Here is a 288358-nt window from a genome sequence, read left to right on the forward strand (position 1 = left end):
TTGGTCTGCTGTGGTGGGTGATATCACTTCTGGTTCTTTTTCTGAGAGGTTGGTAAATGGGGTCTAAGTCGATATGTTTGTTAATGGAGTTCCGGTTTGAATGCCAGGCCTCTAGGAATTTCCGTGCATGTCTTTGTTGAGCCTGTCACAGGATGGATGTATTGCCCCAGTCGAACTGGTGTCCCTCTTCGTCTGTGCAGATACTGGTGACAGTTGGTCATGTCTTTTGGTGGGTAGTTGGTGCTCATGTATCCTGTTAGCTCGTTTCTTGCCCACCTGTCTAATGTAATGTTTTTTGCAGTCCTTGCAGGATATTTTGTATATGACGTTCGTTCTGCTGGTTGTTGGTACAGGATCCTTTAAATTCATCAGGAGCTGTTTCAGTGTGGTTTTAGGTCTGTGGGCTACTATGATGCCTTGGGGCCAGAGTAGCATGGTCGTCATCTCTGAGATGTTTTAATGTATGGCAGGGTGGCTACAGCTTCTGGGCGTGTTGTGTCTTCTTGCTTTGGTCTATTGATTAGGAATCAGCAGACCGCACTTATTGGGTACCTGTTGTTCCTGAAAACATTGTACAGGTGTTTTTCTCGACATCTCTTAGTTCCTGAGTTCTACAGTGTGTTGTGAACTCATTTATATAATGTCGTGATGCAGCTCTATTTGTGGGTGTTGGGATGATTGCTCCTATACTTGAGTATCTGGTCAGTGCATGTGGCTTTCCTGTAAACACTGGTCTGCAGCTCTCCATTGGCCTTGCATTCTACTGTGTTGTCTGAAAAGGGGAGTCTGTTGTTGTTCTGTTCCTTTTTGGTGAACTTTGTACTGCTAAGGATGTTGTTTATGTGTTTGTGAGTTTCTTCTAATTTGTTGCATTTTGTGATGACAAAGGTGTCATCCACATAGCGGACCCAAAGCTTGGGCTGGATCATGGGAAGGGCTGTTTGTTCTAACCTCTGCATGACTGCTCCCGCTAAGAGTCCTGATATTGGTGATCCCATAGGCGTCCCATTGATTTGTTTGTAGGTCTTGTCGTTGAAGGTGAAGTGGGTTGTGAGGCACAGGTCCACTAGTTGAAGATGCTGTCTTTGCTGATGGAGTTGGTGCTGTCAGGTGTTTGTGTCATTGGTTCATCTAGCAGTGAGGCCAGTGTTTCTTTGGCCAGGGAACACCCAGTAGAAGACTCAAGCCACTCCATCCACTCCACCCAGGAATTCCTTAACATCATCAAAGACACCAAGGTAGAGGACAACGAGGTCATGGTTTCCTTTAACGTGATGGCCCTATTCACATCAGTAAACATCACCCTAGCCAAAGAAACACTGTCCTCACAGCTAACCGATAAAATCATCTGATCATTAATGACTGGCTTGCATTGGACTACATATTTGGCATGATATTGAGAAACCAGTGTGCGTGTGCAAATGAGGTTTGTTCTGTGTGAAGTAACTAATGTGAATATTGAATGCATGGTGAATTTGCACTGAGTGTTCTGTCACTTGATATCGACACAACATCAAATAGGCAACATAGGCAGGAGAGTAAGACACTATTTTAAATCATTGGGCATGGACATATACTCCATAAAGAATCCAACCTTGAAAAAGAATGTAGAGTTTAATGTACTGTAAACAGTCAGCGGGATATAGAATTGAGATTAGGATCAATGATGACAAAGGAGAAATAGTGCTGAGCAAGTCAATCTATAAGAAGGATACTGGTTAAAGAGAGAGCTGGTGAATCATTTAATTTCATCCATGATCTGTTGTTTGAATGTTAGAGCAAGGTCATAAGGGCTACAACATTATACAATTAAGGATCTATTTTTGCATCAACTCAGCCCTTAAAGCTGTCACACATTTTGAATATTCTAAAATATTTTTGGTGTTGAGCTTTAATCTGATAATAAAAGGAATATCCACCTCAGTTGATTAAAATGATGCAAAATAACTGATTCAGAATGAAGGCAAATGAAGATTTAGGTGAACATAGGGGTGGGAAACTGTTTTTAGTGTGAGAAAGCATACTTCGCTTAGAATATTGTCTTCACTGTTTATGTTGATATTAGCTGTGTAATAATCCTATTGTGTCATCAGAAAAGCCTGACCTGACAACTGCAGAGATGAATCTCTAATACTGGTTGAGCCACTTTAATAACAAAATGTGGTGAACCATGAGAGATCTCTAAGTATATTTCACCCTCAAGGTGGGACATTGTCAGGGAATTGAGCTTGGTATTCAATTGTACTATTTGTGTAAACATACAAAAGGATTATGTGAAATTACAAACAGTGCTTAATTATGTTAACATTCTGGTGTTTTAACTACTGAGAATTATCTTAACATTCCAGTTTGTAAATACTGAGAACACAAAAAGATCTCAAGGTGATTTCTAAAAATTCATTCACGGGTTAGGTTATAGGCAACAAAGTTAGGCCAGCATTTCTTGTCCATCTCAAATTGCCCTCGTTGCCTTCTTAAACTGCTGAAGGCTATGTGTTGTTAGGATTTGTACCACGACGCTGAAGAAACAGTGATATTGTTCTAAGTCAGGATGGCATGTAGATTGGAGGGGGACTTGCAAGAGGTGCTATTATTATGTACCTGCTGCCCTTGTGTGTCTAAGTATTAGGGATCATGGGTTTGCCTTGATGAGTTATTAGTGCGCATCTTGTGTAGTCAGGAGAGTGATAGAATGCCTCCCAATTAGCTGGAGGAGTACAGCTCCAACAAACACTCAAGACGCTTGACACCATATAGGACAAAGTATCCCACTTGACTGGCACCACATCATAAATATTCACTCCCACCATTATGTTACCACAGTTAACACAGTAAAAGCAGTATGTATCTGCAAGATGCACTGCAGAAATTCACCAAGGCTCTTTAGAGGACACTTTCAATAAACATAGAACCATAGAAAATAAGAGCAGGAGTAAGCGTTCAGCTCTTGAAACCTACTCCACCATTTAATATGATGATGGCTGACCATCTAACTCAATATCTTGTTCCCACTTTCTCCCTATACCCTTTGGACCCTTTAGCCATAAGAACTATATCTAACTCCTTCTTGAAAGCATTGATCGTTTTTGTCTCAACCACTTTCTGTGGCAGAGAAATACACAGGCTCATTTCTTTCTGGGTGAAGAAATTTCTCCTCATCTCAGTACTAAATAGCCTACCCTGTGTTCTTAAACTGTGACCCCTTGTTTTGGACTCCCCAGTGATCAGGAACATCTTTTCTGCATTTATTGTGTCTAGTCCTGCTATTTTTCAAGCACACATCCACTTCCATCTGGAAGGACAAAGCCACCAGATACATCTGCAAGTTCCTCTACAGGCCAATCACCATCCTGACTTGGGAATATATTGTTGTTCCTTCATCCTACATCTACAAGGCTTGCAGACAGTGCATTCCATTTCTGAATGACTTTCTGCATGAAATCTATACCTTCGTGGCTTGATGCTTTTAAGAGTCGGAACAGTTTCTCATCTTTCAAAGATGTTGTTGGATTGTTTTAAAAAGTTAGGCATCCTAGAAATCACATGACCAGTCATAACTATTTGCTTTACTGTAGACAATGCTGGAGCTGTCTAGAAGAGTGATTAGCTTGGTAAAGTTCTTGTCTTATGTTGCTGAGTTGGAGGAATGACTTGGAGAGATGATTTGGAGAATTATTTGAATGAGTTGGAGGAAAGCCTGCTAAGAACAAGTTGAATTAGAGGAAAGTTGGCTCTGAATAACTTGCCAATTGGTCTTTCTTTCTGAAAAGAAAGCCCTCTCCATCGGTTTAATGTGAAATTATTATTTTGAAAGAGTGAATGAAAGAACTACTCCTGTAATTCTTGAGCAGGCCGTGTCTGCAAGACTTCAAAGACCATAAGACCTTAAGACATACCAGCAGAAATTAGGCCATTCAGCCCATCGAGTCTTGTATACCATTCAATCATGGCCGATAAGTTCCTCAACCCCATTCTTCTGCTTTCTCCCCATAACCCTTGATCCCCTTGATACCCAAGAAACTACCTATTTCAGTCTTAAATATATTCAACGACTTACCCTCCACAGCTTTCTGTGGCAATGAATTTCACAGATGCACCACTCTCTGGCTGAAGATTCTCACTATCTCCTTTCTAAAAGGTCTTCGTTTTACTCTAAGTTTGTGGCCTCAGGTCTTAGTCTCTCCTACCAATGGAAACATCATCCCAAAATCTACTCTGTCCAGGTCAGTTAGTATTCTGTATTTTCAATTGGATACCCCCTCATTCTTCTAAACTCCATCAAGTATAGACCCAAAGTCCTCCAACGTTCTCGTGAACCTCCACTGAACATGCTCCCAGGCCAGTACATCCTTCTTGTGATATGGGGTCCAAAACTACGCACAATACCCCACATGTGGTCTGACCAGAGCCTTATAGAGCCTCAGAAGTACACCCCTGCTTATATATTCAAATCCTCTCAAAATAACTCAACCTGCTAGTTTACCGTGAGAGAATCCTGGACTAGAACTCCCAAGTCTCTTTACATTTCAGACTTTTAAATTTTCTCCCATTTAGAAAATAGTCCATTCCTCTATTCTTCCTATCGAAGTGCATGACCTCACATTTTCCCACATTGTACTCCCTCTGCCACTACCTTGCCCAATCTCCTAGTCTGTCCAAATCCTTCTGCAGCCTCCCCCCCTCCTCATTGCTATCTGTCCCTCTACCTAATCGAAACGTGTGGTGCTAGAAAAAACATAGCAGGTCAGGCAGCATCCCGAGGAGCAGGAGAGCTGATGTTTCTGGCATAAGCCCTTCATCAAGAATGTGAAGGGAGAAGGGGCTGAGAGATAAACAGGGGGTGGGGTGGGGCTGCTGGGAAAGTAGCTGGGAAGGCGATAGGTAGATGAAGGTGAGGGGTATTGTGATAGGTCGGTGGGGAGGGTGAGTAGATAGATGGAAGGAAGATGGACAGGTCAAGACTTGTCCCACCTGTCCATCTTTCTTCCCACCTATCTGCTCCATCCTCCCCACTAACCTATCAGAATCACCCCCCACCTTCTTCTATTTATCTCCTTCCCAGCTACCTTCCCCCAAGCCCCACCTCCATCCTTCTATTTATCTCTCAGCCTTCTTCCCACCTCCCCACTCACCCCATGTTCCTGATGAAAGGCTAATGCCCAAAATGTCGACTCTCCTGCTCCTCGGATGCTGCCTGACCTGCTGTGTTTTTCCATTGCCACACTTTTCGACTCTGATCTCCAGCATCTGCAGCCCTCACTTTTTACTGTCCCTCTACATATCTTTGTATCATCTGCAAACTTAGCCAGAATGCCCTCAGTTCATTCATCTACATTGTTAATGTATAGAAAAACTGTGATGACCACAAGTGCCAAAATATCAGAGCAGTAGATTCCAGAATGTCCTTTTATCCAATTATACCTTTGGCATTTAAAAGAGTTTTTTTCCTCTCAGAAAGAACATTTCTGCAGGGAAATCATTTTCTTTCTCTCATTCCTGTGTGTTTGCGTGTGTGTATTTTGACATTTAGAGGGAAAAACATTTATATTACTATAACACTCACTGTATTTGTCAATTCATTATCACATTTTTATTGATAGCATTTTGTCTTAATATTTAACACAAAATTGTGTTTACTAAGAAACTAGTTGACGACTAGTTAAGACTTGACATATATAAGATATTTTTCAGGTCATCAGGGTAACTGGAAAAGATATTTTTATTTTATGTTGTGACTCATGGAGTAGTGGGATGAGAGCAATGTCCCTCGGTCATCACATTCGTCGTGGATCCATTGTTTTGTGAATCTTTCCTGCACCCTTTCTAATGCCTTCATTTCCTTCCTAAGGTGTGCGTCCAGAGTGGGCACAGTACTGTTGCGGAGTCATAGAGTCATACAACTGTACAGCATGGAAAACAGACCCTTCGGTCTAACTCAACTATGCTGTCTAGATATCCTAAATTAAACTAATCCCATTTGCCAGCAGCTGGTCCATATACCCTCCAAACCCTTCCTGTTCATATACCCATCCAGGTGCCTTTTAAGTGTTGCAATTAGACCAGCCTCCACCACTTCCTCTGGCAGCTCATTCCATACATGCACCAACCTCTGTGTGAAAAGGTTGCCCAGTAGGTCCCTTTTAAATATTTCCCTCTCACCTTAAACCTATGCCCTCTAGTTCCAGACTCCGCTGCCCTGGGAAAAAGACCTGGCTATTCATCCTGTCTATGAGGAAGGGTCATTAGACCCGAAACGTTAACTCTGATTTCTCTTCACAGATGCTGCCAGACTGCTGAGCTATTCCAGCAACTTCTGTTGAAATGTCCGATATATATTCCTTACACTTGGTTCCATTGTTAAAGCCCAGGATACAATCAATATTTTTAATTAACTTCAGACAGTCTGGAAAGGTGGGACTTGCATCTAGACCTTCTAGTTCAGAGGTAAGCATAGTACTACTCATCATAAGAGCCCTCTGGCCTAGGATATTGTATGCTATGTTAACCATGTTCTCAAGCTATCCTGCCACTTTCAATGACTTAAGCATTTTACACAAGTCACTTAATTCCTGAACTCCCTTTACTTTGCCTTGTCTCTCCATATTCTGACTACCAAAATGAAACACTTTTGTATATATCTGAATTGAAATTCATTGCTATCTATCTAGCCTGTCTGACAGCTTTAAAGTTGTACACTGTCCTCCCCACAGTTCTCAATACTTCCAGGTTTTGCATCATTTGCAAATTTTGAAACTATGGCCTCTCTACCAAGGTTTATATAAGTAATATATGCAGCAGGAAAAGGAAAGGCCTTAACACTGACCTCTGGGAAATGACTCCACTCCAAAACAACCCCCAGCCCCCCAAAAAATCCTAAGATTAAACAAAGAACTGCAGATGCTTGAAATCTGAAACAAAAACAAAAATTACTGGAGAAACTCAGCAGGTCCAACAGCATCTGTAAAGAGAAAAAGCAGAGTCATTGTTTTGGGTCCTGTGACCCTTCATCAGAACACGGTTAGACTTCCGGGTTTCCTCAGAGAACGTAAGATTCTAATGAAGAGTATTCCAGTTGGCAACCAAATAACCTTACATTGAGTAATGTCACTGGTCTAAAAGGAAGGACTTTTCCTCCTTCATTCCTGATTTATTTACAATGTAGTCCAGTACAGAAACGTGGCCCAGATGTCCAATGAAATTGAGAAATTTGAAGTCCGATGGGAGAATAAATTCATTGCTAGGTCATTTCAAGATGTTTACCAAAACCATCTGATAAAGCAGTTTAAACTAACATAAAGTGAAGTTCAGATTAATATTTAACCACTATTTGAATCATGGGAATTTACTGAGCAGAAGTGAGAATATCAAAGGGATTATATTGTGGAGCTGCTTGCATAGCAGCCATCTCAAAACCAATCAAATCAAGTTTCTCCTCACTGCTGTGGCCTACCAATTTGGGACTGTTCTGACCAGCTTTTTACATTATATGTTAATGATATAGAAGATGGTATCAGCAATAACATTAGCAAATTTGCTGATGATACAAAGCTGGGTGGAAGGTTGAAATGTGATGAGGATGTTAGGAGATTACAGGGTGACCTGGACAAGTTAAGTGAGTGGGCAGATGCCTGGCAGATGCAGTTTAATGTGGATAAATGTATGGTTATCCACTTTGGTGGCAAGAACAGGAAGGCAGACTACTACCTCAATGGAATCAATTTATGTAAAGGGGCAGTACAGAGAGATCTGGGTGTTCTTGTACACCAGTCAATGAAGGCAAGCATGCAGGTACAGCAGGTAGTGAAGAAGGCAAATAGCATGCTGGCCTTCATAACAAGAGGAATTGAGTATAGAAGCAAAGAGGTGCTTCTGCAGCTGTACAGGGCCCTGGTGAGACCACACCTGGAGTACTGTGTGCAGTTCTGGTCTCCAAATTTGAGAAAAGATATTCTGGCTATTGAGGGAGTGCAGCGTAGATTCATGAGGTCAATTCCTGGAATGGCAGGATTACCTTACATTGAAAGACTGAAGCGACTGGGCTTGTATACCCTTGAGTTTCGAAGACTGAGAGGGGATCTGATTGAGACGTTTAAGATTATGAAAGGATTGGACTCTCTGGCAGTAGGACACATATTTCCACTGATGGGTGAGTGCCGAACCAGAGGACACAGCTTAAAAATACGGGGTAGACCATTTAGGACAGAGCTCAGGAGAAACTTCTTCACCCAGAGAGTGGTGGCTGTGTGGAATGCTCTGCCCCAGAGGGCAGTTGAGGCCCACTCTCTGGATTCATTTCAGAAAGAGTTGGATAGAGCTCTCAAAGATAGTGGAATCAAGGGTTATGGAGATAAGGCAGGAACAGGATACTGATTAGGAATGATCAGCCATGATTATATTGAATGGCGGTGCAGGATCGAAGGGCTGAATGGCCTACTCCTGCACCTATTGTCTATTGTCTATTGTTTACTAATTACTGGATTACCAGATGACTAACCTTTTTACCATGCAACTATCCTCTTTATATCAGGCATATTAAGACATTTTACTGCATTAAAACAGCTGTTTAAATGCTTGTTGATGTTGTTTTTAACCCTTTTCAGCAATCTTAAAAGGAATTTTAGTAGGACAGTATAACCATAGTCATAGGGGTCTGCAGCCCAGAAAAAGGCTTTTTGGCCCATCGAGCCCAGGAAAAAAAAGCACTAAACTATGCTAGTCCCATTTTCTAGCATTTGGCCAATTGCCTAGTATGCCTTATCACCGCAACTGTAATCCAAATACTTCTTAAATGTTAAGAGGAGTTTTGTCTCTATTACCCTTACAGCTCGTGAGTTCCAGATTCCCACCACATTCTCCTCGCATCTCCTCCAAACCCCCTGTCCCTTACCTTAAATCCAGGCCCCCAGTCATTGATACCTCTATCAATAGGAAAAGCTTCTTCCTATCTATCCTACCTATGCCCCTCAATAATTTTATACAGCTCAGTCATGTCTCCCCTCAGACTCCTCAGCTCCAAGGAAAACAATCCCAGTCTATCCACTCAGAACTTGATTATGGTAAATTCGAAACTAACAAACACTGGGACCAGAATTTTATCAGTAAATATATTCTCATGGAAAATTCACCTACTTATGGAAATTTCCTGAGCCTTCTGAGGAAGAAGAGGCATTTTTGTGCCTTCTTGACTGACGCATCTACATGGGAAGTCCAGGACAGGTTGTCGGTTATCATCACTCCCAGGAGCTTGACATTCTCCACCCTCTCAACCTCACCTTCGTTGATGTATTTGGAGGCACATTCTCCTCCTTTCTTTCTGAAGTCAATGATCTTTTTTTAGTTTTGCCAACATTGAGAGAGAAGTTGTTCTCATTGAATCACGACACCAAGCCCTCTATCTCCTTTCTGTTGTGATTAGGAACCTCCAACCACAAGGGATGAACTCAGACTTCTCCAGTTTCCTCATTTCCCCTCCCCCCACCTTATCTCAGTCCCAACCCTCGAACTCAGCACCACCTTCCTAACCTGCAATCTTCTTCCTGACCTCTCCGCCCCCACCCCCACTCCGGCCTATCACCTTCACTTTAACCTCCTTCCACCTATCCCATTTCCAACACTTCTCCCCCAAGTCCCTCCTCCCTACCTTTTATCTTAGCCCGCTTGGCACACTTTCCTCATTCATGAAGAAGGGCTCATGCCCGAAATGTCGATTCTCCTGCTCCTTGGATGCTGCCTGACCTGCTGCGCTTTTCCAGCAACACATTTTCAACCCTGATTAGATATCCGACCTACCACAGAGGTGTCATTAGCAAACTTGTAGATGGCATTCATTTGAAATTTGGCTACATGATTGTAGGTGTACAGGGAGTACAGTAGGGGGCTGAATTGTACCATTAAAGTCATATTGCCTCTTTTCCCACTTCAGAGCACAATGTCCTACAAAGCGAAACTTGATCAGCAATGCAAAATATATTGATTAATGGAGGGGTTAAATCCAAGTCTAAGCTCCTTTGGAGAGCTAGAACTGACATGGTGGGCTGAATGGCATCCATCTTGTGATTCTATATATCTACCCATTTTAGTAATTAATGCCATTCTGAAATCTGTTCCGTTCTTCCTGGTTATTCATCACATTTCCAAGTTTCGTATCAGTTTCAAATTTAATATTTTACCTTGTATCATGTTTCTTGTCGGGTCATTGGTATATATCAAAAACAATAGTGTCCTTGTTTCTGTACTGGACTACATTGTAAATAAATAGTGACCGCTGGAGAACACCAATTAATAATTCTCTCCAGTTTTAAAAAACAGCCATTCATCAGCAGCTTTGCTTTCTGACTCTTAGGACCCATGCTATCATTGTCTATTTAACTCCTCTGCTTTAATTTTGCTAACTTAATTAGAGACAAAAAAAAACTGCAGATGCTGGAATCCAAAGTAAACAAGCAGGAGGCTGGAAAAGCACAGCAAGCCAGGCAGCATCAGGAGGTGAAGAAGTCAACGTTTCAGGTGTAACCTTTCTTCAGGGCTGGGGGTGGGGGTAAGGGGAGCTGCAGATAAAGGGGTGAGGGGGGCTGGGGGAGGGTTTTGGGTGGGGAGAGGGGTGGAGTGATGAGGTAGTGATAGGTGAACACAAGTAGTGGATATGACCTGGTCAGTCAATGGGAAGAATGAATCTGGTTGGTAGCTAGAAGGAAGGATGAGTAAAAGGAATGGAGGGAAGGGGGAGGGGCTGGAAAGGGAGGTTATTTGAAATTAGACAATTCAATGTTGAGTCGCTTGGGCTGTAGGCTGCCCAGGCAGAAGATGAGGTTTTTTTTTAGATTACTTACAGTGTGGAAACAGACCCTTCGGCCCAACAAGTCCACACCGACCCGCCGAAGCGCAACCCACCCAGACCCATTCCCCTACATTTACCCCTTCACCTAACACTACAGGCAATTTTAGCATGGCCAATTCACCTAACCTGCACATTTTTGGATTGCGGGAGGAAACTGGAGCACCCGGAGGAAACCCACGCAGGCACGGGGAGAATGTGCAAACTCCGCACAGAGAGTCGCCTGAGGAGGGGAATTGAACCCAGGTCTCTGGCGCTGTGAGGCAGCAGTGCTAACCACTGTGCCACCGTGTCGCGCACGGTGTTGTTCCTCCAATTTGCGGTCTGATTCACTGGGGCAATGGAGGAGGCTGAGGATGGTTGTGTTGGAAAGGGAGTGGGAGGGGGAATTAAAATAGGTGATGACTGTTTTGAAAAATCCATCTGGTTCACTAAAGCTCTTTAGGGAAAGAAACTGCCCTCCTTACCTGGTTTGGCCTACATGAGCAATTTGGTTGTGGCAGTTAGGGATAGGCAATAAATGCTGGCCTATCCAGTGTCACCCTTATCCTTTGAATAAATAATTTCTAAAAATAGTGAAGCAAATGGTTACCTTGCTATAAAACAATTCAATGTGCATACAACATGTAAATTACATTCTGGAAATAGTTTCTAATAAGCAAGCAAAATCAATTCAATTTTTTCTTGAATCTGGAAGGTTTGCATTTATCATTCGAATATAAAAGTAAAGTATTCACGATCCATTTCAACTATCATTCATCAGGCCAGAGTTAGCATATTGTCATTTTTATGCCTCACTATGGAAAGAATATAGGAGGTAAAGCATGCACTGTATAAATTCATCAGGCTGATGGCGGTTATAGGAATAAGTAACAGCAGAACGCCTGAGGAACTATAATAGAATTTCTATTTTCTAAATTATGATGGATTTGATAGAATAAATAGGGTAAACTGCTTGGTCTTTGATATTGGATTCATGAATGAGAGATACAAAGAAGGTGTGGTTCGGAGAAATGTTTTGCCCACAGAGGGTTATTGGGGAATGAAGTACTTTGCTGCAGGGAGTTTGCATTGGAAAGCATGCATCTTTTAAAGGAAAAATTAACAAATATATCCATTAGAGAAAAGTAGAGTATGATGAAGAGAGAGTGAAGCACAGAGGGAGACCTGTTGGCCCATTGTATCTGTGTCTGCTCTCTATAGGCCCAGTTTGCACATTCTTCCTTAGGACACCTGTCAAAGCTTCAGCACTGAACCCTCAGATTTCTTGCTTTTATGAGCATGAATGGTTAGGTTAGTCAGAATTTGCAAGACATTCTGGCTTGTCTCAGTTAAGCTATTTTAAATTGCTGCAGTACTTTCAACCCACATTGCAATGATTACCTCAATTTATTTCTGTTTTAGTTTAGGATTGCTGCAGCAAAAATGTAGGCAAACATAATGGTTGAATCGTTCTCCTTCTGTGCAGTACAGAAACACAGACTGGCATTTATATAGCATGTTTCCTGACTTCAGAATATCACAAAATACTTCTCAGTAAATGCTTTTTAAGTATTTTTGAAGTGTAATGGAGAAAACAGCAAACTCAGAAGCTGATTTGTGCACATGTAAAGTCCTATGCACTGCAATATATTAATAATCCACATAATCTATTTTAGTTAATGGTAAATATTAGGACAGAGGAGTACTCCATTGTTAATTCATGCCATGGAGCCTTTTAAGCCAACCTGAGAGGATAGATGAGGCCTTGGTTAATATTCTATTTGAAAGACATCCACCTCCCTTAGAAGTACATTGGCCTGTCAAACCAGATTTTGTAATCAAGTCACTAGAGTGAGTCTTGAAACCAGAACTCTCTCAGAGGAGAGCACAACCAGTGAACATGGTTATGACCTCTGTGGTTTCATTTATAGAAACCCAGAGGGCTTGGGTATCTGTCAGAGCACTCCTGCTAAGGACAGCAGTAGCAGGTTTGATTAGCAATTAACATTTTCGACATTAAATCAGTGACTATACTTCAAAAGTAATTGATTGCTTGCAAAAGCACATTGGAAAGTCTGATGTCGTAAAATACCCTTTAGGAATGCAACTCTGTTTTACTGCTTAAGACCAGAGAGCATTGTCAGTCAATTCTTTGACTTTACGGTAAGCTGAAATCACCATTGTTTCAGAAATGTAATGGCATCAACAGTTAGAGAGGGATAAAGCACTCTTTTTTACAGTAAAAGATAGTCTCAGTGATTTTCTCATCTGCAAAGTGAATTAATCGACTGCTGGAGTTAGTGTTGTGCTTTGTTATTTTTGACATGGTAAAGAACATCATGCAGTAAAATTAGATTAATTGAAAACTGCATTCTGATCATTCATATTTACCCCTAAAATAAACAAATTTGTTGGTTTGTAATCGGTCTTGTCACAGGAACATTGAGCTGTTCACATTCTAGATAAAAGAAGAAACTCAAGAATAAGTATGGAAAATATCTAATATATTTAAGTTTGCAAGTCACAATTTGATTATTGAGTTGTGATATGTTTGCATATTGAACAATACAGGCAAACTCCTATTCATGGAAATCATAGTGGCTTACTATGGCAAAAGTCAGTTGATATTGAACCCAAGAAAAGATCCATTGCTGACCTCAAATCTTTAATACCTTCTTGCAAGTAAAGTGTTATGTACTTCACAGGCACATCTTCACAGATAGAACCAATTCTTTTCTTGTTCTCTTGCCTCAGAATCCTGTGTAAGTTTCTTGTTGGAAAGAAGAAAGCCCTCTCTTGAACTTGCAAAGACACTCAGTTATATTCTTCAATTGAGTGAATTTTGATTTTGTTTTCGGTTACAAGCTTCAGGTGAGTATCAAATATTCTTTCAGCTATTGTAGTCTTGCACACTTGCTTTTTTTCTCTATCATTCATTCATGGAATATAGACATCACTGGCTGGGCCAGCATGTATTGCTCAAACCTCTTCTTTTGAGAAGATTCTTGAACTGCTGCAGTCCATTTGCCATAGTTAGCCCTACAATGCCATTGAGGCAGAGGTAAATTTCAGGGTTTGACAGCAATACCGAAAGATCAGCAATATATTTCCAGTCAGTGAGTCAGTGTGGTCAGTGACTTGGAGGGGAACATTCAGGTGAAAGTGCTGTCTAAGATGCCTTGATGCAAAACACTTAGTTTTTTAAAATGTAAGCAGCCAAAGCAAGAGTGAACCACAGTGGTGTGCCACAAGGATTGGTGCTGGGTCCACTTTTTTTGGGTCGTTTATGTAAATTATTTGGATGTGAACATAGTAAGTATGGTTAGTAAGTTTGCAGATGACACCAAAATTGGAGGTGTTGAGGACATTGAAAAAGGTTACCTCAAAGTACAACAGAATCTTGATCAGATGGCCCAATGGGCTGAGGAGTGGCAGATGGAGTTTAATTTAGATAAATATGAGGTGTTGCATTTTGGAAAGGCAAATCAGGGTAGGATTTATACATTTAATGGTAAGGTCCTGGGGAGTGTTGCTGAACAAAGAGACTTTGGAGTGCAGGTTCATAGTTCCTTGAAAGTGGAGTCGTAGATAGGTTAGTGAAACAGGCATTTGGTATGCTTTCCTTTATTGGTCAGAGCATTGAGGAGAGCAGCTGTGAGGTCATGTTGCAGCTGTACAGGACATTGGTAGTCCATTTTTGGAATATTGTGAACAATTCTGATCTCTCTCATATCGGAAAGATGTTGTGAAATTTGAAAGGGTTCAGAAAAGATTTACAAGGATGTTGTCATTGTTGGAGGGTTTGAGCTGTAGGAGAGGCTGAGTAGGCTGGGGCTATTTTCCCTGAAGCATCGGAGGCTGAGAGGTGACATTAGAGAGGTTATAAAATGATGAGGAGAATGGATATAGTAAATAAACAAGGTTTACTTCCCCTGGGTTCGGGCAGTCCAAAACTGGAGGGCATAGGTTTAGGGTGAGAGAGGAAAGATTTAAAAGGGACCTAAGGGGTAACTTTTTCACACAGTGAGAGGTGCGTGTATGGAATGAGCTGCCAGAAGAAGTGGTAGAGACTGGTATAATTACGACATTTAAAAGGTATCTAGATGAGTATATGAATAGGAAGGATTTAGAGGGATGTAGGCCAAATGCTGTTAAATGGGACTAGATTAATTTAGGATATCTGGTCAACATGGTCGAGTTGCACCAAAGGGTCTGTTTCCATGCTGTATACCTCTATGACGCTATAAGAGTACCATCTTATGAAAATTATACGGTGACACTAACCACTGATTTGCAATAGCTTAATGTAAGTTTTATAATTATCATGCAATGTTCCAGTTACAGCTTGCTGAACTAATATTCATGATTTAATTAACTTTGATATTTGCTTAGAAAAGTTTATGAACAGCTCTTAATAATTCAGTCACTATCCTTGTTGTGTGTTTGAACAGATGAACTGTTTATGAATGACTTCGACAAAAATATCATGAATTATTATGGGTGACTGGGCACAAGCAGAAATGATAATCCACTTAAAAATGTTTATCAAGGACTATAATCCGCTAAGTGTCAAATAATATTTTTTCAGTTGCATGTATAATCTAACATGCACATTATCAAATTTTACATTACTCCAGCCAGAAACAAATTAACTTTTATGTATTTTTCAATGAAACACTGAAAGCAACAATAGACTGCTATGATTTAGAAAACATTGATGCATTTATTTACCAGATTTCTTCAGTGGGCATAAATACACTGTTGAGTACAGTAGTAAGTCATATAGCTTAATAGGATCCAGGATGCTCGCTCATTCAGCTGGTCTGTGGTGGAGCACTGTTGGACTACATTTGGATAAAAGAGATCATTGTATCATAAGGTTTCTAATAGTGATGGAGAAGAGTGGGGAACAATCCAAAGCAGAATTTATAAATTACAAGAACTCTAAATTCAATGGGATGCGATTTCCCATCTTCCCACAATAATCTTCAATGGGATAGGATCTTCCCACAATAATCTTTCATAATTTGCATATCAATAATCTATTTATCTCTGCCTTAAAAATATTCCAAGACTCTGCTTCGACTGACTTTTCAGGAAGACATTCGGGGTTTTATGCAAGAGATGCAGAGCAAGATGTGAGGAAGAATGTTTGTTAGGCAAGGAATGGTAACAACCTGGAAATCTCAAAAGGAAATTGGATGGATATCTGAGAGAAATAAACTTGCAAGGCCAAAGGGATGCAATGGGAAGCTGGGACAGAATAGACTGTTCTTTAAAGTGCCAGCATGGACTTGATTGACTGAATGATCTTTTTTGATGTCATTATGATTCTGTGGCAATGAAATGATTGGCCTTATTGTCCCTTGGATGAGTGGAGACCAGAATTGCATGCAATATTCCAACAGTGGCCTAACCAATACAGCCACAACATGACCTCCCAACTCCTGTACTCAATACTCTGACCAATAAAAGAAAGCATACCAAAGATCATACCAAAGCAAAGGTCATACTTGGATTCCTTACATTTGAGTGTGTCTCCTCATCTGAAGGCCTCATGCCTGGTTTTTAGCAGGTTCTGTATGTCCTGATTCATCCATGGTTTCCTTTTGGGGAACACCCGGATTGACTTCCTCAGTATGTAGTCCTCCACACACTTGCTGATAAAGTCTGTGACGGTGGTGGCGTACTCGTCCAAGGTACCTGTGGACTGTTTGAACACGGCCCAATCAGCCGATTCCAAGCAGCACTGGAATTGATCCTCTGCCTTCTCTGACCAGCACTGGACCTGTATCCACGAGGGGGTCTTCTGCTTGAGCTTTTGCCTGTAAGCTGGAGAAGAAACACGGCATTGTGGTCAGAGTTCCTGAAATGAGGGCGGGGGATGGAGCGGTCGGCAGCTTTCACAGTGGTGTAGCAGTGGTCTGAAATGTTCAGGCCCCAGGTAAGGCAGGTAATGTTCTGGGGGTACTTGGGCAAAACCTCTCTTAGATTTGGTTAATTGAAGTCGCCAGTTACAATAAACAGGGCCTTGGGGATGTTCCGTCTCCAGGGTGTTAGTGGTGGAGTACAACACATCCAGAGCTTCCTCAACCTTTGCTTGTACATACCGCTGCTATACTAATGGCAGTATGTACACACCATTAGTATAGCAGCGGTAAATTCCCATGATAGATAGAAGGGACGGTATTTGATGGTGAGGAATTCAAGGCTTGGGGAGCAATGGCTGCCCAGGGTTGCAATGTCCATGCACCATAAGTTGTTGATTAAAATGCAAAGCCCTCCATCCTTTGTCTTACCCGAAGACTCTGCATGGTCCATATGATGGATAGAGAAACCATCAGCCTTCAATGCGTAGTCCGGACTGGATGGATTGAGCCAGGTTTCTGTGAAGCAGAGTGCGCAGTAGTCCTGCAGTTCACGCTAGAAGCTGAGTCATGATCTGAGTTCATCCATCTTGTTCTCCAGAAGTTGTAGGTTTGCTGGGAGTAAGCTAGGAAGGGGGAGTCTTGAAACCACATAGTCTCAGTCGTACTAGCAGGAAGGCACGCTTACCTCACTTCCTCGCAGGTTTCTTACGTTTGAACGGTCCAGTGACTGCTTCCAGTTAAGTGATCCTTCCTTGGACCCTGTGGAGTAGGTAGGTTGCAGTTTAGTGTATTTTTGCAGCGGATGTGCTTAGGACTCAATGTAGCAGGTAATTTAATGTATGCTTTTTTATCAGAAAGAGTTTGCTTTGACCAAGCAGCAGTGATGCAATGATGATAAACGGTACAAATTTCTGCTCCCTTGAGTGATGTAGCCAATGGCAAGAAAGTTGGGAAAATATGGCGAAAATGAGACATTCAGATTCCTTTTATTCACTCTTAGAATGCGGGTATCTCTGATAATATCAGCCCACAATTGTCATAATTACCCTTGAACTTAGTGTCTTGCTAGGCCATTTCAGAAGGCAGTCAAAAGTCGACCACATTGCTATGGGTCTGGAGTCACAAGGATGCACTTGACTGAGTATGGCTTCAAAGACCTGAGTAAAACTGGTGTCATCTCAGCTCCAGAGCAGTTTCCTTCCTAAGGACATCAGTGAACCAGATGGATTTTTACAATAGTTAACAGAGGTCACCATTAGGCTAATTTTAATTTCAGACATATTGAATTCAAAGTGCACTGCTTGCCTTGGAGAGATTCAAATGTACATCCCCAAAACATTAACTTGCATTGACTAGTTTAGTGACATTATCTCAAGGCTACTGTCTCCCATCAATGGTGAGAAAAGGGCATCTGATTTCTTCTTGAGATTTAAGTGATGAAGTGGGAATCTTGATAATGATCAACAACTACATTATTTCCATCTTTTGCATCTCGTTATTAGCCCAATTTGTCTAATTTCTGCACAGGTCTCAATTTTCATCTTCTTAGTTGAGAAAAGAACTGAAGGGACTGTTTCTGTGTTATATGATGCTGCAACTCAAAACTAGATCGAGCCAGTTCCCAATATAAAAGTCAGAGCAGTTACTTGGTAGCAGCAGTTTAAGTGGTTCAAAAATGCAGCTCAACACCACTTTATCCAGAGCATTAGGGATGGGCAATTAATGCTGGCTGACTCAATGACAGTTGCATTCTGTGATCAAATCTTAGAAAGTTTCACTTCAAGGTTCCTATCATGGTCATGGGCAATTACATGAATCACACATTTACTGATCAGTAATGCAGCTCTTCTGGCATCATGTTGCACTTCGTTGGCAGGTCATCATTTTTCAAAGAATGAACATTATAAATTATGGCCTCAAGCAATCATGGCCATTTAATTGTTTGCACTCATTATGTCCTTGTCATGTCAGATAAGCAAATCTGTTTGGACACCAACTTAAAAGTATCACCAACTTAAAAGTATGCCATTTCAGCATTTACATTTCAGCATTACCTGAAACTGGAAGACAACATTTGGAGCTAGCCCATCAGTACACTGAACTGTATGATCAGTTGTGGGTTTCTTTTTGAAGGGGTTTACACTATCAAGATGGCTTGATGCCAGAATTTCATTTCTCCAGTTGGTTCTGCAACACATGTCTGTGAGAGTGACAATCCTTGATATCAAGGATGCATTTGACTGAGTATGGCTTCAAAGACCTGAGTAAAACTGGTGTCATCTCAGCTCCAAGACATTTCTACAGGTGTTTCTCAGGGTGGTGTCCTGGGCCCAACCATCTTCAGCTGATTCATCAATGACCTTCCTTCCATGATAAGGTCAGAAGAGGGGATGTTTATTGATGACTGCACAATGTTCAGTGCCATTCACAGCTCCTCAGGTTCTGAAGCAGTCCTGTTCAACTGCAACAAATCCTGAACAATATCTGGGTTTGGGCTAAAATGTGGCAAGTAACAGCTGCACCACACAAATGCCAGGCAATGATTAACTCCAATAGCAGACAATCTACCCAATGCCCCTTGACATTTTATGGCATGACTATCACTGAATACCTAACTAGCAACATGCTGGGGGCGGGGGGGATGGAGGGGAAAGAGTTTACCAGTGGCCATAAGTGCAGATCAGAAGCATGGGGTCCTGACTCCCCAGAGCCTGACCACCATCTACAAGGCACAAGTCAGGAATGTAATGGAATACTCACCATTTGCCTGGATAGATGCAGTTCAACAACACTCAAGTGGCTTGACACCATACAGGCCAAAGCAGGCTGATGGATTTGCACCACATCCACAAATATTCATTCAGTCCATCACTGGTGCACGTAAGCAGCAACATGTACTATCCAAGCTGCACTGCAGAAATTTGCCAAAGATCCTGAGACAACACCTTCCAAACCCATGACCACTATCACCTGGAAGGACAAGGGGAGCAGACACATTGGAACACTGCCACTTGCAAGTCTTCTTCCAAGCCACTCACTATCCTGACTTGGAAATATATCACTGCTCCTTCAGTGTCACTGGTTCAAAATCCTGGAATTCCCTCCCAAATGCCATGTTGGATCTTGCTACAGCACATGGACTACAGCAGTATAAAAATACAGCTCACCATCACCTTCTCAAGGGAAACTAGGGCTAGGCAATGAATGCTGGCCTAGTCAGGAATGCCTACATATCACAAGTCAATTAGAAAAAAAAAGGTCACATACCTCAGAGCTTCTTATTGAGAAATGATACTGGCATCCATGGCACACTATACGAGGGCAAAATGTGATGCTTCAATATGATTGATATGAGGGCTCAGGAATACTGTTATTGAAATTCTGTTCTCTTTCTGACATCCCCCCCACCCCTCCCACCCAGATGACTCTCTCATTCATCTGCAAAGGATATTGTTGTTGTTAGAGTCTTTGTTGCCTTGTTTCAAACCAAAGACAGCATAGGAGACAGCAATTACAAACTGGTCAGCTTGTCAAGCAAAAGCACTGACTTCCAGTGGCTGCTGCACAGCCTTCACAGTGGAAAAGCAGCAGGTGAAGGTCCCTCAAGGAAGTAGAGGAAAACAACAAAAACCACGTAATTCTCACTTTCTACAGTTGTGAGAAACACTGTGGCAGTGCAGAATAAGAATGCCCCAGGCCATCGGCACTTCATGTGCTGAAGTAGGACTTGTACTCAGAAGTACAGGCTGGCCATGCCATCCTGGTGGCAATCAAGGTTACATAAGTTTTGAATCTTTATGTGAGATGCTCATTTGTGAGGTGTTGCATTTTGGTAAGATGAACAAAGGCAGGACTTACACAGTTATCAAACAGAGAAACACAAGGAGTCGGGGTACATAGTTCATTGAAAGTTGCATCACAAATTGACAGAGTGATTAATAATGCATTTGGCACACTTGCCTTCATTGTTCAGACCAGGGAGTGTAGGAGTTGAGACATCATTTTTCAGTTGTACAGGACATTGGTGAGGCCATTTTTGGCATACTATGTAAGTCTTGCTCACCCTGCTATAGGGCGGATATTATTAAATTGGAAAGGTGCAGAAAAAATTTACCAGGACTGGAGGATTTCAGCTGGAAGGAAATGTTGGATAGGCTTGGTTTGCTTTCACTGGAGCATAGGCGGTTGAGGTTTATAAAATCATGAGGGGTATAGATAAGGTGATTAGCAAAGGTCTTTTCGGTAAAAACAATGACTGCAGATGCTGAAAACCAGATTCTGGATTAGAACATAGAACATAGAACATAGAAGAATACAGCGTAGTACAGGCCCTTTGGCCCTCGATGTTGCGCCGATCCAAGCCCACCTAACCTATACTAACCCACTATCCTCCATATACCTATCCAATGCCCGCTTAAATGCCCATAAAGAGGGAGAGTCCACCACTGCTACTGGCAGGGCATTCCATGAACTTACGACTCGCTGAGTGAAGAACCTACCCCTAACTTCAGTCCTATATATACCCCCCCTTAATTTAAAGCTATGCCCCCTTGTAATACCCGACTCCATAGGCGGGAAAAGGTTCACACTGTCAACCCTATCTAACCCCCTAATCATCTTGTACACCTCAATCAAGTCACCCCTAAACCTTCTTTTCTCTAATGAAAACAGCCCCAAGTATCTCAGTCTTTCCTCATACGATCTTCCTTCCATATCAGGCAACATCCTGGTAAACCTCCTCTGCACCCGTTCCAGTGGTGCTGGAAGAGCACAGCAGTTCAGGCAGCATCCGAGGAGCAGTCAAATCGACGTTTCGGGCAAAAGCCCTTCATCAGGAATACAGGCAGAGAGCATGAAGGGTGGAGAGATAAGTGAGAGGAGGGTGGGGTGGGGAGAAAATAACATAGAGTACAATAGGTGAGTGGGGGAGGGGATGAAGGTGATAGGTCGGGGGGGAGGGTGGAGTGGATAGGTGGAAAAGAAGATAGGCAGGTAGGACAAGTCATGGGGACAGTGCTGAGCTGGAAGTTTGGAACTGGGGTGAGGTGGGCGAAGGGGAAATGAGGAAACTATTGAAGTCCACATTGATGCCCTGGGGTTGAAGTGCTCCGAGGCAGAAGATGAGGCGTTCTTCCTCCAGGCATCCGGTGGTGAGGGAGCGGCTGTGAAGGAGGCCCAGGACCTCCGTGTCCACGGCTGAGTGGGAGGGGGAGTTGAAATGTTGGGCCACAGGGCGGTGTGGTTGATTGGTGCGGGTGTCCCGGAGATGTTCCCTAAAGCGCTCTGCTAGTAGGCGTCCAGTCTCCCCGGGAGCAACAGATACAATAAATGATATTGGTGAATGTGCAGGTAAAACTTTCATGGATGTGGAAGGCTCCTTTAGGGCCTTGGATGGAGGTAAGGGAGGAGGTGTGGGCGCAGGTTTTGCAATTCCTGCGGTGGCAGGGGAAGGTGCCAGGATGGGAGGGTGGGTTGTAGTGGGGCGTGGATCTGACCAGGTAGTCATGGAGGGAACGGTCTTTGCGGAAGGCGGAAAGGGGTGGGGAGGGAAATATATCCCTGGTGGTGGGGTCTGTTTGGAGGTGGTGGAAATGTCAGCGGATGATTTGGTTTATGCGAAGGTTGGTAGGGTGGAAGGTGAGCACCAGGGGCGTTCTGTCTTTGTTACGGTCGGAGGGGTGGGGTCTGAGGGCGGAGGTGCGGGATGTGGACAAGATACATTGGAGGGCACCTTTAACCACGTGGGAAGGGAAATTGCGGTCTCTAAAGAAGGAGGCCATCTGGTGTGTTCTGTGGTGGAACTGGTCCTCCTGGGAGCAGATACGGTGGAGGCGGAGGAATTGGGAATACGGGATGGCATTTTTGCAGGAGGTAGGGTGAGAAGAGGTGTAATCCAGGTAGCTGTGGGAGTCGGTGGGTTTGTAAAAAATGGTGGTGTCAAGTCGGTCATCATTAATGGAGATGGAGAGGTCCAGGAAGGGGAGGGAGGTGTCAGAGATGGTCCAGGTAAATTTAAGGTCAGGGTGGAATGTGTTGGTGAAGTTGATGAATTGCTCAACCTCCTCGCGGGAGCACGAGGTGGCGGCAATGCAGTCATCGATGTAGCGGAGGGAGAGGTGGGGAGCGGTGCCGGTGTAATTACGGAAGATCGGCTGTTCTACGTGTCCAACAAAGAGACAGGAATAGCTGGGGCCCATACGGGTGCCCATGGCTACCCCTTTGGTCTGGAGGAAGTGGGAGGATTTGAAGGAGAAATTGTTAAGGGTGAGGACCAGTTCGGCCAAACGAATGAGAGTGTCGGTGGAAGGGTACTGTTAGGGACGTCGGGAGAAGAAGAAACGGAGGGCTTGGAGGCCTCTTGGCGGATGGAGGTGTAGAGGGATTGGATATCCATGGTGAAGATGAGGCGTTGGGGGCCAGGGAAACGGACATTTTGGAGGAGGTGGAGGGCGTGGGTGGTGTCTCGAATGTATGTGGGGAGTTCCTAGACTAGGGGGGATAGGACAGTGTCGTGGTAGGTAGAAATGAGTTCAGTGGGGCAGGAGCATGCTGAGACAATGGGTTGGCCAGGGTGGTCAGGCTTGTGGATCTTGGGAAGGAGGTAGAACCGGGCAGTGCGGGGTTCCCGGACTATGAGGTTGGAAGCTGTGGGTGGATGATCTCCTGAGGTGATGAGGTTCTGTATGGTCTGGGAGATGATGGTTTGGTGATGGGGGGTGCGGTCATGGTCGAGGGGACGGTAGGAAGAGGTGTCCTCGAGTTGGCGTTTGGCTTCAGCGGTGTAGCGGTCAGTGCGCCAGACTACCAGTGCACTCCCTTTATCTGCTGGCTTGATGGTGAGGTCGGGATTGGAGCAGAGGGTTTTTACTGCTTCTCGGATGCTGCCTGAACTGCTGTGCTCTTCCAGCACCACTAATCCAGCAAAGGTCTTTTCCCTTGGTTAGGAGTGGTTAAAACTCAAGGGTATAATTTTAAAGTGAGAGGAGAAAGTTTAAAAGGGATCTGAGGGACAACTTTTTCACACAGAAAGTGGTTTGTTTGCAGAATGAACTGCCAGAGGAAGTGGTAGATACAGATACATATAGACAAGGAAGAAACTATGATCTCATTCGATGTAATGGCACTGTTCACCTCTATTGACAAAACCCTAGCCAGAGAAACAAGAGCCAACCTGCTGGACATATAGAACAGACAACAAGATGGGGGAACCTATCAACAAAGACTGCATACTCAAACTACTGGACCTGTGCCTCACAACACACTTCACATTCAACAACCAAATATATGAACAAATCAATGGCACACCCATGGGCTCACCCATCTCTGAACTCATAGCAAAAGCGGTAATGCAAAGATTAGAACAAACAGTCTTACTGCAAATTCAACCCAAACTCTGGGTCAGATATGTAGATGACACCTTGGTAATAATTAAAAACACAGAAATAGAAAACACACACCGGATCATCAATGCCACACTCACAGGAATCAGATTCACTAGAGAGGAAGATAAGGACAACCAACTCCCATTCCTAGACATGATGGTACAGAGAACACCGAACGGAGAATTCACCACAAAGGTATTCAGGAAAGCCACATACACATACACAGACCAAGTCCTGAACTACGAAAACAACCACCCCAACACACACAAAAGAAGTTGCATCAAGACACTGTTCAAAAGGGCCACAACACACTGCAGCACACCAGAACTGCAAAAAGAGGAAGAAGAACACCTCTACAATGTATTCGCCAAAAACGGATACCCCCGCAATTTCATCAACAGATGCCTAAGGGAAAGACAACGGAATGAGGACATGCCACAGCCCAAAGGACTAGCCACGTTACCATACATCAAGAACATTTCTGAACTGACAGCCAGACTACTACGACCACTCGGACTCATAACAGCACACAAACCAACAGCCACTCTCAGACAACAACTCACCAGGACAAAGGAATCGATACCCAGCATGAGCAAAACCAACGTAGTGTACAAAATCCCATGCAAGGACTGCACAAAACACTACATAGGACAAACAGGAAGACAGCTAACAATCCGTATCCATGAACACCAATTAGCCACGAAACGACACGACCAGCTATCCTTAGTAGCCACACACTCGGATGACAAGCAACATGAGTTCGACTGGGACAACACTACTATCATAGGACAAGCCAAACCGAGAACAGCCAGGGAATTCCTAGAGGCATGGCACTCATCCACAGATTCTATCAATAAACACATCGACCTGACCCAGTATACCGGCCACTGCAGCGGACAGCTGGAACGGACAACCGTAAGCGGCAGAGACAAACCACTATAAATGCCAGAGGAAACATCACAGAAGCGCTTCACAGGAGGCTCCCAAGCACTGAGGATGTCACCTAGACAGGGGACGAAACATCTGCAACACAACTTCCCAGCTCGGCAAACTGAACCACAACAACGAGCTCCTGAGCTACAAACCTTCTCACAAACTTTGAATATCTCAATGTAATTGAATAAAGCAATACATATATGCCAATGAAGTGAGAAAGGTACTTGTACAGAGTGTGAGATGGAGAAAAAGGAGGGAGGACTGAAAGAAAGACAAGATGTTAAGAAAGGTAGCAAAGGCAAGCTAGAGAACTCAAGGGCAGTGAGCCTGATGTCAATGGTAGGCAAGTCATTGGAGAGGATACAGAGGGACAGGATCAACCAACATTTGGAGAGTCAAGTTCTGATTAGTGATAGTCAGCGTGGATTTGTGCATGGGAAGTCATTTATGACAAATCTTTTAGTGTTTTTTGAAGAGGTAACCAAGAGAATAGATGAGCAAAGGGCAAAGGATATTGTCTGTAGAGACTTCAGTAAGGCCTTTGACAAGGTCCCACACAGAAGGCTGGTCATGAAAGAAAGGTCAGATGGGATCCAGGGAGAGCTAGCTAATTGAATTCAAAATTGGCTCGATGGTAGGAAGCAGAAGGTGGTTCAAGGTTGTTTCTCAGACTGATTAGTGGTATGGCACAGGGCTCAGTGCTGGGACCTTTGTTATTTATTATTTACATAAATGATCTGGATGTGAATGTACAAGGCATGATTAGTAAGTTTGTAAATGATATAAAATTAGGAGGTATCACTGAAAGCAAGGAAGGTTATCAAAAAGTACAGAGGGATCTTGATCAGATGGGGAAGTGGACTAAGGATTGGCAAATGCAATTCAATACCAATAAGTGTGAGGTGTTACATTTTGGAAAGTCAAACCAAGGTAGACCTTTCCAGTAAATGGTAAAGTCCTGAGGAATGTTGTGGAATACAGGGACCTAGAAGTACAAGTGCACTGTTCTTTGAAAGTGGCGTCACAGTTGGACAGGGTGGTGAAGAAGGCACTTAGCATGCTAGCCTTCACTGGTCATGACATTGAAGTTGGAATGTTATGTTACAGTAGTATAAGTCCTTGGTCAGGCTGCACTGAGTATTGTGCACAGTTTTGGTGAGAGGAAAGACATAGTTAAACTGGAAAGAGTGCAAAGAAGATTACGAGGATGTTGCCTGGATTAGGAGGCCTAGGTTATAGGGAGAAGTTGGCCAGGATAGGGCTTTATTCCTTGGAACATAGGAGAATAAGGCGTGAAATGTATAAAATCACGAGAGACATAGATAGAATGAATAAATAGTCTTTTTCTCAGGGATGGGGAATTGAAAACTAGAGGGCAAAGGATTAAGGTGAGAGGGGCAAGATTAAAGAGGGACCTGAGGGGCAAATTCCTCATGCAGAGAGTGGTGTGTATATGGAATGGGCTGCAAAGAAAGTGGTTGAGGCAAGTACAAAAGCAACACTTAAAATACATTTGTATAGGTACATGGATGGGAAGGTTTGGAGGGATATGGACCAAATGTAAGCAATTGGAACTAGCTGGGTGGGCACGATGGTCAGCATGGATCAGATTGGACTGAAGGGCCTCTTTCGATGCTGTATTACTGTGTGACTCTATGACTCTATGTAAGAATTAGGCCTGAAGACAGTACCAAGTGAAAGAAATAAAAAGCGAAGGTAAAAGACTGAAGGAGAAACAGCATTGATGGCAGAAAAATAAATTAGTCATTAGTCATGCAATCTATAAATAGTGCGGTGAAGAAGGCATATGGCGTACTGGCTTTTATTGGTAGAGGATTTGAGTTCCGGAGTCCTGAAATCATGTTGAAGTTGTATAAGACCCTGATGCGGCCGCATCTGGAGTATTCTGCGCAGTTTTGGTCGCCATACTATAGGAAGGATGTGGAGGCACTGGAACGGGTGCAGAGGAGGTTTACCAGGATGTTGCCTGGTATGGTAGGAAGATCGTATGAGGAAAGGCTGAGGCACTGGGGGTTGTTTTCATTGGAGAAAAGAAGGTTTAGGGGTGACCTGATAGAGGTGTACAAGATGATTAGGGGTTTAGATAGGGTTGACCGTGAGAACCTTTTTTCCACGTATGGAGTCAGCTATTACGAGGGGGCATAGCTTTAAATTAAGGGGTGGTAGGTATAGGACAGATGTTGGGGGTAGGTTCTTTACTCAGCGAGTCGTGAGTTCATGGAATGCCCTGCCAGCAGCAATGGTGGACTCTTCCTCTTTATGGGCATTTAAGCGGGCATTGGATAGGCATATGGAGGATAGTGGGCTAGTGTAGGTTAGGTGGGCTGGATCGGCGCAACATCGAGGGCCAAAGGGCCTGTACTGCGCTGTATTCTTCTATGTTCTATGTTCTTCTGTTTGCAGTAGGGAATCTAATCTAGGCAATCTAATCTATTTCTTTTGCACCTGCTAGAAAGAGAAGGTATCACATGTGGATCACCAGGTCTGAAACTACATTAGAACTAGAGATAGCTGTGTTCAACCAGGATGTACACTCTGAATAAACAACATGGCAAATAATTTCTCCATCAATTATTGCTGCATTCCCTTTTCTTCCTGTACAAAGTCACAATTTTTGCATTACATGCACTGGGACTTCTCCCATTCCTCTAGCAGAAACCAAGAACTTCAAGAAGAAGCAATGGGATTGCCAGTTTGCTATGTTCAGAAGGCAGAACATCAGCACATGCAGTTTTAAAAAAAAATTCATTCATGGGATGTGGGCATTGCTGGCTAGGAAATCATTTCTAGTCTGTTCTTAATTGCCATGGAGAAGGTGATGGTGAACTGCATTATTAAAACACTGCACTCCTTGGGATTTAAGAACATCCACAGAACTGTTAAGGAGGGAGTTCCAGGATCTTTACCCAGTGGAACTGGTGATATATTTCCAAGTCAAGATGGTATGTGGTTTGGAGGGGAACTTGCAGATGTTCCCACATATCTGTTGCCCTTGTCTTTCGAGGTGGTGATCGAGTTCAGGGGCTTGTCAAGTGCTACAGGTGAGTTCATGCAGTGCAACTCGTAGACGGTATGCAGGGCGGCTACTGTGCAGCAGTGGTGAATGAAATTAATGTTGAAGGTAGTAGATGTGGTATCAATCAAGAGGCTGCTTTGTTCTCAATGGTATCAAGCTCCTTGACTGTTGGAGCTGCATTAATCCACTAAGTACAGTATTCCATCACTGCCTTGACTTGTGATTTGCAGATGATGGTTAGGCACTCGAGAAAAAAGTGAGTTGTTCACTGTTGAATTCCTAGTCTCTGAACTGCTGTTGTAGCTACAGTTTTTATTCAGCAGGTCAGTTCAGTTTCTGGTTAATGGTAACTCCCAGGATGCTGACAGTTGGTAATTCAGTGACAGAAATGCCATTGAATGTCAAGGGGCATTGGGTAGACTGTCTATTATTGGAGATGGTCACTGTCTGCCATTTATGTGATTTGAATGTTACTTGCCATTTTTCAGCTTCAGCCTGGATATTGTTCAGGTCTCACTATAATTCAGCATGGACTGCTTCAGTACTGAGGAGTCATGAATGGTACAATCATCAGGTCAGGCAGCACCAAAGCTTATGCCCGAAACATTGATTCTCCTGCTCCTTTGATGCTGCCTGACCTGCTGCGCTTTTCCAGCAAAACATTTTTAAGCTCTGATCTCCAGCATCTGCAGTCCTCACTTTCTCCTGGTACAATCATCAGCAAACATCACCATTTCTGACCTTATGATAGAGGGAAAGTCATTGATGACATCGCTGAATATGGTTAGGTCCAGGATGCAGAGATCTCCTGGAGCTGAGGTGATTGAAATCCAACAATCATAACAATTTTCCAAATGCCAAGTAGGACTCCAACCATCGGAGAGTTTTCTCCTGATTCTCATTGATTCCAGTTTTGCTGGGGCTCATTTGTTTTGTTCACCACATGTATTTGAGGATATGTAAAGGGATTCCACATATCTGAAGATAATGTATGAAATCCCACGATCTAATAACATTGATTGAAACATAGAAGATAGGAGCAGGAGTAGACCATTTGAACCCTCAAGCCTGCTCTGCCATTCAATGTGATTGTGGCTGATCATTGAACTCAACACCCTTATCCCGCCCTCACTCCGTCCCTTTATCCCTTTAGCCAAAATAGCGATTTCTACCTCATTCTTGAAAACATAAAATCTTTTGACTTCAACCACTTTCTGTGGTAGTGAATTTCTTCGTCTCACCACTCTGAGTGATGAAATTTCACCTCATCTCAGTCCCTTATACACGAACTATGACCCCAGGTTTGGACTCCACCACCGGAAACATCCTTCCTGCATTAAACTAGTCTTGTCCTGTTAAAAATTTATACATTTCTTTGAGATCCCCATTAATCTTCTAAACTGCAGTAAATACAATCCCAACCAATTCAATCTCTCCTCTGATGTCAGTCTTGTCATCCAGGAATTAATTTGATAAATCTTCAATGCACTCCTTTAAGAGCAAGCACATCTTTCATCAGATCGGATGCTAAAACTGCACACCGTATTCCAGGTGTGGCCTCACCAAAGTCCTGTATAACTGCAGCAAGGCATCCTTGTTCCCACACTCAAATCCTCTCACTTTGAAGGCCAACTTACAGTTTGTTTTCTTTACTGCTTGTTTACTTTCAGTGACTGGTGCATGAGGACACCCAGGTCTCATTGAACATACCCCTTTCTCAATTTGAGCCATTCAAATAATGATCTGTCTTACTATTTTTGCTTCCAAAATTGGATAATCTCATATTTATCCATGTTATACTGCATCTGCCATGCATTTGCCCACTCACTCAGCCTGTCCAAGTCACACAACAACATCTCTGCAGCATCCTGACAGCACACCTTTCACCCAGCTTTCTATCTACTGCAAATTTTTTGATACTGTCGATTCTGCTATAATTCATGCTTCTTCAACACGAATTGGCTTTAATGCGATTGAAGAATTTAAACCATTACTTGTAAAACTCAAACTTTCCTTACCTGTACTGGCTATAATGTCATTCTGGCACCATTACTTTTAATGATGAGGTTATTGTGCAATTTTCTTATAACGCGAGATCACACGAGAATGGAACTTTTGTGTTATATCAGAGCTGACTGTATTACATTTAGTTTCCTCACCTAAATCATTAATATATGTGATGAATAGTTGGGTCCCAGTGATAAAGTTTGGGAATCCAAAAGTTAAAAAGTTCTATTATACTAGCTTATCATCATGTCTTTGAGTATTGGATTTTCAACGGTTAAAGATTCCCTATTATAGTGACTTACTATGTGTTTGATTGTATTCCTGTCCTTTGACAGGCTGAGACCAGAAATCACAGCGGGTGTCTGGCTACCTCCGAACTGCCACAATCGTCTGGAGACATACGTGTGCATTTTGCTCCCAGCCCCACGCAAAGATATTTGTTTCCATGCATAAGACTCTTGACCCTGGTTACAGATCTTATTAACTGCCTCCTGTTTCTATTAACACACTTCCTTACCTATTAACAAGGGCACGTGAAGACCAATAATGAGAACAATGATCCTATTATCTAGCTCCTTACCGATTAACACAAGATTCTGAGTAATAGAGTAACAGACTCATGTGAACAATTCGGTATTTGTCACAGGAAGTAGCAATCACTAGTCATTGTAAGATTGAGAAATACCTGTTTTAACAATATAATAGCAATCAGCCATGTGACGTTAAGAACTTTGTATTAGTCACTACTAAACTGCTAAGGTGAACTGCTTGCATGTAATGTTGAGGTCTGTCGAGGGGTGCCACCACAAGAAGACTCCAAGATTCCTTTGGTGTCACCCAGGACCTCTCACTGCTGTTCAGAAATAAAGTGTCTATCTTTGATCTGAAACATGTGATGTCCAGAATTAAGAGTTAACACCAGTAACAATCACTGTGATGCCCTGTTAGTCTATGCTTGTCATTCAAAATAAAAATCCATTTATTCTTCATCTATGTTTCCTGTCTCCTAACCAATTTTCTATCTATCTTAATGCACGACCTCCAATCCCATGTGCTTTCATTTTACACATTAATCTGAGACTGAACATCCAAATAAACCACATTTATTGGCTCCCCCAATCAACTCCATTAGTTACATTTTCAAAGAACTCCTTGAGATTTTGTCAAGCCTGATTTCCCCTTTCTAATACCGTACTAGCTGTGTCTGATTCTACCAATATTTTCTAAGTGCTGTGTTATAAAATCCTTGATAATAGACTCTTGCAACTTCCACATTACTGACATCAGTCTTACTGATGAAGTATGATTCCCTGTTTTCTGTCTACCTTCTTTTTCAAATAGTGGGGTTCCATTAACTACCCTCCAATCTGTGGGAACTGTTTCAGAGTCTAAAGAATCTTGGAACTTGACCATCAGTGCATCCACTATTTCTAGGACCATTTCCTTCAGTACTGTGGGATGTAGATTATCAGGGCTTAGGCATTTCTTGGCCTACAATCCCATCAATTTCTCCAACACCATTTCTCTACAAATACAGATTTGTTTCAGTCCCTCCCCCTCACTAAACCCTGTATACCCCCATCATTTCTGGTACATTATTTGTACCCTCCTTTGTGAAGACAGAAGCAAAGTGTCACAAGGTAACAGCTCTCAACAACAATTAAGAAAAAGAAGGAAGCATATGTCAGGTATAGACAGGATAGGTTGAGTGAATCCTTTGAAGAGTATAAAGGCAATTAGAGTATACTTAAGAGGGAAATCAGGAGGGCAAAAAGGGGACATGAGATAGCTTTGGAAAAAGAGTCAAGGAGAATTCAAACGGTTTTTACAAATACATTAAGAACAAAAGGGAAACAAGGGAGAGAATAGGGCCCCTCAAAGATCAGCAAGGTGGCCTTTATGTTGAGCCACAGGAGATAGGGCAGATACTAAATGAGTATTTTGCATCAATACTTACTGTGTAAAAGGACATGTAAGATATAGAATGTAGGGAAATAGATGACATCTTACAGAGTAGGAAATGCTGGATGTCTTGAAGTGCATAAAAGTGGATAAATCCCCAAGACCTGATCAGGTGTACCCTAGAACTCTGTGGTAAGCTAAGGAAGTGATTGGAGGTTTACAAATCATGAGGGGCATGGATAGGATAAATAGACAAAGTCTTTTCCTGGGGTGGGGGAGTCCAGAACTAGAGGGCAAAGGTATAGGGTGAGAGAGAAAAGAGACCTAAAGGGCAACGTTTTCACGTAGAGGGTGGTACGTGTATGGAATGAGCTTCCATAGGAAGTGGTGGAGGCGAGTACAATTGCAACATTTAAAAGGTATCTGGATGGGTATATGAACAGGAAGGGATTGGAGGGATATGGGCTAGGTGCTGGTAGGTGGGATTAGATTGGGTTGGGATATCTGGTCGGCATGGACGAGTTGGACCGAATGGTCTGTTTCCATGCTGTACATCTCGATGACTTTATGACAACAGTGATTAGCTTGGCACAAAGAGGAAAAGAGTCAAATCTGTATCAACTAACCACCAACTTTATTAATTTAGTTAAAACAGACATACAACTCACACTGGTTAATAAAAAGTTAACAGGAGGGATGCCACTCATACAAGGCTAAAATATGTGTGCACACCCACTATGTTTTTTGGCCTTCCCTGAACAGTCAAAGAATTTAAAAGCTAATACCCAAGAATGTTGGCCAGGCGATTCCTTGAGTCCTTGGTGTTATCTCCATGCAAATGTTGATCTCCACAGTTTTCATTGCTGGCACACCCGGAATCCTTCATTTTATCCTTTTTCCTTAACTGCCTGAACTATAGTGTCTTATTCTTCTTTGGTGCTGGTTCATCTGCTGAATCTGTGTCTTTTCAGTATTAGCTCCAGCCCAAGGATATTGGTAACATTTCCTCATTGCTCTTACACCAAGTAAGGATTTACACCTTATGTCATTCCTCTTAGCTGAAGCCAGCTCAAACCAATGACTGTGGCTTGGGTAACTTCAGTTCACAAGCTGCTGTTTTTATGTGTGAGCAGCCCCTGGCCAAAATCTCCCCGCTCTTGATACAAAGATATCTATCTTAGGATCGTCACTTTCCTTTTATTCTACTAACCACTTATGGGATCACCACCGACCCCCATTGATTGTTTACATCCATGTTGTATATTATAAAGTTTACCTAATTAATTTTTTTAAAATCTAACTACTTAATTCACACAATTCCTTTTGCAATAACAATTGTCTCTTCTGTTTCGTTAGAGCTTCAACTTCTAACTTTCGTACATTTCAAATTTTCCACCTTCTGAGCTGATGCACATTGGGTATTACAATTACTAATGCGTTTAATATGCTTTCCTTTATTGGTCAGAGTATTGAGTACAGGAGTTGGGAGGTCATGTTGCAGTTATACAGAACATTGGTTAGGCCACTTCTGGAATATTGGGTGCAATTCTGGTCTCCCTCCTATCATTGGATGTTGTGAAACTTGAAAGGGTTCAGAAATGATTTACAAATGATTTGGAGGATTTGAGCAAAAGGGAGAGGCTGAATAGCCTGGGGCTGTTTTCCCTGGAGCGTTGGAGGATGAGGGGTGACGTTATAGAGGTTTATAAAATCATGTGGGGGATGGATAGGATAAATAGACAAAGTCTTTTCCCTGGATTAGGGGAGTCCAGAACTAGAGGGCATAGATTTAAGGTGAGAGGGGAAAGATGTAAAAGGGATCTAAGAGCAACATTTTCACGCAAAGGGTGATGCAAGTATGGAATGAGTTGCCAGAGGAAGTGGTGGAAGCTTGTACAACCGCAACATTTAAAAGGCATCTGAATGGGAAAATGAATAAGAAGAATTTAGAGGGCTATGGGCCAAGTGCTGGCAAATGGGACTAGATTAATTTGGGTTATTTGATCGGCATGGACAAGTTGGACTGAACGGTCTGTTTCCATGCTGTACATCTCTATGACTAAATATCTACTGATTGAAGGATTTCTGTTAAATTCAATATGAGCTTAAAGTATTAATTTTTAGTGGCCATGATTTACACCTATAGTGGGGTAGTAAGTGGGCAAATCTCCAGGATCCTCAATGCAAGAAACAGGAACACTAGTCACTACACCGAATCCTGCATACATATCCATATACATTTGTGGGTTGAATTTGTACTTGCAGAGTTACATTGTACTTTGCTCAAACACTGCATGAATTCACGTAAGATTCTGTTAACTCACTTTTTAGATTAGAATCAGTCTAAACATTATGATACAGACAGAGTACACAGGGGGCTAACACCTTCAACATTATCTGGCTAACACCAATTGTTACAGTTAGCCTGAGAATGTAACTTTTAAAGAAAAGTTTTGTGATTTTCATATGAAAGAAGTGAAACTATCATGGTATTCGAACAGTTGAAAGATTCAACAAACAATCAAGGTATTTTTCAATGTATAATTTCAGGAACATCACACTGTAAACTTATGCTATAAATTCTGTGTCTTACAATTGTATACTCCACAACCACCTGATGAAGGAGCTGCACTCCGAAAGCTAGTGCTTCCAATTAAACCTGTTGGACAATAACCTGGTGTTGTGTGATTTTTAATTTTGTACACCCCAGTCCAACACCGGCATCTCCAAATCACCAGACCCAGTTTGAGACAATCTGTTCTCGAGTTGGTTCCTCAACATATTGATCCAGAAAACCATCCCTATATACTGTCTAGGAATTCCTTCTCAATGTTATTGCAACTAATTTGATGTGCCCAATTTATTTGCAAATTAAAGTCACCAATAAATATAGATGTTCCTTTAGTGCATGGATCTTTAATTTTCTGTTTCATGTCTTTCTCAACATCACCACTACAGTCTCGTAGTGTACACACCACCCTATTATTATTTTTTCCCTTCAGTATTTCTCAATTCTACCCGCACAGATTCAACATTGTCTGAGCTAATATCTTTCCTCAATATAGTATTTATATCCTCTTTAACCAGTAATGCAACGCCGCTTCTTTTTTTCTTTGAGTCTGTGACAAAACCAACTCCAGCTGACCCAGACACAAATAGCTAGCAGGATAGAACACCATTGCTTCACTGGAGGTGCACTGATTATGTTAGCTAGAATGGTGATGAAAAGTCTGTGAACAAACTTACCAGCTCAGTAAGCAAGTCAGTTAACTGGATATCTGACAGCCAGGGCTTCTTGTTTGGACCAAATTAGCAGCTCCAATCAGGGAATTCACATTTTATAAGGTCCACTTCGCAAACCTTGTTATGACTACTACATCCCTCCCACTCTGTGTCTCAGGACATAAGCCCATTCTTTTCTTTGTAGCTCCTCGTGGGGCATTTTAGCATCAGGTCAAGTTCCTCCAACTCTGCCTCTGACACTGGGGGGCATGTAATGCACAGAAGCTTGTCTCTACTGCACAGCATATCTCGGGAGAAATTCCTTCTCTTCTTCAAGTGGCAAAGGTGTCAAGGCAGTGACAGATGCTGTGCCCATCTCAGATTCTCAAGTATCTTCAATGTTTGACAGAAAGGGATAACCCATTAGTTTTGGAACAGTCGGAATGGCTGTCAAGGAGCCAGACATATTTTGGTCCTGCACTGTTTGCCAGTTTGCAGCTTTCGTGTGGTTCACATGTTTATACAGTCATACAGCATGGAAAAAGAGTCTTCTGTTCAATCAGTCCATGCCAATCATAATCCCAAACTAAACGTCCCACCTGCTTGCGCTTCACCAATATCCTTCCACACATTTCTTATTCATGTAGTTATCAGAATGTCTTTTAAATGTTGTGGTGATGTTCGCCAAGCTGGGAATTTGTGTCTAGGTGACATCCTCAGTGCTTGGGAGCCTCCTGTGAGGCGCTTCTGTGATGTTTCCTCCGGCATTTATAGTGATTTGTACCTGCCGCTTCCGGTTGTCAGTTCCAGCTGTCCGCTGCAGTGACCGATATATTGGGTCCAGGTCGATGTGTTTATTGATTGAATCTGTGGATGAGTGCCTTGCCTCTAGGAATTCCCTGGCTGTTCTCTATTTGGCTTGTCCTATAATAGTAGTGTTGTCCCAGTCGAACTCATGTTGCTTGTCATCTGAGTGTATGGCTACTAAGAATAACTGGTCATGTCGTTTCGTGGCTAATTGGTGTGCCACTGCAGCGGACAGCTGGAACTGACAACTGGAAGCGGCAGGTACAAATCACTATAAATGCCGGAGGAAACATCACAGAAGTGCTTCACAGAAGGCTCCCAAGCACTAAGGATGTCACCTAGATAGGGGACGAAACGTCTGCAACACAAATTCCCAGCTCGGCGAACAGAACCACAACAACGAGCACCCGAGCTACAAATCTTCTTCCAAACTTTGAATGTCTTTTAAATATTGTAACTGTACCCACATCCATCGCTTCCTCTGGAAGTTCATTCCTAAACAAACCACTCTCTGTGTAAAAAAGTTGCCCTTCATGTATTTTTTAAATCTTTCTCCCCTTACCTTAAAAGTGTGTCCCCAGTCTTGAAAACCCCCAGCCTAGGGAAAAGATACCTGTCTTTCACCTTATCTGTACTCCTCATTATTTTATGAACATCTTAACCTCCTACACTCCAATGAAAAACATGCCACCTATTCAGCCTCTCCTTGCAACTCAGACCCTCCTTTCCCAGCAATATCTTGATAAATTTCTTCCAAACCCTATCCATATTAATAATATCCTTCCTCTAACAAGGAGAGCAGAACTGGACACAATACTCCAGAAGAGGCCTCACCAACGTCCTCACAACAACCTCAACATGACATCCCAACTCCTATACTCAAAGGTCTGAGCAATGAAGGCAAGCACGCTGATTGCCTTCTCAACTACCCTATCCATACATGATGCAAACGTCAATGAATTATGTACCTGAACTGCCGTGTCAATCTCAGATTCCGATGTATCTCCAATGTTTGATTGTGAGGGAGAACCCACAGTCAGAACAATCAGAAAGCTTGTTGAAGGGCCGGGCACATTGTTCCAGATTTGTTCAGGACCATTGCACCTACTCGAGCTTTACATGTCACTGGACCTGACCGTGCATTGACCATGCTTCTTACCCATGCAGGGCCATTCCCATGGTTCTTACACCAAATCTCATCCCCTGAAGTAAACAGTCTCTCTCGCTTAGTGGAGTCTTGTGTCTAGCATTGGCATTCTTGATGCCGTTTCACTCTCCCCCTAATGTCTGGAAAGATCAGATTTAATCTCCATTAACAACTCTGCTGGAGCTATCCCTGTATTAGCATGAGGGGATAGTCCTGCAATCAAATAGGAACTTGGACAGTTTGGTACCTAGTGAAGCTGTCGGCTGTTTCTTTACACCTACCTTCAAAGTTTGTGCTGTTCTTTCTGATAGGCCATTGGATGATGGAAGATATAGAGTTGTGAGCAAGGTTTGAGAAGATTTGTAGCCCAGATTGAGGCTCTGGGTGTAGTATTGCTTGCTGAGCTGGAAGGTTCATTTTCAGATGTTTCGTCACCATATTAGGCAACATCTTCAGTGAGCTTCTAGACGAAGTAGTGCTCATGTTTCCTGCTTTCCATTTTATTCTTTGGGTTTCCTTGGGTTAGTGATGTCACACACGAAATATCTGAAACATAGAAGAGAATTCCAAGAAGCATGGCATTCCAACCGGAACGCTATCAACAAACACATTAACTTGGACACCATATACCACCCCTTGAGAAAAAGAACAGGAAATGATATCGCCATAGGAAATGGCATCACCACAGGAAATGGAATCGCCAACCCATGCAAACCCAAATATATAAATAGGAAGCAGGAAACACAAGCAGTGCTTCATCCGGAGGCTCACTGAAGATGTTACCTAGTATGGTGACGAAATGTCTGAAAATGAACCTTCCAGCTCAGCGAGCAAACCTACACCCATGTAGAGTTATCCTTACATGTCGAATACCATTTGACTTTAGGAAATACTCAAATTCTCTGCTGGGAAGTGATGGCCTATTATCTGTGACCAACACTTCTGGGATTCCGTGTATTGCTAAAGATGTGCACAGTTTTTCTGTGCAATTGTTATCCTCGTATTTGACAAATGACCACTATGCACGTCCAGCTGCTTTGAATGGGCATCCACAATGACTAAGAATATTGAGTCTATGAAAGAACCTACATGGTCCACGTATGACCGGGTCCAGCGTTCACCCGGCCATCCCCACAAATACAGGGAATCTGCTGGTATTAATGTTTTGTCCTTGTTGGCACTCTGGGCACTGCCTCACGAAAACGGTTTTGTCTGCATCCAATTCTAGCCACGAGACATATCTTCTTGCCAACATCTTAATTTTTGAAACCTTATAAAACGTTCTCCATCGTCCGCTGAAAAACTGTACAGGCTGACAATACCCCAAATGGCATGCTTGTATATTGATACAAACCCTTGGGAATCCTGATCTAACCACAACTGCAACTTTGCATGGCTCATGTCCAGCTTCGTGAAGGACAGATCCCTGCCAGCTTTGCATATGTGTCTTATGCAAGGGATTGGGTATTTATCGAGTAATGAAAAGTGGTGTATCGTTTGTTGAAAATCCCCAGAAAGGTGAACCCAATCATCAGGCTTCACAATTGGTACAACTGGTGCTGCCAATTCTGCAAATTGACTGGTATGAGTCATAGAGTCACAGAGATGTATAGCACAAAACAGACTCTTCAGTTTAACTCATCCATGCCGACCAGTTATGCTAACCTAACCTAGTCCCATTTGCCAGCATTTGGCCCATATCCTTCTAAACCCTTCCTATTCATACACCCATCCAGATACCTTTTAAATGCTGTAATTGTACCAGCCTCCACCACTTCCTCTGGCATGTCATTCCATTCATGCACCACCCTTTGTGTGAAAAGGGTGCCCCTTGGGTCCCTTTCATATCTTTCCCATCTCACTTTAAACCTATGCCCTCCAGTTCTGGACTCTCCCACCCTTGGGAAAAGACCTTGTCTGTTTATCCTATCCATGCCCCTCATGATTTTATAAACCTCTAGAAGATCACCCCTCAGCCTCTGACACTCCAGGGAAAACAGCCCCAGCCTATTCAACCTCTCCCTATGGCAATATCCTTGTAAATCTTTTCTGAACCCTTTCAAGTTTCACAACATGTTTCCGATAGGAAGGAGACCAGAACCGCACACAATATTCCAAAAGTGGCCTAACCAATATCCTGTACAGCCACAATATGACCTCCCAACTCTTTTCCTCAATGCTCTGACCAATAAAAGAAAGCATACTAAATGCTTTCTTCACCATCTTATCTACCTGTAACTCAACTTTCAAGGAACAATGAACCTGCACTCCAAGGGCTCTTTGTTCAGCGACATTCCCTGAGGTGATTCCTTCACTTTCCAGCCTTCTGGTTTCTGCTTGTACTTTTGCCCGTAAGATAAATGGCACTACTTGGGCTTTGCAGAAGTGTGGAATCGCTTCCTGGTCAACATGCAGGGTGGACTAGGTTCCTTTGATATGCCCTCGACCTTCCTGAAAAACATCAGGGTATTCAATTAGGACTCCACTCAGGCAGCCATTTTCTGATCTAAAAATGTTGAACCATTCTCGGTGAATCTCAATCTATTTCATCCCATCAAGCTTGGGCCTGAGCCTTTTACTGCAATCATTGAACCAATTGCTTCTTATAAAAGACCAGAACCAAAGTTGTGTTCTTCATCTGTAAAGGTTCCCTGGTATAGGTTAGTCTAGGAGAAAGTGAGGACTGCAGATGCTGGAGATCAGAGCTGAAAATGTGTTGCTGGAAAAGTGCAGCAGGTCAGGCAGCATCCAAGGAGCAGGAGAATCGACGTTTCGGGCATGAGCCGTTCTTCAGGAAGAGGGCAGAAGAAGGGCTCATGCCCAAAACATCGATTCTCCTGCTCCTTGGATGCTGCCTGACCTGCTGTGCTTTTCCAGCAACACATTTATAGGTTAGTCTAGTCAAGATCTTGGCAAAACCTAAGGGGTGGTGTGAAGGCATGAGAGAAGAGACAGAAAAGATTCATGAGAATGGTTCCAGAGATGAGGAACTCCAGGTATGAAGACAGATTGGCAAAGTTAGGACTGTTTTCCTGAAAGAAAGAAGACTGAGAGGAAATTTAATTAAAGTATTCAAAACAATGAGGGCACTGGGCAGAGATGATCCGGGAAAGCATTCCTATTTGTGAAAGCATTAAAAGTGAAAGAGCGTGGATTTCAATTAGTTCAGAAAAGAAACACAAATGCAGAAAGTGGTTTGGATCTGGAATGCACTGCTTGAGAGACTGGTAGCAGGAGGTTCAGCTGAGGCTTTCAAACGACAGTTACCTGAAAAGAAAGAATGTGCAGCGTTATTGGAGAAGGCAAAGAAATGGCCCTATTTGAATTACAAATATGATAGGTGGATCACTTCCTGCACTGTGGTTATATCTTATTCAAAATAAAACTTAACCTTATGAATAACAATAAATAAAAAAAATTCTGTCAATACTCAGGTGCTGCAGTATTCATGAGGGTGAAGCAGAGTTAATGTCAGTGTTACCAACTGTCTTTTATTTTAAAAGGACTGTTCCTTATTTTGGTTATTTGTCCCTTGATCTTTAAGTGATTCCTTAAAAGTGGGAACATTTTATGATGTGAGGAAAAATTCCAAGTTATTAAGTTACTTCTGAGAAAAGAATGTCATCTCAGATAAAGAATAAACAAAATGTGTGGAATAAAAACAGAAATTACTGGCAAACTCAACAGGTCCTGCAGCATCTGTGGAGAGAAATCAGAGTTAGCTCTGCTGCCTCACTGCGCCAGAGACCCAGGTTCAATTCCCGCCTCAGGCAACTGTCTGTGTGGAGTTTGTACATTCTCCCGTGTCTGCGTGGGTTTCCTCCGGGTGTTCCGGTTTCCTCCTACAGTCCAAAAATGTGCAGGTTAGGTGAATTGGCCATGCTAAATTGCCCATAGTGTTAGGTGAAGGGGTAAATGTAGGGGAATGGGTCTGGGCGGCTTGCTCTTCGAAGAGTCGGTGTGCACTGTTTCCACACTGTAAGTAATCTAACAGTGCAACAGTCATTTTTGAGTTGGGATAATTTCTGGCGTCATGCCATTTTTGCAAGATTTGTGAAGGTTTGTAGCTTGGGTTGAGGTTTCGGGTGTAGGTTTGCTCGCTGAGCTGTAGTGTTTGTTAACTGGCTAGGTAACATCATCAGTGGCGACCTCCGAGTGAAGCGAAGCTGTTGTCTCCTGCTTTCTATTTATATCTTTCTCCTGGATGGGGTTCCTGGGGTTTGTGGTGATGTAATTTCCTGTTCGTTTTCTGAGGGGTTGATAAATGGCATCTAGATCTATGTGTTTATTTATGGCTTTGTGGTTGGAGTGCTACAACCACTACTTAGGACAAACAGGAAGAAAGTTAGCCACCAGGATACACGAACACCAGCTGGACACAAAAAGACACGACCCTCTCTCCCTCGTAGCCCTACACACAGATGAAAAAAACCCACCATTTCGACTGGGACAACACATCTCTCCTAGGACAGGCTAAGCAAAGACATGCCAGAGAATTCCTAGAGGCCTGGCACTCCAACTACAACGCCACAAACAAACACATAGATCTAGATGCCATCTATCAACCCCTCAGAAAACGAACAGGAAATGACATCACCACAAACCCCAGGAACCCCATCCAGGAGAAAGATATAAATAGAAAGCAGGAGACAACAGCTTTGCTTCACTTGGAGGTCGCCACTGATGATGAAGCCACTGATGATTACCTAGCCAGGTAATGAAACATCTGGATATCAAACCTACAGCTCAGCGAGCAAACCTACACCCTAAATCATGCCATTATTTGTGAAGAATGACTTGTTCAGTCCTGCTGTCGAAGGCTTGGTCCTATGTGTGAAGAGAATGTATTATTTTTCCTTAACAAATGACATTAAAGTGGATGAAAAGCACTGAGTAATTCCCCTGACAGCTTGTAGACCCAGAACATCTTCGGTTATTAGGAGCCTAACTTTACCTGTGGCACCAGATACTAAAACCTTTTAAGAGTTGACAAATTTAATTAAGGAATATTATGACTCTAATTCTGAGATGCTTTTGGTTTTATCTGGCAATTTGAGAACCAGGGGAATCCGTTTCAGGATTTTTGACAAGGTTAAGAAGACTGACACAGGCATGTGACTTTGGTTTCATCTTCAAAGAGATGCTGAGAAACTGTTTGGTATGTGGATTAACAATGTAACCATACAAAAGCACCTATTGATTGAAGTCAAACTGGATGGCAAACAGGCACTGCAACTGGCTTTATCATCAGAAGGTGCAGGATTTGGAGCGTTTATGGAGTAGCCCAATGGAAGTGGACCCTCACCAGGTCGAGTGAGCTTGGTCATCTGGACCACTCATGACAATATCATGAACAGAGGAACTCCAGGTCAGCTTACTGCAAAACCCCAAATCAAAGTCAAGCCTTGACCAAATGGTTAAAATATTTTTCAGGATCCAGGCCGGCAAGCCATTGTAGTTGCTGCCAATATGCAGACTTGAGACAGCAAAAGGGTCCCACTAGACCTAAACTGAGTAAGAGAACTCATAGGCCAGAATCTAAGAACGTGCACATCCTGGAAAGTCCACCTATATCAGGTTTGGAACAGGGAGGTGAGCTCAGAAGTGGCAGATGGAATACAATGTGGCAAAGTATGAGGTTAAACATTTTGGTAGAGAGAATAGATGCAACGACTATTTTCTAAATGGGGCAAGGCTTTGGAAATTTGAAGCACAAAGGGACTTGGGAATCCTAATTCAAGATTCTAAATCGTTGAAGCCTCAGAATGTGGAAGCAGTCTATTCAGCCCATCAAGTCCATACTGACTGCTGAAGAGCATCCCACCCAGACCCACCCCCCTATCCTACATCTACCACCGCTAATCCACCGCTAAGCACAAAGCCACCATGCTGCACCTCTTATGATTCTTTTAAGATGAACATGCAGGGTTCACTTGGCAGTTAGAAAGACAAATGCAATGTTAGTAATAATTTCAAGACAGATAGAACATAAGAACAAAGATGTACTGCTGAGGCTGTATAAGTCAGTCCGCATTTGGAATATTGAGAGCAGTTTTAGGCCTTGTTTCAAAAGGAAGGTGTGCTGGCATTGGAGGGGTTCAAGAGAATGGGAGAAGAATGATCCCAGTGTTGAAAGGCTTTTCATATGAGAAGCAATGGAGTTCAGAATTGTATCCTTTATTTCATACCATCTATGTTCTTCTTTTGAAAATCACTTTACATTTTTCTGCATTGAAATTCATCTGCCACCCTTTCATTCAGCCGGCCAACTTGTCTCCATCCCTTTGAAACTATACAGAATAAAGGAATGCCAATCTAAGACTGAGGTAAAGAGGAGTTTCTTTTCTCGGGGGTTGCAAGTACTGGGCAGGCTGAGTCTTATGTATATTTAAAGCTGAGATAGATAGATTTTTGAGTATTAGAGGAATCATGGGATATGGGAGGATGTGAGAAATGCAGGGAAGTGGGCGTTAGGAATATCAGATCAGCCATGAACCTATAAAATGATGCACGAGGCTCTCCTGTTCCTCTTTCTGATAGTTCAGGTCTGGTATCATTATTGAATGGTGTCCTGCCTACCAGGATCTGATGATTAATCACAAATCAATGCAGATAGATGCCATTCGGTCCATCGAGTCTGCACTGATCCTCCAAAAAGTATCCCACCCAGACCCAACCATCACCCTAACCCCGCATTTACCATAGCTAATTCTTAACCCTGGCGCTAAGGCAGCAGCACTAACCACTGTATTACCGTGCCGCCCCCATTAATAAATGTAATTGGGGGAAACGTGGTCCCAACGTTGACTCTTGGAACAGAAAGCCATGCCTGATTTTCCCCACAGCCCTGAAATAAACGCACCAAATTTACTGTTTCCTTCGGGGAAAGTAACATGTCACAAACAGGCTTGGGATTGGACCACTGAAGCATGTGTGAGTGATAAATCACAGATCCAACTCTCCCTCATTCCTTACACGTGGGCGCTACACGTGTAGAAAGCTCAATGGCTGAGGGATCGAGACAAGGGCGGAGTTCCGGATCACGTGACTCTCCCCGGCTCCCGACGTGTGAAGGCGGGGGCGTGGGAACGAAGGTTCGGGAGAGGGGCGGGGAAGATAAAAGGGGCGGGGAGCCAGGGCAAGGGGCGGGGCGTACAAGGAAAGGGGCTGTGACGGCGTCGGGCATGGTGAAGGGCGGGAAGAAAGGAGGCAGAGGCAGGTCTAGGGTGGAAGGAGGCAGGGCTTGCGGCGTAAGGGGCGGGAGCTAGAGCGGGAGGAAAGCGGGGTTTGCGCTGTAAGAGGCGTGGCTAACAGTGGAGACCAGGTCTCGAGCCGAGGTTGACAACGTAGTGGGTGCGCCTAAGGCGCCGGGGGGCGGGACTAATGGTGCAGTCGGTGAGACTTGGGTGTTGGGGGCGGGGTATCCAGCTGCTCCTGCCCCCTCACCTCCGAGCTAATACCTCGCTTGTCTTCCTTTTTCTGGAATGATCCTGTTGTGAGAATCTTGCGTGGGCTGTAAAGTTCCATCGGTCAGTTTTAAACATTAACACGAAGCGAAGGTGGAACGATGGAGACAGGCGTCCAGGGTTCCGTCAGACAAGTTCGGCTGTAGTTCAAGAGCACCCAGGACTCCGTTTCGGCCCAATTTATCTATTTGGAGAGAAACCTTCAGTCTTCTCCCTCTCCGGTTTCAGAAAAAAAAATATAGACATTAGCCGGTGTGAAGAGTGGGGTCTGGTGGATCGGGCCGAGGAAGGTTTGTCGGGGTTAGCATTGGTGCTCATCTGTTTCCCACCAGCCCCAGGCTGAGGTGACGGTTGGGAGGCGCGTGAATTGACCATGGCCTCGAGGCGGCGGCGCGGGGCGCTCGCGCTTTTGCTGGTGGCGTTGCTGGCACTGAGTCCCCAGGTGCACGGGGAGAAGAACCCGGAACTGTATTGCGGAGGTGAGTGAGTGAGGGGACTGTACGTGGCGTTGCACTGTCATTTATTGCACCAACTTGCGTATGTCATCGAGAGTACTGTCAAAAACTAGTTCACAAACCTGTGGAAGGGGCAGGCTGACCTCCAGAGAAAGTTTACTTAGAAATACGGAAGGTAAGTTTTCACCAAGCACGCACACTTCACTAACGCGCACACGAACAAGTCGTTTGAAAAGAAGATGAAACTTGCATGCAGTCTGTAGCTGGCATTGATGTCGTAAGTGATACGCTGGAAATCTGAAATAAAAACAATTCCAGCCTTTGTTATATTAACTTCCGTACAACATCATATATTTTGACGTGGTATAACATCCCTACGTGCTAAAATAAAACACAATGTGATATTGAGCTGCGGGAGGAGATACAAAAGCTAACTACTATCTGCCAGTTAGCTCAATTGATTGAACACCTGGTTGTAAGGTGGGGTGACGCTAACAGTGCGAGTTCATTTCCCATATTAAGTGAGATTACCAGGAAAGTCCTGCCTTCTCAACCATGTCGATCATTTGAGGCAGGATGACTCTCGGGTTAAAAACTCACCCAAATCTTCTCTGTATAATGAGCGATCAGTATTATGGTTCCCTGGGACTATGGTGATTTTAGCTTTATTTTCCCTTTACTATGTGTATTAGAACTGGAAATGTGTTGCTGGAAAAGCGCAGCAGGTCAGGCAGCATCCAGGGAACAGGAGAATCGACGTTTCGGGCATAAGCCCTTCTTCAGGTGTTAGAAGTCTGACATTGAAAGTGGTGGACAGTCTGTGCAGGTCAGGCAGTATTTGTAGAGAGAAAAATGTTCCAGATCAGTAAAATTTCTTGGTGTTATTTATTGCTGCATACAGAAAGATACAGTGAAAAGTGTTTTGATGCCCCAATCTGGTGCCATTTTGAGTTACAAAAAGAATAAAACAAAGTTACATAAATAGAGTTCATCGTCTGTACAAGGGTTGTCAAACACAGTTCCAGAGCTTCTGCAAAGTCTCTGCAATGTGTTCTGGGCCTCAAGGAGTCCCCACACTTCAGGCCAAATGCAGCCAGGAATTCCCACTCTGAGCTCTGTTTCTGCCATAGTTCCCCACTGCTGCCAAGCATTCCCACCCCAGGCACTCCTCTGCTGGGGGTGACGACCTGCTGAGTCCATGCTTCAGGCCTATGACTCCATGAGTCCTTGCACCAGGCACTGCCACCACTGCAGCCAACAACCTGCTGAATACGCTCCAGCTTCTCCACAACATCAGAAGATGAAGAAAAGAAAAAGTTGAGAAAAGTGTGAAAGAGAAGGGTGCATAAAAATTGATCTGAAATATTAAATTTGTTCATTTTCACAGGTGCCATGTGACCTGCTGATCTATCCATAGATGTCAGGGCAGATGATTAAAACTTCAATAAAAGTCTTAGCATAGGGATGCTAGACTTGGCACCTCCCAAGGTTGGAGCAAATCAAGTTTGAGATGTGCAAGTGGCTAGAATTAAAGGAGATGCTTGTCGAGCTGAAGGATATTACAAATAGTCATAGCTTTATACAACATGGAAACAGAACCTTCAATCCAACTTGTCCATGCCAACCAGATATCCTAAAGTAATCTTCCATTTGCCAGCATCTGGCTCATATCCCTCTAAACTCTTTTTATTCATGCACCCATCCAGATGCCTTTTAAATATTGTAATTGTAGTCGCCTCCACCACTTCCTTTGGCAGCTTGATGCATGCAAGCACCACCTATCTATGAAAACATTGCCTCTCAGATCCCTTTTAAATCTTTCTCACCTTAAACCTATGCCCTCCAGTTTTAGACTCCCCTACCCTTGGAAAAAGACCTTGACTATTCACCCTAAACATACCCCTCATTATTTTATAAACATCTGAGGTCACCTCTCAGCCTCCAACTGAGGGAAAATAGCCCTAGCCTATTCAGCCTCTCCCTATAGTTCAAATGCTCCAGTCCTGGCAAGATCCTTGTAAATCTGTTCTGCATGCTTTAAAGTTTAACAACATCTTTCCTACAGCAGGGAGACCAGAACTGAACACAGTATTCCAAAAATGACATAACCAGCATCCTGTACAGCCACAACATGACATCTCCACTCCTATAGACGGAAGTGGGTACTGCAGTTGCTGGAGATTAGAGTCAAGATTAGAGTGGTGCTGGAAAAGCGCAGCAGGTCAGGCTGTATCCGAGGAACAGAAAAATAAACATTTCAGTCAAAGGCCTTCATCAGGAATGAGGCTGGGTACCTCGGGGGGTGGAGAGATAATTGGGAGGAGGATAGGGCTGGGGAGAAGATAGCTGAGTGTGCAAAAGGTGGATGGAGGTGGGGGTAAAGGTGATCGGCTGGAGAAGATAGGTGGGAAAAAAGATTGACAGATGGGATAGGTCATGAGGACGATGCTGAGCTGAAAGGTTGAAACTGGGGTAAAGTGGGAGGGGAGGTGAAATGAGGAAACTGGTGAAGTCCACATTGATGCCCTGGAGTTGAAGGGTCCCAACATGGAAGATGAGGTATTCTTCCTCCAGGCATCAGGTGGTGAGGGAGTGGCGATGGAGGAGGCCCAGGACCTGCGTGTTCTCGACAATGGGAGGGTGAGTTGAAATGTTTGGCCACGGGGCGGTGGGGTTGATTGGTGCCAGTGTCCTGGAGATGTTCTCTGAAACGCTCTGTGAGAAGGCGTCCCGTTTCCCAACTTCTGTACTCAATGCTTTGACCAATGAAGGCAAATGTGCCACACACCACCTTGACCACCCTGTCGACCTACGACTCCAATTTGAAGGAACTTCCCCCAAATGCATGTAAATCCTGTCCCTCAGAAACCCCTCCAACAGCTTACCCACCATTGACATCAGGCCCACCAATCTTTAGTTTGTGTGGTTAGGGCTGACTTGGAAATAAAGATGAGGATTTAAATTGATTGGTTAGATTTGGAGCCAGTATGCATTGGGATGAGTGAATGGCACTTGGAGCAGATACAGGCAACAAAGTTTTAATAGAATCTAGTGCACACCAATATCCCACAAACAATAATCTGATATTCTAAGTATTAGTTTCAGAAAAATTAATTACCAGGACATCCAGCAATATCTACCCTGTCTGTCTTCAAAATAATGCCATGGGATATTTAATGTACACCTGAGAAAGCTTTCTGGCCTTGGATTAATATATTATCCAAAAACAATGCTACTTCTCGCCAAAGAGTACGATGTTGTCATTGTCAGTCTCGATTTTATGTTAAAGTCTCTGGAGTGGAACTTGAAGTCGTAATCTTTTTAGCAGCTTAACTGAGATGGCTCACAATTGTGGAATGGCTGCCACTTGATGTTGGTTTTAATCAAATGGACTTTATTCACAAAAATTGATATGAAGTTAAATGAACAGAAGTTGCTAGGCATCATTGTGAACAATGTACCCTGTGCTTGGGCAGAAGAACCCTCTGCCTGTAGTGAATGAAAACTCTTAACGTTATTCAACTTAATCAACAAATGTAATTATTAATTTTGTGGATTGGGAGGACAAAGTTGGGAAGAAAATAGGTCATAATTATTGCCCATTTTTAAATGTGATTTTTAACATTAACTCCACTTAATAGTTGAAGCATAACCTCAAATGTTACAATCAGCATGAATTTGACATTATTATTGATATTGAGGCGATGAGGTTTCGTCTCTCTCTCTCTCACTCACGTGCATGCTTGCGCTCTTTCGCACTCTCTCCCTTTGCCTGTTTTCTCTCTCTGTCTTTGCGTGTGCGTGCATCTCTTTCTCTCTCTCTCTCTCTCTGCCTGCCCCTTTTTTCTCTCTCTGTACCTGCCCCCCTCACTCTCTTTGTTTGTGCCTGCCTCTTCTCTGTGCTGCAATGTCACCACTCTGTCTACTTGTACTTGGTGTCACCCATTCTCTCTCTGTCTCTCTGCCCCTCCCTGCCCCCCCCCCCCCCCCCCGTCTCTCTGTGCCTCCTCTCTCTCATACTGATACGCTGAAAATGAGCTGTGAAGTTCGACAGATTTCTGATACCTCCTATCTAATAAGAATAACGTGCTGCAAATCATGAACAGTTTGTTATCAAATTTTGGGTGAAGCACAGTTGCCCATCATGTAACACTTATGTAAAAGTGTTCTTGAGCTCCATCTTTATTCAATGCCATTTTATTTTCTTCCTTCCTGTTTGAATTACTTTCATGTCCTCCTTCTCTCCAGTATGAAATAAAACTGAGAAGGAGCGACATTGTACAATTGGGTTCTTTTGTGTGTAATGATGTACTTTAAGCACAAAAATATTTGCACATTTATTAAAATTGTTGTTATCATGTCCATTCAAACTATGAAAAGTTAGGTGTACAGCATGTGATATGGTTATAATTGTCATGAACATGAATTTGAGCAAATTTGAACTAATCGGCATTTTGATCACATTTTGACTACAAATAACTCCTCATTGTGCCTTCCACACTTAGTTAATTTGGAACAGTCATGATATGGCATGTTTTGTCTGGGAACAATTAGGTGCTGATTATTTAGTTTTACAGCACCAAAAGAAGCAACAGGCCTATGCCATTCGTTCTATTCTGAGAGTCTCCTTCAGCATTTTATCTCACTATCACCATATTCTTTTCCATTCTCCTTTGTGTTCTTGACCTAGTTTCTGCATCTGTGCTGTTCATCTCAACCGGTCAATCTCACCACTGCACTCCCGGGGAAAGAGATGTCTCCTGAATCCCTTCCTTTAGTTTTTTTTTTGGTTGTCTTATATTTGTAAGGGGAAACATCCTATCTACTGTCTATGATCTAACAAACATCCTTTAATAATTTTGAAGACCGTTACCTGGTCATCCTCAATCTTTTCTGTTTGAGAGAAAGAGCCTGGTTTGTTCCTTTACTCAAACATTTTTAGCTTTCAACTAAAATATGTACAAAGATTTGTATAAAATTGATCAATTGAAAATAGCATTAGATCTTGTCTGAAATTACAGAAAATACTTTTCAAGTTTCTCATACCTCAACTGAAATGGAATCAGTTTCCTCCTGATGTGTACATATAAATGTTTTGTGTGATGTCATTAGCAACCAGCAACAGTAAACCTGATTCTCTGGTACAGGATGTATGAACCAATGACTCTGGAGGGGAATGTAGTCTATGCTAAGTGTACAGAGTTCACACTAGGGGGTAGGCTGAAGATTATTCTTTCAGCCTTTCGGATGCTGAAGTGGAGGATTTTATACCTTTATATAGAACTGAATATCTGACTATGTAGGACGTGGTTAGTGTACTGGGCAGCTGGATCACATTTGATCACATTTACAAATGGTGAAAATGGTACTCATCTACACTATAATGCCAAAATCAATAGTTATCTTAATCTGTTAAGAATGTTTTCTGTGTGTGTACTTTTTCCGATGTTTTCAACTTTAATTCCCATGTTTATATTCATAATGGAATCTTTCTATGTAAACTTGGGATTTTCTCTGATGCAATTGCAATGCAACAGGCTAGCATTTCTGTTATAAATATGGGTATAATAAGCTGTACTAGAAATAAGAATATAATTCAGTCCATATTTTGAAGTCACATTGTCTTCATGCCTTTATCCAATTATTGAAAAGCACAGCTGTTTTGACTTGCACTTGCAATAATGTGGAATATCAAGTACTATCTTGTAAAGATCTTTACTGTGTGTGCGTGCTTAATGACAGAACTTGCCTCCTATTATTCTTTCATCATATATTTGCTGACGTTTTTCAACCCTAAATTCCTATGATCTTATTTAACGCAATGATGGTTTAAATTGTTGTGTATGGAGCTGAGCCTTGCTCCCTCTCTACACCTCAAAATAAATTGCTCATTAAAGAACTATTGTTCTTATATTGGTTTTGTGAGAAAGCTATCAAGTAGCCTTACTCTCTTCTCTTCCAATTTCACTTTGTATTTTCTTTTCAGGTAGATATTCAATTCCCCTTTTGACTCCTGTGACTGGATCTGAATCTGCTGGTAGTACTTTCTAGATCGTATCTCAATGTATGAAAATATTATTTTCATCGCCTCTCCTTCAGTTTTTTTTTGTCAATTATCATCAATCTGTGTTCTCTGATAATTTATCCATCTGTTGGTAGAAACTTTGTTTTTCTTCTTCTTTTGATGATTTCTGGCAAGAATTACATCTTCTGTTTGTTTAAAACAGGAAAATTGTTTTTCCTTAACATAGGTCAGAGTTTGTGTCAGAGTGTGAGACATTTGTTTTTATGCACAACTTTGAGTTTTTGGATTGGAATTTGTAGCAACTAAAATGTTCATCAGAGTGCCATTGAGAGATCTTGGACCTGTGAACAAGGCAAGCATTTGTGTATTTATGTAGCGCTTAGAAACCGATTGAGACTTAAGTGTTGAAGGGTGTGTGACATTTAGGATGAGCAGGAAGCAAAGTGGTGATAGTTCTTTGTTTTCCAAATGCCAACAATGTACAAGTGTTTGGATGGGGACCACAAATAATAAAGACAAAGAATTTTAGAAGCAAGGATCCAATGACTGTTGGAAACAAGGCTAGTTTTTAAAAATATAATTCACATATGGGATGTGGACATCACTGGATAACATTTGTTTCCCATTCCTAGTTACACTTGAGAAGGTGGTGTTGAGCTGCCTTCTTGAAATGCTGCAGTCATTTGGTGTAGGTACACCATGCTGTTAGAGAACAGGTTCTGGAATTTTGACTCCGAAATACTGAAACAACAAATATTTGTAATAGCAACGTAGTTAATAGCTTGGAGGGGAACTTGTAGGTGTTCGTGTTCCCACATATCTGCTGCCCTTGCCCTTACAGTTGGTAGTGGTCATGAGTTTGGGAGGTGCTGTCTAAAGATCCTTGGTGAATTCCTTCAGTGCACTACTGAGCATTGGTGGTGGAAGGAATGACTAACAACACATCCTCAGACAATTGAGTGGGCTGCTTTGTTTTGACAATGTCAGGTTTTCTGAGTTTTGAATGAATTGCTCTCATTCAGGCAAGTGGGTAGAATTCTATCGCACTTCTGACTTAGGCTTTGTCGATGGTGGACAGACATTTTCGGACTTGTTACTTGTTGCAGGATTCTTAGCCTGTGGCCTGCAGTCATACCTTATAGTATTAACGTGGCTAGTCCAATCCAGTTTATGGTCAATGATGAAAACCAGGATCTTGATAGTGAGAGATTCAACAATAGTAATGCTTTTGAATGTCAAGAAGCAATGGTTGGCTTCTCTGTTATTGGAGGTGGTATTTTCCTGTCATTTGTATCGCAAGTGTTACTCTTCACTAGTCAGCCCAAGCCGAGATATTGTTCAAGTCCTGCTGCATTTGGATATACTGTTTCAGTCTATGGGGAATTGCAAATTGTGCTGAATATTGTGTAGTCATCAGCAGCTATCTACAACTTGATCTTATGATGGAGGGAAGGTCATTGGTGAAGCAGCTGAAAATTGTTTGATCAAGGACTCTACCCTGAGGAACCGCTGCCAAGATATCCTCGTGCTGAGATGACTGATCTCCAACAGCCACAAATATCTTCCTTTGTGCCACGTATATGTCTAACCACTGACTCTAGTTTTGCTGGAGTTCCTTGATGCCACACTTGGTCGAATGCAGTCTTGCTTTTAAGAGAAGGTAGTCTCCCTTCACCTCATGAGTTTCTCATATTTGTTGACGTTTGTGCCAGCTGTCATGAGGTTAGGAGCAGAGTGGCCCTGGTGGAACCCAAACTGAGTATCAGTGAGCAAGTTATTGCTAAGTAGATGTTGTTTGATGGCATTGTTAATGATGTTTTCCAACACTCTCTTCATTATCAAGACTAGATCAATGGGGCTGTAATTGGCTGGATTGCCTTTTGTGTACAGGATATACCTGAGCAATTATCCTCACTGGGAGAAAGTGAGCACTGGAGATTAGTTGGCATGCAAGTCCTGGGCCACCTCCACTGTCAAACCCTTACCACCCAATGCCTGGAGGAAGAACACCTCATCTCCTGCCATGGGATTCTCCAACCACATGGGATCAATGTGGATTTCACCAGTTCTTCTCACCCCACCTTATCCCAGATTCAACCTTCTAACTTGGCACCTCTTGACCTGTCCTACATGTCCATTTTCCTTCTCACCCATCTGCTCCACCCTCCTGTCTGACCAATCACCTTCACCCCAACTTCACCAATTGCATTCTCATATACCTTCCTGCCCCCCCCGCCCCAGCCCCTCCCATTTATCTCTCAGCCCCCTTGTGCCACCCCCTCATTCCTGATGAAAAGCTTATGCTCGAAACGTTGATTCTCTTGCTTCTCAGATGCTGCCTGACTGGCTATGCTTTTCCAGCATCACACTCTTCGACTCTAATTATCCACACTCTCAGGTAGATACAATTGTTGTAGCTGTGCTGGAACATCTTGGCAAGTTCTGGAGTGCATGCCTTCAGTACTATTGCCAGAATGTTGTCAGGGCCCATAATTACACAAAGGTGTATGGTAGGTTAAAGGATTGGACACTATATTGAAAAAGGCGAAGAACAATTAACATTAATTTTTTGCTCATTAATCTATGAGCCCTAATAAGAAATATAAAAAGGGCTACTAATAAGCTTGCCAGTGAGTATTGGTCCTATTGAAATAGATCTGGAGAATTTATTGAAAATAAGGAGATAGCGGATAAACCGGCATTTTGCATTAGTTTTCCTGAAGAGGATACAAGTAACATCCTGGAAATGGAAGGGAGGGAGGAACTAAGGAAAACCACAATTACCATAAAACCGGTACTGATAACATTATTAAAGCTTTGGGGTGATAGGTCCCTGGATTCTTATGAATTTCATCAGAGACTCTCAAAAATCTAGTAGCTAGTGGGATGTTAGAAGTATTGGTTTTAGTTTCCCAAAGCTATATTTGGAGAAGGCCGCATTAGATTAGAAAATATTACTCCTTTGTTCAGAAAGCGGTAGACTGAAAACTAGTCTGGTTAACTTCACATCTATCATCGGGAAGATATTGGAAGCTATGCTTAAAGACATTCTAGCAGGGCATTTTGAGAAACTGAGTAATCTGACAGAGTTAACATAGTTTTATCAAGAGAAATCCAATTCTTGTTTTGTTAAACATTATTTGTGTCTAAGATATTGGAATTCTTTGAAGAAGTAACATGTAATGTTCATAAAGGGAAACCAGTGGATATACTGTATTTAAATTTCTGGACAGAATTTGATGAGTTACCATATTAAAGTAAAAGTTCATGGTATGGAGGTAGCATATTTACATGGATAGAATGGTGTGCCACTGGGATCAATGCTGGAGTCTCAACTTGTGACAGTTTTATATAAATGTCATTGATGAAGGAACTCTAGGTATGATAAATTTCTTGATGGCTCGGGATAGAAAACTTGCGTGGAAAACATTAGAAAAGGCTACAAAGTGTTTCATACAGGTTATATGAGTGGGCAAAGATCTGGCTAATGGAGTACAATGTGGGAAAATGATATAATTCAGTTTGGCACGAAGAAAATTGAAGTGAAAAATCATCTAATTGTCTCACTGTGCACCACTGACAACTAGAAAATCTAAATTGTAATTCCTAACAGCTGTCACCAGATAGTGAAGCAGACAATGACTTTGTAGCAAGTTGATATCTATTTTGGAGCAAGTTGAATTTATAAAGCAGAGGGTAGAAGATGACATTTCTTGGACTTTTGGGATAAATGAGTTGAATCATATATACTTTATGAACAGTCAGTTTGTGTAAACATGCTAATTATTGGTGCTGAAACACCAATGAGGCAACAGACAGATAATATTTGTGTCTTGAATTGATTTCCATTTTAAAAGAAGTAAATTGAATTTAGCAAGCAGGCAAGTCTTTTAGAGATAAATTGATAAGTGGAAGAAAAGGAACTGGGTGAGTGTGGAGACCTCTGACCTCTTGCCACATGGAAGAAAAAGCCAGAACGAGAGAGGGAAGCAAAGACACTCAGAGAAGCAGAAAGGATAAACAGCCATATGAAGGAATGAGATGCACAAAAGTGTAGAATCATAGAATCCCTACAGTGTGGAAGCAAGCCATTCGGCCCATCAAATCCACATCAACCCTCTGAAGAGCAACCCAGTCAGACCCATCCCTTTACCCTATCTCTGTAACCCTGCATTTTCAATGGCTAATCCCCTAGCCTGCACACTCCTAGACACTACAGGGAAAGTTCTAGCATGGGCAATCCACTAACCTGCATATCTTTGGACTGTGGGAAGAAACTGGAGCAGCCGGACGAAATCCACGCAGACAGAGAATGTACAAACTCCACACAATCAGTTGCTTGAGGCTGGAGTTGAACCTGGGTTCTTGGCACTATGAGGCATTAGTGCTAACCACCGAGCCAGTGTACCGCAATTTATATGCTGTGAATTATTGTGTGCAGTGCCACAGAAATCCATTTATTATAAATATGGAGGTGTTGCCTCTGACGTCTTTAAGAGATTCTGGAATGTGTTTTTGGATTTGAGGCTGCACACACACATTGTTTTCACCCAACACTAGACAGAACATTACAAATTTACCATTACTGCTTTTAAGTGGTTCAAGGCTCCTGCTCGGAGATTTGGCTCAACGACCTCCTCTTGTGCAGGTAACAGAATAATCAAAACTTAGTGTGCAGAAGGAGGCCATTTGGCCCATTGTAATTGTGCTGGCACTTTGAAAGACCACATAGATGTTTTCAAGGTTTGATGAAGATTTGATAGAATAGATTGAGAAAAGTCCAAATCAAAGATCTTTCTCTGCAATCTGGAATGCACTGCCTGACAGTGCTGTGAAGCTGTTTTCTCAGAGTTGTGCTATGATCGAAAAGATGTTCGCAGCTGGATATGAATGTTTAGTGGTGCCAGTGACTCTTGGCTTTTGCCTAAGCTGCAAAACGCCTCTCAACTGTTCAAGAAAGGCCATTATTATCAGCATGAGTTACAATTGAAATGAGAACAAATTCTTCCAACCTCTACTTTTCACCGAACCACGCCCTCGTATATTTTTTGTACAATGTTTCACCTAACTGGATCAGTTTCAATTCAGAATTTCGTGTTTCTGATCTGGGAGGTTTAAAAATCCAATGAAGTGCCATAATTTTGTACCTAATGAGGTGAAAATAAAATATTTGAAAGCTGCTTCATCAAAATCACATTTCATCAAATTTTTCAAGTATTAGAAATGATTCTGTGAAAAACATTGTATGGTATTCATATGAACTATTTGTTTATGCACATTTTTTATATGACTTAGAGTTAATGTTTATGATTTGCAGATGGCCTCTTTCTCATGGCCTGTTTTTGCCTCTATATTTATGAGTCCATCATGTCATTTCCATAATCATTCATTAACTGAACTTTGCTCCTGATCTGTTGTTTTAAGCTTCTTTTATTTTTCATTTTCACTTTAACTTCAGCATCCAAGGGCATTAGATTTGGATTGTCGACTTTTTCTCTTCAAAGGAATATAGCTAGTTTGTACTAAAATTATCTTTTCCCTGAAAATCTTTCATTACCCTGTCACTGCTTTACCCTGCAGTCATCTTTGTCAAGTGACCTGTGTTTGATCCTCCTTAGCTCTTCTACTTTTGAGCATTTTTTCATTTAGATATTTTTCAGTTTTTCATAATCACTTGAACTCAGAATATGTTGTGATCACTGTTGGATAGATGACCTCCATCAGTGACACACCTCACTACCATACTTATTTTCTGTAGATTAGATCTAACACTGTTTCCTTCCTTGTGGGACTGATTTGTTTTCCCATGCACATATCAGAAATTTTTGCATAAGTCTACTCCTAGCACTATTTTCTGCTACAGTAATCATCTTTCAGTGCTCAGTTGCCATTTTGAGTAATCCTGAAATTGCTACCTTTTTGGAGGCTTTCATTTAAGCTCCTGAAAGTGCCTAAAAAGACCCAATAGATTTTCTACCAAAACCATTGTTTTAGGGTTTGGCCTTTGTATTAAATTCCAGGGTCAGAAAATTCCTGTTAGAGAATAATGTTATTGGAAATAAAGGACAATGACTAATTTAGAATTTAAGCTCTCAATATTTGTTGGCCAACAAAGATTAACATTAAACAGTCAAATAGCTGAGGCATGGCATAATAGACAAGGTCAACAGGTCAATTAGATCCTGGCACTTCTGAGGATTTCTCTTGGTTCCTTTTAACCCAGTTTTTTTACCTCTCTATGTCCTTCAAGATTTTAGCTTAATCAAATTAACTCCATAAATAAAATGATTTTGCAGCTTTTAAGACTTGAATTCCATATTCCCAGTACACCTTAAATGCTAAAACTGCAGATGGTAGAAATGTTTATTGTTCCACACTTTTTTTTTCTTGTTGAAATATTGTAGCTTGTCCCTTAGTATGAAATGAGAGAGAGAATTGATATGGCACCTTTTTTTTTCTCAGAACAGAAGCTAAAATTGAAATAGGCTTTCTGCATTAAGATTCTGAAGGAAGATGTTTACTTCTGTTGTGAATTACTGATTTGAGAATAGAAGTATGTGTTGCTTAGTTCAGCTATTCAGTATCAGTTTTACAAGCACAAAGATAATCAAATTCAGTGTGTTCCACTTGTCCTTGTCAAACATAGGTTAATCTAATTGTATTCAACTTTAGCAAATTATCAAAGCAGAGAAAGGGATGTGGTGGAAATTTTAATGGGCTAGTAATCTAGAAGCTCATGCTCTCAGGGCATGGGTTCAAGTCCCACCACAGTTGTTAGTGAAATTAAATATAAATTAATTAGAAAAATCTGGAAGTGAAAGTTAATCACAGCAAGGGTGTCATGAAATAGTCATTTGTCCACCCAAAGAAACCTCATCTGGTTCACTAGCATCCTTTAAGGGAAGCAAATCTACATTTCTTACCTAATTTGGCCTAAATACGACAATGATGTGGTTTTTCTTCCCAACTACCATCTGAAATGCTCCATGCCACTCTATTAAAGGTCAGTTAGAGATGATGCTGACTTTGCCAGTGACACTGAAATCCCCTGGGAGAAAACAAAATCAGACACTTAGCAAACACATGTTAATAAATCTGTGCCCTAGTTGTTCATGCATTACCCCTGTACTGACCACTCTATGTTGATGTGTTCCTCACGAAGTGATGCCTAGATTTTAAAATTCACTTCCTTGCTTGTACAATTCTCCTTCGCTTCTTTCCTTGGCCCTCTTTAACCCTGTATCCTCATCCAACCCTACAATGCTCCTGAGATCTCTGAATCCTTGATATTAATGTTACCTTCGGCTGCCTAAACTCTAGGATTCCTTCACTATTTCTTAACATGTGCCATCTCCTTTTAACATTTTTTTAAAGCCTACTTCTAATTGATCTAATTTCTTCTTCCCATTTTGATGTCAAATTTTTATTTGACAACCTCTTGTGAAACACTTTGGGACACTTAGCTACTTCGAAGAAGCTATATAAACGTTTTTCTGTTGGAAGTGAAAAAAATCTGAATTTTGTGTAGAATTGTAATGTTGGAAATTAAACCTTTCTTTGAAGTTTTTTTAAGGAGAGATTCACATGATAATTTTATAAATCAGCAATCTATTTGTCCCTGCTGATGCTGTGGCGGCAGTGGGTCAAATTCAATCACAGCAGTTTGTGAAATTTAAATTTGAACTGAAATAAAAATTTTGGAATTCAAGGCTCGATAAGGGTGACTTCATGACATTGGGTACTTGTGATATAGGAAAGATCTGTCAGTGGAAAAAGGCATTCATTGGTTGAATTTGGAATGGACTGATCTTTGGAGGCATTTGTCAGAATATAGAAGTCTGAACCCATGGTCAACCTATTTTTTTTTTTAATTTGAAGTTAGTGAATTCATCATGTTTCCTTTGCATTTTCTGTTTTAGTTTCAATTACACAACCCCTCCGATTCTTTCACTTGATATCTCTTTCTTTTGCCTTTTCTTTTTCCACAATTTAGATATTGTTTCAATGTCTGCTTTAGCTCAATGTTTTAATATTTCTTTTTCTATTAGCAAATTGGAGATACTTTAGTGGACTAACTCATCATTATATATAGAGACAAAATCTTACATCTATATAATGCATTTAACAATCTCAAAATTAGTCCAAGCACTTTACGCTTAATTTGGTACATTTGTGTGATTGTGACATAAATAATATGGTTTAAATTGCACCACATAAAACAAAATGATGACAGATTTGTCTGTGACATAGTCAAGTGAGGAATAACTATCAACCAAGACACCAGGGAAAAGTATCCTGTAAATATTTGGAATAGTGCCATTGGAATCATGCTAATGCCCAATGGAATGGGAAGGGAGCATCTCGTTTTAGTGTCTCATCTGAGAGATTTTCATTTCTCTGGAATCCATCACCCTCTGACTTTGCAAGAGTTAGTGCTAAGCAATCTATTGAATACTTCCATGATCGCCTTAAGCGGAACTGTTTATCTTATTGCCTCTGGCCTAATATTCTGATGAAGGGCTTATGCCCAAAACGACATCTGACCTTCTCAGATACTGCCTGATCTGTTGTGCTTTTCCAGCACTATACTTTTCGACTTCGATCTGATGCTGACTCACCTGCTGTGTATGCCTCACGCTTCATTTTTCTTTCCAGTTTAAAATCTAGTCTCTATTCCATATTATAAATATGGCATGTAGTTGAGTAATAAGATAAGATAATCTCCATTATTGGAAGAAAATTTGGGGTACAGGTCGTTCTCTTAAAATGCCATAGTTATGTTTCAGTGAACGCTGGCTTACTAGAAATAATGGGACCTAGGGAAAAAGTGTGGTTCAGGCAGACCAGCAAATATCACTCATGATTGCTCAAAAGTATAGCACAGCCTGAATGAAGGTATAAATCATATTTATCAATGAAACAAAAATAAATTTAACAGTACATTTCAAAAATATTGTTAATGCAGCGAACAGAGGGTCGCCATGATGCGTAGTAGACTCCCTCATTCTTGTTAAGTGAGCTATATAACATTCTCTCCTTATGCTCAAAATGCTTTATAATATCTAGCTTCTCCTCCAGTGTTATAGCCTGCCTTATGCATTCACCACCTGTAATTTTAACACCAGGATGCTTGTTTCTGACATTCTTGTCACTATGCCCTCCATTCTTTTCAAAAAAGTGGATAATCTAGGAGTAGTATAGCTTTCACAGGATGCAGCTCAATGTATCTCTCTCAGAAAGCTGCTCTTTGTACAGTACCCCTCTCAGCTGCTCTGCCAGCAGCTGACCTCAGCATATGCGCAGAATGGAAGACAGGCGCTGCCATCAGCACATGCGCAGACAACAGAGACTTCGCTGCGACATTGACACTTGTGCAGAAGGAAGCGCATGAAACAATCACCACTGGAATTACGCTATTGTGAACAGAGCTAAGTGCTTTTGAAAATACTGTTCCCTAATACCTCAGTGATGTTAGAAGTAAGTTGTGCTGTCGTAATGCACGTTAACTGAGAACTGCCTGTACTTGGGGAGAAAATTATACAACATGCAAAGATTGAATTCAGAGTGTGAAAAACTTTGGACGTAATGTAAAATTAAAGCCATAAAAATTACTTGTTCTATAAAATTGCATAATATACAATAACAGTTTTTACCCCAAGACATTTTATAGGAGTGTCAGCAAGCAAATTAAAGGAGCTGTTGGGATAGGCATTCAAAAACTGAGTTAAAAGTTGGAGTGTCATAAAGGGAGGCATAGAGAGTCTGGGACCTTGGCAACTGAATGCAAGCTTGCAATTGATGGAGCAATTGAAATTATGGCTACACAATATGCCAGAACAAGAGGAGTGCAGAAATTGTGGAGTATTGCAGGACAAATGGTGGTTAGAGGTGTTACAGAGCAAGGCCATTGTAGACTTGCCAATATACAATTGGAATAGCCAAGTCTAAAGAGAATAATTTCATGGACAGGATTCCATCAGATGACGAGCAGGGCTAAAAGCAGAGATAGGCATGGTGTTACAAATGGGAAAACAGGTAGTCTTTGAATGGAGAGGATTTCGGTTTAGAAGTTCAGCTCAAGATTAAAAGGACATCAGGGTTAGTTTTATCCTTTGGGTGAGTGTTAGCATTAATGTTGACTGAGCAGAGTGTAAACTGGGTGCCAAAGGCAATGACTGTAGTCTTCACAATACTTATTTGAAGGTGTTTTCTGCTCTGAGGATGACTTGCAGAATATCAAATCTGTGTAGGTTCCAACGAAATAATGGTCGTAATATATGACGTATTTTATTAGCTTTTAAACAAAATAATCACCCTTAAACTTCTTTCTTTATCTTCAGCTGAAGTATAGCAAAAATGGCTGTTTGTTAGTTTAGTATAATTATTCTCCAGTTTTTCCAATTATTATTTTGGCCATTATTATAAAATATATATTTGTTTACTTTGACATTACACATACAAAACATATGCACATTGAAAATTGAGGAAAGGAAAAGCCTTTCAGTTGGTATTGATAAAATGCATGGCTGAATGGCACACCGCATGGTGTATTTAGCCCTTGAGCTATCTGGTTTAACTGACTTTGTTACCAGATGGTGCGAGGAGGCTTCCTGTGATAAGTCATGAACACAGAATCTCTATTCGTTTTGTGCCTTCAACTTTTAATTTTCATTTCTTCATCTATACAATTTACTTTTAAAATCTATTTACCAACTGACAAAGTTTAAATGCAGAAATGTTTTGGCTGTCTGTTTTAGCCACTAGTACTTCTCTATATTAATCAACAATTCAGTCTCATCTGATAACAATTGGTATAACTCTTGTAGCAATCAGCAGTTTGCTAAAAGTGCTTGTTAAATAAGCGGTATGCATCAAGCTGGAAATTAAATCAAGAATTTAGCTATTGAGGAATCGTGTATAAGATATACATTATATTGCTATTCATATTTCTTTCAGGTACATTTCTCTAAATTTTGCACAGCTACTTCGGAAGACTCAGAGCAACTGCAGATTGTTGTCAAATAAATGTACCAAATATTGCTCCAGGCAGGATTTGGTTTTCTTTCTTTCCTCCATTCTGTTGTTTGTTATTCTGAACTGCCTGTTTAAATAGTGCAACTCAAGGACATTTTATAGATTGTCATTCCTTGGTTAACTTGCCAGGAATCTGTGTGACTAAGTACAGGCTCCTTTTTCAATGTTTTAGTTGTTTCCTGTCCAATTTTTTTTTTGTTGTAGATGTTTTTAAATGAGGTTGCACTTAGATCAACCATAATCTTATTGTACAATGAATCAGCTTTGAGGGGCTAAATGGTCAATCCTGCTCCTGGGTTCTCTCCTATCTGCACAGATTTCTCTGAAATCCTGCCTCGTTTTGGAGAGCAGCAAAGTGGTGCAGTTTTGTTTTGCTTTTGCATGAATTGTGGTTACACTGGGGAAAGATTTCATCCCAACTTTTTTTTTTCTTCAAATGTTTAATTTTCCTCTTTTCAATATTTCTATATCCCAGTGTGCTTTCAGGTCTGAATAACTAAAAATGTGCATCATTTTCCTCCACTGCCTTTTTGATGCACCTGGTTCTTCAATATTCATAATATTAATTCTAATAAAAAATTGTTAAGACCCATTTTTAAACAAGTGAGAAAGGAAAGAGACACTGTTTCTGTCTTATTTGCTTGTTACATATTTGGTCCTAAATGTTGCAAAAAAAGCCTGAACAAATCTGACTTACTGCTTTGATTGCCTTTCTCCCAATGGATATGCAAGGATATCGTCCACAAAACTTGAGTCTATCTCCCTCTTCAGGCCACTGGCACAGCATATGTGCAGCAGCCACGTAAGTGGGTATATATTTGAAAGTGAGTTTAGTGAGCTGATACAGACATGGGTCAAATGACCTCTTTCTGTACTGTAAAATTTCATAATTCTGTAAACGGATCATGTCTTGATCAGTCAAATACTCCAACTCTAGTACACTATATCAACATAACATTATTAGTAAGTCAACAAGCACAGACCAGATGTGTACCTCCCAAAGTATATCAGGGCTAGTTTGAAACCTAATCGAGGTCATGTAATTAAACACTCACGTTGCATGCACAAAATGTTCTAAGATTGTAAGTTTATGTCTCATTTACTTTTGTTCTACATATCAGAAAAGTGTTTTGTGATGCACAAATTGATTTCTATAAAGGTTGGAACTTGATACAGGAAGAATTATTGAACTAATGTATCTGAAATATAAAGTATAGCAAGTTGAAATTGTAGCTATTAGAAGTGGACAACAATATAGGGAACCATGATTAAAATTATACTTATGGATGAACAAATCAGGAGCAGGATCGACCATTTGGCCCCTCAAAGCTGATTCACTGTACAATAAGATCATGGTTGATCTTAATGCAACTTCAAGTCCACATTTCCACCTACGTCAATAACCTTTTAATCCCTTGGTTGATGAAGGATTTATCTATCTCAAACTTGAAAATATTAGAGTTCACGAGAATGATCTTCAGTTTGGAGAGATTGGAATTTAGAAGAATGAGAAGTGATCTCATTGAATTGTAAAGATTTCCATAGCTGTTGACAGAGTAAAGCTGAGAAGTTGATTCACCTCATGGAAGTGACTAGGCCCAGACTCAGAATAAAGGAGTGCCACTTTAAGACCGGGATGATGAAAATCTTTTTCTGAGGGGTGAGTGTCAGGCAGCTGTGGGGGCAGAGCTTGTGCATGATTAAAACTGAGATCAACTTGTAATTTCTTGAACCATAGGGGAATCAAGGTTATCAGGGAAGGGCAAGAAAATGGATGTGAAGAATATCTGATCAGCTGTGATCCCATTGAATGGTGGAGCAGGTTCGAGTGGCTGAATGGCTGCTTCTGTTCCTATTGCTTATGGTCTTATAAACTTTGCTTTGACCAGCTTTTTCAGGAAGAGAGTTCTAAAGATATATAACCCTCCGAGAGAAAATATTTTGTTCAATCTGTTTTCAAATCAGTGACCTCTGATTTTTAAAGTCATTAAGTTCCTCTTCAAGGAGAATCTAGAAACATCTCCCTCACATCTACCCTGCCAAGACCTCTCAGGATTTTTTGTTTCAATCAAGTTGCCCCTACTCCTAAACTCAGCAAGTACAAGCCTCCCCTATCTCACCTTTCCTTTTCAATCAACCTGTCCATTCCAGATATTAGTTGAGTAAATCTTCTCTGAACTGCCTTCAATACATTAAATCCTTCCTTAAATAAGGTGACCATTACTGACTCCAGTATTCCAGATCTGGTTTCTTCAGTACCCTGTATAACTGAAGCATAAGTTCATACTTAGTTTTCATTTCCCCTTGAGGAATGATAAAATTCTATGAACTTTCTTAATTAGTTGTTGCATCTGCATCCTAACCTCAGCAATTTATGCAAGTGAACAGCAGACCTCCCCACATGTCAGAGCATAGAACAGTACAGCGCAGTACAGGCCTTTCGGCCTTCAATGTAGCGCTGACCTTTTATCATACTCTAAGATCAAACTAACTTACATACCCTACATTTTACTATCATCTATGTGCCTATCCAGGAGTTGCTTAAATGTCCTCAAATTATCTGACTCTACTAACACTGCTGGCAGTACAATCCAAGCACCCACCACTAACGTCTTCCCGAAACCTTCCTCCAATCACCTGAGAATTACATCCCCTCGTGATAGCCATTTTTGCTTTCGGAAAGACTCTCTGGCTATCTACTCTCATCATCTTGTACACCTCTATCGAGTCACCTCTCATTCTTCATTGCTGCAAAGAGAAAAGCCCTAGATCCCTCCACTTTCTTCAAAAGACATCCGCTCCAGTTCAGGCAGAATCCTGGGAAATCTCTTCTGCATCCTTTCTAAAGCTTCCACATCCTTCCTATAATGAGGCGACCAAAACTGAACACAATATTCCAAGAGTAGTCGAACTCGGGCTTTATAGAGCTGCAGCATAAACATGTAAGGAGATCTCAGCTATCTGTAAGAATAATAGGGTGGTTATGGGAGGGGATTTTAACTTTACAAACATTGCCTGGGACTGCCATAGTGTTAAGGGTTTGGATGGAGAGGAATTTAAGTGTGTACAAGAAAATTTTCTGATTCAGTATGTGGATGTAACTACTAGAAAAGGTGCAAAACTTGACCTACTCTTGGGAAATAAGGCAGGGCAGTGACTGAGGTGTCAGTGGGGTAGCATTTTGGGGCCAGCAACCAGAATTCTAAAAGATTTAAAATAGTGATGGAAAAGGATAGACCAGATCTAAAGGTTAAAGTTCTAAATTGGAGAAAGCCCAATTTTGATGGTATTAGGCAAGAACTTTCAAAAGCTGATTGGGAGCAGATGTTCGCAGGTCAAGGGACAACTGGAAAATGGGAAGCCTTCAGAAATGAGATAACGAGAATCCAGAGAAAGTATATTCCTGTCAGGGTGAAAAAGAAGGCTGGTAACTATAGGGAATGCTGGATGACTAAAGAAATTGAGGGTTTGGTTAAGAAAAAGAAGGAAACCTATATCAGGTACAGACAAGATAGATCGAATGAATCCTGAGACGAGTAGAAAGTAAATAGGAGTATACTTAAGAGGGAAATCAGGAGGGCAAAAAGGAGACCTGAGATAGCTTTAGCAAATAGAATTAAGGTGAATCCAAAGAGTTTTTACAAATACATTAAGGACAAAAGGGTAACTAGGGAGAGAATATGGCCCCTCAAAGATCAGCAAGGCGGCCTTTGTGTGGAGCCATAGAAAATGGGGGAGATACTAAATGAGTATTTTGCATCAATATTTACTGTGGAAAAGGATATGGAAGGTATTGAATGTAGGGAAATAGATGGTGACAGGACCTGATCAGGTGTACCCTAGAACTCTGTGGGAAGTAAGAGAAGTGATTGGTGGGCCTCTTGCTGAGATATTTGTATCATCAATAGTCACAGGTGAGGTGCCAGAAAACTGGAGGTTGGCTAACGTGGTGCCACTATTTAAGGGTGGTAAGGACAAGCCAGGTAATTTTAGACCAGTAAACCTGACGTCGGTGGTGGGCAAGTTGTTGGAGGGAATCCTGAGGGACAGGACATACATGTATTTGGAAAGGCAAGGACTGATTAGGGATTGTCAACATGGCTTTGTGCGTGGGAAATCATGTCTCACAAACTTGATTGAGTTTTTTAAAGAAGTAACAAAAAGGGTTGGTGAGGGCAGAGCGGTAGATGTGATCTATATGGACTTCAATAAAACGTTCATCAAGATTCCCCATGGGATACTGATTAGCAAGGTTAGATCACACGGGAGAACTAGCCATTTGGATACAGAACTGGCTCAAAGGTAGAAGACAGAGGGTTGTGGTGGAGGGTTGTTTTCAGACTGGAGACCTGTGACCAGTGGAGTGCTACAAGGATCAGTGCTGGGTCCTCTACTTTGTATCATTTATATAAATGATTAGGATGCGAGCGTAAGAGGTACAGTTAGTAAGTTTGCAGATGACACCAAAATTGAAGGTGTAGTGGACAGCGAAGAAAGTTACCTCCGATTACAACAGGACCTTGACCAGATGGGCAAATGGGCTGAGAAGTGGTAGATCGAGTTTAATTCCGATAAATGTGAGGTGCTGCATTTTGGGAAAGCAAATCTTAGCAAGACTTGTACACTTAATGGTGAGGTCCTCGAGAGTGATGCTGAACAAAGAGACCTTGGAGTACAGGTTCATAGCTCCTTGAAAGTGGAGTTGCAGGTAGATAGGATAGTGGAGAAGGTGTTTGGTATGCTTTCCTTTATTGGTCAGAGTATTGAGTACAGGAGTTGGGAGGTCATGTTGCAGCTGTACAGGACATTGGTTAGGCCACTGTTGGAATATTGCATGCAGTTCTGATCTCCTTCCTATCGGAAAGATGTTGTGAAACTTGAAAGGGTTCAGAAAAGATTTACAAGGATGTTGCCAGGGTTTGAGGATTTGAGCTGTAGGGATAGGCTGAACAGGCTGGGGCTGTTTTCCCTGGAGTGTTGGAGGCTGAGGGGTGACCTTATAGAGGTTTACAAAATTGAGGGGCATGGATAGGATAAATAGACAAAGTCTTTTCCTTGGGCTGGGGGAGTCCTGAACTAGAGGGCATAGGTTTCGGGTGAGAGTGGAAAGATATGAAAGAGACCTAAGGGGCAACTTTTTTCACACGTGTATGGAATGAGCTGCCAGAGGAAGTGGTGGCGGCTGGTACAATTGCAATATTTAAAAGGCACTTGGATGGGTATATGAATGGGAAGAGTTTGGAGGGATATGGGCCGGGTGCTGGCAGGTGGGACTAGATTGGATTGGGATATCTGGTCGGCGTTGACAGGTTGGACCGAATGGTCTGTTTCCATGCTGTACATCTCTATGACTCTGTGAACGTAACCTCTCGGTTCTTAAACTCAGTCCCCCGTTAATGAAAGCCAATATATGCCTTCTTAACAACCTTATCTACTTGGGAGGGACCTTTGGGCGTGGACCCCAAGATCCCTCTGTTCCTCCACACTGCCAAGAATCCTGCCTTTAACCCTGTATTTCTGCATTCAAGTTCTACCTTCCAAAATGAATCATTTCACACTTTTCTAGGTTGAACTCCATCTGCCCTTCTCAGTCCAGCTCTGTGTCCTGTCATTATCCCGTTACAACCTACAACAACCCTCCACACTATCCACCACTCCACCAACCTTCATATCATCAGCAAACTTACTAACTCACCCTTCCACTTTGCATCCAAGTTATTTATCAAAATCACAAAGAGCAGAGGTCCCAGAACAGATCCCTGTGAAACACCACTGGTCATCAAGCTCCAGGTTGAATACTTTCCATCTACTACCACCCTCTATCTTCTAATGGGCTAGCCAATTCTGTATCCAGAAAACCATATTTCCCTGTATCCCACATCTCCTTACTTTTTGAAAAGGCCTACCGTGGGGAACCTTATCAAACACCTTACTAAAATCTATATAGACCACATCCATTGTTCTATCTTCATCAATGTGTTTTGTCACATTGTCAATGAATTCAATAAGGCTTGTGAGGCATGACCTACCCCTCATAAAGCCATGCTGACTATCTCTGATCAAGCTATGGTTTTCCAAATAATCATAAATCCTGTCTATCAGAATCCTGTCTAATAATTTGTCCACTACCGATATAAGACTGACTGGTCTGTAATTCCCAGGGTTGTACCTGTTCCCTTCCTTGAACAAGGGAAAAACATTTGCCACCCTCCAATCATCAGGTACTACTTCAGTGGACAGTGAGGGTGCAAAGATCTTAGCCAAACGTGCAGCAATATCTTCCCTCAATTCCCATTGTCACATTGCGTATATCCTGTCTGGCATGGGAGCCTTATCTATCCACATGGTTTTTAAACTTTCCAGCGCATTCTCCTTATTAACATCAACCTGTTCGAGTGTATCATCCTGTTTCACACTGTCCTCAGAAACGACAAGGTCCGTTTCACTAGTGAATACTGAGGTGAAGCATTCATTAAGGACCTCCCTTACCACCTCTGACTCCAGGCACAAGTTCCCTCCACAATCCCTGCTCAACCCTACCCCCACTTTGACCATCCTCTTGTTCCTCGCATCTCACCCTTGCCTCAGTGGGACAAACCTATCCAGCACTATCAGTGAATGCTACCTAAACAACCTCCACATTTCTGTTGTGCATTTCCCTGAGGATATCTGTTCGCAATTTAAGCTCCACAGTTCCTGCCAAATAGCATTGTAATTCCCCCTCTCCCAATTAAATACTTTTCCGTACCATCTGCGCCTATCCCTCTCCATAACCATCGTAAAGGTCAGGTAGTTATGATCACTATCATTGAAATGTTGTCCCACCAAGAAATCTGACACCTGACCTGTTTCGTTACCAAGCGCCCAATCCAATATGGCCTCCCCTCTAGTCAGCGTATATACATATTGAGTCAGGAATCCTTGCTGGACACATTTGATAAAATCTGCTCCATCCAAACTATTTGCATTAAATAGGTTCCAATCAATATTGGGGAAGTTGAAGTCACCCATGACATCAACCCTATTACTTCCACACCTTTCCCAAATCTGCCACCCAGTCTGCTTCTCCATGTCTCTATTGCTATTGTATCTATAGAAAACTCCCAATAAAATGACTGCCCCTTTCCTGTTTCTGATTTCCATCCGTAGTCTCTCAGTAGACAAACCCTCCTTAACGACCTCCCTTTCTGCAGCTGTTATAGTATCCCTGATAGCAGTGCAACTCCCCCACCTCTTTTACCCCCCTCCCTATTCCTTTTGAAACCTTCAACCCCAGAACATCCAACAACCAGTCCCACCCCCCTGATATCCAAGTCTCCATAATGGCCACAACATTGTAGCTCCAAATACTAATCCGTGCTCTCAGTTCACCCTCATTCTTGAGACTTCTTGCATTAAAATAGACACACTCTAACCCATCACACTGACTGCAGCCTTGCCCTATTAACTGGCTATCCTTACTCACAGACTTTCTGCATGCTGTATCTGCCAGTTCACCAGCTTCCCCATCGTCTGATCTGTAGCTCCGGTTCTAGTTCCCCTGCCAAATTAGTTTAAACTATGTCTGCCATCTCTCCCCATAAAGCTATGTGACACAGGAGCAGAATTAGGCCATTTGCTCATCAAGTCTGCTCCACCATTTGATTGTGGATGATATGTTTCTCAGTCCTATTTTCCTGTCTTGTCCCCGTAATCCTTGATCCCCTTACCAATCAAGAACCAACCTTACTCTGTCTTAAATGCTGTCAAGGACTTGGCCTCCACAGCTTTCTGTGGCAATGAGTTCCACAGGTTCAGCACCCTCTGGCTGAAGAAATCCCTCCTTTCTTCAGTTCTAAAAGGTCAGTCCTTCACTCAGATGCTCTGCCCTTGGGTCCTGGTCTCTCCTACTGATGAAAATGTCTTTTCCACATCCACTCTATCCAGTCCCTTGGTGCTTCATACTTCCATAGCCTTTCCCCATTTAGAAAATAGACTATGCCTTTATTCTTCCGACCAAAGTGTATAACCTTACACTTTTCCACGTTGTATTCCATCTAGCAATGCTCCAATCCTGTCAAAGTTCTTCTGCACCCTCCTTGTTTCTTCAACACTACTGGTCCCTCCGTGTATCTTGTGCCATTAGCAGACTTAGCAACAATGCCCTCAATTCCTTCATTTAAATCATTAACATATAATGTGGTCCCAACATGGACCCCTACAGAACTCCACTAACTACCAGTTGCCATCCTGAAAAAGACCCCTTTATTCCTACTCCTGCTTTCTCCCAGGCAGCCAATTCTATGTCAGTATCTAGCCCAGAGTGTTAGGGATAGTTACTTTATTTTATGTTATATGAATTGTTTATTGTCACATATATCTGGAAAGAAACAACAAACATTTTGCATTGCCATAATCTGGTGCCATCTTGATTTACAAAAGAATAAACAAAATTACACAGAGTTTATGTTCCTGTGCAGCATCTTGTCAAAGGCCTTCCTGAAATCCAAAGCGATTACTACTGGCTCCCCTTTGTCTGATTTGCTCATTACCTCCTCAGAGAATTCTGACAGATCCCTTGTTGGTGCTGTGCTGACTCAACCCTACTTTACTATGCTCTTCATAATCTCATCCTTAATAATGGAGTCTAAAATCTTACCCATCACTGATGCCTAAAGTTTTCTATCTTCTACCTCTCTCCTTGACTGCAGTGGTTGTAAAGACATTGGTGGTGATCTTTCAGCAGTTTCCTCAGCTATCTCCTTCAAAACTCTAAGTGCAGTACATCCAGTCCAGATGATTCATCCACCTTCAAGCCTTTCAATTTCCCCAACTCCTCTTTTGTACTGGCCTCTATTTTAAACCTTGACGAGGGAGTTTAGTGGGGAGCACGGTGGAACAGTGGTTAGCACTGCTGCCTCACAGCGCCAGAGACTCTGGTTCAATTCCCGCCTCAGGCGAATGATTGTGTGGAGTTTGCACGTTCTCTCTGTGTCTGCGTGGGTTTCCTCCGGGTGCTCCGGTTTCCTCCCACAGTCCAAAGATGTGCAGGTAAGGTGAATTGGCCATGCTAAATTGCCCGTAGTGTTAGGTAAGGGGTAAATGTAGGGGTATGGGTGGGTTGCGCTTCGGCGGATTGGTGTGGACTTGTTGGGCCGAAGGGCCTGTTTCCACACTGTAATGTAATCTAAAAAAAATAAGTTCCTCCACCACTAAGGCTTCCGTCTTTTCAATTTAAAAAGAAATCTCCTATAGTCGTAGAGCACGGAAACAAACCTTTGGTCCAATTAGTCCACACTGAACACTATCCCAAACTAAATTAGTCCCACCTGTCTGCTTCTGGCCCATATCCCTTCAAATCTTTCCTATTCATGGACTTATTTAAGTGTTTTTTAAATGTTATAATTGTGCCTGCATCCACTACTTCAAGAAATTCATTCTGCACGTGAACCACCCTTGGTATAAACGATTTGCCTCATGTCCTTTTTTTTCAAATGTCTCCTCTCACCTTAAAGATATTAACCCCTCGTCTTAAAATCTCCCATCCTAGGGAAAAGACACCTAATATCAACCCTATTTATACCCCTCATGATGTTATAAGCCTCTATAAGTCTTTTAATATTACTAGTAGCTTACTCTCATAATTCAGCTTCTCTCAATGCTTTTTCAATTATCCTGTACTGGTCTTGTCTTCCCAATAATCTTCACCACATTGTGTGCTTTTTTTTTTGCTGTCCCTGACTGCCCTAGTCAACCATCCCTCCTCCTCCTCCTCCTCCTCCTCCTCCTCCTCTTCGTTTGACTCTTCTTCCTTCGGATGACATTTTGCTGTGCGTCCTAAATTACCCCCAGAAACTCTTGCCATCGCTGCTCCGCATTTTCCCTGCTAATCTCCTTTTTTTTTTCAATTAACTCTGGCCAGCTCCTCCTTCATGCCTTTGTAGTTACAGTTATTTAATTGTAATGCCATTACATTTGATTCCAGTTTCTCCCTCTCAAACTGCAGGGTGAATTCTATCATATTATGGTCACTGCCCCGTCGGTGTTTCTTCACCTTAAGCTCCCTAGTCAAGGTTAGTTTAGATTAGTTTTTCAATTCTTTCTGCCAAAATGAGCAATTTCACATTTTCCCACGTTATCCTCCATTGGCCACATCTTTGCCACTTGCTTAAGCTATCTGTATCTTATTGTAATCTCATTGTTTCCTCTTTTCAAATTAATTTCCTATCTCTGTATCTGCTAGTTATCAATAGAATTCACATTGTATCCTGTCAAGAAACCATACAGGAATAAGTAACATATTTCTGTCCTTTTGAAGCTCTCTGTGGCAGACCAGAGGCTAGACAACATATGATTTGATAAATTGAATAAAATTAGATAACAATGCATTATTGCAATATGAATAATCTGCTTAAATATATGTAAAAATAGATTTTTTTAGTCCTTCAGGAAATTTTACAGCATGGAATTTTAATTGCACTGGTAATTTTAATTTTTATATTCAAAGTTTTTGTTTATTTTGGAGCCACAATACAGGTCTCAGGAAAAAAATCCAACATTTGGCCTTGTATTCCCATAGCTTTATCCACTTCATGATGGTTGCACAAGATAGTAGGTCAAAGCTTCACAAAAATCACTGAAACAAATTTAAATTGGTTTCCCTTGAGCCTTGTGACATTCTGCAATCTCTTATAAAGCCACAAACTGCCTTACACATTCCTCTGGAGGGTATAATCCAGCCATTTTTCTTTTCATTAACCTGTCTGCCTCCAAGTCGTTTGTCTTGTACGTGCTATGAAGACCCAAAGAATTGTTTACATTAACAACAGTCTCTCTTGGTTTTATAGAAATGTATTTCTATATCTCTGCCTTTTCAAAAACAACTAGTTTTAGACATTTTCTGCCCATATTAAGGTTTCTATATTCTATAATGTGACATACTAAGAAAAGTTAGCAAAGGAAGATATTAGAAGAAGATGAACATGCCAAAATTCAAAGAAAATAAATATTTTGTTAACTTTTTTCCCCATTTTCAATCTTAGTGATATTTGGCTATTTCATTCCTGGCTTCTTATACTTGGAAATTGGAGCAATTTGTGAATGGTCTTTGACTAAATAGCAACTTCTAATTCATTCAAAAACTGACAACACAACGAAGATGGTTTGTGTGACCAGATCAATGTGAAACAAAAAGTCACCACAACTCAAGGACAAACAAAAAGGATAAATAAACCTATTTATTTGGTTAGAATAACCAAATATCATTTGTGGAGCGAAATTATACTGTTTTTCAGTCGATCAGCATCCATTGCCTGATAGCCTTTTCATCCATTTTTCAATGACTGTTAACTTTTAATAGTCACACATCATAAAGATGCATTTCCAGTTGAATTCATCATGCAACAATTTCGTAAAACATTTGTCACTCCATGATGTGCTGCATGACTATAAGATGATCAATTTGATTTCTAGAAATATTAAGGTAAAAATCACACACCAGGTTATAGTCCAACAGGTTTAAGTGGAAGCACTAGCTTTCGGAGTGCCACTCATCAGGTGGTTGTGGAGTACACAATTGTAAGACATGGAACTTGTAGCAAAAGTTTACAGTGTGATGTAACTGAAATTATACTTTGAAAAATACCTTGATTGTTTGTTGAGTCTCTCATCTGTTAGAATGACCATGATCGTTTCACTTCTTTCAGATGTAAATCACAAAACGTTTTTTAAAAGTTACATTCTCAGGTTAACTGTAACAATTGGTGTCAGCCAGGTAATGTTGAAGGTGTTAGCCCGTGTGTTCCCTGTCTGTGCCATAATGTTTAGACTGATTCTAATCTAAAAAGTGAGATAACAGAGTCTTACATGGATTCATGCAGTTTTCGAGCAAAGTACAATGTAACTGTGCAAGTATAAATTCACACCACAAACGTGCATGTGGGTTTGTGTGTGTCTGTCTGGGGTGGAGGGGTTGAGAGTGTGCATATGTGTGTGAGTGTAAAGTGTCTATGTGTGTGTGTGTGGTGTGTGCGCGCGCGCGCGCGCGTGTGTTGTGTATAACCTGATGTGTGATTTTTAACTTTGTACACCCCAGTCCAACACTGGTATCTTCAAATCATAAAAATCATAGAAATATTAAATTAACGCCTGTGGGATGAATGGGGCAGTGGTACTATGTGGATGATTGTGAATTGGCTGTGAGTAGTGGTGAATGGTTGATTTTTTTCAAACTGGATGAAATAATGTGGCCATAAGACAGAAAAGCAGAAGTAGACCATTCAGCCCATTGGTTTGGATGGAGATGAGGACTAGTTGGGGAAATAAATCACTCATGGGAGTCGTCTACATGCCGCAGAGAGTAATCACACTGTGGGGCAAAGTATTGAATAAGGAATATTGGGTAGTTGTGATAAAGTGACAGCAAGAATTATGGGTGACTTTAAGCTACATTTAAGTGGAAAAATCACATTGGCCAAAGTAGCCTCAGTGTGTTCATACAATACTTTGTGATTGTTTCCAGAATGTGCTGCTGTAAGAAACAATCAGCAAACAGGCTATTCAAGGCTTGGTATTATGTAACATAACCGAATCCATAACCTCCGAGTAAGGGCACCATTAGTGAGAGATCATAATATGATCGGATTTTGCACCCATTTGAAAGGAAGGAGGGTAGTATTTAGGACGCAGTAAGGGTAACATATGCAAAGACTAGTATTGTGGATGCACGCAAAGATAACAATGTGGGCGTGAGAGCTGAGTTTAGCTGAAGTGACCTGGGTTTATTAGGCTAGGAGACGGATCAATCGAGAAACAGTGGCAAATATTGAAAGGGATAAATTTCTATTATGTCGAAAAATTCCAAGGGAAGAACCCATTATTTGTGGTTAACGGAAGAGCATGAGGGAAAAAGCATACTTAAGGTGAGTGACTGGTCAGATGAGTGGTCAGAATATAAGGAATAGTAGACAATGTCTAAAAGGTTAATCAGGATGAATGTGTGAGCACAGAAGTGGAAGCCAGCTAGAAATGTAAAAATGGATAGCGAGAGTTTCTATTGGTATTTTAAAAAGGAAAAGAGTACATGAAATGAATGGTCCTCCATAGACAGAGAGAGAGGGAGAGAGAGAATGGTGAGTTATTACTTGGTAATAAGGGAATGACGGATGAAATGAATGAATGTTTTGCTTCTCTCTCCTCTGTCGAAGATACAAAAAACATTGAAAGATGTGCAAGCTTTGGAAAGGGTTCAGAAGAGATTAACTAGCATGTTGCCTGGTATGGAGGGAAGATCTTACGAGGAAAGGCTGAGGGACTTGAAGCTGTTTTCGTTCGAAAGAAGAAGGTTGAGAAGTGACTTAATTGAGACATATAAGATAATCAGAGGGTTAGATAGATTGGACAGTGAGTGTTTTTCCTCGGATGGTGCAGAAATAGGAGCAGAAGTAGACCATTTGGTCCTTTTTTTTTTAGCCTGCATTGACATTCATTATGAGCACAGTTGATCATACAACTTAATACTTTGTTCCTGCTTTTTCACCCCATACCCTTTGATCCCTTTAACCCAAAGAACTATATTTAACTCCTTGAAATCATTTAATGTTTTGGCCTCCACTATTTTCTGTGGCAGCAAAATCCACAGGCTTACCACATTCTGTGTGAAGAAATTGTTTCTCATCTCAGTCCCAAATGGCCTACATTGTATCCTTAGAATGTATCCCCTGTTTCTGGGCTCCCTGGTAATGGGGATTATACTTCCTGCATTTATCCTACCTAGTCCAGTTGGAATTTTATTGGTTTCTATGAGAGCCTTTTTTCTTTGCAAACTTCAGTGAATAGAGTCCTAACTGATCCAGTCTTTCTTCTTAGGTCAATTCTGCTTTTTCAGGAATCAACCTTGTGGATGGTTGTTGCACTCTATCCATAGCCAGAAAGTCTTTCCTCTGACAAGGATACTAAAACGTTACACACTGCTCCAGGTGTGGTCTCACCAAAGCTCTGTACAATTATAGCAAGACGCACCTGTTCCTTTACACTAATTTTCTTGTTATGTAGGTTAAAATAGCATTTGCTGTCTTCACTGTCTGCTGTATTGGTGTACTTTCCTTGTGGTGCGCAAGGAAAACAAGTTTCCTTTCTCCTGCTCTTCCCACCCTTTCCCAGTCTATTGGTATTCAAATAATAATCTGCTGTCCTGTTTATACTACCAAAATTAATAACCTCTCCTTTATTCACATTCTACTTTGTCGTGCATTTACACACTCAACTTATCCAGATCTTAAACTGATCTCTGCATTCTCCTCAAAGCACACCCTCCCATCCAGTTTTGTTATCTGCAGTATGGAGGTATTACATTTAGTTCACTCATCTAAATCAATACAAAATATTGTGAATAGCTGCGGTCCAAGCTGGGCTCTACAGTACCCCACGTGTCGCTGGCCACTGCTCAAAAAAAATCCATTTGTTCCTCTGCTGTTTCCTATCTGCCAACCAGTTCTCTATCCAATAGAATAGAATAGCAATTTATTGTCACTTGACCTTTTATCAAAAGCCTTCCGAACATTCAAGTAAACTATATCCACTGGCTTCCCTTGAAAACGCTACTAGTTATTTCCTCAGAAAATGCTCAATAGATTTGTCAAGCACAAGTTTCCTGTGATTCTTGAGTCCAATCCTGTCACTGTTTTCCAAGTGTTATGCAATTAATTTTTTTTTACAATGGGCTTTAGCATTTTTCACAATGCCAGTGTCAGGCTAAGTAGTCTATAATGTTATTTCTCAACCTCCTTTTTCAAATAATAGGGTTATATTAGCAATCCTTTAATCCATTGGAGCTGCTCCAGAGCTTTTAGAATTTTGAAAGATGACCACCATCCACTTTTTCTTGGGCCACTTCTTTATGTCCCCTGGAATGTAGATTATCGAGCCATGGAGATTTGTTGGCCTTTAATCCCATCAATATCCCAACACAATTTCCCTACAAACATTGATTTCCTTCAGTACAATAAGCAGAAAATGAGTACTGTGTAAACTGATGGATCTGAGGGATGACAAGTGTCTGGATCCTGATAAACTTCATCCTCAGGGGTTAAAAAAGGACATGGTTTATCAATGTGTAGATGCTTTGGTATTTAATTTTCTAAAACTTCCACAGATTCAGGAAAGGTTCAATCAAAGTAGAAGATGAAGAACACGAGAAAACAGAAAATTATTGCCAAGTTATCTTGACGCCTATCTTTTGAAAAGGTATCAGAATTGATCATTTGAGAATTGTAGCTGGAAACTTAAAGCACAAGGCAATCAAGAAAAGTTTGCATGTTTCATGAAAAGGAAATCATGTTTAATTATTGGTTTATTATGTTTCTTTGAAGGAGTTGCATGTGCTGTGGCTAACAGGGTACCACTCAACACTGCATTTCCAGAAAGCATTTGATACGTTACCACATTGATGTTTAGTATAGAAAATAAAAGTACATGTTGTAGGCAGTAACATATTAGCATGGATGGGAGATTGGCTGGTAGACAGAAAAGAGATTGTGTGTAAGTGTAGTTCTTTGTCTGTTTGGCAGGATATGACAAGTGGAGTCCTGCAGGGGCCTGTGCTGGAGCCTCACCTTGTACAATTTGTAAGAATGATTGAGAGGAGACAAGTGAAGGCATGGTAGCTAAATGTGCAGAGGATGCAAAATTCAGAAGTTCTGTTTTTCAGTGCAGCCACATCCAGTCATGAATGATGGTGAACAATTAAAAAAACTTGCTGGGGGAGGAGAATCCACAAAGATGGGGGAGCGTAGGACATCAGAGCAAACAATAAGGCTAAAGCTTTTGAAACAATATTCAGCCAGAAGTACCAAGTAGAGATCCACCTCAGCTTCCTCTGGAGGTCCCTGACGTCAAAGATGCCAGACTTCGGCCAATTCTGTTTACTCCATGTGATATCAAGAAAATGACTGAACAGGTTAGATACTACAAAGGCTATAGACCCTCACAGTATGTTGCAATTGTATTGAAGTTTGGTGCTCCAGAATCTGCTGTGCTCCCAGACAAGCTATTCCAGGTCAGCTGGACTGTCTTTTTGACCGTATAGAAAATTGCCCAGGTATGCCCTGTACACAAAAAGTAGGGTATATCCAACCCACCCAAGTGCTAACCTATAAATCCATAAATGATGGAAGGGGCCATCAGCAGAACTGTCAAGCTGCACTTGCTTTACAATAATGTACACTTTTTGGGTTCCACCAGAGCCACTCTGCTTCTGACCTTATCACAGCCTTGGTTCAAACTCAGGAGGTGAGTTATTTGCTGCTGGACTCTTAGACAGTAGACAATAAGTGCAGGAGTAGGCCATTCGGCCCTTTGAGCCAGCACCACCTTTCATTATGGTCATGGCTGATCATCCACAATCCGTATCCTGTTCCTGCCTTATCCCCATAACTCTTGATTCCACTACCTTTTAAGAGTTCTATCCATCTCTCTTTTTTTAAAAGTACCCAGAGACTCTGCCTGCACTGCTTTCTGGGGCATAGCATTTCATATGCATTCTTAGCCACTGATCTGCATCAGCAGTCACAATATTTATATAGGAAGTCCAGTTGAGTTTTTGGTCAATGTTAATATTTGGGGAGTTTGTGACAGTAATGCCATTGACAGTCAAGTGTTTTTATTTTATTCACTTATGGGACATAGATGATACCAGCTGGTTGGTAAAGTTGAAGTCAAGTATGATTTTTCGCCTATCATTCCCTCACCACCACAGACACAGTCCAGCAGCTATGTCCTTTAGGACTCAATCAATAGTGCTGCTGGTGGTGGACAGTGAAATCCCTACCCAAAGAACATTTTGTGCCCTTGCCAATGCCTCCAACAAGTGCTCTTCAACATGATTGAGAGTAGACTGATGGAATAATAATTTGCCTGTTGGATTTGTTCTGCTTTTTATGTACAATTTTCCATATTGGCAGGGAGATGCCCATGACATTGCTAAACTGGAACATGTTGACTGGGGTAAGCAAGTCCTGGAGCACATGTCTTCAATGCTAGTGGCAAAAATATTAGAGTTGAAAGACTAGTGAGAATTGAATTAGCTGAAGACTGGCATCTGTGTTGTTGGGAAACTCTGGAAGACTCAGTAATGGATCTTCCATTCCACTCTCTGCTTGAAGATTGTTGCCAATGTTTAAGCCTTTTTTTTGTACTGATGTGCTGGGTGTACCTACCATTGAGGATGGAGACATTTGTGGAGCCACCTCAATTGACTGTGTCCTCTGCTATTCACAAGTAGATGTGGCAACGCTTCATAGCTTCATTTTGGGTTTTTAGACATAGCTAAGCAATTGCATAACTCTCATTTGCTGTTTGTTTTCTGGCATGCAAGTAGTCCTGTACTGGATCTTCAGCAGGTTGACACCTTTTTTCAATCTGCCTTGTGCTGCTCCTGCATTCTTCATTTGACCTAGGGTTGATCCCCTGGCTGGATGATAACAGTAAAGTGGGTGATGTGCCAGGCCATGAGGCTACAAATTGTGTTTCAAAGCTTAGAAACCAGGAGTAGGCCTTTTAGCCCTTCAAGCATGTGTTGCCAATCAATATGATTATGGCTAATCTCTGTCTCAATGCCATATTCCTATTTTCTCAACTACCTCTTCATGCCTTTAAAATCTCAAAATGTATCAATCTCTTTCTTGAATGTACTCAGCAAACCAACTTTATGCGGTAGAGAATTCCACAGAGTGGCCACCCTGTGAATGAAGAAATGTTTCCTCATCTCAGTCCTAAAAGACCTACCTGAGACTATGATCACTAGTTCTGGTCTCCCTAATCAGGGGAAACATTATTCCACATTTGTCTGCTTAGCCTTGTGAGAATTCTTTACATTTGAATCAGATCTCTCATTCTTTTCAACCCAGTGAATACAGGCATAGTTGTACCAAGCTCTCTTCACAGTACAGTCCTGCCATCCCTAGAATCAACCTGGTGAACCTTCGCTGCGCTCCCTCTATGGAAAGTATATTTTCTCTTTGGTGTGGACAGCAAAACTGGAAGCAATATTCCAGAGGTGGACTTGCTGAGATCCTGTATAGCTCCAGTCGTACGTCTCTACATCTGAGCTCAATGTCTCTTGCAATGAAGGCCAAAATACAATTTACCTTCCTGATTCCTTGCGGCATCTGCCTGGTTACCTTCATTGACTGGTGTACAAGAACACCCAGATCCCACCATATATCCACTTCCAAATATATCATGATTTAAATAACACTCTGCCTTTCTTTATTTCACACCAGTGTTTAACTCCACGTTTATCCATTGTTGTACTACATCTGTCATGTTTTCTGCAACTCTCTCAACTTCCTAGATCACCTGGAAGCCGCCTTGCATCCTCCTCACAAATCTCAACAGCAGTTAGTTTTGTGTCCTCAGCAAACATGGAAAACTTGCATTTTATTCTCTCATCTAAGTCTTGAATAGCTGATCCCTATGATACACCACTAGTGCTGTAGGCCACCTGGGAGAAAAGCATTTTTCCCTTCCTGTTTCTAGAATTAAAAAACCTCACAACAGCAGGTTATAGTCCAACAGCTTTATTTGGAAGTATAAGCTTTCAGAGCGATGCTCCCTCGTCAGGTAGCTACTGGGGCAGGATCATAGGAAGCAGATCAAAGTGTCATACATCTGATGCGGTATATTCAACAAACCTAGATTACTTTTAAGTCTTTAATCACTTCGAATGGGTTACAGGTTTCGAAACATTAATATGCAAGTCCCAGAACTTCTTTCAGTCATATTCCTGGGATAATTTAAGATTTTAGTTTTTTAAAAAAAAAAGCTGGCATCTCAGCTCAGACGATGCATTTAGGTTTTTCATAAAACCTTCAGTCCTCTGGGGGGGGGGGGCGGGATGGGGGGGAGAGCGCGTAGGGTGGCTCCAGTGTTATCATGGAGGAGGTGCAATGTGTATTCGCACTGATTGCAGTCTATGGGTCAGGAAGCTGAGAATTGAGTTGCAGATGATGGAGCCGAGACCTAGGTCTCCCAAGTTTTGAGATCAGCCTGGAAGGCATAATGTTGAAGGCAGAGCTGTATTCAATGCACAGGAGTCTGACGTAGGTCTCCTTGTTTTCCTGATGTTTCGGGAATGAGTGCAGTGCTGGGGAAATGGCGTTGGCTGTGGACCTGTTACATTGGTCGGCAAATTGCAGGGGATCAAGGCAGGCTGGGATGCAAGAGTTGATGTTGGCCATGACCAACCTCTCAAAGCGCTTTATAAGTATGGAGGTCAGAGCCATTGGGCAGTAGTCATTAAGGCACGCTGCATATGTTTTCTTATCTCCTGCAATGATGGTGGTCTTCTTGAAACAGCTGGGGACTTCAGCTTGTAGGAGGGAGAGGTTGAAGATGTCACTGAATATTTCTGCCAGCTGGTCTGCACAGGATCTAAATGCACGGCCGGGGACTCCGTCTGGGTCCATGGCTTTCCTTGGTTCACTCCCGGGAAGACCAATTTGACATCTGCAGCAGTGATGGAGGGAACAGGTGCATCCAGGGTAATTTGGGTAGGTGACAACATGTCACTGGCATTCTGCTCAAACCGAACATAGAAAGCATTGAGTGCATCAGGGTGGGATGTAACTTTGTTTGCTATCTTGCTCGGGTTCATTTGTATCCCATTACATTGTTTAGGCCTTGCCACAGGCGGCAGTTGGATCCTCAAACATAATAGGCCTAAAAAAAATCTCTCATGCACCCCAGGAAATCCTCCACCACAGTATTATCGCTAGTTTGGTCGATATGTCGATTTAAGTCATCCATGGTCACTATTGTACTCTCAATGCATCTTGAATCTCCTGTTTAATGCCTTCGCTTGCATCTGTTTGGGGATCTATAAACAAGTACCACCAATATTTTCGGCCCCTAGGTATTTCCTATCACTAACCATACAGATTCCACATCTTGATTTTCTGAACAATATCCTTCCTCGTGATTAAATTGATTTCATCCATAATTAGCAGTGCTATCACATCTCTCTTCTCTGTTTGCCTGTCCTTCCTAAATATCAAATACCCCTGGATATTTAGTTACCATCCTTGGTCACCCTGTAGCCATGTCAACATAATTACAATAATATCATAACTGTATATCCATGAATGTCCATTGGGTCTGTAATCACTTGGGCAGACTCTTCCGTCAGCTCCCCACCCAATTGTAAAGTCACTGTGTTACCACCTCTGCATGATGGTGGGTGACTGAGGCAGACAAACTCGCACAATCATAACTTAGTGATAATGTCAAGCTGTTGATTGACTCGTCTGTTGAACGGCTAAACATTCTACTACAACCGTTGGTTTTTCTTTTCACAATTTCATTACACCGATTCAGGTAGTCGATGGCCTTGTGGTATTATAACTAAATAACTAATCTAGAGACCGAGATAATATTCTGGAAACCTGATTTGAATCTGTCGTGGCAGATGATGGAATTTGAATTCAGTAAAATTATGGAATTAAGAGTCTAATGATGACAAGTAGATTGTCAGAAAATCCTTTTGGTTAACTGATGTCCTTTTTTGGGAAGGAAACTGCCATCCTTGCCTTGTCTGGCCTGCATGTGACTCCTTGATATACATCAAAAGGATTTACTCTTAACTGCCCTATGGTCAATTAGGGATGGCTAAATAGTGATATCCACATCCTGTGAATGAACTTTTAAAACAATCTGATCAGAAGTGCTAAACCTTCTCAATATCTATAAATAACAACATGCAATGTGTTTTCTCAATCTTTCATGAACTCATTGTCTTAATCTCTTTGTTTTTGATATTACATCAGTACTAAACCAATCTATTTTCCTCTCTCTGTTCCATTTTATAAATCAGAACTTTTTTAATGCCTCTAAGCAACTGTGCCATTTAAGTATTGGTCATATTTTCATTGTTTAAGATGAGCTGGAATTCTCATAATTTGAGATTTCACTTTTAGCAATTTTTCATATACTTATATGCCAAAAGATGGTAGAAAAGCTCACTAAATTGAGGTAGCTGCATGTTTCAGGTTCAGTTTATGGAGGATAGAAAGCTACTCTGCCAATTTGTAAAATCATTTTGATCTTTTGTAAAAACTGTCGTCTTGTATTTATTTGACTTGATTTTGTTTTAATTTTAAGTTTGCAGGGCCTTGGTGGCTGAACTAGACTGGGCAATTAAACAAGTGGATCCAAAGAAAACTATTCAAGTGGGGTCTTTCCGAATTAGTCCTGATGGTTCTCAGAAACCAAATGAGGTATGCATGTTATTTAATAAGCATATTTTAAAGCCACTTATTCAAACAGCAGTGGTCCACGAATTCAGTAACCTTAATCTTATAGGGTAATAGATTATAAATTGAATCTACCCTTGGGAAATCGAAGTAATCTTTTTGTAATATCTGGGATGGATTTTAATATATTAAGTAATTAAAGTATTCTAAGAATCTTCATGAAATTCAGAAAGCAGAAATACCAAATTTACCATCACTTTGCTGTTTGTAGCTTTTGTTGGTAGTTCTGAGTTTAATGAAATAACTGAGGTAGCATGATGACTTATTCTCAAAGTGCTGGCATATTTATTGTGGTGTGCTGATAATTTTAACTGGGATTCACATGGTCTGTTTGTTTAGAATAATGTTTAACTTCCAGTTTTATTATGTATCTAATAGCTACTACATTGAGTACAAACCTTCTCTTATTAAATGAAGGGGATTAATTTTATTATACCAGTTTCTCTGAAAATTAAATTTCTTAAGTATCAGTCCTACTGATATATTTAAAGAGACAGTATGGGAAAATGAAATGCTCACAGAAATGACTTATGCCAAAAATTCTTCCAGCAATAATTTCTGTATAATCTAAAATGAAATATTGTATGAAGAAGAAACTAATTACTGAAGGGGGGAGCAGGAGAGGTAAATGAATTAATTCAAAATTCTGGTCTTCATAATCTAGTGTCGTCCTCCTCACATCAAAATGAGGCTGTTAAACTTTAGAATATATTCCCCTTTAGGAACTTTCAAAGAGGAGATGGTTTTGTTACAGAGTAAGTGAATTCTTGTGGAAGGGATGACTACACCCACATCTTTCTGGATGATTAAAGATAGTTGAAATGAGACTGAAAATAGGGAGGTGAATAACAAGTCTGAAGATGTGCAGGTTAGGTGGATTGACCATTCTAAATTATCCCATTGTGTCCAGGAATGTGCAGGCCATGAATTAGACATGGTAAATGTGCAGTTATGGCGATAGGAGTTGTGCGTCTGGGAGGGATAATCTTCGGAGGGTCAATATAGATTCAATGGGCCGAATGGCCTGAATGACCATTCCACTGTAGGAATTCTGTAATTCTGCAATAGCCATAAGGTGGGTACAGTAACATTAAGAACCAGGAGCAGGAATTTCAGCCCCTCGAGCCTCCTCCACCAGTTGATAAGATCATGGCTGACCTCATCTCTGCCTCAACTCCACTTTCCTGCCTGCTATTTATAACCCTTAAATCCATTTCTAATTATAAATCTGTCTATCTTCTCCTTTTAAATGTATTCAATGTCCTAGCATCCACTGTACTCTGGGGCAGTGATTTCATGATGTTTTGAGAGAAAATAATAAAGTGAATATAGAAATTTTTATTTTAAATAAGATCTCTTCTCTATGAGGGCAAGGAGAGGGTATGAGAATAAATTTATATCTAATGTAAAAACTAAAATAAAAAGTATCTTGGAACACTTAGCTAGTAAAGGCATACCAAAGACAGAATGGTTCCAGTTAGGGACCAACAATGAGATCTTTTGGAGGCAGAAATTTTGACTGAGGTACTTAATGACTTCTTTCCATTTAGCTTCACTGGTGAAGATGATGTTGCAAATGTAGAAAAAGTGAATAAATACTTGAAGAGAAAATATAATTACAGGGATATGCAGAAATTGCAGGGAAGTGAGGGTTAATTGAATTATTCTACAAAGGAACTGAAACAGGCAAGATGAATGGGCGGCTCCTGTGCTGTATCACTCTGATACTTCATATATAAACAATTGCCTTAGAGTAGACTGCACATGTTGTGTACTTTTGTTAACTTGTATGCGAGCTAGGCTTGGAGGTGGGGACTTCCAGAACTGGATTAGTACGTGTGAGTTTAAATTTTTATGTTGGACATAATTCCTAAACTTATGAGGCAGAAGTACATTTTCAGAAATGATGTTCTTTGTATTTGATGTTAAGCTGGTGTTTTGTCTCCCTTTCCTGGTATCTTAGCCAATCTTTTCAGCCAAAGACATCTTCAAAAGAAAAGCAGTCTCAACTGTTCATTCATTTTAATAATCTTGTGTGTTCATTGGCTTCATTGACTTCTCAACGTTTTAAGCTTGGGATTTCTGCCAATTTATTACCCATCCTTAGATATGCACTGCTTAAAAGTGGTGTGCTGATGATTCACCTGGCTAGGACACTTTAGAGAGCAGTTAAGAGGTAAATGACTTGTTATTATTGATTTTTTTTTAATATAAAATATTTTTCTTTAATTTGAATTTAGATGTTTTTACAGCGAGGTTTGGATTTCAATTTGAATTTTGGTTTGCTATTCCAATAACTTGATGACTACGCTATTACACTCTTTTTATCACGTCATTTGTGTTGAGTAGTTTACATTTATGTATCATTAATCATGCTAATTGTTTGCAGCAGGAGGTGCCTGAACAGCATATCAAAGCTAATGTGGATTTTGAATTGAAATTGGTGATCAGTAGATAAAAATATTTGTCCTGGAAATACACAAGGACTTGTAACCCCCTAACGTTCAAAAAATTGTGGGGTTGTCGAATCATCATCATTTGACATTGCACAATAAAAATCTGTGTTAGATAACAATTATTCTAACCCTGTTTCTGGCTTTTCACCAAATTGAAATAAAAATATAACTGTTACTTTTACAGTAAATTCTGGTCCATTGTAAGTATGGCTAAAAATGTTAACTTATTAATGTGAAACCCCAACAGCAACTTTAGCTGAATATAATGTGCAGTTAATAGTAGATATTGCTGTCAGATGTGCACTACAAGACACCAAAACATCATCTCCCCATTCAATATGGTACAACCTCTCCTGTCTGAAAATCTATTGTTCAGAAACACCAGTTGTCCAAAACTCTCTTTTTGTGCAGACACAAGCAATTCATCAGTTGACTGTGCATTGAAATCAAAAACATTGGCCCACATAGTATTTGAATAAATAAAATAAATGTTATTACTGATTTGTATATCTACCATGTTTTTCTATTTGAGCATTTGTGTTGGGCGTTCTATAATGCATAACATTCAGAAATGACTTTTTCCTAAAAATTCCAGGCAGGAAGTTTTCGGATCATGGACCAGTTCCAATGCAGAAGGCTAATCAGCCTATCAGGTCTGCACCATCTGTTTGCAAAAGCAGTTGAGCTAGTCTCCTATCCCCCATTGCTGTAACCCTGATAATTCCTTATCTTCAAGAGTTTATCCAATTCACTTGTGAAAATTGCTATTTGAATCTCTTCAACCTTCTCAGAAATGCTACATTTTTTAAAACAAAGTTTACTAATGTTTCCTTTTGGTTACCTTGCCAATGACACTAATCCATGTCCTGTGATTCTCAACTCCTCCACCAAAGGGAACAGTTTTTCGCGACCTAATCTATGCAGACCCTTGATAATTTTGAATACTTCCATTAAAATCTCCATTCAACCTTCCTCAAGGAAAACAACCCCAGGTTCTCCAGTCGCACCATATAACTGAAGTAATCTAATCTGTGAAACTATTCTTGTAATTATTTTCTGTACTTTCTCTAAGCCTTTCACATATATCCTAAAATGCGATGCCCAGAATTGATAACAATAGTCTAGTTGAGACCAAACCAGTGCGTTATAAATGTTCACCATAATGTTCTAGCTCTTGTACCATGTACTTCAGTTTTTAAAACCCCAGATCCTTTTTAACCACTCTTTAACTTGCCCTGCAATCTTCAATGATTTTTACAAATCTCTTCATTATACAATGGCTTTTGGGTTATACCTTTTTATTCATATTACTTTTCTTACCGATAAACTACATCACTTCTCCTCTGCATTAAATTTAATCTAGATCTAAGTCATTAAAATAAATTAATAAATAAAATAAATAACTTAGTGCTCTTAGTATCAACTGCTGGAAGAAAACCTCTGGTTGGAAAACCTGCTTTTTACTGCTACTTTGTCTCTTGTGACTGAGCAAACTTCGTTTCCTTGCCACAGTGTCACTCTTATTTCATGGAACTCAACTTTGCTAACAAGCTAATTATATGGCATTTAACTTAGTATATTTTGCAAGTCCACACACACTTTCTGAGATGTTGATCATGGAAAATAAGCAATGCTTTTGAAAACCATGTGGATATGGCTGAGTTTTCTCTTGCTCATAGTCTCATGGAGATGCCAACCTGCAACAGGAACTATAAAATTGTGAAGTTTTGAACATTGAATTGTCAGAGTAATTCTAATTATGACCTTATGTTGGAGGCAAGGATGTTGAAACAAAGGAAAATAACCTGAGCGCAGCGTGAATTAAGATAAGAAACTAATTGTGACAAATTCAGTACCAAAGCTTGACAGTGATTTTCCTTTTTTTTTAAAAAAAAGGGAAGTTTTATTTTTCTTTCAAAAACACATGTGAGGAACTTTTGAAGTCTGAATTGTTAACACCAGCTGCTGAGCTAAAGGCCCCAGGTTCAAATGCCGCCCCAGGTTCAAATGCCACTCCAGGACTTGTTGACCACTAGGTGTTGATGACATTGCTCAACAGCTTGTTGATCAGCCTATGAATTCTTTCAAAGCTGCAAGCTGTTTTCCAAGGGAGAAAAAAAAGTGATACGCCAAACAAACAAAAATGTCATATTAATAGGAAAGGGAATTTTGCTGAAGCGCATGAATGTTAGTAGATTCCCAGCCTGATGAAAAGATTGAAATTGTGACACATATATCTTTTATGGTGAGTTTCTTCATCTTTACCCTCTCATTCCACCCTCGAAGTTACATATTCTCCCAATGTATGTGTTCTCAGAAAATTAATGATCATCACCTATTTTTCCATAACCTTAAATTAAAAACATTAGCAAGTTAACTATGTAATTAACCAGACATCTTTGTTCTGAAATTAAGTTTAGAAAAAATTAAAGTTGCCATGATCCCAGATGACCATAGGGCTGCTCTCCTATTAGAGAGAGACAACTAGTGGTGGTTAGACCCGAGGGTCACCACACCTCAGGCGAGTCGAATAGTTGAAAAGGAGGGCTTTCCACGGATAAGAGAATTGAACCCACACTTTTGGCGTAACTGCATCACAAACCAGTCATCCAGACAAGTGAGCTAACTGAACGCCAACTGAGTAGTCAAAAATAATTACAGAGAGTTTGTGTTCTTGCACAAGTACTCCTGCATTATATCTTAGAGACAAATAAAAGTGGTTTTGATCAGGGTGAATTTAAATCATATAACTTCTGCGAGAGAAAATTCACCTTGAAAACACACAATCCACTTTTTTCAGATGGTCATTCAGGCTTCAAACACTGTAGTACCATACTGTTTTTGTATATCACTGTAAAAGTGCCATGTCGAAAAAGTCAATTTAAATTTTTGTAATTTAAATAGATGATGGTTCTCACTCATTGATGTGGGGTAAGTTGGGCATTTCATTGTTGAGCACTTAATTGAATTTAGTCGATGATCCCTCAAAATGAATATTCAACAGTTAGTCATTTTTAGAAAGTGATCAGAATGGTGATCTAGAAAGTGTGGAATTTGCACATTCTCCCTATATCTATGTGAGTTTCCTCTGGGTGCTCTGACTTCCTCCCACAGTCCAAAGATGTCCAGCTTAGGTAGATTAGTCATGCTAAATTGACTATAGTGTCAGGCCAGGTGGATTAGCCATGGGAAGTGCAAGGTTACATGGTAGGGGGTGAGTCTGGGTGGCATGTTCTTCAGTGGGTCGGTGTGGACTCTAAGGGCTGAATGGCTTACTTCCACACTAAGGATTTTATGACTGTAATGACAAACAAATTTTATACAGGACACTTTTTATTGCAGTTCTTCTCTCTTCATTGTGCATTTACCATGCAGCTCTCAAGGCTGATGGATGAATATTGCCAGTATCACAAAGAACTGGCAGAAGAAGCTTCCCCTCATATTTTCCTCACTTAAAGGTATAAAACTAATTTCCTCACAGTGGCCCAGTAAGTGGAGAACTGTAGCTCCAATTTAATATTTGGAGTCTTTTTTTTCCAGAAATGAGAAGTTTTGTTTATATAACCAGGCAGACAGAGTCACTCCACCTTGAGAGTGCATTTTGTGCTTGTGTTACTCAAACCATTGCACCAATGATAAAGCATGCAAATAGTGAACATGTCTTTGTCTTCAAATAAAGGATTCACATCAAAATCACTTTTTAATACTTATATGAGTAATATCAAACAATGTGCTTTGGAAAATAGTATGATACTGCTTCCTTGTGACTTAGCAGTAATTCCATCATATTGTGGTGCACTGAGCCACATGAAACAAAACAATTTAGCTTAATCAAGGTGTACATTGGGTTTGATCATTTCAGCTGAGTTAAACAATATTGTTCAGTACAACTCCTTCCTATAGAAATTTCTATTTTTCTCCATTATAGCTCCATCTGCTGGTGCAATGTGCTGATCGTTGTTTGCCATTTTTGTTTTGAGATTTGTAGAACTTTGCGTTGGCATGGAGAAGTGGTGGGTAATTATCCATTTAAAATTGAGACCTTGATATAATATAAAATGATTAAATTATTACCACATTGATAATGATTTTCCCGTATTACAAAGTGTAGTATAGACTATTAACAATAAGTTGCATATTTTATAGTACATTTAATGTGGCAAAGCATCCCAAGGCATCAGTAGCTTGGTCAGACAGGCATTTTATGAACTGTCTAAAAGTAAAGAGAGATACAGAGAAGTTGAAAGAAAGAAGCTTAGAGTTTGCAACTTTGACAACTGAAGCATAGTGGGACAAGGGAAGTTTATTGTATCAGAAGCAGCTCCATGAATTTGCGCAAAGTCTGTAGAGATACAAGCCAAGTTAATCTTTCACCAGTAACTGGTTTTAAGCAAGTACAAAGCAAGGTGGAAGGAAACAGCAAAAGAGGAAAGACAGGAAGGAAGAAAGGATGAGGGTAATGTGATAGAAAAAGAAACACAAGTTGGGTTTCCAGGAGGTGCAAGCAACGACAGCAGAATCATAATATTGCCCCATTTTTCAGAAATCAGCTATGAAATTGTTGAACACGAGTTGAACAAGGAACAAGAGTAGGTCTCTCAGCTTTTCAAGATACTCTCCATTCCTGCATACTCCCAATAATCTTTCATCTCTTGGTAATCAGGAAGCTATCTACCTCTGCCTTAAAAATATTTAAAGATTCTACGTCCATTGCCTTTTGAGAAAAAGAATTCTAAAGACACTCAAGCCTTTCAGAGAAAAAATGTTTCTTAAAGCCATTTCTTTCTTAAACGGGCAACCCTTTTTTTTTAAGTTGTGACGTACAGCATCAACCAGGCAGGGAAAATCTCTAGGAGGAGCTGTGTTATTTTATTAATTGGTGAAAAAAAGACACCGTATAATCAAGTTGCAAGAGCTGTCGTTTTACTCATCCATTTAATGATGCTGTGTTAAGATAGAGATGAAGGTGAATTTTTTTTTGTGAGGGGAGTAATTCTGTGGATTTTCTATTAACCGCAGGAGATTATCAAGGTTAGTCACTCATCAAGTATATTCAAGGCTGAGATAGACAGATATTTATTCAGTCAGGGAATTAAGGGTTATGGGGAAAATGCAGGAAAGTGTAGTTGAGGATTATTGGATCAGCCATGATCATCTTGAATGGTGGAATAAAATCAATGGGCTAAATGGCCTACTTCTGCTCCTACGATTAATGGTCTTGGGGAATATTTAGAGATTTTGGTTTGAACTGTTCATAGGGCATGGTTGGCATTGCTGTCAAGGCCAGAATTTATTAAGAAGATGGTGATCACCTGCCATCTTGAGATGTTATAGTCCACCTGGTGTATGCATATCTGCAATGCTGCTCAGGAGGGAAGTCCAGAATTTTAATCCGTCAGTGTCAAAAGAATGGTGATATACCATCCTGACGTAAAAGTATGTGATTTGGTGGAGAACTTGGAGGTAGTCGCCTTTCCACCAAATGGCTACTCTTGTTCTTCTAGATGGTAGTAAACGCACGTTTGGAAGGAGCCTTGGTGAGCTGTTGAAATACATCCTCTAGTGATACGCACTGCTGCCACTGCATGCTGGTGGTGGAAGGAATGAATGCTTAAAGTTTTTGATGGGTTGGTGTCAAGCAAACTGCCTTATTCTGGATTGTGTTGAGTTTCTTAAAGCTGTGGCCTACTTGCTAAGAATACACAGTCTCTGATGTGTACTTGTACCCACACTATTTACCTGACTAATCCGGTTAACTCTCTGTTCAATTGGGAGACACTGCACACAGAACAATGCAAATGTTACATTGTTAACCTGAGGCCTCAGCCTCCCTGCAGTCAGAAAAAAAGGATGGAGGCTGCATTGTTGGAAGGCAGTGCTGTTATATAAGTAGGGTACAAAGTAATATTTGGACATACAATGAAGCAGGATGGGAGAAGGCACCAGTTGCATCCACCCTGACCACTGTAGGCAATGTATAATCTCACAATTGTCTCTCTCTCTCTCTCTCTTGCTCCATTCATGCTAGTTATTCCTCATTATATTGAATGTCAGTTGCTTCAAGTTGTACATCTGAAAGATTCTGCATACATATAGTTCTTTTAATGGCACAAATGGTCATCATTGATTAACCTGCCGAAGTGGCTGGAGAAAATCTGTACAGACTAAGGAAAAACAGCAAAATCGTTTGCCATCCTGAATGGAGAGACCTGTGGGTTTCAGTGCACAGTCTGGCAGAAGACTCTTCCTGTAATAAGCAGCTACTTTGCTATTGTTTTCTTTACAAGCTTGCTTTGGCAAACTGGCAGTGTAATTATGTTATGAATACACTGATTATATCAGCTGAGAAGTACAAACTTCAAGCTGGCAATATGATGTACAGTGGCTCTGCCCTAGGCAATGTATCCATTTATTTAGATTTGATTTATATTTTTGTATCATTTATGAATAGATTTTATATTTGAAATGAAATTTCAGATAAAATTTGCATTGATCTTAGTTTTTGCAAATAGGGCATAGAACTCAATTATCCACAGTGACAGTAATCTGAGATGACCTGACTCCCCTGTTTGATGGTAAACAGTCCTCCCATATTAAAGTAGCAAACTAAATTCAACACAGTATAGACTGATGAAGCTGCAAGATGTTGGACAAGTATCCCAGATGACATGAATCCAAATGCAAGCTACCAATCTGCACAACATTCCTCCACATCTCCCCGCAAAAAAACTCAATTAGTAAATTTACTAAATTTAGTGGTTCAGTGGGTAGCACTGTTGCTGCCTCACAATGGCAGGGACTCAGGTTTGATCGAGCCTTGGACGACTGTCTGTGTGGAGTTTGCACCTTCTCCCTATGTCTGTGTGGATTTCCTCTCCACAGTCTACAGATGTGTAGCTAAGGTGGATTATTAATGCTAAATTGACTATAGTGTCCAGGGATCTGCAGGCTAGGTGGATTAGCCAGGGGAAATGCAGCATTACAGGGATAGGGTAGGTGGGTGGGTCTGGATGGGATGCTTATCAGAGGGTCACTGTGGACTTGATCGGCCAAATGGCCTGCTTCCACACTGTAAGGATTGTATGATTTTATGACCCTGGTTCTAGTTTCTTCCATAAGCAGAAACATCTTTTCCACATTCAGCCAGTCAAGTCCCCTAAAAATCTAGCGTATTTTAATGAAGTCAACTCCTTCTCTTCTATACTCCAGAGAATATAGGCCAGGTTTGTCTAGCCTTTCTGCATAAGGCAATCATTCCAGGTATTACCCAGTAAGCCTTCTCTTAACTGCTCTCAACTCATTACCATACATCCATAAGTATGGTAACCAGTACTGTACACTGTGCTTCAGATGCACTCTCACCAGTGTCATATATACCAGAAGCATTACGTCCCTACTGTATTCAATTCCCTCTCACACTAAAACAAAACTTGGTTAGCTTTCCTGTCTACTTGTTGTGTCTGCATGTGAACTTTGTGATTCATTCACTAGGGCACCCAGATCTCTGCGTCTCAGACCTCTGCAACCTCTCTCCATTTAGCTAATATGCTTTATTTATTCTTTTTGCCAAAATGGGTAATTTCACACTTCTCCATATTTGTGCTCCATTTGCCAGATCTTTGTCTACGCACTTAGCCTATCTATGTCCATTATGCCCTCTTCACGACTCATTTTCCTACCTTATTTTGTGTCATCAGCAAATGCAGCTACAATTTATTCAATCCCTTCATCTGAATCATTTATATAAATTATAAAGTATTGAGGCGCCAGCACCAACCCCTGTGGTCTACGAGATATGACATCTTGCTAGTCTGAAATTGACTCATTTATTCCTATCCTCTGCTTCCTGTTAACTAGTCAATATTCTATCCATGTGAATATGTTACCGCCTATACTCTGAGCTTTTGATTTCTGCAAGAACCTTTGATCTGGACCTGGACCCTCCACACCAGCTCCATTACCAAGAAAGCCCAGGGGCATCTCTACTTTCTGCGCAGGCTGAGGAAAGCCCACCTCTCGCCCTCCATCCTCACTACATTCTACGAGGGTTTTTTGATAGTACCCTGAACTGCTGCATAACTGATTGGTTCGGGAACTGCACCATCTCTGATCATAAGACCCTACACTGGAGAGTGAGGACAGCTGAGAAGATGATCAGAGTCTCTCTTCCCTCCATTACAGACATTTACACATGCTGCATCCGAAAGGCTAAGAGCATTGTGGAAGACCCAACAAACTCCTCACTCAGACTCCTCTCTCCTGCCATCTGGCAGAAGATGCCTGAGCATTTGGTCTCTCACAGTCAGAATGTGCAACAGTTTCTTCCCCCAAGCCATCAGGTTCCTTATCACAGTATGATTGGACTCTTTCCCATCTGAAATTCTTTGCACAACTTCGAATTGCTGCTAGAAAAATATCTAATTAATCATTCTTCTATTACAATGTAACTCACATGTTTTGCACTTTATGCGTTATATGATTGTGTAGTTTGTGCTATCCATGTAGCACCCTTGGTCCTGGAGGAACGCTGTCTCTTTTTTTTTACTGTATAAGTTGTGTATGATAGAAATGACAAATGAAAGCTACTCTACTGTCTACTCATGTGACACCTGATCGAATGCCTCCTGGTAATCTAAGTACAATGCATCCATTCATTCATCTTTATCTACAGCACATGTTAGTCACTTCAAAGAATTCCAGTAAATGGGTTAAACATGATTTTCCTTTGGTAAAGTATTAACTATACCTGGTTATCTTGAACTTATCCAAATAACCTATCATAACATCTTACATCGTAGTTTCTGACATTGTCTCTATGACAATGTTAAGTTAATTGGCCAATGGCTTCCTTCTTTTTGCCTTTTTGAATGCAGGAGTTATAGAGTCATCGAGATATACAGCACAGAAACAGACGCTTTGGGCCAACTCATCCATGCTGACCAGGTGCCCCAAATAGATCTAGTCCCATTTTCTGGCATTTGGCCCATATCCCTCTAAACCCTTCCTATTCATATGCCTATTCAGATGCCTTTTAAATGATGTAATTGTACTAGCCTCCACCACTTCCTCTGGCAGCTCATTCAAACATGCACTACCCTCTGTGTGAAAATGTTGCCCCTCAGGTCGCTTTTAAATCTTTCCCTCTCACCTTCAACCTATGCCTCCAGCTTTTGATAACCCCACCCTGGGGAAAATACCTTGTCTATTTACCCTATCCATGCCCTTCATTTCATAAACTTCCATAAGGTCACCTTTGGCCTCTGACACTCCAGGCCAACCAGCCCCAGCCTGTTCAGCTTTCCCTCTAAATCTTCCAACCATGGCAACATCCTTGTAAATCTTTTCTGAACCTTTCAGGTTTCACAACATACTTCTGATAACATAGAGACCAGAATTGCATGCAGTATTCCAATAGTGGCCAAATCAATGTCCTGTACAGCCAAAGCATCACCTCCCAACTCCTGTACTTTACGCACTGACCAATAAAGGCAAGCATACCAAATGCTACCTTCACTATCCTATCTATCTGCACCTTTCAAGGAACTATGAACCTGTACTCCAAAGTCTCTTTGTTCAGCAACACTCCTCAGGACCTTATCATTCTGTGTATAAGTCCTGCCTGATTTGCCTTTCCAAAATGCAGCACCTCATATTTATCAAAATTATACTCCATACTTGGCCCATTGGCCCTTCTGATCAAGATCCTGTTGTATTCTGAGGTAACCTTCTTCGCTGTCCACTACACCTCTGATTTTAGTGTCATCTGCAAACTTACTAACTGTACCTCCTATGTTCACAACCAATTCAGTTATATAAATGACTAAAAGCAGTGAACGCAGCACTGACCCTTGTGGCACACCGCTGGTCACCAGCCTCCCCAATGAAAAGCAACACTTCATCACCCACCTCTGCCTTCTATGTTCCTAGCCAGTTCTGTATCCAAATGGATAGTTCTCCCTGTATTCTGTGTGATCTAACCTTGCTAACCAGTTTACCATGGGAAACCTTATCGAGCGCCTTACTGAAATCCATACAGATCATGTCTACTGCTCTCCTCATCAATCCTCTTTGTTACTTCTTCAAAAAACTCAATCAAGTTTGTGAGACATGATTTCCCACATACAAAGCCATGTTGACTAATCAGTCCTTCCCTTTCCAAATACATGTGCAACCTGTTCCTCAGGATTCCCTCCAACAACTTGCCCACCACTGACGTCAGGTTCACCAGTCTATAGTTCCTTGGCTTTTTCTTATCGCCTTTCTTAAATAGTGGCACCATATTAGCCAACCTCCCATCTTCTGACACCTCACCTGTGACTATCAGTGATATACATTTCTCAGCAAGGGGCCCAGAAATCACTTCCCTAGCTTCCCACAGACTTCTAGGGTACACCTGATCAGATCCTGGGGATTTATCCACCTTTATGCATTTAAAGACATCCAGCACTTCCTCCTCTCTAACACGGACATTTTTCAAGGTGCCTTGAAAACATCTAGTTCCCTACGTTCTATATCTTCCATAACCTTTTCCACAGTAAATACTGATGCAAAATACTCGTTTAGTATTTCCCTCATTTTCTGCGGCGCCACACAAAGGCCACCTTGCTGATCATTGAGGGGCCCTATTCCCTCCATAGTTACCCTTTTGTCCTTAATGTATTTGTAAAAACCATTTGGATTCTCCTTAACCCTATTTGTCCTCCTGATTTCCTCCTTAAGTATACTCCTACAGCCTTTATACTCTTCTAAGGATTCACTTGATCTATCCTGTCTGTACCTGACATATGCTTCCTTCTTTTTCTTAACCAAACCCTCAATTTCTTCTGTTGTTCAGCACTCTCTATACCTACCAGCCTTTCCTTTTACCCTAACAGGAATATATTGTTTCTGGACTCTCATTATCTCATTTCTGAAGGCTTCCCAGAAGTCAGAATAAGATTGCAATGGAGAATTGATTTGACAAGCTATTGGAAGTTTCACCCTGCCTGCAGATTGGACAGAGATACTACATGTGGTGATCACTCATCTTCATTTTCTTGATGGAGAGCGTCTACATCTTGCGCAGTGAATATATTATGCTAAATTGGAAAAAGTACAACTAAATCTCTCTTTCATTTGGAAGGGATGTATGGATGGAGGGAAATTAAGGTGATAAAAGGACAAGCTTGTTTGCTTGCAAACTGTTTTAGGAAGGAAATGGTGTTAATGAGTCATTGAAGAGTGGATCAGGATGTTGCGGAGTTCCTTTGGAGCTCTCAACAAAGAAGCAAGATGTTTTTGCTGATGTCGTCATATTGGAAGTGATGAAATGATAGAGGATAATCTGTTAAATTGGAAGCTGAGGGGATGGAAGACAAGGATTCTGGAAGGGACCGGGTGAGGGCAGAAATGGTAAAAGGCCTGGTCAACCATGTTGCAAGCGAATCTTCAGATGAAAGAACTCTCGATCGTGGATATTGCTATGGAAGATGCTATCACCAGACTGATGCAAGGAGAAACAAACTGAAACAATGAAATAGTCTCCTTGCAGGAAATAGGCTGGGAGGAAATTCAGCCAGGCTTGCAGGAAGAGTTGGTGGGTGTTCTATGTGTTTTCTGTGAGGATCATCACCTTACTGTGGTGGTGAAGTTTGCATGTCCCAATGACCTTTTAAAGTGATGTTATTTCAATCCCAACCTCGTGGCAGGGCCAGCTCCCCCCACCCCATGGTAGTAAAGTCAAGGTGGAGGTTCCAAAGAAAGAACAATCCAAGGAGTCAACAGCACTAGCTGAAGTGCCCTTGTCATCTTGAGTCATTGTGCCACTCAACCTGGGCACTAACCATCAAGACCCGATGGAACTTGACTGTTCAGCATGGGGACTCTGGTGCACCAGTGTCACACTGGGTTCTATCAGGTAATTAATATGGCAATAAAGTGTTAGATTTGGAAACCGCCAGCCAAGGTTCTGCAAGAAGGGGTTAGGTGCATGATGGTTTTTGACTTTTGCTTTTGGGGTACCTTGAGCTGCTGCATCCATAACTCAGCCGTCCTCTTTCGCGTGTCTTCTGTCTCAACCCAAACAAAGCAAGAGCTAGAAAAAGTACCTATAAAATAGGCTATCACATATCTATTCTTGTTGAGGAACTGCACCCAGCAAGATTGCCATTTCCCCAAACCAGCCTTAATGGATGACATTCCTGATGAAGGGCTTCTGCCCGAAACACCGACTGTCCTGCTCCTTGGATGATACCTGACCTGCTGTGGTTTTCCAGCGCCACACTTTTTGACTCTGACCTCCGGCATCTGCAGTCCTCACTTTCTCCCATTATATTCAGATGTCCAAAAGCCAGCACTCAAATGCCAGCCAATGGGAAAGGTGTTAAGGCTCAAGTGGTTAGCACTGCAGTCTAAAAGTGTTAGGGACTTGGATTGGATTCAAGTCTTTGGTGACTGCCTGTATGGCGTTTGTACGTTCTCCCTGTGTCTACATGGATTTTCACCGGGTGCTCCAGTTTCCTCCCACAGTCCAAAGAGATGCAGATTAGGTGGGATTGACTATGTTAAATTACCCCTTTGTGTCCACGAATACATAGGCAAGTTGGGTTAGCCATACTAAATGCGGGGTTATGGGGATAGGCTGGAGAGTGGGTGTGAGTGGGATGCTCTTTGGAGGGTCGGTGCAGACTTAATGGGCTGAATAGCCTCCATCTGCACTGTTGGGATTCTATGATTCTAAGTTTGCCCCAAAGCACAGAGGCATTGATGCCACTGACAGAAGAGAAAGCAGCTAGCCATTCAGCATGGCAGCTGAGTCAGTCATCTTAATCACAGGGCATTATTTAAGGCATTCCTCAAGATAGTGTCCTCGGTGCAACCATCTTCAGCTATTTCATGAATGACCTTCTCTCCATTATCTGGTCAGAAATAAAGATTTTTGCTGATGATTTCACAATGTTCAGCACCATTTGTGACTCCTCAGACACTGAAGCAATTAATGTACATATGCAGCAGGACTTTGACAACCTTGATGCTTGGGCTGATGAGGGCAAATAACATTTGTGCCACACATATGCCAAGCAATGACCATCTCCAACAGAGAAATCTAAATTTCATCCTTTGATGCTTGGTGGACATTGCCATCACTGAACCCCCTGTTATCAATAAATTGAACTCAACCGATCATATAAATATAGCGGTTACAAGAACAGGTCAGGAGTGGGAATTCAGTAGTGACTAACTCTCCTAGTTCCTTAAAGCCTATCAGCTGTCTACAAGGCACAAGAGAGGAGCATGATGGAATAATCTCTATTTGCCTGGATTAATCCAGCAACACCATCCAGAACAAAACACCCTGTTTATATTGAAGTCCCATCCACCACCTCTAACATCTCATCCTTCCACCACTGGTGCACGGTGACACAATGTCTAATGTCTGCAAATTGCAATTCAACAATTGTACCAGACACTTTAAAAGTATCTTCCAAACCCGCTACCATTTAGAAGAATAAGGGCAACAAATATGTGCAAATGTCAACAATTGCAATCCTTACTTATCAGCACTACTCCATCTCCTTACTTTTTTGCCTGTCCTCCCTAAAAGGGAAGGCAATAGCTTACTGGTATTATTGCTAGACTATTAATCAAAAAACTCAGAAATGTTCTGGGGACCTAGGTTTAAATCCCACCATGACAGATAGTGGAACTTGAATTCAATAAAAAATAATCTGGAAATAAGAGTCTAAACCCTTCTAACATGAGGCAAGATGGTGGTGCAGCAGGATCCAAAGACTGAGCTCGTCCATTCCTTTTCTTTTTTTTTCCTCTTTGTTGTTTTATTTTCTTTTTCTTTATTTTCTCTCGACTTACCTCCAATCCTCAGACGGGATCAATAGTGGAGAGTTGAGCCAGCGCAGACTCGAGGGACTCCCAGCCTCAAGGTCAAGCCCAGCGGGGTCCGACTCGATGGACTCCCGGCCTGGAGGTGAGGCCCAGTGGGGTCCGACTCGATGGACTCCTGGCCTGGAGGTGAGGCCCAGCGGGGTCCGACTCGATGGACTCCTAGCTCTGAGATGAAGCCCAGCATGGACTTCCTGTTTTAGAAGTCTTCTAATACTGAACATTTAACTTTATGTCCTTATTTTTCTAATTTGTATCTGACATTTTGTAACTAGGTAATATTGTACATTTTTCACTGTATGCCTCTACCCCATACTTGAGTACACGTGACATTCTCTAATTGTAATTCTAATAATGACCAGGAAACGGTTGTCAATTGTTGGAAAAATCTATCTTGTTCTAAAATTTCCTTTAGGAAACTGCTACTCTTACCTGGTTCGTTCTACATGAACTTCAGACCCATAGTAATCTGGTTGACCCTTAACTGCTCTCTGGACAATGCTGGCCGATGCTAGCCAGTGACTGCCATATCCTGTGAATTAATAAAAAAAATGTTGACTATCTTTTGAATATTCAGATTCTTGGGCACTCTATTACAATTACAGAGTGCAATCAATTCTCCAACCTCATAACTGCTACTCATAGGAGGGGTTTGAATGGTGTTATTGAAACTATTGCCAGTCCTTAAAAATTGCTAGGTCAAAATTATGAACTAATGTCATTGTGCATGTAGGTCACAGTTGTTGAAGAAGGCAGCTTACCACCTTTCGAGATAATCGGCTATGGAGTCTAAGCACAAGTGAAGATATTAGAATGGAAGAACAAGATGTATGATACATTTGAGTGGAGTTGAGAAAAAACAAGTGACTGCAAACATTGGTAGAGATTGTTTATAGTTGAAAAGTGTGGTGCTGGAAAAGGAGAATCGATGTTTCGGGCATAAGCCCTCCTGAAGAAGGGCTTATGCCCAAAACGTCGATTCTGCTGCTCCTCGGATGCTGCCTGGCCTGCTGCGCTTTTCCAGCACCACATTTTTCAACTCTGGTCTCCAGCATCTGCAGTCCTCACTTTCTCCTAGAGATTGTTTATAGGCCACCAAATAATAGTGGTAATGTAGTGTACATTGTGTACATCATGTAACAAAGAAAATGCAATAGTCATGGGTGATTTCAGTCTACATTTAGACTGGATTAATTTACTGTGCACTAATGCCGTGAAGTAAGAATTCCTAGAATGTGTATGAGATGTTGGTATTGTTTCAGAAAATCTACGGAATGGGCAACTTTAAATCTAGTACTACGTAGTGTGAAAGGATTAAATCCTCACATTGTAAAATAACCTTTCAGGGAAGAATGACCATAATATAGAGTTTTTCATTTAAGTTTGAAAGAAATGTAATTCAATACGAAACTAGAGTCTTCAGTCTAAACAAAAGAAACAATGATGACATGAAGGACAAGTTGGCTATGGTGGATTTGTGAGCTACATTAAAAGATATGATAAAGACAGGCAATGGTTAGTATTTAAATAATACATAGTTTATAATACATACATATATAATTCTTTCAAGATACCAAAGCCCAACCGGAGTGGGTTAAAGTGAGTCAACAGAAGGGAGATTAGGGATTGTATGAGATCAAAGGAGAAAGCTTATAAAATTGTCACAAGTGTAGTAACCTGACGACAGCAAAGGAAGACAAAGACACTGATTTAGAAAGAGACAATAGAACATGAATGCATATAAGTAAAAAACATAAAAGTAAAACTTTGTGTAGCTATATAGAAACAAAATATTAGCAACGACAAATTTGGTTCCATTAAAGGCAGGAGTAGAGAAAGAGCAAACTTTCTTCATAGAAGAAGATGCAAGAAATCTGGAAGTAGAGACCAAGAGAGCAATGAGAATGAGGACCAGAAATTTTTTTTAAAAATAGTGGTGTTGAAGAATTTAACAGGACTGAAATTTGACAATCCTTGGGACTCAATAGTTTATATCCCAGGGTGCTGAAATAGGTTACTATAGAGAGTGTGGGTGCATTGGTTGTCATTTTTCAAAGGTCCATAGATCCTGGAATGGTGCTTGTAGATTGGAAGGATGCACATGGGACCCTATTTAAGAAAAAGGCAAGAGGAAGAGTGAGGATCTACATATGTCAGCTTGATATCAGTACTATGTAAGACACTAGAATCTATTATAAAGGATGTGACAAATGGACATCTGTTGGAATAGAGGCAGCAAACCTGTTGGAGATTTTTACAAATCTCAGTTGCAGAATAGATGGGTGAGAGCCGTTGCTCATCTGCAATTTATGGCAATTGGGATAGAGGCAATATACTGACATGGATTTACGATCAGTTGACATAATGCAAACATAGTTAAATGGATCATTCTATAGTCTATGATTAGTGGAGTACCACAAGGATCAGTGTTTGGACTTGCAGCTGTTCACTCTGTCATAATTTTCAAGTGTGCAGACTCTAGAAGACTGGAGGAACAAATAGGATTTTCACACGGCCAGATGGAATGTTATGTGGTTAAGTGAATTCCACAGATTCATGAATCTTTGAGAGAAGTAATTTCTCATCTTTGTTTTAAATCTGCTATCCCTTAACCTAGAACTATGACCTTTCAATCTATATTGCCCCATGTGAGGAGACAACCTTTCTCTATTTTGTCAATCCCTTTTAGCATCATCTATGCCTCAATTATATCTCCTTTCATTCTTCTCAACTCCAGACAGCAAGAGCCTAAACTGTTCAATCTCTCTTCATAAGGTAAACCCTTCATCTCTGGAATCAATCTAGTGGGCCTCCTCTGAATTGCCTCTAATACAACTATAGGGCTCCTATGGAGAGAGAGTAGGCCATTCAGCCCTCAGGCCTCTTCCATCATTCAGTGAGATCATGGCTGATTTGTAGTCCAACTCCATGTACCTGCCTTTGGCCCATATCTCTTAAAAGAATTATCTACCTCAGATTCAGAATTAGCAGTTGATCCAGCGTCCACTGCCATTTGTGGAAGAGAGTGCCAAACCTTTGCCATTCTTTATGTGCAAAAGTGCCTCCTAACATCTTCCCTGAATGGTCTGGCAATAATTCACAGTTGAAAGTGAGGACTGCAGATGCTGGAGATTATTGCCAAGATTAGAGGGGTGCTGGAAATGCACAGCAGGTCAGGCAGCATCCAAGAAGCAGAAAAATCAACGTTTCGGGCAAAAGCCCTTCATCAGGAATGAGGGTCGTGATGAAGGGATCTGCCCGAAATGTCAATCTTCCTGCTCCTCTGATGCTGCCTGACCTGCTGTGTATTTCCAGCACCACTCTAATCTTGGCAATAATTCTCAGACTAGTTCCAGAATCCCTGACCAATGGGAGCAATTATCTTTATCTATCCTATCTTTTCCTGTTAATACCTTTCTGACAAATTTTAACAACATTTCCAAACTTTCCAAAAGTGACTAATTGTTGGACCCTCTAGCACCAAAAATATTCACACCTGATACTGCGTCTAATAAGAATTAGCAGTGCCAAGGCCACATCTTTCTTTTCTTGTTAAAAACTTAACCTTTGTCCAAATATCCAGTTCATTTCATTTTTCTATTGATCATAGGTTCAGTTCACAGTACAGTGGGAAATCGGATCCCAATATTTGACATGTGGTTTCAGTCATTCTTCTTAAAATGTAACCCTAGTCAACATCTTTCACTTTAACAAATCATTCTCTGCGATCATTGTTAACTAGATCCAAACTTATAGATGGATTCAAAACAAAGACTCAAAGCTTCTCTTTGATGGTATGTTCATTAACTTCAAGAAAATGTCTTGTTTCTTTTTCCCCATTCCAGTTTAACTAATTGCAATGTTAACATTGTGATCCCTGACAGCAAAAAAAGGAAGTACATGTTTCATTAAAACGTTAGATGAGGCGAAGGATGAACTGTTGGCCAAGCCAGCTTTGAGTTGACACTGAGTGGTCACAAATGCACACCATGCTGTGTGCTGTTGAGTATGGACGTCTCGATGCAATAAAAACAGTGGTTTGTGGAACACTAAGCATCTTGATATTTATAAAAGTGGCTGTATCTGAAACATGAAAGGTGAAATCTTAGTTGAAACCAATTTGGAATAGCCTCGAAACAACATTTCAAACACTTTCTGTTTTTTATTTGCAACTACTGCAATATTTTGCTTTTGTAATAGGTTGTGCTTCTTTCTAAAATTGGGAGGGTTGTTCAAATGTTTTGCACTGTACTGGAATTAAACAAAGTACTGCAGATGCTGAAGAGCTGAAACAAAAACTCAGCAAGTCTAGCAGCGTCCATGGGGAGAAAGAAGGTTTGATATTTTGAGTCCAGTGACACTTCTGTAGAACTGATTTATAATGAGATTGTTTTATAGTACACCACCCTGACTCTGCAAACTGGTTTTTGGGCCATGCAATTCACATGAATGAAGGCACTGTCATCAATTTCAACACTTACTGTAAACCAGTTTTTTGCTTATGCCATTTTGGTGTTTCATGTCCCAGCACTCCTTTTCTTAAAACAATGTTTTGTTATTCTCAAGCTCATGCAGACATTGTAAGCCGCAAATGGTCAACTGCTTCAAGGATGTCCATCAACTTAGAAAATGCTACTGAACCTCCCTTCATTTCATTTTATGCCATTTTGTATTTCTAGATGAGCTGAGTCATGGGCATTCTCAGGAAATGTTTGAATCCATTTTTTTTGCTGGAAGCAGATATGAAAACTGCTTGATGCTGTACCAAAGCCATCAGTTCCTCTGCAACAGAAGTAGCTGTGATGGATCCAATCTCTGCCTCGATCGTCTCAATGTCAAAGCATTTCATGCTGTCCAGTCACCTGCATGAAGATGATTCTCCTAGTGCATATACACCTTCTGACAATTTTTAAATTATGACACTTCTTCACTGACTTCCCAAGGAAATAGTCCTTCCATATTAAACTTATCAAAGACAATCATAATTTAAAACAACGTTGAATATATCTCCTTCTCCTAAGACCATAAGATAGAAGAGCAGAATTAGGTCATTCAGCCCATCAACTTTGATATGTTTCTCAATTTCATTCTCTTGCCTTCTTCCTGGAACCTTTGCTCCCTTTACCAACCAATTCGTAAATACATTGTGACTTGGCCTCCAAAGCCTTTTGCAGGGATGAGTTCCACAGATTTGCGACCCTTTGGCTGCTATCTTCTTTAGTAGCCTCCTGTGGAGCACCTTTTCAAAGCTAAAGACCTTTGGGAAATCCAAATAGGTCATTCCTACTGGCTCTCCTTTGTCGAATTTGCTTGTTTTCTCCTCAAACGATTCTAACAGATGTCAGGCATGATCTCCCCTTGACGAAGCCCTGCTGACTCAGCCCTATTTTACCTTATGCTTTCAAGTACTCCAGAATCTTAACCATAATAATGGACTCGAAAATCTTATCAACAACAAAGGTCAGCCTAACTGGCCTATAGTTTCCTGTCCTATGCCTCCCTCTTTAAACAGGGATGTTACATTAACCATTTTACAGTTCCCTGGACCTGTCCCTGCATGCAGTGATGCCTGAAAGATCATCACCAATGCCACCTCAATCTCCTTGATCATCCCCTGCAGAATCCTAGATTTAGTCCATCTGATCCTGATGATTTTTCCACCTTCAGGTTTTCCAGCTTCCCCAGCACTTTGTCTTTATCAATGGCCACTATAATCACCCCATCCTCGTTCTGGTGTGCTGCTGATGTCTTTCACCATGAAATAGGGAAGTGATTGCCGGGCCCCTTGTTGAGGTATTTGGATCGTTAATAGTCACAGGAGAGGCCCCAGAAGACTGGAAGTTGGCTAACGTGATACCACTATTTAAGAAAGGTGGCAAGGAAAAGCCAGTAGACTATAGACAGGTGAGCCTAACATTGGTGGTGGGCAAGTTGTTGGAGGGAATCCTGAGAGACAGGATTTACATGTATTTGGACAGGCAAGCACTGATTAGGAATAGTCAACATAGTTTGTGTGTGGGAAATCATGTCTCACTAACTTGATTAAGTTTTTTTGAATAAGTAACAAAGGGGATTGATGAGGGCAGAGCAGAGGATGTTCTCTATATGGATTTCAGTAAGGCATTTGACAAGGTTCCTCATGGTAGACTGGTTAACAAGGTTAGATCTCATAGAATACATGGAGAACTAGCCATTTGGATACACAACTTGCTCGAAGGTAGAAGACAGAGGATGGTGGTGGAGGGTTGTTTTTCAGACTGGAGGCCTGTGACCAGTGGAGTACCACAAGGATCGGTGCTGGGTCCATTACTTTTCATCATTTATATAAATGATTTGGATGTGAACGTAGGACGTATTGTTAGTAAGTTTGCAGATGACACCAAAATTGGAGGTGTAGTGGACAGTGAAGAAGGTTACGTCAGAGTACAATGGCATCTTGAACAAATGGGCTAATGGGCTGAGTAGTGGCAGATGGAATTTAATTTAAATAAATGTGAGGTGCTGCATTTTGGAAAGGCAAATCAGGGCTGGACTTAGACACTTAATGGTAAGGTCCTGGGAGTGTTGCTGAACAAAGAGACCTTAGAGTGCAGGTTCATATTTCCGTGAAAATGGAGTCGCAGGTAGATAGGATAGTGAAGAAGGCATTTGGTATGCTTTCCTTTCTTGGTCAGTCCATTGAATATAGGAGTTGAAAGGTTATGTTTTGTGGATGTAGAGGACATTGGTTAGGCCACTATTGGAATATTGCATGCAACTCTGGTCTCCCTGTTATCGGAAGGATGTGAAACGTGAAAGGGTTCAGAAAAGATTTACAAAGATGCTGCCATGGTTGGAGGGTTTGAGCTATAGGGAGAGGCTGAATAGGCTGGGGCTCGTTTCTCTGGAATGTCGTAGGCTGAGGGGTGGTCTTATAGAGGTTGATAAAATTGTGAGGGGCATGGATGGGGTCTCAAGGTCTTTTCCCTGTGGTGGGAGAGTCCAGAACTAGAGGGTATAGGTTTAGGGTGAGAGGGAAAAAATTTAAAAAGGAGCTAAGGTCAACTTTTTCATGCTGAGGGTGGTGTGTGTATGGAATGAGCTGCCAGAGGAAGTGCTGGAGGTTGGTACAATTTCAGTATTTAAAAGGCATCTGGATGGTTATTTGAATAGGAACGCTTCAGAGGAATATGGACCAAGTGGGACCAGGGTTTGGGATATCTGGTCACCATGGACGAATTCGGCCATAACACAATAAGATATAGGGGCACAAAGTAGGCCATTCAGCCCATTGAGTCTGCTCCGCCATTCAATCATGGCTGGTAAGTTTCTCAACCTCATTCTCCGGCTATCTCCCCATAACCCTTGATCCCTTGATACTCAAGAACCTACCTATCTCAGTCTTAAATATACTAAATGATCTGACCTCCACAGCCTTCTGTGGCAATGAATTCCATAAATTCACCACTCTTTCTGAAGAAGTTTCTCCTTCTCTCCATTCTAAAAGGTTTTTCCTTTACTCTGAGGCTATGCCCTCAGGCCCTAGTCTTTTCTCCCAATGGAAACATCTTCCCAACATCTACTCTGTTCACACCATTAAGTATTCTGTATGCTTCAATTAGATCTCCCTCCCCCCCAATCCTTCTAAAGTCCATTGAGTTAAACCCAGAGTCCTCAAACATTCTTTATATGTTAAGGTTTTCATTCCTGGGACCATTCTCGTGAACTTCCTCTGAACACGTTCCAGGGCCAGTACATGCTTCCTCAAATGTGGGGCCCAAAACTGCGCACAATACTCCAAATGTGGTCTGACCAGAGCCTTTTAGAGCCTCAGAAGTGCAACCCTGCTTTTATTTTCAAGTCCTCGCAAAATAAATGCTATCATTGCAATTGCCTTCTTAACTACTGACTCAACCTGCAAGTTTACCTTGAGAGAATCCTGGACTAGAACTCCCAAGTCTCTTTGAACTTCAGACTTCTGAATTTTATCCCCATTTAGAACATTGACCATGCCTCTACTCTTCTGACCAAGGTGCATGACCTCACACTTTCCCACATTGTACTCCCTCTGCCACTTCTTTGCGCACTCTTCTAACCTATCCAAATATTTCTGCAGCCTCCCCACCTCCTCAGTGCTACTTGTCCCTCTACCAGTCTTTGTACCATCTGAAAACTTAGCCAGTTCCTTCATCTAGATCATTAATGTATAAAGTGAAAGGTTGTGGTTCCAACACAGCCCTGTGGAACACAACTTGTCACTGGCTGCCATCCTGAGAAGGACCCTTTGATCCCCACTCTGTTTTCTGCCAGACAGCCAAGCTTCTATCCATTCTAGCCTCTGACACCGTGGGCCCTTATCTTACTGAGAGCCTCCTGTGTGGCACCTTGTCAAAGGTCTTCTTGAAGTTCAGGTAGATAACATCCATTGACTCTCCTTGGTCTAACCTGCTCATTACTTCCTCTAAGAATTTTAGCAGATTAGTCAGGCATGACCTCCCCTTGAGGAAACCATGTTGACTTTACTCTATTTTCTACATTTCCAAGTATTTAGAAATCTCATCCTTCACATTCGATTCCAGAACCTTACCCATGACCAAGATTAGGCTAATCGGTTTGTAATTTTCCATCTTTTGTCTTATTCTCTTTCTCAACAGAGGTGTCACATTAGCTATTTTCCGGTCCTCTAGGACTCCCTCTAATTCTAAGCAATTCCTGAAAGATCACCACTCATGCCTCAACTATCTCTTCCTTCGAACTCTGGGTGTAGTCCATCTGGTCCAGATGGTTTATCCATCTTCAGGCCAGTCATTTTTTCTCGCACCTTCTCCTTGATGATGGCCACCATACTCAGCTCTGCCCCTTTACTCTTTTGAGTTTTTGGGGGATATTACTTAATGTTTTCCACTGACACAAAGTAATTATTCAGTTCCTCAGCCATTTCCTTGTTCCCCACTATCTCTCCAGCACCATTTCCAGTGGCCCAATGTCCACTTGTGCTTCTCTTTTGCCCTCTATATATCTAAAGGAACTTGTACAGCCTTTTGTATTACTAGCTAGCTTACCATCCTAGTTAATCTTCTCCCTCCTTATTTCTTTTTCTGTTGCCCTCTGTTGGTCTTTGTAGGTTTCCCAATCCTGTGATTTCCTACTGCCCTTCACCACATTATGTGCTTTTTCTTTATGCTTTTATGCATTGGAACAGCAATGGCAGGAGTTTCTGGGAGTAATTCAGGAGACACAGCAGTAATTAATCCTGAGGAAAAAGAGTAAATTCAATTATATTATTATCACTGCCTCCTAAGGGTTCCTTCACCTTAAAACTCCCTTGTCAAGTCTACCTCAATGCACAGCACCATATCCAGTATTGCCTGTTCCCTAGTGGGCTCCACCACAAGTTGCTCCAAATAGTCATCTCATAGACATTCCACAAATTATTTTTCTTGCAGTACCCTACCACCTGATTATCCCAGTCCACCTGCATATTGAAATCCCCCATATCACTGTAATTTTGCCTTTCGTACATATCTTTTTTTATTTATCTCCCCTGGTATATCTTGTATCCCAGCTCCTGACTAGTATTTGCAGGCCTGCACATAACTCCAACTATGGTTTTTACCTTTGCGGTTTCTCAATTCTACCCACACGGAGTCTACACCACCTGACCCTACTTTGTTTCTTACTATTGATTAAATTTAATCTCTTACTAATAAGGCAACTCCACCCCTTCTACCCACCTGCCTATCTTTTCAACAGAATGTACATCCTTGAGTATTCAGCTCCCAATCCTGATCCCCTTGTAGCCACCTGTCCGTGATGCCCACCACATCATACCTGCTAATTTCAATCTGCGCCACAAGCTCTTTTACCTTTTTCCATATACTGTGTGCATTTTGATATAACGCCCTCAGTCCTGTATTAACCGTTCCTCTTCTCATTGTCATTAGTTTGTCCACTGTGCTTGAGGTTTGTTTGCTAACCCTTTCCATACACTCTGTCCTATTTGTGTCAGTGCTAGCGATTTTAATAAACACTCCTGAGTTCTTCACTCTTATCTCCTCCTTTAATTCCAGTTTTCTGATTTCCCATATAACTGAGCCCTCCCCCGCCACCCCCATTTAGTTTAGAGCCCTGTCTATACCCTAGTTATGCGATTCGCTAGGTCTCTGGTCCCAGCACAGTTCAGATGACGACCATCTCATCGCAAACTGGAAGTTTAAGAAGGAAATTGAAGGGAAAGTTAGAACAAGGGAAGTCAAGAAAGACAACGGTATCAATGAAGCAGAAAACTCTAAAAGGGATCATGCCGCAAGGTTGAGTGAAATAGGGGTTGATAGGAAGGGTGAGGGCAGTAACAAATTAAAAATACTATAAATGAATGCACAAAGTATTAGAAATAAGATGGATGAGCTTGAGGCTCTTTTGGAAATTGGCAGCTACGGTATTGTGTGGATAACTGACACGTGGCTTCACGTGGACAGGGCCTGGGAAATGAATATTCAAGGCTACACGTGCTATTGTAAGGACAGACTGACGGGCAGAGGGGGTGGGGTGGCCCTGTTGGTAAGGGATGATATTCAGTCCCTTGCGCGGGGGGACCTAGAATCAGGGGATGTAGAGTCAGTATGGATAGAGCTGAGAAATTCTAAGGGTAGAAAGACCCTCTTGGGAGTTATCTACAGGCCCCCAAACAGTAGTATGGATGTAGGGTGTAAGTTGAATAAGGAGCTGAAATTGGCCTGTCGCAAAGATGTTACTACAGTTGTTATGGGGGATTTCAACATGCAGGTAGACTGGGAGTATCAGGATGGTATTGGACCTCAAGAAAGAGACTTTGTGGAGTGCCTCCGAGATGGATTCTTAGAACAGCTGGTGCTGGAGCCTACCAGGGAGAAGGCAATTCTGGATCTGGTATTGTGCAACGAACAGGGACCTCGAAGTGAAGGAGCCATTGGGAAGTAGTGACCATAATACAATAAGCTTCAATCTGCAATTTGAAAGGGAGAGGGTACAATCGGTAGTGACAATATTTCAGTTAAATAAAGGGAACTATGGAGCTATGAGGGAGGAGCTGGCCAAAGTTCAATGGTGCAATACCTTAGCAGGGATGACAGTGGAGGAACAATGGCAGATATTTCTGGGTATAATGCAGAAAATGCAGGATCAGTTCATTCCAAAAAGGAAGAAAGACCCTATGAGGAGGCAGGGGTGGCCGTGGCTGACGAGGGAAGTTAAGAAACATATAAAGTCAAAAGAGAAAAAGTATAATGTAGCAAAGATGAGTGGGAAAACAGAGGACTGGGAAGCTTTTAAAGAACAACAGAGGATTACTAAGAAGGAAATATGCAGAGAGAAAATGAGGTACAAAGGTTAAACTGGCCAAAAATATAAAGGAGGATAGTAAAAGCTTTTTTTTTAGGTATGTGAAAGGGAAAAAAATGGTTAAGACTAAAATTAGGCCCTTGAAGACAGAAACAGGGGAATAAAAAAATGGCAGAAGAGTTGAATTGGTACTTCAGATCTGTGTTCACTGGGGAAGACACAATCAATCTCCCAGAGGTAACAGTGGCTGAAGGACCTGAACTTAAGGGAATTTATATTTGACAGGAATTGGTGTTGGAGAGACTGTTAGGTCAGAAGGTGGATAAGTCCCTGGCGCCTGATGGTCTACATCCCAGGGTACTGAAGGAGGTGGCTCTAGAAATCGTGGATGCGTTGGTGATTATTTTCCAGAGTTCGATAGATTCAGGATCAGTTCCTGCGGATTGGAGGGTGGCTAATGTTGTACCACTTTTTAAGAAAGGAGCAAGAGAGAAAGCAGGAAATTATAGACCAGTTAGTCTGACCTCAGTGGTGGGAAAGATGCTGGAATCAATTATAAAGGATGAAATTACGACACATCTGGATAGAAGTAACAGGATAGGTCAGAGTCAGCATGGATTTATGAAGGGGAAATCATGCTGGACGAATCTTCTGGAATTTTTTGAGGATGTAACTCTGAAGATGGACAAGGGCGATCCAGTGGATGTAGTGTACCTGGACTTTCAGAAAGCCTTTGATAAAGTCCCACATAGGGGGTTAGTGAACAAAATTAGGGCTCATGGGGGCAAAGTACTGACTTGGATTGAAAATTGGTTTGCTGACAGGAAACAAAGAGTAGTGATGAACGGCTCCCTTTCGGAATGGCAGGCGGTGACCAGTGGGGTACCGCAGGGATCAGTGCTGGGACCGCAGCTTTTTACAATATATATTAATGATATAGAAGATGTATTAATAGTAACATTAGCAAATTTGCTGATGATACAAAGCTGGGTGGCAGGGTGAAATGTGAGGAGGATGTTGGGAGATTACAGGGTGACCTGGACAGGTTAGGTGAGTGGACAGATGCAGTTTAATGTGGATAAATGTGTGGTTATCCACTTTGGTGGCAAGAACAGGAAGGCAGATTACTACCTAAATGGAGAAAGTGAGGTCTGCAGATGCTGGAGATCAGAGCTGAAAATGTGTTGCTTGGAAAGCGCAGCAGGTCAGGCAGCATCCAGGGAACAGGAGAATCGACGTTTCGGGCATAAGCCCTTCTTACCTAAATGGAGTCAAGTTAGGTAAAGGGGCAGTACAAAGAGATCTGGGTGTTCTTGTACACCAGTCAATGAACGCAAGCATGCAGGTACAGCAGGTAGTGAAGAAAGCAAATAGCATACTGGCTTTCATAACAAGAGGGATTGAGTATAGAAGCAAAGAGGTTCTTCAGCTGTACAGGGCCCTGGTGAGACCACACCTGGAGTACTGTGTGCAGTTCTGGTCTCCAGATTTGAGGAAAGACATTCTGTTATTGAGGGAGTGCAGCGTAGGTTCACGAGGTCAATTCCTGGATTGGCAGGACTATCTTATGTTGAAAGATTGGAGGGACTGAGCTTGTATACCCTTGAGTTTAGAAGACTGAGAGGGGATTTGATTGAGATGTATAAGATTATTAAAGGATGGGACACTCTGGAGGCAGGAAACATGTTTCCGCTGATGGGTGTGTCCCGAACCAGAGGACACAGCTTAAAAATAAGGGGTAGGCCATTTAGGACAGAGATGAGGAGAAACGTCTTCACCCAGAGAGCGGTGGGTGTGTGGAATGCTCTGCCCCAGAAGGCAGTGGAGGCCCACTCTCTGGATTCGTTTAAGAAAGAGTTGTATAGACCTCTCAAGGATAGTGGAATCAAGGGTTATGGAGATAAGGCAGGAACAGGATACTGATTGAGGATGATCAGCCATGATCATAATGAATGGTGGTGCAGACTCGAAGGGCAGAATGGCCCACTCCAGCACTTATTGTCTATTGTCTAACAGGTCCCTTCTTCTCCAGTACTGGTACCAATGTCTCATGAATTCAAACCCATTTCTCCCTCACCAATCTTGGAGCCACCTCCTAGCTGTTCATACTCCCTTAACAGAACCTCTGCTCTAGTCTTGTTTATGTCATTGGTACCTATGTAGATCACAACCACTGGATCTTTACCCTCCCACTCGAAGTTCCTCTGTAGTCCAGATAAGATATCCCAAACCCGAGCCTCAAGCAGGCCACACAACCTTTAGAATTCTTCGATCATGATCACAGGGAACAGTGTTTATACCTCTAACTATGCTATCCCAATCACAATATTTCTCTTCTGTCTCCCCACTTTAATGGCTCCCTGCACCACAGGGCTGCGGTCAGTCAGCTCATCCTCCCTGCAGTCCCCATTCCCGTCCACACAAGGAACAAAACTGTTGAACCTGTTGGACAAGAACAGAGACTGAGGCTCCTGCAATTCTACCTCCTGGATCCCTCTACCTGCCTCACTCACAGCCATACCCTCCTGTCCCTGACCACTGGTTGAATTCGAGTTACTCTATGGAGTGTGACAGTCTCCTGAAACACAGCAACCAGGTAGCTCTCCTCCTCCCTGATGTGTTGCAATGTTTGAAACTCAGAGTCCAGCTCATCAACTCTGAGCCAAGTTCTTCCAGCAATCAACATTTAGTACAATCATGGTCACTGGGAACCACGATGGGGTCCACTAGTTGGACCGAGGGGTCTGTTTCCATGCTGTACATCTTTGACTCTATGACTGATGTCAAATATCTATTCAACTTCTCCAACTTTTCTTTTTTCCCCGATCACTTCTCCAGCCTCATTTTCCAGTGGTCCAATGTTTACTCTTCTCTCTCTGCGAGCTTTTATATATCTTTTAAGAAGTTCTTAGTTTTTTTTCTTTTGTTACTAGTTGGCTTCCCTCGTAATTCATTTTCTGCACCTTTTATTGGTTTTTTTAAGTTATCTTTTGGTTTTTAAAGGCTTCCCAATACCTGTTTCCTACTAACCTTTATCACCTTGCATGCATTTTTCTCTTGCTTCTATTCTTTGCCTGGTTGCCTCATCCTCCCCTTAACATGTTTCTTCTTCAGAGGGATGAATTTCTTCTGTGCCTTCCAAATTATCATTCCCCCACCACCCGAAAATACCACCATTACAGCTTCACTATCTCCTCTGTTAGACTTCCCTTCTGATTAACTCTGGTCAGCTCCTCCCTTGTGTATTTTGGTTACCTTTACTCAATTGTAATATAATTACATCTGATTCTAGTTTCTCTCTCGCAAACTGCAGGGTGAATTCTATCGTATTGTGGTCACTGCCCCCTATTGGTTCCTTGACCTTCTGCTCCCTAATCAAGTCAGACTCATTATACATCACCCAGTCCAAAATAGCCTGTTCCCTCATGGAATCTACCACACGTTCCTCCAAAAAAATCATCTTGTCAACGTTCCATGAATTTCTTTTCTTGGTATTTGATTTTGTTTTGTTGCATGTACTGAGATACAGTGTAGTGTATTGTTTTGCATGCTAATCAGACAAATCATGACTTCCAGAAGCACATCAGTATTACATTCTGTTCTAGAACAGAATGCAGAATATAGTGTTATAGCTACAAAGAAGGCGCCAAGAAAGATCAATTCTAATATGAGATGTCCATTCATAAGTCTGATAACAGCAGGGAAGAAGGTGATCTTAAATCTTTTTCAAGCTTTTTTATCTTCTGCCCATTGGAAGTGCATGGAAGAGAGTATAACCAAGGTGGGAGGAGGTCTTTTTGATTATGTTGGTTGCTTTCCTGAAGCAGTGGGCAGTATAGATGGAGTCAATGGGTAGAAGGCTGGTTTGTGTGATGGACTGGACTGCATTCGCAACACTGTAATTTCTTGTGGTCTTGGGCAGAGCTGTTGCTATACCAAGCTGTGATGCATCCACATAGGATGCTTTCTGTGGTGCATCAATTAAAATTGGTAAGTGTCATTGTAGATATGCCGAATTTCCTTAGTCTCCTGAGGAAGTAGAGGCATGAGTGTGTTTTCTTGACTATAGCTTCTTAACTATGGTGTAGCAAAACTGGACGTGCTGGATTATAATCAATTGCATAATGTAGGTTTTGCTTTTGAATGGTCAGATCCCTTCTCTGGTGAATGGATTAGGACAGATTGTTGGTGATATTTACTCCCAGAAACTTGAAGCACTTGACCATCTCCACCTCAACACCACTAATACAGACAAGGGCGTGTTCTCCATTCGTCTTCCTGAAGTTGATGACCATTTCCTTCATTTTGCTGACATTGAAGGAGAAATTGTTGTCTTTACACCATGCCACGAAGCTCTCTAACTCTTTCCTGTTTTCTGTCTCGTTGTTGTTTAAGATCTGACCCACTATGGTGGTCTTATCATCAAACTTGTAAATGGAGTTATTGCGGAATTTGGCCAAGCAGTCATGAGTGTATGAGGAATATAGTAAGGGCTGAGTACGCAGCCCTGCGGGGCACCGGTGTTGAGAATTATTGTGGAGAAGATGTTGTCTCCTATCCTTACTGTTTACGGTCTGTGGATCAGGAAGTTGATGATCCAATTGCAGGGTGGAGAGCAGACTCCTGGGTCTTGGAGTTTGGAGATGAATTTGGCTAGAATTATGGTGCGTTGAGGGTGGAGCTAAAATCAATAAATAGGAGTCAGATATAGGTGTCCTTGTTCGCCACATGTTCCATGGATGAGTGAAGGACCAGGGAGATGGCTTCTGCTGTGGATTTGTTGCAATGGTAGGCAAATTGTAGTGGATCAAGGCAATCTGGGAGGCTGGACTTCATGTGTTCCATTGTTAACTTACTGAAAGATTTGTAGTCTTTTGGTGTCTCCATCCTGACTTCCTCAACAGACTAAAGTGCATTCCATCTGGACTGCAAGACAAGTGTACTCTTGTTCTGTCATTATCACAGGCCCACTCCTAGCATTCCCCCACACCAACAGCAACCCTCCCCCACCTCCCAGGTTGCAAGAATCGATGCTCACTGTGAGCAACGGCAGGGGTATTTCTCAACTTCCAGCATTTCTGTTAACAGAAATGTGAAATGATCTTGTTTAAGGATCATAAGTTAATGATTTTCCTTTATTATTCAACGATGCTAAAGACCAAAAAGTACAATTAACATTGTTTCAGTTTCATTTTTGCACAAATTCCTTTTTTATTAGCAGAACATAAAATATTCAGTCTACTTGGTACAATTCAACAAGAAAATAATCAGCTTCCTCTGAATAACCATATTTTCAAATGCATCCTTACATATTGGAGTGGGTGGGAATGAAGCGAAATTTAAATTTGCTAGTCTTCTAGTTCATGAACTATATGTCTAACTTGTATAATATTTAAGAATTTTTAAATATTTTGTTTTTTGGTGATACAAAATTGGACATGCTTGATTATAATCAATTGCATAGTGCAGGTTTTGCTTATAAATGGTCAGATCGCTTCTCAAATACAAACTGCTTATCAGTCAAGGAATTCTTATGAAATATCTTGCATAGCTGATACCTATACACTTCTTGGTTTATATGTATGTTTAGAGAATAGTAACAATGCTATTAGAGATATTGGTTTCAAACCAAGGTTTGTATTTAATCATTTTTATTTATCTGCCTGAATGTAGTCATTTGTGGATTTCAAATCATATGTATAGGTAAGGTACCTAGCAGAAGAGATGAGTGTCTCCATATTACAGCAGGTAGGTATGGCTACGAGAACAGGAGAGTGAGGAAAGATAGGCCAAGCTGGTGTGCTCCTGGTACCCTCTTTAACAATTCAAGACCTGCAGAGGCCAGTATGGAGGCAGGCCATTTGTTTCCTTCTGGTGAAAAATATGATGACTGATCTTTTTAATATGTGTAGAATTTTTTAATAAACAAACTGAAATTATTCTTAAATGTCGAGACTGCTGTTGCAAGGGCGTGGTTGCAAGTCATTTTAACTGAATACATTTATCAGTGTCTTATTAACTAGTTGACATTTTTCTTCCTGTCACTACCAAGAAATTTATTATACTACACTGCAGATGGATTGATGTAGGTTTAGAAAACCAAACAGACTGGTTGTTAGAGTAAAACATTCAAACTATTTTTATGCAGTGTCATTTTTTTAAAGGAATTTTCCATCTGTCATGTTTTATGAAAATATAGAAAGTATGTCTTGCTTCTGAAGATCTTAGTCCCACAATGGGTCAGTTGAGCAAAGTTTGATAATATTCCATTTTACTTTATTCATTATAGAGTATTCACCATCTGAATATTTGATCTCTTTACTGACCTAAAACTTAAATCCACAGTTTCATGGTAAAGTACGACCTTGGTAAAGGCGCTTTTTTAGGTAGTGATCTAATTTTGTACCGTGTCTGCACACTCCCCTCTGTCCATTTGTTTCATCAGTGCAGCTATTTCCTGCCTAAATGTTGTGAAATATTTAATTAAAAAATTGCATATATATTAAATACTAAAGTTAATCATGCTCAATTATTTTTATTTTAAAGTTTTTGAGGGAATTTCGCATAACTTACGTATCACTACTTTTTAGATTGGCATGCCAATTGTCTTGCTAGTTGTCGTTACTTGACTAAGTTAGAGGTGCCATGTTCTGATGATCCTCTGTGACCAATATTAAAGCTTACTCACTGAATAAGTGTCAAGTATACTCTGTGGAATTTTATTGTTCACCTTCAGTTTTTAAAAAAATGACTGAAGGGGTTTCATTAAAAGGTGGCTTGAGGCTGAAGACTGACATCTGACAGTTACTATGTAAACCATGGACAATATGGTTTTGATTTGAACCTCACCAGGGTCATTTTTCAAAGCATTGAGGAGATTGGTTTGCTGTAAACAGCTTTAGTTTTTCTTTCATCCAATTTTCACACTTCTATATTTTTGTTTCTGTTCTGTTCAGTAAAGTAATACTATTAATTTCCAACAAGTTAAAGTTGATATATTAGATAGCATGGAAAGTGTATTTAATTGCACAAAAATATACTACAATAGATTAAGTGCGGTATTAAATTTATAGAAGATTTCCATCACTTTAGCCATTCTTTCTATTAATCTGAATAGAAAATTTGCATCTAATGTTTTCAGTTTTTTTTTAAAATTAGCAATTTAGAGCAAACACGTATGGAACCCAGTCGGACAGATGGGCTTGTAATGCATAATACAGGCTTGTAATTAACCTACAAGATTTTCTCATTTTAAACAAATTGTTGCAGAAGATCTGCTTTTTTTAATCTGGGTCATATTTAGATGGAAACAAATGCTAACACGTAGCAATATAGCTTTGTATTCTATCTCGATCTGATTCTTTAAATTCTGCATATGAAGAAAAGATAGTGGTCATGCATTTGGAATGCTAACTTTTTAAGGTAATATATTCCTCTAACTGAAGCAAAACAAAATTAACATTTTTGATATATCACTGCAAAAACAAATTGTGGTAGTAAACATTGGTTTGTGAACTTAACAGTTGATCACAGCTGTGGGAGCTGGACAGCAATCATTAAAATAAAACTGCAACTTAAAAGAAGTGCTTTCAAAATTCAAATTGTTTGTATCTACTCTGTAAGCAAGAACGTTTTAGGTTTGCTTTCTTCCAAGTTGCAGATTTCTACTATTCTAGGCAGTCATTCTTGTCTTTTTTTTGTCATATTTATCTGGTGTAAACAATTTTTTTTATGAAATGTTCTCCAAATGCATTTTTGATAGCAGTTTGGCTATCTGTATTCTAAAATTGTTTTTGTTATCCTGAAGGTGGGAATTCATTCTATTGTGTTTCAACATTGGAAAAATCCAAAGCACTTCACCTTTATCACCTCTTTGCAGAGCATCAGTCTTATTTTTTTCGTAAGATAAGAAACTTTTGTCCATGCAGACAGGCAAAATTGATTGTGACTCTCTTCCATCACATTTTAATAATGGCAGTCTCTTCATTCTCATTTCAATGGCAGCTGCAATTTACAGGGCAGTATCTCAGACATCTTTTCTATTGGCAGAGTGCAGTGTATGTGTTTTTTTCTCCTCCCCTCTGTCACATCAAGGAATGCTTCTAGTAATATAGTGAATTTAAGCTACTATGACAGTGTTGAGGGAAAGTGTTTCTTTTCTGGACCTAGCTAAATGGTGCTCTGTAACATTGATTTGTTACAAAGCCACTAGAGAATTGATGTCATCCATAGTGATGGTAGCAATGTTGTTTTATGCAGATATAGCGTAAGATCCAAATGTTCATATAATTTTCCCTAGATCTTTTTACCAAAAATCTCGATCTGTGATAGATCTTGCAAACAAAGTTATATAAATATAAGTTGCATCGTTCTGCTCAAATAATCATATTAAGTCAGTAAAACAGAAGGAAACTCTGATCTAGGAACATAGTCAGAAAAACACTTATTTTAATGTTTAGGCACTGATGTATTTGCTTTGTGATCAGATGGCAGTGAAGCAAGGAGAAACCTTTTGTGTGAATGAACTGCTTATGTGAAAATGCATCCATAATGTAATCACTGGGACCGGAAGGGGCCATACTGTGTTTGAAAGGAGACAATGGAATCTGGCCATATCTACATTGCTGAAATAGAGTTCATCAGCGATTCAGCCCTTTGACTGCGGTTGTCATGCAAACTTCCTACTTTGATCAGTAGAGGGTGGCAGGAGGGACTCGCATAGGCCTGCGGATGTATCTCCTCTGTTTACCCTGTACTTGGCTTCAATTGAAACCCTTCCGGAGAAAGCAACGGGGTTCATTTTGCACCTTGACCTGTCTAGACAGTTAAAACTTTTTGTCCAGTTACTAAGCTAAAAGGCTATTCTGACCTCTTGTGCACTCTTTGTGGCAATTCACCCTAGGAGTATAGGTGTTGACTGGAGGTCTTCTTAAATTTGGTGAAGGGGGAGGAGATGAGACAATTCTGCAGCATTTATTCCAGGAAATGAAAACTGAGACTGTAGACCTGACTGACTTTTGGGCCTTGTTTTCTCCACTGAATCCTGAACAAGGATTAAGCAGCTGCTAGCAAACAAATGAACAGTGTCTAGACTGACCAGTCATTGAGCAAACTAGTTGTGGTGATCTACTAACTTAATTTTCTGAAGTGATATTTTTGTTCAAATTTTTTTGTAAGCTTTGATTGGACCAAAAATGTATTTGAAATGAACAAAGATGGCAAAAGCAAATACTAGGACATCTTTCAACTTGAGTTGCATTGTTAGTTTTAGTTTTGAGTTTTTAAAAAATGCGTAACGCATTGTTCATATTCTCTGTTTTCCTGCAGATTCCATATGCTAAGTCAGAGACTCACTTACTTGAACTCTTTGAAACTATATGTTCAAACATGGATGATTATGCATTATATGTGGATCCAGAGACCCAGAAGAAGACTTACATGAGATTTGCTCCAAGGGATTCTGAGAAACTGGGTTCAGTAGATTTTAAGAATTTCAAGTTTGATCCTGAAAATTCTAAATCACTAAAGTTTGTGGTAAGGATTTTTTTTGTGTGTGAACAGGCAGCTATTACAGCAGAGGGCACCAGAACTTCAGCTCATGAAATCTGCATTTAAAATTATGCTATTAAGGTTTCATATTTTATTAAAAGTAAACCAAAAAAAGTGTGATAATTGAACGGCTATTAGCTGGTGATCATATTTTTGCAGTTTCATGTTCTGTTATTTTAATGTGAAAATATTACAAGATGGTCTTTGCTATATTGGTTAGATGTAGGGAATAGAAAATGGCAGCAGGTAACAAAGGAACACCTAGAATTATATGTGTTTCATTTCAAAATGAACAAAACAAATTGTACTTTAATGTGATCTTACTGTTTCTGGGTCTTAGTGTGAAAGTATACTGGAAGAATATGAAGAGGAAATAATTTCTCTGTTTGCCCACGAGGCAGACCATGTGGCTGACAAGCTGTGCAGTGAGAAATCAGGTACTGCATCTTGTGTGGATATTATACTTCCTTTTGTCAGTTTCTTGTAGCTATATTGTATTGGTTACGTTGAATGGGAGAGAAATCTTTTAATCTGATTAAATAGTTTGGGTCATTACTTGCACATGTAAGTTTCTTCTGTTAAGGTACCATTAGCCAAACGGAACTTTTGCCTAATTTTTGATATTTATAGCCAGTTCAAACCATGTTGTTTGATATGCAACTTAAAACTCCGGTCAATAAATTCTTTTTTATAAACAGAATCAACTATAGTTTACTGGTAAGTAGATATACTGTGTTTTTAGATAATTGTATCCCACTGTTTGTGACTGGTTCCATTAGTATTCAGAAAAGCTGCGTGCTGAAAATCCCCTTAGCTGAAATGAGATTCTTTAGGGAATAAATGGCTAAAATCTCAATTTTCTTTTGATTAGAGTCTATCGTTAATAACTAATATACTTTTTCATCCGTGGTGTTGGTAATGAAAAGGTGATGAATCGTAATGTTAATTTCAAATAGTTAAAAGCTGCAAAGCTTTAAATTCAACAACATTTCACTTGATGTGTTTTAGTATGTCTGATAATAGCTGTTTTTTGCTAATTCTTCAAGCCATTTCTTATGTTTCTCACTAGTGCCATTGTTTTATTTCAAGCTATGGTTAAATTGCCTTGAGAATCTAAATAATCTTTAATATTTAGTTATGTATTTTGCTGTTTAATTTTAACTAAAGATCTAGGTTAGTTCACTAGAATCAGCAAAAATAAAGTTTGAAAAACATTATAGCTTGGGAGAATTAGTTCTCCTGCAAAACACTGTTGATTATTAGTTTGTTGTTAGAATTTCTAATTCAATTTGCACAAATGAAGAGGTAAGTTGGTACATATTTGTAACAGACTAAAGTAAGCTGTAGTCACATAAAGTGCACCTGACATTGAAGATGAAAAATAATTCTCTTTTGTAGTTCAGAATCTCAAAAATTGATTTTTTCATGCTGTTTATTTTCAATGAGATTAATTAGTAATATAGTAGGAATATTTAAATAGGTCTCTATATACTGTCTGATAAGATCTTCAATTCATAAAAATTGAGTCTGATCTTTCAAGTCAGCCCTTGTCTGTTTCTGTAAATGTAGTTATAGTGAACCTTTTTTATTTTGTATGTTTAACAAGCTATTAAACAAACATAGCAGACTGAAATGTCCTTTCATATTCTGCATAGGTGAAACTTTACAGTTTAAAAATGATTTGTACTTTGAACTCATAGTCTCACACCAATATAATTTTAAATTATCTCCACGGGTTTTGGAATATTTGGAGTACTTAAAACATTTTAAAATTAAAAGAACAGCTTTTTTCCCAACATGGTTCACATAAAAATATAAAACTGTTTTCAGAGGTTTGCTGCGATCTTTAAGGCAAGAACTGCAGAACATATCAACCAAAAATTTGGGTTTTGAATTAACTTTAAGATTTATGTTTTGAATCACCTTTAAGGCATTGTAGAGGTACTAAATGTGAAGGTCTGTTTACCTCCAATGTAATAATTTTAGTGAAGTACTTCTTTAAATAGTGCCAAATGACGTTGAGTTTTGGATTGTTTGTAACAGGTGGTTAATAAGTGTCTGTTCCACTGTTTCCTCAGGCTTTCACAGCCTCAAAAAATCAAAACAATTGACTTTTGGAAAAACTACTACTTAATGCAAGACGCAATAAGACTTTTGTTTAAAAATTGCTTTTTGCCCAAGCTAAATCTTTTAATGTTGATCCTTTTAAATATATTATTAAAGTTAACCTCATGCAAAACTTAAGCTATTAAAGTATCATAGATATTGGAATATTTCATACTATTTCATGAATAATATCAAAAATATAAACTTGAAATACTTATTTATTTGTCTTTTCCTTAAACCAGAGATATGTGATCTATCTGGACAAAGTTTCCATTCTGATCTATAATCCTGCAAAGAACTGGTGCATATCAAGTTGGACTAGGAGAATTATAAATGACTGCATCAACAGCTGGCGAATTTACACTGGACCAGGGCTACTGCTCTGAATTTGTTGTCTGCTCTTCAATAACTACTAATTCAGATACTTTCATTATGGTTGTTCTTTTGATAACTCTTGATTTGTTCTAGTGTTCTCATTACCCTCAATTTTATTAAACAGATTTTATAACCACGAGGAGTTTTGATTAAATCAATAATCTAAATTTGGAAAGATTTTTAGCTTAACACGGGAACCAGAAAATAATACTTACTACTTTTCCTCTCTTGTTCAAATAAATTATGTGATGATTTTTCACTAGGATTATTGCCAATTTTATAATCTATGCCTCCAAATAAAAATACAATTTTCTTCTGAAACAGTGGATTTGTTTGAGTTTTATTCTAGTTATCGGGATTGTTGTTTTCCTTGCAGCTAATGCATTAAATATTTAAAGGGTGCACAGCAGTCTCTGAATCCAAAATCTAACTTTTGTGTTATCCTTTGATTGTTCTGCAAACTTTTAGACTGGGTTTGCCCATTTCAGCTTGGCTGTTTGATATTCTTGGTCAAAATTAAATAACTGTTAATGTGCTGTAAATATCATGTCACATGAAGTAGAAGTCTTTTCATTCTACTGAAGGAGCACAAATTTTCATTTCTCAATTAATTTTTTTTTTGCCTTAACTCATTTATTTCCAATTTGTATCATTTATGAACATTTTTGTGATATCAAACTGAAACTAATGTATTTAGCTCAAAATATTTTTAAATCCACTGTCTGCTTAGTACATTTTAATATAGTTCTAACATTTTAGTGTAAATAAAAATCTACATTCATTTTGAATTTTAGTGCCTTTAAACTTTTAAATTATTTTAAATTGATGTTTAGGCTGTTCACACTGCTCATTTTGAACCAGAATATGTCTTAAGAGCAAACCTTCCTTCAAATTAGATTCGTTTTCAATTATGCACACATCTTGAGTGGATTTTTTTAAATGCACTCTTCAATGGATTAGAATAAAAGGAAGACAATGTGCAAGTGTCAGTAAATGTGTTTTTATGTTCAAATCGATGACTTTTTAGCAGATCTACAAGTAAACTTCATTGTCACTTAGTGAAACCAAAGATCCCTTAAAACGTGAAGCTGCTGTCATTGGCTCCATAATTGTTTCTTTATAATGCTGAAATTGACACATAATCTATGGTCAGGAGGTCAAAGTCTTAAAGAATGTCCAGTTTAAACAGGAACTTTCAATTTTGAAATCACCGAACAAGCTGAAAACTGATAAATGGTCTATTTAGCGGTTACCAGTTCACGATCTAGTAAGTAAATGTGTATTATGCAGATACTTTGAAATATTTTTCAATTCTTTGATAATCGCGGCAAACTTTCCCTACCGCGTTTATATTTGGAATTGTGCACGACTCCATTAATGCTGTGTACGTTCTCTTGTGTGTGTGTTTTTTGGGGGGGGAGAGCACATACTTGTAATTCAATGCAGAGTCCTGCTGGGAAGTGTAAACTCGTGGGAATTTTGTTCACGATGTCCCTTTTAAACGTATATTTGACCATTCGTTCTCCCCCCCCCCCCCCCCAAATGAACTTTGTGAGGATAAGGCCATCGTTTGTGATCATTCAGAACGAAACATCCAGTTTTTTTTGGTTAACTGCTGGCTGGACGATAGCCCGCGAGGGCTTCCATTCTGGAAATTCTCGGCGTTAATGAGGAATTAAACCTTTGTTGTGACATGTGGCTTCGTGGTCATAGCTTTTAAGTCGAAGAAATCTTCTCAATCCGGGTTACTGGCCGAAATCTGTTTCGTGTATGTTTAATGCTTTTTAAATGGATAATTGTAAGTTTCCATGAGACTCTTTTATGTTAACCAACTCCAGAAAACAAGGTTACGGCTACTCTTCATTGTACATTTTCAGAGTATGCATTTCTCAATATACTGTGAACATACAAATGAATTCCCATATTAGAAATAAGTAGGTTTGTGAGATTGCGGCTTTTGTTTTAATTATACTCGATCTCTTCAACCCCCCCACCACCCACCCCCACCCTCCTTCCCGAGCCAAGATACTCCGGGTTCTTAGCTTCTCTTTCACCGCCTTCTGTGTGTAGTTGAAGCAATGATAATATATAGTTTTTAAAGCACATTGTCACTACAGTTACATTGAAACAGCCATTACCCATTCTACCAATCACCAAAATCAATATTCGAAAGGCCCGATTGTGAAACTGGTGGAATGGACTTAGTTTAGCATCTGCAAACTAGATAGATAAATGCTTATTTCCTTCTGTTCCTATACGCCTTGGCAGGGGAGCTTAGCAAGGTCAGTGACACAGCTGCTAAGGCTTTGGGTGGAAGAGAGGGAGTATCTTTCTTTAGACTGGCCTAGTCTGTATGAAGGACTATTTTGTAAAATAACCTAAATTCAATATCATTGAACCAGGAGGTCCACCTCAATCAGAACTGCAGCAAAGTGGCTCTCTACAGTCTGACAAAGTTCAGCCTCTGAGCTGCAGCATTAACTTGTATTCTAACAAGATTAAAATATATTTGTCCTGGGGATTAGCATACTTAAATCCCCCTTCCCCTTTTTTGGTGGTGGCAGTTCTTTGATCTGTGTTGCATGGCAAGAGTCTGGCTTGGTCCTGGCCATCCGAGTGCCAAGTGTGAAATCGGCCTGATGTCATCCCTATTCTTCACTTTTACATCTTTCACCAGTTTAATTATATTTCCGCCACAAAAGACTGGCGCTTCATTGCATATTCAAGTTGGACAAGGAAGCATTAAAAAGTGTGGGTGAAATAACTGAGGGGGGAAGGGATCGCTTTTGTGTTGAAGACAGCTAGTGGGACCCAAAAAAACTTTCCTGCTATTTATTTTGTTTTCACTTCCCCGCCCCCAATACACTCTACCCCGAATGCTTTAAAACTATAACACTACCTTTCCTGTGAGCGTGAGATGTCGTAAAACAAAAAATATTTAAGATGGCCCGTTGTAGTTCTTAACCGAAACGTTTTCTTACGCACCGCCATTTGCAATACTTGTTTGGAAAGTCACTGGGAATAATCCATTTTAGTTCATCACCGCGGGTTTAGATTGGTTAAAGAGGGATTGATAGGAACATGTCAGCTCGACAGTTTGACGAGAAGCTGTAAGAGATCGCGAGTTTTATTTAGAGGCGCGGGGATGAGAGGAAACGAACCACCTGCAGTTGTGGCAGGAGCTTTGACCTTCACCCCAGTCTCCTGGCCACTGATTCCATTCACAGTGTCTGAGAGGCACAGTTGCTCCCCACTTGTACAGGACCAGGCTCATCAAGGCAGTGACCATTGGGCGTAACTTCCACATACAAGCTAAGCAAGAATAGAAATGCAGATTACTTCTTTAGCATTTGATACCGGGTCAATGCTGGGAAATGCTCTGCTCTGACAGCTTGTATTGTCTGAGATTTTCTGTAACGTTTCCCAGTCTCTGTACTTAGTAGAGAAAGGTAGGAACGAGTGGAACTTAATGTGGTTTGGCGAGGAAATAGAGGTACTCATGGTGTGAAGGGCAAACGGCACCTCCTATTTTCCTGACAGGAGCTCCCCTATGGTGCGAATAGAAAATTCATATGATTAGAACTTCCTGCCTCAGACCAAATTAAAAAAATGGAGAAAATGCTGAAAGCAATTGGCCCAAAACTTTGTAAAAGAAAAACCTCCATCAAATATACACGTATAATTTATGACATCAAATTGACATTACACGTGTCATAACTGTTCAGATGTTTAATTTTGAAAGTTATTTGGAATATATTTTTAAACACAGAGAGGGAAATTTGAAATACGATCACGTAAATTAATAGTTGTAAAATATTAGAATCTATATTGGCTGCTTTTATATATCAAGAAAATAAAATATTGAGGATTTCAAAGTGGTGTCCTATGGTTCCCGCCTCCTAGAACTATTTCCTCTTCGCTCTCTCTCTTGACATTTCCAAATATTTGAACCCGAAATATATTTTTCTGCTGTTTTTTTTTTGTCATAAAATATCACATTTAATAGGGTAGCAAAGAAAGAAGTAGATTTTCTATTTAATCCAAAGGTTTTTGAATTAACGTGAATGTCAGTATTTTGACAAGTATTGCAAAGTCGTCAATATAATTGCGTATATTAAAAGACAATGCACCGTCCGTTAACAACAAGAATATTAACTTGTCATTCAAATGATAATTCATTCGCCATATTAGGTTTAAATGAGATTTTTCAGTCGACGTAATGTTTCCAGGTATGATAAGCGCCAGCCGCAATCCGGATTTTACTTGTCGGCATTTTACACAGGCTCCCAAAATCTAAATATCGGCATTCAGTCTAACGGAACGGGGTCCTGAAATTGTTCTATTGAATGAATATACTTCCCCCACTTAATTAGGGTAATAATTGCCACCGCTCTTCAAACTTGCTGCACGTCTCGTTAAATGTGCAATAAAAACAGAAAATGCTGGATAAACTCAGCGAGTCTGGCAGCATCTGTGGAGAGAGAGTGTTAACATTTCGAATCCAAAGACATCTACAGAACTCCAATTTCTTAAGAATTTTCTGATTTTATTTCAGATTTCCAGCATCATCAGTACTTTGCTGTTATCCGTTAAACGTTGAAGTATTCAGAATTGAACAGTGATAGGAAGTTTGAACGTGGACTGCAATGTGAAACTGCGCTTTATTTTGCTAACAATGAAATTTCGCGTATGGAAAACTTTTCTTCATGTCCATTCCTGGAATGTTTTTAAACCTCAGCAGTACCCAAGAGTACAGAAAGTGTATTTGTACATTCTTGGGTACTTGAGCGGCTATGTTAATTCACATCTCTCAAAGCATTTACCATAGGTCTCTTCACCTCCTTGCCCCTTCTGTGACTTGTTTACCTAAAAACAATCCAATTAAACTTTCTCTTTTGAAGCTTCTGACTATAGTCATAGTTCACAGATGTTCTCTTTTTCAGTATTTAAATGCTGGCAATACTTTGGTAGAAAGAAGCCATTTGATTCTAAAATTAATTTTATGATCACCAAATCCGTTGAATAATTGGACTATTGTCTGGTAATGATTCATCAGAATGGTTTGAAAATCAGAAAGAGATTGTGCAAATTTATAATTTCTTTGTAATGCGTTCTCGTTTAATGTACCCTACCACGGGACTGTTTATTTTTAACCATAAATTTTATTTTCTCAGTGTGATATATGTGATTGTAACTAAGACCATAAAACTCCAGAGCTTGAGAGAATCGGTGGCAAATGCTTGTTTCTTTGCCCTCTTAAACTTACAGACCTATGCTTCTTTATTCGTCTAATGCACATCGATAAATGTACGTTTAGGTGGTGAGAGGAGCCAGGACATTTAATAGAAAAGCATTTAAGGTATTGTTAAACCCACACGCCCCTAATGTTTATTCACTTGACACAGAACACCGGCCATCATACTTAATCTATTTGGTTGACGAGTGATCACTTGTATCTTTGGTTCAGGTAACAAAATGTGATGGCGTTATAATTTCAATAGTATGCTCCCCAAACAATCCAGAACAACAAAATAAGTCCATTATTATTGATCAGATCCATGATTAGTTGCAATGTTATTGTGATATTTCTTAAACTCGTTTAATTAATAGTATCAAATAAACCAAAAATAAAATATTCCTTAAGATTATACCTCAAAAACTGATAAATTACATTTAAATGAGTACTTCTCAAAGAATAACGTTTTCTCTAAAAACGTATAGGACTACTAACTAAAGAATACAGATTCTGTCCGAGAACAAATCGTCTACAAATCTAATAAATACTACATAGTCCGAAATCAACAATTAGATTCACATGCTTTAAATTTGCACTTAACTCCAAAGAGAATCCACAAATATTACTGGCGTAGTAATAAATAGCCAGAAATGTTGGGTACACATGAAAACTACAGAACTTTGAAGATGAATTCTTCTTTCAGAATAAAATTGGCTAATTTTCAGATCTCTGCGATTAATTCATTTTAGCTTTTGGGAGAAATTTTCTTTTGCCGAACACCACGTGAGAATGTTCATTATTTATACAGCAAAAACGTAACGGGAAGCCTCAATGTATTTTACTCCCATCAAGACAATTAGGAATTGGTGGTAGAAACGCAATCCACAACTGCATTTCGGTCCCCCCACAAATGCTCAGTTAATTTCTTCTCGTCAAACGTTGGCAGCTGCTTGTGATCTTGAAAAGGATTTCTGCTGATTTCTACCGGAATAGTTGCCCCAGGTTCTTTTAGGGCGCAGGTCCCTTTAATTATAATCTGAAATCAAGCCTTTGTGCTTTTTAGAGAAAAACATCAGCTAAACCTTTATTAGTGATCCTTTTTTCTAACTTTAAAGAACGCTATGAGTCTTAACCAAAATAATTGAGTTCTGGACTTTATTTTACATTGTCTTTCCAAGTATTTATAAATCCTTTCTTCCACTTAAAAAAATATTTTACTTGGTTTCCCTTCCATTTTCAACAACGTGGCTTTATTCTCGTATTTCACCCATATTTGTTTTGGGAAGCATAATATGGAAAAGACACGGTCGATTGTTAAACACAGGGCCCGTATTTGCTACCGTAAGCAGTTTAACCAAGATCCGCAAATCCTTTTGTTTTCTGAAACTTTGCCTGACTGATAAAATGTTCTAGAATACTGTGTTGAATCTTTTATGAGCATTACAGGCCTTAACAATTGATTTCTTGTCCTTAAATAACATTCTATATATGTTCACATACAGACAACATACATTTAACCCAGTACGTCAATGCACAGCGTGGCGCCAAAGGCGGTATTTTGAACTTGTCACTTTATCTTTAGAATTAGAATTGGCTTTCTTGTCACATGTACTCACGTGAGTACAATGAAAAGTTTACAAGTCGCCACTTACGGCGCCATTTTAGGTACAAAGGTACCTAGGTACAGATTCTTAAATACACTGTGGGTAATTTTGAGAGAGCTTAGTTTACATATTTACTACACATGCGAATATCCAAGTGCATACAGTCAATTTATGAGTCATTTACAACTAGGTTTTCTTTCGGAAATGATTGAAGAGTACGCAATCGTTGCATTAAAGTTCCCATTGTTTGTAAACTGTGATCTTATGAAATAAAGATTGTTTTTATATGTATAATTCCCGTCTGGTGCTTATAGCCGTAATGGCATAACCTGCTCGCACCGAATTAGATTCGAACCTAATGTTGCAGGCTGTTTCCGAAAGAAGCGATAAAACGGTTCATCATTCAGAATCATGTTGTATATTACACACTGCAAGAAACCAGCCAAAGCGAAGCTTAATTTTAGAGCGATTGGATGCAAAATTGCATACACAACCTTTGATGCTCATAAACTAGACTTTAAAAAGTGAGTCAATTGCTAAGAAACCGATTTTTTTTTGCCTGTACTCTATGGGAGCAAAGGGCTTCCATATTATCCGCATTCGGTTCTAAATGAAATATTACTGAATAAATGTTATGCCTGGGAGCGTACAATTGTTTATTTCTCCATAGTCGGAACAAAACACTTGTACAGGACAAATTTGAACGAATGATATATATAGTTTTTATATATATATATAAAATTTTCACCGTTTTAAGTCTGGAATAATACAAATAAAATCACAGTCACAATATTATAACTTAGAATGTATACAGATTGAATACTTTTCTTTGATATCTAGTTGGCAAAGCGTTCCTACACGATTTGTATTCCTACCTACTGTATCTTGCTGTTCCTATTTCCCTATGAGTACTTTCTATTCTAGGCACTTGCTGCTAATTTCTGTTCTCTGTTAAACTTTTATCCACTGTCATTGTACTCACGCAGGTTTCACGGAAATCAAACATCTAACAAAAATCACGGAATTTCCCAGGGTCCAGTCTGTTGTTTATCTCCTATTTAACCAACACCAAGTAAAATGTGTAAGGTGTGAAGTTGAAGGCAACATAGGACGTTTTAAAATATAGTTCGCGTTCCCAGGTTTGCGTCTATTGCGGACAAAGTTACACCAATTTTACTAAGTTTAACGCAGCGAAAGCAAGTGTCATTTTACCAGGTATGACACTAGACAATGAGGGACCTCCACATCTCTGAATAAATGTTTCCCTTTACTACACATTGGGATAACTGCGACAGAATATAACAAGCGTGCTCACAGCGTCTATTTTTGTCCGAGATGTTAGATTGTTTGCGATTGAATAGTTAGAAAATAAACCCATGTTTATGTGTTTGGCACCTACCCTTCGACATACAGAAAGCGACGACCATGTGGGCGTGTAAGGTAACACTGCATTCGCGAAACGAGACACTAAAAAAGGGGCTTTGAAATTACAGCTTGATATAATTCCATATTCCACCTTTAGTTTTATAAAAAAGGACGATAATTGGAATGCCGAACGGTAAACAAAACAAAATCGCAGAAAACGTGTTATACATCTGTGCTGTCTTTAAATTTGGGGCTCGGTGAATCGGTCAGCGTGTTGTAATCTCAGCGTCTTTGTAGGTTAGAGCGCAGATACAGAGGTACTCGCCGCTTGGATTAAGTTAATTGATACAATGCATAAACGTGGCGACTTTCGGGTGGCTTTACGCTGCACAGTATTTGTTTTTCATTCAACAACAGAGCTATCGTGACAGGATCTAAATTAACGTTAATAACGAGTGGCTTTCCATTTTCAATGTCCGTTTCCTTTCCTAAAAAAATAGGCTTTTTTTTCAGAACCGCATACGGACTTTTGGTCATTTGCATCTGGAATCGAGTTTTGTGAGTTTGAACTTGACATTTTGAGACTTTCACTTCCCCAGCTCTTTCCCTCGACCACAGGAAGGCGCTCCAGAGGCGGAAGCCCGTGACTAAGAGTTTTGCTTTCTAACCACCCCTTCTTGTTATTTATTAAAAAATAAAACAAAACTTTCAGTGTTTAAGCATCTCTTGGGGAGTTCCTCGAATCCTCTGCACCTTTCCAGCGCATTAAATGTTGCAGATGTTTCATATCTGACCAGATCAAAGGGGGTTTAACCTTCCAAGTTGTCTTCAGCAATGTGTCTAAACATCTAAGCGTATATTGGAAAAAATATAGCTCCCCATCCCCGCCTGCAAATCATCTGAACTACAACTAAGTCCAGTCCATTGAAAAGTCAGCTTCCTCAGAAATGTTTGCGGTTTAAAGGGGACAGGTCGAAGTGTTCTCGCCAGCAAACTGCTTTGTCTTCGTTTGCCTAACTTTTTGTTTTTGTTTTTTACTTTTAAAAAAAAACAATCCCCCCCCAAAAAAGCTGTAAACCTCGTTAGTAGAATCAAACATTTGATATTTATTTAATTTAACATTTTCTTTTCTGTAAAACAACAACGGCAGGAAAATTCTTTGGACTTTAGCAGGTGGGTTTAAATTTCACACCAGACAGTTCACCGAGCGCCTGCAACATCCAGTCGGCGCCGAATAGAAATTTGCAGCCAACAGCATCCACTGCTTCTGAGATCCCAGAAACAAAAATCTCATCATATATTGAAATATTTCAGTTTCTTTTTACATCGCCTTACCTGAATTATATACACAATATTGCGGAATAATATCTCATACAATTTAACTTTTTTTTGTTTTAAAAACTATGCTGGTATATTTTTTTCTCTCTTAGTAACACTGGCCCTTATTTCGATTTATATTATTGCATTGTAGTTTTTCTTTTAACTTCTGTTGTCCGCTCTGTGCTATTCACTCTCTTCCTTGTGCTCTTTCCCCGTGCTGGAGTGGTTGTATAGACCTTGCGCCATTAAGTGGAGTGCCAAGGTGTTCTTTGATCCGCTAGCTTTCTTGATTTTGGCTCGCTTGTTCTGAAACCAGATTTTAATTTGGGATTCGTTGAGACTGAGTTCATGAGCCAAGCTCTGCCGGCGCTGTTCGGTTAGGTAGCGGTTAGTCTGAAACTCGGCTTTCAGTCTCTGTAACTGCTCCGCAGTGAACGCTGTCCTCGGTCGCTTGTCCTCTTTATTAAGATTCTTCTTCTTTGGTTTTCGTGACCTGGGACCTAAACAAAAACAAAATCAAATCCAACACTTTAAAAAAAAAAGCAGTAAATGTTGATTTTAAAAAGCCAAAAGAAAATCTATTTTTAACAATAAACTGCTACGAAAAAAAAACATACAATTGTGAGCTTGCTCCCAAATACTCTACAATAAATCAAAACTTTACAAGATAACAGTGTGAGTTTCCGCCAGGGTTGCACATTTATCAGTCCCTCCTGATTTATCAATTAATTTCAACATGAAAACTCGCGGCCATCAGCTTTCAATTGTAATTTTTGGAAATTAGGTTATTCGCTAGTTTAGGTCAGAGTGGCGGTGGGTTAGATTTCTGAGGTCGGCCTACAGGAATTGACAGTTCCCTCTGCTCTATTAAACGCTATTATTTATTACATCCCCATAACGGCATCCAAAACTTATCCAGGTCCACAGTGTACAGCCTAAGTGTGCATCTTATTGCAAAATTAGAGCCACTGAGTTAGTGCTGCCCGTGTGGCGCTTACTCTATTCCTAAACTCTGAAACCCCACTTCAGGCTGTTTAACCGCTTCTGAAATTTACTGGGCGTCGAGTTGACATGCTCCCCACTCCGATATGGCATATCTTCTTTGGTACAGGTGACACAATTCGGGAAATTTTGAGAAAAAGGGCATAGTAGATGACCGCATTTGAACTCACAGATTGTCTGCCGCTTGGTCATGTTGGTTTGATTTGGAAGATGTAATATTTATTGTGCTGATGGGATTTCCCCCGTTCAATGAGCAATCCAGAAAGGGAAAGACAGAATAAAAGTAACTCTGGCGTGCTCATTATTTGTTGTATGCAATTTGAAATCCATGTGAAGAATCGAATAGTAAGCAGGACGGCTCAATCACCATTTGTCTAAAAAAAAATTTAAATGACACTAAAATGGAGGGACCGAGGTTGGAAAGTAGTGAATTAACAGGAAACCCAATGGCGTGCGCGAGAGAGTATCCATTGGTAAATATTTTTGAATAAAGGGTAGGCAATAATGAGAGAGGGGGGTGTGAACGGTTCACTCCTACCTGAACGTGCAGTCAGGAAATATCCTAAAATGTTAAAAAAAAAAGCAACACTTCAGCAAATGTTTGATTCGGTGCAGGATGCACATACAAGGTACAGTCACATTTCTCTGGCAAGTGGACTTTGGAAGGGAATGCATTTTAAAACAGACCGTATGGGAGAAGGGGACGTGGAGCCGATTGACACCTATTTGTGGTTGTAATAATAACCGTTATCGCAGGCGATGAATCAGAATGGGAACCAAGTGCAATTATTGGATAAGGAAGGTCTCCTGGTTTTTATATTTTGGCTCCCAGACGGCCATAATGCTGGGGTCGATTAAATTTTTAATGCCCGTCCTACGCCTCGGCTATGCTGAATTCAACAGACCACTATTACATTTGTAAAACTACATGGAAAAACAGTTTTATTTAGAACATACTCTTCTAATGTTCTGCTTTTCCAGAATCTCGCTTGGTTGTAATTTAAAATGAAGCAAGGCCGTGATAAAGTGAACGCATCACTGGCTGCACCCCCTCCCTCCTGCACATAGTCAACCCCCAAATTAAAGGCAATATTTCTACGGAATAAATACGACATCAGAACATTGCTGGAAATTGTGTAGTATTTTAGGGTAAATTATTTAGCCGTGACTTTCATCTGGCCGAGGGCTGAAGTTGCATTTTCTGTCCGTTTAGAAATTTCAGATTCAGCTTCCAACGCAGCGCGTTAGCAATGAATTTACAGCGAGCGTTTCTCTTTTTTTTTAAAGAAAATTTACTCCTTACGAATTCCGTCGTCCAGTATGCTCCTTGAAAACTGCAAATCGGAAGCCGATCTAGTTTACAGAGGCCTACTTGCCTGATACAAAAATATGCTAAAGACTAGTCAACAAAGAGGGTCTATCTCCCAGACAAACCCGAGCAATGGAGCGCAGCTTGAGCGTTTGCGTATGTTCAAAACGATCAGACTGGTTTGTATTCGGGGGTGAAAAAAAAATCTTAGTTTCAGCAGCGGAAACCCCGAGTTACCGTCCATTTTAATCTAACAATGGCTTGGGCTCTGTCTGAAACAATGGGGCTTGTGAGAATTCACCCAGTAGATGCTCCTGTTGAAAAAAAATATGAACAGCAAACCCCGCTCCGGGAAGCAGTTTAACCAGGGCGTTTAAAAAAAAAACAGACTGTGCCTCTGCCTACAAACCTCGCCAACTTGAAAATCTACCCTTTGGCTTTCACGAGAAACCATAACGGAGTTCGACGTGATTCCAAAGTGTATCAAGTGAAGATTCAGCAGTATTCCCTTTTCCTCCCAGGGAGAGGGACATATTCTGGAATTTAGACACAAACACCCTCACTGGGAAAAAAATTAAATTATAAAGACGGACTGGATCTGAGGATATCCCACGTGTGTGTGTGTTGAGGGGGGGGGGGGAGTGAGATCTCTTTTGTTATTTTGCAAATCGAAACCCATTTTCACAACAGCCAGCCGCACATCTCACGGTCACCGCTGCTGAACTGATCAATTCGGAGTAACTTTTTTTTCTGACATTGATTTACTGCAGAGCGGGGCTGTATAATATAGTGTCACGTGGAAAACAGTCGAAGTTTCTTTTGCAAGGCACAATGAAGTTAAACAAACCGGAGCAAAAAAAGAGGCGCTTTCACGTTGCCTTTAAAGTTTACAAACAACCTTGTTGCATTTTTTTTTTGAAAGGCAGGGAATGAAACACAGTTTAAAGTTTTTTTTTGGTTTGTGTGTGTGTTTTTGTGTGTGTGAGTGCTCTCTTACCTGAAGAAGGCCTGTCGGAGTATCTAGTGCAGTAAACCCATGCAGGCCATAACATGGGCTGCGAGACCGCGTTGCTGCTGCTCTGGGAACTGTCCGAATCTGAGTTCTGGGACTGCTCGGCGCTCTCTCCGTTCCTCAACGTTCCCTCAGCCGACACATCGCGTTTCTTTTCCGGGCCGGAAGGGCTGCTCGGAGCCCCTGCACCGACCCCGCTGCCGGCACTACCACCACCTCCTCCTCCTGGCCCAGGAGGACTGCCCCCCCTCTGTCCGGACGGACTGACGTTCTCCCTCCCGGGGATATGACCGGGTTCCCGGTAGCCGTCTTTCCTCTTACCAAAGTCCGGCCGGAGGATATTGTCGATGAAGAAGTTGGTGATGCGGTGGGGGAGCTGATGACCGGGTCCCTGCAGGAGGGGCAGGATGATCGCACGGTTCGACGCGTCGCTCGACTCCTGGTTGGCTCCGCGGTGGTTACTCGCATCATTTCCTTCCATAGTGTGGATGTTAGAAAGCTTCGCAACTCTTTCAGCTTGCTTCCAAATTGCAACCACCCGCCCACGCCCGCCCCCCCCAAAAAAACACACACTTTGTTGCGATCGTCCGCTCACTGGACAACGATATCCAACTTGGCTTGAGAGGTAGGCGCAGAGCAAAGGCACCGAATCTTGCTCCTCTGTGTCTGTATATATGTATATATATAGAGAGAGCAATATATTTACAAGACCTCTCTCGTTTAATTTCGTCCCAGCATCAATCTCTGAAGCCCTCTCTCTCTCTCACACACACACACCCTACCCACCCCCCCACCCTCCCCCCGTCTCTGTCCCTTCGCTGTCGTGCTCTATGGACGAATCTTCATACTTTCTCTTGCTCCTCAGTGGCACAGTCAGGTATCCATAGTTCACTGTTATTCAGCAGCCTTCACTTTCCGAGCCTGTGACCTCCTCTCGACTTGTACAGCAGCACCGAGAAGACAGCAGCAGCAGCCGTGCTTTTTTATACACACTCACACACAGCCACTCTCTGTACGCTGGCAAATAAATATTACAGAGAGCCGCCAACTGATCCAGAAATACTTCCACTCTGCTGGATTTTTTTGTTCTTTTTTTAATAGGGCCCATCACGTGACCCTGGTCCCCGGTATCCTGGACACGTGCCTCCGTCCAATAGACGGGAGGGTTTTTCACCACATGACGATGACACTTTCCCAGTCGATGACACCAGTGCCTTCCATCTCTCCCCCACTTTCCTCCTCCCCCCCTCTCATATATATATATATGTACACACACCCCTTTTTACTTCAACCCGTAATACTCCTCCAAGGCACGACCACAACACAGAGAGGGGAGAAGGGGAAACAGCACCCCGTAACTGCCTCCCCAATCAGTGCTTCATCTGTTTTATATCTGTCCAGCGCCAGTCGATTGCAGCCAACAGCAGATACTACAGCTCTACCATGACAATTGGGGTTCCTGCTCAGTGACACTGTACAATAGACATCTCTGTTTCTGCACACACCTACCCACAATCCTCCGCTCGCTTATAACAAATATTTATTTCATTGGGTGTTAAGGGATTTGGGGGGTGGGGGAGGCAGAGAGAGAGAGAGAGAGTTCCCTTTTACAATTGAAAGCTTCCTTCATTCCAGCGTCAATTTGTCCAATCACTGCACCGACATTGCAAAAGCTCCAGCCTGGAATTAGATAGGATTTCCCCGTGTTCAGAAAGTCTCAACTTGAGGGGAAGTGAATTGCAGAGCGAGGTTAGGGCCCTGGGACTGGAGAGGTGCTCCCGAGCATTTAACAACACCTCCTTGTGTTATTGTTTTGTGTGTGTGATAGAGGTAAAGAGAAAGAGAGAGAGAGACTGTGTGTGTGTGAGAGAGAGACACAGACTGCGTGTGTGTGAGAGAGAGACTGTGTGTGAGAGGGAGAGAGAGACTGTGTGTGTGTGAGAGAGAGAGACTGTATGTGTATGTGTGTGTGAGAGAGAGACTGTGTGAGGGAGAGAGAGAGACTGTATGTGTATGTGTGTGTGAGAGAGACTGTGTGAGGGAGAGAGACTGTATGTATATGTGTGAGAGAGAGAGAGAGACTGTGTGTGAGGGAGAGCGAGAGAGACTGTGTGTGTGAGAGAGACTGTGTGTGAGAGAGAGAGAGACTGTATGAGGGAGAGAGAGAGATTGTATGTGTATGTGTGTGTGAGGGAGAGACTGTGTGTGAGAGAGAGAGAGACTGTATGAGGGAGAGAGAGAGATTGTATGTGTATGTGTGTGTGAGGGAGAGACTGTGTGAGGGAGAGAGACTGTATGTGTATGTGTGTGAGTGAGAGAGAGAGACTGTGTGAGAGGGAGAGAGAGAGACTGTGTGTGAGAGAGAGACTGTGTGAGAGAGTGTATGTGAGAGAGAGAATGTGTGTCTGTAAGAGAGAGTCTGTGTGTGTGAATAAGAGAGAGAGACCGTGTTTGTGTGTGTGTGAATGAGAGCGTGTGAATGAGTGTGTTTGTGTGTGTGAATGAGTGTGTGAATGAGAGTGTGTGTGAATGAGAGTGTGTATGTGAATTTGTGTGTGAATAAGAGTGTGTGTATGTGTGTGTGTTTGTGTTTGTGTGTGTGTGTGAATAAGAGAGTGTGTGTGTGTGTGTGTGTAGGCAAACGGTTCTCCACGACCCAAACTCTTGCGAGGATGGGGAGGGGCGCGAAGGGAAAGGAAACATCAGAAATTGTTGGGGATACTCAGTAGCTCTGTGTGCAGAGAGAAAGCAGAGTTTACGCGTTGGACATGGCCCAGTGACCCCTCTTCAGCAACGGGAAGGACACGGGACAAAAGCCAAGCCGGTCACCGCTCCGCTGGCTGCCTGGCCAGGGCCTGGGTTTAAAGCTGACCGCGTCACTAACTGGACCATGAGAATCATTCCCAGCGGAGCCCTACCCGCCCCTCTCCCCTTCCTTGTGACTCGGGAGTTGGTTTCGATTGGAAAGTTGCTGCGCACTGGCTGATATGACAGAGCGAGCTCTAGTGAGGCAGACCCCGCTTTGTTTATCTTCGCTCCTCTGCCCTCCCCTTCTCTCTTTACATCCCTGACCTCGCCGCTCTTCTTTCGCGGTACATTTTTAATGGGAAGGCCGTCTCCCCCCCCCCCCCCCCCCCCCCACCACCACAACCCGGGGGCGAGTGGAAGGGACGGGAAAGGCACCGAGAGCGGTGGGATAGTTGGGAATGCCATGTGATGAGCTGAAGGCAGCCCGCGTTAGTCTCAATGTGCCCCACTCCGCCTGCAGCCCCCGGCCTCCGCATCGAATGCGGATCGCATTTATTTCTGTACCTCCTCAGTTCCTCCCACAACAGGCACTTCACCTCCGCCTGAGCACTTTTAGGTCCCTCAATCCGCTAAAGTTTGGACAGAAAGCGGCAGCGACGCGGATTTGTGTTTATTTTTGCATAACATTTTGTATCTCTCTCTCTCTCTTCGGTGGGACCTGTCGGTCCATTGCTCTCGCCCCTGTTTTCCCGAGACCCGGGAAAGCATGACAAAGCGATTAAGAGAGACTCCACCAAGCAGTTTGCGAAGCTTTAACCGCTCTAGCGCGCTAATACCCACTTATTAAAGCCCTTTAAAGCTGTTGCAAAGGTGTTTGGCCAACAGGCATTTTCCTTGCGGGGCTTGACCAGTTGAAGCAAGTTATAGTTTCAGCCGGGTCGGGTGTTAATTGGGTGCACTTTAAATGCCTCGCCTTTGGCTTTAATCTTCCGATGGCAATGATGCCACGTTTGGAAGTCTTTACGTGGCTGATCAAGCACCGCCACAGCATTGGGGTCTTCGGGCCATGCTGCGCTCCTGAAAGGCGCTTTACGAATGCAGATTGTTTGCTGGTTCGGATCAGGCAGTGTCATTCAGAGCTTGGGTCAGTTTTATTGTGGAAACTCTCGTCAACTATCATGTACCCATTCAGAGTTAATGCCATTTATTACCCCCATTATTCTTAGTTTGCGTTGATCTCTCTCCCTTCCTCCCCTCTCGCTTTTGTGTGTGTGTGTGTGGGGGGGGGGGGGGGGGGGGAGGCGGAGAGTCATTTCCCGGGCGATATTTGAAATGGTGAATTCAAATAATTTGGTTTCTTCGTCTGCATCCAAGTTTTTCAAATACATAAGCAAAGCTGCAGTCAAACCTGCATGCATGAAGTCAATAATTCACTGTTTTCCATATTGTTACCAATAGAACGTCCCTGGCTTTTGTAATGCTGACAGTTTTGTTTTGTTTCGGATTTAAAAAAAAATATTTTCTGGATGGAATATAGCCTTTCATCTTCAACAGCATCCTCCGCATGCCTTACTGTGACTTGTGGCTGGAATGTGCTCTGTTTCACTCTCCTGACCCCATCACAATCCCATGAGTTTGCTAAAATTGATATTATAATTCTAATGTAAATCAGGCTGCGCTCTTTCCACTGAACATCCTGGGTAAAATACCCCATTTCCCACAATTCATACAAATACACAGAAAACACCCTTTCCCCGGTTTCAGGGATGAGCCTGGCATTTCTTGTCTCTGTTGCCTACATACAGGCTAATGTAGGCCGGTTATTCATTGCAGAAGAGCCATGTGAACGGTGAAGGTTTATTTCTGAGTAGTTATTCGTCGGGCCTCCCCTCCTATACTGCAAAGAGTGCACTGCGAAGATACTTCCTAAGGTCCATCAGGACGCTCTCGCGCCATACAAATCCAAGCCATCCTTTGGGGAGAAATGATATGGCGGAGCTGATGTTGGACTGGGGTGGACATAGTTAAAAATCACACAACACCAGGTTATAGTCCAACAAGTTTATTTGGAAGCACTAGCTTTGGGAACGCTGTTTCTTCATCGGGTTAGCTATGAAAGACTTAACAGCAATCTCGGTTTGTTCAATATATCACTTCAGTTGCATGACACTGTAATCTTTAGTTATAAATTCTGTCTTACCTGCTCCACAGCTACCTGATGAAGGAGCAGCGCTCCGACAGCTAGTGCTTCCAAATAAACCTCTTGGACTATAACTCAGTGTACATAGAACATAGAACATAGAAAAATACAGCGCAGTACAGGCCCTTTGGCCCTCGATGTTGCGCCGATCCAAGCCCACCTAACCTACACTAGCCCACTATCCTCCACATGCCTATCCAATGCCCGTTTAAATGCCCATAAAGAGGGAGAGTCCACCACTGCTACTGGCAGGGCATTCCATGAACTCACGACTCGCTGAGTAAAGAATCTACCCCTAACATCCGTCCTATACCTACCCCCCCCCCCCCTCCCCCCCCTTAATTTAAAGCTATGCCCCCTTGTAATAGCTGACTCCATACGTGGAAAAAGGTATGATGTTTAACGTTTTGGTGAAAACGTTAGAGACGATGAAAGTCTTGAGTAGGGTGAGGGTTTGTTTGTCACAGACAGTGATTCCCTGTTCGGCTCAGGAGAAGAAGAGAAAGGCAACAGGAGCTCGGGACTGTTACAAACTTTGCCCATCTTCCTTTTCCAGCGATGACAGCCCAGAGATTCTCTGCCTATCCTTTTCATACACTGTGTTGCCGGCTTTAGTATTGAATTCGAGTCACCTCCCACTCTCATCATGCACACACACAGCAAGATCATTATACTTTCTGATTAAACATGTTCAAAAATGTTATTTCACGCCTCTGGAGCAGGTGGGACTTCAATCCGGGCCTCCTAGCTCAGAGATAGGGACAGTACCACTGCACGACAAGAGCCAGATCGTTATAACCTGAGGCTGGTTATTTCAGTCGAAATAGTTCTGAAGGCTAAGTGTGTTGATAAACTTTGCCCCAATATCAGTAACAGGAATCGATAAAACCCACAACTTGAATCAAGCTCGCCACACGTCAGGCACAATGGCCCAGGTCTTTGTATTTAGTTTAGGAGGGAGGTGAATTAGCTGGCAGGCCAAAGCCTAATGTGTGTGTGTGTGTGCGTGTGTTGGGTTCTGGGTGGTGGTAGTGAGGAGATGTTCTCAGTGAAATTTCATACCGAAAGTCATCGACCCCGCTTACAGTGACCAGAACATTAAGCATCCAGGGACCTTTAGGCTGACTACCCGCCAGCAGAAACGGTCACACATTTCTGAGTAAATACACTCTAGAACACAGACCTGTTGATGTTGACACTGCCCATTCAGTTAGCATTTGTTTACCGCACTGAGCAGAACAATCAAACGAACTGGGACAAAAATTCCAGCCGTTTGCAGGTTTATTCAGTCATGCTGCTGTTCTCTTTACCAGGTTCTCCAACAACCTGTTTTACGGCACAACCACATTGTTTTTGTCCTTTAGTAGCAGCCTGGTAATCTAATCCTGGTGCCTTGACATATACAGCACAAGGATACTGAGAACCGGTACATTCTCCTGTAATTGAACCACCTACGATCTGAGCATCTGCTCCATGGAGACATTGTTTATGTGAGCTGCCCTTCCCATTCACCGGACATTCTCTCTCCTCCTTGAGTTCAATATCATTTTCCGAAACACTGACCTCCTCTAAAGAGGCTGAAAGGTTAAGGGACATTTCAGTATGAGCGTTGCTTAGTCTCTTGCCATGTCTGATATTTCTTCACAAATTGATTCAAATGCTGAGTATTGAGAATCCATGTGCCCCTACAGACCTTGGGTAAGAAACGCCAGTCTGTTGCTGATATATCAAAAGGCAATAATTCTAAAGACGTTATCCCTTTGGCATGCTTGAATCAATGAGGCAACAAGAAATCAAAATATCCACTTAATTTCAAAGAATATTGCCATTAATATTGTCCCACTCCGTTTCTTTTTTGAGTGTTTCCTCACCTCGTCTAACATAGTCAGATCTTCCGCTTTTTTTTTTAGAATTCAGGAATATACTTGATGAATTAGGGGGCTCTTTCCCCGTCAGCACTGTGATTGCACTAACTAGAGCTGAGTGCTGGGTAAAGTGCAGCAACTTCCAAATAGAAGCACAACATGTTCCCTCGTTCTGCCACAATACTGCTGTTGATCATTCCAACTGAGGAATAATTCGGGTAGGTAGTCTGAAATTTGCTGGCGTCTTGATGTTCAACACAACATTTCCAGCAAATATTCCGTGTCTGCTTGCTTTTTTTTTATTAATCCCCTGCTCGGGGACTTAATTTTCACAATTTGGACAAGGTACGAATGAAATCATTCAACTGGCAGTTTAATCATTAATTAGTGTGTGTGATGATATCAGTGAGAACGTTCTCTCTGTTTGGGGAGAGAAAGAGGGAGGAAAACTTCATCAAAGCATTAATCAAGTTGCGACATTTCCCTCTTTAACGCAGCTCCCCCTGACTGTTGCTATCGGTGAATGATAGTTTAGAGTTCCCTACCTCGGTAGCAAAACGAAGATGCTTTAAACTTTTTTTAAACAAAAGCTTGCGTGATAGACACAAAGAGTAAAGGGATGTTATGAGCCAAGTTCTTCTGGAATCTCCCTACGGCCTGCCCTGGGAATGCACAGCATGGCTTTTAGACGACTAGAAACTGGATTATTTTAATAGGAGAATCAAAAATCGGAACTAATCTGTCACTAGGTATCCCAGTTCTACTCTCTCCCGAGCTCTGCATTTAGTTGCAGAAAAACTTTTCCGGATCACGCGTAAGGGAGTTAGTAGGGAATGCTTGAGTGTTATTTTATTTATAATGGGAGTGTTGTTGTTGGAAGCGGATTATTACTGCAAGACAAATCTAAAGTGAAAGGAAAGGCAGTTTGAGATACCTGGTAGAGAAGCGCTTCTTTTTCATATCGGTTGAGTTGAGCTCCACACCAATTAGAAACTGGGTGCTTGCGAGCTAATGGCTGACCAACTTGTAATGGGGTCCTTCTGTGATTTGAGTCCAAAGGTGTGAAATGATAGGCAAGGACGCAGATTGGGGGATTGCAGAATTCATCAAAAAATGGAGAAGGATCCTCATTTCAGCAGCTGGGTAAAAAGGGCACGGGATGAGCGGGGGCCGCTGCCACATTATTGTCCGGGGCTCTGGGACCAGTGCACAGTCTTACATAGTGCAAGCTCAGAGATGAGAAAGTCAATTGCAAATTAGCATTAATTCCTCCTCTTCCCAGTGTTGTTTTTTCTTCAGCATTCGAAATGTGCGAAAAAAAAACCCTCTCTTTTTTCCCCAAAGAAAACCTTCGAGTTTTTTTAACCGGCCTACTTCCGAGCTGCTAATCCTTGCAGACACAACAAGGAGTATTGTGACCGTAAACCCCTGCAACACTATCCGATTCGGGGTATTAACGTAGGCCCAAGCGAAGGAAACAAGATCCGCTCGGCCTTTCAGACACACACACACACAAAAGTGGCGAATTCTTTTGGATTTTCACGTCGGTATAATTTTCTGCTAACAGGGGGTGCAGCAAACAACCTCAATTAAAGTGACAATTTGAACCCGGGCATTCGATTCTCATTAGTAAGGAAAAGTCACTTTTCAACAATCCTTTTAAATTCACATGAAGTCGGTACTTAAATGTGAAGGGGTTATACAAATTAGATGTGTACATGCACACGTATTACATGTGTGCGTGTGTTTATATACCTTGAGATAGTAACAAAACAAACGTTGGACTGCCCCGAGGAGCCACTGTTAATTGCAGCTTTGAGGAGCATATGGATTCAATGTTTATAAAACCAATAGTTGACACGTCTTTTTGGTGATTGTAGACTCTTGTAAATGGAACAGTTCACTCTCATTGCACTCACTCAGTTTAAAAGTCTTGCCTGAATCCTTTTCCTCGACTTTGTTAATGTGAATGGTGTGCTATTTTAGCTTTCTGTTAAAAATAATGAAAGCCCAGATAAAGCGAAAAGAAAACACGTCAACGTGTTCCCCTCAAATTAGCTAATCGGTTGCAAATGCCCAGGTTTCGGTGTCTCTGGTATTTACTAAAGGCGCGCCCCCTCCCCCGCTCCCCATCCCGTCCCATTCCACTTTTTGTCAATCTCATTAAATATAAATCCAGCGTTTTCTGACACTGCCAGAGATGCGCTTGTGTTCAAGTTTAATTTGTACCTTCCATGAAAGAAAATTGACGCCGCGACTTATTAAAACAAAATGAAAGGCGAGCTTTAATTAAACATGTTTGGCTGAGAGTTCAAGTCAAAGGATCTTGTAATTTCCGAAGCAGCAAGGCGTTTGGCACCGTGTTAAGCCTGTATGAATGGGCCGAACGCTATTCTCACGGAAGTAGCGCATGAACTTTGCGTGGAGTTTAAATTTCTCAAAATTTCTCTCCATCAAAACTGCTTAAGCAAAAGTGAATGGCTGTACTCGGGTAAATCTCGCCTACGTGTATCTTCACACACATCGGGATTTCACATCTGAGCCTTGTACAATATTCAGAATGTCATTGGCAATTCAGTGCTATAGGTCAGGGGTGTCACACTTGTCTCCGTATTTAAAAGTATTTATGAATGAACGGCGTTGCCAATTGCCAGCCCATAGATCATAGAGGCGAGTGACTACAAGGATGTGGTCCAATGAATCGGCGCAACAGCAGTCCGAACACAATGCAAGGGGTCACAATCTGAATCCTTAAGCATCAAACATGCGGATGGGAGAAGCCAGATTGCTAGGAAGTCATTAAATGTAATTTTATTCTTTCTTTTAAAAAAAAGAGAGGGAGAGGGAGCGAAAATTGAGTGCTTACGGTATGAGCCAGGACCTGTGTGAGTTGATTGCAAACCTTATAGCTGGGCGTACTGTCAACAAAACACATTTCAAATCGCCCCCTATGAGAGCTCAGCAGATGACGCAATTTCTATTAAAATGCAGGCGTTATCTAAAGCGTGAAACATCTGCTTTTCTTTCCAAATGGACTTTCCCTCTGACAATGGTTTGAAAGCTGGAGTTCCTCTTCATATATTCAAATTGTAGTAAACTATGTGTGTGTGTGAGAGAGAGAGAGGGTCTGTGGTCGTGATCTTACGCAGGGCAATTTTGTTTATGCTGTAACAACTTACTGCATTTTCTGGCCACCCGTGAAATCCCTATCGGGAGGTTGATTAGAAAAACACTCAAATTGGTGTTTACCCCAAACCAATAAAAGCTGCAGCAAACCAGTCAATGCTGCACACTTTCTGTTCCAAAGAAAAAAACCCAACATTTGAAAGCTAACGATGCTTTCTCACGATAGAGCGGTTGGAGTTGACTGTTCATTTCGCCGTCTCGATATGATTGGATTTTAATTACAACAGTATCGATGTCCAATTCGGCGCCCGCTAGCTGTGGTTTATCGCCTTCCTCGCTTTTTTGTTGCTGTTGCTCAGTGTTTGATCCAACTCCTTTTGAAAGGGTATGCGGAGGCATCAAGGGCTTCTGTTCCGCGGAGTGGACACTTTGGGGAGAGAACGAGAGAGAGAGAGAGAGAAAAAAAGTTGCGAAAGATAATTTCTGGGTTTTAATTACTCTTTAATCCGCCTGATCGCCGCGGCGTGAAGAAATCCCCTCTGAATGGGTCTGTCTGAAAAGCGCTAGCAGCTCCTAATCGAGCCCTTTGCAGCAGTGTATTACACAGTCCGCTATCCTAAAACGCAATTAAGGACCTGTAGATAAACCTAATTGAATGATGGTTCTTGTCTTTGGAGACACCGTTTAGTAAAATGGCTTCATTGACAGCCGAAGCCTGGTCATTTATCCTGCTTTCAAGTCTTGGTGTAGACGGCGCAGGCTATAATAGGATGAAAAACAATTTCCAGTCATTAGTCTTTCAAATTAACGATGTCCTGGTCCGTTTTTATTCTTGGATGCCATTGCCTGATATTTTCATTAGCTTAGGAAAATGCACACGTGGATTCCAGGCGATATTATCATAACCTCAAAGAGGGAAATAAATGACAACAATTAGGAAGACACTAACAGTCGCTAATGTGTTCGCCTCGGTTGCTTTCCATTGGAATTACTGCAGGGAGAACACGTTTGCAGCGTGAAAAGGAGCAGGTCTGGGAACACAAGAACCCAGAAACGAAATGTTTGAAATTTATACATATATATGTATATGGGATCATATAACATGCTCTGTGACAACACACACCGAGGTATTAAGGAGTTCTCTGCGCTGAACAGACACGAGCTGGTGATTAATAAGTGGGACATCAGAGATTTCCCATTTCACAGCTTTCTCATTCTATGTAGAAGGATCTTATTTTAAGGTTCCAGCGCCTTATCTGTTCCAAATTCTCCATGTTGCACAGAATCGAACGATTTGCTACTTCTGGATGTTAAAAGCATAGTCATTCCGGTGTTAGCTGAACGATCACCCAGTGTACACGGTGGAATCCAGGGAGTAGACTATTTTCTAAGGGGCTAACTGTACACTGCATGCAGAAACGATCGATTCAAGATAATGTAAGCATCAATGACACCGCACACATTTCAGTATGAGGCACTCGACCCAAAACCCTAACATTGTGTTCTCGATGAAACTAACTAAACAGTCAGCTCCGGTTAAATGGCGCCTGGCACTTGCTCCTTCTCTGAAGAAGCTGTCTCACTGAACTGAGGCATGTTTTACGATTTAAAGAAAATTTTCGTAGTTGCAATTATCAGGAATCACACAAAGGCGAGTTGGGCCACATCTGTTGACATTCCTGGCCTTCATTTCTTCGTCGTGAGGGCTTCCACATTCAATCCTGAAAAGAGGAAGCACTTTCTGAGGAAGTGCTGCTTGAGCCAAACAAAAAAAAAACTTCTGATCAAAACTTTCACCCACAGCTTTCACTTTTCTCTGTTTCGTCATGATATCGATAAATATTGCCCAAAACAAAGACAGCTTCCTTCCAATCTTCAGGTTTTGGTTTTGAGTTTCAAGCAATTGTTCCGATTTTTGCTTCCGTTTGATTGCTGAGAAATCCGGAGTGTTCAGAAAATGAGATTCCTGACAAACATTCAGCAGTCAGAGCCTAGGGTGGGGGTGGCGGAGGAGGTAATCTGTGTTCGCTGCCTTTCCACCTTATATATGTGAAACGGCTAACTAATTGAGACTGTCATCCTGCCGGAGCTGAGGCAACTAAAGAGCGACATGCATTTAGGATTGAAGGAAAGTTTGGGGGGAAAAAAAGTTCAAATATAGGACAACCATAACGGTTCAATCCACGGTAACTGCAACATGAAAATCAAACACTATAATCCAAGTTACTGCATGTGGATACATTCGAGAGAATAAAAAAGCCGTCGGGCTCATTTTAAATAAGTCACATCCGTCGAAAATATGACCCTTTGCATTTTAATCAGACAAGAAATCCTTCAGATGTGTGGAAACATGCACATATTTTGTGTACATGTACAACTACAGAACGAATAATGCCGAGCAAAAATCATTAGCCCTCTTCCTCTCTTGGGAGAGGAAAATAAAGTGACTTAACGCTTTTTTTTTAAGAACTGGGGAATGAAATGTGTCTGCACATTTCATTTCCAGGTCTCGCTAGCACCTTACTATCGAAAACTTGACACTGTGGAGCCCCAAGCTTTTGGGAGCCGGCACCATGACCAATCGGTCCACAGACAACAAACGTCTGGAATTTGAATTCCCAACAAAATAGTTTCCAAAGACCCCTGTTAATAAACTTGACTTGTATATCTGCACACCGGAAGCGTTGATAATAGATGAAAAGGAAGATCTCAGTGCCCCTAATGCCAGGCAGAAGGTATGCAGAGGAACCGGGCTATTACTGTGACCCTGCAGCGAATGGTAACTTTCAGAATCACGAGGGCTTGCTTTTCTTGTTCATTCAGGGAGCTTTCAGCCTGTGCAAAGTTTTGGTTCAGCTACCCAGAACTTCCGTTCTGGCTAAAGTAATCCCGATTTGATGAATCCACAAAAGACATCTTTTTTGTTCTGACACGGCTATAAAGGGGACGTTCACCCCCACCCCTCCCCGCCCTGATTTTTCACCCTCCTCCATTTCCAACCTAGTTACCAGATAGCATTGCCACTGCAGAGTGTCAGTCAGTCCCACAGTTTGTAATCACAGGCCATATTGCCTTTCATCAGGGGTTCTGCTGTTCACTTCACACACTGCACGTTTCCCCATCTTTAATCTGCTCGATCCTACCAACATCCAGGCCCTGGGTTTTCTGTCCTTATTCCTCATTCGCTATAAAATGCGTCCCCGAATAAACCAAAACAATTATGGGGAATGGCGCTTGTTATTTTGTCCCCATCTAGAAACGTCCAGCCACAATGTGCAACATTTTAAACTCGGCCCTTGCTTGCTTTAATCCCTGATATTTAGCAATTATGAATTCTCAGAAACTCATTAAAGTCCAAGACAATACAATCCTCTCGCACCGCCTCTAGCCACAGCTGTGGGCTACAATAAACCTAATTATCATAGGCGCCAGCTTTCCAAACATTTTTCAGGGGTGTACAAGTCAAAGTTCAGGTTTAAAAGACGGAACATGCTAAAAGAAAACATTACCACAACAGACCGTTCCTTAGATATACACACATATAAAGATATTTGCAGCCAATATCCAATTTAAATTCGAGCTTTTGGTGCGAGACCTCAGTTGTAAAGCCTCCCGGAGTTAGCAGCTATGCTAATTACCCCTGTGGGTTATGGAATGACCAGATAGTTCGTTATAAAGATGGAATGTGACCACGAGAAGGTCCAGTTACACCCTAGAGGTTAATCTGGTAATTTGACGAAACCTTTTCTTTCCCCCCGCTGTTATCGACTTAAAGCTATCTTTCCCCACCCTCCGCGTGTTTCTTAAAACAAAACATCTCCGGGTTAGGTCTGTTCAGCATCTCCCTCCCATCTCCATTCCCAGAAAAAAAAGGCGGCTTCCTCAGTGTATTTAAATAGAATAAGCCGAAGAGTTAGGGCTTTAAATGGGGCTGAAGCAGTGCTCCGTAATCTTACGCGCAGAAAATTGCAGTCTGTGTTTATTTGTCACAGTCAGTGACCAGGACTCGGAGCGGTACAGAGACATTCACAGAAGGCACTTTCTCTGGGTAGCGGGGAGTGACTCGGCCCCCGTGTCCTTATCCCGGGGGAGGACTGGCCCTTTGATGTCAATCACTGCTGTCCCGCACAATGCACACTGCCCCAGCTTCCCATTGACAAGGTCCATCGTTCTGTCATCACCCCGCCGTGCACTCGGCAGGGTCCCAGAGTGAACTGGTTCATCCCACGCAGGAGCTACAGGTGTGGGGAGTTTGAAAACTTGGGAATAAACCCATTTGTGAGTGTCAGACATCCTGGCACTCTAAGAAAAAAAAAGAAAAAAAATAAACCCATTTGTGTGGAAGCAATGCGGGTCTCCCCAAACAGTTCACACAGGAGTTCTTGAGGGTCACTCGAACCGAAACGTAAACTCTGATTTCTCTCCACAGATACTGCCAGACCTGCCGAACTTTTCCAGCAATTTCTGATTTTAGTTCACGCCGTCAGTTACTTTGAGTCGAGTGGGGGAGGTTTGGCATTCTTGTGGCGGAGTGCTACTGTTCCAGAAATACTGAGTTCGAGCCCAATCAGGTCTAGAACTGTGTCCTAACATTAGCAGGTAACTTTGAAAGGCAATTAATTTTGGGCTTCCCAGCTAAGCAACAATTTCAATTTCTCACCTTTGTTTTCAAATGCTTCCATGACATTCCCATCTCAACTCTACTCAAACCCAGTAACCCTCCAAGAAGGGGATCAGGTGGCTGGACGGCTGGTTTGCAATGCAGAGTGCTGCCAACAGCGCAGGTTCACTTCTCAGACCGCCTAACGTTACCAGGAAGGACACTCCTCCTCAACTCTCTCCTTGCCTGAAAAGCGTTGACCTGCAGGTTAAACCACCACCGCCCCTCATCTCCCTCTGTAATGGGCAGGCAGCCCTATGGTCTGGTAAAGCGAGCAACTTTACCTTCCCTTTAGCCCTCCAAGATCTTTATGCACACCCTATGCTTTCCTCTCATGGCTCCTTCCATTGAATTACTCCATCACTGGTGCTCACCCCTTCAGTTAGGCAGGTCCGAAGCATTAGAATTCTCTCCCTGCATCTCTTCTGTTGTCTACCAAAGAGGATCCTTGAAACTGACCGCTTTAACCAAGCTGCTACACAATTGGCTGAATATATGGCCCCGTGAAATGCTTTGGGGAGCATATGCACGCAGAGGATGTCAGTCATTGTAAGAGTGTAAAACCCAAAACTCATTTTTGTGTATTGACAAAACATTTAGAGGGTGTGCCAGTTTGTTGGGGTAGCTATTCCAAACGAACAGTAACATATGCAACTCCAGTGGGAGTGCAGATATTCTGAAGATCCATCATGGTCCAGTAATAAATATTTGGGAGCAGCGTCAAGTCAGCCTGCACTGCCTTTCATATCTGAGCCAGTCCCCATGTCAGTAAACCACTTCAATATATCCTGTCCGCTGCACTTTAATAACACATCAGTCCTCTTAGCATCACTAAACCTCTAATCATGCTGCCCTAATCTCCAGTGCTTCACATTAGTGTGCTTTTTGCCTACTATTTTAGCATATTACAAACTGGTTTTACCTTTCCCTCCAATGCTAAACTTGTGCAATATGAACCATGCATTCAAACCTGAACTAATTCTGAAGTGAGATGTTGACCTCTTCTTCTAAAGACTCATGATTGAGGTGACATTTGTACCATAACTCCTATAATAGTGCAAAATGAACTGGCTTCACAGCTGAAATGTAACCTTTACACTTCTAACTTGTATCACTCCACTCCAGTACTTATGCTACATACTTCAGTAATTTTTTTTCACATGCCTTTTAACCTTGCTGTTGGGTATATCAACTCAACCATGCCTTTTATCTGTTCTGACCACAGCTTCTGATATGGCCTTAGATTTACACCAGTCCTGAAGGCGTGCTGTCACCTTCCAATGTTTCTCACCAATCAATAATGTTTGGAACATGAACCAAGTCATTTTGCAGTCAGTTTGGATCCAGATTTACACTGTGTGTGTTTAGCATGGATACAAAGCAAAATATGCAGTGTAATGTAATGTATTTTGAAGCTGAGATGATCTCTTATTTTGTGAACTTTCACATCACATACATTAATTCAATTCATAAATTCTGGGTGCCTTTACAAATGTTTCTCGTCTGCCTTACTCCCTCTGACCAAACCCTCCTTTCGCTCTTTTTGTGGTTGTTACTTGGATGAAACATACAGAAGAGAAAGAAGAACTAGCAAACACATTTACAATGTCTTTCATAACTGAAGAAATTCTAAGACACTTGCCAGCTACTGAAGTGCTTTTGAAGTCACAATGCCATTATGGGACACAAGAGGGGCATCTAGTGTAATTCAGTATATCAAGCCTGCTCTGTGTCTGAATATGACCATGGCTGAACTTTCACATCAACTCCACTTTCCCAGCCAATCCTTATAGTGTTTGATTCCTTTACTGCCCAATTCCCTTACTCTTTTGTGTACTCTACTCAATGGCTGAGTGCCCATACTTCTCTGGGGTTCATTGCCATTTGAATGAAAGTATCTGTCCTCCACACAGTCTTAAATAGTTGACCCTGACCCTGAGATGGTGATTGCCAATAGACTCATGAACCAAGCGAGTTGGAGTTTATTTTAAACTCAGCCGCTACCCTGTAAAGTTATTCAAAACTTTGAAATGTTTCAGTGAGATCAGTTCTCAACTTTTTGAACTCGAGTGAATATATGACTGTTTTCCTCCCTCTCCTTAGAGAACATCTCTCTCATTTCAGCAAGCAATCTAGTGAACCTTGTTGCACACCCTCTAAAGCAAGTATTTCGTCTTTACCTCAGATCAAAATTGATCACAGTACTGTACTCCAGGTGTGGTCTCATCAAAGTTAAATACATGCAGCAACACTCGCTCACTGCAGTCCTCTAGCCCTGACTGAAATGACATAACATTTGCCTTTCCATTTGCTTGCTTCATCCTCATGTGAAGTTTCTCTGCTTCATCTGTCGCAACATTCAAATTCACTTTAATCCTGTAATTTACTCATCTCTCGCCTTTTAAAGATATTTTGTTTTCTTCACATTATACTTGATCTGTCAACTTCTTGCCTAATGATCAAAAGCCACTAACAATGCAATCAAACATTTCAAGGTGCTTAACAGAGATGTCATAAAACAAAAATATGACGTTGAGCTACAAAAGGAGATATTACAGCCGATGATCAAAAATTTGTTAAAGAGGTAGAGTTCAAAATGTATCTTAAAGGAGGAATGCAGGGTAGTGACTTGAAGAGAATTGTGTTGATAAGAGTTTAGGGAACTGAAAACATGTTCACTGATAGTGGAGTAATTAAAGTTAGGGATACTCAAGAGATCAGAGAAGTGCAGATATAAAATGGAAGATTATAATGCTAGAAACATGTACAGAAGCAGACAGAAGCCAGGTTGCAGAGGACAAGGATCCATTGAGTGGTAGAGTAGGCTTGATGGGCCAAATGGCCTTCTTTTGCTTTCATTCATATGATTGACTCTCTTGTCAGGTCCTCATATGGGAGAAAGTGAGGACTACAGATGCTGGAGATTAGAGCTGAAAAATGTGTTGCTGGAAAAGCGCAGCAGGTCAGGCAGCATCCAAGGAGCAGGAGAATCGACGTTTCGGGCAGAAGCACTTCTTTAGGAAATGGATTTCCTGAAGAAGGGCTTATGCCCGAAACGTCGATTCTCCTTCTCCTTTGATGCTGCCTGAACTGCTGTGCTTTTCCAGCAACACATTTTTCAGGTTCTTATATGTTTCAATGTAATAACCTTGCAATCTTGAATTTCACTGTCTTGTGATCCCAGCTACTGTCATAACTGCACAGGTCAGATCACAGTTGGAAACCTGGATGTATGGAGCATATTTTGTTGGTTTTGGTTTTAACAAAGTGGTCTCTCACTGAAACATAAACATGGAATGGTATAGAATTACCTTAAACAGAATTTTATTGTCAAAAGAAGTGAAGATAAAATAGAATAAAACATATTATCTACTTTTGGCATAAGCTTGAAGAGTTTCAAACATGCAGCAAAAATTTAGTCCAATTTATCCTAAAAAATTCCTTTTTAAATGGAAAAGAAAAACAATAGCTTTTAAAAATATAAAAAATGCACATTTGGTACAACACCCAAAACTCCACTTATACAGTACTTGGATCACAATTCCTGTTTCTGACACCTTTAAGTCACTGTTGAGTTTAACTTATAGGCTGGAACTGCAGATAACCTTTTCCTGAAGCCATTCATGCACCTTACCTTAAACATATGCATCTTCAGGGTTTTATCCCAACATTTCACTGTATAAAATAATCCAGTTCACGATATCTTTCCCTTCTCAGAAGCACTGATCTATACATACAGTGAAGGATTTCATAGAACAGCTTAAAACTCAATGTAAAACTAAAATAGTTATACTTTTTGTTTTACTAAAGCTGAAAAATTCCTTTCCTGACCTTCTAAGTTAGACCTTACTTATCTTATTCAGAGGTAAACCACTACAATGGTACACAAAAGTTCATAATTCTGAAGCTGGTGTTCAAAGCTGTTTTAAAAGAACTCACCATGGCTACAGAAATATTAAAAGTTAATCGGGAAATTAAACGATGGCAGAAGACGTGAATTGGTACATTGCATCAATTTTCACAGTTGGATGGCCTGAAGGTGAATAAATCACCCTGATCAAATGGACCAAACCCCAGAGTACTGAAGGAGATAACTGAGGAGATTGTGGAGTCATTGGTGGTGATCTTTCAGGAATCACTCGAGTCAGGGAGGATTCTGAAAAATGGGTAACGCAGCACCCCTGTTTAAGAAGGGATGGAAGCAAAATACAGAAAACTATGGTCAGTTAGTCAATACTCAGTCATTGGTAAGATTTTAGAATCCATTATCAAGGATGAGATTGCAGAGTACTTGGAAATGCATGGTAAAATAGAATGGAATCAATGTGGCTTCAACAAGGGAGGTCTTGTCTGACAAATCTGTTAGTATTCTTTGAGGAGGTAATGAAAAAGTTAGATAAAGGAGAGCCAGTGAATATGATCTATTTGAATTTACAGAAGGCTTTTGACAAGGTGCCACACAGAAGGCTGCTGAGTAAATTAAGAGTCCATGATGTTAGGGGCAAGGTACCAGTATTGATAAAGACTAGTATTGGCCGCCAGGCAGAAGGCAGAAAGTCAGGATAAAGGGGTCTTTTTCAGGATGGCAGACAATGATTAGTGGAGTTCCATGGGTTTGTGTTGGGGCTATAATTAATAAAGTTATACATTAACAATCTAGATGAAGGAATTGAGGTCACTGTTGCTGAGTTTTCAGATGGTACAAAGAGAGGTGGAGGAGCAGGTAGAGTTGAGGAAATGGGAAGGCTACAGAAGGACTCGAATATGCTAACCAAGTGACAAATAGAATACAATGTGGGAAAGTGTAAGGTTGCACACTTTGATAGAGGTGTAGATTATTTTCTAAATCATAGAATCCCTACAGTGCTGAAAGACACCATCCAGTCAGTCTGCACTGACCCTCCAAAGAACATTCCGCCCAGACCCAGCCCCATCACCCTAATCCTGTTACCCACCATTTGCCATAGTACATCTACACATTACTGGATACTACAGCGCAATTTAGCAGGTCAAGTCTCCTATCCTGCACAACTTTGGATTGTAAGAGGAAACAGGAGCACCCGGCAGACACCCATGCAGACACAGGGAGAATGTACAAACTCTACACAGACAGTTGTCCAAGGCTGGAACTGAAGTCAGGTCCCTGGCACTGAGACAGCAGTGCTAACCACTGAACCACCATGCCACCCATTCTTGATTCCCTAACTGGGAAATGGGGAAAGCCTTTGGAAATCTGATGCACAAAGGGAATTATGAGTCCTTGTTCAGGATTCTCTTAAGATTAACATGCAGGTCCAGTTGTAGGTTAAAAAATCAAATACAGTGATAGTATTCATTTCACGGGGGCAAGAATACAAGAGCAATGAACTAATGCTGAGGCTGTACAGGCTCTGTTTAGATTGCATTTGGAATATTGTGAGTAGATTTGGGCCTCTTATCCAAGGGAGGATGCGCTGGGGTTGGATGGGGCCCTGAGGAGATTTGCAAAAATTATCCTCGGAATGAAGGGACTGTCATATGAGGAGTGATTGAGGACTCTGGATTTGGACTCGATGGAGCTCAAAAGGATGAGGGGGTTTCTGATTGAAACTTACAGAATATTCAGAGGCCTGGTTAAAGTGGAGGTGGAGAAGATATTTCCACTAGTAAGAGAGACTAGTGCCTGAGGGCACGGCCTCAGAGTGAAGGGACGTTCCTTTTGAATCGAGAGGGGGAAGAATTTTTTTAGCCAGAGGGTGATGAATCTTTGGAACTCATGGCTGCAAAAGGCTTTGGAGGCCAAGTCATTCAATGTATTTATGACAGAGATCCATAGTTTCTTAATTAGGAAGCAGATGAATGGTTACAGGGAGGAGGTAGAAGAATGGGATTGAGAAATGTACCATTCATGATTGAATGGTGGAATAGGTCAATGGGCTGAATGGCCTTATTCTCCTCTGATATCCTATGGTACTATGCTACAGTTATTAACTTTGAACACATGGAAAAATGTCACTAACTCAAAAAAAACAAAAACACAAACATACAATAAGTAATACAATAAATGATATTTACTCTGTCTTTATAAATCACACAGTGTACATCATAAGACGATCTATCCATTTTGGATAATCTCAAGTTTTTAAGATATAGCGATTAGAAGGTTGTCTAAAAAGGAGGTCATTGAGGGTAGTAATATCTGGATTACTCCCGGTGCTACGAGCTAGTGAGGGGAGGACTAGGAGGATAGAGCAGATGAATGTGTAGCTGAAGAGCTGATCTATGGGAGAAGATTCACATTTTTGGATCATTGGAATCTCTTCTGGGGTAGACATGACCTGTACAAGAAGGATGGATTGCACACTTATTGGAAGGGGACTAATATATAGGCAGGGAGATTTGCTAGAGCTGCTGGGAGGATTTAAACTAGTAAGTAGATGAGTTGGGATGCAGGGAGACATTGAGGAAAAAGATCAATCTGAGACTGGTACAGCTGAGAAAAGAAGCCAGGGCAGGCAGGAACAAAGCAGAGAACAAGGTACGACTGATAAATTAAACTGCATTTATTTCAATGCAAGGGGCCTAACAGGGAAAGCAGATGAACTCAGGGCATGGTTAGGAACATGGGACCGAAATATCTTAGCAATTACAGAAAGGTGGCTCAGGGATGGACAGGACTGGCAGCTTAATGTTCCAGGATACAAATACTACAGGAAGGATAGAAAGGGAGGCAAGAGTGGAGGGGGCGTGGCATTTTTGATAAGGGATAGCATTACAGCTGTACTTAGGGAAGATATTCCCAGAAATACATCCAGGGAAGTTATTTGGGTGGAACTAAGGAATAAGAAAAAGATGATCACCTTATTGGGATTGTATTATAGACCACCTAATAGTCAGAGGGAAATTGAGAAACAAACTTGTAAGGAGATCTCAGCTATCTGTAAGAATAATAGGGTGGTTATGGTAGGAGATTTTAACTTTCCAAACATAGACTGCGACTGCCATAGTGTTAAGGGTTTAGATGGAGAGGGATTTGTTGAGTGTGTAAAGTTTTCTGATTCAGTATGTGGATGCATTTACTAGCGAAGGTGCAAAACTTGACCTACTCTTGGGAAATACCGGTGACTGAGGTGTCGGGGGGGGGGAGCACTTTGGGGCCAGCGACCATAATTCTATTAGTTTTAAAATAGTGGTGGAGAAGGATAGACCAGATCTAACTGTTGAAGTTCTAAATTGGAGGAAGGCTAATTTTGACGGTGTTAAGCAAGAACTTTCAAAAGCTGATTGTGGGCAGATGTTCGCAGGTAAAGGGACAACTGGAAAATGGGAAGCCTTCAGAAATGAGATTACGAGAATCCAGAGAAAGTATATTCCTGTCAGGGTGAAAGGTAAGGCTGGTAGGTACAGGGAATGCTGGATGGCTAAAGAAATTGAGGCTTTGGTTAAGAAAAGGAAGGAAGCATATGTCAGATATAGACAGGATAGATCGAGTGAATCCTGTAGGAGTATATTTAAGAGGGAAATCAGGAGGGCAAAACGGGGACATGAGATAGCTTTGGTAAATAATATTAAGGAAAATCCAAAGGGTTTTTACAAATACATTAAGGACAAAAGGGTAACGAGGGAGAGAATAGGGCCCCCAAAGATCAGCAAGGCAGCCTTTGTGTGGAGGTATTGGAGATGGGGGAGATGCTAAACAAGTGTTTTGCATCGATATTTACGATGGAGAAAGACATAGAAGATATGGAATGTGGGGAAATAAATGACGACATGTTGAAAAATATCCATATTACAGAGGAGGAAGTGCTGGATGTCTTGAAATGCCTAAAAGTGGATAAATCCCCAGGATCTGATCAGATGTAGCCTAGAACTCTGTGGGAAGCTAGGGAAGTGATTGCTGGGCACCTTGCTGAGATATTTTTATTATCGTTAGTCACAACTGGAGGTTGGCTAACGTGGTGCCACTGTTTAAGAAGGGTGATAAGGATAAACCAGGGAACTGTAGACCAGTGAGCCTGACTTTGGTGGTGGGCAAGTTATTGGAGAGAATCCTGAGGGACAGGATTTACATGGAAAGGCAAGGACTGATTAGGGATAGTCAACATGGCTTTGTGCGTGGGAAATCATGTCTCACAAACTTGATTGAGCTTTTTGAAGATGTAAAAAAGAGGATTGATGAGGGCAGTGCAGTAAATATGGTCCATATGGACTTCAATAAGGCATTCGGCAAGGTTCCCCATAGGAGACTGATTAGGTTAGATTTCATGAAATACAGGGAGAAATAGCCATTTGGATACAGAACTGGCTGAAAGGTAGTCGACAGAGGGTGGTGCTGGAGGGTTGTTTTTCAGATTGGAGGCCTGTGCCCAGTGGAGTGCCACAAGGATTGGTGCTGGGTCCTCTACTTTTTATTATTTATATAAATGAACACAGGAGGTATCTTTAGTAAGTTTGCAGATGACACCAAAATTGGAGGTGTAGTGGACAGCGAAGAAGGTGACCTCAGATTACAACAGGATCTTGATCAGATGGGCCAATGGGCTGAGGAGTGGCAGATGGAGTTTAACTTAGATAAATGCGAGGTGCTGCATTATACACTTAATGGTAAGGTCCTAGGGAGTGTGGCTGAACAAAGAGATCTTGGCGTGCAGATTCATAGCTCCTTGAAAGTAGAGTCGCAGGGACATACTAGAGTGAAGAAGATGTTTGGTATGCTTTCTTTTATTGGTCAGGGCATTGAATGTAGGAATTGGGAGGTCATGTTGTGACAGTACAGGACATCGGTTAGGTCACTTTTGGAATATTGCGTGCAGTTCTGGTCTCCTTCCTATTAAATGGACGTTGTGAAACTTGAAAGGGTTCAGAAAAGATTTACAAGGATGTTGCCAGGGTTGGAGGATTTAAGCTCTCGGGAGAGGCTGAAGAGGCGAGGGCTGTTTTTCCTGGAGCATCGGAAGCTGAGGGGTGACCTCATAAAAGTTTATAAAATCATGAGGGGCATGGACAGGATAAATAGACAAAGTCTTTTCCTTGTGGTGGAGGAGTCCAGAACTAGAGGGCATAGGTTTAGGGTGAGAGGGGAAAGACATAAAAGGGACCTAACTTTTTCTCACAGAGGGTGGCACTTGTATGGAATTAGCTGCCAGAGGAAATCGTAGAGGCTGGTACAATTGCAACATTTAAAAGGCATCTGGATGGGTATGTGAATAGGAAGGGTTTGGAAGAAGATGGGCTAAGTGCTGGCAAATGGGACTAGATTAGTTTGGAATATCTGGTCGGCATGGACGAGTTGGACCAAAGGTTCTGTTTCCTTGTTGTATATTTCTATGACTCTATGATTCATGAAGGGTATCGGAATAAGCAAATCTTGAGGTAACAATGGCATGAATGAGAGTTTCAGCATCAGAAGAATGATGCCATGGAGACGGAAATGGATGGTCTTTGTGATGCCATACATTTGTGGTTCTTCAGCTCATCTCCATATCTGCTCTGACACTATTGTTCTGACCAGTCTAGTTCCACCTCAGGTTGTTTCCAGGGGGAGAGAGGCACTCGGTGAACAGGGAGCAGAGATTTTGTTGGGGTCTGAAGGCAATGGTTTAAATCTTCCTCATAGTTATTTGGCCTCAATTCCTTTGCAGCCTCTTTGCATGTACGTCAGTTTACTTTCTTGCCAACCTTGTATGATAATCATTGAATCCTTGATATCAAAATCATTAATAGAGATCATAATTTTTTGAAGCGCATCAACTGAATCTTCTGGTACTCCACAAGTTGCACTCTGCGATCAGAAAAATGACTCCTTTGTTCTTATTGAATAGTTTATATTTGAGATAGAATTAAAGTATTTTCTATACACGTAGTAGGTTTTTTTTACAATGCTTACAAATATCCACTCCATACTTCAAAAGTGGATATTTCAACTGGATTTCAACTCTTGCTGCAGAGTGTTCACTTCTCCGAGTGCAACCCAGGTTTATCCACTCAAATGCAATGAGTATCAATATTAAACAGCCTCACTTATCAAAGACCAAACAATTGGACACTACAATTACTACTGTCTCTTATTTGTCCAGTAATAAATCCTGAATCCATGTTAATATAGTATCCTCAACTCCAAGAACCTTAATCTTGTGTGGGAATCTCTTGTGTGCATCATAATGAATCGTTTCTGAAAATCCAAATGCAGTGGTTTTCTCCACATAGCATTATTTTTTTTTAATAGATATTTTAATTAGAAATTTAACATTTTTACAAGTTTACAAAAATAAACAAAACTCTCAGATATAAACATTGATATACAATTAGCTCAAATATACAATAGCCAAAATTTGACAAAAAAAACAAAACAACAAAAAAAAACCGAAAAGAAAAAAAACAAACAAACAAAACTCAACTATCTACTAATCTAACCTACAACTAACCAGGGTGTATATTTAAGTCTCTTACATGCTCGGGATGTGTTAGCATCAGATATGATAAAACCCGTATTCGTGCGGGATTCCTCCCCCGAGGGGCCGCGGACCAGCCAGGTTTGTAATCTCAATTAAATAAAAGCCCTTATTAGGATAGCTGAAATATCTGTATTTATGTAATACAAAAAGGGCTGCCATATTTTATAAAATAATTCGGTCTTTCGGTGCACCATATTTGTAAGGAAGTCAAGGGGAATACATTCCATAATTAGTCTGTGCCAATTTGAAAGTCCAGGGGGGCCCTCCGCCATCCAGTTCATCAAAATATTTTTCCTTGCACAGAAAGAAAGAATAGAAAATAGTCTCTTCCCGTACGTGTCCAGGGAGGGAAAGTTCGAAAAGCCCAAGAGGAGAGATACGGGGTCCACTTTTATTTCCGTTCCTAAAATTTCTGTCAGGGTACTTGCTACTTTAGTCCAATATCTACGGATCTTATGACAGGTCCATAAGCAATGTACAAGAGTGCCCACCTCTATTTTGCATTTAGGACACATTGGAGATGCTCCTGCTTTAAATTTTGCCAATTGAACCGCTGCTATATGGGCCCTATGAAGTATCTTCAGCTGGATAGCCTGGGTTCTGTTACAAATAGTAATTCTTCTAGCATTTTCCCAGATATCATTCCACGTTTCTGTGGAGATTTCTAGTCCCAGATCCTGATCCCATGTTTTAAGCAGATTATCCATATCTCCCGATACTTCATCATGTAGTAAATGATAAATATTACTGATGGAAGATACCCCCACTGGTCGTAGGACACTACATTCTCTATCGGATTTATAAAGACTATCTAATAACGTAGTCTTCTTCTGTATATAATCTCGAATTTGGAAGTATCGAAAGAGGTCTCCATTGGGTAATCCGAATTTCTGACGCAGCTGTCCGAAAGACATCAGGACCCCATCTTTAAATAAATCCCCGAGACATGAGATACCCCTGGATCTCCAGAGTTTAAAAGTGGCATCTGTTAACCCCGGTTGGAATCCCCATGCTCCCACTATCGGTGCATAGGGGGATGTTTTATGTGAATTACCCTCATTTTGCCGCATTATATTCCAAGCCTTGATTGTATTTAGTATTATAGGGTTTCTACAGTGATCTGTAATGATTTTCCTCTTGTCTGAGAATAAAAGGTTAATAAGTGGGTATTTTACTTGAGAAGCCTCGATGTCCAACCAGATTGATTGTGGATCAGACAAGACCCAATCAGCTATGTAACTTAATAGGGAACTTAATTGATATTTCCTAAAATCTGGGAAGTCCAATCCACCCCTTGCCTGTGGAAGCTGTAGCTTCTTCAGCTTAATGAGGGGCAGCCTATGATTCCAGATAAAGGAACTCAGCCAGCCGTATAATTTACATAAAGCCGTCCTCGGCAGCATCACCGGAAGCATTCTCATAGGATATAGGAGACGGGGCAGGATATTCATTTTGATTAATGTTATTCTACCCAACCAGGAAATTGGCAGGTCTCCCCATCGCTGGAGGTCCTGCCTTATCCTTTCCAATAAATACACAAAATGAGCCTTATACAATTGACCAAATACTGGAGTAATAAAAATGCCTAAATATAAGAAACCCTCCAGGGACCAGCGAAAGGGAAAAAGGGAACCGTCCGCTAAGCGGGGTATCACAGCAAGGCCACCCATTGGCATAGCCTCCGATTTTGAAAAATTAATTTTATAGCCTGAGAATGCACTAAATGTATTAATAACTTGGATTAAGCGAGGTATGGACATCAAAGGGTTACTGAGGAATAGAAGAACATCATCTGCATAAAGGGTAATTTTATGTTTACCTGTACCAATCCTTGGGGCCACTATATTAGGATCAGCTCGTATAGCTTCTGCTAGTGGTTCAATTATTAGCGTGAATAACAATGGCGAGAGGGGACATCCCTGACGGCAGCCCCTACCCACACTGAAGCTATCCGAGCCTAATCCATTGGTAACCACAACTGCTTTGGGATCACTATACAATGTTGAGATCCATTTGGTAAACACCTGTCCAACACCAAACCTTTCCAATGTGTAAAACAAATATGACCATTCGACCCTATCAAATGCCTTTTCCACGTCTAATGAAACCACTACTCCTGGTATCTTTCCCTGATGACAAGCTTGAATCATATTCAGAGCCCTTCTAACATTATTGGATGATCTACGGCCCTTAATAAACCCCGTCTGATCCTCCTTTATAATATGTGGCAATTCTTTATAGAATTCAGCTTGAAAGCCATCTGGGCCCGGCGCCTTACCATTTTGAAGGTGCCTAATTGCATCAACTATTTCTTGGGGTGTAAGAGGAGCATTTAGGACCGATACTTGTTCCGGAGTTAGGTCTGGAAAAATCAAATTTTTAAAAAATGACTGCATCCTCTTCGTCCTATCTTCACAATCCTGTGATTTATATAACTCAGAATAGAATTCTCTAAAGGTCGCATTAATCTTTTTATGATCATGAGTCAAAATACTCGTACTTTCCTTGATAGACATAATAGTCTGAGGGGCCTTTTTTTTCTTTGCAAGAAATGCTAAGTATCTACCCGGTTTGTCGCCATATTCATATAACCTTTGCTTTGCAAATAATATTTCCCTCTTAGCCGTTTGAGTAAGTGTAGTATTTAGAGCTGTCCTAAGAGCTGTAATCCTTTGCAATTTAATAATAGAAGGTCTATCAGTGTATGCTGTTTCAGCCGCTTTTAAGCGGGCTTCAAGCAGACGCTGTTGTTCTCCCTTTAATTTCTTCTGGGTCGCTGAGTAGGAGATGATCAAGCCTCGCGTGTAAGCTTTGATGGTCTCCCACATCATTGACGGGTTGCTAGCTGTACCTGAATTAATTTCTAAAAAAGTTTTAAATTCTTGAGAGAAGTACTTTACAAATTTACTATCTTTCATTAAGAAGGGGTCCATACGCCAATGCCGAGGGGATGTCCCACTGTTCCTCGCCTTAGTTTCCATATATACAGCAGCGTGGTCAGAAATTGCTATATTACCTATTTTACAGGATGATATGGAATTTAAAAAAATCGAGGGGGCAAAAAACATATCAATTTTGGTATGACATTTATGTGGATTAGAGTAGAAAGAAAAATCTCTACCCTGTGGATGAAGACATCTCCATACATCTACTAATCCTAATTCTTTGTTCAGATCCATCAATTGTCTAGATCTGGGAGATACTCTTGCAGTACTCTTGGGAATCCTGTCTATTTCCGGATCCATAATACAATTAAAGTCTCCCCCTATAATTATATGACGGGCATCAAAAGCCATCAATTTTGAAAAGGCTTCCGTTATAAATTTAAAGGGGTGTGCCGGGGGGCAGTACAAATTTAAAATCCCATATTCCTCTCCATTTATGAGGGCTTTAATCAAGATATATCGTCCAGATTCGTCTTTTATCTGCTTTAGGATTTTGAAAGGGAAATTCTTCCGAACAAGAATAACAACTCCCCTGCTTTTTGAGCTAAAAGAAGAAAAAAAGGCCTGATCAAATCCGCCCTGTCGTAATTTCAAGTGTTCTTTATCTGACAAGTGTGTCTCCTGTAGGAGAGCTATATCAACTCTTTCCTTCTTAAGATTTGATAATATTTTCTTCCTTTTAAGTGGCGAATTACTCCCCTTGACATTCCAGGTGCACCACTTAACCGACTGATCAACCATAATCCTCTGGGCCAATCCGAGACCCCTCGGGAGGGGGAACCCTATCCAGAACATCCCGAGCGTGGAACATGTAAAATTTACAAAAATAAAGCCTCTTTAATACACCCACAACAATACAGTAAAAAACTATTTCTAAATAAAAAAAATATAAAACGTATCTAAGTGGAGACTTTCTCCCTTGTTCCCAAGGGGCGTCACTTCCTCTCCAAAAATCCCTCATATCCTCTCCCAACCAATGCCCCACCCTTGACCCAGGCACTCCTCAATAAAATGAGGAGAATTCAAATATAATACAAAGCTAGAGTTAACAGTGAGCACCCCACCCCCACCCATACCAACACCTGGGTATATTTGGTAATGTTAATACCATATATAAACATATAACTATAAAATTACCACTTCAACAAATAATAATTAAAAATGATAATACAAAATAACGAAGGGAAAAACAACCCCGCTCCTAAAGAGAGAGGTAAAATCGAATAAGGTAACCACCTCCCCCCACCAACATTAACCAAATCCCCCAGCTTATATATATATACATACACATACACACACACACATATATATATATATATATATATATACATATATACACATACACACACATGTACATACATCCCTCATATATACATAAAATAATAACAGAAAACAACTCCAAGGGGAGGGGGAGAAAATCAAATCCCTCTCCCCACCCCCCATGATAATATTAAGCAGTAAGGTAAGAAAAAAAAAGGGAGGGGATATAAACCAAAGCGGGGGGGGGGGGGGGTGGGGGGGAGGCAGACCAACATCCATTATGTCCTACAGTTTATCTAAGAGAGTCCAAGAATTTCTTAGCCTTTTCTGGTGATGCAAAGTTATATACGGATCCTTCATGGTTAAAGCGTAACATCGCTGGGTAGCGTAAGGAGTACTGAACATTTAAGTCCCTTAAACGCTTCTTCGCCTCGTCGAATGCCTTCCTCTTTCGAACCAAAGCCGGGGAAAAGTCCTGAAATAGCATGATCTTGGATCCTTTGTAGATCATAGCTTGGGGGTCTTTTCCGAGATTTCTAGAGGCTTCTAGGAGTATCTGCCTCTCCCTGTAGCTCTGCAGCCGGAACAGGACCGGGCATGGGTGCTGTTTCGAGCCGGGCCCGCGTATTGCTACCCGGTAGGCCCATTCCACCCTTACCTGGCCTGATCCAGCTTGCAGATTTAAAAGTTGTGGCAGCCACTGCTCCAGGAATGCTGTAAGCTGGCCTTCCTCTTCCCGTTCGGGAAGGCCCAGCAAACGAATATTTTTTCGGCGACCTCGATTATCGAGGTCGTCAATATGATTTTCCAAGGTCCGGACTCGCTGCTCGAGAGTCCGGACCTGATCCACGGCCGGTTGAGCGGTTGTCTCGGAGGTCGCGGCCTTTAGCTCCGCCCCTCCGACTCGGCGTTGAATTTCTTCAATTTCACGGTCGTGCTTCTGCAGCGCGGCCGAGAGCGACTCCCAACGGTTTCTGGATTCGACGATAAAAGCATCGATCTTCGAGTCAAGCTTGGAAAGCATTTCTGCAAGACTTGCTACTGTTGGTAAGTCCCCCGGGGGGGGCTGTGTACGCCTCTGCTGCAGCTGGAGAGTGTGGGGGAGGGGTTCCTGCTTGCTGAGAGCTGCGGGCTCCCTTCCCTTTAGTCATTTTAACTTAGGATTAAGTTGTTTAAATGTAATATTACACAACTAATTGAGTTACTAAACTATTATAAATGATTTATAAATGATTTGGTGAGCTTGGTAGGGGGTAGGTGACCCACTGTGCCCAAGTCTTGGGAGGAGCACTATAGACTCAGTCTTACTGGGTCGCCGTCATCTTGGATCCCCCCCACATAGCATTATAACTAATCAAACAAAAGGTTTTTAGAAGATTTGTTGAACATTATTTTCATAATATCCTGTTGGTACTGCCTAATCAAATGCTTGATTTTCCAGATGCCTTGTTGCAATATTTCAACTAATAGGACAGAACCTCAGTGAGGGTCTGAGTAACATGGGTTGTGGAAAAATTTAGGACAGAATTGGACGAGAAGTCCAGTGAGGTCTATTCAAAATAACAAACATCTCACTGTAATTTTTATGCATTTGCTGAGACAAGAGTTTCGTACTAATCTTTTGCGACTGCCAGTTAAGTGGGAATTATGGGAATTAAACAGTGTTTTAACACCACAACTTAGCTCAGTAACATTTAGCTTCCGACCATACCTCACTCCCGAACGAGGGGTGGGTCTGACCCTGACCACCCAGAACAGCTGACTGACGATGTCCAATCTCCTGGACTGGTATCAGAGAGTGCCCCCGACTCATGGTGCAAATGTGATCTTCCCACATTCGACAGAGGCTTGTTGTCAACCACAACAAGGTCCCTGGCTTTGTGTTTGTGCTAAATGCACTGATAAGCCATTTCCACATAGAGGTGAGAGTGGCTACCTGGCAACTTCAACTATCCGTTTTCTCTGCAGGGCCTCCTGTTGGACACTGGGCACCAGCCAACTACATCCCACTTCCACAGACTCCACTTCACTTACAGTATAGCTCCACACGTCAACACTGCACCTCGGGCTGTAACGACAAGAATCATTATCATGCTGCAGCAAGGACACTGTGCGATTAGGGGGACACACCCTGCTCATGAACTGGAACAGCCTGGATCTTTGGCCTATTTGCCCAGTATCATAGCACTCACTCACTCTGAGCCTAGCTGTATGCACACAGCACCTCTGTTTTCCCCTGCTCCCTCAGCCAGAGATACCAAGCTCACAGTACTGCTTGCCTTGCTGTTTAGCACAGACACAAAGCCAGGAAGCTTGCTGTGGTTGTCAGCAGGCCTCAGTCAAGTGAAGAGAGATTGTGTTTGCACAGTGAGTCAGGGGCAGCCTCTGGTATGAGCCTAGGAACTTGGACACAGTCAATCAGCTGCTCATCAGGGTGGCCAGGGTCAGATCCTCCCTGCATAAAGGAATAAGCAGTTGAATATTGTGCAGCCCAACATTGAGCTTTTCTGTGTGTTTGTGGGCTGTTTTCCTCCTGGAATGACAGAGACAGACAGACAAGTATCATGAAAGATGAAAGTGGGTGTTACAGCTTTGACAAAGGGTCAGTTACACTTGAAACGTCAGCTCTTTTCTCTCCTACAGATGCTGCCAGACCTGCTGAGGTTTTCCAGCATTTTCTCATTTGGTTACAGCTATGGGAGCAGGTGGAGAGGCATCTCAAGTGAGCGAGTAGGCAGTGTACAGATCATGCAGGAGTAGTGGTGTCACCCCAGTACTGGGATTGTTGAGGACACAAAGATGTTGGAAGCAATAGCGAGGCTAGTAGAGCATGAGCCTTGAATGGGAGGTGGATACAGTAGCAGAGATAGAGTGAGTGGAGGTATCAGAGAGAAGGTGGGAGCATTTACACTGGCAGAGTGAAGAAAGTCAGTCATCTTCTTCCTGCGCTGCTGGGTATTCCTTCAGATAGGTGGGACTGCACTGACCTGGATGGCAAGTTCAGAGTGGGCTGGCATGGTTTGGTCTTGTGGCCTCTACTGCTGGTCTCTGGAAAAGAGGCTGACCCACCTCTGCAGCACACCGCCCAACAGAGCCTCCAAGTTTCCACATACAAAGTAGCTCCCAATTTTCTCCATGTGGCACATGTGCAGCAAATATCCAGAACTGTGCAAGGAAGCTCTGGACTGACAGTGCACAAAGTGCTCTTGAAGATGGTGTGGGTATAAAGAATGCTGTGGCTATCTTTCTTTTTAGTCGTTTGTGGGATTTGGGCATCTCTGGCTTGGTCAGTATTTTTTGCACATCCCTAGTTGTCCTTGAGCAGGTGGTGGTGAGCTGCTTTCTTCAACTGCGCAGTCAGTTGACTATGCCATTCAGGAGGGATTCCAGGATTTTGATCCAGCAAAAGTGAAGGAACAGCAATATATGATCAAATCAGGATGGTGTGTGGCTTGGAGGGGAACTTGCAGTTTTGCAAGGACTCCTTGATACCACACTCAGTTGATGTCAAGGGCTGTCAATATCACCTCTCCCCTAGAGTTCGGCTCTCTTGTCCAAGGCTGTAATGAAGTCAGGAGCTGATTAGCCCTGGCAGAACCCAGACTGGGCATCACTGAGCAGGTGCTGCTTGATAGCATTGCTGGTGATACCTTCCATCATTTTACTGATGATTGACAGTAGACTGATGGGGCAATAATTGGCCAGTTTGAATTTGTCCTGCTTTTTGTGTACAGGATGTACTAGGACAATTTTCCATGTTGCCAGGTGGATGTCAGTGTTGTTACTGCATGAGAAGAGCTTGGCTAGGGGAGCAGCAAGTTCTGGAGCATAAGTCTTTGGTATTATTGATAGAATGTTGTCATGACTGCAGCCTTTGCAGTATCCTGTATCTCCAATTATTTCGTGGTATCATGTGGAGTAAATTTAATTGGCTGAAGACTGGTATCTATAATACAGGAGACCACTGGAGGAGGCTGAGATGAATCATCCACCTGGCACTTCTGGCTGAAGATTGCTGTGAAAGTTTCAGCGTTATCTTTTTTGCTGATGTGTTGAGCTCTTCCATCATTCACAATGGGGATATTTGTGGAGCTTCCTCCTCCAGTGAGTTCTTTAAGTGTTAACAACCATTCTTGACTAGATGTGGCAGGATTGCAGAGCTCAGATCTGATCCGTTGGTTGTGGGATTGCTTAGCTCTATCACTTGTTTGGCATGCAAGTGGTCCTGTTTGGTAGCTTTAGCAGGTTGAAACCTCATTTTCAGGTTTGCCTGGTGCTGCTCCTGGCATGCCCTTCCTTTGAAGCAGGGCTGATCCCCTGGCTTGATGGTAATGGTTGAGTAGGGGTTATGCCAGGCCATGAGATTACAGATTGTGCTGGGATCTAATTCTGTTGATGGCCCTCAGCGCCTCATGGATGCATTGACTTGAATTGCCAGATCTATTTGAAGTCAGTCCCATTTAGCACGGTGATACTCTCAATGTGCAGGGAGGACTTTGGCTCCTTAAGGACAGTGTAGTGATCACTCTTACTGATACTGTCATGGTCAGATGCATGTGCAGCCAGCAGATTGGTAAAGATGAGGTCAATTATTTCCCACTTGTTGGATCCCTCAACACCTGCTGCAGTCCCAGTCTAGCAGTTTGTCTTTTAGCATCGAACACTCAATCAGTCGTACTGCCGTTGTATCACAATTGGTGGTGAATGTTGATGTCCCCCTCCCAGAGTACATTTTGCACCCTTGTCACAATCAGTACTTCCTCTAAGGGTTGCTCAACAATAAGGAGCATTGATTCATCAGCCAAGGGAGGATGGAGTGTGGTAATGAGCAGGAGGTTTCCTTGCCCATGTTTAATCTGAAGAAGCGTGGGATCCGAAGTCAGTGGTGAGGGCTCCCAGAACAACCTCCGACTGTCTACTACTGTGCCGCCACCTCTGCTGGATCTATTGCGCAGTTGGGACCGAACATATCCAGGGATAGTGATTATGGTATCTGGGGCATTGTCTGTAAGGTATGATTCTGTGAGTGGGAATACGTCAGGTTGTTGCTTGAGACAGCTCTCCCAATTTTGGCACTATCTCCCGGATGTTAGTGAGGAGGACTTTGTATTGTTGATAAGGCTGTTTCTGCCATTGTCTTTTCTGGTGCCTAGATAGATGCCTGGAGGTCCCTTGTTGAGACTTCATTGCAGTTGATACAACTGAATGGTTGCTGGGCCATTTCAGAGGATGGTTGAGAGTGATTGACATTGCTGTCCATCTGGAGTCACATGTAAGCCAGACCAGATGAGGATGTCAGGTTTTCTTCCCTGAAAGACATTATTGTGCCCGATGGGATTTCCCAACAATTGACAATGGTTTCATAGTCATCAGTAGATTCTTTATTCCCGAATTTCATTCTATTTTAATTGAGTTCAAATTTCACCATTTGCCAATGTGGGATACAAACCTGGTCTCCAGAACTACAGCTGAGGTTTTGGATTAATAGTCCTGCGGTAATACCACTTGGCCATCGTCTCCAGTAAGTGGTGGGTTGTTTTGGGAACAGAGTGGGATAAGATAGGTATAGAGTCAGACATGTGGGGTGCCTTGGGATGGGGAGGTCGTTAAGGGGGACATGTTTGGTAAAATGCATCAACCAACCATGCTGGGCCTCACAGCGAGAATTCGTCAGTAAAAATTCAACATAATTCACACAAAACCAAAAGAAAAGATTCAGCCCATAGTTTCTAACATTTGCCTTCCTACTGATTTCTAGCTCACTGAATTGAAATTCTCTGCTTTCTCTTTTCTTTCTGTTTTGAACTGTGGGGTTACAATCACTATCTTCAAATCCATGAGGATTGCTCCAGAATCTAGGATATTCTAGGAAATTGAAACTAATGTACTCACCTTCGGTGTAGCAAACTTTTTTAAAACTAAAATATTTAGGCATTGGATTCATGAGGTGAGTCTCATTAATTTGTTTCATAAGCTTTCTTTATTACCCATAATTATTTTAAGTCCCTCTCTCTCATTAGACCCTGGATTCCTTGCAAATTCCAATATGCTATTTGCATTTTCTTCATAGACAAAAATAGAAAATATTGGTTTGCCATTCCCATCTGCTGTATGTTTACATTATTGTATTTTTTTGTTCTCTATTATAATAGGTTCTTTTCATTCCCCTGTTGCTACCTCTACATATCCCATTATAACATAAGGTAATATCTTCCTTTCTTCATCCTACCATAGCATTCATAACTTTTTCGAATTCTTCCAAGTTTACTCTCATATTCCATTTACTTGCTCATTGAAGTTTGGTCATTTCCCGATGATTTTAAGACCTTTCCAAATATTCAAGTTCATTAATCCTTACAGCAACATTGTAAACCTGGTCTTTTAATTTTAAATCATTTTAGACTAGTAGAATTAATCATGTTTTCCTGTAAGATCTTTACTCCTGTATGTATACTCCTTGGGGGTTATGACTTTTAAATGGATGCTTTCCTTTCTTTTGCTACCATCATATTGTTGATTTTATTTTTCAAACGACCACATTTAACTCATGGCTCATTTCTGTGTATTTAGTTTTGATTAAATTTAAGAGCATTGTTTTGCCCTTAGCCAAAAAAATCACTTGGAAACATAACATGAAATTCCATCATAGCATGACCACTCTCCCCCAGAGAATCCTTCACTCTAAGATTATTAATCCTGTTCCACTACTAGATCCAAAATAATTTATATCCAAGTTAATTCTGACAACATAAGAGACATAGCAGTCAATTTGTGCACAGCAAAGTCTGACATTTGGCAATGTGGTAATGACTATATCAACAGTTTTAGTAATATTGTCTGAGGGATAAATTTTGCGAACCATTCAGAGAATTGCTCAGCTCTTCTTTGAAATAATAACTCAGGGCCATGTACATGGAGAGGGATGATGGGACATCATCTTCAACCACATAACACTTCTGTCGTATTATGCTGGAATGTCAATCTGGATTATGTGCTCAGATCTTTAATATGGACTTCAATCCACACAGACGTTCAGCTGCTACAAATTGAGAACCATGACTGGTATCTAATTCTGTCATTGTATTTCAAATCGTGAATATCAACTGGAAATTTAAAGTATAGATCCAACACTTTTTGTTTATTTTCCTTTTTTCACAATATCGTGTGCTACCCATTCAGGGAGGACACATTACTTAAAGAACTCCACAAGCATTCAATGAAGTGGGAGGAAGTAAAAAAGTGCTAAGTGACCCTCCCTTCCTCATGAATAAGACTTGTCTTCGGAGATTTAACTCAAATGATGAGCTTGCTACGCAGAGAATTGTAGAAAGGAGTAGTTTCAGCTTTCCACTGTTCTACCACCATGTCACCATGTAATATTATGAATGAATAATGGTGCCCAATTTCAGTAATTAAATTCTATAAATTAAGGTATGGTTTCTGTTCTGAGCTATAACTAATGTTCACATTACAGTAACAAAAATATTCTTAATGCATTTTTCTTGAGAAACCACAATGAAAGAATATTATAATTTTAGCTGATATTAAAATAAACCTGATGATGAAATTTCATCACAAAACCATGTTGAATAAAATTAAGCACATAAATTGGATGGAAGGATAATAAAGGGCAGAAAATCTGTCCATCCTGATATTAAGGAACTGACAATCACATTTACTAGTCTAATTTTTAAAATTTATTTTCCAACTCCCTTCACTGTCCAGTGGTTGCAAGATTCTTGTAAGTTGTGTGAATAAGAGTGGGTCTGCAGGACTGGTGAGTGAACTGACCGTGGCACCTTGGTAAAGGGAACCATTTAAGTTGAGGGAAAGAGGAAATAAGAATGAAGTTGTGGTAGGGACAATATAATTAGGGGCATAGATTTTATTCTATGCAGCCATAAGCAGAAGTCCCTCTGGCTGCATTGTCAGCCCAGTGCCAGGGTTAAGGACATCTCCTTTGTGTTTAAGAACAACCTGGAGAGAGAGGGGAGAGATCCATTTATCAACATCTACATTGGAAAAGCAAGGCATGTCAGGCAACATCGGAGAAGCAGGAGAGTTGATGTTTTGGGCAAAAGCCCTCCTGATGAAGGGCTTTTGTCCAAAACTTTGATTCTCCTGCTCCTCAGATGCTGCCTGACCTGCTGCGCTTTTCCAGCACCAAAGTTTTGACTCTATTCTCCAGCATCTGTAGTCTTCACTTTAGCCGAACATCTACATTGGTACCAATGACATTGGTAGGACTACAAAGAAGGATTTGCTAATAGTTTTGAACATTTAGGAGCTAAATTATAAAGCAGAACCTCCAAGGTGACAATCTCTGGATTGCTACCTGACCCATGGCTAGTGTAGATAAGGTCAAGGAGTTAAATGCATGACTTAAAGATTGTGTAAGTAGAATGGGTATGAGAACAAAGAACAAAGAAACTTTACAGCCCAGGAACAGGCACTTCGGCCCTCCAAGCCTGAGCCGATCCAAATGTACTGTCTAAATCTGTCAGTCAATTCCTTAGCATCTGTATCCCTCTGCTTCCCACCTATTCATGCATTTGTCCAGATGCATCTTAAGTGAATCTACCATGCCTGCCTCTATCACCTCTGCTGGCAATACGTTGCAAATGCCCACCACCCTCTGCCGAGTGCATCCCCCTTAAAGTTTCCACCTTTCACCTTGAAAGCGTGACCTCTCGCTATTGAATCCTTCACCCTGGGAAAAAGCTTGTCTCTATCCATCCTGTCTATACCCTTCATGATTTTGTAAACCTCAATCCAAAAATAAACCTAACCTACTCAAACTTTCTTCATAGCTAACATCTTCCATACCAGGCTACATCCGTGTAAACCTTCTCTGCACCCTCTCCAAAGCGTCCACATCCTTTTGGTAATGTAGCAACCAGAACTGTACACAGTATTCTAAAATGCGCCGAGCAAATGTCTTGTACAATTTTAACATGACTTGCCAGCTCTTATACTCAATACCCCGTCCAATGAAGGCAAGCATACTATATGCCTTCTTGACCATTCTATCTACCTATGCAGCAACCTTCAGGGTACAATAGACCTGCAGTCCCAGATCTCTCTGCCCATCAACTTTTCCCAAGGCTCTTCCATTCATTGTATAATTCGCTCTGGAATTAGTCTTGCCTAAATGCATCACCTCACATTTGTCTGGATTGAAAACCATTGTAATTCGGAAGGGTACTGATGCCAGTGCTGGGGTAGAAGGATGCTGTTCTGGTAGGATGGGCTTCACTTGAACAGAGCTGGGGGCCAGTATCCTTTCAAATTGAATATTGAGGGCTGTAGAGAAGGCTGTAAACTAATCAGAGGAGTTGGGGAGGGATTTCAAAAGGGGAAATATAACCTTTCAAAGGAGGAGGATAAGGCAATATTACAAGGCAGCTATTTGGGTCATGAAACCCAGAGTGGGACAGGAAGGGGTAAAGTTTATAGGCATAGAAAAACAGCAGGGCTAAAAGAGAAAGAATAGCAAAAAGGCAAAATTAATGTTTTTTGTAAATTAATGAACACAATGTATTGTGTTCAGAAAAATATAAATGAATTAACTGCACAAACAGACATTAATGGGTATGTGGTTACATAGTCATTACAGAGACTTGGTTACAATGATATCAAAACTGGGTTTTAAATGTTAAATATTCCAGGTTATCAAACCTTTCAACAGGACAGACAGAAAGGAAAGTGAAGGTGGGGTAGCATTGTTAGTACAAGATGGAATAATTGCAATCACAAGAAATAAGCTTGGATTAAAAGACGCAGGATCCATATGAGTGGAGTTAAGAGATAAAAAAGGGAAGCAGACAAAATTGGTGGTAATAGCCTACAGGAGCTCTAACAGGAGCTAATATGGTGTGGCAGAAAATAAATCAGGAAATAATGAGGGCTGGTGACAAAGGCAGTGCATTAATCAGAGTGCTATTAATCCTCATGTGGATTGGGATAGTCAGATTAGTAGAGACAACCATGAAGAAGAATTCATAGAGTGTATTTAAGACAGTTTTCTGAAACAATATATAATGGATTCAGGCTATTTGGGAACTTGAGATGTACAATGAGGCAGCTTGATTGAATGATGTCAGAATGAAAGATCCACATGGCATCAGTCATAGAGTTGTACAGCAACTTTGGTTCCTAAATTAACCTAAATTAATCAAGTCCCATTTGCCAGCATTTGACTGACATCTCTCCGAACCCTTCCTATTCATATACACATCCAGATGCTTTTGAAATATTGTAATTGCACCAGCCTCTATCATTTCCTCTGGCAATTCATTACATACACGTTCCACCCTCTGTGTGAAAAAGTTGTCTCTTTGGTTCCTTTTAAATTTTTCCCCTCTCACCGGAAATCTATGCTGTCTAGTTCTGGACTCCCTCACCCCAGGGAAAAGAGCTCATCTGTTTACCCTATCCATGCCCCTCATGAATTTATAAACCACTTTCAGGTCACCCGTCACCCTCCGATGCTCCTGGGCAAACAATCCCAGCCTATTCAGCCTCTCCCTTTGGTTCAAACCCTCCAGCTCTGACAACATCCTTGTAAATCTTTTCTAAACCCTTTCAAGTTTCACAACATCCTTCTCACTTTGGTCAGAATCAACTGTGCTAAACTTAGATAAGGGTCATTCGAAAGGAATAAGGGCGGTTCTGGCTGGAGTGGACTGGGAAATGAGTTTAGCAGCAAATATGGTTGAGGAGTAATGGCAGATATTTAAGAAAATAGTTTATGGCTCACAGAAGAAGTATGTTCCAATTAGGAAGAAGGATTCTAGAAAAGAGATGAGCCAACCATGGCTAACTTGGGAAATTAAAGACAGCATTAAATTGAAAGAGACAGTGCACAATGTGGCAAAGATTCATATAGGAAGCCAGAGAACTAAGAAAGTTCTAAAAGCCAACAAAGATGACTCAAAAAGAAGAGACAGAAAACAGTATTTGATGGTAAACTTGCAAGTAATATCAAGATGGCCAAGAAGAACTTTTTAAATATATATATAAAAGAAAGGGAGAGGCTAAAGTGAATATCATTCCCTCAGAAAATGAGGCTGGAGTATAACAATGTAGAACAAGGAAATGGCAGAGGAATTGAATAAATGTGTTTCATCAGTCTTCACAGTAGAAGGCACTAAGATCATTCCAAAATTAGTGAATAATCAAGGGGAAAAGGAGGAGAGGAAATCCTATACAATAATCTAACTATCAATAACTAGAGTCATAGAGATGTGCAGCATGGAAACAGACCCTTTGGTCCAACCCGCCCATGCCAACCAGATATCCCAACCCAATCTAGTCCCACCTGCCAGCACCCGGCTCATATCCCTCCAAACCCTTCCTAATCATATACCCATCCAAATGCCTCTTAAATGTTGCAATTGTACCTAGCCTCCACCACATCCTCTGGCAGCTCATTCCATACACGTACCACCCTCTGTGTGAAAAAGTTGCCCCTTAGGTCTCTTTTATATCTTTCCCCTCTCACCCTAAACCTATGCCCTCTAGTTCTGGACTCCCCAACCCCAGGGAAAAGACTTTGCCTTTTTATCCTATACATGCCCCTCATAATTTTGTAAACCTCTATAAGGTCACCCCTCAGCCTCTGATGCTCCAGGGAAAACAGCGTCTCCCTATAGCTCAAACCCTCCAACCCTGGCAACATCCTTGTAAATCTTTTCTGAACCCTTTCAAGTTTCACAACATCTTTCCGATAGGAAGGAGACCAGAATTGCATGCAATATTCCAACAGTGGCCTAACCAATGTCCTGTACAGCTGCAACATGACCTCCCAACTCCTGTACTCAATACTCTGACCAATAAAGGAAAGCATACCAAATGCCTTCTTCACTATCCTATCTACCTGCAACTCCACTTTCAAGGAGCTATGAACCTAGTGCTCAGGAAACAAATGGTTCTAAAGACTGATAAGTCACCTGGACTTGATAGAATGCATCCTAGGATATTAAAGGAAGCAGTTACAGTAATAATGGATACACTGGTAGTAATATTCCAAGAATTCTTACATTCTGGAAGCATCCAGAGGCTTGGAAAACTACCAGTGTAACAGCTTTATTTAAAAAGGAAATGACACAAAAGAAGTAAATATAAACCATTTAGCTTAATGTCTGTTATTGGGAAAATGTGAAGTTTATTATTGAGGATGTAATAGCATTTAGAAATACATAACATGATCAAGTAGAGTTAACATGACTTCATGAAGGGGAAATCATGCTCAGCAAATTTATTGGAATTCTTTAAGAAGGTAGCAAGCAGGATAGATTAAGGGGAAGCAGTCGGTGTAATGTATTTGGATTTTCAGAAAGCATTTTATAAGGTACCATTCATTAGGCTAGTTAATATAAGATAAAGCCAATGGTATTGGAAGTAGTAAATTAGCATCACTGGAGGATTGGCTAACTAATAGAAAACAGAGATTTACAATAAGGGGGACAGTTTCAAGGTGGTAACTTGTAACTCGTAGTGCATAACTGGGAGATAATCCAGATGAGATTCACTACACTGAAAGCAGGTATGGAGGGATTGTCTTAAGAAGAAAGGTTGAGTGGGCTGTTCCTGTTCTTGTTGGAATTTAGAAGAATGAGAGACAACTTTAATGAAACACGCAAGATTCATACAAATTCCACAGGGGGACGTAAGGGGATAGATATTTGTTTCTCCTTGTGCGAGAGTCTAGGACCGGGGAGCATAATCTCAGACTAAGGGGTTACAATTTAAGGCAGAGATAAGGAGGAGTTTCTTCTCTCACAGCATTGTGAATCTGTGGATTTCTTTACTGCAGATGGCTGTTAAGGTTGGGTCATTAAGTATATTCAAGGCTAAAATAGGCAGATCTTTAATTTGGAAGGAAATCAGGGATTATAGCGAGAAGGCAGGATGTTAGAGCAGACGTTATGGGCTGAATGGCCTACTTATGTTCCAATGTCATTTGATCTTACCCTTTAAATCAACTTCCTGGAGAAGGTTTCCATTGATACAAACAGACCTTCAACTCTAGTTGCTATTCTTTATGAGCAACCCAGAATAATTAATATCAATAGAATATTTTGAGTCTTAAAGTTGAATACTGCTTTCTCCCACCATGTCACCTTCACAGATTACAGTCACTGAATAACATTTGCGAAGAGGACATATCGTAGAGTTATCGACTCGGTAAGGCAGATTGCACCAAGCCAAGTGCAGACAAGCTGAGGCCCAGTAACTTGGTTCAGATCAGGATTCTGCATCATTTAGTTTGTGTCATTTATGGTTTTGTGTTAACAGGGCCCTAGTTTTATCCACAAAGCCAAGGGAAAGGTCAAAGGTTTTAAATTGTGCCCTTTGCCTCTCTCCCTATTTTGCACAGTTTCTCCACTATCATGTACTAAGTATATGCAGTAACTCCCTGCGTCATGCATTGTGGCCCTGTACCATGAAGTGCCTTTCTGTGTTAAGGGCTGTATCCCTGTGGCATGCAAACTCTCTCTGTGTCATGCACCATGTTCCTGTGCCATGCAGGACCAGTCTGTGCCATACAGTATTTGTTGCCACAGCTATTGCAGTGTGATCCCTGGATTTTGGCATACTGCTCCTACATTGGTTGCCAGAGTATTTTATTGACAGAAGTTACTGGATAAATTCAGCAGGTCTGACAGCATCTGTGGAGCGAAAACAGAGTGGACATTTCAAATCAGATCCTTCTTCAGATCTAGTAGCAACTAGGAAAGGTGGTATTTCTGCTGAAGACAGGGGTGGGAGAGCGTGTAAAGTGGAAAGGAAGATGCTTATACATGTCAGGAATCTTAAGCGGAGCAATTTTTCTCTTTCCACTAGCCAACACTTGCATCAATGCTTCTTTGACCCCGGGATTACCATCTATTTTCCATTTGTGAAAACTATCTTACCTTCTAATGAGTGCTTCTAAATGACAGCACAGCCAACACTGGGAACTCCAAGTGTAGGGAATATTAATCCGTGGCACAATGGATACACTTCTGAAATGCATTACTGCACTTACTGAACATTGTAGCTTCTAATCCAGGAGAAGTGTCTCACTAGTTGAGGAAAGTGTCTCATAATAAAAGTGAGAGTTAAACCCAAGTGCTAACCACACAGTGGTTATTCACACAGTCATAATACAAGTCGGTGAGCAAGGCTTTGTTCTTGCATTCACATATTTGTTTTAGTTTCTGTTGAAAATAAGAGACTGTTGTTTAATGTTTTATCCGCATAAATCTCTCAGAATGGCCAGACAATAATAGAAAGTAACTTTATGTTTGCAAAGATCTGAGGACCAGCAGATGGAATAAAATATATGTAGGTAAAAACAATGACTGCAGTTGCTGGAAACCAGATTCTGGATTAATGGTGCTGGAAAAGCACAGCAGTTCAGACAGCATCTGAGGAGCAGTAAATATATGTATCACAATGAATATCATATTTATTCCAGATCTGAGTGTTAAGAATTAATTCAAATTCTCCTTCTCATTTTTTTTTGTGAAAACTATGCTTATACATGTCTGGAATCTTAAGCGGAGCAATTTTTCTCTTTCCACTAGCCAACACTTGCATCAATGCTTCTTAGAACAGAACAAAGTTTGATGCACAGCAAGTGTTTGGCACACTGTCTGAATGATGTATCTTCATTTCCTTGTGAGGAGAACATCCCTTCAATAAGAATTTACCATTTCACAGACATTTCTGAATGACACAGCAAGCATACCACCAAATAATGTTCACTTATGGAGAATTTATGCCAGAATCACACATGATGTTTGGATTGGGTAATAGTTGCTGCACCTATTTTAGTTTAATTGCATCCACCTTCAGCCAGAAGTGCCAAGTGGCTGATCCATCTCAGCTTCCTCCTGATTGCCCCAGCATCACAGGTGTCAGCCTTCAGCCAATTCAATTTACTGTGTGTGACGTCAAGAAACAGCTGACGGCACTGGATACCACAATGCTGACAGCATACCAGCCATAGTCCTGAAGACGTGTGCTTCAGAACTTGCTGCACCCCCACCAAGCTATTCCAGTGCAGTTACTACACTGGCATTTACTCAACATTGTGGGAATATGCCCAGGAATGGCTTGCACACAAAACGAGGCATTTTATCTCCCCATCAGTCCACTCTCAATCATCAGTAACGTTACAGAAGGTATTCTTAATAATGCTATTGATCTGCTTAGCAAAGCTGAATTTGGGTTCGCCAGGGCCATTCAGCTCTTGACCTCATTGCAACTTTGTCCCATGTATGGATAAAAGAGCTGAACTTGAAAATGAGGATGACATCAAGACATAATTTTATTGAGGTTGGCATCAAAATGCCTTTGCAAATCTAGAGTTAATTATCAGGGAAAATAGGCAAGATACATTCTGACCACAAAGAAAATATGGTTGCACAGTGGCTCAGTGGTTAGCACTGCTGCCTCACAGCACCAGGGACCTGGCTTTGATTCCAGCCTCGCGCAACTGTATTTGTGGAATATCTCCCCTTGTTTGCATGGGTGCCCTCCGGATGCTCCGGTTTCCTCCCACAATCCAGAGATATGCAGGTCAGGTGAACTGGCCATGCTAAATTATCCATAGTATTCAGGGATGAGTAGGTTAGATGTGTTTGTCAGGGGAAAAATGTCGAGTAATGGGGAATGGGTTTGGATGGGATACTCTTCGGAGGGTCGGCATGGGCTGGTTGAGCTGAAGGGCCTGTTTCCGGACTGTCGGGATACTAATTCTTATTCTAGAGATTCTAAAAAAGGGTAGTTATGGTTGTTGAAGTCCTAGCATCTCAGCTGCAGGACTTCCTCAGGGTAATGTCCCAAGTCAAATCCTCTTTAGCTGCTTCATCAATGACCTTCCCTGCATCACTAAGTCATAAATGGGTTGTTTGCAGATCATTACAAAATGTTCAGCACTTTTCATGCCTTCTCATTTTTGATTGCAGTAATACCAGAACGCTGGGAGGATAAATAGCAAGTAACATTTATGTCACTGACAACCTCCAGCAAGAGAAAATCCAATCATCACTCCTGATATTTAATGACATTGCCATCACTGAATTCCACACGAGTCATATCCAGTGGGTGACCAGTTGGAGGAGATGGAGACATAGGTTTAAATCCAACCAAGGTAATGGGGTGGAATGTAAATTCAATTAATAAATTTTGAATATAAATCTATACTCATTGATGGTACCAAGAAACCACTACCGATACTTGTTAAAGAAAAGAACTGTTGGTTGACTCATATACTTGAGGGGAAGGAAATCTATCATCCCTGATCTGTCCTACATGTGAATCCAAATCCATGTAATGCAGTTGACTCTTAACTGGCCGAGCAAGCTACTCAGTTCATTGCTAATGTGGGATGGAAAATGACAATGATACTCACATTTCATGAAAGAATTAACAAAACAAGCTGAACTGGATGACATGGTGGCTCAGTGGTTAACACTATTGCCTCACAGCACCAGTGACCCAGGTTCAAATTCCAGCCTCAGTGACTGTCCTAGTGGAGTTTGCAAATTCTTCCTGTGTCAGCCTGGGTTTCCCCTGGGTTCTCCAGTTCTCCAAAGACGTGCAGATTAGCCAGACGTGATACAAGCTAAATTGCTTCATAGTATACAGGGGTGTGCAGGCTGCGTGGATTAGCCACGGGAAATACAAGGTTAAAGGGACAGGGAAGGGGAGTAGGTCTGGGTGGCTTTTCCAATGGTCAGTGTGGACTTGACGGTCTGAATGGCCTACATCCATACTGTAGGGATTCGATGGATAAACCATATAAATACTGAGGCTACAAGGGCAGGTCAGATGCTAGAAACCCTGCAGTATGTAACTCCTACTTCTCACAACCTGTCTACCATCCACAAGCCATGAGCATTCTCCATTTGCTTGGATGGGTGATGCTCCAATGCCAAAGAACCCCAACATCATTTAGAACATGGCAACCTCTTGATCAGTACCTCATCCACCACATTGTGCATTCATTCCTTCTATCACTGATGCATACTATGTACCATCTACAAAATGCATTGCAGCAGCAATCTCAAACCTTCATGGCAGCACTTTCCAAACCCATAACTTCTACCACCGAGAACAACGAGGGTAACAGACACATGGGAACACCACCACCATATGCAACCTCCCATCTAAACCCATGCCTACCTAACCTGAAAACGTTTCACTTTTCTTACTGACTCTAAGTCAAAATCCTGCATCACTCTCCCAAATAATGCTGTGGGTGGCTCCAATCCAGATGGACTGCAGCAGTTTAAGAAGATAGCTCACCATCACCTTCTCAATTGTGTATAAGGATGGGTAATAAATGCTGGCCTTCCCAATGCTGTCCACATTGTGGAAAATGAAAAGAAAAAAAAATCATTGTTTTATTTGGTGTCATAATCATAAATTACAGGAGTCAAAATACCTTTTTATTAGCAGTTTGTGTAAAAAAAATTCTTCTGATAAGAATTATACATTTTCACTTTGCATTGTTAGAATTTTGATGTAACCCTTGCTGACACATACTACTTCAGTGTGCAAGTGTATCTGCTTCCAAGGATACAAATTTTATATTTCTGAAAGTAATTGTATAAGGCAAAATCAGTCTGCTTTAGAATTTGTTTAGAGAAGCCTTCTTCCTCCAACCAATGTGTAACATTGATTACTGCACCACTGGAAATGTTGTTCTCCTCACTCAATTTCACTGATTCAACTACAGTCATTGCTTCTCCAATTTTTCCTCTTCCCTCTAAGCTAAGTTTTCCCTCATACATGTATTTTCTCTCCATTCTTTGACTATGTTGAACTCCAAAACCATATCATAATTTTATACTTTAGCATATTTTTTCTGAGACCTCTAAACTATGCCATTCCATATTCCTATCAATCTTCCCTCTCTTCTATAATCTTCAGGTTGGCATCGGAGACCAGTATCTGCAATTTATGTGTCCATCAACATTTAAGCGTGATTTCAAGATTGCTTTGGTCCTTAATTTTCCTTCTGTGAATGTAGGGTGTGGTGGAGAGTGTAACTTGCATTATTCATCTTCACTTTGGTCGCTCAATATTTTAATCAAATTTTAAATTTTAATGATACAGCCACTTGGTATTGCATTTGGACTGGTTCTTTCAATAAACTTCATTGACACAGGAATGGCACTCACTAATTAAGGTTGTCCTTCTGTACTTTAGAGATTAACCATTGTCTGTCATAAATATTCTCCCCCTTACACTTCATCTTCAGGGCCATTAGAGATGTTCAATAAACACTGGCCTTGCCAGCAACACCACATTGTACGAGCAAATGATGTGGATATGCTGTGAAAGAGGCAATTTTTGTTTTGTGAGCCTAGACTACACTCGCGACTTAAAGGCTTAATACTTCTTTTTGGATGAATCTCCTAGTATTGTCATCTTAGGAGTGTATGAATTAACTATGAATTTATCAGGAGTGAAACACTTCAGTAATGAGGATAGATTGAAGCAGTTTAGACTGCTTTCCTCTATGAGGAAAAGGTTGAGGGAGATCTTGTAGAAGTTTTGAAAATCATGAGGGGTCTGGATGAGCAGAAAGAGAGAAACTGTTCTCATCCATAAATGGATCAAGAACCAGAGGGCACAGTTTAAGTCAATACACATTGATAGACATCTGATATGAGATAGGTAAGGTCTAGACATCTGATATGAGATAGGTAAACATTGCATCTAGCCCAAGGTGTACGCTATCTATGTACATTGCCAGATAGAATGACTGACAACCGGTGCAGCATCACTATTGACCTGGCTGAATATTGTTATCTTCATGCTTCATGTGTCACAGCATCAAGTCATGCAATATACTTACTTATTGAACCATCAGGGTAACTCAAACCCATTTTGGAAGTAATTGTTATTGATCCTGTGCAGTTGATCTACTCTGGCTTGGGACCTAGAAGTTGCACAGTTAGGTCCCGGATAAACCCAACTTTGCCAGACCAACAAAACACTTGATGGACCTATTTTCTCTAAGGAAAAGGAAATACTGATGAATGACTTTGAGATATATTCTTGTTGTGCTCCATATAGAGAATGATATTTAAAAGGGGTGAATTTCCCAAAAGATCAACAGAATTACTTTGAAGACAAGATTTCAGATTTTAGAGCTGTTACTGCAACAAACAACTAAAATTATCCCAAATCAAATACTACTTAACAAGTAACTAACACACTGAAGAAACAAAAGGGATTTTTTGCATTGACAAATTAATGCAATAGAGATACCTAGGTGTCATAAGAACATAAAAGGAGCAGGAATGGGCCATCTGAGCTGCTCCTCTATTCATTAAGATCATGGCTGAACTTTTTGTCGACTCAATTCCACTTACCTTCCTGAACTTATTAGCCAGCCTTCAGCTACCTCATTCTGAAGTTCTGGAATTCCCCCCATAAACCTGCTTGACAGTCTACCTCCCTTTCTCTTTTTAAGACAGTTCTTGAAGATTCCTAAGGGCTTGACAGGGTAAATGCTGAGAGGATGCTTCCCCTCATGGGAGAATCTCAGACCAAAGGGCATAGTCTCAGGATAAAGGGCACCAACATAACACTAAGATGATGAAGAATGGGTGGCATGGTGGCACAATGGTTAGCATTGCTGCCTCACAGTGCCGGAGACCCGGGTTCAATTCCCACCTGGGGCAACTGTCTGTGTGGAGTTTGCACATTCGCCCTGTGTCTGCGTGGGTTTGCTCCGGTTTCCTCCCACAGTCCAAAGATGTGCAGGTTAGGTGAATTGGCCATGCTAAATTGCCTGCAGTGTTAGGTGAAGGGGTATATGTAGGGGAATGGGTCTGGGTGAGTTGCTCTTCGGAAGGTCAGTGTGGACTTGTTGGGCCGAAGGGCCTGTTTCCACACTGCAAGTAATCTAATGTCTTCTCTCAGAGAGTTTTAAGTCTTTGGAACTCCTTGTCATAGGCAATTGTGTGGGTAGCGTCCTTGTGTATACTGTATTTAAATAGATTCTTGATTGATGGGGGAATCAAAGGTTATGAAGAAAGGAAAGGAAAGTGGACATGAGGAATATCAGATCAGCCATGATCCTATTGAATGATGCAGCAGGCTGGAGGGGCTGAGTGGCCTATTCCTGTTCCTATTTACTATGATCTTAAGACCCGTGTCTTTGTCTACCTTTCCTGTGCAGAAGTGTTACATGTTTTGGCATCTAGTTTTGCCCTATAAACCTCCTGCAAAACACCTTGGCATGTTTTATTCTGATAAAGTAGCTGCATAAATATAAAATTTACTGTTGTTGAATTTTGACAGTGCTAGATTAGATCTGCTTCTACACTTTACCTCTGTGTAATGGACAGAATTTGCCAGCTGAAGAATCAGGAGTGTGAACTTGTGTCCAAACATATCTGACTCACCGCAGTTATGTGTCTTCATGCGGGAAATGCAGAGTTATCTATTACATACATTTTTATATAACTAATTCTGATCTCTCTCCTCTTGGAGCACTGCTGTGTGACATTCACTGCCGAACAATATTCAATTCGAACCACTACATCCAAGGTTCAAAATTATGACAGGAAACACTTCATAAGGTGTGTACACAGAAAATGAAAGATAACTACAAGGGTTTAGAATGTATTTGTAGAAAAGGCAAGGTACTGTTTGCATCGACACCACACCTCCAATGTGATCCCCTCAGCTGAGAGTTCAGGTGCTTAACACAGTTGTGAACACATCAATCCTGGGCTTGTGAGTCAGGAAGCTCATGTGAAGATTATGCAGGCAGAATCCTTTGGGAAGGAGACAGAATTATCAATTTTTTTTTAACAATTTGTCTTGTTGACAAGTATCTTCAGAGAGGTTCCACTGCATCGGTTATATTTCATGATGCATGCCAGTACCTACAATCTCAGGCAACCTGGAGTCACTCCCTTAAGACTGAGTGCAGGCAGTAGATTTTTGCATACTCTTGGCGGATCCATGCAGAGGAAAGGAAGCAAATGAGGAAAGGCAAGATCAAGTATGTATTGTAAATAGAGTAAGATAAAGAAGTCTGCCTGTATTCCATTAGGAAAGCAAGGATTGGTAGATTGCTAGAAGGACTCAGCGTGTAGTTTTATCCTTTAATCAAGCTACCTATTCCCAATTCCCCTGTGTGATTCAGGCAAGTCGTTCAATATTACTTAACTCTGGCAGTGAGTCTATGTATTCAAATACACTTGAACTGGCTCTGCCTGTGAGAGCAGCTCTCGTTGACTTTCTATTACAGTGATCAATCTTTGGCTCTGTCATTCATTATTACAGAGATTCTCTCAATGGAGAACCCAACAATCTGACTGGCTAGTCATTCTATCTTCATTTAAACGTCCTTTACCGGGTTAAGTAATCAGCCAACAGTGATACAATTACTGTATCATTTCTTTTTAAATTAGAATTTGACATCTGCTGTCAATGACATTATTACCTTTGCTAATGGGCAGGTGAGTGATGGCTGACATGGACGTCTTAACATAACTCTTGTTTGCAGTATCCTGGAAATAGTGCTAGCACGTGTTTGGTTCTGGGATAACTATGGTGACCATCTGCCATTAATGCCACAGTAAGGCAGTCATCCACAACATGGGGGGCCCTCAGGATTTGTTTTCCATGTTCACTGTCTTCAGAAAGGGAGCTACGCAATTGCATCACGTATGTGCATAAAATACGGATGCATCACAACGGGACAGATCAAGGGAAAGAAACTGCAAATGCCGAAAATCTAAAATGCAAGCCCAAAAATGTTGGAAAAATATGTGATCTTCAGTCAGTAACTAAACAAGCACAGATTAACCTGGGGGCAGGGGAATTCTGAATAACTGACGGGTTCTTGGATGAGTAGGTGGATGTTAGTGTCACATTAGAATCATCATCTCTATCTTCTGTTTCATATTTTGCTCGACCTGCTGTGTATGATCAGCATTTTTTCTATCTAATGGAGAATTCCTTTCTCCTTTCTAATTCATGTTTAGCATTTTGAGGCATTTAAAGATATAATTCTGGTCACCTGGTAAGGTTTCAGTTCATTGTGGTTGTTATTTTCTCTGTCATCAACTTGATAATTTCCTGACCTGACATTTATGAACAGTAATGGACACATGAGAATTAATTACGGCTCTGTAATATAATTGAAGGGTTCCAATCACTTCAATTCAAACAGATGAGTGAAGCCTGAGTAAGTTGCGACTGCAATGTGAACCCTCAGATTAATTCACAGCCTTGAGCTGATTCATTGTTTTACATTTCTAAAAATAAAATCAATCACTTGATATGATGCATTTCTTGATCCCACCGCTGTCAGCTAGACCATGTCTGTCAGTGCTCTTTAAGCACATTGAGACATTCGGGAAAAGAATATTAATGCCTTTAAGTATAAACACAAAAAACTGCATTGACAGGATCAAAGAGAAACCACAAATGCTGGAAATGTGAAATACAAAGAGGAATCACGGGAGGTTTGCAGGAAGGGCTGTTCATGTCTGAGGGGAAACTAAGTGGGGCATTTCACTAGTCAAACAGTCATAGAAATTACAGCATGGAAACAGACCCTTTGGTCCAACTCATCCGTGCTGACCAGGTATCCCAACCTAATCTGGTTCCATTTGCCAGGTTTTGGCCCATATCCCTCTGAACCCTTCCTATTCATGTACCAATCCGGATGCCTTTTAAATGTTGCAATTGGACCAGCCTCCACCACTTCCTCTGGCAACTCATTCCATACAAGCACTACCCTCTGTGTGAAAAGTTGCCCCATAGGTCCCTTTTATATCTTTCCCCTCTCACCCTAAACTCATGCCCTCTAGTTCTGGACTCCAACACCCCAGGGAAAAGGCTTTGTTTATCCCACCCATGTCCCTCATGATTTTATAAACCTCTATAAGTCATCCCTCAACCTCCAATGGTCCAGGGAAAACAGCCCCAGCCTATTCAGCCTCTCCCTATAGCTCAAATCCTCCAACCCAGGCAACATCCTTGTAAATCTTTTCTGAACCCTTTCAAGTTTCACAAAATCCTTCCAATAGGAAGGAGACCAGAATTGCACGCAATATTCATTAAGTGGCCCAACCAATGTCCTGTACAGTCACAACATGACCTCCCAACTCCGATACTCAATGCTCTGACCAATATAGGAAAGAATTCTTCACTATCCTATCTACCTGCATCTCTACTTTCAAGGAGCTATGAACCTGCACTCCAAGATTATTTTGTTCAGCAACACTCCCTAGGACCTTACCATTTACTAGTATTTGCATGGTCAAGCGGGAGAGGTCATTTTGCAGCACTGGCCAAAGCAAAGTGGGGAATGGAGGACAACAGGGAGCCTTCAAAAATTCAAAGCTGCTTCATTATGCAATGAGATGTTTTATTGAAGTATTTATTCTAAAAGATATAGCTATTAGACTGAGTATGTTGCAGATGATGAAGTGACCAACAAGAGAGAGAAATCCACTTGATCTCATCTCTACCAATTGACTTGGGTCGTACATGTGCCTGCCAATGATGACATTGCGAGGAGTGACCACTGCATAGTCATTGTGGAGACAAAGATCCACCTTCTCATTGAAAATGCCCTCCATTGTGGTGTTTGGCACGACGACTGATTAGATTGCGAACAGATCTAGCAACTCAAAACTGGGCACTTAAAGCAGCAGAATTGTATTCAACAACAAAATATCATCTCATGGTCACATTCCCCACTCAAACATATTTATCAAGTTAGGGGATCATCCTTGGTTCAATGGAGAGTGCAGGAGAGCATGTCAGGAGCAGCACCAGGCACATCTAAAAATGGGGTGTCAACCTGGTGCTGCTATCAAATAGAACTACCTGCATGCCAAACAATGAGATCAACAAGTGGTCAACAGAGATAAATGATCCCACAATCGTTGATCAGATCTAAGCTCTGTAGTCCTGCAACATTTAGTCATGAACAGTGCCGAGCAATTCAGCAAAGAACAGGTAGAGGAGCTCCACAAACATTGCTCAGCACATCAGTACACAACACAAGACCAAATGATTTACAAAAATTGCCAATCAGAAGTGCCAAGTGATTGATCCATCCAGGAAAGGTTTAGAGAGATATGGGCTGAACGCAGGTAAGGTCAGTTTGGGAAACTTGGTCAGCGTGGAGGAATTGAACCAAAGGGTCTGTTTCTGTGCAGTATGATTCTATAACTCTGTGCCTTCTCTGATCTCCAGGATCAAAGATATCAGTCTTCAATCTATTCCATTCACTCCACATGATATCAAGGAATGGTTGAAGGTACTGCATACTGCAAAAAGTATGGGCTGAGGCAATATTAAAGCAATATTAGTACAGACCTGAGCTCCAGAATTATCCATGTCCCGACTTAAGCTGTTCCGGTGCAGTTAAGGCATTGACATCTATGTGGAAAATTGCCCAAGCAAGTCTTGTCCATATAAAGCAGAACAAATCCAACCTGGTCATTAGCAAATGATGGAAAAGTTATCAATAGTGCTAGCCTTTGGCACACCCTCAGCAATAACCTGTTTATTGAAGTTAACAGAAGCTCAGTTAGGGTCCTGGCAGGGCCTCTCTGCTTTTGGCTGCATTGCAGCCTTCACCCAAACATGGCCAAAGGAGCTGAACTCCACACGTGAGGTGAGAGTGACTGCCCTTGTCATCAAGGCAGCGCTTGACTGAGTGTGACATTAAGGAGCCCTAACAAAACTGGAATCGATGGGAATCAGGGGAAAAAACTCTGCTGATTGGAGCCATAGCTGGCAGATAGGAAGATGTTCGTAGCTGTTGGAGATCAGTCACCCCAACTCCAGGATATCTCTGCAGGAGTTGTTCAGGATAGTGTCCCTGACTCAACCATCTTAAGCTGCTTCATCAATGACATTCCCTCCATCATAAAGTCAGAAGTGGGATGTTCACTGATGATTGTGCAGTGTTCAGCGCCATCCACGACTCTTCCAATACTGAAGCAGTCCATGGTCACCTGTCACAAGATTTGGACAATATTCATGTTTGGGCTGACAAGTGGCAAATAACATTCACACCAGGCAATGACCATCTCCAACAAGAGAGAATTTAACCATCTTCCCTGAAGTTCAATGGTGTTACCCTCACAGATTCTACTGCTATCAACTTCCAGGGGGTTTACCATTGACCATGATCTGGAACTCACCACCTAAATACAGTGGCTACAAGTACTGTGAAATTCTGTGGTGAGTTGCTCACCTCCTGGTTCTTACCTCAGATTTGCAGAGGCACACCATTTAACTGTTCGCAGCTGGACCTGACTGAGTATGAAACAAGAATGAGAAAAACAATAGTGTCATCAGAGGAATACTATAAATCCATTGATTGGTAAGAAACTTCTAACCGGGACTCAGTTTAAAATGCTGAAAATTAGAACATATTATGTTTAAATAAATAACTATACATGGATTTAACTGAGAAACACCAGGAGTAAGAAAAAGGCAGGGCCAATATAATAAAGTAATATAAATAGCCAAAGTAGAGTAAAATTAATGGAAGTTTTTCCAGCAATTTTTGTTTTTGTTTCTGATTTCCAGCCAACACAGTTCTTCAGGTATTTTTATGCCCTCAAGAATCATAAGACAAACTTACACTGTTTTGAGTCATACTTAGCACAACGGAAGATAGTTTCGATAAAAGGGGTAAATCCTATCATTCTTGGAGCATCACTGAAGGGCATTCTCAGGGCAATCTCTTAGGCCAAACCATCTCCGATTACTTTACAGGCGAACTTCCCTCCATAATGAAGTCAGAAAATGGGATGTACACTGATGACTCAATATAGATGTGTTCACCCTGGATCACCTTGGTGTCCAACAGCTCCCATATGATGCAGCAGCAACACATCAACTGTTGTGCCATCTTTACTGGATTTAATTCATTCATTCATCAATTACTTTCCAGTCCCTGCGCTCTATCCATTATAATAATTCGCTGTTCTTTACACTCTATTATAATTTTTTAAAAATTCCTTTATCAATTTGAGACTGAACAAGCTATTTTTAAGAAAAGGTATGAGATTAAGGGAGATCATTGAAAAGAAAGGGGATGTCCTGGAAGGTTCAAGGGCAGAATGAATTTGGCTAGAACTAAAGAATAAAAAGGATGCAGTCCTCTGCTTGTTGGGCTAGAGGCCACCAATTCATGGAAATGATGGAGAGGAACAAAACTACAGGAAAATTACAGAGAGATGCAAACATTATAAAGTAGCTATAATGGGGAGCTTTAATGACCCAAATATTGACTGGGACTGTGGTAACCTTGAGTGTGGATTAAGGCAAATGTTCCTAGATTTTATTCATGAAAATTCTCTACAGCAGAATGTGCACCTTCAGGCTAAGATGAAAATGAACTGCTGGACCTCATTCTTGGAACTGAGATGAGTCAAATAGATCAAGTGTCAGTGAGTGAACACTTAGGAGACAGTGATCATTGTATCAAATGGTTTAGAATGAAAATAGAGCATGGCAAAAGAACAACACAAAGTCATAATATGTGGCTAGAACAAAGAAGATGAGAGAGATTGGAACAAAATGTTGGTGGGGAAAACTGTAGCTGAGAAACGAGCTACCTTAGTAGATGGTTCAAATACAGTCATAATATATTCCCTCAAAAGGCAAAGGGAGAACAAACAATTCCTTAACAAGAGTTCCCTATATGAAATAAATCAAATAGAAGTTAAAGCAAAGAAGAAATTGTCTACTTGTGACAAGTGTCAGATAGAAAATAGATTTGAGAACCAAGAGAAAGGAGAGACATTTCAGATTGGTGGCACAAAGCTTATTAAAGAATAAAGATGAATAATGAGAAAAGACTGGTAGCAGAATCCCAAAGTATTCTATAGGCACTTAATATGTAAAAAGGGGTCAAAGGATGAGCAGGGCAGATTAGGGACCAATAAGGAAATTTATACTTTCAAATGCAGTAGATGATATCCAGACCACAGAGTGACAGAGGAGGGGGCTATCACAAGAAGAATTTAACATTTATAAAAAGGAAATGTTAGCTAGACTATTGAAACTTAAAGGTTGACATGGCGCCAGGACCAGATAAGCTATATCCAAGGATATTGAAGGGAATGTGAGCAGAAATTGCACAGATACTGGTTATAATATTTCAGTCTTCCCTAGATTCAGTGGAGGTGCCAGAGAATTGGAGAACTGCAAATATCATACCCTTATTTAAAAAAAAGGCTGTAAGGATAAGCCCAGAAATTACAGACAAGTATTCTTTAATTTCTGTGGTTGTGAAGCATCTAGAAATAATTATTTGAGATTGAGCTAATCATCACATGGAAATAAGTAGGTTATGTAGGAGTAACCAGCATGGATTTCTAAAGAGCAAATCAGTATACCTAACTTACTGGAGTTTTTCTGAAGAGGTAGCAGGAAAGTTAAAATGAGGATGATGCTATTGATAAGGTATACATGGACTTTCAAAAGGCATTCAATTTGGTGTCGCATAACAGACCGGTAAGAAAAAACTTATAATTCTTGGAATAAAGGACACAGTGGTAATCGGATGCAAAATTGACTGAGTGGTAGAAAATGAAGTATGGGCCACTGGATATTTTTTGGACTGAAGGAAGGGTCAAGCCAGGGAAAGGAGTTTGGGTTTTGAGAGTCAAGCCAATGGCGGGAGGGGTGGGTGGTGGAGTGGGATTCAGCCTATTTTCTGGAGAAGGGGAAGAACTGGAATGAGAGCCTGTTTGTACAGATGGCAGGAAGTGGAGTAATACTTCAGCTGGGAGTGTGGTGTGGGAGCAGAGTGACTGATTGAAGGGAGGTGTCAGTGACTGAGTCACTGGTGGGATGGGAGAGTGAGTCCCCACAAGATGATGCAGATGTAAGTGCATGAATGATGGATGGTGGGTCGGTCGGTGGGTGAATGATTGGGATATGGTTGAATGGGTTACAGGAGGGATATGTGAGGGATTGAATGACTGGGGCAGCTGGCTTGGTGAATGGATGGGCAAGATGGGGATGTGTTAGTGAGTGAGCAATGTGGATGCCATTGTGGGTGGGTGAATGGGATTTAACTGGACATCCCCAGCCTCCCCTTATCCTCCTCCTCCTCTTCCACCTCCCCATCCAGCATGGAATATGCCCCACCAGAACAATCCAAGATCAATGCGAGACAAACTTACCCGTCTATGGTGATCAGGAGGCTGAACCTAGCTCTTTTCTCTCTCTCTGTAACTCTGTTTCTTAAAGGAAAGGGAAAGTAAAGGTTTCACTACTTAGCTCTGCTGCTATGCACTTTGTATGGTCATTTTAAAATAATTGCTAACTTAAATGATCCACCAATTGCTTTGGAATTTTTGTCACTGAAATTCATGTTGTGTTCTAATCAATTTCAACTTCCTGAAATTTGCTCACGGGCTTCACAAGTCAGAGAGAAATTGACAAGTGTCCCAAACTCCTCCCTCTGAGACTGGCACTCACTGCCCGTGATGTTCCGGAACACGTTGCCCATGTTGTTCCGGGACTCACTGCCCGTGTTGTTCTGGGACTCACTGCCCGTGATGTTCCGGGACACGCTGCCCATGTTGTTCCGGGACTCACTGCCCATGTTGTTCTGGAACTCACTGCCCGTGTTGTTCTGGGACTCACTGTCCATGTTGTTCTGGGACTCACTGCCCGTGTTGTTCTGGGACTCACTATCCGTGTTATTCTGGGACTCACTGTTCGTGTTGTTCTGGGACTCACTATCCGTGTTGTTCTGGGACTCACTGTCTGTGTTGTTCTGGTACTCGCGGCCCGTGTTGTTCTGGGACTCACTGCCCGTGTTGTTCTGGGACTCACTATCTGTGTTGTTCTGGGACTCACTGTCCATGTTGTTCTGGGACTCACCGTCCATGTTGTTTTGGGATTCACCGACCATGTTGTTTTGGGACTCACTGCCTGTGCAGTTCTGGGAATCGCTGTCCATGCTGTTTTGGGACTCACTGGGAGCATTGTTCTGGGACACACTGTCCACGTTTCTCCAGAACTCACTGTCTGTATTGTTCCAGGACTCACTGCCTGTGTTGGTCTGGGACTCGCTGCCCATGATGTTGCAGGACTCACTGTCCGTGTTGTCCTGGGACTCACTGCCCATGTTGTTCTGGGACTCATGGTCCGTGTTGGTCTGGGACTCGCTGCCCGGGGTGTTCTGGGACTCACTGCCCATGTTATTCTGGGACTCACTGCCTGTGCTGTTCTGGGACTCACTGCCTGTGCTGTTCTGGGACTCACTGCCTGTGCTGTTCTGGGACTCACTGCCCTTGTTGTTCTGGGACTCACTGCCCTTGTTGTTCCGGGACTCACTGCCCGTGTTGTTCTTTGACTCACTGGCCGTGTTGTTCTAGGACTCACTGATTGTGTTGTCCTCCGTCTCACTGCTTGTGTTGTTCTGGGACTCACTGCCCTTGTTGTTCTGGGACTCACTGCCCGTGGGATTCTGGGACTCACTGCCCATGATGTTCCGGGACTCACTGACCTTGTTGTTCTGGGACTCACTGCCCTTGTTGTTCTGGGACTCACTGCCCGTGGGATTCTGGGACTCACTGCCCATGATGTTCCGGGACTCACTGACCTTGTTGTTCTGGGACTCATTGTTTGCGTTGTTCCGGGTCTCACTGTCTGTGTTGTTCTGGGAATCACTATCCATGTTGTTCCGGGATGCACTGCCCATGTTGCTCTGAGACTCACTGCCCATGTTGTTCTGGGAATCACTATCTATGTTGTTCTGGGACTCACTGCCCATGTTGCTCTGGGACTCACTGCCCATGCTGTTCCAGGACTCACTGTCTGTGTTGTTCTGGGACTCACTATCCGTGTTGTTCTGGGACTCACTGTCCGTGCTGTTCTGGGACTCACTGCCCATGTTGTTCCGGGACTCACTGCCCGTGTTGTTCTGGGACTCACTGCCCTTGCTGTCTGGGACTCACTGCCCGTGGGGTTCTGGGACTCACTGCCCATGATGTTCCGGGACTCACTGCTAGTGTTGTTCCGGGACTCACTGACCTTGTTGTTCTGGGACTCACTGTCCGTGTTGTTCTGGGACTCACTGCCTGTGCTGTTCTGGGACTCACTGCCTGTGTTGTTCTGTGACTCACTGCCCATGTTGTTCTGGGAATCACTCTCCATGTTATTCTGGGACTCACTGCCCGTGCTGTTCTGGGACTCACTGCCCGTGTTGTTCTGGGACTCACTGCCCATGTTATTCTGGGACTCACGGTCCATGTTGGTCTGGGACACACTGCCCTTGGTGTTCCGGGACTCACTGTCCGTGCAGTTCTGGGACACCCTGCCCGTGTTGTTCTGGGATTTGCTGCCCGTGTTATTCTGGGACTCACTGTCCGTGCTGTTCTGGGACTCACTGCCCGTGTAATTCCAGGACTCACTGCCCATGTTATTCTGGGACTCACGGTCCGTGTTGGTCTGGGACACACTGCCCTTGGTGTTCCGGGACTCACTGTCCGTGTTTTTCTGTGGCCAACTGCCCATGTTGTTCTGGGACTCACCGTCCGTATTGTTCCAGTACTCACTGCCCTTGTTGTTCTGGGACTCACTGCCCGTGTTGTTCCATGCTCATTGCCCGTGGTGTTCTGGGACTCACTGCCCACATTGTTCCAGCACACACTGCCCGTGATGTTCCGGGACTCACAGCCCATGTTGTTCTGGGACTCACAGCCCGTGTTCTGGGACTCACTGCCCGTGTTGTCCTCGGACTTACTGCTCGTGTTGTTCTGGGACTCATTGTCTGTGTTCCGGAATTCACTGTCTGTGTTGTTCTGGGACTCACTGATTGTGTTGTCCTCCGTCTCACTGCTTGTGTTGTTCTGGGACTCACTGCCCTTGTTGTTCTGGGACTCACTGCCCGTGTTGTTCTGGGACTCACTGCCCGTGATGTTCCGGGACACGCTGCCCATGTTGTTCCGGGACTCACTGCCCATGTTGTTCTGGAACTCACTGCCCGTGTTGTTCTGGGACTCACTGTCCATGTTGTTCTGGGACTCACTGCCCGTGTTGTTCTGGGACTCACTATCCGTGTTATTCTGGGACTCACTGTTCGTGTTGTTCTGGGACTCACTATCCGTGTTGTTCTGGGACTCACTGTCTGTGTTGTTCTGGTACTCGCGGCCCGTGTTGTTCTGGGACTCACTGCCCGTGTTGTTCTGGGACTCACTATCTGTGTTGTTCTGGGACTCACTGTCCATGTTGTTCTGGGACTCACCGTCCATGTTGTTTTGGGATTCACCGTCCATGTTGTTTTGGGACTCACTGCCTGTGCAGTTCTGGGAATCGCTGTCCATGCTGTTTTGGGACTCACTGGGAGCATTGTTCTGGGACACACTGTCCACGTTTCTCCAGAACTCACTGTCTGTATTGTTCCAGGACTCACTGCCTGTGTTGGTCTGGGACTCGCTGCCCATGATGTTGCAGGACTCACTGTCCGTGTTGTCCTGGGACTCACTGCCCATGTTGTTCTGGGACTCATGGTCCGTGTTGGTCTGGGACTCGCTGCCCGGGGTGTTCTGGGACTCACTGCCCATGTTATTCTGGGACTCACTGCCTGTGCTGTTCTGGGACTCACTGCCCTTGTTGTTCTGGGACTCACTGCCCTTGTTGTTCCGGGACTCACTGCCCGTGTTGTTCTTTGACTCACTGGCCGTGTTGTTCTAGGACTCACTGATTGTGTTGTCCTCCGTCTCACTGCTTGTGTTGTTCTGGGACTCACTGCCCTTGTTGTTCTGGGACTCACTGCCCGTGGGATTCTGGGACTCACTGCCCATGATGTTCCGGGACTCACTGACCTTGTTGTTCTGGGACTCACTGCCCTTGTTGTTCTGGGACTCACTGCCCGTGGGATTCTGGGACTCACTGCCCATGATGTTCCGGGACTCACTGCCCGTGTTGTTCCGGGACTCACTGACCTTGTTGTTCTGGGACTCATTGTTTGCGTTGTTCCGGGTCTCACTGTCTGTGTTGTTCTGGGAATCACTATCCATGTTGTTCTGGGATGCACTGCCCATGTTGCTCTGAGACTCACTGCCCATGTTGTTCTGGGAATCACTATCTATGTTGTTCTGGGACTCACTGCCCATGTTGCTCTGGGACTCACTGCCCATGCTGTTCCAGGACTCACTGTCTGTGTTGTTCTGGGACTCACTATCCGTGTTGTTCTGGGACTCACTGTCCGTGCTGTTCTGGGACTCACTGCCCATGTTGTTCCAGGACTCACTGCCCGTGTTGTTCTGGGACTCACTGCCCTTGCTGTCTGGGACTCACTGCCCGTGGGGTTCTGGGACTCACTGCCCATGATGTTCCGGGACTCACTGCTAGTGTTGTTCCGGGACTCACTGACCTTGTTGTTCTGGGACTCACTGTCCGTGTTGTTCTGGGACTCACTGCCTGTGTTGTTCTGTGACTCACTGCCCATGTTGTTCTGGGAATCACTCTCCATGTTATTCTGGGACTCACTGCCCGTGCTGTTCTGGGACTCACTGCCCGTGTTGTTCTGGGACTCACTGCCCATGTTATTCTGGGACTCACGGTCCATGTTGGTCTGGGACACACTGCCCTTGGTGTTCCGGGACTCACTGTCCGTGCAGTTCTGGGACACCCTGCCCGTGTTGTTCTGGGATTTGCTGCCCGTGTTATTCTGGGACTCACTGTCCGTGCTGTTCTGGGACTCACTGCCCGTGTAATTCCAGGACTCACTGCCCATGTTATTCTGGGACTCACGGTCCGTGTTGGTCTGGGACACACTGCCCTTGGTGTTCCGGGACTCACTGTCCGTGTTTTTCTGTGGCCAACTGCCCGTGTTGTTCTGGGACTCACTGTCCGTATTGTTCCAGTACTCACTGCCCTTGTTGTTCTGGGACTCACTGCCCGTGTTGTTCCATGCTCATTGCCCGTGGTGTTCTGGGACTCACTGCCCACATTGTTCCAGCACACACTGCCCGTGATGTTCCGGGACTCACAGCCCATGTTGTTCTGGGACTCACAGCCCGTGTTCTGGGACTCACTGCCCGAGTTGTCCTCGGACTTACTGCTCGTGTTGTTCTGGGACTCATTGTCTGTGTTCCGGAATTCACTGTCTGTGTTGTTCTGGGACTCACTGATTGTGTTGTCCTCCGTCTCACTGCTTGTGTTGTTCTGGGACTCACTGCCCTTGTTGTTCTGGGACTCACTGCCCGTGGGATTCTGGGACTCACTGCCCATGATGTTCCGGGACTCACTGCCCGTGTTGTTCCGGGACTCACTGACCTTGTTGTTCTGGGACTCACTGTCCGCGTTGTTCTGGGACTTATTGTTTGCTTTGTTCCGGGTCTCACTGTCTGTGTTGTTCTGGGAATCACTATCCATGTTGTTCCGGGATGCACTGCCCATGTTGCTCTGAGACTCACTGCCCATGCTGTTCCAGGACTCACTATCCGTGTTGTTCTGGGACTCACTGTCCGTGCTGTTCTGGGACTCACTGCCCATGTTGTTCCGGGACTCACTGCCCGTGTTGTTCTGGGACTCACTGCCCTTGTTGTCTGGGACTCACTGCCCGTGGGGTTCTGGGACTCACTGCCCATGATGTTCCGGGACTCACTGCTAGTGTTGTTCCGGGACTCACTGACCTTGTTGTTCTGGGACTCACTGTCCGTGTTGTTCTGGGACTCACTGCCTGTGCTGTTCTGGGACTCACTGCCCGTGTTGTTCTGTGACTCACTGCCCATGTTGTTCTGGGAATCACTCTCCATGTTATTCTGGGACTCACTGCCCGTGTTGTTCTGGGACTCTCTGTCCGTGCAGTTCTGGGACACCCTGCCCGTGTTGTTCTGGGATTTGCTGCCCGTGTTATTCTGGGACTCACTGTCCGTGCTGTTCTGGGACTCACTGCCCGTGTAATTCCAGGACTCACTGCCCATGTTATTCTGGGACTCACGGTCCGTGTTGGTCTGGGACACACTGCCCTTGGTGTTCCGGGACTCACTGTCCGTGTTTTTCTGTGGCCAACTGCCCGTGTTGTTCTGGGACTCACTGTCCATATTGTTCCAGTACTCACTGCCCTTGTTGTTCTGGGACTCACTGCCCGTGTTGTTCCATGCTCATTGCCCGTGGTGTTCTGGGACTCACTGCCCACATTGTTCCAGCACACACTGCCCGTGATGTTCCGGGACTCACAGCCCATGTTGTTCTGGGACTCACAGCCCGTGTTCTGGGACTCACTGCCCGAGTTGTCCTCGGACTTACTGCTCGTGTTGTTCTGGGACTCATTGTCTGTGTTGTTCCAGAATTCACTGTCTGTGTTGTTCTGGGACTCACAGTCCATGTTTTTCTGGGACTCACTGCCCGTGTTGTCCTGGGATTCCCTGCCCATGTTGTTCTGGGACTCACTGTCCGTGTTGTTCTGAGACTCGCTGCACATGTTGTTCTGGGACTCACTGTCCGTGTTGGTCTGGGACTCAATGTCCACATTGCTCTGGGACTCACTGCCCGTGTTGTTCTAGGACTCGCTGTCCGTGTTGTCTTGTGACTCACTGGCTGTGTTGTTTTGGGACTCACTGACCGTGCTGTTCTGTGACTCACTTCCCGTGTTGTTCCAGGACTCACTGCTCGTGTTGTTCTGGGACTCACTGTCCATGTTGTCCTGTGACTCACTGCTCGTGTTGTTCCAGGAATCACTATCCACAGTATTCTGGGACTCACTCCTCATGTTGTCCTGGGACTCACTGTTCATGTTGTTCCGTGACTCACTCTCGCGATTTGCTGGGACTCACTGGTCGTGTTGTTCCAGGACTCACTGTCCGTCTTGTTCGGGGACTCACTGCCCATGTTGCTCTGGGACGCACTGCCGGTGTTGTTCTGGGACTCACTGCCCATGTTGTTCTGGGACTCACTGCTCGTGTTGTTCTGGGACTCACTGATCGTGTTGTTCTGGGACTCACTATCCGTGTTGTTCTGGGACCCACTATCCATGTTGTTCCGGGACACACTGCCCGTGTTGTTCTAGGACTCACTATCGATGTTGTTCTGGGACTCACTATCCGTGCTGTTCTGGGTTTCACTGCCCGTGTTGTTCTGGGACTCACTGCCCGTGTTGTTCTGGAACTCACTGCACATGTTGTTCCGGGAATCGCTGTCCGTGCTGTTTCAGCACACATTGGGAGCATTGTTCTGGGATTCACTGACCACGTTTTTCCAGAACTCACTGTCTGTATTGTTCTGGGACTCACTATCCGTGTTGTTCTGGGAATCACCCCCAATATTGTTCTGGGATTCACTGTCCGAATTGTTCTGGGACTCACTGCTCATCTTGTTCTAGGACTCACTGATTATGCTGTTCTGGTACTCACTATCCATGTTGTTCTGGGACTCAATATCCATGTTGTTCTGGCACTCACTGTCCGTGCTGTTCCAGTACTCACTGCCCGTGTTGTTCCAGTACTCACTGCGCTTGTTGTTCTGGTACTCACTGCCCATGATGTTCTGGGACTCATGCCCCTGTTCCAGGATTCACTGTCCGCGTTGTTCTTGGACTCACTGTCTGTGTTGTTCTGGGACTCACTGCCCGTGTTGTTCCGGGACTCACTGCTCATGTTGTTCTGGCACTCACTGTCCATGCTGTTCTGGGACTATCTGTCCATGGTGTTCTGGGACTCACTGCCCCTGTTCCAGGATTCACTGTCCGCGTTGTTCTTGAACTCACTGTCCGTATTGTTCTGGAACTCACTGCCCGTGTTGTTCCGGGACTCACTGCCAATGCTGTTCCGGGACTCACTGCCAATGCTGTTCCGGGACTCACTATCTATGTTGTTCTGGGACTCACTGCCCACGTTCTGGGACTCACTGCCCATGCTGTTCCGGGACTCACTGTCCATGTTGTTCTGGGACACACTGCCCGTGTCTTTCTGGGACTCACTGTCCATGTTGTTCTGGAACACACTGCCCGTGTCTTTCTGGGACTCACTGTCCGTCTTGTTCTGGGACTCACTATCTGTGTTGTTCTGGGATTCACTGCCCGTGTTGTTCTGGGATTCACTGCCCATGTTGTTCCGGGAATCGCTGTCCGTGTTGTTTCGGGAATCACTGTCTGTACTGTTTCGGGAATCACCGGGAGCATTGTTCTGGAACTCACTGTCCACGTTTTTCCAGACCTCACTGTCTGTATTGTTCTGGGACACGCTGTCCGTGTTGTTTGGGGACTCACTATCCATGTTGTTCTGGGACTCACTGCCCGTGTTGTTCTGGGACGAGGTGTCTGTGTTGTTCTGGGACTCACTATCCATGTTGATCTGGGACTCACTGCCTGTGCTGTTCTGGGACTCACTGTCCATGCTGTTCTGGGACTCACTGTCCGTGTTGTTCTGCGACACACTGCTCGTGTTGTTCCAGGACTCACTATCCATGTTGTTCTGGGACTCACTGCCCATGTTGTTCTGGGACTCACTGTCCATGCTGTTCTGGGACTCACTGTCCATGTTGTTCTGGGACAGACTGCCCCTGTTATTCCAGTGCTCACTGCACTTGTTGTTCTGGGACTCACTACCCGTGGTGTTCTGGGGCTCACTGCCCGTGGTGTTCTGGGGCTCACTGCCCGTGGTGTTCTGGGACTCACTATCCATGTTGTTCCGGGACACACTGCCCGTGTTATTCTGGGACTCACTATAGATGTTGTTCTGGGACTCACTATCCATGTTGTTCTGGGACAGACTGCCCCTGTTATTCCAGTACTCACTGCACGTGTTGTTCTGGGACTCACAGCTCGTGTTGTTCTGGGACTCACTGATCGTGTTGTTCTGGGACTCACTATCCGTGTTGTTCTGGGACACACTATCCATGTTGTTCCGGGACACACTGCCCGTGTTGTTCTGGGACTCACTATGGATGTTGTTCTTGGACTCACTATCCATGTTGTTCTGTGACTCACTGCCCGTGTTGTTCTGGGACAAGGTGTCTGTGTTATTCCGGAACTCACTGTCTGCGTAGTTCAGGGACTCACTACGCTTGTTGTTCTGGGACTCACTATCCCTGTTGATCTGGGACTCACTGCCCGTGTTGTTCTGGGACTCACAGTCCATGCTGTTCTGGGACTCACTGTCCATGTTGTTCCGGGACAGACTGCCCGTGTTATTCCAGTACTCACTGCACTTGTTGTTCTGCGACTCACTGCCCGTGTTGTTCCAGGACTCACTGTCCATGTTGTTCTGGGACTCACTGCCCGTGTTGTTCTGGGACTCACTGTCCATGCTGTTCTGGGACTCACTGTCCATGTTGTTCAGGGACAGACTGCCCGTGTTATTCCAGTACTCACTGCACTTGTTGTTCTGGGACTCACTGTCCGTGTTGCCCTGTGACTCACTGCCCGTGTTGTTCCAGGACTCACTGTCCATGGTGTTCTGGGACTCACTCCTCATGTTGTCCTGGAACTCACTGTTCATGTTGTTCTGTGACTCACTCTCGCATTGTGATGGGACTCACTGTCCATGTTGTTCCAGGACTCGCTGTACATTTTGTTCTGGGACTCACAGCCCATGTTGTTCTGGGACGCTCTGCCGGTGTTGTTCTGGGACTCACTGCCTTTGTTGTTCCAGGACTCACTGTCCGTATTGTTCTGGGACTCACTGCTCGTGTTGTTCCGGGACTCACTGTCCGTGTTGTTCTGTGACTCACTGTCCGTGTTGTTCTGTGTCTCACTATCCGTGTTGTTTTGGGATTCACTGCTGGTGTTGTTCTGGGACTCACTGCCCTTGTTGTTCTGGGATTCACTGCATATGGGGTTCTGGGACACACTGCCCATGATGTTCCGGGACTCACTGCTAGTGTTGTTCTGGGGCGCACTGCCCGTGTTGTTCCGGGACTCACTGACCTTGTTGTTCTGGGACTCACTGTCCGTGTTGTTCTGAGACTCGCTGCACAAGTTGTTCCAGGACTCACTGTCCATGTTGGTCTGCGACTCAATGTCCGCGTTGCTCTGGGACTCACTGGCCCTGTTGTTCCAGGACCTGTTGTCCGTGTTGTTCTGGGACTCACTGCCTGTGTTGTTCCAGGACTCACTGTCTGCGTTGTTCTGGGACTCACTATCCATGTTGTTCCAGGACTCACTGTCCATGTTCGTCTGGGACTCAATGTCCGCGTTGTTCTGGGACTCACTGCCTGTGTTGTTCCAGGACTCACTGTCCGCGTTGTTCTGGGACTCACTGCCCGTGATGTCCTGTGATTCACTGCCCGTGTTGTTCTGGGACTCACTGTCCGTGTTGTCCTGTGACTCACTGCCCGTGTTGTTCCAGGACCCACTATCCACGGTGTTCTGGGACTCACTCATCATGTTGTCCTGGAACTCACTGTTCACGTTGTTCTGTGACTCACTCTCGCGTTGTGATGGGACTCACTGTCCATGTTGTTCCAGGACTCGCTGTACATCTTGTTCTGGGACTCACAGCCCATGTTGTTCTGGGACGCTCTGCCGGTGTTGTTTTGGGACTCACTGCCTTTGTTGTTCTGGGACTCACTGCCCGTGTTGTTCCAGGACTCACTGTCCATGTTGTTCTGGGACTCACTGTCCGTGTTGTTCTGAGACTCACTATCCATGATGTTCTGGGATTCACTGCCGGTGTTGTTCTGGGACTCACTGCCCTTGTTGTTCTGGGACTCACTGCATATGGGGTTCTGGGACACACTGCCCATGATGTTCCGGGACCCACTGCGAGTGTTGTTCTGGGGCGCACTGCCCGTGTTGTTCCGGGACACACTGACCTTGTTGTTCTGGGACTCACTGTCCGTGTTGTTCTGGGACTCACTATCCATGTTGTTCTGGGACCCACTGGCCATGTTGTTCTGGGACTCACTGTCCGCATTGTTCTGGGACTCACTGCCCATGTTGTTCCAGGACTCACTGTCCATGTTGTTCTGGGACTCACTGCCTGTGTTGTTCTGGGACTCCCTATCTGTGTTCTTCTGGGACTCACTATCCATGTTGTTTTGGGATACACTGGCCATGTTGTTCTGGGACTCACTGTCCGTGTTGTTCCTGGTCTCCATTTCTGTGTTGTTCTGGGATCACTGCCCTTGTTGTTCCGGGGCGCACTGCCCATGTTGTTCTGGGACTCACTGTCCGTGTTGTTCTAGGACTCACTGCCCATGTTGTACTCGGATGTCCGGCCCGTGTTGTCCTGGACTCACTGCCCATGTTGTCCTGGACTCACTGTTCGTGTTGTCTTCGTACTCACTGCTCGTGTTGTTCTGGTATTCACTGCTCGTGATGTTCTGGGACTCACTGCCCATGTTGTTCCGGGACTCACTGTCCGTCTCGTTCTGGGACTCACAGCCCATGGTGTTCTGGGACGCACTGCCGGTGTTGTTCTGTGGTGGACTGCCTTTATTGTTCTGGGATACACTGCCTTTGTTGTTCCAGGACAGACTGCCCGTGTTGCTCTGGGACTCACTGCGCATGTTGTTCCGGGACTCACTGCTCGTGTTGTTCTGGGACTCACTGCTCGTGTTGTTCTGGGACTCACTATCCATGTTGTTCGGGGACCCACTATCCATGTTGTTCCGGGACGCACTATCCGTGTTGTTCCAGGACTCACTGTCCGTGTTGGTCTGGGACTCAATGTCCGTGTTGTTCTGGGACACACTGCCCCTGTTGTTCTGGGACCCATTACCTGTGTTGTTCCAGGTCTTAGCACACATGTTGTTCTGGGACTCACTGCCCGTGTTGTCCTGTGATTCACTGCCCGTGTTGTTCTGGGACTCACTGTCCGTGTTGTCCTGTGACTCACTGCCCGTGTTGTTCCAGGACTCACTGTCCACAGTGTTCTGGGACTCACTCCTCATGTTGTCCTGGAACTCACTGTTCACGTTGTTCTGTGACTCACTCTCGCGTTGTGATGGGACTCACTGTCTATGTTGTTCCAGGACTCACTGTCCACGGTGTTTTGGGACTCACTCCTCATGTTGTCCTGGGACTCACTGTTCATGTTGTTCTATGACTCACTCTTGCGTTGTGCTGGGACTCAATGTCCATGTTGTTCCAGGACTCACTGTCCGTCCTGTTCTGGGACTCACAGCCCATGTTGTTCTGGGACGCACTGCCGGTGTTGTTCTGGGACACACTATCCGTGTTGTTCTGGGATTCACTGCCAGTGTTGTTCTGGGACTCATTGCCCGTCTTGTTCTGGGACTCACTGCCCGTGGGGTTCTGGGACTCACTGCCCATGATGTTCCTAGACTCACTGCTAGTGTTGTTCTGTGGCACACTGCCCGTGTTGTCCCGGGACTCACTGACCTTGTTGTTCTGGGACTCACTGTCCGTGTTGTTCTGAGACTCCCTGCACATGTTGTTCCAGGACTCACTGTCCATGTTGGTCTGGGACTCAATGTCTGCGTTGTTCTGGGACTCACTCCTCATGTTGTCCTGGGACTCACTGTTCATGTTGTTCTGTGACTCACTCTCGCGTTGTGCTAGGACTCACTGTCCGTGTTGTTCCAGGACTCGCTGTACGTCTTGTTCTGGGACTCACATCCCATGTTGTTCTGGGACGCACTGCCGGTGTTGTTCTGGGACTCACTGCGCTTGTTGTTCTGGGACTCACTGCCCGTGGTGTTCTGGGACACACTGCCCGTGTTCCAGGATTCACTGTCTGCATTGCTCTTGGACTCACTGTCCGTGTTGTTCTGGGACTCACTGCCCATGTTGTTCCAGGACTCACTCATCGTGCTGTTCGGGGACTCACTGCATTTGTTGTTCTGGGACTCACTGCATTTGTTGTTCCGCGACTCACTGCCCATGTTGTTCAGGGACTCACTGTCCATGTTGTTCTGGGACCCACTGTCCATGTTGTTCTGGGACCCACTGCCCGTGTTGTTCCAGGACTCACGGTCAGTGTTGGTCTGGGACACGCTGCCCTTGGTGTTCTGGGGCTCACTGATCGTGTTGTTCTGGGACTCATTATCCTTGTTGTTCTGGGACTCACTATCCATGTTGTTTTGGGACTCACTGCCCATGCTGCTCCTGGACTCACTATCTGTGTTGTTCTGGGACTCACAGACCATGTTGTTCTGGGACTCACTGCCCATGCTGTTCCGGGACTCACTGCCCATGCTGTTCCGGGACTCACTGTCCATGTTGCTCTGGGACACACGGCCCGTGTTGTTCCGGGACTCACTGTCCGTCTTGGTCTGTTCTCACTATCTGTGTTGTTCTGGGATTCACTGCCCATGCTGTTCTGGGACTCACTGTCCATGTTGTTCTGGGACAGACTGCCCTTGTTATTCCAGTACTCACTATCCATGTTGTTCTGGGACTCACTGCCCTTGGTGTTCTGGGGCTCACTGCCTGTGTTGTTCCAGCATTCACTGTCCGCGTTGTTCTGGGACTCACTGTCCATGTTGTTCCAAGTCACACTGTCCGTGTTGTTCTGGGACTCACTGCGCATGTTGTTCCGGGATTCACTGCTCGTGCTGTTCTGGGACTCACTGATCGTGTTGTTCTGGGACTCATTATCTGTGTTGCTCTGGGACTTACTATCCATGTTGTTCTGGGATCCAGTGGCCGCATTGTTGTGGGACTCACTGCCCGAGTTGTTCCGGGACTCACTGTCCATGTTGTTCTGGGACTCACTGCCTGTGTTGTTCTGGGACTCCCTATCTGTGTTCTTCTGGGACTCACTATCCATGTTGTTTTGGGATACACTGGCCATGTTGTTCTGGGACTCACTGTCCGTGTTGTTCCGGGTCTCCATTTCTGTGTTGTTCTGGGACTCACTGCCCTTGTTGTTCCGGGGCGCACTGCCCATGTTGTTCTGGGACTCACTGTCCATGTTGTACTCGGATGTCCGGCCCGTGTTGTCCTGGACTCACTGCCCATGTTGTCCTGGACTCACTGTTCATGTTGTCTTCGTACTCACTGCTCGTGTTGTTTTGGTATTCACTGCTCGTGATGTTCTGGGACTCACTGCCCATGTTGTTCCGGGACTCACTGTCCGTCTCGTTCTGGGACTCACAGCCCATGGTGTTCTGGGACGCACTGCCGGTGTTGTTCTGTGGTGGACTGCCTTTATTGTTCTGGGATACACTGCCTTTGTTGTTCCAGGACAGACTGCCCGTGTTGCTCTGGGACTCACTGCGCATGTTGTTCCGGGACTCACTGCTCGTGTTGTTCTGGGACTCACTGCTCGTGTTGTTCTGGGACTCACTATCCATGTTGTTCGGGGACCCACTATCCATGTTGTTCCGGGACGCACTATCCGTGTTGTTCCAGGACTCACTGTCCGTGTTGGTCTGGGACTCAATGTCCGTGTTGTTCTGGGACACACTGCCCCTGTTGTTCTGGGACCCATTACCTGTGTTGTTCCAGGTCTTAGCACACATGTTGTTCTGGGACTCACTGCCCGTGTTGTCCTGTGATTCACTGCCCGTGTTGTTCTGGGACTCACTGTCCGTGTTGTCCTGTGACTCACTGCCCGTGTTGTTCCAGGACTCACTGTCCACAGTGTTCTGGGACTCACTCCTCATGTTGTCCTGGAACTCACTGTTCATGTTGTTCTGTGACTCACTCTCGCGTTGTGATGGGACTCACTGTCTATGTTGTTCCAGGACTCACTGTCCACGGTGTTTTGGGACTCACTCCTCATGTTGTCCTGGGACTCACTGTTCATGTTGTTCTATGACTCACTCTTGTGTTGTGCTGGGACTCAATGTCCATGTTGTTCCAGGACTCACTGTCCGTCCTGTTCTGGGACTCACAGCCCATGTTGTTCTGGGACGCACTGCCGGTGTTGTTCTGGGACACACTATCCGTGTTGTTCTGGGATTCACTGCCAGTGTTGTTCTGGGACTCATTGCCCGTCTTGTTCTGGGACTCACTGCCCGTGGGGTTCTGGGACTCACTGCCCATGATGTTCCTAGACTCACTGCTAGTGTTGTTCTGTGGCACACTGCCCGTGTTGTCCCGGGACTCACTGACCTTGTTGTTCTGGGACTCACTGTCCGTGTTGTTCTGAGACTCGCTGTACATCTTGTTCTGGGACTCACAGCCCATGTTGTTCTGGGACGCACTGCCGGTGTTGTTTTGGGACTCACTGCCTTTGTTGTTCCAGGGCTCACTGTCCGTATTGTTCTGGGACTCACTGCCCGTGTTGTCCCGGGACTCACTGTCCGTGTTGTTCTGTGACTCACTATCCGTGCTGTTCTGGGATTCACTGCCGGTGTTGTTCTGGGACTCACTGCCCGTGTTGTTCTGGGACTCACTGCACATGGGGTTCTGGGACTCACTGTCCGTGTTGTTCCAGGACTCACTGTCCACGGTGTTTTGGGACTCACTCCTCATGTTGTCCTGGGACTCACTGTTCATGTTGTTCTATGACTCACTCTTGCGTTGTGCTGGGACTCAATGTCCATGTTGTTCCAGGACTCACTGTCCGTCCTGTTCTGGGACTCACAGCCCATGTTGTTCTGGGACGCACTGCCGGTGTTGTTCTGGGACACACTATCCGTGTTGTTCTGGGATTCACTGCCAGTGTTGTTCTGGGACTCATTGCCCGTCTTGTTCTGGGACTCACTGCCCGTGGGGTTCTGGGACTCACTGCCCATGATGTTCCTAGACTCACTGCTAGTGTTGTTCTGTGGCACACTGCCCGTGTTGTCCCGGGACTCACTGACCTTGTTGTTCTGGGACTCACTGTCCGTGTTGTTCTGAGACTCCCTGCACATGTTGTTCCAGGACTCACTGTCCATGTTGGTCTGGGACTCAATGTCTGCGTTGTTCTGGGACTCACTCCTCATGTTGTCCTGGGACTCACTGTTCATGTTGTTCTGTGACTCACTCTCGCGTTGTGCTAGGACTCACTGTCCGTGTTGTTCCAGGACTCGCTGTACGTCTTGTTCTGGGACTCACATCCCATGTTGTTCTGGGACGCACTGCCGGTGTTGTTCTGGGACTCACTGCGCTTGTTGTTCTGGGACTCACTGCCCGTGGTGTTCTGGGACACACTGCCCGTGTTCCAGGATTCACTGTCTGCATTGCTCTTGGACTCACTGTCCGTGTTGTTCTGGGACTCACTGCCCATGTTGTTCCAGGACTCACTCATCGTGCTGTTCGGGGACTCACTGCATTTGTTGTTCTGGGACTCACTGCATTTGTTGTTCCGGGACTCACTGCCCATGTTGTTCAGGGACCCACTGTCCATGTTGTTCTGGGACCCACTGCCCGTGTTGTTCCAGGACTCACGGTCAGTGTTGGTCTGGGACACGCTGCCCTTGGTGTTCTGGGGCTCACTGATCGTGTTGTTCTGGGACTCATTATCCTTGTTGTTCTGGGACTCACTATCCATGTTGTTTTGGGACTCACTGCCCATGCTGCTCCTGGACTCACTATCTGTGTTGTTCTGGGACTCACAGACCATGTTGTTCTGGGACTCACTGCCCATGCTGTTCCGGGACTCACTGCCCATGCTGTTCCGGGACTCACTGTCCATGTTGCTCTGGGACACACGGCCCGTGTTGTTCCGGGACTCACTGTCCGTCTTGGTCTGTTCTCACTATCTGTGTTGTTCTGGGATTCACTGCCCATGCTGTTCTGGGACTCACTGTCCATGTTGTTCTGGGACAGACTGCCCTTGTTATTCCAGTACTCACTATCCATGTTGTTCTGGGACTCACTGCCCGTGGTGTTCTGGGGCTCACTGCCTGTGTTGTTCCAGCATTCACTGTCCGCGTTGTTCTGGGACTCACTGTCCATGTTGTTCCAAGTCACACTGTCCGTGTTGTTCTGGGACTCACTGCGCATGTTGTTCCGGGATTCACTGCTCGTGCTGTTCTGGGACTCACTGATCGTGTTGTTCTGGGACTCATTATCTGTGTTGCTCTGGGACTTACTATCCATGTTGTTCTGGGATCCAGTGGCCGCATTGTTGTGGGACTCACTGCCCGAGTTGTTCCGGGACTCACTGTCCATGTTGTTCTGGGACTCACTGCCTGTGTTGTTCTGGGACTCCCTATCTGTGTTCTTCTGGGACTCACTATCCATGTTGTTTTGGGATACACTGGCCATGTTGTTCTGGGACTCACTGTCCGTGTTGTTCCGGGTCTCCATTTCTGTGTTGTTCTGGGACTCACTGCCCTTGTTGTTCCGGGGCGCACTGCCCATGTTGTTCTGGGACTCACTGTCCGTGTTGTTCTAGGACTCACTGCCCATGTTGTACTCGGATGTCCGGCCCGTGTTGTCCTGGACTCACTGCCCATGTTGTCCTGGACTCACTGTTCATGTTGTCTTCGTACTCACTGCTCGTGTTGTTCTGGTATTCACTGCTCGTGATGTTCTGGGACTCACTGCCCATGTTGTTCCGGGACTCACTGTCCGTCTCGTTCTGGGACTCACAGCCCATGGTGTTCTGGGACGCACTGCCGGTGTTGTTCTGTGGTGGACTGCCTTTATTGTTCTGGGATACACTGCCTTTGTTGTTCCAGGACAGACTGCCCGTGTTGCTCTGGGACTCACTGCTCGTGTTGTTCTGGGACTCACTGCTCGTGTTGTTCTGGGACTCACTGCTCGTGTTGTTCTGGGACTCACTGTCCATGTTGTTCGGGGACCCACTATCCATGTTGTTCCGGGACGCACTATCCATGTTGTTCCGGGACGCACTATCCGTGTTGTTCCAGGACTCACTGTCCGTGTTGGTCTGGGACTCAATGTCCGTGTTGTTCTGGGACACACTGCCCCTGTTGTTCTGGGACCCATTACCTGTGTTGTTCCAGGTCTTAGCACACATGTTGTTCTGGGACTCACTGCCCGTGTTGTCCTGTGATTCACTGCCCGTGTTGTTCTGGGACTCACTGTCCGTGTTGTCCTGTGACTCACTGCCCGTGTTGTTCCAGGACTCACTGTCCACAGTGTTCTGGGACTCACTCCTCATGTTGTCCTGGAACTCACTGTTCACGTTGTTCTGTGACTCACTCTCGCGTTGTGATGGGACTCACTGTCTATGTTGTTCCAGGACTCACTGTCCACGGTGTTTTGGGACTCACTCCTCATGTTGTCCTGGGACTCACTGTTCATGTTGTTCTATGACTCACTCTTGCGTTGTGCTGGGACTCAATGTCCATGTTGTTCCAGGACTCACTGTCCGTCCTGTTCTGGGACTCACAGCCCATGTTGTTCTGGGACGCACTGCCGGTGTTGTTCTGGGACACACTATCCGTGTTGTTCTGGGATTCACTGCCAGTGTTGTTCTGGGACTCATTGCCCGTCTTGTTCTGGGACTCACTGCCCGTGGGGTTCTGGGACTCACTGCCCATGATGTTCCTAGACTCACTGCTAGTGTTGTTCTGTGGCACACTGCCCGTGTTGTCCCGGGACTCACTGACCTTGTTGTTCTGGGACTCACTGTCCGTGTTGTTCTGAGACTCCCTGCACATGTTGTTCCAGGACTCACTGTCCATGTTGGTCTGGGACTCAATGTCTGCGTTGTTCTGGGACTCACTCCTCATGTTGTCCTGGGACTCACTGTTCATGTTGTTCTGTGACTCACTCTCGCGTTGTGCTAGGACTCACTGTCCGTGTTGTTCCAGGACTCGCTGTACGTCTTGTTCTGGGACTCACATCCCATGTTGTTCTGGGACGCACTGCCGGTGTTGTTCTGGGACTCACTGCGCTTGTTGTTCTGGGACTCACTGCCCGTGGTGTTCTGGGACACACTGCCCGTGTTCCAGGATTCACTGTCTGCATTGCTCTTGGACTCACTGTCCGTGTTGTTCTGGGACTCACTGCCCATGTTGTTCCAGGACTCACTCATCGTGCTGTTCGGGGACTCACTGCATTTGTTGTTCTGGGACTCACTGCATTTGTTGTTCCGCGACTCACTGCCCATGTTGTTCAGGGACTCACTGTCCATGTTGTTCTGGGACCCACTGTCCATGTTGTTCTGGGACCCACTGCCCGTGTTGTTCCAGGACTCACGGTCAGTGTTGGTCTGGGACACGCTGCCCTTGGTGTTCTGGGGCTCACTGATCGTGTTGTTCTGGGACTCATTATCCTTGTTGTTCTGGGACTCACTATCCATGTTGTTTTGGGACTCACTGCCCATGCTGCTCCTGGACTCACTATCTGTGTTGTTCTGGGACTCACAGACCATGTTGTTCTGGGACTCACTGCCCATGCTGTTCCGGGACTCACTGCCCATGCTGTTCCGGGACTCACTGTCCATGTTGCTCTGGGACACACGGCCCGTGTTGTTCCGGGACTCACTGTCCGTCTTGGTCTGTTCTCACTATCTGTGTTGTTCTGGGATTCACTGCCCATGCTGCTCTGGGACTCACTGTCCATGTTGTTCTGGGACAGACTGCCCTTGTTATTCCAGTACTCACTATCCATGTTGTTCTGGGACTCACTGCCCGTGGTGTTCTGGGGCTCACTGCCTGTGTTGTTCCAGCATTCACTGTCCGCGTTGTTCTGGGACTCACTGTCCATGTTGTTCCAAGTCACACTGTCCGTGTTGTTCTGGGACTCACTGCGCATGTTGTTCCGGGATTCACTGCTCGTGCTGTTCTGGGACTCACTGATCGTGTTGTTCTGGGACTCATTATCTGTGTTGCTCTGGGACTTACTATCCATGTTGTTCTGGGATCCAGTGGCCGCATTGTTGTGGGACTCACTGCCCGAGTTGTTCCGGGACTCACTGTCCATGTTGTTCTGGGACTCAATGTCTGCGTTGTTCTGGGACTCACTCCTCATGTTGTCCTGGGACTCACTGTTCATGTTGTTCTGTGACTCACTCTCGCGTTGTTCCAGGACTCGCTGTACGTCTTGTTCTGGGACTCACATCCCATGTTGTTCTGGGACGCACTGCCGGTGTTGTTCTGGGACTCACTGCGCTTGTTGTTCTGGGACTCACTGCCCGTGGTGTTCTGGGACACACTGCCCGTGTTCCAGGATTCACTGTCTGCATTGCTCTTGGACTCACTGTCCGTGTTGTTCTGGGACTCACTGCCCATGTTGTTCCAGGACTCACTCATCGTGCTGTTCGGGGACTCACTGCATTTGTTGTTCTGGGACTCACTGCATTTGTTGTTCCGCGACTCACTGCCCATGTTGTTCAGGGACTCACTGTCCATGTTGTTCTGGGACCCACTGTCCATGTTGTTCTGGGACCCACTGCCCGTGTTGTTCCAGGACTCACGGTCAGTGTTGGTCTGGGACACGCTGCCCTTGGTGTTCTGGGGCTCACTGATCGTGTTGTTCTGGGACTCATTATCCTTGTTGTTCTGGGACTCACTATCCATGTTGTTTTGGGACTCACTGCCCATGCTGCTCCTGGACTCACTATCTGTGTTGTTCTGCGACTCACAGACCATGTTGTTCTGGGACTCACTGCCCATGCTGTTCCGGGACTCACTGTCCATGTTGCTCTGGGACACACGGCCCGTGTTGTTCCGGGACTCACTGTCCGTCTTGGTCTGTTCTCACTGTCTGTGTTGTTCTGGGATTCACTGCCCATGCTGTTCTGGGACTCACTGCCCGTGGTGTTCTGGGGCTCACTGCCTGTGTTGTTCCAGCATTCACTGTCCGCGTTGTTCTGGGACTCACTGTCCATGTTGTTCCAAGTCACACTGTCCGTGTTGTTCTGGGACTCACTGCGCATGTTGTTCCGGGATTCACTGCTCGTGCTGTTCTGGGACTCACTGATCGTGTTGTTCTGGGACTCATTATCTGTGTTGCTCTGGGACTTACTATCCATGTTGTTCTGGGACCCAGTGGCCGCATTGTTGTGGGACTCACTGCCCGAGTTGTTCCGGGACTCCATTTCCATGTTGTCCTGGGACTCACTGTCCGTGTTGGTCTGGGACTCAATGTCCGCGTTGTTCTGGGACTCACTGTCCGCGTTGTTCTGGGACTCACTGCCCTTGTTGTTCCAGGACTCAGTGCTCGTGTTGTTCTGGGACTCACTAATCGGGCTGTTCCTGGACTCACTGTCCAAATTGCTCTGGGACTCACTGCCCGACTTGTTCCGGGACTCACTGCTCATGCTGTTCCAGGACTCACTGTCCATGTTGTTCTGGGACACACCGCCCGTGTTGTTCCGGGACTCACTGGCCGTCTTGTTTTGGGACTCACTATCTGTGTTGTTCTGGGACTCACTATCCATGTTGTTCTGTGACTCACTGCCCGTGTTGTTCTGGGATGAGGTGTCTGTGTTATTCCGGAACTCACTGTCCGCGTTGTTCTGGGACTCACTGCCTGTGTTGTTCTGGGACTCACTGTCCATGCTGTTCTGGGACTCATTGTCCATGTTGTTCTGCGACTCACTGCCCGTGTTGTTCCAGGACTCACTGTCCATGTTGTTCTGGGTCTCACTGCCTGTGTTGTTCTGGGACTCACTGTCCATGCTGTTCTGGGACTCACTGTCCATGTTGTTCTGGGACAGACTGCCCCTGTTATTCCAGTACTCACTGCACTTGTTGTTCTGGGACTCACTGCCCGTGTTGTTCCAGGATTCACTGTCCACGTTGTTCGTGGACTCATTGTCCGTGTTGTTCCAGGACTCACTGTCCCTGTTGTTCTGGGACTCACTGCCCATGTTGTTCCGGGACTCCATTTCCGTGTTGTTCTGGGACCCACTAGCTGCGTAGTTCTGGGACTCACAGCCCGTGTTGTTCTAGGACTCAATTTCTGCGTTGTTCTGGGACTCACTGCCCCTGTTGTTCCAAGAATCACTGTCCGCGTTGTTCTGGGACTCACTGCCCGTGTTGTCCCAGGACTCACTGCTCGTGTTGTTCTGGGACTCACTGTCCGTGTTGTCCTGTGACTCACTGCTCGTGTTGTTCCAGGACTCACTATGCACAGTATTCTGGGACTCACTCCTCATGTTGTCCTGGGACTCACTGTTCATGTTGTTCCGTGACTCACTCTCGCGATTTGCTGGGACTCACTGGTCGTGTTGTTCCAGGACTCACTGTCCGTCTTGTTCGGGGACTCACTGCCCATGTTGCTCTGGGACGCACTGCCGGTGTTGTTCTGGGACTCACTGCCCATGTTGTTCTGGGACTCACTGCTCGTGTTGTTCTGGGACTCACTGATCGTGTTGTTCTGGGACTCACTATCCGTGTTGTTCTGGGACCCACTATCCATGTTGTTCCGGGACACACTGCCCGTGTTGTTCTAGGACTCACTATCGATGTTGTTCTGGGAATCACTATCCGTGCTGTTCTGGGTTTCACTGCCCGTGTTGTTCTGGGACTCACTGCACATGTTGTTCCGGGAATCGCTGTCCGTGCTGTTTCAGCACAAATTGGGAGCATTGTTCTGGGATTCACTGACCACGTTTTTCCAGAACTCACTGTCTGTATTGTTCTGGGACTCACTATCAGTGTTGTTCTGGGAATCACTCCCCATGTTGTTCTGGGATTCACTGTCCGAATTGTTCTGGGACTCACTGCTCATCTTGTTCTAGGACTCACTGATTATGTTGTTCTGGTACTCACTATCCATGTTGTTCTGGGACTCAATATCCATGTTGTTCTGGCACTCACTGTCCGTGCTGTTCCAGTACTCACTGCGCTTGTTGTTCTGGTACTCACTGCCCATGATGTTCTGGGACTCACTGCCCCTGTTCCAGGATTCACTGTCCGCGTTGTTCTTGGACTCACTGTCTGTGTTGTTCTGGGACTCACTGCCCATGTTGTTCCGGGACTCACTGTCCGTCTTGTTCTGGGACTCACTATCTGTGTTGTTCTGGGATTCATTGCCCGTGTTGTTCTGGGATTCACTGCCCATGTTGTTCCGGGAATCGCTGTCCGTGTTGTTTCGGGAATCACTGTCCGTGTTGATCTGGGACTCACTGCCCGTGTTGTTCCGGGACTCACTGCCAATGCTGTTCCGGGACTCACTGCCAATGCTGTTCCTGGACTCACAATCCATGTTGATCTGGGACTCACTGCCTGTGCTGTTCTGGGACTCACTGTCCATGCTGTTCTGGGACTCACTGTCCGTGTTGTTCTGTGACACACTGCTCGTTTTGTTCCAGGACTCACTATCCATGTTGTTCTGGGACTCACTGCCCATGTTGTTCTGGGACTCACTGTCCATGCTGTTCTGGGACTCACTGTCCATGTTGTTCCGGGACAGACTGCCCGTGTTATTCCAGTACTCACTGCACTTGTTGTTCTGGGACTCACTGCACGTGGTGTTCTGGGGCTCACTGCCCGTGGTGTTCTGGGGCTCACTGCCCGTGGTGTTCTGGGACTCACTATCCATGTTGTTCCGGGACACACTGCCCGTTTTGTTCTGGGACTCACTATAGATGTTGTTCTGGGACTCACTATCCATGTTGTTCTGGGACAGACTGCCCCTGTTATTCCAGTACTTACTGCACGTGTTGTTCTGGGACTCACTGCTCGTGTTGTTCTGGGACTCACTGATCGTGTTGTTCTGGGACTCACTATCCGTGTTGTTCTGGGACACACTATCCATGTTGTTCCGGGACACACTGCCCGTGTTGTTCTGGGACTCACTATGGATGTTGTTCTTGGACTCACTATCCATGTTGTTCTGTGACTCACTGCCCGTGTTGTTCTGGGACAAGGTGTCTGTGTTATTCCGGAACTCACTGTCTGCGTAGTTCAGGGACTCACTACGCTTGTTGTTCTGGGACTCACTATCCCTGTTGATCTGGGACTCACTGCCCGTGTTGTTCTGGGACTCACAGTCCATGCTGTTCTGGGACTCACTGTCCATGTTGTTCCGGGACAGACTGCCCGTGTTATTCCAGTACTCACTGCACTTGTTGTTCTGCGACTCACTGCCCGTGTTGTTCCAGGACTCACTGTCCATGTTGTTCTGGGACTCACTGCCCGTGTTGTTCTGGGACTCACTGTCCATGCTGTTCTGGGACTCACTGTCCATGTTGTTCAGGGACAGACTGCCCGTGTTATTCCAGTACTCACTGCACTTGTTGTTTTGGGACTCACTGCCCGTGTTGTTCCAGGACTCACTGTCCATGTTGTTCTGGGACTCACTGCCCGTGTTGTTCTGGGACTCACTGTCCATGCTGTTCTGGGACTCACTGTCCATGTTGTTCCAGGATTCACTGTCCGCGTTGTTCTGGGACTCAATGTCCGTGTTGTTCCAGGACTCACTGTCCGCATTATTCTGGAACTCAGTGCCAATGTTTTTCTGGGACTCACTGATCGTGTTGTTCTGGGACTCCATTTCCGTGTTGTTCTGGGACCCACTATCCATGTTGTTCCGGGACACACTGCCCGTGTTGTTTTGGGACTCACGATAGATGTTGTTCTGGGACCCACTATCCATGTTGTTCCGGGACACACTGCCCGTGTTGTTCTGGAACTCACTGCACATGTTGTTCCGGGAATCGCTGTCCGTGCTGTTTCAGGACAAATTGGGAGCATTGTTCTGGGATTCACTGACCACGTTTTTCCAGAACTCACTGTTTGTATTGTTCTGGGACACACGATCCGTGTTGTTCTGGGAATCACTCCCCATGTTGTTCTGGGACTCACTATCCGTGTTGATCTGGGACTCACTGCCCGTGCTGTTCCGGGACTCACTGCCCGAGTTGTTGCGGGACTCTCTGCTCATCTTGTTCTAGGACTCACTGATTATGTTGTTCTGGTACTCACTATCCGTGTTGTTCTGGGACTCAATATCCATGTTGTTCTGGGACTCACTGTCCGTGCTGTTCTGGTACTCACTGCCCGTGTTATTCCAGTACTCACTGCGCTTGTTGTTCTGGTACTCACTGCCCGTGGTGTTCTGGGACTCACTGCCCCTGTTCCAGGATTCACTGTCCGCGTTGTTCTTGGACTCACGGTCCGTGTTGTTCTGGGACTCAAAGCCCGTGTTGTTCCGGGACTCACTGCCAATGCTGTTCCAGGACTCACTATCTATGTTGTTCTGGGACAGACTGCCCATGTTGGTCTGGGACTCACTGCCCATGCTGTTCCGGGACACACTGTCCATGGTGTTCTGGGACTCACTGCCGCTGTTCCAGGATTCTCTGTCCGCGTTGTTCTTGAACTCACTGTCCGTGTTGTTCTGGGACTCACTGCCCATTTTGTTCTGGGACTCACTGTCCATGTTGTTCTGTGAATCACTGCCCGTGTTTTTCCAGGACTCACTGTCCAAGTTGTTCTGGGACTCACTGCCCATGTTGTTCTGGGACTCACTGTCCATGCTGTTCTGGGACTCACTGTCCATGGTGTTCTGGGACTCACTGCCCCTGTTCCAGGATTCACTGTCCGCGTTGTTCTTGAACTCACTGTCTGTGTTGTTCTGGGACTCACTGCCCGTGTTGGTCCGGGACTCACTGCCAATGCTGTTCCGGGACTCACTATCTATGTTGTTCTGGGACTCACTGCCCACAATCTGGGACTCACTGCCCATGCTGTTCCAGGACTCACTGTCCATGTTGTTCTGGGACTCACTGCCCGTGTCTTTCTGGGACTCACTGTCCATGTTGTTCTGGGACACACTGCCCGTGTCTTTCTGGGACTCACTGTCCGTCTTGTTCTGGGGCTCACTATCTGTGTTGTTCTGGGATTCGCTGCCCGTGTTGTTCTGGGACTCACTGCCCTTGTTGTTCCGGGAATCACTGTCCATGCTGTTCTGGGACTCACTGTCCATGTTGTTCTGGGACAGACTGCCCGTGTTATTCCAGTACTCACTGCACTTATTGTTCTGGGACTCACTGCCCGTGGTGTTCTGGGGCTCACTGCCCGTGGTGTTCTGGGACTCACTGCCCGTGTAGTTCCAGGATTCACTGTCCGCGTTGTTCTTGGACTCACTGTCCGTGTTGTACCGGGACTCCATTTCCGTGTTGTTCTGGGACCCACTGGCCGCGTAGTTCTGGGACTCACTGCCCGTGTTGTTCCGGGACTCCATTTCTGCGTTGTTCTGGGACTCACTGCCCCTGTTGTTCCAAGAATCACTGTCCGCGTTGTTCTGGGACTCACTGCCCGTGTTGTCCCAGGACCCACTGCTCGTGTTGTTCTGGGACTCACTGTCCGTGTTGTCCTGTGACTCACTGCTCGTGTTGTTCCAGGAATCACTATCCACAGTATTCTGGGACTCACTCCTCATGTTGTCCTGGGACTCACTGTTCATGTTGTTCCGTGACTCACTCTCGCGATTTGCTGGGACTCACTGGTCGTGTTGTTCCAGGACTCACTGTCCGTCTTGTTCGGGGACTCACTGCCCATGTTGCTCTGGGACGCACTGCCGGTGTTGTTCTGGGACTCACTGCCCATGTTGTTCTGGGACTCACTGCTCGTGTTGTTCTGGGACTCACTGATCGTGTTGTTCTGGGACTCACTATCCGTGTTGTTCTGGGACCCACTATCCATGTTGTTCCGGGACACACTGCCCGTGTTGTTCTAGGACTCACTATCGATGTTGTTCTGGGACTCACTATCCGTGCTGTTCTGGGTTTCACTGCCCGTGTTGTTCTGGGACTCACTGCACATGTTGTTCCGGGAATCGCTGTCCGTGCTGTTTCAGCACAAATTGGGAGCATTGTTCTGGGATTCACTGACCACGTTTTTCCAGAACTCACTGTCTGTATTGTTCTGGGACTCACTATCCGTGTTGTTCTGGGAATCACTCCCCATGTTGTTCTGGGATTCACTGTCCGAATTGTTCTGGGACTCACTGCTCATCTTGTTCTAGGACTCACTGATTATGTTGTTCTGGTACTCACTATCCATGTTGTTCTGGGACTCAATATCCATGTTGTTCTGGCACTCACTGTCCGTGCTGTTCCAGTACTCACTGCGCTTGTTGTTCTGGTACTCACTGCCCATGATGTTCTGGGACTCACTGCCCCTGTTCCAGGATTCACTGTCCGCGTTGTTCTTGGACTCACTGTCTGTGTTGTTCTGGGACTCACTGCCCATGTTGTTCCGGGACTCACTGTCCGTCTTGTTCTGGGACTCACTATCTGTGTTGTTCTGGGATTCACTGCCCGTGTTGTTCTGGGATTCACTGCCCATGTTGTTCCGGGAATCGCTGTCCGTGTTGTTTCGGGAATCACTGTCCGTGTTGTTCTGGGACTCACTGCCTGTGTTGTTCCGGGACTCACTGCCAATGCTGTTCCGGGACTCACTGCCAATGCTGTTCCGGGACTCACTATCCATGTTGATCTGGGACTCACTGCCTGTGCTGTTCTGGGACTCACTGTCCATGCTGTTCTGGGACTCACTGTCCGTGTTGTTCTGCGACACACTGCTCGTGTTGTTCCAGGACTCACTATCCATGTTGTTCTGGGACTCACTGCCCATGTTGTTCTGGGACTCACTGTCCATGCTGTTCTGGGACTCACTGTCCATGTTGTTCCGGGACAGACTGCCCGTGTTATTCCAGTACTCACTGCACTTGTTGTTCTGGGACTCACTGCACGTGGTGTTCTGGGGCTCACTGCCCGTGGTGTTCTGGGGCTCACTGCCCGTGGTGTTCTGGGACTCACTATCCATGTTGTTCCGGGACACACTGCCCCTTTTGTTCTGGGACTCACTATAGATGTTGTTCTCGGACTCACTATCCATGTTGTTCTGGGACAGACTGCCCCTGTTATTCCAGTACTTACTGCACGTGTTGTTCTGGGACTCACAGCTCGTGTTGTTCTGGGACTCACTGATCGTGTTGTTCTGGGACTCACTATCCGTGTTGTTCTGGGACACACTATCCATGTTGTTCCGGGACACACTGCCCGTGTTGTTCTGGGACTCACTATGGATGTTGTTCTTGGACTCACTATCCATGTTGTTCTGTGACTCACTGCCCGTGTTGTTCTGGGACAAGGTGTCTGTGTTATTCCGGAACTCACTGTCTGCGTAGTTCAGGGACTCACTACGCTTGTTGTTCTGGGACTCACTATCCCTGTTGATCTGGGACTCACTGCCCGTGTTGTTCTGGGACTCACAGTCCATGCTGTTCTGGGACTCACTGTCCATGTTGTTCCGGGACAGACTGCCCATGTTATTCCAGTACTCACTGCACTTGTTGTTCTGCGACTCACTGACCACGTTTTTCCAGAACTCACTGTCTGTATTGTTCTGGGACTCACTATCCGTGTTGTTCTGGGAATCACTCCCCATGTTGTTCTGGGATTCACTGTCCGAATTGTTCTGGGACTCACTGCTCATTTTGTTCTAGGACTCACTGATTATGTTGTTCTGGTACTCACTATCCATGTTGTTCTGGGACTCAATATCCATGTTGTTCTGGCACTCACTGTCCGTGCTGTTCCAGTACTCACTGCGCTTGTTGTTCTGGTACTCACTGCCCATGATGTTCTGGGACTCACTGCCCCTGTTCCAGGATTCACTGTCCGCATTGTTCTTGGACTCACTGTCTGTGTTGTTCTGGGACTCACTGCCCATGTTGTTCCGGGACTCACTGTCCGTCTTGTTCTGGGACTCACTATCTGTGTTGTTCTGGGATTCACTGCCCGTGTTGTTCTGGGATTCACTGCCCATGTTGTTCCGGGAATCGCTGTCCGTGTTGTTTCGGGAATCACTGTCCGTGTTGATCTGGGACTCACTGCCCGTGTTGTTCCGGGACTCACTGCCAATGCTGTTCCGGGACTCACTGCCAATGCTGTTCCGGGACTCACTATCCATGTTGATCTGGGACTCACTGCCTGTGCTGTTCTGGGACTCACTGTCCATGCTGTTCTGGGACTCACTGTCCGTGTTGTTCTGCGACACACTGCTCGTGTTGTTCCAGGACTCACTATCCATGGTGTTCTGGGACTCACTGCCCATGTTGTTCTGGGACTCACTGTCCATGCTGTTCTGGGACTCACTGTCCATGTTGTTCCGGGACAGACTGCCCGTGTTATTCCAGTACTCACTGCACTTGTTGTTCTGGGACTCACTGCACGTGGTGTTCTGGGGCTCACTGCCCGTGGTGTTCTGGGGCTCACTGCCCGTGGTGTTCTGGGACTCACTATCCATGTTGTTCCGGGACACACTGCCCGTTTTGTTCTGGGACTCACTATAGATGTTGTTCTGGGACTCACTATCCATGTTGTTCTGGGACAGACTGCCCCTGTTATTCCAGTACTTACTGCACGTGTTGTTCTGGGACTCACTGCTCGTGTTGTTCTGGGACTCACTGATCGTGTTGTTCTGGGACTCACTATCCGTGTTGTTCTGGGACACACGATCCATGTTGTTCCGGGACACACTGCCCGTGTTGTTCTGGGACTCACTATGGATGTTGTTCTTGGACTCACTATCCATGTTGTTCTGTGACTCACTGCCCGTGTTGTTCTGGGACAAGGTGTCTGTGTTATTCCGGAACTCACTGTCTGCGTAGTTCAGGGACTCACTACGCTTGTTGTTCTGGGACTCACTATCCCTGTTGATCTGGGACTCACTGCCCGTGTTGTTCTGGGACTCACAGTCCATGCTGTTCTGGGACTCACTGTCCATGTTGTTCCGGGACAGACTGCCCGTGTTATTCCAGTACTCACTGCACTTGTTGTTCTGCGACTCACTGCCCGTGTTGTTCCAGGACTCACTGTCCATGTTGTTCTGGGACTCACTGCCCGTGTTGTTCTGGGACTCACTGTCCATGCTGTTCTGGGACTCACTGTCCATGTTGTTCAGGGACAGACTGCCCGTGTTATTCCAGTACTCACTGCACTTGTTGTTCTGGGACTCACTGCCCGTGGTATTCTGGGGCTCACTGCCCGTGGTGTTCTGGGACTCACTGCCCGTGTTGTTCCAGGATTCACTGTCCGCGTTGTTCTGGGACTCAATGTCCGTGTTGTTCCAGGACTCACTGTCCGCATTATTCTGGAACTCAGTGCCAATGTTTTTCTGGGACTCACTGATCGTGTTGTTCTGGGACTCCATTTCCGTGTTGTTCTGGGACCCACTATCCATGTTGTTCCGGGACACACTGCCCGTGTTGTTTTGGGACTCACGATAGATGTTGTTCTGGGACCCACTATCCATGTTGTTCCGGGACACACTGCCCGTGTTGTTCTGGAACTCACTGCACATGTTGTTCCGGGAATCGCTGTCCGTGCTGTTTCAGGACAAATTGGGAGCATTGTTCTGGGATTCACTGACCACGTTTTTCCAGAACTCACTGTTTGTATTGTTCTGGGACACACGATCCGTGTTGTTCTGGGAATCACTCCCCATGTTGTTCTGGGACTCACTATCCGTGTTGATCTGGGACTCACTGCCCGTGCTGTTCCGGGACTCACTGCCCGAGTTGTTGCGGGACTCTCTGCTCATCTTGTTCTAGGACTCACTGATTATGTTGTTCTGGTACTCACTATCCGTGTTGTTCTGGGACTCAATATCCATGTTGTTCTGGGACTCACTGTCCGTGTTGTTCTGGTACTCACTGCCCGTGTTATTCCAGTACTCACTGCACTTGTTGTTCTGGTACTCACTGCCCGTGGTGTTCTGGGACTCACTGCCCCTGTTCCAGGATTCACTGTCCGCGTTGTTCTTGGACTCACGGTCCGTGTTGTTCTGGGACTCAAAGCCCGTGTTGTTCCGGGACTCACTGCCAATGCTGTTCCAGGACTCACTATCTATGTTGTTCTGGGACAGACTGCCCATGTTGGTCTGGGACTCACTGCCCATGCTGTTCCGGGACACACTGTCCATGGTGTTCTGGGACTCACTGCCGCTGTTCCAGGATTCTCTGTCCGCGTTGTTCTTGAACTCACTGTCCGTGTTGTTCTGGGACTCACTGCCCATTTTGTTCTGGGACTCACTGTCCATGTTGTTCTGTGAATCACTGCCCGTGTTTTTCCAGGACTCACTGTCCAAGTTGTTCTGGGACTCACTGCCCATGTTGTTCTGGGACTCACTGTCCATGCTGTTCTGGGACTCACTGTCCATGGTGTTCTGGGACTCACTGCCCCTGTTCCAGGATTCACTGTCCGCGTTGTTCTTGAACTCACTGTCTGTGTTGTTCTGGGACTCACTGCCCGTGTTGGTCCGGGACTCACTGCCAATGCTGTTCCGGGACTCACTATCTATGTTGTTCTGGGACTCACTGCCCACAATCTGGGACTCACTGCCCATGCTGTTCCAGGACTCACTGTCCATGTTGTTCTGGGACTCACTGCCCGTGTCTTTCTGGGACTCACTGTCCATGTTGTTCTGGGACACACTGCCCGTGTCTTTCTGGGACTCACTGTCCGTCTTGTTCTGGGGCTCACTATCTGTGTTGTTCTGGGATTCGCTGCCCGTGTTGTTCTGGGACTCACTGCCCTTGTTGTTCCGGGAATCACTGACCATGCTGTTCTGGGACTCACTGTCCATGTTGTTCTGGGACAGACTGCCCGTGTTATTCCAGTACTCACTGCACTTATTGTTCTGGGACTCACTGCCCGTGGTGTTCTGGGGCTCACTGCCCGTGGTGTTCTGGGACTCACTGCCCGTGTAGTTCCAGGATTCACTGTCCGCGTTGTTCTTGGACTCACTGTCCGTGTTGTACCGGGACTCCATTTCCGTGTTGTTCTGGGACCCACTGGCCGCGTAGTTCTGGGACTCACTGCCCGTGTTGTTCCGGGACTCCATTTCTGCGTTGTTCTGGGACTCACTGCCCCTGTTGTTCCAAGAATCACTGTCCGCGTTGTTCTGGGACTCACTGCCCGTGTTGTCCCAGGACCCACTGCTCGTGTTGTTCTGGGACTCACTGTCCGTGTTGTCCTGTGACTCACTGCTCGTGTTGTTCCAGGAATCACTATCCACAGTATTCTGGGACTCACTCCTCATGTTGTCCTGGGACTCACTGTTCATGTTGTTCCGTGACTCACTCTCGCGATTTGCTGGGACTCACTGGTCGTGTTGTTCCAGGACTCACTGTCCGTCTTGTTCGGGGACTCACTGCCCATGTTGCTCTGGGACGCACTGCCGGTGTTGTTCTGGGACTCACTGCCCATGTTGTTCTGGGACTCACTGCTCGTGTTGTTCTGGGACTCACTGATCGTGTTGTTCTGGGACTCACTATCCGTGTTGTTCTGGGACCCACTATCCATGTTGTTCCGGGACACACTGCCCGTGTTGTTCTAGGACTCACTATCGATGTTGTTCTGGGAATCACTATCCGTGCTGTTCTGGGTTTCACTGCCCGTGTTGTTCTGGGACTCACTGCACATGTTGTTCCGGGAATCGCTGTCCGTGCTGTTTCAGCACAAATTGGGAGCATTGTTCTGGGATTCACTGACCACGTTTTTCCAGAACTCACTGTCTGTATTGTTCTGGGACTCACTATCCGTGTTGTTCTGGGAATCACTCCCCATGTTGTTCTGGGATTCACTGTCCGAATTGTTCTGGGACTCACTGCTCATCTTGTTCTAGGACTCACTGATTATGTTGTTCTGGTACTCACTATCCATGTTGTTCTGGGACTCAATATCCATGTTGTTCTGGCACTCACTGTCCGTGCTGTTCCAGTACTCACTGCGCTTGTTGTTCTGGTACTCACTGCCCATGATGTTCTGGGACTCACTGCCCCTGTTCCAGGATTCACTGTCCGCGTTGTTCTTGGACTCACTGTCTGTGTTGTTCTGGGACTCACTGCCCATGTTGTTCCGGGACTCACTGTCCGTCTTGTTCTGGGACTCACTATCTGTGTTGTTCTGGGATTCACTGCCCGTGTTGTTCTGGGATTCACTGCCCATGTTGTTCCGGGAATCGCTGTCCGTGTTGTTTCGGGAATCACTGTCCGTGTTGTTCTGGGACTCACTGCCTGTGTTGTTCCGGGACTCACTGCCAATGCTGTTCCGGGACTCACTGCCACTGCTGTTCCGGGACTCACTATCCATGTTGATCTGGGACTCACTGCCTGTGCTGTTCTGGGACTCACTGTCCGTGTTGTTCTGCGACACACTGCTCGTGTTGTTCCAGGACTCACTATCCATGTTGTTCTGGGACTCACTGCCCATGTTGTTCTGGGACTCACTGTCCATGCTGTTCTGGGACTCACTGTCCATGTTGTTCCGGGACAGACTGCCCGTGTTATTCCAGTACTCACTGCACTTGTTGTTCTGGGACTCACTGCACGTGGTGTTCTGGGGCTCACTGCCCGTGGTGTTCTGGGGCTCACTGCCCGTGGTGTTCTGGGACTCACTGCCCATGTTGTTCTGGGACTCACTGTCCATGCTGTTCTGGGACTCACTGTCCATGTTGTTCTGGGACAGACTGCCCCTGTTATTCCAGTACTCACTGCACTTGTTGTTCTGGGACTCACTGCACGTGGTGTTCTGGGGCTCACTGCCCGTGGTGTTCTGGGGCTCACTGCCCGTGGTGTTCTGGGACTCACTATCCATGTTGTTCCGGGACACACTGCCCCTTTTGTTCTGGGACTCACTATAGATGTTGTTCTCGGACTCACTATCCATGTTGTTCTGGGACAGACTGCCCCTGTTATTCCAGTACTTACTGCACGTGTTGTTCTGGGACTCACAGCTCGTGTTGTTCTGGGACTCACTGATCGTGTTGTTCTGGGACTCACTATCCGTGTTGTTCTGGGACACACTATCCATGTTGTTCCGGGACACACTGCCCGTGTTGTTCTGGGACTCACTATGGATGTTGTTCTTGGACTCACTATCCATGTTGTTCTGTGACTCACTGCCCGTGTTGTTCTGGGACAAGGTGTCTGTGTTATTCCGGAACTCACTGTCTGCGTAGTTCAGGGACTCACTACGCTTGTTGTTCTGGGACTCACTATCCCTGTTGATCTGGGACTCACTGCCCGTGTTGTTCTGGGACTCACAGTCCATGCTGTTCTGGGACTCACTGTCCATGTTGTTCTGGGACAGACTGCCCATGTTATTCCAGTACTCACTGCACTTGTTGTTCTGCGACTCACTGACCACGTTTTTCCAGAACTCACTGTCTGTATTGTTCTGGGATTCACTATCCGTGTTGTTCTGGGAATCACTCCCCATGTTGTTCTGGGATTCACTGTCCGAATTGTTCTGGGACTCACTGCTCATTTTGTTCTAGGACTCACTGATTATGTTGTTCTGGTACTCACTATCCATGTTGTTCTGGGACTCAATATCCATGTTGTTCTGGCACTCACTGTCCGTGCTGTTCCAGTACTCACTGCGCTTGTTGTTCTGGTACTCACTGCCCATGATGTTCTGGGACTCACTGCCCCTGTTCCAGGATTCACTGTCCGCATTGTTCTTGGACTCACGGTCCGTGTTGTTCTGGGACTCAAAGCCCGTGTTGTTCCGGGACTCACTGCCAATGCTGTTCCAGGACTCACTATCTATGTTGTTCTGGGACAGACTGCCCATGTTGGTCTGGGACTCACTGCCCATGCTGTTCCGGGACACACTGTCCATGGTGTTCTGGGACTCACTGCCGCTGTTCCAGGATTCTCTGTCCGCGTTGTTCTTGAACTCACTGTCCGTGTTGTTCTGGGACTCACTGCCCATTTTGTTCTGGGACTCACTGTCCATGTTGTTCTGTGAATCACTGCCCGTGTTTTTCCAGGACTCACGGTCCAAGTTGTTCTGGGGCTCACTGCCCATGTTGTTCTGGGACTCACTGTCCATGCTGTTCTGGGACTCACTGTCCATGGTGTTCTGGGACTCACTGCCCCTGTTCCAGGATTCACTGTCCGCGTTGTTCTTGAACTCACTGTCTGTGTTGTTCTGGGACTCACTGCCCATGTTGTTCCGGGACTCACTGCCAATGCTGTTCCGGGACTCACTATCTATGTTGTTCTGGGACTCACTGCCCACAATCTGGGACTCACTGCCCATGCTGTTCCAGGACTCACTGTCCATGTTGTTCTGGGACTCACTGCCCGTGTCTTTCTGGGACTCACTGTCCATGTTGTTCTGGGACACACTGCCCGAGTCTTTCTGGGACTCACTGTCCGTCTTGTTCTGGGGCTCACTATCTGTGTTGTTCTGGGATTCGCTGACCGTGTTGTTCTGGGACTCACTGCCCTTGTTGTTCCGGGAATCACTGTCCATGCTGTTCTGGGACTCACTGTCCATGTTGTTCTGGGACAGACTGCCCGTGTTATTCCAGTACTCACTGCACTTATTGTTCTGGGACTCACTGCCCGTGTTGTTCTGGGACTCACTGCCCATTTTGTTCTGGGACTCACTGTCCATGTTGTTCTGGGACTCACTGCCCATTTTGTTCTGGGACTCACTGTCCATGTTGTTCTGTGAATCACTGCCCGTGTTTTTCCAGGACTCACTGTCCAAGTTGTTCTGGGACTCACTGCCCATGTTGTTCTGGGACTCACTGTCCGTGTTGTCCTGTGACTCACTGCCCGTGTTGTTCCAGGACTCACTGTCCACGGTGTTTTGGGACTCACTCCTCATGTTGTCCTGGAACTCACTGTTCATGTTGTTCTATGACTCACTCTTGCGTTGTGCTGGGACTCAATGTCCATGTTGTTCCAGGACTCACTGTCCGTCCTGTTCTGGGACTCACTGTCCATGTTGTTCTGGGACGCACTGCCGGTGTTGTTCTGGGACTCATTGCCCGTCTTGTTCTGGGACTCACTGCCCGTGGGGTTCTGGGACTCACTGCCCATGATGTTCCTAGACTCACTGCTAGTGTTGTTCTGTGGCACACTGCCCGTGTTGTCCCGGGACTCACTGACCTTGTTGTTCTGGGACTCACTGTCCGTGTTGTTCTGAGACTCCCTGCACATGTTGTTCCAGGACTCACTGTCCATGTTGGTCTGGGACTCAATGTCTGCGTTGTTCTGGGACTCACTCCTCATGTTGTCCTGGGACTCACTGTTCATGTTGTTCTGTGACTCACTCTCGCGTTGTGCTAGGACTCACTGTCCGTGTTGTTCCAGGACTCGCTGTACGTCTTGTTCTGGGACTCACATCCCATGTTGTTCTGGGACGCACTGCCGGTGTTGTTCTGGGACTCACTGCGCTTGTTGTTCTGGGACTCACTGCCCGTGGTGTTCTGGGACACACTGCCCGTGTTCCAGGATTCACTGTCTGCATTGCTCTTGGACTCACTGTCCGTGTTGTTCTGGGACTCACTGCCCATGTTGTTCCAGGACTCACTCATCGTGCTGTTCGGGGACTCACTGCCTTTGTTGTTCTGGGACTCACTGCATTTGTTGTTCCGGGACTCACTGCCCATGTTGTTCAGGGACTCACTGTCCATGTTGTTCTGGGACCCACTGTCCATGTTGTTCTGGGACCCACTGCCCGTGTTGTTCCAGGACTCACGGTCAGTGTTGGTCTGGGACACGCTGCCCTTGGTGTTCTGGGGCTCACTGATCGTGTTGTTCTGGGACTCATTATCCTTGTTGTTCTGGGACTCACTATCCATGTTGTTTTGGGACTCACTGCCCATGCTGCTCCTGGACTCACTATCTGTGTTGTTCTGGGACTCACAGACCATGTTGTTCTGGGACTCACTGCCCATGCTGTTCCGGGACTCACTGCCCATGCTGTTCCGGGACTCACTGTCCATGTTGCTCTGGGACACACGGCCCGTGTTGTTCCGGGACTCACTGTCCGTCTTGGTCTGTTCTCACTATCTGTGTTGTTCTGGGATTCACTGCCCATGCTGTTCTGGGACTCACTGTCCATGTTGTTCTGGGACAGACTGCCCTTGTTATTCCAGTACTCACTATCCATGTTGTTCTGGGACTCACTGCCCGTGGTGTTCTGGGGCTCACTGCCTGTGTTGTTCCAGCATTCACTGTCCGCGTTGTTCTGGGACTCACTGTCCATGTTGTTCCAAGTCACACTGTCCGTGTTGTTCTGGGACTCACTGCGCATGTTGTTCCGGGACTCAATGTCCGCGTTGTTCTGGGACTCACTGTCCGCGTTGTTCTGGGACTCACTGCCCTTCTTGTTCCAGGACTCAGTGCTCGTGTTGTTCTGGGACTCACTAATCGGGCTGTTCCTGGACTCACTGTCCAAATTGCTCTGGGACTCACTGCCCGACTTGTTCCGGGACTCACTGCTCATGCTGTTCCAGGACTCAGTGTCCATGTTGTTCTGGGACACACCGCCCGTGTTGTTCCGGGATTCACTGGCCGTCTTGTTTTGGGACTCACTATCTGTGTTGTTCTGGGACTCACTATCCATGTTGTTCTGTGACTCACTGCCCGTGTTGTTCTGGGATGAGGTGTCTGTGTTATTCCGGAACTCACTGTCCGCGTTGTTCTGGGACTCACTGCCTGTGTTGTTCTGGGACTCACTGTCCATGCTGTTCTGGGACTCACTGTCCATGTTGTTCTGGGACACACTGCCCGTGTCTTTCTGGGACTCACTGTCCGTCTTGTTCTGGGGCTCACTATCTGTGTTGTTCTGGGATTCGCTGCCCGTGTTGTTCTGGGACTCACTGCCCTTGTTGTTCTGGGACAGACTGCCCCTGTTATTCCAGTACTCACTGCACTTGTTGTTCTGGGACTCACTGCCCGTGTTGTTCCAGGATTCACTGTCCACGTTGTTCTTGGACTCATTGTCCGTGTTGTTCCAGGACTCACTGTCCCTGTTGTTCTGGGACTCACTGCCCATGTTGTTCCGGGACTCCATTTCCGTGTTGTTCTGGGACCCACTAGCTGCGTAGTTCTGGGACTCACAGCCCGTGTTGTTCTGGGACTCAATTTCTGCGTTGTTCTGGGACTCACTGCCCCTGTTGTTCCAAGAATCACTGTCCGCGTTGTTCTGGGACTCACTGCCCGTGTTGTCCCAGGACTCACTGCTCGTGTTGTTCTGGGACTCACTGTCCGTGTTGTCCTGTGACTCACTGCTCGTGTTGTTCCAGGACTCACTATCCACAGTATTCTGGGACTCACTCCTCATGTTGTCCTGGGACTCACTGTTCATGTTGTTCCGTGACTCACTCTCGCGATTTGCTGGGACTCACTGGTCGTGTTGTTCCAGGACTCACTGTCCGTCTTGTTCGGGGACTCATTGCCCATGTTGCTCTGGGACGCACTGCCGGTGTTGTTCTGGGACTCACTGCCCATGTTGTTCTGGGACTCACTGCTCGTGTTGTTCTGGGTTTCACTGATCGTGTTGTTCTGGGACTCACTATCCGTGTTGTTCTGGGACCCACTATCCATGTTGTTCCGGGACACACTGCCCGTGTTGTTCTAGGACTCACTATCGATGTTGTTCTGGGACTCACTATCCGTGCTGTTCTGGGTTTCACTGCCCGTGTTGTTCTGGGACTCACTGCACATGTTGTTCCGGGAATCGCTGTCCGTGCTGTTTCAGCACAAATTGGGAGCATTGTTCCGGGATTCACTGACCACGTTTTTCCAGAACTCACTGTCTGTATTGTTCTGGGACTCACTATCCGTGTTGTTCTGGGATTCACTGTCCGAATTGTTCTGGGACTCACTGCTCATCTTGTTCTAGGACTCACTGATTATGTTGTTCTGGTACTCACTATCCATGTTGTTCTGGGACTCAATATCCATGTTGTTCTGGCACTCACTGTCCGTGCTGTTCTGGGACTAACTGCCCGTGTTGTTCCAGTACTCACTGCGCTTGTTGTTCTGGTACTCACTGCCCATTATGTTCTGGGACTCACTGCCCCTGTTCCAGGATTCACTGTCCGCGTTGTTCTTGGACTCACTGTCTGTGTTGTTCTGGGACTCACTGCCCATGTTGTTCCGGGACTCACTGTCCGTCTTGTTCTGGGACTCACTATCTGTGTTGTTCTGGGATTCACTGCCCGTTTTGTTCTGGGATTCACTGCCCATGTTGTTCCGGGAATTGCTGTCCGGGTGGTTTCGGGAATTACTGTCCGTGTTGTTCTGGGACTCACTGCCCGTGTTGTTCCGGGACTCACTGCCAATGCTGTTCCGGGACTCACTGCCAATGCTGTTCCGGGACTCACTATCCATGTTGATCTGGGACTCACTGCCTGTGCTGTTCTGGGACTCACTGTCCATGCTGTTCTGGGACTCACTGTCCGTGTTGTTCTGTGACACACTGCTCGTGTTGTTCCAGGACTCACTATCCATGTTGTTCTGGGACTCACTGCCCATGTTGTTCTGGGACTCACTGTCCATGCTGTTCTGGGACTCACTGTCCATGTTGTTCTGGGACAGACTGCCCCTGTTATTCCAGTACTCAGTGCACTTGTTGTTCTGGGACTCACTGCACGTGGTGTTCTGGGGCTCACTGCCCGTGGTGTTCTGGGGCTCACTGCCCGTGGTGTTCTGGGACTCACTATCCATGTTGTTCCGGGACACACTGCCCGTTTTGTTCTGGGACTCACTATAGATGTTGTTCTGGGACTCACTATCCATGTTGTTCTGGGACAGACTGCCCCTGTTATTCCAGTACTTACTGCACGTGTTGTTCTGGGACTCACTGCTCGTGTTGTTCTGGGACTCACTGATCGTGTTGTTCTGGGACTCACTATCCGTGTTGTTCTGGGACACACTATCCATGTTGTTCCGGGACACACTGCCCGTGTTGTTCTGGGACTCACTATGGATGTTGTTCTTGGACTCACTATCCATGTTGTTCTGTGACTCACTGCCCGTGTTGTTCTGGGACAAGGTGTCTGTGTTATTCCGGAACTCACTGTCTGCGTAGTTCAGGGACTCACTACGCTTGTTGTTCTGGGACTCACTATCCCTGTTGATCTGGGACTCACTGCCCGTGTTGTTCTTGGACTCACAGTCCATGCTGTTCTGGGACTCACTGTCCATGTTGTTCCGGGACAGACTGCCCGTGTTATTCCAGTACTCACTGCACTTGTTGTTCTGCGACTCACTGCCCGTGTTGTTCCAGGACTCACTGTCCATGTTGTTCTGGGACTCACTGCCCGTGTTGTTCTGGGACTCACTGTCCATGCTGTTCTGGGACTCACTGTCCATGTTGTTCAGGGACAGACTGCCCGTGTTATTCCAGTACTCACTGCACTTGTTGTTCTGGGACTCACTGCCCGTGGTATTCTGGGGCTCACTGCCCGCGGTGTTCTGGGACTCACTGCCCGTGTTGTTCCAGGATTCACTGTCCGCGTTGTTCTGGGACTCACTGCCCGTGTTGTTCCAGGATTCACTGTCCGCGTTGTTCTGGGACTCAATGTCCGTGTTGTTCCAGGACTCACTGTCCGCATTATTCTGGAACTCAGTGCCAATGTTTTTCTGGGACTCACTGATCGTGTTGTTCTGGGACTCCATTTCCGTGTTGTTCTGGGACCCACTATCCATGTTGTTCCGGGACACACTGCCCGTGTTGTTTTGGGACTCACGATAGATGTTGTTCTGGGACCCACTATCCATGTTGTTCCGGGACACACTGCCCGTGTTGTTCTGGAACTCACTGCACATGTTGTTCCGGGAATCGCTGTCCGTGCTGTTTCAGGACAAATTGGGAGCATTGTTCTGGGATTCACTGACCACGTTTTTCCAGAACTCACTGTTTGTATTGTTCTGGGACACACGATCCGTGTTGTTCTGGGAATCACTCCCCATGTTGTTCTGGGACTCACTATCCGTGTTGATCTGGGACTCACTGCCCGTGCTGTTCCGCGACTCACTGCCCGAGTTGTTGCGGGACTCTCTGCTCATCTTGTTCTAGGACTCACTGATTATGTTGTTCTGGTACTCACTATCCGTGTTGTTCTGGGACTCAATATCCATGTTGTTCTGGGACTCACTGTCCGTGCTGTTCTGGTACTCACTGCCCGTGTTGTTCCAGTACTCACTGCGCTTGTTGTTCTGGTACTCACTGCCCATGGTGTTCTGGGACTCACTGCCCCTGTTCCAGGATTCACTGTCCGCGTTGTTCTTGGACTCACGGTCCGTGTTGTTCTGGGACTCAAAGCCCGTGTTGTTCCGGGACTCACTGCCAATGCTGTTCCAGGACTCACTATCTATGTTGTTCTGGGACAGACTGCCCATGTTGGTCTGGGACTCACTGCCCATGCTGTTCCGGGAGACACTGTCCATGGTGTTCTGGGACTCACTGCCCCTGTTCCAGGATTCTCTGTCCGCGTTGTTCTTGAACTCACTGTCCGTGTTGTTCTGGGACTCACTGCCCATTTTGTTCTGGGACTCACTGTCCATGTTGTTCTGTGAATCACTGCCCGTGTTTTTCCAGGACTCACTGTCCAAGTTGTTCTGGGACTCACTGCCCATGTTGTTCTGGGACTCACTGTCCGTGTTGTCCTGTGACTCACTGCCCGTGTTGTTCCAGGACTCACTGTCCACGGTGTTTTGGGACTCACTCCTCATGTTGTCCTGGGACTCACTGTTCATGTTGTTCTATGACTCACTCTTACGTTGTGCTGGGACTCAATGTCCATGTTGTTCCAGGACTCACTGTCCGTCCTGTTCTGGGACTCACTGTCCATGTTGTTCTGGGACGCACTGCCGGTGTTGTTCTGGGACTCATTGCCCGTCTTGTTCTGGGACTCACTGCCCGTGGGGTTCTGGGACTCACTGCCCATGATGTTCCTAGACTCACTGCTAGTGTTGTTCTGTGGCACACTGCCCGTGTTGTCCCGGGACTCACTGACCTTGTTGTTCTGGGACTCACTGTCCGTGTTGTTCTGAGACTCCCTGCACATGTTGTTCCAGGACTCACTGTCCATGTTGGTCTGGGACTCAATGTCTGCGTTGTTCTGGGACTCACTCCTCATGTTGTCCTGGGACTCACTGTTCATGTTGTTCTGTGACTCACTCTCGCGTTGTGCTAGGACTCACTGTCCGTGTTGTTCCAGGACTCGCTGTACGTCTTGTTCTGGGACTCACATCCCATGTTGTTCTGGGACGCACTGCCGGTGTTGTTCTGGGACTCACTGCGCTTGTTGTTCTGGGACTCACTGCCCGTGGTGTTCTGGGACACACTGCCCGTGTTCCAGGATTCACTGTCTGCATTGCTCTTGGACTCACTGTCCGTGTTGTTCTGGGACTCACTGCCCATGTTGTTCCAGGACTCACTCATCGTGCTGTTCGGGGACTCACTGCCTTTGTTGTTCTGGGACTCACTGCATTTGTTGTTCCGGGACTCACTGCCCATGTTGTTCAGGGACTCACTGTCCATGTTGTTCTGGGACCCACTGTCCATGTTGTTCTGGGACCCACTGCCCGTGTTGTTCCAGGACTCACGGTCAGTGTTGGTCTGGGACACGCTGCCCTTGGTGTTCTGGGGCTCACTGATCGTGTTGTTCTGGGACTCATTATCCTTGTTGTTCTGGGACTCACTATCCATGTTGTTTTGGGACTCACTGCCCATGCTGCTCCTGGACTCACTATCTGTGTTGTTCTGGGACTCACAGACCATGTTGTTCTGGGACTCACTGCCCATGCTGTTCCGGGACTCACTGCCCATGCTGTTCCGGGACTCACTGTCCATGTTGCTCTGGGACACACGGCCCGTGTTGTTCCGGGACTCACTGTCCGTCTTGGTCTGTTCTCACTATCTGTGTTGTTCTGGGATTCACTGCCCATGCTGTTCTGGGACTCACTGTCCATGTTGTTCTGGGACAGACTGCCCTTGTTATTCCAGTACTCACTATCCATGTTGTTCTGGGACTCACTGCCCGTGGTGTTCTGGGGCTCACTGCCTGTGTTGTTCCAGCATTCACTGTCCGCGTTGTTCTGGGACTCACTGTCCATGTTGTTCCAAGTCACACTGTCCATGTTGTTCTGGGACTCACTGCGCATGTTGTTCCGGGATTCACTGCTCGTGCTGTTCTGGGACTCACTGATCGTGTTGTTCTGGGACTCATTATCTGTGTTGCTCTGGGACTTACTATCCATGTTGTTCTGGGACCCAGTGGCCGCATTGTTGTGGGACTCACTGCCCGAGTTGTTCCGGGACTCCATTTCCATGTTGTCCTGGGACTCACTGTCCGTGTTGGTCTGGGACTCAATGTCCGCGTTGTTCTGGGACTCACTGTCCGCGTTGTTCTGGGACTCACTGCCCTTGTTGTTCCAGGACTCAGTGCTCGTGTTGTTCTGGGACTCACTAATCGGGCTGTTCCTGGACTCACTGTCCAAATTGCTCTGGGACTCACTGCCCGACTTGTTCCGGGACTCACTGCTCATGCTGTTCCAGGACTCACTGTCCATGTTGTTCTGGGACACACCGCCCGTGTTGTTCCGGGACTCACTGGCCGTCTTGTTTTGGGACTCACTATCTGTGTTGTTCTGGGACTCACTATCCATGTTGTTCTGTGACTCACTGCCCGTGTTGTTCTGGGATGAGGTGTCTGTGTTATTCCGGAACTCACTGTCCGCGTTGTTCTGGGACTCACTGCCTGTGTTGTTCTGGGACTCACTGTCCATGCTGTTCTGGGACTCATTGTCCATGTTGTTCTGCGACTCACTGCCCGTGTTGTTCCAGGACTCACTGTCCATGTTGTTCTGGGTCTCACTGCCTGTGTTGTTCTGGGACACACCGCCCGTGTTGTTCCGGGACTCACTGGCCGTCTTGTTTTGGGACTCACTATCTGTGTTGTTCTGGGACTCACTATCCATGTTGTTCTGTGACTCACTGCCCGTGTTGTTCTGGGATGAGGTGTCTGTGTTATTCCGGAACTCACTGTCCGCGTTGTTCTGGGACTCACTGCCTGTGTTGTTCTGGGACTCACTGTCCATGCTGTTCTGGGACTCATTGTCCATGTTGTTCTGCGACTCACTGCCCGTGTTGTTCCAGGACTCACTGTCCATGTTGTTCTGGGTCTCACTGCCTTTGTTGTTCTGGGACTCACTGTCCATGCTGTTCTGGGACTCACTGTCCATGTTGTTCTGGGACAGACTGCCCCTGTTATTCCAGTACTCACTGCACTTGTTGTTCTGGGACTCACTGCCCGTGTTGTTCCAGGATTCACTGTCCATGTTGTTCTTGGACTCATTGTCCGTGTTGTTCCAGGACTCACTGTCCCTGTTGTTCTGGGACTCACTGCCCATGTTGTTCCGGGACTCCATTTCCGTGTTGTTCTGGGACCCACTAGCTGCGTAGTTCTGGGACTCACAGCCCGTGTTGTTCTGGGACTCAATTTCTGCGTTGTTCTGGGACTCACTGCCCCTGTTGTTCCAAGAATCACTGTCCGCGTTGTTCTGGGACTCACTGCCCGTGTTGTCCCAGGACTCACTGCTCGTGTTGTTCTGGGACTCACTGTCCATGTTGTCCTGTGACTCACTGCTCGTGTTGTTCCAGGACTCACTATCCACAGTATTCTGGGACTCACTCCTCATGTTGTCCTGGGACTCACTTTTCATGTTGTTCCGTGACTCACTCTCGCGATTTGCTGGGACTCACTGGTCGTGTTGTTCCAGGACTCACTGTCCGTCTTGTTCGGGGACTCACTGCCCATGTTGCTCTGGGACGCACTGCCGGTGTTGTTCTGGGACTCACTGCCCATGTTGTTCTGGGACTCACTGCTCGTGTTGTTCTGGGACTCACTGATCGTGTGGTTCTGGGACTCACTATCCGTGTTGTTCTGGGACCCACTATCCATGTTGTTCCGGGACACACTGCCCGTGTTGTTCTAGGACTCACTATCGATGTTGTTCTGGGACTCACTATCCGTGCTGTTCTGGGTTTCACTGCCCGTGTTGTTCTGGGACTCACAGCACATATTGTTCCGGGAATCGCTGTCCGTGCTGTTTCAGCACAAATTGGGAGCATTGTTCTGGGATTCACTGACCACGTTTTTCCAGAACTCACTGTCTGTATTGTTCTGGGACTCACTATCCGTGTTGTTCTGGGATTCACTCCCCATGTTGTTCTGGGATTCACTGTCCGAATTGTTCTGGGACTCACTGCTCATCTTGTTCTGGGACTCACTGATTATGTTGTTCTGGTACTCACTATCCATGTAGTTCTGGGACTCAATATCCATGTTGTTCTGGCACTCACTGTCCGTGCTGTTCTGGGACAAACTGCCCGTGTTGTTCCAGTACTCACTGCGCTTGTTGTTCTGGTACTCACTGCCCATGATGTTCTGGGACTCACTGCCCCTGTTCCAGGATTCACTCTCCACGTTGTTCTTGGATTCACTGTCTGTGTTGTTCCGGGACTCACTGCCAATGCTGTTCCAGGACTCACTATCTATGTTGTTCTGGGACAGACTGCCCATGTTGGTCTGGGACTCACTGCCCATGCTGTTCCGGGACACACTGTCCATGGTGTTCTGGGACTCACTGCCCCTGTTCCAGGATTCTCTGTCCGCGTTGTTCTTGAACTCACTGTCCGTGTTGTTCTGGGACTCACTGCCCATTTTGTTCTGGGACTCACTGTCCATGTTGTTCTGTGAATCACTGCCCGTGTTTTTCCAGGACTCACTGTCCAAGTTGTTCTGGAACTTACTGCCCATGATGTTCTGGGACTCACTGCCCCTGTTCCAGGATTCACTCTCCGCGTTGTTCTTGGACTCACTGTCTGTGTTGTTCTGGGACTCACTGCCCATGTTGTTCCGGGACTCACTGTCCGTCTTGTTCTGGGACTCACTATCTGTGTTGTTCTGGGATTCACTGCCCGTGTTGTTCTGGGATTCACTGCCCATGTTGTTCCGGGAATCGCTGTCCGTGTTGTTTCGGGAATCACTGTCCGTGTTGTTCTGGGACTCACTGTCCGTGTTGTTCCGGGACTCACTGCCAATGCTGTTCCGGGACTCACTGCCAATGCTGTTCCGGGACTCACTATCCATGTTGATCTGGGTCTCACTGCCTGTGCTGATCTGGGACTCACAGTCCATGCTGTTCTGGGACTCACTGTCCGTGTTGTTCTGCGACACACTGCTCGTGTTGTTCCAGGACTCACTATCCATGTTGTTCTGGGACTCACTGCCCATGTTGTTCTGGGACTCACTGTCCATGCTGTTCTGGGACTCACTGTCCATGTTGTTCTGGGACAGACTGCCCCTGTTATTCCAGTACTCAGTGCACTTGTTGTTCTGGGACTCACTGCTCGTGTTGTTCTGGGACTCACTGCTCGTGTTGTTCTGGGACTCACTATCCGTGTTGTTCTGGGACACACTATCCATGTTGTTCCGGGACACACTGCCCGTGTTGTTCTGGGACTCACTATGGATGTTGTTCTTGGACTCACTATCCATGTTGTTCTGTGACTCACTGCCCGTGTTGTTCTGGGACAAGGTGTCTGTGTTATTCCGGAACTCACTGTCTGCGTAGTTCAGGGACTCACTACGCTTGTTGTTCTGGGACTCACTATCCCTGTTGATCTGGGACTCACTGCCCGTGTTGTTCTGGGACTCACAGTCCATGCTGTTCTGGGACTCACTGTCCATGTTGTTCCGGGACAGACTGCCCGTGTTATTCCAGTACTCACTGCACTTGTTGTTCTGCGACTCACTGCCCGTGTTGTTCCAGGACTCACTGTCCATGTTGTTCTTGGACTCACTACCCGTGTTGTTCTGGGACTCACTGTCCATGCTGTTCTGGGACTCACTGTCCATGTTGTTCAGGGACAGACTGCCCGTGTTATTCCAGTACTCACTGCACTTGTTGTTCTGGGACTCACTGCCCATGGTATTCTGGGGCTCACTGCCCGCGGTGTTCTGGGACTCACTGCCCGTGTTGTTCCAGGATTCACTGTCCGCGTTGTTCTGGGACTCAATGTCCGTGTTGTTCCAGGACTCACTGTCCGCATTATTCTGGAACTCAGTGCCAATGTTTTTCTGGGACTCACTGATCGTGTTGTTCTGGGACTCCATTTCCGTGTTGTTCTGGGACCCACTATCCATGTTGTTCCGGGACACACTGCCCGTGTTGTTTTGGGACTCACGATAGATGTTGTTCTGGGACCCACTATCCATGTTGTTCCGGGACACACTGCCCGTGTTGTTCTGGAACTCACTGCACATGTTGTTCCGGGAATCGCTGTCCGTGCTGTTTCAGGACAAATTGGGAGCATTGTTCTGGGATTCACTGACCACGTTTTTCCAGAACTCACTGTTTGTATTGTTCTGGGACACACGATCCGTGTTGTTCTGGGAATCACTCCCCATGTTGTTCTGGGACTCACTATCCGTGTTGATCTGGGACTCACTGCCCGTGCTGTTCCGCGACTCACTGCCCGAGTTGTTGCGGGACTCTCTGCTCATCTTGTTCTAGGACTCACTGATTATGTTGTTCTGGTACTCACTATCCGTGTTGTTCTGGGACTCAATATCCATGTTGTTCTGGGACTCAATGTCCGTGCTGTTCTGGTACTCACTGCCCGTGTTGTTCCAGTACTCACTGCGCTTGTTGTTCTGGTACTCACTGCCCATGGTGTTCTGGGACTCACTGCCCCTGTTCCAGGATTCACTGTCCGCGTTGTTCTTGACTCACGGTCCGTGTTGTTTTGGGACTCAAAGCCCGTGTTGTTCCCCGGGACTCACTGCCAATGCTGTTCCAGGACTCACTATCTATGTTGTTCTGGGACAGACTGCCCATGTTGGTCTGGGACTCACTGCCCATGCTGTTCCGGGACACACTGTCCATGGTGTTCTGGGACTCACTGCCCCTGTTCCAGGATTCTCTGTCCGCGTTGTTCTTGAACTCACTGTCCGTGTTGTTCTGGGACTCACTGCCCATTTTGTTCTGGGACTCACTGTCCATGTTGTTCTGTGAATCACTGCCCGTGTTTTTCCAGGACTCACTGTCCAAGTTGTTCTGGGACTCACTGCCCATGTTGTTCTGGGACTCACTGTCCATGCTGTTCTGGGACTCACTGTCCATGGTGTTCTGGGACTCACTGCCCCTGTTCCAGAATTCACTGTCCGCGTTGTTCTTGAACTCACTGTCTGTGTTGTTCTGGGACTCACTGCCCGTGTTGTTCAGGGACTCACTGCCAATGCTGTTCCGGGACTCACTATCTATGTTGTTTCGAGACTCACTGCCCACAATCTGGGACTCACTGCCCATGCTGTTCCAGGACTAACTGTCCATGTTGTTCTGGGATTCACTGCCCGTGTCTTTCTGGGACTCACTGTCCATGTTGTTCTGGGACACACTGCCCGTGTCTTTCTGGGACTCACTGTCCGTCTTGTTCTGGGGCTCACTATCTGTGTTGTTCTGGGATTCGCTGCCCGTGTTGTTCTGGGACTCACTGCCCTTGTTGTTCTGGGAATCACTGTCCATGCTGTTCTGGGACTCACTGTCCATGTTGTTCTGGGACAGACTGCCCGTGTTATTCCAGTACTCACTGCACTTATTGTTCTGGGACTCACTGCCCGTGGTGTTCTGGGGCTCACTGCCCGTGGTGTTCTGGGACTCACTGCCCGTGTTGTTCCAGGATTCACTGTCCGCGTTGTTCTTGGACTCACTGTTCGTGTTGTACCGGGACTCCATTTCCGTGTTGTTCTGGGACCCACTGGCCGCGTAGTTCTGGGACTCACTGCCCGTGTTGTTCCGGGACTCCATTTCTGCGTTGTTCTGGGACTCACGGCCCCTGTTGTTCCAAGAATCACTGTCCGCGTTGTTCTGGGACTCACTGCCCGTGTTGTTCCAGGATTCACTGCTCGTGTTGTTCTGGGACTCACTGCCCGTGTTGTTCTGGGACTCACTGCCCGTGTTGTCCTGTGACTCACTGCTCGTGTTGTTCCAGGACTCACTATCCAGGGTGTTCTGGGACTCACTCCTCATGTTGTCCTGGGACTCACTGTTCATGTTGTTCCGTGACTGACTCTCGCGTTTTGCTGGGACTCACTTGTCGTGTTGTTCCAGGACTCACTGTCCGTCTTGTTCGGGGACTCACAGCCCATGTTGTTCTGGGACGCACTGCCGGTGTTGTTCTGGGACTCACTGCCCATGTTATTTTGGGACTCACTGCTCGTGTTGTTCTGGGACTCACTGATCGTGTTGTTCTGGGACTCACTATCCGGGACCCACTATCCATGTTGTTCCGGGACACACTGCCCGTGTTGTTCTGGGACTCACTATCGATGTTGTTCTGGGACTCACTATCCGTGCTGTTCTGGGTTTCACTGCCCGTGTTATTCTGGGACTCACTGCCCGTGTTGTTCTGGAACTCACTGCACATGTTGTTCCGGGAATCGCTGTCCGTGCTGTTTCGGGACACATTGGGAGCACTGTTCTGGGATTCCCTGACCACGTTTCTCCAGAATTCACTGTCTGTATTGTTGTGGGACTCACTATCCGTGTTGTTCTGGGAATCACTCCCCATGTTGTTCTGGGACTCACTGCCCGTGCTGTTCCGGGACTCACTGCCCGAGTTGTTCCGGGACTCACTGCTCATGTTGTTCTAGGACTCACTGATTATGTTGTTCTGGTACTCACTGTCCGTGCTGTTTTGGGACTCATTGCCCATGCTGTTCCAGTACTCACTGCACTTGTTGTTCTGCTACTCATTGCCCATGGGGTTCTGGGACTCACTGTCCCTGTTCCAGGAGTCACTGTCCGAGTTGTTCTTGGACTCACTATCCGTGTTGTTCTGGGACTCACTGCCCGTGTTGTTCCGGGACTCACTGCCCATGTTGTTCTGGGACTCACTGCCGATGCTGTTCCGGGACTCACTGTCCATGTTGTTCTGGGAATCACTGCCCATGTTGTTCCAGGACTCACTGTCCATGTTGTTCTGGGACTCACTGCCCATGTTGTTCTGGGACTCATGGTCCATGCTGTTCTGGGACTCACTGTCCATGGTGTTCTGGGACTCACTGTCCATGGTGTTCTGGGACTCACTGTCCATGCTGTTCTGGGACTCACTGTCCACGGTGTTCTGGGACTCACTGTCCATGTTGTTCTGGGACTCACTGTCCATGCTGTTCTGGGACTCACTGTCCATGCTGTTCTGGGACTCACTGTCCATGCTGTTCTGGGTCTCACTGTCCATGCTGTTCTGGGACTCACTGTCCATGGTGTTCTGGGACTCACTGTCCATGTTGTTCTGGGACTCACTGCCCATGTTGTTCCAGGACTCACTGTCCATGTTGTTCTGGGACTCACTGCCCATGTTGTTCTGGGACTCACAGTCCATGCTGTTCTGGGACTCACTGTCCATGGTGCTCCGGGACTCACTGTCCATGTTGTTCTGGGACACACTGCCCTTGTCTTTCTGGGTCTCACTGTCAATGCTGCTCCGGGACTCACTATCTATGTTGTTCTGAGACTCACTGTCCATGCTGTTGTGGTACTCACTGTCCATGTTGCTCTGGGAATCACTGCCTGTGTTGTTCCAGGACTCACTGTCCATGTTGTTCTGCGACTCACTGCCCATGTTGTTCTGGGACTCACTGTCCATGCTGTTGTGGGACTCACTGTCCATGGTGTTCTGGGACTCACTGCCCGTGTTCCAGGATTCACTGTCCGCGTTGTTCTTGAACTCACTGTCCGTGTTGTTCTGGGACTCACTGCCCATTTTGTTCTGGGACTCACTGTCCATGTTGTTCTGTGAATCACTGCCCGTGTTTTTCCAGGACTCACTGTCCAAGTTGTTCTGGGACTCACTGCCCATGTTGTTCTGGGACTCACTGTCCATGCTGTTCTGGGACTCACTGTCCATGGTGTTCTGGGACTCACTGCCCCTGTTCCAGGATTCACTGTCCACGTTGTTCTTGAACTCACTGTCTGTGTTGTTCTGGGACTCACTGCCCGTGTTGTTCCGGGACTCACTGCCAATGCTGTTCCGGGACTCACTATTTATGTTGTTCTGGGACTCACTGCCCACAATCTGGGACTCACTGCCTGTGCTGTTCCAGGACTCACTGTCCATGTTGTTCTGGGACTCACTGCCCGTGTCTTTCTGGGACTCACTGTCCATGTTGTTCTGGGACACACTGCCCGTGTCTTTCTGGGACTCACTGTCCGTCTTGTTCTGGGGCTCACTATCTGTGTTGTTCTGGGATTCGCTGCCCGTGTTGTTCTGGGACTCACTGCCCTTGTTGTTCTGGGAATCACTGTCCATGCTGTTCTGGGACTCACTGTCCATGTTGTTCTGGGACAGACTGCCCGTGTTATTCCAGTACTCACTGCACTTATTGTTCTGGGACTCACTGCCCGTGTTGTTCTGGGACTCACTGCCGATGCTGTTCCGGGACTCACTGTCCATGTTGTTCTGGGAATCACTGCCCGTGTTGTTCTTGGACTCACTGCCCATGTTGTTCTGGGAATCACTGCCCGTGTTGTTCCAGGACTCACTGTCCATGTTGTTCTGGGACTCACTACCCATGTTGTTCTGGGACTCACTGTCCATGCTGTTCTGGGACTCACTGTCCATGGTGTTCTGGGACTCACTGTCCATGGTGTTCTGGGACTCACTGTCCATGCTGTTCTGGGACTCACTGTCCATGGTGTTCTGGTACTCACTGTCCATGTTGTTCTGGGACTCACTGTCCATGCTGTTCTGGGACTCACTGTCCATGCTGTTCTGGGACTCACTGTCCATGGTGTTCTGGGACTCACTGTCCATGTTGTTCTGGGACTCACTGCCCATGTTGTTCCAGGACCCACTGTCCATGTTGTTCTGGGACTCACTGCCCATGTTGTTCTGGGACTCACTGTCCATGCTGTTCTGGGACTCACTGTCCGTGTTGTTCTGCGACACACTGCTCGTGTTGTTCCAGGACTCACTGTCCATGTTGTTCTGGGACTCACTGTCCGTGCTGTTCTGGTACTCACTGCCCGTGTTGTTCTGGGACTCATAGCCCCTGTTCTAGGATTCACTGTCCGCGTTGTTCTTGGACTCACGGTCCGTGTTGTTCTGGGACTCAAAGCCCGTGTTGTTCCGGGACTCACTGCCAATGCTGTTCCAGGACTCACTATCTATGTTGTTCTGGGACAGACTGCCCATGTTGGTCTGGGACTCACTGCCCATGCTGTTCCGGGACACACTGTCCATGTTGTTCTGGGACTCACTGCCCATGTTGTTCCGGGACTCACTGCCCGTGTTGTTCCAGGACTCACAGTCCATGTTGTTCTGGGACTCACTGCCCATGTTGTTCTGGGACTCACTGTCCATGCTGTTCTGGGACTCACTGTCCATGGTGTTCTGGGACTCACTGTCCATGGTGTTCTGGGACTCACTGTCCATGCTGTTCTGGGACTCACTGTCCATGCTGTTCTGGGACTCACTGTCCATGTTGTTCTGGGACTCACTGTCCATGCTGTTCTGGGACTCACTGTCCATGCTGTTCTGGGACTCACTGTCCATGCTGTTCCGGGACTCACTGTCCATGCTGTTCTGGGACTCACTGTCCATGGTGTTCTGGGACTCACTGTCCATGTTGTTCTGGGACCCACTGCCCATGTTGTTCCAGGACTCACTGTCCATGTTGTTCTGGGACTCACTGCCCATGTTGTTCTGGGACTCACTGTCCATGCTGTTCTGGGACTCACTGTCCATGCTGTTCTGGGACTCACTGTCCGTGTTGTTCTGGGACTCACTGTCCGTGTTGTTCTGCGACACACTGCTCGTGTTGTTCCAGGACTCACTATCCATGTTGTTCTGGGACTCACTGTCCGTGCTGTTCTGGTACTCACTGCCCGTGTTGTTCCAGTACTCACTGCGCTTGTTGTTCTGGTACTCACTGCCCATGGTGTTCTGGGACTCACTGCCCCTGTTCCAGGATTCACTGTCCACGTTGTTCTTGGACTCACGGTCCGTGTTGTTCTGGGACTCAAAGCCCGTGTTGTTCCGGGACTCACTGCCAATGCTGTTCCGGGACTCACTATCTATGTTGTTCTGGGACTCACTGCCCACAATCTGGGACTCACTGCCCATGCTGTTCCAGGACTCACTGTCCATGTTGTTCTGGGACTCACTGCCCGTGTCTTTCTGGGACTCACTGTCCATGTTGTTCTGGGACACACTGCCCGTGTCTTTCTGGGACTCACTGTCCGTCTTGTTCTGGGGCTCACTATCTGTGTTGTTCTGGGATTCGCTGCCCGTGTTGTTCTGGGACTCACTGCCCTTGTTGTTCTGGGAAACACTGTCCATGCTGTTCTGGGACTCACTGTCCATGTTGTTCCAGGACCCACTGTCCATGTTGTTCTGGGACTCACTGCCCATGTTTTTCTGGGACTCACTGTCCATGCTGTTCTGGGACTCACTGTCCGTGTTGTTCTGCGACACACTGCTCGTGTTGTTCCAGGACTCACTGTCCATGTTGTTCTGGGACTCACTGTCCGTGCTGTTCTGGTACTCACTGCCCGTGTTGTTCCAGTACTCACTGCGCTTGTTGTTCTGGTACTCACTGCCCATGGTGTTCTGGGACTCACTGCCCCTGTTCCAGGATTCACTGTCCGCGTTGTTCTTGGACTCACGGTCCGTGTTGTTCTGGGACTCAAAGCCCGTGTTGTTCCGGGACTCACTGCCAATGCTGTTCCAGGACTCACTGTCCATGTTGTTCTGGGACTCACTGCCCATGTTTTTCTGGGACTCACTGTCCATGTTGTTCTGGGACACACTGCCCGTGTCTTTCTGGGACTCACTGTCCGTCTTGTTCTGGGGCTCACTATCTGTGTTGTTCTGGGATTCGCTGCCCGTGTTGTTCTGGGACTCACTGCCCTTGTTGTTCTGGGAATCACTGTCCATGCTGTTCTGGGTCTCACTGTCCATGTTGTTCTGGGACAGACTGCCCGTGTTATTCCAGTACTCACTGCACTTATTGTTCTGGGACTCACTGCCCGTGTTGTTCTGGGACTCACTGCCGATGCTGTTCCGGGACTCACTGTCCATGTTGTTCTGGGAATCACTGCCCGTGTTGTTCCAGGACTCACTGTCCATGTTGTTCTGGGACTCACTGCCGATGCTGTTCCGGGACTCACTGTCCATGTTGTTCTGGGAATCACTGCCCGTGTTGTTCCAGGACTCACTGTCCATGTTGTTCTGGGAATCACTGCCCGTGTTGTTCCAGGACTCACTGTCCATGTTGTTCTGGGATTCACTGCCCATGTTGTTCTGGGACTCACTGCCCATGTTGTTCTGGGACTCACTGTCCATGCTGTTCTGGGACTCACTGTCCATGGTGTTCTGGGACTCACTGTCCATGGTGTTCTGGGACTCACTGTCCATGCTGTTCTGGGACTCACTGTCCATGGTGTTCTGGGACTCACTGTCCATGCTGTTCTGGGACTCACTGTCCATGCTGTTCTGGGACTCACTGTCCATGCTGTTCTGGGACTCACTGTCCATGCTGTTCTGCGACTCACTGTCCATGGTGTTCTGGGACTCACTGTCCATGTTGTTCTGGGACTCACTGCCCATGTTGTTCCAGGACTCACTGCGCTTGTTGTTCTGGTACTCACTGCCCATGGTGTTCTGGGACTCACTGCCCCTGTTCCAGGATTCCCTGTCCACGTTGTTCTTGGACTCACGGTCCGTGTTGTTCTGGGACTCAAAGCCCGTGTTGTTCCGGGACTCACTGCCAATGCTGTTCCAGGACTCACTATCTATGTTGTTCTGGGACAGACTGCCCATGTTGGCCTGGGACTCACTGCCCATGCTGTTCCGGGACACACTGTCCATGGTGTTCTGGGACTCACTGCCGCTGTTCCAGGATTCTCTGTCCGCGTTGTTCTTGAACTCACTGTCCGTGTTGTTCTGGGACTCACTGTCCATACTGTTCTGGGACTCACTGTCCATGGTGTTCTGGGACTCACTGCCCCTGTTCCAGGATTCACTGTCCGCATTGTTCTTGAACTCACTGTCTGTGTTGTTCTGGGACTCACTGCCCGTGTTGTTCCGGGACTCACTGCCAATGCTGTTCCGGAACTCACTATCTATTTTGTTTCGAGACTCACTGCCCACAATCTGGGACTCACTGCCCATGCTGTTCCAGGACTCACTGTCCATGTTGTTCTGGGACTCACTGCCCGTGTCTTTCTGGGACTCACTGTCCATGTTGTTCTGGGACACACTGCCCGTGTCTTTCTGGGACTCACTGTCCGTCTTGTTCTGGGGCTCACTATCTGTGTTGTTCTGGGATTCGCTGCCCGTGTTGTTCTGGGACTCACTGCCCTTGTTGTTCTGGGAATCACTGTCCATGCTGTTCTGGGACTCACTGTCCATGTTGTTCTGGGACAGACTGCCCGTGTTATTCCAGTACTCACTGCACTTATTGTTCTGGGACTCACTGCCCGTGGTGTTCTGGGGCTCACTGCCCGTGGTGTTCTGGGACTCACTGCCCGTGTTGTTCCAGGATTCACTGTCCGCGTTGTTCTTGGACTCACTGTCCGTGTTGTACCGGGACTCCATTTCCGTGTTGTTCTGGGACCCACTGGCCGCGTAGTTCTGGGACTCACTGCCCGTGTTGTTCCGGGACTCCATTTCTGCGATGTTCTGGGACTCACTGCCCCTGTTGTTCCAAGAATCACTGTCCGCGTTGTTCTGGGACTCACTGCCCATGTTGTTCCAGGATTCACTGCTCGTGTTGTTCTGGGACTCACTGCCCGTGTTGTCCTGTGACTCACTGCTCGTGTTGTTCCAGGACTCACTATCCAGGGTGTTCTGGGACTCACTCCTCATGTTGTCCTGGGACTCACTGTTCATGTTGTTCCGTGACTGACTCTCGCGTTTTGCTGGGACTCACTTGTCGTGTTGTTCCAGGACTCACTGTCCGTCTTGTTCGGGGACTCACAGCCCATGTTGTTCTGGGACGCACTGCCGGTGTTGTTCTGGGACTCACTGCCCATGTTATTTTGGGACTCACTGCTCGTGTTGTTCTGGGACTCACTGATCGTGTTGTTCTGGGACTCACTATCCGGGACCCACTATCCATGTTGTTCCGGGACACACTGCCCGTGTTGTTCTGGGACTCACTATCCGTGCTGTTCTGGGTTTCACTGCCCGTGTTATTCTGGGACTCACTGCCCGTGTTGTTCTGGAACTCACTGCACATGTTGTTCCGGGAATCGCTGTCCGTGCTGTTTCGGGACACATTGGGAGCACTGTTCTGGGATTCCCTGACCACGTTTCTCCAGAATTCACTGTCTGTATTGTTGTGGGACTCACTATCCGTGTTGTTCTGGGAATCACTCCCCATGTTGTTCTGGGACTCACTATCCATGTGATCTGGGACTCACTGCCCGTGCTGTTCTGGGACTCACTGCCCGAGTTGTTCCGGGACTCACTGCTCATGTTGTTCTAGGACTCACTGATTATGTTGTTCTGGTACTCACTGTCCGTGCTGTTTTGGGACTCATTGCCCATGCTGTTCCAGTACTCACTGCGCTTGTTGTTCTGCTACTCACTGCCCATGGGGTTCTGGGACTCACTGTCCCTGTTCCAGGAGTCACTGTCCGCGTTGTTCTTGGACTCACTATCCGTGTTGTTCTGGGACTCACTGCCCGTGTTGTTCCGGGACTCACTGCCAATGCTGTTCCGAGACTCACTATCTATGTTGTTCTGGGACTCACTGCCCATGTTGTTCTGGGACTCACTGCCGATGCTGTTCCGGGACTCACTGTCCATGTTGTTCTGGGACTCACTGCCCATGTTGTTCTGGGACTCACTGTCCATGCTGTTCTGGGACTCACTGTCCATGGTGTTCTGGGACTCACTGTCCATGCTGTTCTGGGACTCACTGTCCATCTGTTCTGGGACTCACTGTCCATGGTGTTCTGGGACTCACTGTCCATGTTGTTCTGGGACTCACTGTCCATGCTGTTCTGGGACTCACTGTCCATGCTGTTCTGGGACTCACTGTCCATGGTGTTCTGGGACTCACTGTCCATGTTGTTCTGGGACTCACTGCCCATGTTGTTCCAGGACTCACTGTCCATGTTGTTCTGGGACTCACTGCCCATGTTGTTCTGGGACTCACTGTCCATGCTGTTCTGGGACTCACTGTCCATGGTGCTCTGGGACTCACTGCCCCTGTTCCAGGATTCACTGTCCGCGTTGTTCTTGAACTCACTGTCCGTGTTGTTCCGGGACTCACTGCCAATGCTGTTCCGGGACTCACTATCTATGTTGTTCTGGGACTCACAGCCCACGTTCTGGGACTCACTGCCGATGCTGCTCTGGGACTCACTGTCCATGTTGTTCTGGGACACACTGCCCTTGTCTTTCTGGGTCTCACTGTCAATGCTGCTCCGGGACTCACTATCTATGTTGTTCTGAGACTCACTGCCCATTTTGTTCTGGGACTCACTGTCCATGTTGTTCTGTGAATCACTGCCCGTGTTTTTCCAGGACTCACTGTCCAAGTTGTTCTGGGACTCACTGCCCATGTTGTTCTGGGACTCACTGTCCATGCTGTTCTGGGACTCACTGTCCATGGTGTTCTGGGACTCACTGCCCCTCTTCCAGGATTCACTGTCCGCGTTGTTCTTGAACTCACTGTCTGTGTTGTTCTGGGACTCACTGCCCGTGTTGTTCCGGGACTCACTGCCAATGCTGTTCCGGGACTCACTATTTATGTTGTTCTGGGACTCACTGCCCACAATCTGGGACTCACTGCCCATGCTGTTCCAGGACTCACTGTCCATGTTGTTCTGGGACTCACTGCCCGTGTCTTTCTGGGACTCACTGTAAGTCTTGTTCTGGGGCTCACTATCTGTGTTGTTCTGGGATTCGCTGCCCGTGTTGTTCTGGGACTCACTGCCCTTGTTGTTCTGGGAATCACTGTCCATGCTGTTCTGGGACTCACTGTCCATGTTGTTCTGGGACAGACTGCCCGTGTTATTCCAGTACTCACTGCACTTATTGTTCTGGGACTCACTGCCCGTGTTGTTCTGGGACTCACTGCCGATGCTGTTCCGGGACTCACTGTCCATTTTGTTCTGGGAATCACTGCCCGTGTTGTTCCAGGACTCACTGCCCATGTTGTTCTGGGAATCACTGCCCGTGTTGTTCCAGGACTCACTGTCCATGTTGTTCTGGGACTCACTGCCCATGTTGTTCTGGGACTCACTGTCCATGCTGTTCTGGGACTCACTGTCCATGGTGTTCTGGGACTCACTGTCCATGGTGTTCTGGGACTCACTGTCCATGCTGTTCTGGGACTCACTGTCCATGCTGTTCTGGGACTCACTGTCCATGCTGTTCTGGGACTCACTGTCCATGCTGTTCTGGGACTCACTGTCCATGGTGTTCTGGGACTCACTGTCCATGTTGTTCTGGGACTCACTGCCCATGTTGTTCCAGGACCCACTGTCCATGTTGTTCTGGGACTCACTGCCCATGTTGTTCTGGGACTCACTGTCCATGCTGTTCTGGGACTCACTGTCCGTGTTGTTCTGCGACACACTGCTCGTGTTGTTCCAGGACTCACTATCCATGTTGTTCTGGGACTCACTGTCCGTGCTGTTCTGGTACTCACTGCCCGTGTTGTTCCAGTACTCACTGCGCTTGTTGTTCTGGTACTCACTGCCCATGGTGTTCTGGGACTCACTGCCCCTGTTCCAGGATTCACTGTCCGCGTTGTTCTTGGACTCACGGTCCGTGTTGTTCTGGGACTCAAAGCCCGTGTTGTTCCGGGACTCACTGCCAATGCTGTTCCAGGACTCACTATCTATGTTGTTCTGGGACAGACTGCCCATGTTGGTCTGGGACTCACTGCCCATGCTGTTCCGGGACACACTGTCCATGTTGTTCTGGGACTCACTGCCCATGTTGTTCTGGGACTCACTGTCCATGTTGTTCTGGGACACACTGCCCGTGTCTTTCTGGGACTCACTGTCCGTCTTGTTCTGGGGCTCACTATCTGTGTTGTTCTGGGATTCGCTGCCCGTGTTGTTCTGGGACTCACTGCCCTTGTTGTTCTGGGAATCACTGTCCATGCTGTTCTGGGACTCACTGTCCATGTTGTTCTGGGACAGACTGCCCGTGTTATTCCAGTACTCACTGCACTTATTGTTCTGGGACTCACTGCCCGTGTTGTTCTGGGACTCACTGCCGATGCTGTTCCGGGACTCACTGTCCATGTTGTTCTGGGAATCACTGCCCGTGTTGTTCCAGGACTCACTGTCCATGTTGTTCTGGGAATCACTGCCCGTGTTGTTCCAGGACTCACTGTCCATGTTGTTCTGGGACTCACTGCCCATGTTGTTCTGGGACTCACTGTCCATGCTGTTCTGGGACTCACTGTCCATGGTGTTCTGGGACTCACTGTCCATGGTGTTCTGGGACTCACTGTCCATGCTGTTCTGGGACTCACTGTCCATGGTGTTCTGGGACTCACTGTCCATGTTGTTCTGGGACTCACTGTCCATGCTGTTCTGGGACTCACTGTCCATGCTGTTCTGGGACTCACTGTCCATGCTGTTCTGGGACTCACTGTCCATGCTGTTCTGGGACTCACTGTCCATGGTGTTCTGGGACTCACTGTCCATGTTGTTCTGGGACTCACTGCCCATGTTGTTCCAGGACTCACTGTCCATGTTGTTCTGGGACTCACTGCCCATGTTGTTCTGGGACTCACTGTCCATGCTGTTCTGGGACTCACTGTCCGTGTTGTTCTGCGACACACTGCTCGTGTTGTTCCAGGACTCACTATCCATGTTGTTCTGGGACTCACTGTCCGTGCTGTTCTGGTACTCACTGCCCGTGTTGTTCCAGTACTCACTGCGCTTGTTGTTCTGGTACTCACTGCCCATGGTGTTCTGGGACTCACTGCCCCTGTTCCAGGATTCACTGTCCACGTTGTTCTTGGACTCATGGTCCGTGTTGTTCTGGGACTCAAAGCCCGTGTTGTTCCGGGACTCACTGCCAATGCTGTTCCAGGACTCACTATCTGTGTTGTTCTGGGACAGACTGCCCATGTTGGTCTGGGACTCACTGCCCATGCTGTTCCGGGACACACTGTCCATGGTGTTCTGGGACTCACTGCCGCTGTTCCAGGATTCTCTGTCCGCGTTGTTCTTGAACTCACTGTCCGTGTTGTTCTGGGACTCACTGCCCATTTTGTTCTGGGACTCACTGTCCATGTTGTTCTGTGAATCACTGCCCGTGTTTTTCCAGGACTCACTGTCCAAGTTGTTCTGGGACTCACTGCCCATGTTGTTCTGGGACTCACTGTCCATGCTGTTCTGGGACTCACTGTCCATGGTGTTCTGGGACTCACTGCCCCTGTTCCAGGATTCACTGTCCGCGTTGTTCTTGAACTCACTGTCTGTGTTGTTCTGGGACTCACTGCCCGTGTTGTTCCGGGACTCACTGCCAATGCTGTTCCGGGACTCACTGTTTATGTTGTTCTGGGACTCACTGCCCACAATCTGGGACTCACTGCCCATGCTGTTCCAGGACTCACTGTCCATGTTGTTCTGGGACTCACTGCCCGTGTCTTTCTGGGACTCACTGTCCATGTTGTTCTGGGACACACTGCCCGTGTCTTTCTGGGACTCACTGTCCGTCTTGTTCTGGGGCTCACTATCTGTGTTGTTCTGGGATTCGCTGCCCGTGTTGTTCTGGGACTCACTGCCCTTGTTGTTCTGGGAATCACTGTCCATGCTGTTCTGGGACTCACTGTCCATGTTGTTCTGGGACAGACTGCCCGTGTTATTCCAGTACTCACTGCACTTATTGTTCTGGGACTCACTGCCCGTGGTGTTCTGGGGCTCACTGCACGTGGTGTTCTGGGACTCACTGCCCGTGTTGTTCCAGGATTCACTGTCCGCGTTGTTCTTGGACTCACTGTCCGTGTTGTACCGGGACTCCATTTCCGTGTTGTTCTGGGACCCACTGGCCGCGTAGTTCTGGGACTCGCTGCCCGTGTTGTTCCGGGACTCCATTTCTGCGTTGTTCTGGGACTCACTGCCACTGTTGTTCCAAGAATCACTGTCCGCGTTGTTCTGGGACTCACTGCCCATGTTGTTCCAGGATTCACTGCTCGTGTTGTTCTGGGACTCACTGCTCGTGTTGTTCTGGGACTCACTGCCCGTGTTGTTCTGGAACTCACTGTCCGTGTTGTCCTGTGACTCACTGCTCGTGTTGTTCCAGGACTCACTATCCAGGGTATTCTGGGACTCACTCCTCATGTTGTCCTGGGTCTCACTGTTCATGTTGTTCCGTGACTGACTCTCGCGTTTTGCTGGGACTCACTTGTCGTGTTGTTCCGGGACTCACTGTCCGTCTTGTTCGGGGACTCACAGCCCATGTTGTTCTGGGACGCACTGCCGGTGTTGTTCTGGGACTCACTGCCCATGTTATTTTGGGATTCACTGCTCGTGTTGTTCTGGGACTCACTGATCGTGTTGTTCTGGGACTCACTATCCGGGACCCACTATCCATGTTGTTCCGGGACACACTGCCCGTGTTGTTCTGGGACTCACTATCGATGTTGTTCTGGGACTCACTGTCCATGGTGTTCTGGGACTCACTGTCCATGGTGTTCTGGGACTCACTGTCCATGCTGTTCTGGGACTCACTGTCCATGGTGTTCTGGGACTCACTGTCCATGTTGTTCTGGGACTCACTGTCCATGCTGTTCTGGGACTCACTGTCCATGCTGTTCTGGGACTCACTGTCCATGCTGTTCTGGGACTCACTGTCCATGCTGTTCTGGGACTCACTGTCCATGGTGTTCTGGGACTCACTGTCCATGTTGTTCTGGGACTCACTGCCCATGTTGTTCCAGGACTCACTGTCCATGTTGTTCTGGGACTCACTGCCCATGTTGTTCTGGGACTCACTGTCCATGCTGTTCTGGGACTCACTGTCCGTGTTGTTCTGCGACACACTGCTCGTGTTGTTCCAGGACTCACTATCCATGTTGTTCTGGGACTCACTGTCCGTGCTGTTCTGGTACTCACTGCCCGTGTTGTTCCAGTACTCACTGCGCTTGTTGTTCTGGTACTCACTGCCCATGGTGTTCTGGGACTCACTGCCCCTGTTCCAGGATTCACTGTCCACGTTGTTCTTGGACTCATGGTCCGTGTTGTTCTGGGACTCAAAGCCCGTGTTGTTCCGGGACTCACTGCCAATGCTGTTCCAGGACTCACTATCTGTGTTGTTCTGGGACAGACTGCCCATGTTGGTCTGGGACTCACTGCCCATGCTGTTCCGGGACACACTGTCCATGGTGTTCTGGGACTCACTGCCGCTGTTCCAGGATTCTCTGTCCGCGTTGTTCTTGAACTCACTGTCCGTGTTGTTCTGGGACTCACTGCCCATTTTGTTCTGGGACTCACTGTCCATGTTGTTCTGTGAATCACTGCCCGTGTTTTTCCAGGACTCACTGTCCAAGTTGTTCTGGGACTCACTGCCCATGTTGTTCTGGGACTCACTGTCCATGCTGTTCTGGGACTCACTGTCCATGGTGTTCTGGGACTCACTGCCCCTGTTCCAGGATTCACTGTCCGCGTTGTTCTTGAACTCACTGTCTGTGTTGTTCTGGGACTCACTGCCCGTGTTGTTCCGGGACTCACTGCCAATGCTGTTCCGGGACTCACTGTTTATGTTGTTCTGGGACTCACTGCCCACAATCTGGGACTCACTGCCCATGCTGTTCCAGGACTCACTGTCCATGTTGTTCTGGGACTCACTGCCCGTGTCTTTCTGGGACTCACTGTCCATGTTGTTCTGGGACACACTGCCCGTGTCTTTCTGGGACTCACTGTCCGTCTTGTTCTGGGGCTCACTATCTGTGTTGTTCTGGGATTCGCTGCCCGTGTTGTTCTGGGACTCACTGCCCTTGTTGTTCTGGGAATCACTGTCCATGCTGTTCTGGGACTCACTGTCCATGTTGTTCTGGGACAGACTGCCCGTGTTATTCCAGTACTCACTGCACTTATTGTTCTGGGACTCACTGCCCGTGGTGTTCTGGGGCTCACTGCACGTGGTGTTCTGGGACTCACTGCCCGTGTTGTTCCAGGATTCACTGTCCGCGTTGTTCTTGGACTCACTGTCCGTGTTGTACCGGGACTCCATTTCCGTGTTGTTCTGGGACCCACTGGCCGCGTAGTTCTGGGACTCGCTGCCCGTGTTGTTCCGGGACTCCATTTCTGCGTTGTTCTGGGACTCACTGCCACTGTTGTTCCAAGAATCACTGTCCGCGTTGTTCTGGGACTCACTGCCCATGTTGTTCCAGGATTCACTGCTCGTGTTGTTCTGGGACTCACTGCTCGTGTTGTTCTGGGACTCACTGCCCGTGTTGTTCTGGAACTCACTGTCCGTGTTGTCCTGTGACTCACTGCTCGTGTTGTTCCAGGACTCACTATCCAGGGTATTCTGGGACTCACTCCTCATGTTGTCCTGGGTCTCACTGTTCATGTTGTTCCGTGACTGACTCTCGCGTTTTGCTGGGACTCACTTGTCGTGTTGTTCCGGGACTCACTGTCCGTCTTGTTCGGGGACTCACAGCCCATGTTGTTCTGGGACGCACTGCCGGTGTTGTTCTGGGACTCACTGCCCATGTTATTTTGGGATTCACTGCTCGTGTTGTTCTGGGACTCACTGATCGTGTTGTTCTGGGACTCACTATCCGGGACCCACTATCCATGTTGTTCCGGGACACACTGCCCGTGTTGTTCTGGGACTCACTATCGATGTTGTTCTGGGACTCACTATCCGTGCTGTTCTGGGTTTCACTGCCCGTGTTATTCTGGGACTCACTGCCCGTGTTGTTCTGGAACTCACTGCACATGTTGTTCCGGGAATCGCTGTCCGTGCTGTTTCGGGACACATTGGGAGCACTGTTCTGGGATTCCCTGACCACGTTTCTCCAGAATTCACTGTCTGTATTGTTGTGGGACTCACTATCCGTGTTGTTCTGGGAATCACTCCCCATGTTGTTCTGGGACTCACTATCCATGTGATCTGGGACTCACTGCCCGTGCTGTTCTGGGACTCACTGCCCGAGTTGTTCCGGGACTCACTGCTCATGTTGTTCTAGGACTCACTGATTATGTTGTTCTGGTACTCACTGTCCGTGCTGTTTTGGGACTCATTGCCCATGCTGTTCCAGTACTCACTGCGCTTGTTGTTCTGCTACTCACTGCCCATTGGGTTCTGGGACTCACTGTCCCTGTTCCAGGAGTCACTGTCCGCGTTGTTCTTGGACTCACTATCCGTGTTGTTCTGGGACTCACTGCCCGTGTTGTTCCGGGACTCACTGCCAATGCTGTTCCGAGACTCACTATCTATGTTGTTCTGGGACTCACTGCCCATGTTGTTCTGGGACTCACTGCCGATGCTGTTCCGGGACTCACTGTCCATGTTGTTCTGGGAATCACTGCCCATGTTGTTCCAGGACTCACTGTCCATGTTGTTCTGGGACTCACTGCCCATGTTGTTCTGGGACTCACTGTCCATGCTGTTCTGGGACTCACTGTCCATGGTGTTCTGGGACTCACTGTCCATGGTGTTCTGGGACTCACTGTCCATGCTGTTCTGGGACTCACTGTCCATGCTGTTCTGGGACTCACTGCCCATTTTGTTCTGGGACTCACTGTCCATGTTGCTCTGGGAATCACTGCCTGTGTTGTTCCAGGACTCACTGTCCATGTTGTTCTGGGACTCACTGCCCATGTTGTTCTGGGACTCACTGTCCATGCTGTTGTGGGACTCACTGTCCATGGTGTTCTGGGACTCACTGTCGATGGTGTTCTGGGACGCACTGCCCATGTTGTTCCAGGACTCACTGTCCATGTTGTTCTGGGACTCACTGCCCATGTTGTTCTGGGACTCACTGTCCATGCTGTTCTGGGACTCACTGTCCATGGGGCTCTGGGACTCACTGCCCCTGTTCCAGGATTCACTGTCCGCGTTGTTCTTGAACTCACTGTCCGTGTTGTTCTGGGACTCACTGCCAATGCTGTTCCGGGACTCACTATCTATGTTGTTCTGGGACACACAGCCCACGTTCTGGGACTCACTGCCCATGCTGCTCCGGGACTCACTGTCCATGTTGTTCTTGGACACACTGCCCTTGTCTTTCTGGGTCTCACTGCCAATGCTGTTCTGGGACTCACGATCTATGTTGTACTGGGACTCACAGCCCACGTTCTGGGACTCACTGCCCATGCTGCTCTGGGACTCACTGTCCATGTTGTTCTGGGACACACTGCCCTTGTCTTTCTGGGTCTCACTGTCAATGCTGCTCCGGGACTCACTATCTATGTTGTTCTGAGACTCACTGCCCATTTTGTTCTGGGACTCACTGTCCATGTTGCTCTGGGAATCACTGCCTGTGTTGTTCCAGGACTCACTGTCCAAGTTGTTCTGGGACTCACTGCCCATGTTGTTCTGGGACTCACTGTCCATGCTGTTCTGGGACTCACTGTCCATAGTGTTCTGGGACTCACTGCCCCTGTTCCAGGATTCACTGTCCGCGTTGTTCTTGAACTCACTGTCTGTGTTGTTCTGGGACTCACTGCCCGTGTTGTTCCGGGACTCACTGCCAATGCTGTTCCGGGACTCACTATTTATGTTGTTCTGGGACTCACTGCCCACAATCTGGGACTCACTGCCCATGCTGTTCCAGGACTCACTGTCCATGTTGTTCTGGGACTCACTGCCCGTGTCTTTCTGGGACTCACTGTCCGTCTTGTTCTGGGGCTCACTATCTGTGTTGTTCTGGGATTCGCTGCCCGTGTTGTTCTGGGACTCACTGCCCTTGTTGTTCTGGGAATCACTGTCCATGCTGTTCTGGGACTCACTGTCCATGTTGTTCTGGGACAGACTGCCCGTGTTATTCCAGTACTCACTGCACTTATTGTTCTGGGACTCACTGCCCGTGGTGTTCTGGGGCTCACTGCCCGTGGTGTTCTGGGACTCACTGCCCGTGTTGTTCCAGGATTCACTGTCCGCGTTGTTCTTGGACTCACTGTCCGTGTTGTACCGGGACTCCATTTCCGTGTTGTTCTGGGACCCACTGGCCGCGTAGTTCTGGGACTCTCTGCCCGTGTTGTTCCGGGACTCCATTTCTGCGTTGTTCTGGGACTCACTGCCCCTGTTGTTCCAAGAATCACTGCTCGTGTTGTTCTGGGACTCACTGCTCGTGTTGTTCTGGGACTCACTGCCCGTGTTGTTCTGGGACTCACTGTCCGTGTTGTCCTGTGACTCACTGCTCGTGTTGTTCCAGGACTCACTATCCAGGGTGTTCTGGGACTCACTCCTCATGTTGTCCTGGGACTCACTGTTCATGTTGTTCCGTGACTGACTCTCGCGTTTTGCTGGGACTCACTTGTCGTGTTGTTCCAGGACTCACTGTCCGTCTTGTTCGGGGACTCACAGCCCATGTTGTTCTGGGACGCACTGCCGGTGTTGTTCTGGGACTCACTGCCCATGTTATTTTGGGACTCACTGCTCGTGTTGTTCTCGGACTCACTGTCCATGCTGTTCTGGGACTCAATGTCCGTGTTGTTCTGCGACACACTGCTCGTGTTGTTCCAGGACTCACTATCCATGTTGTTCTGGGACTCACTGTCCGTGCTGTTCTGGTACTCACTGCCCGTGTTGTTCCAGTACTCACTGCGCTTGTTGTTCTGGTACTCACTGCCCATGGTGTTCTGGGACTCACTGCCCCTGTTCCAGGATTCACTGTCCGCGTTGTTCTTGGACTCACGGTCCGTGTTGTTCTGGGACTCAAAGCCCGTGTTGTTCCGGGACTCACTGCCAATGCTGTTCCAGGACTCACTATCTATGTTGTTCTGGGACTCACTGCCCATGTTGGTCTGGGACTCACTGCCCATGCTGTTCCGGGACACACTGTCCATGTTGTTCTGGGACTCACTGCCCATGTTGTTCTGGGACTCACTGTCCATGTTGTTCTGGGACACACTGCCCGTGTCTTTCTGGGACTCACTGTCCGTCTTGTTCTGGGGCTCACTATCTGTGTTGTTCCGAGATTCGCTGCCCGTGTTGTTCTGGGACTCACTGCCCTTGTTGTTCTGGGAATCACTGTCCATGCTGTTCTGGGACTCACTGTCCATGTTGTTCTGGGACAGACTGCCCGTGTTATTCCAGTACTCACTGCACTTATTGTTCTGGGACTCACTGCCCGTGTTGTTCTGGGACTCACTGCCGATGCTGTTCCGGGACTCACTGCCCATGTTGTTCTGGGAATCACTGCCCGTGTTGTTCCAGGACTCACTGTCCATGTTGTTCTGGGAATCACTGCCCGTGTTGTTCCAGGACTCACTGTCCATGTTGTTCTGGGACTCACTGCCCATGTTGTTCTGGGACTCACTGTCCATGCTGTTCTGGGACTCACTGTCCATGGTGTTCTGGGACTCACTGTCCATGGTGTTCTGGGACTCACTGTCCATGGTGTTCTGGGACTCACTGTCCATGTTGTTCTGGGACTCACTGTCCATGCTGTTCTGGGACTCACTGTCCATGCTGTTCTGGGACTCACTGTCTGTGTTGTTCTGGGACTCACTGCCCGTGTTGTTCCGGGACTCACTGCCAATGCTGTTCCGGGACTCACTATCTATGTTGTTCTGGGACTCACTGCCCACAATCTGGGACTCACTGCCCATGCTGTTCCAGGACTCACTGTCCATGTTGTTCTGGGACTCACTGCCCGTGTCTTTCTGGGACTCACTGTCCATGTTGTTCTGGGGCACACTGCCCGTGTCTTTCTGGGACTCACTGTCCGTCTTGTTCTGGGGCTCACTATCTGTGTTGTTCTGGGATTCGCTGCCCGTGTTGTTCTGGGACTCACTGCCCTTGTTGTTCTGGGAATCACTGTCCATGCTGTTCTGGGACTCACTGTCCATGTTGTTCTGGGACTCACTGCCCATGTTGTTATGGGACTCACTGTCCATGCTATTCTGGGACTCACTGTCCATGCTGTTCTGGGACTCACTGTCCATGGTGTTCTGGGACTCACTGTCCATGCTGTTCTGGGACTCACTGTCCATGCTGTTCTGGGACTCACTGTCCATGCTGTTCTGGGACTCACTGTCCATGCTGTTCTGGGACTCACTGTCCATGGTGTTCTGGGACTCACTGTCCATGTTGTTCTGGGACTCACTGCCCATGTTGTTCTGGGACTCACTGTCCATGCTGTTCTGGGACTCACTGTTCATGGTGCTCTGGGACTCACTGCCCCTGTTCCAGGATTCACTGTCCGCGTTGTTCTTGAACTCACTGCCCGTGTTGTTCCGGGACTCACTGCCAATGCTGTTCCGGGACTCACTATCTATGTTGTTCTGGGACTCACAGCCCACGTTCTGGGACTCACTGCCCATGCTGCTCCGGGACTCACTGTCCATGTTGTTCTTGGACACACTGCCCTTGTCTTTCTGGGTCTCACTGCCAATGCTGTTCTGGGACTCACGATCTATGTTGTACTGGGACTCACAGCCCACGTTCTGGGACTCACTGCCCATGCTGCTCTGGGACTCACTGTCCATGTTGTTCTGGGACACACTGCCCTTGTCTTTCTGGGTCTCACTGTCAATGCTGCTCCGGGACTCACTATCTATGTTGTTCTGAGACTCACTGCCCATTTTGTTCTGGGACTCACTGTCCATGTTGCTCTGGGAATCACTGCCTGTGTTGTTCCAGGACTCACTGTCCAAGTTGTTCTGGGACTCACTGCCCATGTTGTTCTGGGACTCACTGTCCATGCTGTTCTGGGACTCACTGTCCATAGTGTTCTGGGACTCACTGCCCCTGTTCCAGGATTCACTGTCCGCGTTGTTCTTGAACTCACTGTCTGTGTTGTTCTGGGACTCACTGCCCGTGTTGTTCCGGGACTCACTGCCAATGCTGTTCCGGGACTCACTATTTATGTTGTTCTGGGACTCACTGCCCACAATCTGGGACTCACTGCCCATGCTGTTCCAGGACTCACTGTCCATGTTGTTCTGGGACTCACTGCCCGTGTCTTTCTGGGACTCACTGTCCGTCTTGTTCTGGGGCTCACTATCTGTGTTGTTCTGGGATTCGCTGCCCGTGTTGTTCTGGGACTCACTGCCCTTGTTGTTCTGGGAATCACTGTCCATGCTGTTCTGGGACTCACTGTCCATGTTGTTCTGGGACAGACTGCCCGTGTTATTCCAGTACTCACTGCACTTATTGTTCTGGGACTCACTGCCCGTGGTGTTCTGGGGCTCACTGCCCGTGGTGTTCTGGGACTCACTGCCCGTGTTGTTCCAGGATTCACTGTCCGCGTTGTTCTTGGACTCACTGTCCGTGTTGTACCGGGACTCCATTTCCGTGTTGTTCTGGGACCCACTGGCCGCGTAGTTCTGGGACTCTCTGCCCGTGTTGTTCCGGGACTCCATTTCTGCGTTGTTCTGGGACTCACTGCCCCTGTTGTTCCAAGAATCACTGCTCGTGTTGTTCTGGGACTCACTGCTCGTGTTGTTCTGGGACTCACTGCCCGTGTTGTTCTGGGACTCACTGTCCGTGTTGTCCTGTGACTCACTGCTCGTGTTGTTCCAGGACTCACTATCCAGGGTGTTCTGGGACTCACTCCTCATGTTGTCCTGGGACTCACTGTTCATGTTGTTCCGTGACTGACTCTCGCGTTTTGCTGGGACTCACTTGTCGTGTTGTTCCAGGACTCACTGTCCGTCTTGTTCGGGGACTCACAGCCCATGTTGTTCTGGGACGCACTGCCGGTGTTGTTCTGGGACTCACTGCCCATGTTATTTTGGGACTCACTGCTCGTGTTGTTCTCGGACTCACTGTCCATGCTGTTCTGGGACTCAATGTCCGTGTTGTTCTGCGACACACTGCTCGTGTTGTTCCAGGACTCACTATCCATGTTGTTCTGGGACTCACTGTCCGTGCTGTTCTGGTACTCACTGCCCGTGTTGTTCCAGTACTCACTGCGCTTGTTGTTCTGGTACTCACTGCCCATGGTGTTCTGGGACTCACTGCCCCTGTTCCAGGATTCACTGTCCGCGTTGTTCTTGGACTCACGGTCCGTGTTGTTCTGGGACTCAAAGCCCGTGTTGTTCCGGGACTCACTGCCAATGCTGTTCCAGGACTCACTATCTATGTTGTTCTGGGACTCACTGCCCATGTTGGTCTGGGACTCACTGCCCATGCTGTTCCGGGACACACTGTCCATGTTGTTCTGGGACTCACTGCCCATGTTGTTCTGGGACTCACTGTCCATGTTGTTCTGGGACACACTGCCCGTGTCTTTCTGGGACTCACTGTCCGTCTTGTTCTGGGGCTCACTATCTGTGTTGTTCCGAGATTCGCTGCCCGTGTTGTTCTGGGACTCACTGCCCTTGTTGTTCTGGGAATCACTGTCCATGCTGTTCTGGGACTCACTGTCCATGTTGTTCTGGGACAGACTGCCCGTGTTATTCCAGTACTCACTGCACTTATTGTTCTGGGACTCACTGCCCGTGTTGTTCTGGGACTCACTGCCGATGCTGTTCCGGGACTCACTGCCCATGTTGTTCTGGGAATCACTGCCCGTGTTGTTCCAGGACTCACTGTCCATGTTGTTCTGGGAATCACTGCCCGTGTTGTTCCAGGACTCACTGTCCATGTTGTTCTGGGACTCACTGCCCATGTTGTTCTGGGACTCACTGTCCATGCTGTTCTGGGACTCACTGTCCATGGTGTTCTGGGACTCACTGTCCATGGTGTTCTGGGACTCACTGTCCATGGTGTTCTGGGACTCACTGTCCATGTTGTTCTGGGACTCACTGTCCATGCTGTTCTGGGACTCACTGTCCATGCTGTTCTGGGACTCACTGTCTGTGTTGTTCTGGGACTCACTGCCCGTGTTGTTCCGGGACTCACTGCCAATGCTGTTCCGGGACTCACTATCTATGTTGTTCTGGGACTCACTGCCCACAATCTGGGACTCACTGCCCATGCTGTTCCAGGACTCACTGTCCATGTTGTTCTGGGACTCACTGCCCGTGTCTTTCTGGGACTCACTGTCCATGTTGTTCTGGGGCACACTGCCCGTGTCTTTCTGGGACTCACTGTCCGTCTTGTTCTGGGGCTCACTATCTGTGTTGTTCTGGGATTCGCTGCCCGTGTTGTTCTGGGACTCACTGCCCTTGTTGTTCTGGGAATCACTGTCCATGCTGTTCTGGGACTCACTGTCCATGTTGTTCTGGGACTCACTGCCCATGTTGTTATGGGACTCACTGTCCATGCTATTCTGGGACTCACTGTCCATGCTGTTCTGGGACTCACTGTCCATGGTGTTCTGGGACTCACTGTCCATGCTGTTCTGGGACTCACTGTCCATGCTGTTCTGGGACTCACTGTCCATGCTGTTCTGGGACTCACTGTCCATGCTGTTCTGGGACTCACTGTCCATGGTGTTCTGGGACTCACTGTCCATGTTGTTCTGGGACTCACTGCCCATGTTGTTCTGGGACTCACTGTCCATGCTGTTCTGGGACTCACTGTTCATGGTGCTCTGGGACTCACTGCCCCTGTTCCAGGATTCACTGTCCGCGTTGTTCTTGAACTCACTGCCCGTGTTGTTCCGGGACTCACTGCCAATGCTGTTCCGGGACTCACTATCTATGTTGTTCTGGGACTCACAGCCCACGTTCTGGGACTCACTGCCCATGCTGCTCCGGGACTCACTGTCCATGTTGTTCTGGGACACACTGCCCTTGTCTTTCTGGGTCTCACTGTCAATGCTGCTCCGGGACTCACTATCTATGTTGTTCTGAGACTCACTGCCCATTTTGTTCTGGGACTCACTGTCCATGTTGCTCTGGGAATCACTGCCTGTGTTGTTCCAGGACTCACTGTCCATGTTGTTCTGGGACTCACTGCCCATGTTGTTCTGGGACTCACTGTCCATGCTGTTGTGGGACTCACTGTCCATGGTGTTCTGGGACTCACTGCCCCTGTTCCAGGATTCACTGTCCGCGTTGTTCTTGAACTCACTGTCCGTGTTGTTCTGGGACTCACTGCCCATTGTGTTCTGGGACTCACTGTCCATGTTGTTCTGTGAATCACTGCCCGTGTTTTTCCAGGACTCACTGTCCAAGTTGTTCTGGGACTCACTGCCCATGTTGTTCTGGGACTCACTGTCCATGCTGTTCTGGGACTCACTGTCCATGGTGTTCTGGGACTCACTGCCCCTGTTCCAGGATTCACTGTCCGCGTTGTTCTTGAACTCACTGTCTGTGTTGTTCTGGGACTCACTGCCCGTGTTGTTCCGGGACTCACTGCCAATGCTGTTCCGGGACTCACTATCTATGTTGTTCTGGGACTCACTGCCCACAATCTGGGACTCACTGCCTGTGCTGTTCCAGGACTCACTGTCCATGTTGTTCTGGGACTCACTGCCCGTGTCTTTCTGGGACTCACTGTCCATGTTGTTCTGGGACACACTGCCCGTGTCTTTCTGGGACTCACTGTCCGTCTTGTTCTGGGGCTCACTATCTGTGTTGTTCTGGGATTCGCTGCCCGTGTTGTTCTGGGACTCACTGCCCTTGTTGTTCTGGGAATCACTGTCCATGCTGTTCTGGGACTCACTGTCCATGTTGTTCTGGGACAGACTGCCCGTGTTATTCCAGTACTCACTGCACTTATTGTTCTGGGACTCACTGCCCGTGTTGTTCTGGGACTCACTGCCCATTTTGTTCTGGGACTCACTGTCCATGTTGTTCTGTGAATCACTGCCCGTGTTTTTCCAGGACTCACTGTCCAAGTTGTTCTGGGACTCACTGCCCATGTTGTTCTGGGACTCACTGTCCGTGTTGTCCTGTGACTCACTGCCCGTGTTGTTCCAGGACTCACTGTCCACGGTGTTTTGGGACTCACTCCTCATGTTGTCCTGGAACTCACTGTTCATGTTGTTCTCTGACTCACTCTTGCGATGTGCTGGGACTCAATGTCCATGTTGTTCCAGGACTCACTGTCCGTCCTGTTCTGGGACTCACAGCCCATGTTGTTCTGGGACGCACTGCCGGTGTTGTTCTGGGATGCACTATCCGTGTTGTTCTGGGATTCACTGCCAGTGTTGTTCTGGGACTCATTGCCCGTCTTGTTCTGGGACTCACTGCCCGTGGGGTTCTGGGACTCCCTGCCCATGATGTTCCTAGACTCACTGCTAGTGTTGTTCTGTGGCACACTGCCCGTGTTGTCCCGGGACTCACTGACCTTGTTGTTCTGGGACTCACTGTCCGTGTTGTTCTGAGACTCCCTGCACATGTTGTTCCAGGACTCACTGTCCATGTTGGTCTGGGACTCAATGTCTGTGTTGTTCTGGGACTCATTCCTCATGTTGTCCTGGGACTCACTGTTCATGTTGTTCTGTGACTCACTCTCGCGTTGTGCTAGGACTCACTGTCCGTGTTGTTCCAGGACTCGCAGTACGTCTTGTTCTGGGACTCACATCCCATGTTGTTCTGGGACGCACTGCCGGTGTTGTTCTGGGACTCACTGCGCTTGTTGTTCTGGGACTCACTGCCCGTGGTGTTCTGGGACACACTGCCCGTGTTCCAGGATTCACTGTCTGCATTGCTCTTGGACTCACTGTCCGTGTTGTTCTGGGACTCACTGCCCATGTTGTTCCAGGACTCACTCATCGTGCTGTTCGGGGACTCACTGCCTTTGTTGTTCTGGGACTCACTGCATTTGTTGTTCCGGGACTCACTGCCCATGTTGTTCAGGGACTCACTGTCCATGTTGTTCTGGGACCCACTGTCCATGTTGTTCTGGGACCCACTGCCCGTGTTGTTCCAGGACTCACGGTCAGTGTTGGTCTGGGACACGCTGCCCTTGGTGTTCTGGGGCTCACTGATCGTGTTGTTCTGGGACTCATTATCCTTGTTGTTCTGGGACTCACTATCCATGTTGTTTTGGGACTCACTGCCCATGCTGCTCCTGGACTCACTATCTGTGTTGTTCTGGGACTCACAGACCATGTTGTTCTGGGACTCACTGCCCATGCTGTTCCGGGACTCACTGTCCATGTTGCTCTGGGACACACGGCCCGTGTTGTTCCGGGACTCACTGTCCGTCTTGGTCTGTTCTCACTATCTGTGTTGTTCTGGGATTCACTGCCCATGCTGTTCTGGGACTCACTGTCCATGTTGTTCTGGGACAGACTGCCCTTGTTATTCCAGTACTCACTATCCATGTTGTTCTGGGACTCACTGCCCGTGGTGTTCTGGGGCTCACTGCCTGTGTTGTTCCAGCATTCACTGTCCGCGTTGTTCTGGGACTCACTGTCCATGTTGTTCCAAGTCACACTGTCCGTGTTGTTCTGGGACTCACTGCGCATGTTGTTCCGGGATTCACTGCTCGTGCTGTTCTGGGACTCACTGATCGTGTTGTTCTGGGACTCATTATCTGTGTTGCTCTGGGACTTACTATCCATGTTGTTCTGGGACCCAGTGGCCGCATTGTTGTGGGACTCACTGCCCGAGTTGTTCCGGGACTCCATTTCCATGTTGTCCTGGGACTCACTGTCCGTGTTGGTCTGGGACTCAATGTCCGCGTTGTTCTGGGACTCACTGTCCGCGTTGTTCTGGGACTCACTGCCCTTGTTGTTCCAGGACTCAGTGCTCGTGTTGTTCTGGGACTCACTAATCGGGCTGTTCCTGGACTCACTGTCCAAATTGCTCTGGGACTCACTGCCCGACTTGTTCCGGGACTCACTGCTCATTCTGTTCCAGGACTCACTGGCCGTCTTGTTTTGGGACTCACTATCTGTGTTGTTCTGGGACTCACTGTCCATGCTGTTCTGGGACTCATTGTCCATGTTGTTCTGCGACTCACTGCCCGTGTTGTTCCAGGACTCACTGTCCATGTTGTTCTGGGTCTCACTGCCTGTGTTGTTCTGGGACTCACTGTCCATGCTGTTCTGGGACTCACTGTCCATGTTGTTCTGGGACAGACTGCCCCTGTTATTCCAGTACTCACTGCACTTGTTGTTCTGGGACTCACTGCCCGTGTTGTTCCAGGATTCACTGTCCACGTTGTTCTTGGACTCATTGTCCGTGTTGTTCCAGGACTCACTGTCCCTGTTGTTCTGGGACTCACTGCCCATGTTGTTCCGGGACTCCATTTCCGTGTTGTTCCGGGACCCACTAGCTGCGTAGTTCTGGGACTCACAGCCCGTGTTGTTCTGGGACTCAATTTCTGCGTTGTTCTGGGACTCACTGCCCCTGTTGTTCCAAGAATCACTGTCCGCGTTGTTCTGGGACTCACTGCCCGTGTTGTCCCAGGACTCACTGCTCGTGTTGTTCTGGGACTCACTGTCCGTGTTGTCCTGTGACTCACTGCTCGTGTTGTTCCAGGACTCACTATCCACAGTATTCTGGGACTCACTCCTCATGTTGTCCTGGGACTCACTGTTCATGTTGTTCCGTGACTCACTCTCGCGATTTGCTGGGACTCACTGGTCGTGTTGTTCCAGGACTCACTGTCCGTCTTGTTCGGGGACTCACAGCCCATGTTGCTCTGGGACGCACTGCCGGTGTTGTTCTGGGACTCACTGCCCATGTTGTTCTGGGACTCACTGCTCGTGTTGTTCTGGGACTCACTGATCGTGTTGTTCTGGGACTCACTATCCGTGTTGTTCTGGGACCCACTATCCATGTTGTTCCGGGACACACTGCCCGTGTTGTTCTAGGACTCACTATCGATGTTGTTCTGGGACTCACTATCCGTGCTGTTCTGGGTTTCACTGCCCGTGTTGTTCTGGGACTCACTGCACATGTTGTTCCGGGAATCGCTGTCCGTGCTGTTTCAGCACAAATTGGGAGCATTGTTCTGGGATTCACTGACCACGTTTTTCCAGAACTCACTGTCTGTATTGTTCTGGGACTCACTATCCGTGTTGTTCTGGGAATCACTCCCCATGTTGTTCTGGGATTCACTGTCCGAATTGTTCTGGGACTCACTGCTCATCTTGTTCTAGGACTCACTGATTATGTTGTTCTGGTACTCACTATCCATGTTGTTCTGGGACTCAATATCCATGTTGTTCTGGCACTCACTGTCCGTGCTGTTCTGGTACTCACTGCCCGTGTTGTTCCAGTACTCACTGCGCTTGTTGTTCTGGTACTCACTGCCCATGATGTTCTGGGACTCACTGCCCCTGTTCCAGGATTCACTGTCCCCGTTGTTCTTGGACTCACTGTCTGTGTTGTTCTGGGACTCACTGCCCATGTTGTTCCGGGACTCACTGTCCGTCTTGTTCTGGGACTCACTATCTGTGTTGTTCTGGGATTCACTGCCCGTGTTGTTCTGGGATTCACTGCCCATGTTGTTCCGGGAATCGCTGTCCGTGTTGTTTCGGGAATCACTGTCCGTGTTGTTCTGGGACTCACTGCCCGTGTTGTTCCGGGACTCACTGCCAATGCTGTTCCGGGATTCACTGCCAATGCTGTTCCGGGACTCACTATCCATGTTGAACTGGGACTCACTGCCTGTGCTGTTCTGGGACTCACTGTCCATGCTGTTCTGGGACTCACTGTCCGTGTTGTTCTGCGACACACTGCTCGTGTTGTTCCAGGACTCACTATCCATGTTGTTCTGGGACTCACTGCCCATGTTGTTCTGGGACTCACTGTCCATGCTGTTTTGGGACTCACTGTCCATGTTGTTCTGGGACTCACTGTGCGTGTTGTTCTGGGACAGACTGCCCCTGTTATTCCAGTACTCACTGCACTTGTTGTTCTGGGTCTCACTGCACGTGGTGTTCTGGGGCTCACTGCCCGTGGTGTTCTGGGGCTCACTGCCCGTGGTGTTCTGGGACTCACTATCCATGTTGTTCCGGGACACACTGCCCGTTTTGTTCTGGGACTCACTATAGATGTTGTTCTCGGACTCACTATCCATGTTGTTCTGGGACAGACTGCCCCTGTTATTCCAGTACTTACTGCACGTGTTGTTCTGGGACTCTCTGCTCGTGTTGTTCTGGGACTCACTGATCGTGTTGTTCTGGGACTCACTATCCGTGTTGTTCTGGGACTCACTATCCATGTTGTTCCGGGACACACTGCCCGTGTTGTTCTGGGACTCACTATGGATGTTGTTCCTGGACTCACTATCCATGTTGTTCTGTGACTCACTGCCCGTGTTGTTCTGGGACAAGGTGTCTGTGTTATTCCGGAACTCACTGTCTGCGTAGTTCAGGGACTCACTACGCTTGTTGTTCTGGGACTCACTATCCCTGTTGATCTGGGACTCACTGCCCGTGTTGTTCTGGGACTCACAGTCCATGCTGTTCTGGGACTCACTGTCCATGTTGTTCCGGGACAGACTGCCCGTGCTATTCCAGTACTCACTGCACTTGTTGTTCTGCGACTCACTGCCCGTGTTATTCCAGGACTCACTGTCCATGTTGTTCTGGGACTCACTGCCCGTGTTGTTCTGGGACTCACTGTCCATGCTGTTCTGGGACTCACTGTTCATGGTGCTCTGGGACTCACTGCCCCTGTTCCAGGATTCACTGTCCGCGTTGTTCTTGAACTCACTGCCCGTGTTGTTCCGGGACTCACTGCCAATGCTGTTCCGGGACTCACTATCTATGTTGTTCTGGGACTCACAGCCCACGTTCTGGGACTCACTGCCCATGCTGCTCCGGGACTCACTGTCCATGTTGTTCTGGGACACACTGCCCTTGTCTTTCTGGGTCTCACTGTCAATGCTGCTCCGGGACTCACTATCTATGTTGTTCTGAGACTCACTGCCCATTTTGTTCTGGGACTCACTGTCCATGTTGCTCTGGGAATCACTGCCTGTGTTGTTCCAGGACTCACTGTCCATGTTGTTCTGGGACTCACTGCCCATGTTGTTCTGGGACTCACTGTCCATGCTGTTGTGGGACTCACTGTCCATGGTGTTCTGGGACTCACTGCCCCTGTTCCAGGATTCACTGTCCGCGTTGTTCTTGAACTCACTGTCCGTGTTGTTCTGGGACTCACTGCCCATTGTGTTCTGGGACTCACTGTCCATGTTGTTCTGTGAATCACTGCCCGTGTTTTTCCAGGACTCACTGTCCAAGTTGTTCTGGGACTCACTGCCCATGTTGTTCTGGGACTCACTGTCCATGCTGTTCTGGGACTCACTGTCCATGGTGTTCTGGGACTCACTGCCCCTGTTCCAGGATTCACTGTCCGCGTTGTTCTTGAACTCACTGTCTGTGTTGTTCTGGGACTCACTGCCCGTGTTGTTCCGGGACTCACTGCCAATGCTGTTCCGGGACTCACTATCTATGTTGTTCTGGGACTCACTGCCCACAATCTGGGACTCACTGCCTGTGCTGTTCCAGGACTCACTGTCCATGTTGTTCTGGGACTCACTGCCCGTGTCTTTCTGGGACTCACTGTCCATGTTGTTCTGGGACACACTGCCCGTGTCTTTCTGGGACTCACTGTCCGTCTTGTTCTGGGGCTCACTATCTGTGTTGTTCTGGGATTCGCTGCCCGTGTTGTTCTGGGACTCACTGCCCTTGTTGTTCTGGGAATCACTGTCCATGCTGTTCTGGGACTCACTGTCCATGTTGTTCTGGGACAGACTGCCCTTGTTATTCCAGTACTCACTATCCATGTTGTTCTGGGACTCACTGCCCTTGGTGTTCTGGGGCTCACTGCCTGTGTTGTTCCAGCATTCACTGTCCGCGTTGTTCTGGGACTCACTGTCCATGTTGTTCCAAGTCACACTGTCCGTGTTGTTCTGGGACTCACTGCGCATGTTGTTCCGGGATTCACTGCTCGTGCTGTTCTGGGACTCACTGATCGTGTTGTTCTGGGACTCATTATCTGTGTTGCTCTGGGACTTACTATCCATGTTGTTCTGGGACCCAGTGGCCGCATTGTTGTGGGACTCACTGCCCGAGTTGTTCCGGGACTCCATTTCCATGTTGTCCTGGGACTCACTGTCCGTGTTGGTCTGGGACTCAATGTCCGCGTTGTTCTGGGACTCACTGTCCGCGTTGTTCTGGGACTCACTGCCCTTGTTGTTCCAGGACTCAGTGCTCGTGTTGTTCTGGGACTCACTAATCGGGCTGTTCCTGGACTCACTGTCCAAATTGCTCTGGGACTCACTGCCCGACTTGTTCCGGGACTCACTGCTCATTCTGTTCCAGGACTCACTGTCCATGTTGTTCTGGGACACACCGCCCGTGTTGTTCCGGGACTCACTGGCCGTCTTGTTTTGGGACTCACTATCTGTGTTGTTCTGGGACTCACTGTCCATGCTGTTCTGGGACTCATTGTCCATGTTGTTCTGCGACTCACTGCCCGTGTTGTTCCAGGACTCACTGTCCATGTTGTTCTGGGTCTCACTGCCTGTGTTGTTCTGGGACTCACTGTCCATGCTGTTCTGGGACTCACTGTCCATGTTGTTCTGGGACAGACTGCCCCTGTTATTCCAGTACTCACTGCACTTGTTGTTCTGGGACTCACTGCCCGTGTTGTTCCAGGATTCACTGTCCACGTTGTTCTTGGACTCATTGTCCGTGTTGTTCCAGGACTCACTGTCCCTGTTGTTCTGGGACTCACTGCCCATGTTGTTCCGGGACTCCATTTCCGTGTTGTTCTGGGACCCACTAGCTGCGTAGTTCTGGGACTCACAGCCCGTGTTGTTCTGGGACTCAATTTCTGCGTTGTTCTGGGACTCACTGCCCCTGTTGTTCCAAGAATCACTGTCCGCGTTGTTCTGGGACTCACTGCCCGTGTTGTCCCAGGACTCACTGCTCGTGTTGTTCTGGGACTCACTGTCCGTGTTGTCCTGTGACTCACTGCTCGTGTTGTTCCAGGACTCACTATCCACAGTATTCTGGGACTCACTCCTCATGTTGTCCTGGGACTCACTGTTCATGTTGTTCCGTGACTCACTCTCGCGATTTGCTGGGACTCACTGGTCGTGTTGTTCCAGGACTCACTGTCCGTCTTGTTCGGGGACTCACTGCCCATGTTGTTCTGGGACTCCCTGCTCGTGTTGTTCTGGGACTCACTGATCGTGTTGTTCTGGGACTCACTATCCGTGTTGTTCTGGGACCCACTATCCATGTTGTTCCGGGACACACTGCCCGTGTTGTTCTAGGACTCACTATCGATGTTGTTCTGGGACTCACTATCCGTGCTGTTCTGGGTTTCACTGCCCGTGTTGTTCTGGGACTCACTGCACATGTTGTTCCGGGAATCGCTGTCCGTGCTGTTTCAGCACAAATTGGGAGCATTGTTCTGGGATTCACTGACCACGTTTTTCCAGAACTCACTGTCTGTATTGTTCTGGGACTCACTATCCGTGTTGTTCTGGGAATCACTCCCCATGTTGTTCTGGGATTCACTGTCCGAATTGTTCTGGGACTCACTGCTCATCTTGTTCTAGGACTCACTGATTATGTTGTTCTGGTACTCACTATCCATGTTGTTCTGGGACTCAATATCCATGTTGTTCTGGCACTCACTGTCCGTGCTGTTCTGGGACTAACTGCCCGTGCTGTTCCAGTACTCACTGCGCTTGTTGTTCTGGTACTCACTGCCCATGATGTTCTGGGACTCACTGCCCCTGTTCCAGGATTCACTGTCCCCGTTGTTCTTGGACTCACTGTCTGTGTTGTTCTGGGACTCACTGCCCATGTTGTTCCGGGACTCACTGTCCGTCTTGTTCTGGGACTCACTATCTGTGTTGTTCTGGGATTCACTGCCCGTGTTGTTCTGGGATTCACTGCCCATGTTGTTCCGGGAATCGCTGTCCGTGTTGTTTCGGGAATCACTGTCCGTGTTGTTCTGGGACTCACTGCCCGTGTTGTTCCGGGACTCACTGCCAATGCTGTTCCGGGATTCACTGCCAATGCTGTTCCGGGACTCACTATCCATGTTGAACTGGGACTCACTGCCTGTGCTGTTCTGGGACTCACTGTCCATGCTGTTCTGGGACTCACTGTCCGTGTTGTTCTGCGACACACTGCTCGTGTTGTTCCAGGACTCACTATCCATGTTGTTCTGGGACTCACTGCCCATGTTGTTCTGGGACTCACTGTCCATGCTGTTTTGGGACTCACTGTCCATGTTGTTCTGGGACTCACTGTGCGTGTTGTTCTGGGACAGACTGCCCCTGTTATTCCAGTACTCACTGCACTTGTTGTTCTGGGTCTCACTGCACGTGGTGTTCTGGGGCTCACTGCCCGTGGTGTTCTGGGGCTCACTGCCCGTGGTGTTCTGGGACTCACTATCCATGTTGTTCCGGGACACACTGCCCGTTTTGTTCTGGGACTCACTATAGATGTTGTTCTCGGACTCACTATCCATGTTGTTCTGGGACAGACTGCCCCTGTTATTCCAGTACTTACTGCACGTGTTGTTCTGGGACTCTCTGCTCGTGTTGTTCTGGGACTCACTGATCGTGTTGTTCTGGGACTCACTATCCGTGTTGTTCTGGGACTCACTATCCATGTTGTTCCGGGACACACTGCCCGTGTTGTTCTGGGACTCACTATGGATGTTGTTCCTGGACTCACTATCCATGTTGTTCTGTGACTCACTGCCCGTGTTGTTCTGGGACAAGGTGTCTGTGTTATTCCGGAACTCACTGTCTGCGTAGTTCAGGGACTCACTACGCTTGTTGTTCTGGGACTCACTATCCCTGTTGATCTGGGACTCACTGCCCGTGTTGTTCTGGGACTCACAGTCCATGCTGTTCTGGGACTCACTGTCCATGTTGTTCCGGGACAGACTGCCCGTGCTATTCCAGTACTCACTGCACTTGTTGTTCTGCGACTCACTGCCCGTGTTATTCCAGGACTCACTGTCCATGTTGTTCTGGGACTCACTGCCCGTGTTGTTCTGGGACTCACTGTCCATGCTGTTCTGGGACTCACTGTTCATGGTGCTCTGGGACTCACTGCCCCTGTTCCAGGATTCACTGTCCGCGTTGTTCTTGAACTCACTGCCCGTGTTGTTCCGGGACTCACTGCCAATGCTGTTCCGGGACTCACTATCTATGTTGTTCTGGGACTCACAGCCCACGTTCTGGGACTCACTGCCCATGCTGCTCCGGGACTCACTGTCCATGTTGTTCTGGGACACACTGCCCTTGTCTTTCTGGGTCTCACTGTCAATGCTGCTCCGGGACTCACTATCTATGTTGTTCTGAGACTCACTGCCCATTTTGTTCTGGGACTCACTGTCCATGTTGCTCTGGGAATCACTGCCTGTGTTGTTCCAGGACTCACTGTCCATGTTGTTCTGGGACTCACTGCCCATGTTGTTCTGGGACTCACTGTCCATGCTGTTGTGGGACTCACTGTCCATGGTGTTCTGGGACTCACTGCCCCTGTTCCAGGATTCACTGTCCGCGTTGTTCTTGAACTCACTGTCCGTGTTGTTCTGGGACTCACTGCCCATTGTGTTCTGGGACTCACTGTCCATGTTGTTCTGTGAATCACTGCCCGTGTTTTTCCAGGACTCACTGTCCAAGTTGTTCTGGGACTCACTGCCCATGTTGTTCTGGGACTCACTGTCCATGCTGTTCTGGGACTCACTGTCCATGGTGTTCTGGGACTCACTGCCCCTGTTCCAGGATTCACTGTCCGCGTTGTTCTTGAACTCACTGTCTGTGTTGTTCTGGGACTCACTGCCCGTGTTGTTCCGGGACTCACTGCCAATGCTGTTCCGGGACTCACTATCTATGTTGTTCTGGGACTCACTGCCCACAATCTGGGACTCACTGCCTGTGCTGTTCCAGGACTCACTGTCCATGTTGTTCTGGGACTCACTGCCCGTGTCTTTCTGGGACTCACTGTCCATGTTGTTCTGGGACACACTGCCCGTGTCTTTCTGGGACTCACTGTCCGTCTTGTTCTGGGGCTCACTATCTGTGTTGTTCTGGGATTCGCTGCCCGTGTTGTTCTGGGACTCACTGCCCTTGTTGTTCTGGGAATCACTGTCCATGCTGTTCTGGGACTCACTGTCCATGTTGTTCTGGGACAGACTGCCCGTGTTATTCCAGTACTCACTGCACTTATTGTTCTGGGACTCACTGCCCGTGTTGTTCTGGGACTCACTGCCCATTTTGTTCTGGGACTCACTGTCCATGTTGTTCTGTGAATCACTGCCCGTGTTTTTCCAGGACTCACTGTCCAAGTTGTTCTGGGACTCACTGCCCATGTTGTTCTGGGACTCACTGTCCGTGTTGTCCTGTGACTCACTGCCCGTGTTGTTCCAGGACTCACTGTCCACGGTGTTTTGGGACTCACTCCTCATGTTGTCCTGGAACTCACTGTTCATGTTGTTCTCTGACTCACTCTTGCGATGTGCTGGGACTCAATGTCCATGTTGTTCCAGGACTCACTGTCCGTCCTGTTCTGGGACTCACAGCCCATGTTGTTCTGGGACGCACTGCCGGTGTTGTTCTGGGATGCACTATCCGTGTTGTTCTGGGATTCACTGCCAGTGTTGTTCTGGGACTCATTGCCCGTCTTGTTCTGGGACTCACTGCCCGTGGGGTTCTGGGACTCCCTGCCCATGATGTTCCTAGACTCACTGCTAGTGTTGTTCTGTGGCACACTGCCCGTGTTGTCCCGGGACTCACTGACCTTGTTGTTCTGGGACTCACTGTCCGTGTTGTTCTGAGACTCCCTGCACATGTTGTTCCAGGACTCACTGTCCATGTTGGTCTGGGACTCAATGTCTGTGTTTTTCTGGGACTCACTCCTCATGTTGTCCTGGGACTCACTGTTCATGTTGTTCTGTGACTCACTCTCGCGTTGTGCTAGGACTCACTGTCCGTGTTGTTCCAGGACTCGCAGTACGTCTTGTTCTGGGACTCACATCCCATGTTGTTCTGGGACGCACTGCCGGTGTTGTTCTGGGACTCACTGCGCTTGTTGTTCTGGGACTCACTGCCCGTGGTGTTCTGGGACACACTGCCCGTGTTCCAGGATTCACTGTCTGCATTGCTCTTGGACTCACTGTCCGTGTTGTTCTGGGACTCACTGCCCATGTTGTTCCAGGACTCACTCATCGTGCTGTTCGGGGACTCACTGCCTTTGTTGTTCTGGGACTCACTGCATTTGTTGTTCTGGGACTCACTGCCCATGTTGTTCAGGGACTCACTGTCCATGTTGTTCTGGGACCCACTGTCCATGTTGTTCTGGGACCCACTGCCCGTGTTGTTCCAGGACTCACGGTCAGTGTTGGTCTGGGACACGCTGCCCTTGGTGTTCTGGGGCTCACTGATCGTGTTGTTCTGGGACTCATTATCCTTGTTGTTCTGGGACTCACTATCCATGTTGTTTTGGGACTCACTGCCCATGCTGCTCCTGGACTCACTATCTGTGTTGTTCTGGGACTCACAGACCATGTTGTTCTGGGACTCACTGCCCATGCTGTTCCGGGACTCACTGTCCATGTTGCTCTGGGACACACGGCCCGTGTTGTTCCGGGACTCACTGTCCGTCTTGGTCTGTTCTCACTATCTGTGTTGTTCTGGGATTCACTGCCCATGCTGTTCTGGGACTCACTGTCCATGTTGTTCTGGGACAGACTGCCCTTGTTATTCCAGTACTCACTATCCATGTTGTTCTGGGACTCACTGCCCGTGGTGTTCTGGGGCTCACTGCCTGTGTTGTTCCAGCATTCACTGTCCGCGTTGTTCTGGGACTCACTGTCCATGTTGTTCCAAGTCACACTGTCCGTGTTGTTCTGGGACTCACTGCGCATGTTGTTCCGGGATTCACTGCTCGTGCTGTTCTGGGACTCACTGATCGTGTTGTTCTGGGACTCATTATCTGTGTTGCTCTGGGACTTACTATCCATGTTGTTCTGGGACCCAGTGGCCGCATTGTTGTGGGACTCACTGCCCGAGTTGTTCCGGGACTCCATTTCCATGTTGTCCTGGGACTCACTGTCCGTGTTGGTCTGGGACTCAATGTCCGCGTTGTTCTGGGACTCACTGTCCGCGTTGTTCTGGGACTCACTGCCCTTGTTGTTCCAGGACTCAGTGCTCGTGTTGTTCTGGGACTCACTAATCGGGCTGTTCCTGGACTCACTGTCCAAATTGCTCTGGGACTCACTGCCCGACTTGTTCCGGGACTCACTGCTCATTCTGTTCCAGGACTCACTGTCCATGTTGTTCTGGGACACACCGCCCGTGTTGTTCCGGGACTCACTGGCCGTCTTGTTTTGGGACTCACTATCTGTGTTGTTCTGGGACTCACTGTCCATGCTGTTCTGGGACTCATTGTCCATGTTGTTCTGCGACTCACTGCCCGTGTTGTTCCAGGACTCACTGTCCATGCTGTTCTGGGACTCACTGTCCATGTTGTTCTGGGACAGACTGCCCCTGTTATTCCAGTACTCACTGCACTTGTTGTTCTGGGACTCACTGCCCGTGTTGTTCCAGGATTCACTGTCCACGTTGTTCTTGGACTCATTGTCCGTGTTGTTCCAGGACTCACTGTCCCTGTTGTTCTGGGACTCACTGCCCATGTTGTTCCGGGACTCCATTTCCGTGTTGTTCTGGGACCCACTAGCTGCGTAGTTCTGGGACTCACAGCCCGTGTTGTTCTGGGACTCAATTTCTGCGTTGTTCTGGGACTCACTGCCCCTGTTGTTCCAAGAATCACTGTCCGCGTTGTTCTGGGACTCACTGCCCGTGTTGTCCCAGGACTCACTGCTCGTGTTGTTCTGGGACTCACTGTCCGTGTTGTCCTGTGACTCACTGCTCGTGTTGTTCCAGGACTCACTATCCACAGTATTCTGGGACTCACTCCTCATGTTGTCCTGGGACTCACTGTTCATGTTGTTCCGTGACTCACTCTCGCGATTTGCTGGGACTCACTGGTCGTGTTGTTCCAGGACTCACTGTCCGTCTTGTTCGGGGACTCACAGCCCATGTTGCTCTGGGACGCACTGCCGGTGTTGTTCTGGGACTCACTGCCCATGTTGTTCTGGGACTCACTGCTCGTGTTGTTCTGGGACTCACTGATCGTGTTGTTCTGGGACTCACTATCCGTGTTGTTCTGGGACCCACTATCCATGTTGTTCCGGGACACACTGCCCGTGTTGTTCTAGGACTCACTATCGATGTTGTTCTGGGACTCACTATCCGTGCTGTTCTGGGTTTCACTGCCCGTGTTGTTCTGGGACTCACTGCACATGTTGTTCCGGGAATCGCTGTCCGTGCTGTTTCAGCACAAATTGGGAGCATTGTTCTGGGATTCACTGACCACGTTTTTCCAGAACTCACTGTCTGTATTGTTCTGGGACTCACTATCCGTGTTGTTCTGGGAATCACTCCCCATGTTGTTCTGGGATTCACTGTCCGAATTGTTCTGGGACTCACTGCTCATCTTGTTCTAGGACTCACTGATTATGTTGTTCTGGTACTCACTATCCATGTTGTTCTGGGACTCAATATCCATGTTGTTCTGGCACTCACTGTCCGTGCTGTTCTGGTACTCACTGCCCGTGTTGTTCCAGTACTCACTGCGCTTGTTGTTCTGGTACTCACTGCCCATGATGTTCTGGGACTCACTGCCCCTGTTCCAGGATTCACTGTCCCCGTTGTTCTTGGACTCACTGTCTGTGTTGTTCTGGGACTCACTGCCCATGTTGTTCCGGGACTCACTGTCCGTCTTGTTCTGGGACTCACTATCTGTGTTGTTCTGGGATTCACTGCCCGTGTTGTTCTGGGATTCACTGCCCATGTTGTTCCGGGAATCGCTGTCCGTGTTGTTTCGGGAATCACTGTCCGTGTTGTTCTGGGACTCACTGCCCGTGTTGTTCCGGGACTCACTGCCAATGCTGTTCCGGGATTCACTGCCAATGCTGTTCCGGGACTCACTATCCATGTTGAACTGGGACTCACTGCCTGTGCTGTTCTGGGACTCACTGTCCATGCTGTTCTGGGACTCACTGTCCGTGTTGTTCTGCGACACACTGCTCGTGTTGTTCCAGGACTCACTATCCATGTTGTTCTGGGACTCACTGCCCATGTTGTTCTGGGACTCACTGTCCATGCTGTTTTGGGACTCACTGTCCATGTTGTTCTGGGACTCACTGTGCGTGTTGTTCTGGGACAGACTGCCCCTGTTATTCCAGTACTCACTGCACTTGTTGTTCTGGGTCTCACTGCACGTGGTGTTCTGGGGCTCACTGCCCGTGGTGTTCTGGGGCTCACTGCCCGTGGTGTTCTGGGACTCACTATCCATGTTGTTCCGGGACACACTGCCCGTTTTGTTCTGGGACTCACTATAGATGTTGTTCTCGGACTCACTATCCATGTTGTTCTGGGACAGACTGCCCCTGTTATTCCAGTACTTACTGCACGTGTTGTTCTGGGACTCTCTGCTCGTGTTGTTCTGGGACTCACTGATCGTGTTGTTCTGGGACTCACTATCCGTGTTGTTCTGGGACTCACTATCCATGTTGTTCCGGGACACACTGCCCGTGTTGTTCTGGGACTCACTATGGATGTTGTTCCTGGACTCACTATCCATGTTGTTCTGTGACTCACTGCCCGTGTTGTTCTGGGACAAGGTGTCTGTGTTATTCCGGAACTCACTGTCTGCGTAGTTCAGGGACTCACTACGCTTGTTGTTCTGGGACTCACTATCCCTGTTGATCTGGGACTCACTGCCCGTGTTGTTCTGGGACTCACAGTCCATGCTGTTCTGGGACTCACTGTCCATGTTGTTCCGGGACAGACTGCCCGTGCTATTCCAGTACTCACTGCACTTGTTGTTCTGCGACTCACTGCCCGTGTTATTCCAGGACTCACTGTCCATGTTGTTCTGGGACTCACTGCCCGTGTTGTTCTGGGACTCACTGTCCATGCTGTTCTGGGACTCACTGTCCATGTTGTTCAGGGACAGACTGCCCGTGTTATTCCAGTACTCACTGCACTTGTTGTTCTGGGACTCACTGCCCGTGGTATTCTGGGGCTCACTGCCCGCAGTGTTCTGGGTCTCACTGCCTGTGTTGTTCCAGGATTCACTGTCCGTGTTGTTCTGGGACTCACTGCCCATGTTGTTCCTGGACTCACTGCCAATGCTGTTCCGGGACTCACTATCTATGTTGTTCTGAGACTCACTGCACATTTTGTTCTGGGACTCACTGCCCATGCTGTTCCGGGACTCACTGTCCATGTTGTTCTGGGACTCACTGCCCATGTTGTTCTGGGACTCACTGTCCATGCTGTTGTGGGACTCACTGTCCATGCTGTTCTGGGACTCACTGTCCATGGTGCTCTGGGACTCACTGCCCCTGTTCCAGGATTCACTGTCCGCGTTATTCTTGAACTCACTGTCTGTGTTGTTCCGAGACTCACTGCCAATGCTGTTCCGGGACTCACTATCTATGTTGTTCTGGGACTCACAGCCCACGTTCTGGGACTCACTGCCCATGCTGCTCCGGGAATCACTGTCCATGTTGTTCTGGGACACACTGCCCGTGTCTTTCTGGGTCTAACTCTCAATGCTGTTCCGGGACTCACTATCTATGTTGTTCTGAGACTCACTGCCCATTTTGATCCGGGACTCACTGTCCATGTTGTTCTGGGAATCACTGCCCGTGTTGTTCCAGGACTCACTGTCCATGTTGTTCTGGGACTCACTGTCCATGTTGTTCTGGGACTCACTGTCCATGCTGTTGTGGGACTCACTGTCCATGGTGCTCTGGGACTCACTGGCCCTGTTCCAGGATTCACTGTCCGCGTTGTTCTTGAACTCACTGTCCGTGTTGTTCCGGGACTCACTGCCACTGCTGTTCCGGGATTCACTATCTATGTTGTTCTGGGACTCACAGCCCACGTTCTGGGACTCACTGCCCATGCTGCTCCGGGACTCACTGTCCATGTTGTTCTGGGACACACTGCCCGTGTCTTTCTGGGTCTCACTGTCAATGCTGTTCCGGGACTCACTATCTATGTTGTTCTGAGACTCACTGCCCATTTTGTTCTGGGACTCACTGCCCATGTTGTTCTGGGACTCACTGTCCATGTTGTTCTGGGACTCACTGTCCATGCTGTTCTGGGACTCACTGTCCATGGTGCTCCTGGACTCACTGCCCCTGTTCCAGGATTCACTGTCCGCGTTGTTCTTGAACTCACTGTCCGTGTTGTTCTGGGACTCACTGCCAATGCTGTTCCGGGACTCACTATCTATGTTGTTCTGGGACTCACAGCCCACCTTCTGCGACTCACTGCCCATGCTGCTCCGGGACTCACTGTTCATGTTGTTCTGGGACACACTGCCCGTGTCTTTCTGGGTCTCACTGTCCATGTTGTTCTGGGACACACTGCCCGTGTCTTTCTGGGACTCACTGTCCGTCTTGTTCTGGGACTCAGTATTTGTGTTGCTCTGTGATTCGCTGTCCGTGTTGTTCTGGGATTCACTGCCCATGTTGTTCCGGGAATCGCTGTCCATGCTGTTTCGGGAATCACTGTCCGTGCTGTTTAGGGACTCACTGGGAACATTGTTCTGGAACTCACTGTCCACGTTTTTCCAGACCTCACTGTCTGTATTGTTCTGGGACACACTATCCGTGTTGTTCGGGGACTCACTATCCATGTTGTTCTGGGACTCACTGCCCGTGTTGTTCTGGGACGAGGTGTCTGTGGTGTTCTGGGACTCACTATACATGTTGATCTGGGACTCACTGTCCATGCTGTTCTGGGACTCACTGTCCGTGTTGTTCTGCGACTCACTGCCTGTGTTGTTCTAGGACTCACTGTCCATGTTGTTCTGGGACTCACTACCGGGTTGTTGTGGGACCCACTATCCATGTTGTTCCGGGACACATTGCCCGTGTTGTTCTGGGACTCACTATCCGTGCTGTTCTGGGTTTCACTGCCCGTGTTGTTCTGGAACTCACTGCCCGTGTTGTTCTGGAACTCACTGCACATGTTGTTCCGGGAATCGCTTTCCGTGCTGTTTCGGGACACATTGGGAGCAGTGTTCTGGGATTCCCTGACCACTTTTCTCCAGAATTCACTGTCTGTATTGTTGTGGGACTCACTATCGTGTTGTTCTGGGAATCACTCCCCATGTTGTTCTGGGACTCACTATCCATGTGATCTGGGACTCACTGCCCGTGCTGTTCTGGGACTCACTGCCCGTGTTGTTCCGGGACTCACTGCTCATGTTGTTCTAGGACTCACTGATTATGTTGTTCTGGTACTCACTGTCCGTGCTGTTTTGGGACTCATTGCCCATGCTGTTCCAGTACTCACTGCGCTTGTTGTTCTGCTACTCACTGCCCATGGGGTTCTGGGACTCACTGTCCCTGTTGCAGGAGTCACTGTCCGTGTTGTTCTGGGACTCACTGCCCGTGTTGTTCCGGGACTCACTGCCAATGCTGTTCCGAGACTCACTATCTATGTTGTTCTGGGACTCACTGCCCATGTTGTTCTGGGACTCACTGCCGATGCTGTTCCGGGACTCACTGTCCATGTTGTTCTGGGAATCACTGCCCGTGTTGTTCCAGGACTCACTGTCCATGTTGTTCTGGGACTCACTATCTATGTTGTTCTGAGACTCACTGCCCATTTTGTTCTGGGACTCACTGTCCATGTTGCTCTGGGAATCACTGCCTGTGTTGTTCCAGGACTCACTGTCCATGTTGTTCTGGGACTCACTGCCCATGTTGTTCTGGGACTCACTGTCCATGCTGTTGTGGGACTCACTGTCCATGGTGCTCTGGGACTCACTGCCCCTGTTCCAGGATTCACTGTCCGCGTTGTTCTTGAACTCACTGTCCGTGTTGTTCCGGGACTCACTGCCAATGCTGTTCCGGGACTCACTATCTATGTTGTTCTGGGACTCACAGCCCACCTTCTGGGACTCACTGCCCATGCTGCTCCGGGACTCACTGTCCATGTTGTTCTGGGACACACTGCCCGTGTCTTTCTGGGTCTCACTGTCCATGTTGTTCTGGGACACACTGCCCGTGTCTTTCTGGGACTCACTGTCCGTCTTGTTCTGGGTCTCCGTATTTGTGTTGTTCTGTGATTCGCTGTCCGTGTTGTTCTGGGATTCGCTGCCCATGTTGTTCCGGGAATCGCTGTCCATGCTGTTTCGGGAATCACTGTCCGTGCTGTTTAGGGACTCACTGGGAACATTGTTCTGGAACTCACTGTCCACGTTTTTCCAGACCTCACTGTCTGTATTGTTCTGGGACACACTATCCGTGTTGTTCGGGGACTCACTACCCATGTTGTTCTGGGACTCACTGCCCGTGTTGTTCTGGGACGAGGTGTCTGTGTTGTTCTGGGACTCACTATACATGTTGATCTGGGACACACTATCTATGGTGTTCTGGGACTCACAGCCCACGTTCTGCCTCACTGCCCATGCTGCTCCGGGACTCACTGTCCATGTTGTTCTGGGACACACTGCCCGTGTCTTTCTGGGTCTCACTGTCAATGCTGTTCCGGGACTCACTATCTATGTTGTTCTGAGACTCACTGCCCATTTTGTTCTGGGACTCACTGCCCATGCTGTTCCGGGACTCACTGTCCATGTTGTTCTGGGACTCACTGTCCATGGTGCTCTGGGACTCACTGGCCCTGTTCCAGGATTCACTGTCCGCGTTGTTCTTGAACTCACTGTCCATGTTGTTCCGGGACTCACTGCCAATGCTGTTCCGGGACTCACTATCTATGTTGTTCTGGGACTCACAGCCCACGTTCTGGGACTCACTGCCCATGCTGCTCCGGGACTCACTGTCCATGTTGTTCTGGGACACACTGCCCGTGTCTTTCTGGGTCTCACTGTCAATGCTGTTCCGGGACTCACTATCTATGTTGTTCTGAGACTCACTGCCCATTTTGTTCTGGGACTCACTGCCCATGCTGTTCCGGGACTCACTGTCCATGTTGTTCTGGGACTCACTGTCCATGGTGCTCTGGGACTCACTGGCCCTGTTCCAGGATTCACTGTCTGCGTTGTTCTTGAACTCACTGTCCGTGTTGTTCTGGGACTCACTGCCAATGCTGTTCCGGAACTCACTATCTATGTTGTTCTGGGAATCACTGCCCGCGTTTTTCCAGGACTCACTGTCCATGTTGTTCTGGGACTCACTGCCCATGTTGTTCTGGGACTCACTGTCCATGCTGTTCTGGGACTCACTGTACATGGTGTTCTGGGACTCACTGCCCCTGTTCCAGGATTCACTGTCCGCGTTGTTCTTGAACTCACTGTCCGTGGTTTTCTGGGACTCACTGCCCATGTTGTTCCGGGACTCACTGCCAATGCTGTTCCGGGACTCACTATCTATGTTGTTTTGGGACTCACTGCCCATGTTCTGGGACTCACTGTCCATGCTGCTCCGGGACCCACTGTCCATGTTGTTCTGGGACACACTGCCCGTGTCTTTCTGGGACTCACTGCCCATGCTGTTCTGGGACCGACTGCCCGTGTCTTTCTGGGACTCACTGTCCATCTTGTTCTGGGACTCAGTATTTGTGTTGTTCTGGGATTCGCTGCCCGTGTTGTTCTGTGATTCCCTGCCCATGGTGTTCCTGGAATCACTGTCTGTGCTGTTTAGGGACTCACTGGGAACATTGTTCTGGAACTCACTGTCCACGTTTTTGCAGACCTCACTGTCTGTATTGTTCTGGGACACACTATCCGTGTTGTTCGGGGACTCACTATCCATGTTGTTCTGGGACTCACTGCCCTTGTTGTTCTGGGACGAGGTGCTTGTGTTGTTCTGGGACTCACTATCCATGTCGATCTGGGACTCACTTCCTGTGCTGTTCTGGGACTCACTGTCCATGCTGTTCTGGGACTCACTGTCCGTGTTGTTCTGTGACTCACTGCCCGTGTTGTTCCAGGACTCACTGTCCATGTTGTTCTGGGACACACTGCCCGTGTCTTTCTGGGTCTCACTGTCAATGCTGTTCCGGGACTCACTATCTATGTTGTTCTGAGACTCACTGCCCATTTTGTTCTGGGACTCACTGCCCATGCTGTTCCGGGACTCACTGTCCATGTTGTTCTGGGACTCACTGTCCATGGTGCTCTGGGACTCACTGGCCCTGTTCCAGGATTCACTGTCCGTGTTGTTCTTGAACTCACTGTCCGTGTTATTCCGGTACTCACTGCCAATGCTGTTCCGGGACTCACTATCTATGTTGTTCTGGGAATCACTGCCCGCGTTGTTCCAGGACTCACTGCCCATGTTGTTCTGGGACACACTGTCCATGCTGTTCTGGGACTCACTGTCCATGGTGTTCTGGGACTCACTGCCCCTGTTCCAGGATTCACTGTCCACGTTGTTCTTGAACTCACTGTCCGTGTTGTTCTGGGACTCACTGCCCGTGTTGTTCCGGGACTCACTGCCAATGCTGTTCCGGGACTCACTATCTATGTTGTTTTGGGACTCACTGCCCATGTTCTGGGACTCACTGCCCATGCTGCTCCGGGACTCACTGTCCATGTTGTTCTGGGACACACTGCCCGTGTCTTTCTGGGACTCACTGTCCGTGCTGTTTTGGGACTCATTGCCCATGCTGTTCCAGTACTCACTGCGCTTGTTGTTCTGCTACTCACTGCCCATGGGGTTCTGGGACTCACTGTCCCTGTTCCAGGAGTCACTGTCCGCGTTGTTCTTGGACTCACTATCCGTGTTGTTCTGGGACTCACTGCCCGTGTTGTTCCGGGACTCACTGCCAATGCTGTTCCGAGACTCACTATCTATGTTGTTCTGGGACTCACTGCCCATATTGTTCTGGGACACACTGCCCGTGTCTTTCTGGGACTCACTGTCCATGCTGTTCTGGGACACACTGCCCATGCTGTTCTGGGACTCACTGTCCATCTTTTTCTGGGACTCAGTATTTGTGTTGTTCTGGGATTCACTGCCCGTGTTGTTCTGGGATTCACTGCCCATGGTGTTCCTGGAATCACTGTTTGTGCTGTTTAGGGACTCACTGGGAACATTGTTCTGGAACTCACTGTCCACGTTTTTGCAGACCTCACTGTCTGTATTGTTCTGGGACACACTGTCCATGCTGTTCTGGGACTCACTGTCCATGGTGTTCTGGGACTCACTGCCCCTGTTCCAGGATTCACTGTCCGCGTTGTTCTTGAACTCACTGTCCGTGCTGTTCTGGGACTCACTGCCCGAGTTGTTCGGGGACTCACTGCTCATGTTGTTCTAGGACTCACTGATTATGTTGTTCTGGTACTCACTGTCCGTGCTGTTTTGGGACTCATTGCCCATGCTGTTCCAGTACTCACTGCGCTTGTTGTTCTGCTACTCACTGCCCATGGGGTTCTGGGACTCACTGTCCCTGTTCCAGGAGTCACTGTCCGCGTTGTTCTTGGACTCACTATCCGTGTTGTTCTGGGACTCACTGCCCATGTTGTTCCGGGACTCACTGCCAATGCTGTTCCGAGACTCACTATCTATGTTGTTCTGGGACTCACTGCCCATGTTGTTCTAGGACACACTGCCCGTGTCTTTCTGGGACTCACTGTCCATGCTGTTCTGGGACACACTGCCCATGCTGTTCTGGGACTCACTGTCCATCTTTTTCTGGGACTCAGTATTTGTGTTGTTCTGGGATTCACTGCCCGTGTTGTTCTGGGATTCACTGCCCATGGTGTTCCTGGAATCACTGTCTGTGCTGTTTAGGGACTCACTGGGAACATTGTTCTGGAACTCACTGTCCACGTTTTTGCAGACCTCACTGTCTGTATTGTTCTGGGACACACTGTCCATGCTGTTCTGGGACTCACTGTCCATGGTGTTCTGGGACTCACTGCCCCTGTTCCAGGATTCACTGTCCGCGTTGTTCTTGAACTCACTGTCCGTGCTGTTCTGGGACTCACTGCCCGAGTTGTTCCGGGACTCACTGCTCATGTTGTTCTAGGACTCACTGATTATGTTGTTCTGGTACTCACTGTCCGTGCTGTTTTGGGACTCATTGCCCATGCTGTTCCAGTACTCACTGCGCTTGTTGTTCTGCTACTCACTGCCCATGGGGTTCTGGGACTCACTGTCCCTGTTCCAGGAGTCAGTGTCCGCGTTGTTCTTGGACTCACTATCCGTGTTGTTCTGGGACTCACTGCCCGTGTTGTTCCGGGACTCACTGCCAATGCTGTTCCGAGACTCACTATCTATGTTATTCTGGGACTCACTATCCATGTTGTTCTGGGACTCACTGCCAGTGTTCTTCTGGGACTAACTGTCCGTGCTGTTTTGGGACTTACTGTCCATGTTGTTCAGGGACACACTGCCCGTGTTGTTCTGGGACTCACTGCGCTTGTTGTTCTGGGACTCACTGCCCATGGTGTTCTGGGGCTCACTGCCCATGTTGTTCCAGGATTCACTGTCCGTGTTGTTCCGGGACTCACTGCCAATGCTGTTCCGGGACTCACTATCTATGTTGTTCTGGGACTCACAGCCCACCTTCTGCGACTCACTGCCCATGCTGCTCCGGGACTCACTGTTCATGTTGTTCTGGGACACACTGCCCGTGTCTTTCTGGGTCTCACTG

The 288358-nt window shown here is 45.1% G+C and overlaps 2 protein-coding genes and 1 long non-coding RNA gene across 5 annotated transcripts; 1 reads left to right on the forward strand and 2 right to left on the reverse strand.

The window, feature by feature from the left end:
• Window positions 1-13331: 13331 nt before the first annotated feature.
• LOC148150009 (uncharacterized) lies at window positions 13332-55508 on the reverse strand. 2 transcript variants are annotated; one of them, XR_015757272.1, is made up of 6 exons: window positions 55322-55508; window positions 45170-45344; window positions 39389-39577; window positions 37408-37672; window positions 17116-17445; window positions 13332-16648 (listed from the first exon to the last, which is right to left on the reverse strand). It is a non-coding gene; the product is annotated as an uncharacterized LOC148150009 (long non-coding RNA). The 2 variants fall into 2 exon arrangements; XR_015757273.1 differs by having other exon boundaries at window positions 39359-39577.
• cnpy1 (canopy FGF signaling regulator 1) lies at window positions 44532-123373 on the forward strand. 2 transcript variants are annotated; one of them, XM_043690716.2, is made up of 5 exons: window positions 44532-45071; window positions 83239-83354; window positions 120350-120556; window positions 120912-121008; window positions 122920-123373. In XM_043690716.2, exons 1-5 carry the CDS (start codon window positions 44966-44968, stop codon window positions 122961-122963), a joined length of 570 nt encoding a protein of 189 aa, XP_043546651.1. In that variant the 5' UTR covers window positions 44532-44965; the 3' UTR covers window positions 122964-123373. The 2 variants fall into 2 exon arrangements, with proteins under 2 accessions (XP_043546651.1, XP_043546652.1); XM_043690717.2 differs by lacking the exon at window positions 44532-45071 and adding an exon at window positions 45128-45222.
• A 9067-nt stretch (window positions 123374-132440) lies between these two features.
• Window positions 132441-136381, reverse strand: en2a (engrailed homeobox 2a). The gene is made up of 2 exons (XM_043691094.2): window positions 135886-136381; window positions 132441-133077 (listed from the first exon to the last, which is right to left on the reverse strand). The coding sequence occupies exons 1-2, from the start codon at window positions 136379-136381 to the stop codon at window positions 132761-132763; spliced, it is 813 nt and encodes a 270-aa protein (XP_043547029.2). The 3' UTR covers window positions 132441-132760.
• Between the last annotated feature and the right edge of the window lie 151977 nt (window positions 136382-288358).

This window comes from Chiloscyllium plagiosum, unplaced genomic scaffold (assembly GCF_037043375.1).
Source record: "Chiloscyllium plagiosum isolate Xiang-an unplaced genomic scaffold, Cpla_swu_hap1 HiC_scaffold_5, whole genome shotgun sequence".
NCBI classification, from domain to species: domain Eukaryota; kingdom Metazoa; phylum Chordata; class Chondrichthyes; order Orectolobiformes; family Hemiscylliidae; genus Chiloscyllium; species Chiloscyllium plagiosum.

Bases quoted from the DNA above. Each gene is read 5' to 3' on its own strand.
- en2a (XM_043691094.2), bottom strand. From the start codon at position 136,381: ATGGAAGGAAATGATGCGAGTAACCACCGCGGAGCCAACCAGGAGTCG. The intron at 133,078-135,885 runs GTAAGAGAGCAC...GTTTTTGTTTAG, and splicing joins CTCCGACAGGCCTTCTTCAG to GTCCCAGGTCACGAAAACCA.
- cnpy1 (XM_043690716.2), top strand. From the start codon at position 44,966: ATGGCCTCGAGGCGGCGGCGCGGGGCGCTCGCGCTTTTGCTGGTGGCG. The intron at 45,072-83,238 runs GTGAGTGAGTGA...TTTAATTTTAAG, and splicing joins CCCGGAACTGTATTGCGGAG to TTTGCAGGGCCTTGGTGGCT. The intron at 120,557-120,911 runs GTAAGGATTTTT...TCTGGGTCTTAG, and splicing joins CTAAATCACTAAAGTTTGTG to TGTGAAAGTATACTGGAAGA.